Source organism: Tripterygium wilfordii, chromosome 13 (genome assembly GCF_013401445.1).
Source record: "Tripterygium wilfordii isolate XIE 37 chromosome 13, ASM1340144v1, whole genome shotgun sequence".
Lineage (NCBI taxonomy): Eukaryota > Viridiplantae > Streptophyta > Magnoliopsida > Celastrales > Celastraceae > Tripterygium > Tripterygium wilfordii.
In genome coordinates, this window is record NC_052244.1 from 16,847,980 (window position 1) to 17,065,703 (window position 217,724).

The 217,724-nt window shown below is 37.5% G+C and overlaps 34 protein-coding genes, 1 long non-coding RNA gene, 1 other non-coding gene and 1 pseudogene across 71 annotated transcripts; 13 read left to right on the plus strand and 24 right to left on the minus strand.

Annotated features, from left to right (window-relative positions):
• Positions 1-685: 685 nt before the first annotated feature.
• Positions 686-1,382, minus strand: LOC120012128 (cell wall / vacuolar inhibitor of fructosidase 1-like). Its single transcript, XM_038863410.1, has one exon. The coding sequence runs from the start codon at positions 1,316-1,318 to the stop codon at positions 806-808; it is 513 nt and encodes a 170-aa protein (XP_038719338.1). The 5' UTR covers positions 1,319-1,382; the 3' UTR covers positions 686-805.
• A 5,451-nt stretch (positions 1,383-6,833) lies between these two features.
• Positions 6,834-10,814, plus strand: LOC120012209 (protein REDUCED WALL ACETYLATION 2-like). Of its 14 annotated transcripts, XR_005471233.1 has the most exons (8): positions 6,882-7,350; positions 9,132-9,219; positions 9,307-9,395; positions 9,491-9,553; positions 9,703-9,759; positions 10,249-10,359; positions 10,439-10,449; positions 10,514-10,814. XR_005471233.1 is itself a non-coding variant. In XM_038863532.1 (7 exons), the coding sequence occupies exons 3-7, from the start codon at positions 8,910-8,912 to the stop codon at positions 9,800-9,802; spliced, it is 417 nt and encodes a 138-aa protein (XP_038719460.1). In that variant the 5' UTR covers positions 6,855-7,350; positions 8,540-8,784; positions 8,866-8,909; the 3' UTR covers positions 9,803-10,810. The 14 variants fall into 14 exon arrangements, 10 of the variants coding, with proteins under 10 accessions (XP_038719460.1, XP_038719459.1, XP_038719453.1 ...); XM_038863532.1 differs by adding exons at positions 8,540-8,784; positions 8,866-8,986 and having other exon boundaries at positions 6,855-7,350; positions 9,703-10,810; XM_038863525.1 differs by adding an exon at positions 9,911-10,016 and having other exon boundaries at positions 6,876-7,350; positions 9,703-9,735; positions 10,249-10,814.
• Positions 10,815-12,163: 1,349 nt separating this feature from the next.
• Positions 12,164-15,861, minus strand: LOC120012211 (ER membrane protein complex subunit 6-like). Of its 2 annotated transcripts, none has more exons than XM_038863533.1 (5): positions 15,725-15,861; positions 14,858-15,007; positions 13,709-13,904; positions 12,777-12,796; positions 12,164-12,457 (listed from the first exon to the last, which is right to left on the minus strand). In XM_038863533.1, the coding sequence occupies exons 2-5, from the start codon at positions 14,971-14,973 to the stop codon at positions 12,427-12,429; spliced, it is 363 nt and encodes a 120-aa protein (XP_038719461.1). In that variant the 5' UTR covers positions 14,974-15,007; positions 15,725-15,861; the 3' UTR covers positions 12,164-12,426. The 2 variants fall into 2 exon arrangements, with proteins under 2 accessions (XP_038719461.1, XP_038719462.1); XM_038863534.1 differs by having other exon boundaries at positions 12,777-12,829.
• A 645-nt stretch (positions 15,862-16,506) lies between these two features.
• On the minus strand, positions 16,507-17,727 carry LOC120013833 (desiccation-related protein PCC13-62-like). Its single transcript, XM_038865788.1, is given in 4 exon segments — positions 16,507-16,977; positions 17,072-17,297; positions 17,394-17,414; positions 17,416-17,727. Coding segments are annotated over 4 exon segments (918 nt in total). The 5' UTR covers positions 17,709-17,727; the 3' UTR covers positions 16,507-16,599.
• Positions 17,728-18,455: 728 nt separating this feature from the next.
• Positions 18,456-20,804, minus strand: LOC120012101 (coiled-coil domain-containing protein 1). The gene is made up of 5 exons (XM_038863364.1): positions 20,406-20,804; positions 19,860-19,914; positions 19,720-19,776; positions 19,298-19,375; positions 18,456-19,053 (listed from the first exon to the last, which is right to left on the minus strand). Exons 1-5 carry the CDS (start codon positions 20,667-20,669, stop codon positions 18,584-18,586), a joined length of 924 nt encoding a protein of 307 aa, XP_038719292.1. The 5' UTR covers positions 20,670-20,804; the 3' UTR covers positions 18,456-18,583.
• Positions 20,805-21,215: 411 nt separating this feature from the next.
• LOC120013105 lies at positions 21,216-28,073 on the minus strand. Of its 2 annotated transcripts, XM_038864775.1 has the most exons (11): positions 27,722-28,073; positions 25,548-26,459; positions 24,892-25,021; positions 24,339-24,790; positions 24,013-24,093; positions 23,804-23,902; positions 22,828-22,986; positions 22,564-22,650; positions 22,318-22,389; positions 21,892-21,972; positions 21,216-21,852 (listed from the first exon to the last, which is right to left on the minus strand). In XM_038864775.1, exons 2-11 carry the CDS (start codon positions 26,355-26,357, stop codon positions 21,631-21,633), a joined length of 2,193 nt encoding a protein of 730 aa, XP_038720703.1. In that variant the 5' UTR covers positions 26,358-26,459; positions 27,722-28,073; the 3' UTR covers positions 21,216-21,630. The 2 variants fall into 2 exon arrangements, with proteins under 2 accessions (XP_038720703.1, XP_038720701.1); XM_038864773.1 differs by having other exon boundaries at positions 21,216-21,972; positions 27,722-28,072.
• A 918-nt stretch (positions 28,074-28,991) lies between these two features.
• LOC120011726 lies at positions 28,992-29,671 on the plus strand. Its single transcript, XM_038862830.1, has one exon. The coding sequence runs from the start codon at positions 29,047-29,049 to the stop codon at positions 29,578-29,580; it is 534 nt and encodes a 177-aa protein (XP_038718758.1). The 5' UTR covers positions 28,992-29,046; the 3' UTR covers positions 29,581-29,671.
• Positions 29,672-30,231: 560 nt separating this feature from the next.
• LOC120011725 (beta-glucosidase-like SFR2, chloroplastic) lies at positions 30,232-35,225 on the minus strand. Its single transcript, XM_038862829.1, has 10 exons — positions 35,054-35,225; positions 34,141-34,498; positions 33,864-34,002; positions 33,466-33,632; positions 32,561-32,782; positions 31,996-32,164; positions 31,686-31,919; positions 31,436-31,585; positions 31,198-31,327; positions 30,232-30,730 (listed from the first exon to the last, which is right to left on the minus strand). Exons 1-10 carry the CDS (start codon positions 35,223-35,225, stop codon positions 30,534-30,536), a joined length of 1,938 nt encoding a protein of 645 aa, XP_038718757.1. The 3' UTR covers positions 30,232-30,533.
• Positions 35,226-40,068: 4,843 nt separating this feature from the next.
• On the minus strand, positions 40,069-41,575 carry LOC120013529. The gene is made up of 2 exons (XR_005471421.1): positions 41,462-41,575; positions 40,069-40,782 (listed from the first exon to the last, which is right to left on the minus strand). It is a non-coding gene; the product is annotated as an uncharacterized LOC120013529 (long non-coding RNA).
• Positions 41,576-43,769: 2,194 nt separating this feature from the next.
• LOC120013144 (alkaline/neutral invertase A, mitochondrial) lies at positions 43,770-47,694 on the minus strand. The gene is made up of 6 exons (XM_038864840.1): positions 46,613-47,694; positions 45,896-46,061; positions 45,539-45,750; positions 44,738-45,231; positions 44,567-44,615; positions 43,770-44,445 (listed from the first exon to the last, which is right to left on the minus strand). The coding sequence occupies exons 1-6, from the start codon at positions 47,444-47,446 to the stop codon at positions 44,119-44,121; spliced, it is 2,082 nt and encodes a 693-aa protein (XP_038720768.1). The 5' UTR covers positions 47,447-47,694; the 3' UTR covers positions 43,770-44,118.
• Positions 47,695-53,079: 5,385 nt separating this feature from the next.
• On the minus strand, positions 53,080-55,290 carry LOC120011905 (transcription factor MYB108-like). Its single transcript, XM_038863076.1, has 3 exons — positions 54,914-55,290; positions 54,208-54,337; positions 53,080-54,074 (listed from the first exon to the last, which is right to left on the minus strand). The coding sequence occupies exons 1-3, from the start codon at positions 55,086-55,088 to the stop codon at positions 53,486-53,488; spliced, it is 894 nt and encodes a 297-aa protein (XP_038719004.1). The 5' UTR covers positions 55,089-55,290; the 3' UTR covers positions 53,080-53,485.
• Positions 55,291-63,871: 8,581 nt separating this feature from the next.
• On the plus strand, positions 63,872-82,810 carry LOC120012052 (E3 ubiquitin-protein ligase UPL6). The gene is made up of 26 exons (XM_038863291.1): positions 63,872-64,356; positions 65,992-66,089; positions 66,231-66,358; positions 67,324-67,435; positions 68,585-68,765; positions 70,385-70,570; positions 70,816-70,998; positions 72,484-72,565; positions 73,200-73,318; positions 73,457-73,755; positions 73,905-74,001; positions 74,327-74,470; positions 74,682-74,765; positions 74,836-74,922; positions 75,053-75,193; positions 75,302-75,427; positions 76,440-76,538; positions 77,748-77,815; positions 78,000-78,066; positions 78,632-78,802; positions 78,931-79,020; positions 80,276-80,356; positions 81,230-81,303; positions 81,388-81,459; positions 81,590-81,679; positions 82,214-82,810. The coding sequence occupies exons 1-26, from the start codon at positions 64,198-64,200 to the stop codon at positions 82,278-82,280; spliced, it is 3,105 nt and encodes a 1,034-aa protein (XP_038719219.1). The 5' UTR covers positions 63,872-64,197; the 3' UTR covers positions 82,281-82,810.
• Positions 82,811-83,297: 487 nt separating this feature from the next.
• On the minus strand, positions 83,298-87,707 carry LOC120012053 (30S ribosomal protein S1, chloroplastic-like). Its single transcript, XM_038863293.1, has 7 exons — positions 87,347-87,707; positions 86,477-86,752; positions 85,828-85,908; positions 84,937-85,218; positions 84,726-84,836; positions 84,249-84,335; positions 83,298-83,700 (listed from the first exon to the last, which is right to left on the minus strand). The coding sequence occupies exons 1-7, from the start codon at positions 87,656-87,658 to the stop codon at positions 83,572-83,574; spliced, it is 1,278 nt and encodes a 425-aa protein (XP_038719221.1). The 5' UTR covers positions 87,659-87,707; the 3' UTR covers positions 83,298-83,571.
• Positions 87,708-87,897: 190 nt separating this feature from the next.
• LOC120013591 (craniofacial development protein 1) lies at positions 87,898-90,800 on the plus strand. The gene is made up of 5 exons (XM_038865447.1): positions 87,898-88,031; positions 88,902-89,026; positions 89,122-89,346; positions 89,419-89,601; positions 90,026-90,800. Exons 2-5 carry the CDS (start codon positions 88,904-88,906, stop codon positions 90,386-90,388), a joined length of 894 nt encoding a protein of 297 aa, XP_038721375.1. The 5' UTR covers positions 87,898-88,031; positions 88,902-88,903; the 3' UTR covers positions 90,389-90,800.
• A 198-nt stretch (positions 90,801-90,998) lies between these two features.
• LOC120013589 (dihydrolipoyl dehydrogenase 1, mitochondrial-like) lies at positions 90,999-93,933 on the minus strand. Its single transcript, XM_038865445.1, has 2 exons — positions 93,422-93,933; positions 90,999-92,564 (listed from the first exon to the last, which is right to left on the minus strand). Exons 1-2 carry the CDS (start codon positions 93,701-93,703, stop codon positions 91,314-91,316), a joined length of 1,533 nt encoding a protein of 510 aa, XP_038721373.1. The 5' UTR covers positions 93,704-93,933; the 3' UTR covers positions 90,999-91,313.
• Positions 93,934-94,160: 227 nt separating this feature from the next.
• On the minus strand, positions 94,161-97,127 carry LOC120013590 (probable protein phosphatase 2C 13). Its single transcript, XM_038865446.1, has 2 exons — positions 96,674-97,127; positions 94,161-95,485 (listed from the first exon to the last, which is right to left on the minus strand). Exons 1-2 carry the CDS (start codon positions 96,854-96,856, stop codon positions 94,499-94,501), a joined length of 1,170 nt encoding a protein of 389 aa, XP_038721374.1. The 5' UTR covers positions 96,857-97,127; the 3' UTR covers positions 94,161-94,498.
• Positions 97,128-97,704: 577 nt separating this feature from the next.
• On the minus strand, positions 97,705-102,390 carry LOC120012737 (hydroxyproline O-galactosyltransferase GALT3). Of its 4 annotated transcripts, none has more exons than XM_038864200.1 (9): positions 101,884-102,390; positions 101,434-101,476; positions 100,587-101,321; positions 99,610-99,845; positions 99,212-99,490; positions 98,955-99,083; positions 98,408-98,584; positions 98,217-98,324; positions 97,705-98,137 (listed from the first exon to the last, which is right to left on the minus strand). In XM_038864200.1, the coding sequence occupies exons 3-9, from the start codon at positions 101,311-101,313 to the stop codon at positions 97,931-97,933; spliced, it is 1,863 nt and encodes a 620-aa protein (XP_038720128.1). In that variant the 5' UTR covers positions 101,314-101,321; positions 101,434-101,476; positions 101,884-102,390; the 3' UTR covers positions 97,705-97,930. The 4 variants fall into 4 exon arrangements, with proteins under 4 accessions (XP_038720128.1, XP_038720127.1, XP_038720126.1 ...); XM_038864199.1 differs by having other exon boundaries at positions 101,434-101,525; XM_038864198.1 differs by having other exon boundaries at positions 100,587-101,476.
• Positions 102,391-102,565: 175 nt separating this feature from the next.
• LOC120012736 (YTH domain-containing protein ECT2-like) lies at positions 102,566-108,627 on the minus strand. Of its 4 annotated transcripts, none has more exons than XM_038864194.1 (9): positions 108,330-108,627; positions 108,013-108,176; positions 107,102-107,165; positions 106,821-106,965; positions 106,659-106,729; positions 106,060-106,545; positions 105,208-105,726; positions 104,869-105,081; positions 102,566-103,557 (listed from the first exon to the last, which is right to left on the minus strand). In XM_038864194.1, the coding sequence occupies exons 3-9, from the start codon at positions 107,147-107,149 to the stop codon at positions 103,009-103,011; spliced, it is 2,031 nt and encodes a 676-aa protein (XP_038720122.1). In that variant the 5' UTR covers positions 107,150-107,165; positions 108,013-108,176; positions 108,330-108,627; the 3' UTR covers positions 102,566-103,008. The 4 variants fall into 4 exon arrangements, with proteins under 4 accessions (XP_038720122.1, XP_038720121.1, XP_038720123.1 ...); XM_038864196.1 differs by lacking the exon at positions 108,013-108,176 and having other exon boundaries at positions 103,164-103,340; positions 103,438-103,557; XM_038864193.1 differs by lacking the exon at positions 108,013-108,176.
• A 1,100-nt stretch (positions 108,628-109,727) lies between these two features.
• LOC120013114 (DEAD-box ATP-dependent RNA helicase 46) lies at positions 109,728-117,610 on the minus strand. 2 transcript variants are annotated; one of them, XM_038864789.1, is made up of 8 exons: positions 117,414-117,610; positions 115,326-116,583; positions 114,898-115,122; positions 113,176-113,244; positions 112,378-112,647; positions 111,923-112,273; positions 111,331-111,608; positions 109,728-111,114 (listed from the first exon to the last, which is right to left on the minus strand). In XM_038864789.1, the coding sequence occupies exons 2-8, from the start codon at positions 116,568-116,570 to the stop codon at positions 109,977-109,979; spliced, it is 3,576 nt and encodes a 1,191-aa protein (XP_038720717.1). In that variant the 5' UTR covers positions 116,571-116,583; positions 117,414-117,610; the 3' UTR covers positions 109,728-109,976. The 2 variants fall into 2 exon arrangements, with proteins under 2 accessions (XP_038720717.1, XP_038720716.1); XM_038864788.1 differs by having other exon boundaries at positions 117,374-117,610.
• Positions 117,611-117,817: 207 nt separating this feature from the next.
• LOC120013115 (solute carrier family 25 member 44-like) lies at positions 117,818-121,716 on the plus strand. Of its 3 annotated transcripts, none has more exons than XM_038864790.1 (6): positions 117,821-118,081; positions 118,935-119,316; positions 119,844-120,100; positions 120,200-120,341; positions 120,485-120,644; positions 121,293-121,716. In XM_038864790.1, the coding sequence occupies exons 1-6, from the start codon at positions 118,008-118,010 to the stop codon at positions 121,316-121,318; spliced, it is 1,041 nt and encodes a 346-aa protein (XP_038720718.1). In that variant the 5' UTR covers positions 117,821-118,007; the 3' UTR covers positions 121,319-121,716. The 3 variants fall into 3 exon arrangements, with proteins under 3 accessions (XP_038720720.1, XP_038720718.1, XP_038720719.1); XM_038864791.1 differs by having other exon boundaries at positions 117,822-118,081; positions 119,904-120,100; XM_038864792.1 differs by lacking the exon at positions 121,293-121,716 and having other exon boundaries at positions 117,818-118,081; positions 120,200-120,381; positions 120,485-120,626.
• Positions 121,717-123,660: 1,944 nt separating this feature from the next.
• On the minus strand, positions 123,661-126,603 carry LOC120012102 (EEF1A lysine methyltransferase 4). Of its 4 annotated transcripts, none has more exons than XM_038863365.1 (10): positions 126,357-126,603; positions 126,157-126,270; positions 125,697-125,765; positions 125,586-125,605; positions 125,451-125,503; positions 125,312-125,369; positions 125,087-125,165; positions 124,377-124,441; positions 124,139-124,275; positions 123,661-123,937 (listed from the first exon to the last, which is right to left on the minus strand). In XM_038863365.1, exons 1-10 carry the CDS (start codon positions 126,532-126,534, stop codon positions 123,925-123,927), a joined length of 786 nt encoding a protein of 261 aa, XP_038719293.1. In that variant the 5' UTR covers positions 126,535-126,603; the 3' UTR covers positions 123,661-123,924. The 4 variants fall into 4 exon arrangements, with proteins under 4 accessions (XP_038719293.1, XP_038719294.1, XP_038719295.1 ...); XM_038863366.1 differs by having other exon boundaries at positions 125,312-125,342; positions 126,357-126,601; XM_038863367.1 differs by lacking the exon at positions 124,377-124,441 and having other exon boundaries at positions 126,357-126,598.
• A 192-nt stretch (positions 126,604-126,795) lies between these two features.
• On the plus strand, positions 126,796-136,402 carry LOC120013941 (protein GFS12). Of its 2 annotated transcripts, XM_038865927.1 has the most exons (16): positions 126,800-127,048; positions 127,158-127,246; positions 127,540-129,648; positions 129,816-130,143; positions 130,229-130,444; positions 130,560-130,632; positions 130,727-130,932; positions 131,026-131,088; positions 131,757-131,965; positions 132,104-132,215; positions 132,329-132,850; positions 133,466-133,776; positions 133,880-134,123; positions 134,195-134,268; positions 135,576-135,711; positions 135,900-136,402. In XM_038865927.1, the coding sequence occupies exons 1-16, from the start codon at positions 126,923-126,925 to the stop codon at positions 136,047-136,049; spliced, it is 4,968 nt and encodes a 1,655-aa protein (XP_038721855.1). In that variant the 5' UTR covers positions 126,800-126,922; the 3' UTR covers positions 136,050-136,402. The 2 variants fall into 2 exon arrangements, with proteins under 2 accessions (XP_038721856.1, XP_038721855.1); XM_038865928.1 differs by lacking the exons at positions 133,880-134,123; positions 134,195-134,268; positions 135,576-135,711; positions 135,900-136,402 and having other exon boundaries at positions 126,796-127,048; positions 133,423-133,668.
• Positions 136,403-136,649: 247 nt separating this feature from the next.
• LOC120013942 (MATH domain and coiled-coil domain-containing protein At3g58400) lies at positions 136,650-141,292 on the plus strand. 2 transcript variants are annotated; one of them, XM_038865930.1, is made up of 7 exons: positions 136,650-136,908; positions 137,330-138,634; positions 139,041-139,170; positions 139,317-139,486; positions 139,653-139,944; positions 140,242-140,408; positions 140,846-141,292. In XM_038865930.1, exons 2-7 carry the CDS (start codon positions 138,586-138,588, stop codon positions 141,001-141,003), a joined length of 966 nt encoding a protein of 321 aa, XP_038721858.1. In that variant the 5' UTR covers positions 136,650-136,908; positions 137,330-138,585; the 3' UTR covers positions 141,004-141,292. The 2 variants fall into 2 exon arrangements, with proteins under 2 accessions (XP_038721858.1, XP_038721857.1); XM_038865929.1 differs by having other exon boundaries at positions 137,330-138,332.
• A 17-nt stretch (positions 141,293-141,309) lies between these two features.
• Positions 141,310-142,343, minus strand: LOC120013943 (autophagy-related protein 8i-like). The gene is made up of 5 exons (XM_038865931.1): positions 142,207-142,343; positions 142,078-142,133; positions 141,920-141,972; positions 141,547-141,665; positions 141,310-141,450 (listed from the first exon to the last, which is right to left on the minus strand). Exons 1-5 carry the CDS (start codon positions 142,250-142,252, stop codon positions 141,362-141,364), a joined length of 363 nt encoding a protein of 120 aa, XP_038721859.1. The 5' UTR covers positions 142,253-142,343; the 3' UTR covers positions 141,310-141,361.
• A 300-nt stretch (positions 142,344-142,643) lies between these two features.
• On the minus strand, positions 142,644-146,255 carry LOC120011806 (probable receptor-like protein kinase At5g18500). The gene is made up of 8 exons (XM_038862931.1): positions 146,005-146,255; positions 144,801-145,448; positions 144,595-144,699; positions 144,180-144,302; positions 143,937-144,107; positions 143,656-143,785; positions 143,291-143,503; positions 142,644-143,116 (listed from the first exon to the last, which is right to left on the minus strand). Exons 2-8 carry the CDS (start codon positions 145,424-145,426, stop codon positions 143,003-143,005), a joined length of 1,482 nt encoding a protein of 493 aa, XP_038718859.1. The 5' UTR covers positions 145,427-145,448; positions 146,005-146,255; the 3' UTR covers positions 142,644-143,002.
• A 1,499-nt stretch (positions 146,256-147,754) lies between these two features.
• LOC120013834 (novel plant SNARE 13) lies at positions 147,755-153,122 on the minus strand. The gene is made up of 10 exons (XM_038865789.1): positions 153,046-153,122; positions 152,577-152,669; positions 151,935-152,028; positions 151,565-151,602; positions 151,225-151,322; positions 149,157-149,236; positions 149,022-149,078; positions 148,836-148,928; positions 148,663-148,737; positions 147,755-148,225 (listed from the first exon to the last, which is right to left on the minus strand). Exons 1-10 carry the CDS (start codon positions 153,120-153,122, stop codon positions 148,121-148,123), a joined length of 810 nt encoding a protein of 269 aa, XP_038721717.1. The 3' UTR covers positions 147,755-148,120.
• A 1,593-nt stretch (positions 153,123-154,715) lies between these two features.
• On the minus strand, positions 154,716-158,571 carry LOC120011929 (CBL-interacting serine/threonine-protein kinase 1). Its single transcript, XM_038863106.1, has 12 exons — positions 158,287-158,571; positions 158,020-158,082; positions 156,908-156,979; positions 156,704-156,811; positions 156,527-156,607; positions 156,248-156,427; positions 155,960-156,172; positions 155,767-155,871; positions 155,562-155,678; positions 155,352-155,414; positions 155,164-155,238; positions 154,716-155,060 (listed from the first exon to the last, which is right to left on the minus strand). The coding sequence occupies exons 1-12, from the start codon at positions 158,494-158,496 to the stop codon at positions 154,992-154,994; spliced, it is 1,356 nt and encodes a 451-aa protein (XP_038719034.1). The 5' UTR covers positions 158,497-158,571; the 3' UTR covers positions 154,716-154,991.
• Positions 158,572-166,965: 8,394 nt separating this feature from the next.
• Positions 166,966-168,092, minus strand: LOC120013853 (late embryogenesis abundant protein D-29). Its single transcript, XM_038865811.1, has one exon. The coding sequence runs from the start codon at positions 167,863-167,865 to the stop codon at positions 167,077-167,079; it is 789 nt and encodes a 262-aa protein (XP_038721739.1). The 5' UTR covers positions 167,866-168,092; the 3' UTR covers positions 166,966-167,076.
• A 3,234-nt stretch (positions 168,093-171,326) lies between these two features.
• LOC120012892 (tRNA pseudouridine synthase A 1) lies at positions 171,327-173,590 on the plus strand. Of its 2 annotated transcripts, none has more exons than XM_038864441.1 (6): positions 171,327-171,459; positions 171,534-171,639; positions 172,243-172,382; positions 172,457-172,831; positions 172,994-173,056; positions 173,274-173,590. In XM_038864441.1, the coding sequence occupies exons 1-6, from the start codon at positions 171,349-171,351 to the stop codon at positions 173,508-173,510; spliced, it is 1,032 nt and encodes a 343-aa protein (XP_038720369.1). In that variant the 5' UTR covers positions 171,327-171,348; the 3' UTR covers positions 173,511-173,590. The 2 variants fall into 2 exon arrangements, with proteins under 2 accessions (XP_038720369.1, XP_038720370.1); XM_038864442.1 differs by having other exon boundaries at positions 171,328-171,459; positions 172,469-172,831.
• Positions 173,591-173,819: 229 nt separating this feature from the next.
• On the minus strand, positions 173,820-179,394 carry LOC120012894 (G-protein coupled receptor 1). Of its 3 annotated transcripts, none has more exons than XM_038864445.1 (9): positions 179,097-179,394; positions 178,042-178,073; positions 177,734-177,903; positions 177,392-177,489; positions 176,028-176,129; positions 175,875-175,931; positions 175,194-175,337; positions 174,877-174,964; positions 173,820-174,336 (listed from the first exon to the last, which is right to left on the minus strand). In XM_038864445.1, the coding sequence occupies exons 1-8, from the start codon at positions 179,271-179,273 to the stop codon at positions 174,890-174,892; spliced, it is 855 nt and encodes a 284-aa protein (XP_038720373.1). In that variant the 5' UTR covers positions 179,274-179,394; the 3' UTR covers positions 173,820-174,336; positions 174,877-174,889. The 3 variants fall into 3 exon arrangements, with proteins under 3 accessions (XP_038720373.1, XP_038720371.1, XP_038720372.1); XM_038864443.1 differs by having other exon boundaries at positions 174,894-174,964; positions 179,097-179,393; XM_038864444.1 differs by lacking the exon at positions 175,875-175,931 and having other exon boundaries at positions 174,894-174,964.
• Positions 179,395-179,433: 39 nt separating this feature from the next.
• TRNAS-GCU lies at positions 179,434-179,515 on the plus strand. Its single transcript has one exon. It is a non-coding gene; the product is annotated as a tRNA-Ser (tRNA).
• Positions 179,516-179,857: 342 nt separating this feature from the next.
• On the minus strand, positions 179,858-186,140 carry LOC120011786 (5'-nucleotidase domain-containing protein 4). Its single transcript, XM_038862910.1, is given in 18 exon segments — positions 179,858-180,139; positions 180,141-180,163; positions 180,256-180,334; positions 180,458-180,520; positions 180,784-180,914; positions 181,387-181,521; positions 181,673-181,836; positions 182,657-182,762; positions 183,104-183,223; positions 183,300-183,377; positions 183,496-183,543; positions 183,634-183,705; positions 184,152-184,251; positions 184,552-184,667; positions 184,793-184,882; positions 185,265-185,384; positions 185,526-185,620; positions 185,739-186,140. Coding segments are annotated over 18 exon segments (1,815 nt in total). The 5' UTR covers positions 185,986-186,140; the 3' UTR covers positions 179,858-180,111.
• Positions 186,141-190,746: 4,606 nt separating this feature from the next.
• On the plus strand, positions 190,747-196,257 carry LOC120013627 (annotated as a pseudogene).
• A 797-nt stretch (positions 196,258-197,054) lies between these two features.
• LOC120013472 (diacylglycerol O-acyltransferase 3) lies at positions 197,055-198,814 on the plus strand. Of its 2 annotated transcripts, none has more exons than XM_038865299.1 (2): positions 197,055-197,433; positions 197,845-198,814. In XM_038865299.1, exons 1-2 carry the CDS (start codon positions 197,119-197,121, stop codon positions 198,529-198,531), a joined length of 1,002 nt encoding a protein of 333 aa, XP_038721227.1. In that variant the 5' UTR covers positions 197,055-197,118; the 3' UTR covers positions 198,532-198,814. The 2 variants fall into 2 exon arrangements, with proteins under 2 accessions (XP_038721227.1, XP_038721226.1); XM_038865298.1 differs by having other exon boundaries at positions 197,061-197,448.
• Positions 198,815-202,629: 3,815 nt separating this feature from the next.
• Positions 202,630-207,371, plus strand: LOC120013729 (aspartic proteinase A2-like). 3 transcript variants are annotated; one of them, XM_038865642.1, is made up of 14 exons: positions 202,630-202,942; positions 203,222-203,557; positions 203,641-203,701; positions 203,832-203,926; positions 204,013-204,125; positions 204,212-204,380; positions 204,471-204,510; positions 205,207-205,271; positions 205,367-205,480; positions 205,567-205,631; positions 205,724-205,880; positions 205,994-206,113; positions 206,889-206,977; positions 207,058-207,371. In XM_038865642.1, exons 1-14 carry the CDS (start codon positions 202,892-202,894, stop codon positions 207,140-207,142), a joined length of 1,560 nt encoding a protein of 519 aa, XP_038721570.1. In that variant the 5' UTR covers positions 202,630-202,891; the 3' UTR covers positions 207,143-207,371. The 3 variants fall into 3 exon arrangements, with proteins under 3 accessions (XP_038721570.1, XP_038721571.1, XP_038721572.1); XM_038865643.1 differs by having other exon boundaries at positions 202,631-203,045; XM_038865644.1 differs by having other exon boundaries at positions 202,631-202,942; positions 203,414-203,557.
• On the minus strand, positions 207,264-208,332 carry LOC120013730 (1,4-dihydroxy-2-naphthoyl-CoA thioesterase 1). The gene is made up of 2 exons (XM_038865645.1): positions 207,850-208,332; positions 207,264-207,560 (listed from the first exon to the last, which is right to left on the minus strand). Exons 1-2 carry the CDS (start codon positions 208,174-208,176, stop codon positions 207,402-207,404), a joined length of 486 nt encoding a protein of 161 aa, XP_038721573.1. The 5' UTR covers positions 208,177-208,332; the 3' UTR covers positions 207,264-207,401.
• A 5,814-nt stretch (positions 208,333-214,146) lies between these two features.
• LOC120013545 lies at positions 214,147-214,746 on the plus strand. Its single transcript, XM_038865380.1, has one exon. It carries the CDS (start codon positions 214,201-214,203, stop codon positions 214,501-214,503), a length of 303 nt encoding a protein of 100 aa, XP_038721308.1. The 5' UTR covers positions 214,147-214,200; the 3' UTR covers positions 214,504-214,746.
• The last annotated feature ends 2,978 nt before the right edge of the window (positions 214,747-217,724 follow it).

The following is a 217,724-nucleotide window of genomic DNA, read 5'->3' on the forward strand; positions in this document are numbered from 1 at the left end:
ATAAACTTGTAGCTAGCCTATACAGACTTAACTTTATGAGAATACGATCAGATCATCTTCTCAAACAATCTTTTTCTCTATTCTTCACTTGCTTGCTTCAATGGCAATTTCGTTCATACAATTCAACAGACTCTACTTCACTACTGGGATGTAGGCTTCAGCAAAGTAAGCCAGCGGTCTCTGCTGCTCTGGGTCTTTGTTTTGCTTGATGATGCCTTGGCTAAACCTTTAAGATCCAACTTTCTAATCTTCGAGGGTCTGATTTTAGGGATAACACAGAGAGATCATGAAAGGTATTTTCTTGGATGTTTGCTCTATCTGGTATAAGGATCAAAAGAAGAAGAAGAAGACGGGTATGCGATAGAGATTGCAGGTCTCATTGGGCTCCTCTTTTTCTTTTTGTTATGGAAATGATGAAGCTTTCCTGTGATTTGGTGTTTATTTTATATATGTGTGTTTACCATTTAAAGTAAATCCACAAATAGTCTCTCTGTCATGGGTTGTTAGTTGTTACTGTTGCCTTCTTTTGCTTCTTGTGAATTGAGGACTTCCCTTACAATAGTAATGACTTCACACTTGGAGAGTTGAGACTCTTTTCTTGTGCTCTGGCTTTTATAAATCTCCATGTATGATAGAAGTCGGTGAATTAAGCTACGCAATATAATCAAATGCAAAATAAATAATATCAGCAAAACCCCATGTGTAGACAGGGCCTTATATATGTGAACTTTTATTTACCAAGACCGGATGCAAATAGTTCAAAGTCTGGATCATAAACTTTATTTAATCCCGTGAACACAAATCCTCACAGCAATAGCCTAATTATACCTACGGCCACGGCAGAGGTATCGGCCACGTCTTTGTTCATCGCAGTGAGAGGTGATCTACCTTTGAATTCCTGTTCACAAGAGTTTGCCTCGGTTGCACAACCATTTGCACCATCCTCGGCAAATTTGGGGTTCCCTGGTAGAGCTTGATATGCTTCTGGAATTGTAACAGTCAAAATTATATTGTACGCATTAGCACATGAGCTCAATGGTTTCTTCAACGTTGGCTTGCTTCGAAGCAACCTTCCGATGGTTCCCTGCGTTCGAGTTGCCTTTGCCTTTATCGCATCAACCATTATAAGGGCAAGACCTGCAACATCTGCCGTCGCACTTCGCCTGTCTGCATTCAGAGTCGACACACAGAGATTGTAATAAGGGGTATGCTTACATGTTTGGTCTACGATACTCAAAGGAGTGATTTGGCTAAATGTTAGAGGAATAGTTGAAAGGACAAGAAGAATGAGATGTAGAGATATCAGAGTCCTCACCATTTCAAGTCAATAAAGAAATATAAGAATGATGCCAATATGAAACGACACTCAGAAAACTCCTTTTATAGGGGTTTTGGCAAATTTTCTTTCTTTCGTGGTTAAAAAACCCAGGATCGCTTAGCATGTCTGGCTGCGGTTTTAAATGGCCGCATTTATTTTAATTAAAACTACATCGATTATCGACTTGGGTGGGTTCGGTTCATATTCAAATTTTGAAAATATTATTTACTAATTCGTTATTTATATAGTCATTAATAGCCAAATATAAAGTTTATATATAATACGCAATTATTTCATATTTTCATGTCTATAAATAATTTCAATTATTTAATGTCTACAATTAAAGGAACAAATCAAGAGTCAAATATTCATTCATGTTAATTAAGAAGTAAATCAATTATTTCATGTCTCTAATTGCTCTTAATTAAAAGAGCGAATCAAGTCAAATATTCATATTTATTTATTATTGTAACTAATTCAATTCGAGTGAAATAACCTCCTTAAAAATCTAACATTTGTAAGACTTGAATTTGGATAGCACAAATAATATATCGAACTCTTATCCACTCAACTAAGTCATCATTGGTTACGGATAAATTTAATTATTTAAAAATATATTGTCCAACCTTTGACTTGTTGGTCAGAATAAAAAAATTTATCTTCCACGGAACAGGTTTATATTGATAACACTCACTTTAAATCATACATTTTTAACTCGCTTTTTTTTTTTCCCTCTTTCTATTGCACGCACAATGCATCAATCAATTTTCTTTTTTGATAAATGAGAATTACCAACCTAACATGTCCACCAATTTTCTTTTTTGGTAATTGAGGATTCACCAACCTAATATGTTCACTAGTGACCAGACAACTGCGGTTTAATATGTCTGTCTGGCCGTGGTTTTAAAAGGACACATTTGTTTTAAGTTAAACTACACCGTTTTGGGCGGGCCTCTTAAAATGGGCTTTTGCTTTTTGGGTTCCCCTCTCATATCACTTTTAACTCTGGGTTGAACCGTAACGTTATGTCATCCCCATCCATGTGCATATTGAATACGGTTGGCAAAAACAGAAGGAAAAATAAGAGTGCATAAGAAATCTGTGTCATTATGTTCTGGAATTGGACCGTAGAGTTCTGAGATTTGTCTTGGAGTCCTAAAATGGAAAGCATTACTGATTCATTTCATTAATGGCTGGCTTGTTCACTTCTGTAACCAACTTTGGAAGTCTTATATCATATGGACCCCAACACATTGAAGTCTCAAGCTCTATAAGACTCTTAAATGTGAATTGAGAAAGGGGAAATTAACTCAAAGACATATTAGAAACCAAAGTGCAGTGGCTGTAACTAAGCATTGCTAAAACTAGATAGTTTGCTCGGTTACATAATCTGGCTTTGTCTATATGTATCTAAAGTATGGTCCATTAAGGGGATGGATAGTACCCTGTTTTGGCTTGTGAACCCAATTAAGTTTTCTTCAATCAGTTAAGTTTGTTGTAGTCTTGTAGAGGTGATGTGATCCTGCAGGGCCCTGAGCGCCATCCAAGGAATTAGTCTTGCAATCCCCAGTAGAATACAACATTTGCCTCTGCTACACCCATGTAAGCATACTCTGAGGCTGTGGGGTATTGGGATCACAAAAGACTCTTTACTTCCTCCAGCTGCAGCAAATAAAGATTTTAAAAAGCTCTACCGATGAGAAGATAGAAATATAGATGATAATCATCTATCCATAACAGATCCATTACCAATAGTTAGAAAGTACATAATAATATGAAAAGATGAATGGAGTTGAGCTGATGAGTTACAGCCATTGTAGCAAAGAATGGACCGATATCTGACTCTGGACCATGAACCAGAACAAAATGAAAAAGACAACATTTGACAGGAACAAATGACCTTTTGATGTTATCACAATGCAACAGTGAACAAGACGTTCCCTTTTCTTGCACGACAGTTCCCATCATATTCAGAAAGTTCTCGTGAATTAAGGACTTTGCTTACAATAGTATTTTTACAATTGGCGAGTTTTCTTGTGCTCTGGCCTTTAGACTCACTTGAGCTCCCTGTGATTTCTCTTTTATACAAGATTTCATTCAAACTGAATGTCTTTAAATTTCCATATATATATAATAATAGCTACACCATAATCAAATGCAAAAGAATTAATATCACCAAAACTCCATGTGCGGGTGGACAGGGCCTTGTGTATTTGAACTTCTATTTACCAAGACCTGATGCAAAAAATAGTTTAAAGTCTGGATCATTAACTTTATCTAATCCTGTGAGCACAAATCCTCACAGCAATAGCCTAATTATACCTACGGCCACGGCTGAGGTTTCGGATAAGTTTTTGTTGTTAATTGCAGTGAGAGGTGATCCACCTTTGAATTCCTGTTCACAAGAGTTTGCCTCCTGAGCACAACCATTTGCACCATCCTCGGCAAATTTAGGGTCACCTTTTGTTAGAGCTTCATAAGCTTCTGGAATTAAAACATTCAAAATTATACTGTACGACTCATCACATGTACTCAATGGTTTCTTCAACATTGGCTTATACTGTACGACTCATATTCAAATATTTTAGAAAAAAAAATCTTATTTAATTTGTTATTCATGTAATTAATAGTCAAAATATAAGTGTGTTATTTCATATTTTTCATGCCTATAAACGCTTTTAATTAAAACAGCAAATAGATAGTCAATTATATTAATGTCTACAATTAAATGAGCAAATCAAGAATCAAATATTAATGTCAATGAAGAAGTAAATCAATAGTCAATTATTTCACGTCTCTAAATGCTCTTAATTAAAGGAGAAATTAAATCAAGTCAAATATTCATTAAGGGGATGGGTAGTGCCTTGTTTTAGCTTGTGAACCCAAGTTTTCTTCTATCAGTTAAGTTTGTTGTCGAGATGATGTGATCCTGTAGGGCCCTGAGAGCCATTGTTGATAGGATATTCTTCAGGAAATCCATCCCAACAGATTCTATATCCAAGGAATTAGTCTTGTCTGGTTGTAAGCCCCAGTAGAATACAATATTTGCTGATTTGCCTCTGCGACACCCATGTCAACATACTCTTGCAGCACCACCTCAGGAATCTGAAGAAGTTCTAAAGAAGTTTGAAACTAGAGCACTTAGGCTGGCGCCAGGATGACTTTGACAATCAAAAGCTGCTAGAATTGCCAAATGGACTCGTCCCAAAATAACCATGCCACTGCATAATAATAGAACAGCGTTATTCGTATTGGGGTTAACATGCATAATCAGCCATGCATAGAACGCCGAATCCTTCGAATTCGATTTTTGGGTTGAGCACATCATTCTGCAAATTTGTCTGCGTAAACTATTATAAGCACACCACTACCCACCCAATTATTTTTCCATGTGTGAGGAAAACAAAATAACAGAGAGATTACAGGCAAACTACTATACAAAGAACATAAGCCAATGAATAATATCGTCGTATTCTCAATTCCATATGTTAATTGGAGAAGTTGAACAACTCAGCCGAGATTATGCTATATCGTACTAACATACTTACACGAGATATGCATACATGATAGTGATACATACACCCACATCCACTTGGGGATTCAGAGGGTACATCCACAGAATACAAAGAAGTAACATAGCATAGCCGCTAAGGCTACGGACTCCAAAATCGTTACAAAACTCCACAACACATCATCGATTATCGACAATTCGAACAACCAGAGGCTTCTCCACTGCGTCGTGAAATACGAGAAATCAAATCCCGGTAACCACCCGCGAATAGCCGATGTTGGAATAGAGAACCCGAATTCTGGCCACCATCGGAAAACTGTCGTCGATAACCACCACGGACGCATCTATTTCTGTGGATCTCTTGTTGTTAGAATACTGAAGAATGATTAGTGCGACTTTTTTAATTTTGTTATATACTGCTGGAGGGACCAAGTGTGGGGGTTTCTTTGATATATGAGAAATTCTACCATCCTCATTAATACCACGTGTTCCAGCACACGATTCATTAATTCCTCGTCATTGTCTTAATATTTCATATAAAAATTAAAAACATAGCAGTAAAAATTAATAAATATGTTCGTATTTTGTATACCTTTTTTTTTTGTTATATTGAACTGAAAAGTATGTTGAAATTTCTGACCCAAATACGTTAAAGAGATTGTTCACTCTAGCTTATATGCCCGCATGAATTTGTTTTTCATGAGATGTTGTCAATGGATTTTAGTCTTAAAAAATATTTTTTTAATGTGAGAGAAGTTGATCTTTGTTAATAAACCATTCGGCTGAATTATGCGATGTGGAATTTTTTTATCTTGAAAAAGTATATTACTATGGGCTAGTTTGGTAAAACTTTTTGAAAGTAGTAGATATACTAACAGAAATGGTGGTAGCAGAAATGTTGGACAATTTTAGTAGCAGATATGATGCATGAATGCTGGGTAAGTGTTTAATTGTACTTTTGTTAGTAACAATTATTCTGTGTAGCATATTATAACAAATTACGAGCAGGGATATTAAGCATTTTAGCTGTAGGTAAGACATATAAATGTATATAAACATAAAAGTTTAAATTTATAAGATAAAGAAAATTAATGAATATAAAATAAAGATAATTAATTTACAACCCATAATTAAATAATAATATCGGTGACTACTATTAATTAATTAATTATATAAAGTGTATAATGAGATATGAGGATAAAACTAGAATAAAGGAAATTGGATGGGGACAAGACAGGGAAAAGCTAGTGAAATTGTTAAAATTTGTAGCATTTTAGAAGTATTAGAAATGCCCCATAAAAATGCATTGAAATATGTACACAGAAATGGTTGTTTGGATGACTTGCAGCATTTATACTAACAAGTAATATAAACATTACCAAAAAATGTGCTCCAAACGGGGCATAAATTTGTGCCTGTATGTTTTAATTATAATAATATCAAAATCTGTAAACTGTTTTTTATTTTTTTTGAAAGGAAATCTGTAAACTGTTATTAAAATAGGATGATTATGACATTAATATAAGATGATCTGATGATGCGCGACGTTATTATTATCTGACTTTGTGTTGTTAGGGGCTTGGAATGTCTCTTTTTGTTTTTAATTTATCAATTGGAAATCCATGTTAGCAGGTAATTATGAATGTGTGGATCACACTGCCCTTTCTTTACAAAGATGAGACAAATAACATGTCATTCACATGGCTTTCTTCCAAACTTTAATTATCATATCACCATGTGGCGCTTAATTGTATTGAGGATGATGTGTGTAAACGCGTACCTAAAATCAGAACCAAGTTTACCTAAATGTTTGGTTCACATTGGGCAATTTTCTTTCCTTACCATCTATGAGGACAATTGTTTTTCGGGTATTTGTAGAGGCCAATTTGGTACTTAGCCCAAATACAGCCTAAGTTCGAAAGGGGTCCAAAGGCTCGGCCCAACACATGTTCTCCAATCAAAGATCTCGAACCATTCGCTCACGCGCCTCTAAAAGGAACTACATACACAAGGAGCTATTGCCTAGTCATAAGTCGTAATTACTTCTTTCACCAGGATCGTTCGATTATTTGCCACGTCATCAATCCGCGTGAATTATCGTCTCAACGGCTGAGATCACTGGTGCAGTGCCTTCCTGCTACCACGAACGAACAAGCTCTTCTTTATTCCTTGTTTTTTCAACTTTCTTGTTTTCACCAAAAAATAAAAAAATTCCGTAAAAATTTCTGGAAAAAGTTTCTGCGGCATCTTCTAATCATGGCACTATGCCAGTTATGGAACAAGAGATTTGGATTTGAATGGAGAAGAAGACACTGAAGACGAGAGTGGAGTGAAGAACACCGTAGATGATGACAACGACGAAGACGGCGATGAAGAAGAGGAGGTTGAGGAAGATGCGCAGGTCTTGCGGTAGGCCGGTGGCTCAGCAATTCGGTCAGTCGACGATGACGATGAGGATGAAGATGGAGAAGGCGGTGATGACGGGGAGGACGAAGACAACGAAAGGGACGGCAATGAAGAGGTACCACACAATTACATCCGTAAAAGCCCTCCATTATTGTTGGAATTTTACGATGCCTTGTCAATACAGAGTTTTCGATCCGCTCTTACAGTAGATCTGTAGTATTATTTGTTGATTTCACTGCTTGTTCATGCTGGATTCGAATTTTTGGTTTTTTTTTTTGCTTTGCATATGGAGAATTTGAAGTACTTTTCTTTCAGATATATTCAGATTTGAGTCCACATATTATTCTGAAGACATTTGTTGTGGACTAAAACTGATCATCCATGGTTTTTGCGTTCCATGTTTGTGTACTTTGTAATTACAATCTGTTTCGACTGTTCTGTTGATCTTAGACAGAATAGTCTTTGATCTGTTTCATTTTTTCCTTTTATTTTTTTAATTGTTTTCACGTCTTTTAGATAAAGGCATAAAGCTATCTCGTGCTCCAGTGTTTGCTGTGTGATGAGGTTTTGATTTTTCACTTTCATGGTTTATTCACTGTTTGCAGAGATGGTTCATCTTAGCTTTTAACTCTTGCCGAATGTGCCTTTGGTATTTTGTTAGCTTCTGTAGTATTTTTTGTTTTTATTTTCAATAATTTGATTTATCTCTTAAAACAATGATAGTTTTGGGCTTCTCCTGTTTAGCAGCCCCCTTCATCCAGTCTATTGTTTTAGCTGAACTGAACTAAAACACTGTTAGTTTTAGTTCAGTTCAGCTAGTTTTCTTTGTTTCAAGTTTCAACAAGTGACTTCTAATATCAAAGTTTATATTTACTGGAATTCTCGGACTGTTCATTGTAAATTATGGTTTTAGATAATTGCACGTTCTATTTTTAGTGGGTGAAGGAGGGCCTATGTTAAGATAAGGTATTGACCCCTGGGCAAAAAATGCACTGAAGCGGGCTTCTATTATTTCAGTTCTGCTAGTTTTCTCTGTTTCATTGAGTTACTTCTAATGTCAAAGTTCATGTTTATATTTTTGATGTACCACTACTTTGCTGAAGAAGAAAATCTATAATGCGATTAGAGTTTTTATTGCGGCATATGTTTGGATGACTGGATTCAGGAACTTCTCATATTATTACATTAGCGAAGATTTTACTTTTGTGAGATTTGCATAGGTATGTTATTCATCAAAGTCAAAAGGTTTATTATCCAAGATTTCTTGGTAGTTGCTTCCTGGGGTAATCATATCTCTTGAACAGATGATGTGGCGGCTTAATTTCATGGTATTATTTTGCTGCATCGTCCTCAATAACAGCTTCATCTGTGTACTACATTTGTCTTATGCACACACTTTTCACCCTCGTGGTTTGCGATTCTGAACAAGTATAATGAGATTGGATTGATCGTAGCTGCAAAAATCATTGCCTGCTTCTTGGTAATCATCCTATCATGGGAAATTCTTGAGTGTTCAAAATTGTTTGGAGCCTGTTTACTTTTCGTCTTGGTTAGTAACTTGATTAAGATCTTGTTTTCCATGCTATAATATTGCATGCTAGTCTGACACAAATCTCTTGTAATATTGAAGGATACATTGATCCAGATGCTTCAAAGCTGAATTTTCCCTCTTGCATGAGTGAAATTTCCGCTCAGGCCTTGATCATTACATATGGATCATTGGAATGGTCTATGCATACAATTATCCAATCATAAGATTTAATACCTTTTTTTCCTGTCTCTTGAAAGTTATAATTTTTAGCTGACATTACTTAGTGCACGAGAATTAATTACAATACTGGTTCTTGAATTCATTGTTCTTATCTTGGGGTCAATAATTTTCGATTGTATATATAGGTTGAAAGGTGGATGGAAAAAAGTTGAGGAGATGGATTTGAAGTGCAGGATTTCATTGAAAACAGCTGTAGTTTTGATATTGCTGGTGGTATTATAAATTAACTTGTGACATCCCTTTCCTCACTACTTCCATTTGGACCTTCTCCAATGCTAACAGTTTCTGTAAAATGCCTAGATGGGATATCTTTGGCTTGAGTACATATACAAGCTGGACCGGGTTACCTACAATAAATATCATATATTTACCTCATGGATTCCAATAACGTATGCAATCCGTTTCCTCAACCATCTTAGCAATATTGAACTTTAAGAAAATTTCCTTACTGTGCTAACAATTCCCTTTTGTTCTTGTTGCACAGTGTATACTCATGTTTGCGGAATGCCACCCAATATTTCTGTAGCTATACTTTGACCCTCTTTGCGTAAGTACACTTCAAGTTGACAAATATCTTGATTTGTTTTCATCGCATAAATACAAGTCTCATTGTTTGCTATGAGCATAGTGGACGTTGTATAGTTCATTTTACATCTAAGAATCAATTTGATGTGAAATCACTTGTTCTTTTCATAGATGGCTTGGAACGATTACCCTCAAGACATACATATCACAGATCCATATATGGTTGAGGTATGTTGAAGCAAATTTGTGCATTATTCTTATCTTGCATTGAGAGAGAGGCTCATGTCCTGAATTCTGCCCACTTCTTGAGGTTTGTATGCTCATCATTTGGTTGGTGTTAATTTAAGGAACTTTTTTTTTTTTAACCTTCGAGACATACATCACAGATCCATATATGGTTGAGGTATGTTGAAGCAAATTTGTGCATTATTCTTATCTTGCATTGAGAGAGAGGCTCATGTCCTGAATTCTGCCCACTTCCTGAGGTTTGTATGCTCATCATTTGATTGGTGTTAATTTAAGAAACTAAAAACTGAGTTTTTTTTTGAATACATGAAAACTCGTTTTGAACACAACCTCAGCAATTTGGGGGAACAGAACACTTGGGTTACTCTGTATTCCTGATACACGTATGCTTGAAATTTGTCCAAATGTATTTGATCTGTCTAAGGATGATGACCTCAGTTTCTTGCATTGAAAAAAATGACACTACCTCAGTTTCTCTTGAATGCGCTGATCTGGTGTTCAAGATGGTCAACCTAAATTATTGCCGTCTCATCCCAAAACTACCTGCTGTTGAAATTTTTGCTCACTACAATATACATCACGGTAAGTGAAAGTGGTAAGGGTTACACGTATTTTGAAAATCTGGATGCAACTCATGCGCTGGGTTTGGGCTTTCATGCAGATCGCTTACAGTCTATTTGACTTAACAAATACTTCGAAAATTGAATTTGTACACAATTAAGGACAGAGCATATAATCTACAACATGGTTAGAGGAGCAGCCATTGCAACAGCTTTATAATACTCTGTCCTTTGGATTCGTAGAAGTGCCTCAGATGCTGGTGAGATGCTTCCTTCATGTTATCAAGAGTTTGAAGTCGGGACATCCATTCATGGGATTCATTTGCTGCCCAGTATTGAGAAGCAATCTTTGGCTCAAGTAATTAACAATACTGATCGTGACTGCATCTTGAAAGGATAACACTGTAACAAAACAAATTTCGTGTTCCTGATTAAATTCAGCTTAATCCTTTAGTCTGCTCAGCTCATTTAAATTTGGAAGTACCAATTTGCTGATACTCTCAAGGGAACAGGTGCGAGGGTGAACAAAATGATCTCAAGGGGCACATAAAGCATTTTTACCTGGAATGAGAGGAATTTGATGCTTGTAATGGCTGGCCAACGGGTCTCAATATCAGTGGGTATGAACTCAGATAAAGCCTATTTTGCGTCCCTACTCAACTTTGATTGGGCCTTCTGGGCCGTCATGTTTCGGTCTGTCATGCTGAAGTAGTGTATTTAGGCCCAACTAAAATGTGCGAGTAAAAATAGGACTCATCCTAAATGGGCCTAGAATTTGGGTCTGTTGGTATCGAAAATAGACCTTCTGGGCCTTAAACTGAGCCTATATGATCGGAAAATTAGGGTCTTTTGGGCCTTAGAACTTGACATATGGGCCTAAAAAGGTCCCATGGAAAGTTAGGTTTAATGGGCCTCAAGGCTGGGCCTATTGTATCAGAAAATTGGGCCTCAAATGTTTGTACCCGATACAAATTATTGGCTCTGAACGTGGGCCTATAGGGCCTGATAAAAGGGCCCATAGAGCACCAAACACAAAAAAGATTATTCAGCCTCAAAATTCAGTGACTTGGGCCTCAAATGGTTAGATCCGGTAGGAACTAGTGGGCTCTCAATCTGGGCCTTCGGGCCTGAAATGTGAGCCCATAGAGCCTCAAAATTTTGGGTTCATTGGACTTTAAGACTAGGCTTATTGAATCAGAAAATAGGGCCTCAAATAGTTGAACCCGGTAGCCGATATTGGGCCCTAAAATCTGGGCCTATTGGGCCTGATATTTAAGTCAATAGTAAAAATTTGGGCCTCAAACAGTGGGACCCGCTTGCCATTATTTGGCTCTAAATTTGGGCTTTTGGGCCCGAAATTTGAGCCGAAAGACTCTAAAAATTTGGGTCCATTGGAGTTCAAGACTGGGCTTTTCCAGCCTCAAAATTCAGTCCCTTAGGCCTCAAAATTTGTCCCAGTAGACCTCAATTAGTTGGACACCTGAGAGCGTCAAAATTTGGGTCTATTGGGCCTCAAAATGGGTTTGCCCAGCCTCAAAATTCATGGCCTACGGAGCCTTTTTCTTGGGCCTCAAAACTGGGCTTATCCAAACTCAAAATACAGTTCCTTGGGCCTCAAAAATTTGACCCAGTGGGCCTTCGACCTGGTAGGCCTCAAATGATTGAGGAATGTAAAGGCATAGTTACTGTAAAACCAGCCTCAGCCCAAATTCTAGGAGAAGTCACTAAAGGTTCCCTAGAAGTTCTCTTTAAATTTAAGGTCCATCATTGTGGACCTTATATTGAGCTTTGTTGAAGCTCACTAACTGGATAAAAACTCGAAAAGCTCACCCAAAGAAAGCAGCAGCAGCAGGTATTAAAGTAATAAAGAAAGAACCACAGTTGCCATCGCAAAAACTGCAAAGCAACTATTACCCGAACCAAAATCCTCTTCTCAGAACGAACAGATAAATAAGGCAGTTGAATTTGACCATCATTGTTGTAAATGAACACCATTGTAGAAGCTATTTTAACGTCCAAGAAACTGCATCAATGCCTCGAGCAATGGCACCATGGCTTGCCTTCGATCGAAGATGATGCATAGCCTTGCTCAGAATATGTGCACGATATCATATGCAAATCTTCCTTCACGTCAAGAAAACTATCAACATATAAGATTGATGAAAAGGGAGTTGAACTAATGCTTACTCGTTGCTAGAAACACCAATGCTTTTTAAAGCACAATTGCCATGTCAATGGTTGCAACTTCCCTGGTAACTCATGACTCGTTAAAAATTCATTACCAAGGGTTAAGACAGTCCATGAATTCTTTTTTCCCTCTTTTTGGAAGAATGGAGTCCATGTTGTAGTTCAAAAAATTTCAAGTATCACGAAAAAACAGTCACTACTGTGGTATTAAATCAGGGAATTAAAAAGCATCTTAATGGAAGAAAAGGATACGTCCAGAACAGCACGAACGACTGCATAGAGAGATAGAAGTTGTAAGGTCAATACTGATATTTAGAATAATAAAAATAAACAGACAGAAGTTGTAAGGTCATTACTCATTAGCCATTGGAAGCATGCCCAAAAATAAAATGATAGGTAACTGTTAAAAATTGAATTGACAAACTTAAAAATAAATTCCATCAGGATAACTGAAGGTTGATGGGGGAAAAAACTTCCCCAGTACTCACTGTAAATGAAGTAAAATGACCAGAAAATTCAATAGAGATCTTGCATGAACACCAACAAACTCTCATTATGAAATTTCCAGAGGAAGGGTAAAAACACAAGTGAAACAATGCCAAAGGTACGATGTGAATCATCACAAATGCCATTGAAAACAAAGAACGATCCACTCAATTAACGCTTGAAGATATCTTTTTCTGGTGAAATTAAAGGGAGAGCTTAGCTCCCCAAAAACCCTTTGATCAGATTTTCGGTAAGGAGTGCTAACTTAAATATTTTATCTAACCGGTATCACAAATGTAATGTGATGTTAATGATTTCTTGAATTGTAAACTCTTGTAAGAAAAACCTTGGTGTCTTCCTTTTTCTTCAGTTTTTAACCGTAGCCATACAATTACAATCAAATGCATGCTTTAGGCAAAGCTAATATTGCAGAGAGACTAATAAGCTATTGCAGTTGATCCAAAGAACCAGAAACATGTTAACAATGGAAATGATGACAAAAAAATTACAAGTCTTCAGCCTCTCCTAAGGCTATGCTATGAACTTTTGGCGGCAAATGTCTCATACAACACATCTATCCCATAAAGGAAGAAATAGAAGCCTAACCTTGTTACAACAACAAACAAGAAGAAAAACGAACCAAAATTGAAGTAAATTTTAAGAAATGAATGAGAACTGCAAATGAAAGATGCACTCACCATAAGGCCACCCGTAATCCCATCCAGCATAATCCGGTTCCAGCTATCAAAGTACGAATGAACAGAAAACTTTGCCTTGGCTACGAGTCCAGCCGAAGTGATTGCCATGATGAGGAAATACAAAACAAATCCATAGAAGCCTGTGAATCCCAAAATCCCAGAAACAACCCCACCAATGATGGACATGAATGTCCGGCTGCACAAAAAAATGAATTGCATCTCGCAGTAATTATATTAGGAATGATTCAATTTAGTTCTACCACCATGGTAGAACTCTGCAGTGCATTCTCATAAAAGGGGGAAAAAAGAAGGATTAAAGGCTTCAAGTGTTCCTTATGGATTGAGATCCCCTCCAATTCAAAACCCCTCAAGTTCCAAACTAGTAGTTTTGCAAACATCCACACCAGCAAAGTAGTTGTAAATTTAAAGAGTTTCAATTTACCTCCTATATTCAAATCTGAAATAAGCTTTATTGACATCATCAAGACCATAGGCCTGCCATTGAGAGGAATTGGAGGGCCTGTATATTTGGGGGATCCTAATCTATCTTGTATACTTTAATCATGCAGGTGCAATGAGGCAAATACCATGTGATCAAGGATCCATAAAAAAAACTCCAGCTACAAACTAAGTGCTGCGATAAAAGTTCTGGCCAGGATAATTGAGAAAGATCAAACTAATTTGAACCGCTCACATCATTCACCTAGAATGACAGTTCCATCAAATTTTAATAGAGAGAATTCTGATAAAATTCATGATCATGTAAGGGTCAAATTTATATTAATTAGATACAAAAATTGAAAAATGGTATTCCACCAAAACACACGTGCACATCTACACCTACATAATTTCAATGCGTACATGATAGAAATTGTAAATTCATGCACAAACACAAGTTTTTTTTGCCTGATATACTGAGATCTAGAAGAATTATGAGCAAGGTCCAATTGTAATCAGAAGTAAGCAGTCCAATAGACATGAGAGAACCATGTACAACAGCAAAAGCTTGAAGGCATTAGGAGGACCAGGTAATTTTTAATAACAAATTGTATGAGGATTTAATCCACTTGTTCAGTCCTAAAGTCTACATCCTATACAAAGGATTGGTGATTGGGTTGGCTGTGTGACTTCAAAATAGATGGAACAAACCTGTAATATATAACTTTCAGATTACTCTGCGTATTCTCAGCACTGAAGATTGGTATATCAGTCAGTGATTCACTTGATTTCTTCTCAGATGTACCTGGGCCAATGTTTCCTGCCATACCGTCTGCACTACTTGATGCACTATTCAAATCACTGAGAAAAACAAGAGACAATCAACATGACTGATCCGTAACTTGTACTGAATGAAATTCCACTCTTATCCTTCAGCAGTTTGAGATACAAAAAAAAAAAAAAAAATCAAAAAACTTAAAATAAAATTATACCGAATTCAATCACAAAACAAAACCGCTCCCTACATCACTAAGCCACGAAATCAACACACTTCACAGTTCAGGAAAAAATGAGAATAGGAGGAATCAAAGGAAACACTATAATTTTAATTTAAAAGGCATGTGCAAATGAATGACTATGACTACTTGTTCCCTACCAATTTTTTGAAGGCAATACTTAACCTAGAATCCCAGAGTTGATAACAATAGAGCCAAAGATACTTCGCCATTAGTAATCGTGACAATCTCGAATGCCAAGAGAGAAAGAAAAAAGGAACTACGTTGCTTCAATGATCAGAAAAAGAAAAAGAAAAGCTACGCACCACCGCGACCTCTATCTGGATTAATTGCAACATCGAAAATATAGAGAAACGTCATTATTTCTTCGATTTCTGAAATTTAAGCTATCAGCGTGTATACGATCACCAGAGTAGAAGATTTGAAAGAAGAAACAACTACTAACACAAAATCACAAAAGCAGTTTCATATAAAAGTATAACCAGATCCGCAAATCAAACAGAAAGAATTAAGAGAGTAAGCACTGAAATGATAACCAAACACGATAGAGATCGGAAATTACCGAGCCAAAAGGCGGAGATCAACCGAACCGAAGGCCGAGTTCTCCCTTCTGCAGTCGCCTCTGCTAATGCATTCTGTATCGATTGGGGTTTGGGGTTTCTGCCATTGAGTCGGTTAAACCAATATTTTTTTTTTTTGGTGGGGTTTGGGCCCACAGGACGACGTCGTTTGAAGCCTTTGTGTTGTTGCACAGAAAAGACTACACCCTTCGCCAGTTCGGATTGGGTGGGTCCAATGTTTCGATGCACCAAAAATTTGAAAATGTTCATAATCTAGCATGAGAAATTGAAGGTTGGTTTAAAATAAAAATCAAATTCATCCATGTCGAAAATGAAAATCGAATGTTTGAAATTTATATTGGACGGTCTAAAATTATCATGTATTTTTCATATTAATTTTTATTTTTATTTTTAAAAAAAATATTAACTTTGGCGTCATGCTATAAACACTTTTTTGGGTTTAGAATTTTAGTTAGTTTTGGTGTTGGAATGTATTTGAAAGAGGGATGTTCCTTCCTTGCCCTCGATCCCTTTTGTGCTAGACACAATCCCAGCAGTCGAGAATGAATGAACAAAACCAAACCACTCGTGTCGATGAATGTCATGTTTTGAGAAGACTAAGACAAGAACCCAACATCAACGTACATAGCTTTAAACCCAACATTACTGTTTCACTTGGTTTTAAAGATTTTCTTGGCGTCATACCTTTCAATATCCTTTTTCCTTCTTGTTTGTGGGTTATTGTACTCTGGCCAGTAGAGGCATACAGCATAATCATAGGAAAGGTTACAGAAACTCATATTTATTTGCTGTGGTAGCAGGAAATAAAACGATAATAATATGCTCAGAACTCTTACACTAATCTACTCTACAGGGTTCATGCTTTGTGTAAATGTGATTTGGCAATTCGACCATCTCCTCCTTTTGGGAAAAAACCTCCGGGAAGACCTTCATTACCTGTTCCATACACAATTCTGAGTATCTCCTCTGGTGTCCTGTCATATGAAAGAGAGAATTGGTCTCCTGCAAGGACATTGCCTTTAGTCTTTCCCTCTGCACCTCGTACTAGGGGAACTATAAGCCCTTCATCTTTCAAACCTTTGCGTCCTAATTTATTCCTTAGATCTGAAAAACGTTCTGTGAACTCTGCCACAGATATTCCGTATGGTTGCACCGGCTCTAGTCGTCGCCGGTATAGATATGCTCGGATGACTGCATCTTGGCCAGACTCCACACCTAGAAGGCCTGCAACAAGCTGAATATCCACATGCATGCAGAGGTCAGAACACTATTGATCTACCCTTATAATTCTGGTTGTTAGAAATCAAATGGTGAATTTCTCTACTTACCCTTTTTGAGACAGATCCTTGAAGTTTGGGGTTTGCTCCAACATATCCAGTTAATCCAACATAAGGAATCAAATAGGATGCAAGAAGGTAGTTGATGCTGTTGCAATATGGGTCAAAAGGTGGAGATAATGGCCTCCCAAATGCCTTATCAACCACCTTTGCAAATGATTTTGCACTCAAATCCAACAATGGCCTTGGAAATCCTTTCACAGTATTCTTAATTGCCCTGGATCACAAAGGTAATTCATCCACTATCAGAGTCATGATACTGAAACCAAAGACTTTGAAGGATATATGGATGTAAATTATCTATAGAAATTACCTCAAGTGTCCGACTTCTTGTATCTCTGGTGAAAGGGTCCAGATTAGCCTTTCGAACCCCAATCGGCGGGGGACCTCCAGAGGTTAAATTTGGAGCAACTTTGTCTAAACCAAAACCCAATGAGCCAAACAAGAAAAACTCAGCTTCCAGGTACTCTAAATTCAGAGGGAATTCAAGAAGATCAACATCACAATCTGGGACGGGGACGGCGTTTACATAATCTATTTCAATCTCAAAACAACAAGAGTTTGGCAGCAAGTGGAGGATCAGGGATGCAAGAATGGTAAGAGTGATAGGGGATTTGGACGGTGTCATAGTTTCTTGAGTTGTTGGATTTCTTTTGCTAGAGATATATATGCACCAATGAAGCTATGCATATATATACACGTATGCACCTATTCTCCTAGATTGTACAAGTGTTATGACACTTGGCAAAAGAGCAGGAGCGATGCGAAAGTGAAAAGAGGAGAAAAAGGTGAAATGCCACTTGGCAAAAGAGCAGGAGCGATGCGAAAGATAAAAGAGGAGACAAAAGGTGAAAAGTATGAAACTGACTCTGTTTTCTTTTGTGTTTTTCTCAATACCACTTGCTTGTTTGATGGTGAGGTACAAACGGCTCTAAATTTAGTAAACTTCGATGATCTTCTTTATGTTTGTCCTCTAGTTTAGGCTTTTAACTCGATTGTTTTTACTACCATATTCTTTACACCTATGGGCAGTGTCATCAAGACCCTATTTTAGTTATTTTCGACTGTTTGGATCAAAAAGCAAGAGCAGTAAAAGCTTATGGTTCGTCATCCTAGATCTAAAAAGAACCAAATACGCTTTCCTCTATAGTAAAAAGCTCAGCACCACCAACATATGGAGAAAATCGTCTGCCTCAGCTTCGCTTCAGCACAGCAAGTTTTCTCTGAGAGTAACATAATCAGATCAAGATATTGGATGAGGCAACTTCTCAGCGGATGAAGCCCTGTAGTGGCCATTACGGATCTCTAGTCTATTCACCCACATTGGTAAACAAACCAGGCGTCTATGATTAAAACTACCCTTAACCCGATTAAATTAGAGATCTCAAGCAGAACCTTCATAAAGATAAACAACATAAATTACTAAATGGTTCCCTTTCATTTAGTTGTCACACAAATATCACGCTATAAGACATTACATAAACCAACCCTGAACTCCTTTGACTACCTGCCTACTTTCTCATGTCTTCTTTTTATGTTACTTGATTCATTTTCTCTCCCTTCACTACATACAAATGTGCTGGCGATAACACCATCTTCATCATCATCATCGATAGAACCATCAACCTCCTCCTCGCCATATTCTTCATCATCGTATTCTACATCACCATCATCTTCATCATAATCTACATCATCCTCTTCATCATCGTCATCCATACCAGCACGCAATGTGTGGAACTCAGGTGGAGGCGGGCAATCCTCTGTGATTGCCTCATCTGCCTTCATTACAAGGTGCCGAATGACTCTTTCGTCTTTGTCTAACATAGTCTTGAAATCATTTATCCATTGGCCTTCCAACTCAAAGTTCATTAAGATGTAATGTCCATTCTTGGCTTTCTTTATCTTGTATGCTAATCTTCGAAGACCCCAATCATTCAGTCTCCATATCTTGGCTTTCTTCTCCCTCAAAAATTCTGTAACAAGAGTTTTGCAGGTATAAGCAATTTATTTGAGATTCACAATGCAACTTAAGATACGAATACTGACTAGCAAAGCTCTGAAATCCCATATGCATAAGATAGGCTTCCTAAAGAACCTTCTTTCGAGATTCTAAGAATTCCTAGAACTTAAAACACACATCATATTCTAAAAACTTCAATTTCATGAAATACTTTGTCCAATGAATTCATGATATAGGCAGAGCGGGGAAAGCATTACCTTGAACTTTCTCATTAACACTCCCAACCTCTTCCTCATGCTTCTCATGAATTATATATACAACCTCATAGTGGCGCTCTGTAAGAGAAAAGAAAAAAGTAGATCACCAATACCAATAAGCTACATCATTGCCAAGTGAAAGTGAATCATCTAAATCACAGTTGGTTAAAATCAATTCTATAATTATAGTTGAACAGGGATTTTATGAAAACCAATGCCTTAACCAGTTCACATTAGTACCTCTAAGATTCAAAACCAAAAGCAAGCTAATGGGATAACATTTTGGAATGCCTAGATGTCATTGAAAAACCATTGCTAGAATGGTACCGAAAACTATTTCATGGTTTTTCACTTCCACGGTGGTCAAGCAAACCATCACAACCATTCTAGCAAGTGGAAATAGGAAAGAAGCAAATGCTCACTCTGCGTGACATCTGATTCACTCTGCAGCTGAAGGTTCAGAAGTTCGAAGAGCTCCTCTGCAATATACGAACAACTCCAATATTAGCAATTCCACCAACAACAATAAGCAACTAGAACGCAATGGAACAACATCACTCACCCTCTTCGGCATCAGCAAAATCAGGGAGAACTCTACCATCTTCCTGAACTTTCTTCTGGAATATCAAACATAAATCCGATCTTAATCAAGCATAGCATAACCAAGGAATGAGAAATTGAAGTAAATAATGCAACTTAAGCAATCAAAAAACTATCACTAGACAAAGGATCGAACATGAAATATATTTAATAACTCGCCATTATGTTCCTTTCAAAAAAAAAAAAAAAAACTAACTGTTATGATAGAATTACAGATAAAACACAGGTTAAAGCCAATGTCTACATAATCTTATTGGAAAAAAGCACAGATGCATACGATCAATCAAAAACACATAAACAAACACACGTGACAATGCAAATTAAAGGTAGTGATTTTGAGTTACAACTCCATCATTTCTGTTTTTCATATTAAAATTATAGCCAAAAACTCAAATAATTACAGCAAATTAACTAACCCATATAAATAACTATATTGAGGAATCGTAACAAGAACAAGAAAAAAAAATAGAAAAAAAAGTGGAGAAATAAGAAGAGAAAGAAGATTGACCTCTTTGAGAAGTACCGCTTCGGGGAAATACCCAGTTGCCTCATCAGGTTTGGGAATGAAGCTGTGAGTATCTTCCTTCTTGTTCTTGTTGTCCTTCTTTGCCCCAACTATGACTGCTTTTCTGAGGCCAAACGATAGCTTTTGAGGAGAAAAAGACCACCCATGTCCATTTTTGAAGCTTGAGCTTCTGTTTACCGAATTCCCACCACTTATTATCTGTTTAGTGAGAAAAATTGAAGATGAACCGTGTATGAGCGACTCCATTAGAGGATTTCGAGGACGGAGCAAGGTCACAAACACTGAAACGAGGTTTTATTCAGGCGTAGAGGATATGGGCTGTTTTCGTAATTTTCTCGGAAGTTTGAGGTATTTTTCACACGCAGGAATGTTAAAGGTGAAGTGAACCCCTGCAACCCTGTTCCCTTATTTTCGTTCTTTATTTTTGAACTTTTCGTATGTTAAAAAAAATGTCACAAATTTTTCCCATTAAACTTCACAAACCTGGGAAATTTTTTTTCTTTTTACCAAAAACATATCATATAAGTTTGCAACTTTAATGTCACAAATTTTCTTTTTAAACTTCACAAACCTGGAAATTTTTTTTTTGTCAAAAACATATATATAACTTTTTGTCATTTTAACATCCAACATAAAATTTAAATTCAAACCGTCAACCCCACGAGTCAAGATCACGATAGAGTGGCAAAACAATCTTCAAATTACGTTTCCATTGAACCTTATACAATCAAACAGATATCTCCAACCTTTAACATACTAAGTTCATAAGCAACTATGAAAGTAAATGCACGCCATATAACACTACTGGTAAAGACTGGCAAAACACTTCACTGGTACGCAGGTTTACTATCATTACTTGTGAAATTTTAAAGCTTCCCTTCTCTCCTCTCTCATTTATCGGGAAAATATGATAAAAATCCTCTGACAGGAGATAAGAAGGTACAAGTATATGCCACATTTATCATCCAATCCCCGAAAGAAAACCGCAACACCTATGATGCTTCCCACTTTCGGGAAATTTCCAGTGAGGAAAATCGAACACTATATAAACCCTGTATGATGCAGGCCGAAAAGGACATGCAATTTGCCTGTATAGATTTTGGTTTAATTGAGTCGAACTTTCCTCACAACTACATTTCTGGAAAAGGAAGCGGGCTTCATATGAAGGTTCTTAAATGAGAAGAAACTGGAAAAACATCGTTGGCTTTCACCATTGCTTCTTCCCCTTTTTCTTCCTCTTGCTGCCGCCACTCTTGGGACCATTTCCAGCCCTGGGAGATGGACTCTCAGTAGATGTGCTGTCATTAAATGACTCGAACATTCCTGTTTGCACTGCATTTTGGAACCACTCGAAGAATTCTTCCTCTGTCATCGTCTCTTCCACATTAGGTTTTGGAGCCCGGCTGCCTCTCTGTCCCGAACTCGATCCCTTACTGGAATTATGCTCTCTCTGTCCCGAACTCGATCCCTTACTGGAATTATGCTTGGAGGTTACACTACTGTTTACATGAAAACTCGGTTTGTGAGAGTTGGCCGGACATCTCATTTCCTGAGAGAGAGAGAGAGAGAGATCAACAAGCTTTTTCCCATGCATGTAGGTCTTTTATCTATGCTTTAACAATGAATCTATTTATGCCATGGGACTTCAATAAGATATGCATGTTTCCACATACAGTCCATTTGCTCACTATGCAACCAGGTTTAATGCGTTAAGCACCTCATGAGCTTAGTTGTCCATCAAATTATTCAATTGGAATCCAAAATCATATTATATTTCATAAATGTCACAAGTCGTCATTTGAACTAATTACACTTCTGATGACAGTGTATTCATGATGAAGACAGATATCTGGAGAGAAAACATTGACTAATAATAAGGAAGAAATTACTTTACCTGACAGATATACCATTCAGTGGCATTGTATATCTTGCTGTCAGCACAAACATACGCTGTTGGAGTATCAACCTAAGCAAAATAAGTTCCGTGTCAAATGGACAGATAATATTTCCCTATTACATTATTCTCATATATCATTCTACAGTCTCTATACCTTTCAATCATACGCTATAAAGCAAATTTTACCTTGGGGACATTCGCAAACAATTAACTCACTAACTGCAAACATAGAGCAGACAGTACCTTCTGCAATAATCCAAAGAAGAAGGGTTGCGAAGATTGCTCAACCCATCCATCTCCATCTTTTGCTTGGTGAAAATCATTGCAGTCCTGCATTAGGGAGACATCGAGCAGGGAAACCATAAACAGCAGTAATAGATTTCCCTCTCTAAAAAAACTCATACAAGAGATGGAAATGTTCTTGCATCATGATATGATTCATACTGCCTATCAAAATTTCGGCATAAGTTTCGTGAAAACAACATATATTGAGAGGAGAAATAATACCTGGCACCACCTTGCTCGTGATTTCGATTTTCTGGTTTGTATCCAAATATGGAAGTTGCTGCACTTCTTGCATGCTATTCTTCTCGACTCTCCCAATGGGTCCTCACCATCGGCCTCCGAGCGAGAGAACCCAGAAGAAAAGAAACCATTTCGTCCATTCTAGCCAAATGGTTGCATTAAAAGCCAAGTAAAAGATCGGCAACACAAACTAGGAGGCAAGAGATAATAATGTTACGAAACTAGCAAAAACGTCAAGGAGCTTCATATGCTAAAGACCAGGCTGTAGGCTGCCATCTCCTTCATAAAATTAACAGAAGGCACGCCATTTACCCTGCTAATCTATATTAGACACATAGCATGTGGTAACCAGTAATATATTTTATTGAATTTCATGCTCTTCATCTGCACGACATATTCACCATTCATGTTCATTGTAGCATTAGAGTGACAATAAATTGACCAACGCTTTGGTGCTTTGCCATTATAATATATTAATTAGCACAGAACAGTCAAATGTAATAGTACACTTGAAGAAAAATAAGAAACTTTAGACCTAACCAAATAAGTGCAGAATAACCTTCTTAAGATGTTCATTCAACAAAAGAACAAAGTTCTATCTCTGTCATCAGTAAAGGGAATCAACTGGATGTGGAGAAATCTATCCATTCTTAAAAAATTCTCCCGAGAGAATTATTGGCGGAATTTGTTTCAACTAATCACATGAGAAAAACACCCTTTTTTACCAGAAAACATGGGGCAAGGAATAGTATCCAATAAAAATGCATTTCACACACTTAACAAAAAAATTATGGCATTCACCCTTCTATCGCTCTCTTCCTCCTTTTATATCGTACCAGATTATATGTTCCACCTAGCACCTAATGTATTAACAAGATAATCTTTTCTTCTTCTGAACTAACAACTAAGCTAGATGTCAACAGATGAAAGTTCAGCTCTAGGTAGAATATATCCCTACCTGTTGCGAAGTACTTTGAAACTTGCGAAAATAGTTCAGCAGCTCTTCCCTCCTCAATTCATCATCATATGTTTTTCGTTTCAAGGAATCCAGTAAAACCTAAACAATCAGGATACAATAACAACACTGTGACCTGACAGGAAGAATCATATGGAACATAGTAAAGAATAAAGATTGCACAATAAAATAGTGGAAACCAAGAAAGTTACCTCATATGCGTTTTGAAGTTTCTTAAAAGCTTCTGCAGCCTTCTCGTTACCCATATTTTTATCAGGATGGACCAGCATTGCCTATTAACAAATTTAGGAAACTCATTTAATAATTTAAGATTCCACTGGTAAGTTACCGAATCATACATCATGTCTAAAGTCAAAAGGAAGTTCCAGACAGATTAAGGAAGCATCACTGATGCAAGCATGCCAAATTACACCACAACAATTGAACCCCTTAGCCACTAAGACTCTAAATCCAAGAGAGCAAATGGAAAAACAATGTAAAATCATGTTGAATATTTAAAAAAAGAAATGGCATAGACCTTTTTCCTATATTCCCTCTTGAGTAAAGAAACATCCACATTCTCATACAGGGGCAAGCCCAATGCTGAATAGTGATCAGTACAGTTCAACAATCGGACAACTTCCTCTTCAGAATTTAATTCAGAATCAACTCCACTGGTTGAGGGAACTCCAGGCCCACGATCTGCTGATAACCCTGGGCTAGTTTCAAAGGATGGAGGATGCTCTGACTCACTGTTAAAGAAGCCCGATTGACCTTGCATTCCAGCAGTTTGTTCATGGTGTCCATTGGTCCTTCTCTGCTGATTTAAGTTTTTGCTCAGGATGTAAATCAGAATGTCACTTGAGATGAAAGACAAATTCAAACCCAGAAGCAAACCAAGCCATCCAACATACGTCCAGGCACTATAGACAGAGTACACAGTGGTAATCAACAATGCCAAGCGTTCTTGGCTTAACATGAACGCCAAACCTGGGCATTAATAAGTATTTAGCCTCAGCCTGCCAAAAGAAATCTATACATACACACACTGGTATTAATGTGTCCATAAGCAAATGGGTAAGGGGGATCACCTCCAAGGAATATGACAAGTGCTGTTGTCCAAAAGCTTCCATAGAACCACAAGAAAACAGTTCCAGAAATACCAATTATTAAAATTCCAAGGGTGAGACCAACAAACAGCGTGACAAAAGCAGATATAGCCTGAGAAAAACAAATATGACAAAAATTCAGCAATTTTTTTAGAAGAAAAAACAAGAATAGTAATACAGATCTTTCATGGCAAGTTACATCAACACGGGATTTTTTTCCTTTTTAAAAGAATGAAGCTAGGAAAGATGCACCAATATAAACAGAGAAACTAATTTAATGTAACAGATGATCCAGCTAGAGTTAAAGGAGAACCCTGATGATTACATGAGAACTTCATTAAATGGAGAGAGGAAAGCTGACCACTACCTTTGAGTTTCTCACTCAACAACATCAAGGGTTTGACCGACCAGGTTGAAACTACTTTTTTAATCCTAACAGAGTATATTTATCATATATAAAAAGTATAACATACGCAGGTAAACTCATAAGAACATGTATCAACACTAAAAAAATTACATATGAAGTACAGAGAAACATGTGAACTCAAAAGTGCACATACATGAAGCCATTTTAGCGAGCCCCAGAAGCAATTCCATTGAAGACACAAACAATTGAATAAAGCATAAAAAAGACTTACCAAGACAATAAGGAACTTGAACCACCCAACCATAGCCATTGCTGAGAGAATGCTACACCAAAGAACAGAGAAAAAGGATGTTGTCCCCATGCGTAGAAAGGAATCAATGCCTCGAAGAGTACAGTCCAACCAAACCACAGATAAAAGAAGCATTATATTCCCAAAATTCATCAGCCATTTCAACACGAAAGGATATGCTTGCTGAATCTTCAGTCCAACATAATCATGAGCAATATTCATTTTCATTTTGAGCGTAACAAACAACGGTCCCTGCCTCCCTAGCCATTCACCAGCTGACTTTGAGATGGACACAACAAATTCTCTCAAGTTTCTAACCACCGAAATGTTTGAAAAATCCACATTCTCCAACATTGTTTTGGCTTGCCCACAGAGCCTGTAACCCAATCCACCTTTTGTATGTCTAGGACCACAGTTACTAAGAGGTGGATCTCCATTTTCTTCTTGGACACCAGGATTTTCGCTCAAAGTACTGCTGCCACCAGGAGGTAATGGCTGCTCAACACCCTGAACTGCATCTATCACTTGCTTCTCTTTTCTTTGAGATCTCCAGGAATTTCGTCTACTTTTATTTTCATCTCCTGTACAGCAGGTTCCACTACCACTATCCCCACAAGGTGTGCCTGTCTGGTGGTCATTTGGAAGTTCCCCTCCAGGGAAAAATTTCCCTTCGCCAGCCTGCTCCCGTCCTTGCATATTTGGCACCACACAGCTTGAATCTAAACCTCTTTTTTTGTTTTTGGACGTATGGCGATCAAGTCCATTTTTTGCTTGATTACCTTTCCGAGCCATCAGATTTTATATAAGAAGGAAATCTTTCACAAGAAATTCAGATTACTCCATGGCTATTGGAATTGAGGAAGCCACAACATGATTCCAAGCCAAAATTAGAATCTGAAACCAAGGATTGTAATGTGTTAATTTGCATAATTTTTGGGTTTACTTAGTTTAGGGATGAATGGGAGGATTAATCTTACATGAATATACAAATAAATGAATGCATATGTCACAATTTGCAAAAGATCCACGTAATTCACAATTAACAATAGCAACTTTGACAAACATTTCCGTGTTCTGATTCTACAAAACTCAAAAGTCTTATCACTTGTTTTCTCTTCCATAAAATTTTCCGACTGGTAGATATGCTAAAAGGAAATAAGAATGATTGCAATATAAAAGATTATTTGAAACTAAAAACGAGATAACACCTACAATGCAATATAAAAAAGAAAGTGTCGGCTTCATACAATGCAATGTCGAACAAGTGGCTAAACCCAAAGAAAGGAGTAACAAATCCACATTGCTCCTCTGATAGAGTGTGTGTGTGTGTGTGAGAGAGAGTGTATGTTTGTTTTTGTTTGCGTGAGTAAAAAGTACCCTCCTAACAATCGACTTCCAAGTGTTTCAAAATAGGCTAAATCACATATATTACATTCTAAAAGCTATCTCAGTATCTGAAAACTGAAAAGGTAGAACCCCATCCGATAATTCCTTAAAGAGCCCAGTGAGTGAGATGCTCCTAATAATGATGGCAAATGTTTGAAGTTTGAACTACCAGGAGTTGGCAACAAGGCAACAATTAGTGAGATGAAAAGATTCTCCCCAAATACATCAATCACTACCTATTATGCAAGAAAAACTACCCTCCAATCCCAAAAAGAAAAACAAACTTTAACGTGAAAAAGAACCAGTCTACAACAAGAACTACTGAAATATTAAGTGAAAACTGCGAAATATACTAGTACCAACTAACGCTCCAGAAAGCTAATACACATATGCTCAAAGACTTGGAAGCAGCAAAAACTATTTTAAAATGAAAGCTTATATATATGAGCTTACCATTGGCGAATTTTGAAATGGAAACACAATAACACTCCAATTAGAAAGACCATTCAATATCATACAGGAAGTGTACGGCCTAATCCCAAACATCAGGAATGATAAACATTTGAGACGAATTAAAGCAAATCCCCAAAATTTAACAAATGCCCGAAAAGCCTATTTTCTTGCAATCCAAAAAAAATGTAGCAGCTACAATTCTCAATATGAATGACTAGCAACAATACTATCCGGATAAATCAGTCTTAAAAACTCAATTGAAAAACACAAAAGAATATATATATACAGTAATCAGAATTTTTTTTGTACGGGCATACCACGAAGCAACGCCAAGTGCGCAGAAATTCGAGACACGCAAACGCACAACCAGATAGGAAAAGTGCAAATAAAACCCTAACAGAACGTTCAGTACTTGGTCTTCCTTTGAGTTTCTTCGACTGTAGCTATGTGATTATCTCCGTGACTTTCTTAGAACAAGAAATGATGTCGATTGAGAAACAGGAGATGAGAGGAAATAATGAATTTGTCAGAATCTTGGACTCCAGAGCCAGAGGCATAGAGAGAGAGAGGCAGAGAGGACCGAACACAAAACGGGATTATTTGATGATGATGTTCTTGGAGGATGGAGGGTCTGTTTGGTTGTCTGAGAATTCCAAATCACCTTGCTTGCGCCTGTCCAAGGTTATTTATTACTCTAGTTATAGTAGAAGAGGTGAGAATCCAAGGTGTGGTCCACCGATGCTGCACCACAAAATTTTGTAAAAACCGTAAAAATGTATGGGATTTTAGATAACAAAAATTCAACAATTTTTTCTTTCCGAAACCAAAGCTTGACAACATAAATTCAAAATATTTGATATTTTTGTACATAAAAAATTTAATTTTTGTTTCAAACAAAAAAAAAATTATTAAATTCATTATACTAAATGTTAAATATTTATAATTTCTAACAGCACCAGTCAAGTCCGTGGTCCAAAGTGTCACAATTGGCACATAAATTTTTATTTTTAAAAAATGCCAGATCTTTGTGAAGCAAAAGAATGGGCTGGAGCACTGTCTTGATTGACTGTGATAAAAGATCAACTTGGCAACAATTTTTATGAAGAGCCACGCGTGTGCACTGCCAGCGCAACAACAAACCAGTGGACAATGGGCCATGCCTAGCCCAGCTAGTTGGACAATGGGCCATAAAATGAGAGGTTCGGTATTCAACTTATGACAGATAAATGACCAAACGGTGAAGCCCATGCTATAGAATATAGATAGACCTCATCACATTGCTGATTGCTTCTGCTTGAGACGGAAAAGAACCATACCACCTATGATAAGGGTAACTTTATTTCAGATTGATTTTTGGGCCCAACTAATATAAGCATAGATGTCATGTAAGCAATGTTTACTGGTGGAGGACCCTGGCTGTACGTATATAATTAACTATAAATTTATTAAATTCTAGGATAATTCCAGACTATGAAAGTCATGATTCTCATGATAGCCACTATAGCTCTCCTAGCTGAGCTCCTCCTACCTTTATATGCCCCATTATATATATATAGTTTAAAACCAAATCTGGATACTTGATATGAAAGCAACAACAATTAAAGAGGGAGAGAGAGAGAGAGGGAGAGAGAGCGAGGGAGAGATGTCCCAAGCAACAACATTTGAAGACCTGAAAGCTAAAGCTGAGGTGTACTATGGAGATGAGATATGCAGAGAGAAGTTTAGGCATCTGTTAACGGAGATAGGGTTCCCTGATGGGTTGGTTATAACTCTTCAAGAGATAGAGGAATATGGTCATGTGAGGGACACTGGCTTTGTTTGGCTCAAGCACAAGAAGAAGAATAAGGAGGAGAAGAAGAAGAATGAGTTCTTCAAGTTTGATAACATATTTATCTGGCATGACACAGAAGTCACAGCCTATTTTGAGCCCAACAAGATCAAGAATCTCACTGGTGTTAAGGCAAAGGATTTCTTGATTTGGATTACTTTGAGTGAAATTTATGTAAATGGTGATCATGGAGCTGCTTCTCCATCATCAATGATCACTTTCAGAACTCCAGCTGGGTTGTCGAAGTCATTTCCTTCGTCTGTCTTTGAGCTTGGGAATACTCCTCTCATGGTCCATAAGGAGATTGCAGAAGCAAAGGAGGGAGATTCCTCCAAAATTGAAATGTAAACACAACTCATTTTCATGTAAACTAATTTTATTGGTCACTTATGACTTGCTATATATAATTCTCTCTTTCCATTTCTTTTGTAGTTTTTAGAATGATAGGAAATGAGATCTAGCTATTATTAATTGGTCCCTAAGTAACTGAACATAATTCAGAACATATTGAAATGTTTGAAAGCAGTCTTTCAGCAAGCCAAGGACGTGAAGAACGGTAGTAGTGTTTATTTTCAAAAATTTATGATTGATGATAAATAATGTGAAACTACTCATCATAGCTTATGAATAATGAGGATGGCATTACTTCAACTAGTTTTGAGTTTGTCTTTAATTGCAAGGAATCCACCCGGATATTCTTGCTACTTGAGGAAGTTTATTGAGTTGGGTTATTTATTTGTAGCAAACAAATGGGAATATGCTTTGCAACTACGGGTCACCTTGGACCGAATATGCTTTGCCAAGTGCTCACGGAACTGGAACTGAATGTTCATGACCAAGAGTCTAGGATATCAGGAAATGATAATGCCCAATGGGTCTTAGGGAGGACTTCGTTTCTGTGGATTGTAATTGAACGACACAAGATATGCAAACGTGCCATGAAAAATACTTGTAACTGCTTCTTGCTAATTGAGGGCAGGAGTGAGAAGGATAATCCTCAACAGATAGATTTCTCAACATTCAGAATAACGATTGCCAGAGATGTTTCCAAGCAAAGGAACTTCAGGTCATTCCTTTTTCTGAGGGCTACACTTTGAGATAGAAGATTTGGTATAAAACATATCCACTGATGGAACAACATTTATCAACTAATTTTTTGGGTATTGAGTCAACATGCTAAATTTCCAGTCGGAAATAGACTCAGACTAGGAACACCATTGAAATTGTGTACCTGTTGCTCCAATAGTGCTACAGCCTCAATTTCAGTAAAATACTATGGGAGGGAGTATATGTCTATTCAATCATAAACTAAGTTCAAGAGGCTGAAGAACCAAATCAGTGTCATCGTTTTCAGATATACTTTTCCTGTTTGTGGAAAATGGTCGGAGAATGCATCTTGCTATGGAGCTAAATGGGTCCTGCAGACCATCCATCTCATAGTGCCCAAAACGCCAATCTCGCTCGATATAAGGTCGTTCTATAGGTTGGTCAAGGCCTCCTGTCAAAAGAAAGAAGAAAAATCGTGATGGGTTCTTAACTTAATACAAAAGACAAGCAGCACCGTCATCATAAAGAAGAAAAATGAATGCGGTTTCGGAATATGTAGTCAAGTTTGGCATCCAGATGCAGTAGTCGTATTTTCCAGGGGCAATCAAGACATCCAGTGAAAGAATAGGAAACAATAGCATTTAGCAGTGCGCATATGAGTTTGTTATGTTAACCTGATATAGAACATCTCTAAGCAGCACCTTAAAACAAGGATTAAATTGTTAATTTTTCTCGGATTCGTGTAGCACATGCGCTGTGAAAGGGCCCAGCAGTAAAATGGCGAAGGATTACTTTAGGTCCAAAAAAGTTTCTTGACAGAAGTTTGTGCAACAGGTTTATGGTGAGTATAAGTTAAAGGAACGAAGCCGTTAAGAAACTTATTCTAATGAAAACATGCTGAACCTGAGTAGGTCATACCAGCATACATTAAGCCATGTTTATCAACAGCTCGATAAAATGGCCGTTTCTTTTTCTCCTTTGCAGCTCCTAGGAGTTCCCTCCACACATGTGCCCGATCTTCACGTGTAATTTTACCAGTAGTCGCCACCTGATGATGAGATATATGGCCATTGAAAACATGATAAGAGAGAGAGAATCAAGGAAGTGAAGGCCGCACCAGTAATTCAAATTTCCCTGTAAGTACATATCCAAATACCTTGGTAAATAGATGGTATGAAGGACGTGGAATTCGAGCAAGCCCATTGGCACGATCAACTGCTACCAATCCAAACTTGGGACCATATCCATCAGCCCACTCCCAGTTGTCAGAAATAGTCCAGAATAAGTAGCCAAGCACAGGGACACCCTGTATACCATGTATGTTCATAATTAATTTACAATGAATGCACTGACCACAAATGTCCAAATTTCTAGACAGAATAAACTGTTGAGTTCAGAATCATGACCATAATCATTGCGGCATGAATAGCAAGTAAATGCTCCAAGAGGTATGGCCGACGTATCATATCTGTCCCATCAGAAACACCATTTTCACTAATAATGAATGGAACATTTAGATGTTTGTATCTTTCATGGAACTGAATCAGCATGCGATACAGGCCATCGGGATACACTCCACGTCCAGATTCACTATACTCATCAGTCTCCACTAGCTTCAATCCAGCACCAGAGACTACTTCCTGATCAAAGGAGAAGTCAGTATGTTACTTCTATGCATGATGGTTTCAAATTCATTTAGGAGGAGAAAAAAAAAACCTGTCCATAATAGTTTATGCCTATATAATCCATCTTGTCAGAGATGGAGTCCAAGTAAGGGAAGAGGGTCAGGGAATTAGCCAGAGAAACAGCGGCTATATCAAAAAGACCATATGGGCGCATGAAAGAGACATGATGTGCTGCTCCAACTAAAGGATTTGATATCATGCTGCAGAAAATAAAGCGAAAGATTCAGAATGCGAATATGTTCTGGGACAGTGACCAGGCAATGCGAACTTAACAGTAGCCTCTTAGGTGGGACTAGCGCAAAGGAGCAAAAAACTAGGGGCAAGCCCAGAACAACCACACCACAAAACAATTTGGGTGAAAAAGGCCACGATCAATAGCATCAAACCCATAGAATCCATATACAAAAATATTCAAGCAGTATAAATACAAGGCTGGCAGTCTTTCAAACTTCATAGCTTGTGTATATGTTCTCCTGTTCAAATGCTTTCATTTATATGTAATCCAATTTCACAGAAACATGTAAAAATTTCTCAGACAAAGTTTTCTTTTCTTTTCCACGAGCATCTACTAGGGTTAACAGATGAAAGGAACAAACCTTTTCTCATGAATATAGTCATAGGCCTTTGAATGTGCAATTGCCATCCAATGCAGGGCTTGTTGGAAAACACCCTTTGGTAGAGCAGAAGTGACGACCTCCAGCATATCAGGATGACCACCAGGCCAAGCACCAGCACAATAAGTAAGCATACAAAAGACGTGAGGCTCATTAAATGTCACCCAATAGTCTACCATATCTGATACAGTGTCAACAACAAGCCTGTAACAAATCAGCACAGAACAGAGTTGCAATTAATAGGTACATGTCATTTCAGATATGGAAAAAATATTATATTGGTTTTTCGCCAAAAAGACAATGGCATTGGAAAACAGAGGGCAATTCACATTTTTCTTGTCAAGTCCTAAGAAACTAGCAATTAGAAACAGCCGAAGGATGGCAATAACTAGCTATGTCACCAAGTTACTAAGCATTACTCTAGCTGTTTATCTATAACCAATGATATGCTGTACCTCAAAAATAACATCCCATAGGACCAACTTAACTAGTGCAGCTCATCAATTTTGCATTTTATTGACTATCTTTTTCACTTTGGATTATAACATGACCATCCCAAAATATGGTTGAAAAGTGTTACCTATCAGTTTTTGTATAGAAGAGGCATACAGCACACCATAAAGACCTCGGAAAAATCTCTCTCTAGAAGCATCATCATATAAAAATGCAATTCATTTTCTACAATAGCGACATATGAGGAGAAATCATTGGTGATATAACCTACGCTACATTGACAGGCAAGATTTCAATGTGAGCAAAAGCAACAAGTAACTGCTAAATCCACAAATTAAAGGAAGACTAACCAGAGAGAACAGATAAAGTGACAGACAGAAAAACTAACACATACACAGACACACAGATATCGGGAGAGAGAGAGAAAGAGAGACCTCGTAAAATCCATGAAGTAATCAATAGTTTTCTCCATCTTCCACCCACCATACTCTCCAGCCCATGGTGGCAATGAGTGGTGGAACAAGGTGAGCATCACCTTCATTCCATATGAGCGAACCCTATTGATGATCCACTTATATCGCTCCAGTGCTGCATAATTAACCTAAGCAAAGATAGCATATAATTGGCCCAAAGTGTAAGTCATCTTCAACAAAGGTTAATAACCTATGCAAAATTTCATTCATCAGATAAGAAGTAAAGTACTAAAAATATACCGAATGGAAAGCCCAATCCAAATATAAAGACACTGAGAAATGTTTTTTTTTTTTTTGGGACAAGGAGTCATGATGTATTAATAGCAACCACATGTACAAGCAGTCTGTATCATGCTTACAGTTTGTTTGAGCCCATTGACTGGTTCCTCAGGCATGATCCTTGTCCAATCTATTCCCATTCTAAATATGCTGATGCCAGTATCTTTTGCAAGCTTCAGTTCTGTATCAGGATCAGACCAAAATCTTAGCCTCTCTTCCCTGAAATCAATTCATCCACCAGACTCTCATGTAAGTTACAGCAAATAGATATGCACATCACACATATCCAATAACTAAAAACGCCTCATGTTATAAACATGTCAAGTTTTCAAGAAAACATTGAATGAATAGGCTTACGGGTGTGGAACATTGTGCCATGCAGCTACATTGTGATGGCATCCTTCACTTGATGTGGAAACTTCTTCTTCCTCTTCGATGAATTTCTCAAACCCTCGGATCATGGCTTCCATGGCTATCTTCATAGGCTTCTTTTTCTTCATGGTCCTTTTAGCTTCTTTCTCCAACAAGCAAGCTTGGTGAGACCCACCATCCGCCGCAGCCGAGCCAATCAGTGCATCAGCTTGCGTCCCTCCTTCATGGGAGTTTGATTTGTCACAAGGGCTTTCTTCAGCAAACTGAAGCCAAGCATCATCAAGGTGGTCTTCGACGTGAGCCGGTGCAGTTGCCAATCCAAAGAAAAATTCATTTTCCCCTCCTGAACATAACACTAGTATTACAAATTCATTTGCAATTATATGAACTGCGAATACTCTCTAAGGCCCACCAAGAAACAATATCTTAATTCTATTGCAGCGAAGAAAATTGTCGACCCATCAAATATTACAACACACTAGCATCCACATAAAGTAATTACTCGGTCATTCCTTTCATTCGCATTTGTGACTTTCCCAATCTGTAACTAGCAAACTTATAGCCTTACAAGTCAATTCTATTGTTCTATTGCTATGTAAAGGTATATGAACTACCGCTTCCATGATCGAAAGACATCCAATACATAAAAGCATAAAAAATTCTTATTCCATAGAAAAGAAACAAATAGAACTAAATAATCATTAATTTACCTACTCTGATCTGTGAGAATTGTACTCATAGTCTCTATATGCAAGTGAATGGAATTGTATCAGTTACTATAATAAGCAACCCGTTGTTGAAAAACCTGACCAAACCATTTCCTCTCTTATACAATGCATGGAACGCTAAGGATCCTGAATAGGGATTAGAAGCTGAAAAATTAGGGTTTGTAAGGTACCATCAACGTTGAAAACGGCGAGAGTATCTGCAGTTTCATCAATAGGTGAGCGGAACGGGCGGAGATTCTTTCTCTTGAAACGAGAGAAGGAGAAGGCGTGGGAAGCAACCGTCACAGTTATTAAGAGCCCGGCGACCTTCGTGGCCGCCACAAAGAGTTGCAAAAATGCCATCGTCTTCTCAGATTATCGAGCAGCAGAGTCTGTGTACTGAACGTAATTTCAGATTTCAGTGGATAGAAAGTGACGTTATAAGGGATATCTACAACGTGTCTCTTGCAAGTTCATATGGGTCCCGCAGAGAGCCCACAGCAAAAGCATGACAAAAAGCGTTGAGTACACGCGACGAAATGCTAGTCTAACTAAACTAACAAGCATCAAATTTCAATTTTACTCAGACAGACCAGTGAGTCAGGCCCACGGCCCATTCCAAACCCATAACTCAAATTGGATTTGGAGGCTCCCAGGGAAGATCGCTTCTCTTTCTTTCTGGCCCAATTCCCATATTGGACCGACGTGGCTTGTTTCCCTCGCGGGCCAGATCTATCGGACCCAACGTTGTCGTTCAGTTTCGTGCTCTAGACGACTCGGTGGGTGTGGCGAGGCGTTGGAGCACGCGGTGTCGGCTTTGCTAGAGATGCCTAATTCCATTCTCCGGGTTGTTTACGCCAATAGCTTCTTCTCTCGTAATTGTAACGACAAAAAATAGTGCGGGCCCAACAACAACAATAACAGTGACAACAAGAACCCGTCTAAGGTCCAAGTCGAAGTCGAGCTGAATAGTGTGGTCGAAGACACGTGACTTCGACCATCGAGGATCCTGAACTCGATATCGAAGCCGAGGGCGACAGCGCATTTCCCTCCTCACAAGATTATCATTGTTTCGTCTTCTGATCCTTTGTTTCTTATATACTAGCTATGACGTTTTGCAGAAGGCAATCAAATCGATCCACCTCTGACATAGGAAGATATTCTCAACTTTTCCACTGACACAACCGAGGTAATCCCTAACACCTAAAGTCGTCTCACGTCCCATCATAGGATAGCGTCAGAAGGGTCATAATAGGTTTGAAGGAAAAGGCAATCAGTCTCTAACGGTAATCTGAGCGAAGATTAGACGATCCTTATTTGGACACATGTCCCCATACTCCAAGATAAATAGTGAAATCCTACCAAAGGTGAGGGATCCTTTTTTCTCTCTAGAATCGTCTCTCTGAAACTCCCTTCGACAATCTGTCTCCGACATAACCTTCATCCCGGTCATTCAATCACTTTATGGATTTGTTTGCATTTACTACATCTACATTTGATTATTTGTGACGAAAGGCCTTCGATTATTATTCTAACTTGAGCGTCGGAGCGTCTTTGACAGGTATCACACCGGTGCATCATTCTTATCCCAATTCTTCTGTCAAAGTCCAAGGTCGTTGGTGGCTCAACGGTACAAATCTTTGATTGTAGATTCTATTATCTATAGTAATTAGTTTCAAACTTTCGAAGCCAACGTCGGGAGAAGTTGATGAAACCTAGAAAACCCTGAATAGTTTCAAGCGGGCGGTGCCATCATGGCAAAATATTTTAAAGGGGCCAGGAACCCTGACACAACCCGTTTAGGGTAGTACGGGCTGGGCCTAGCACATCCCGTGTTCTACCTGCAGAGTCCAGAAACGAGAGAGAGAAAATTAATTGTTCGGTGATGGGAGGAGTGAAAGGTTTGTAGCTTTTGAATGTGGACACCATCATTAATAATAATGTTGTCTTTTTGATGCATCAAATCCTTAAAGTTGAAGTCTTCGTTATCATTTTGTTTGACTACACACTAATACGCTCATCACTTAATTTTCAATTGGACCTACACAAGCAATAATTAGCACCAAATTTCCAAATGCAAATAAACTTTCTTTATTTCTCATGAGATATATATATATATGAAGTTATTGACCATCTTAATTATTGCACTAAATTTGAATTTGAATAACGAGTCCTTGAGTTGACCAAATCTTTTATTTTTCACTTTAAATCCCTTCCCCCAACTAGTTATGGCACATGTCAAGCTAAATAGTAAAGATTCCCTCTCAAATAGCTAGTGGCTAGGCTCGATGTTTCTTTCATGAATAGTTGACACAACCATTTGGGAAATGGCATTATATTTATTAAAGCCTAAAATTGTGTTTGATGTTGATGATATCGATCTCTACCTATAATCATTCATGTAAATTGAATATGGAGTTCCAAGAAAACAAATAATAATAACATGCCTGGGCCCCGACTTCTGAGCATTATTATATATGCTAGTGTTGAAAATGATATGCATGTGATGATGCATATAGGAGTAATTAACAATTACATATATAGAAATAAAACGCCATGCTAGAACTGAATTTGGGTTATATGGATTACCAACTACTTAATAATTGAATCTGAATTCTAATTTTGTTTTTTTTTTTTTATTTTGATAAGTCTGTATTAAATGTATTTATAAGAAAAGAAATTAAGTACAGGGAAAGAAGGCCCCTCCGTGCATGTAACAAACATTAATCCAGTGGAAAACAACAAATAACCCAGCAAGAAGTAGGCCGGAAACAAAAGAGAACCCCAACAATTTATATGGTTAATTTGCACTGAACCATATATACATATATATAACTCAGTAGTGTTTCCTTATGCATGTAACAATCACTACTGCCACACACAGAGAGGTATCCCCCACCTTGTCTTGTCCTATACAAGAGACAAATTTTCAAGAATCCAAAAACTTAGTTTCTGTCATTCTGTACCTCCTTTGTTCTTACTGAACTGATCATCATTACATTTATGAGGTCCGTAGAACCAAAATAATCCTCAAAAAATCAGCTTTGCCAATATTCAAACTTTCTTTTTGGTACAAATTAGAAGTCTTGTGGGGGTGAGGATGGGAGGAATTTCCACAATCAAAGACTTAGGTAAGGAACCACCGACAATCTTGCAAAATTCATAAGAGTTGTTAGAGGTTTCCTTAGTGGAAGGATTTCGGAGAATAAGTCAGTCATTTGTTATATGATCTCGAACGAAAGTATTGTAATATTTAGTATAAGAGTAACCTTGGTCTTTACCTATTGCGGAGGGCCTCCTTTTATAGTGAATGATGATAGAGGTATTAGGAATTGATTGGGTTCATGTCATAGTAAATCTAATGTGTTTGTTAGAGTAGTTGTTTTGAGAAACTGTTGTCATAAATAGTAGATGTCTCAAGAATATTACGAGGTGATTGATAGGACATTGACTTAAAAGGGTATTGATCAAGTAAACTACGAGAGGTAAGATTACATTTGGTGTAGGTAGGTTTAAGATATGGTTGAAGTAGAGAGGAGAGGTAGAAAGAGTTCAAGGGAATAGGGGTTTGGTGTCGACATAGACCGACCTGGTGCTTGATGTGGTTGACATGAGGGTGTATATAAAGTTGTCGACATTAGTTTGACAGTTGATCTGTAGTCGGGTGCTCATGGGCTTTAGGTTTTTACACTAAAAATTAGTTAACAACGGACAATTGGCAGTAAGAACACTTTAGACAACTTAATTGTAAAAAGGTCATGGACATTTTTAAAATTGTAAAAAAGTGAAATTTAAGGGTAATTTGGTCATCTGACTTAAGATATTTTTTAGTTTATACCTACAATACCCTCCTCTTTCTTCTTCTTCTTCTTCTTCTTCTCCCTCCAACTATCCAACTCTAGTGTGTCCTCTCTTTCTCTCCTTCTTCTCTACTAAAAGTTATCTCCTTCTTTCTCTCCTTCTTCTTCTTCTTCTTCTTCTTCTTCTTCTTCTTCTGGTTCTCGATCTGGTTCTTCTTTGTCTTCTTCTTCATTTTTGGCCGAGTTTCTCCTCTCTTCATCTCCTTCTTCGTCGTTGCTCAATCTGGACTGCGTCGAGTTGCTCTGCTTTGTTTTTGACAGATCTGGACTATGCTTCGTTGTTCAATCTGGGTTGTGCTTTGTTTTTTTGCAGATCTGGACTCTGGTTCGTTTTTTGCAGAGATGTATCACTATAGTATCACTATAGTATCACCATAGTATCACCAACACCAAAAAACCACTAAAATGATGAAACTAGTATGCATACTTCATCTTCCTAACTACTTTTCCTTTCTTGATTTTCTTTTCTTGGTTACCTCTCTTGTTCGTTTTGAAAAAACATTTACAAGTGCAGAGATGTATCACTAAAGTATCACGAACACAAAAAATTTATTAAAATGATACAATTGAACCAATATGCATACTTCTTCTTCCTAATTACTTTTCCTTTCTTGGTTTTCTTTTCTTGGTTTGTACATCTCTTGCTCGTTTTGGAAAAACATTTACAGCTGCAGAGATGTATCACTATAGTATCACGAACATCAAAAATCCACTAAAATGACATAATTGAACCAGAAAGATATGTAATGCTATCAAATTTACATTCTAACATTTATATCATCATTTTATGAGCCAAAAATATAAATTAAACACTAAATTGGATCTTCTATTTAAAAGTATCACTATTGTATCACAATTCGTGGAGAGAGAAAATCAAAATTGAGGTTATTTTGGTAAAAGATGATCCCCAGTGTACTTTTTTAAAAGGATGTTTTAGTGATTGCACTTTTTTACAATTAAGTATAATCTAGTGTACCGGCCTCCAAAAGTCCCTAGTAACAAATAGGCCTTAAATAAATGATGATTAGGTGATACCTATTAATCAACATTGATTGATAAATAGGGATGACGATTTTTCGTTAATAACATATATATATATATAAACATATATGTATGAGATTAGATAATTAGTCCAGTCTCTCTCAATCTTTTTATGGGTTTCCTTTTGAACATTATTTATAAGGTTTGGAGAAATCCTATTCAATTAGGGCAAACAACTTTAAATGACCAACTGTTTACAAATACATTTACATATCAAAAAAAATTGCATATATAAAGCGGAATAAATAAATATATATATATATATAAGAGTACAAGAAAGGGCAGAGAGTAGTCACGAGAGGAACTGATGAATCATGATCATCATCATAATCTGAAAAAGAAGAGATATTATTCTCTCTACTGCACTTACAATACTTCTCAGCCAAACAACATATAAAACAAAGAAAAAAACTGAAAGCCTAACTGCAACACACACATAATACCAATCTAAGCATTGATGCTGTCAACAGAATAAGAAAGCGAGGTTTTTTACATACCAAAGTACACTATATATAACTTTTCACATGCATATATATATCCATGTAAAAGAGAAAGGTAATTAAGAAAATAAACTAAACCCAGATGGGAACTTGAAGTAATTATTAGTCTCTCCATTAATAATGGTATTATGGAGGGATGAGGCAGCTCAGGAGGGATAGACAAGGAAGGAGAAGATGAGTTGGAGGGGAACAAGGAAGAAGAGTGATTGATCACGAGTTCAAGGGGAGACACAAAACTAAGCAAGAAACACAAAGTGGGGTCTTACAAGGTCAAGAAAAGGTCTTACAAGGTCAAGAAAATGGAAGAAAGGAAAGGGAAAATGAAATATATAGAGATATATATATATATATATATATATATATATATATCAAGCTCAGGTAGGATAGCACCCAATTAACATCATGAACAACCCAACTTGGAGAAGAAGAAGTAGATCATTGCATCCCCACAGTACTCTTCTTTTTCTTGATCAATTTCTCCATCACTAGCAAATTTTCCAGATTTCACTTGCAAATTACCTGCATGAATTACAACAACCAAAAATTATTGTTTAACAGAAATTAAGATACTATAGCAATTGTACAGAATCATATTGTCCATGATAATATGAGTGTAAAAAGGAAAAATAGCTAAAACTAGCAAGAAAAATTACTGGTTTCAATTAGTCAATGATATATATAATACCAAAAACTATATATACATATGACTACTGCTTGGATTTTGACGTTCTATGTGTGAACGTGTATAGAAACTGTTCATAGATACTTTGCGGAAACCATGAGTTTATCTAGCTAGCTAGCTTGTTTTCTTTTTTTTCAGAAAACACATACATACACACACACAAACCGACAAAAGACAACAAGTGTCGCATGCTAGCTAGCTATTACATATTTATATGTTCCGGCCAAGAAATCAAGGATTGCTGCAAATTAGAAAGAAAAATAAAAAAAAAACTAATTGATTAAAAACAGTAACAAATTGAAGACTTTCTAGTAAATTAAGAGAAGTTACTTATTGATTTTTATTTCTAAGAAACAATTTTGTTGAATCAGATTATCAATAAACACATGAGGATCGATGTGAAAAAAGTATGCATATATAATTATGTATGTGTGAGTGGAAAGAGCAAGGAAATCAGTGATGGCAGTTTCTTTTTGACATTCTATATATATATATATATATAAAGCTGTTTCATACCTTGCAGAAACCCACGCCTTTCTTTCATGTCTCTATCTCTGAGAAACCTTCTCTCTCTTGAGAGGTGAGAGAGAGAAAATAAAAAAGATGAAAAGTGCTGTGCGGGGCTATGCAATTAGTGGAAATGGCAAAGCCCTTATATTGAGCAAGCAAGAGAGAGAAAAGGTCGAAGGGCTCGAGTGGGCTCACCGGATGGACCTGACAACGACAGGTCCAAGGCCCAGAAAGAATGTAATAATACTATTTTAATTTTTAAAAAGCACAGCCTGTGTGGTGCCCGCGAGCGGGACCGACTGGATGCCTGGGCTTCTTGTAAATAAACATCGGCACACGGGCGGAGTCCGCCGTAGTTTTATTATGTGACACAAATTATTTTTTAAAAAATTATATTTATATTTTGATCGAATTTATATAAAAAAATATTTTTGTTTAAAAAAAATCAAATTCAACATGAAAAATGTATATGATATTTTGAGTTTATATTCAACCGTATACGTCATGCATTTTCATGTTGAATTTATTTTTTTTTGAGAAAAAATATATGAGACACAATTATAATTTTAAAAGAAAATTTATATCCCGTAAAGCAGAGCCCGGGCACTCGTGCGGACCCCTCCGTTGTAGTAATTGGTAAATAAAATGGGTCATTGAGATTGAATAAGTCAAATTAATTAATTACCAAGACCCCTCCGTTGTAGTAATTGGTAAATAAAATGGGTCATTGAGATTGAATAAGTCAAATTAATTAATTACCAACTTTTAGTTTGAGGTCATCTGAGCCAACTCCGAAGCATGAGACTTGGAGTGTAGGATGAAGATGAAAATTGTTGTGATTGAGTTGATCATAAACACTGGCCTAATATTATTTGTGAAAAAAATAATAAATTTATGGCTATGGGGAATACAATCCCGTGGGATTGCGGAAAGAAGACATATAACAATCACAGTCTTCTAAGATACGGTCAAACTAATCTCCTACTCCACTTACTCCAATATCCATTGGTTTGCGTATTTTATTTTAATTATATATGATCTATTCGTTTTGCTATTATTATTATCATTATCATTAATTTTTTTAGAAAAAACACACACACCAACCTCCTGCCGCCTGCTGGCCTGGCCGGCCATTCTACTTCTGATTAGGAGCTTGTGAGTTGATTGCCGCCGGCCTGCCAAAGCCATATATCTCAATGCTCATCCCCTATCGACCTCATGAATAGAACCATATATATATATATGTATGTATGTCACTGTCACACTGTGTGTGTCTCTGTGTATTTTTGAATGACCAGAAGGAAGCTTCCTCTAGCTAGCTAGCTAGCATGCAAATGCAAGCCCTAGCTAATAATTGATGGTAAACAGGCCTATTTGTGATTGAAGTCATAGTTTTGCCATGAAATGATGACACACACAACATGAATGAATGAATAATCATGAGTCTCTTGAATTTCCATTGGATTTTTGGCATGGATGTGACCAATCAATCAAGACAGGGAATATGTTTGGACAAGGAATCATATATATGCACTGAAATACTAGGAGACATATACGTATAGGATGAGGCTCAATATAATTCACTAGCTAGATTGTGCACATAAGGTACACATGGTGAAGGTGACTTGGATGGTTAAAATTGCACACCCAGATCGGGAATCCAATAATGCGTACATACATACATATATATATGTGTGTGTGTGTATCCCTTCATGTATGTCCAAATTAAAGTTTGTGTATTATTGACATTTTGGAGAGAAGGGAACAAAAACCTGCAAAGATTCTTTTTGCTTTGAAAAGGAAGTGAATAATCTGTGTGTTTTTTTGAAATGGGTTTAGTGGTCCACCTGATTAACATTTGATTAATTTTCCAGTGAAAATGGTAAAATACACTTGGCTGTTTTATATTATAAATCCCGTGTTGAGTCATCCATGTTAAAAATCTAATTCTACTTTTGATTGTATATCTGTCATGATCTCAATATTGGTCAATAAAGCTTCAACAATCAAGAATATAATTTTATCAAATCTACTTTACATTTTGACCATAAACTTTATTAATTTATCATCCCTTCCCTTCCCTTTAGTGGAATGTGGAGTAATTGACTTTATATTTTTTGTTTATTAGTCTGTCTTGTTTATCTTGATTTGAACTTAAGTATATAGTGTGTCTATTGATGATGATTCTCTCAAAGCATATTTCTTTCTTTCTTTGTTTTTTTTTTGTTCAAATGGCAATAGGAAAATCTGTAACTTTATACTGTGAAGGCTACCATGCTTTGATATTTTTCTGGTGATTTTGAAGGCCATAACAAATGGGAAATTTGTGAGCGTGATATGCATAGAGTAGTAACTAACTCAACTAAGTCAAGAGTGTCAATGGCTTCTTTTGGGGCACCATCCCTCCAAGCAAGGATCACTGTCCTGCCAGAGATGCTGAAGCTGCACAATCCTTGTCTATACAGGCCGTTCACTCGGGCTCAATACAAGAAAGCTACATAAAAAAATACACAAGTTTCAAAGGCTCCTAAAAAACATAACCCTCCCAATCAAATCAGGTCCAATTCCGAAATCAATGGTGCAAGTAGCTGCGTGTAAGTCTTTGCTACTATGAATTAGACGGACTAGGTGTTAAACTTTCAGGAAATAGTTCAACAAAGTCATCAAACATGAATTTGAGATCTTGCTGCAAAACGCGAACATTTACTTCGACCCGACTTGCTGAGCGCGCAAACACAAATCTCGAGAAGTTCATAGTCCTCCTCCCAGAACAACAAAGATGCCTTCTCAGGGTTCTCCAAAAGCATCTTTGAGGTCAGGTAACCAGCAATTGTCCATGTCTGGTGAAGTCGGGATTGCTTGCCTAAGAACCTCCCGCTTCTCGTATCATAATATTCAGGCCATTGATCCACTGATAGCCTCTTCTCTGCTAAAGCAACTGCCTTTTGTGCTAATTCTGGTCTGCCCATCTTCATACAAGCCAAGGTGAACTGGGATAGAAAACAAATATATTAGATGCAGTACTGTACTACATGGCTTTCACCATGGTGCAACTGATGACACAAAATAAATCATTAAATCAAGAAACTTCTGAAGTTTCATAACAACTACCTGCCAAAGGAGTGTTGGCCACGATCCACCATTGTGATATGACCATGGGCTGAAAGCGACAGAATCAGTGTCAGAATTTAAGCCAATTACATATGTTCAATGACATAAGGCGACATTGAGAAGCAAAGAGGGAAACACAATACATCACAAAGAACTCCAAAAGAACCTTACGTATTCTTAGGATCACTGCCGGTGATTATACGCCATTCCTCTGATTCTAGAGCAGGATAACATATCTTAAGAGGCATATTGGCAACAAGATCATCCCATTTGGCTTCAATCAACTTTAGAATACCCTCATTCTGTTTCTGGGTACCTAGAGATGAAACAATCGACCAAAGGTTCCCAAGAGTGAAGAACCTAAAATCCATATGAGCAGGTTGTAGATTGCCAATGAGGTAGCCACCTTCTTCAGGAATCCAATCTACTAGCCACGAAGGGATTTGGTCTGGATAAATATTGAACTTGTTTATAGCTTCTGTAGAGTATTCTTCAGTCTTATAACGATAAATCTCATTGATCTTCTTCATATCCACCCAATAGTACTCTCTGATATGAAACGAGAGTGCGCTGAGCCGGTTATTAATGGCGGCTACCAAGTTCTTGGTTCCATCATTGACTATGAGCATTTCACGGGCACATCGTAAAGCCGAATAGAACAATGCCTGAAAAGGGGGGGGGGGGGGAAGGTAAGCCTAAGAAAAACCTTAAGAGGAAGATTTACGTACACAGTACACACTTTGCAACTAGTTCTAGATTTCAAAAGGGCCTTGCAATGAAGAAAGCTATGAACAAAGCCTAGCATCATATCATTAAAAAATGCAATAGTAGTATAACTGCAGTTCTCGTTCCTAATTTGTTAGAGAGCTATGAAATTAGCAATACTCAGAGTAGCAGTCCATCCAGCTTAATGCCTTAACTCTCACCATAGATTAAAAAAATTTAAGGCCATATCGACCACCTTGAACATACTTGTATTTCAAGAGGGTGTCCGTGTATGCCCATCCGTCTATCAATCATGCAGGAACCATCAGTGACTAAAAGAGATGGAAACATATCGAACCCATCAGCTAAACACAAATTAAGGATGAGTCTAATGCCCGTTTGGACATCAACCCTCTCTTGTAATGCATAGTCGCCTGTGATCTTCCCATAAGCTCTCAGCAAAATAATCCACCACAATCCTGTTAACATGATAGTCACATGGTTAATAATTTGATTGGCTCATTCTGAAATGTTGAAAATTGTAACATACAGGAAAGTGGCATCATAGGGACATCCAAATATACAGAACAGGCAGAAGTTCTAGCTACCGCCAATGTCTTTTACCTGAATCAACAGGGGCAACACGGCCAATTGCAGATTCACCAAAATCAGGATCCAGTACCTCTTCAAATGCTCCATTGCTTCCATCAAGAGGCACTGTTCTAACTTTAAAACTTGCTGGCATCAACCCCTGCCCAGGACTGTAACAGTCCACAGTCTTCTCCCAACTCTAATGCATTCAAAAGATTTTCAATTAAAATGAACCCAAAATTGCCATCATTCAAATGACAAGTAAATTTTAGCAGCTTGATTTTGATTCCAGAAAATCCAGTAAAAATCCCCCGAAATATGCTAACATGAACAACAAATCATGCTAAAAAATTTAATTTCTAGGCTTTCCAGAAATATGTTAATACTTCTACAGAAGAATCAATTTCCCTGAAATCATTTCAGATTCCAATATGTAATATGAATACTCTTCACAAAATTTCCTCCATTTTCTTCTGGAGCAAGATTCTTTGCTTTGATGTTTCAATCAAAAAGAAAGATTATGACAAAATAAAATCAAAATCATTGATGAAATCCTTGCATTCTTTCTTCTCTAAGGAAATGGATAACTGATTTTAATGCATAATGCTGCATAAACTATAAGCTCTTCACATTAAAGTTTCAAGTCCTCATTTATATACTGCAAATGGAAAACCTACGAGTACACACAAAATACAATATGATTCTAAATAATTACACAGTGAACATTAAGTGTTTTAGGGAGGACCATACCTGTAACTGCAGGGTGTGAAGAAGGAAATTCCTAACGATTTCTCCATCACCATTAAGTACAAATGCAAGACCTGACGGGACAAAATCACGAATGAAGACTTGATCATAATTCAAAGGCTGATTATCCGCTGGGTCATTAGCTGCAACGGTGCCCACTGGATTTCCGCAATAACTCACAACTGCAGCTTGAAGCAATTTCCAGGCCTCCTTTTCAATCTGAGAAACCTCTCTCTCAACCACAGTAGAACTTTGATTTAGACCTTTAAAATTATCTGTATCTATACTTGACTCGTTAACCTTTAAGGTGTTACTAGACTCTATTTCTACCTCTTCTTCTTTCACTATATTATGATCTGTCTCAACTTTTTCAATCACTAGAGACTTTACATTTACATTCAATCCACCTTGCATGTAAATCCTTTCAAAACCCTTTTCATTTACATTGGACCCAACTGAGGTGGAATGATTCCTAAAATCCGAGGCAACCCTGGGGACAACTAAAATACCCCTACTACTTCTACCCCCGGTAATCATCCTAACACCCCTACTGACTCGATCAAAACTAGTTGAAAAAACCCTAGATTGACCAGAAATAGAACCGGAAACACAAAAAGCTGTCCGATCCGAACCAATCACACACCTATTCACATGACAACAGAAGAATCTGCGTATACTAGGTGTTCCAGATTGTGATTTCGAAAAATTATAAATGACCGAACACTTGTTAATTCCAGCAGGAGAAAATCCGAAAATCGAAGAGGTTTTTGAGCTAATCAAGACTCTGCAACAGGGTCGCATGGTGGAGATCCCAATACAAGTGCCAGTGTTCATCATTTTAGCTGCTTCGAACCTATATATCTTGTGTTTCTATGTATGCGTAAATCTATATATACAGACTATTTTGGAATTACGAAATATACACTTAGATCAGCTACGAGAACAGAAACTAACTGAAATTAGAAAACTATAATAAGAAATTTTCGTAACTTACAGATTACAATTATGGAGAGACTTTGATCGAAACCGAAAGCGTTGATCGAGAGAGAGTGCGGATTCGTAAATAGTATAATGTTTCCCAGAGAGGGGAGAGTGATTATATAAGCGGAGAAACGGGAAAGTTCCTGGCAAGAAGAAAAATCACAATTACTTGGTTGCCCAGGCACGTTTAGAAAATGTATTTGAATGGATTTGCAATTACTGAAATAGCCTTGACTTCAAAATATTCTTTTTAATTTGTTTGAGATCTCACTAGCCTTTTCTTAGATAATGTATTTGAAAATTTGGGGTGACTAAATTCAGAATCACACTCTCAGATATATAAAAATTTAACAAACTTGTATTTGTAGCCTAAGTATTACTATTCCCAAGACTAAATCAATCAAAATACGAGTAAAAATTATTTTGCAACCACCAAAACAAAACAAATAATTAAAGAAATGTTACGGATTATTGATTGTCTCATTTGGCTATTTTGTCAGCGTGAGGCATATTAATTTGAAATCCTTTTAATCTTTCCTTCTAGAGAATTTAGAATATGACTAGCCTCAACAGCAATTCTTTCCACTAGACCAATCAACTATTACATATCCTCACAAAGCAGTATCAAAATTAACTTTAATCCAAAAGGGAATTGGGGCACCCAATAAGGATCAATTGCCTGAATTTTCTTTTTTACGTTTTTGTTTCAAAGAGGATCGACATGTTTGGAAGGGTAATTTAGGTAGTTTGGGAAAATCAGGGGTATCAAAAACAAGGGCATAATGGTCCGAGAGCTCAACTCGCTAACGGATAAGAAATGTCGGTGTGGCCCACAGCCCAAAGCAATTCAAAAAAAATGTGCGGAAATCCAAGGGAGATTGCGAGTTCCTGTCATAAGACTATTCGACGCCATAAGACTATTCGAGGGAGAATCTGCTTCTTTTTCTTTTTTCTGTTGCCGTCACGTGCGGGGCGGGGGACCAACCACTAGGCGGCGAATCCGTCACAGAAAAACGCGTTGGTCCAGCATCTGATAAACGACTTATGGCTTTATCATGGAGAATCGGTCCAGGCCCAACGTTTACAATAAGGCCCACGATTTTGGTCCAGAGAGGTGCCGAAAGCTTATTATATATCTGTTATAAGACCAATACACCAGAGGGCCTGATTGAAGGCCTTGATGTTACATCTATCAAGCCCAATTTCAATATTACAGCCCATACCATTGAGGGGCCTGCCTGATTGAAGGCCTTTTAGACTACTTTTTAGTGCTTTTGCTTTAGTTTTTTCTTTTCTTTTAAATGTCAATTGGTGCATAAAATCCTCTTGTTGATCACAAAGGTCAAGTGATGAAAGGATAAAATGTCCGCATAAGCTTTTCCTAATGTTGTGGAGATAATATTTCCGTTGCGTAATGAGACTTATTAACAAAACAAACTTATAAAAATAAAAAACGGTGGACATCAAAATTGAACAAATTAAAGTGTGTTTGGTCCAAGTTTTCCCTCTGATGCCAGGAGATAAGAACAAATTATATAAACTAACGTATGGTATTACTTATAATGGAAGTACAACATGTTCACTTACTCGGTTTGTTACGGGTTGGAAACATCTTCAGCACTTATTTGGAGATAAAAAAAGATTGTGAAATAGATGGCCACCAAATACTATTACATTACTAGCTAGCTAGGCATATATGGGAGCTTTATTTCCCATGATAACCATCTGTTCTCATCATCAACATGTGGTTCTAAAATGCTTTTGGACAGACACTAATCAAAACTCGCTTTCATCAGAGAGCTTCCACGCAAGTCAACAAAATTATATGTACGTCAGTCAAAACGCAATTTGGTGCTAAAGACAAAATTACAAGTGTAATGTTTTGGCATGTGCATCTAATATAACATCTTGGTGATAGGTTGATAGCCCCTACCAAAACTATATGAATTCGGGAGATTCTGAATTCGATTTTCATTAAGAGTAATATTTTTATGATCACGCGTTTGAGTTTTGTCCCAACTTAATTACTCTGTTGTCAAGTTAGTAACTTTTGTTCTTATGAGTCTGATGACCCGAGTTTATGCACATATCTAATATATATTCAAAGTATAAATTTTTATTATATCGTTTTCGGTTAAAAAAATGTATCTAACATGTATCCATTCACTTTCAAGACTGCAATATGAAATCGAGTTTCTTTTTCATTTGTTATGACTTATGAGGGTCATAGTTTGTGGTTATCATTATCGATTCCTATTGGGTACCAATAAAGTCTATCTTCAAAACTATATCATCTGCACAGTGTTCAGGCCAAAAATGAGCCCAAATACATTGTAAAGCTCCTGATGATAGGCACAAACAGTCCTTTAGGGGCACTTACAATGGTTCTAATCTAATGAGGCATGGGTGAGGTTTTGATGAAGGATGGATACAAAAATGTGTACAACAATACAATTTTGTTATCCCATTTTCATTGGAAACAATATGAGGGAAGGGAACCTTGGTGACCTCTCTATTGGCTTCAACACTTGAGATCCACTTGTACCACGCTCACAACTACACAAAAAAATAAATATTGTGTCCTACCTCTATTACATATTACATAAAAATCAATACCATTATCAATATATTTTGTCGACTCAACCATATCAACAAAACACTGTCCCAATAAAAGTTACGAAAGCAATTGCTCTAACTATTACACAGCGAGGTTGTGACGTGGGATCCAAAGTTGATGGCATCAGATGTTGTCGTGAGATTAAATCAGGACCCCACATCTTCACTGTCAGATAGGTCTCTCTCCCTGGTTCTGGTCCAGCTCCTACCCAAGGCCCAGGCCCCCACTAGAACAAAGATAATACCGTACTCTGAACTCTGAAGCCTCTAATTGTGGATTCCAGCTGTATGTACACAAGTATATATCAACATATACCTTCACACGTGTGTGCTGATTTCCAACAAATGCACAAGTGGTGTATGTATGTATATGTCTGACGTGGAGGTGTTTAAATTTGAATGGAGTCGCTGCCCCACAACAATCAAGAAACAAGATCCATTATTAAAATAATTGAGATGTTTTTTATTAGAATTCTTAAGATTGTTGTAAACACAATCAAAACAAATTCATTCATCATTTTAAAAAAGTAAAAAATAAATTATCGCCGCTGTCAGCAAACAGATCAGACCCCGGGCACGCTTGTAGTTGCGGCTGACCTGGTAGTGCTTCAGTCCAGGAAGCCTAATGACTAATGGACTAAATGAGATAGGTAAAGAAGACACGTGGTAGCCCCGCAACACCTCAGTAAACGGGGGGACTACTTCGATGGCTTCTCTTATAGGCACGCGGACTACAAAGATTCTTCGCCGCCATAAATCTCTCTCTGTCCTTATGGTCTTCCTACTATTTTATCACGTTTCGGTCCTCACTTATTATTATCCTCTCACGTGCCAACCTCTTCTTTGCACGTGTCACTCTTTAGATCACAAATTTGGTTTTTTTTTTTTTTTTTTCCTTCTCTCTATTAGTAGATGAAAATGGTCCTAACAAATTAAAAACGTGTCATAAATACAGTTGACTTGCAAATTCATATTTGACTTGAACTTGTTGATGATTTAATGAGGTCGTCAAGATTATTTAAGGTATTGAAAACTGAAAAGTTAGTTTAATGATCTATTTACAATGTTTAAATTCCGAAAAGTTTAGAACTTATGACAGCCCCATGTAATGAACTTAATATATATCTTGCAAAAATTAATTTTGTATAAAATAGTTACTATATATAGTAAGGTTTGGAATTTTTGAGTTATACCAGATACGGAAGCATTACATGTCCAAAATTTTGATGTCCATAATTTAGATGGCATGAGGAGAAGTGTGAGAGATAATTTTGTATTAAATGGTCATTCACATTTCTCCTCATGTCACCTAGATTATGTACATCAAAATTATGAACACATATCATTTTGGTGCCAGATAAAGTGCTTCTAAGGCTTGGCTTTGTGTTTGTGGTTTCGCCATTTGCCACCGTAGAGCCTTTGTCTTATCGTCCGTCAAATGTTTATGTTTAGACTTTAGATGATTTGGACATATTGGGAACACAAGTTGGGGGCGTAAATACAATATTGCCCATGTTATTAACATGCATTAGTTACGTGGGGAATCAGGTTTAGTATCGAGACTAATTTGTCTGATTCTCTAAGCACTTCAAGGGAGCCCGGGGTCTGCTGTAAAAATTTTACAGCAGACCACACAGTAAAATGAGTGGACGGTTAGATTTGGTTCGATTTGATCGAATGACCATCATTTTAAAAACTCATAAATATTAAATAAAAGTATTATCTCATCTCTTTCTCTCCGATTGTTTGTTCTCTCTTAAATTCTTCTGGTTGTTTTTCTCTCTCTTAAATTCTTATTTCGTTCATAGCAACAGAGAGAAGAATGGAATGGATCGTTAAGTCGAGACGAGAGATCTGCAGTTTAAGGTCCTGAAACTAATCGCAAAATGGTTTTTTCTATGGAACAATTTCTTCTGGCATTCCAACCATTTGGACAGAGACATTCTAAAATTGTTTTCGCACCCATGATCTAGACTGTTTTCACACATAAAAATTGATTATTGGGCTGTGTAAAAAAAGAGTGGATAAATAGTGTTTCAAACAAACTTGGACTAAAGACTCCAATAGATATCAAACTCTGATTTTTGGCCCTAAAATCTTGTTTCTTGGCCACTCAAAAATAGGAGATCTGCATTTCGAAGGTCTTCCTTATCCCTTCCAGCATCAAAAAAGTGGTCTGCACCGAAAAAAAAGAGATCTGCAATATGAAGGTCCTCCTTTCCCTCCCCAACGGTTGTGCGACAATCGCGTCAAGCGGTGGCATCTATCCGCCTCTCTCTGCATCATCGTCTTCAACAAACTTGATTTAGTTTTTGGGTTTGATTCAATTTCTGGGTTTTGCAAATATGGAGTAACTGAGAATTTACCTATTTTAAGAGAGAGAATGAAAACAACCCGAGTCAGAGATGAAAGATGAGAGAATACTTTTATTTAATAGTTATGGGTCTTTACAATTTATAGTCATTCGATCAAATCGAAACAAATCTAACCGTTCACTGATTTTACAGTGTGGTCTGCTGTAAAAATTTTACAGCAGACCCCGGGCTCCCGCACTTCAAACACAACCACAAAAAAAAAAAAAGGAGAAACGGGGATTGGTAAGATCATTGTCACGTCCTATGGATAATTGGAATTTAATTTTCTGTTTTCTAGAAACTTAAAGAGGACTTTTCATCTGGTTCAGGCCCCAAGGACAATGTTTCAAAAGTTACAAGACTAATTAATTGATGCATAATGGAAGTATTAAATTCATTTAAAAACAGACTAATCATCATAGTTAATTGGAGTATAATATACATTAAAAAAAGAAAGAAAGAAAGAAGACTCTGAGAGTAAACATGCACGGTGGAGCCAATTATGCACACAACTTCATCTATTAGAATATATGATCATACCCATTATTTCATAATCATCTTGAAACATGCTTCTATAGTGCAATCACTTGGTTAAATTAAAAAGCCACCAAGTACATATAGTCAATAACAAAGAATAAGATAACCAATTAATTGCAAACAACAATCTCCCCCCAAATTACAAACAAAGAAAAAAAAAAACACAAACTTAATGATAACAATAACACAACTAATTGCAACTTTGATCCCATTTTTTCTCTAGCATATGGTATCCCTGAGTTGGGTGCAGGATCCAAGTGAATTCATAAACTCCACATGATGTACATAAACTCTTGTGCGTATAATTAAACAGTTGAGATATATACCAATTACCAAGATGCGTATCATAATTGATGTATATATGTATCTTTTTATTTTTTCAATCTCTTCACATGCCGTTGAGTTGCTGTTGGAAGAACCAAATGTCCTCCACATTCCAAAGATTGTCTGATGTGTCGCCGCTGTGCAACCATGGATTAGTGTTGTTCTGCTCCTGGAAATCTAATCCCTGATTACCGTAATACCCGGACGGAGTACTAACAGAGAAGTCCTGGTAATTACCGACTTGATTGACTTGATAGTAATCCGGATTAAGGTTGTGATTAATCGGGATATTGTTGTAATTATACTCCCCGACCCCCAAGTCCGACGAGACCTGAGTCGAAGTCCCAAACGAGTCGTAGGAAGTGCTGGAGTTATCTGGAGTACTGTAATTAGTAGTCGAAGTCATGATCATTTGTGCACCATCGTAGTCGTAGGGTAAGCTGCTCACTTGGCTGGCGGTTGCGTTTAGAGAAGAAGTGGCTTGGATTCGTTCAATGAGTCTTGGCATCCATAGATAACGCATGGTGTCTTTGAATTGCTTACTGTTGACGTCACATTTGAGCTGCTTGGCGTGCTTTTGGACACGAGTTCTCCAGTAGTTTTTGATTTCGTTGTCGGTTCTGCCTGGCAAGTGTTGCGCTATCTTCGACCATCTAAAAGTGAATAATAATATCAGTAGTAATAATAGAGATCTCAGCAACACGTACAATAGTTAAAAGAAAAGAGAGAGGATGATTTTGAAATGAAATATAAATTGAGATTAAGATGAATATATATAGTACGTACCGATTTCCCCATCGAGAATGAAGTTCAAGAATCATGAGTTGTTCTTCGAGAGTAAGGTTTCCGCGACGTACGTCGGGTCTAAGATAGTTGAGCCATCTCAATCTGCAGCTTTTCCCAGTCCTATTAAGTCCTGTTTCATTAAATGATGTCTAGTTTAGACTTTAGACTATTGAGAAGATAAAGAGAGAAGGGCATATAGTACTTCTTTTGCACCAATTAAGTTGCACTTGTGCGATCCTTTTCATTTCATTTTTAATAATATATATATATCTCAAAATGAAGAATAAATAAAACAAATAAGCTTTTAATTCATTTTACATGCTCACATAAATCATCATCAACTAGATCCGTTAATTAATCCGACAACTTACTCATCGACCATCATCAAAAACACTAGAATTGGAGAGATAGGCGAAAAAGGGTGGGGAGAAGGAAGGATTAAGAGGCCTTATGATCAGTAGTTATATATGGGGAATTAATGCTACTTTTGTTTATGGCCATGAAAGATTCTTTCATTATCAATCTCACTAAAGAGAGAGATTTATTATTGATATATACATATAGGCGTGCGTGTACTGGCGCGATGATCATGATCATGATCATGCCATCAACTTGTTGTTTGGCCCTTTGTGCACAAAAACGCATATAACAAAACTAGCGAGTAGGCAGTTGCTAAATTAATTAATAATTAATAAATTAGTACTACCTGCGCAACTAGCGAGAGAGTTCCATCTTCCTTCGCCGTGATTGGCAATATAATTCATGAGCTTCAGATCTTCTTCGAACGTCCATGGACCTCTTCTTAACTCCAGATTGTCTTCTTCACGTAATTCTTTGGAGTCGCAACTGCCTGATCTGCTGTTCCCATCCACAACAACCATCTTTAATTTCTTCAATTCGAGTGACTGATTGATTGGAACCCAAAAAAAGTAAATAGACAGAGAGATGACAGAAAGAGAGAGAGAGAGAGAGAGACCAAGAGAGAAAAGGAATATTATTATTGTTAACACTAGTGCAGGATCGATTAGAGAGAAGAAGGGTATATATAAGCAGATGGGTTTGAAAACACTTGGAGGATTAGGCGCAGTAGAGAAATCACTTAATCTCGAGCTTAATTATTACTAATTAATTAACTACTCCATATTAATAAGATAGACAGAAATAGAGAGAGAGAAAGAGGGAGGCTTTGAAGTTTGACGCTCTGACTTTCTTGCGTCTACTACTACTTCTTCCAGCAACTTGTCAAAGGACTTTTGGAAAAACTCCTCTACTTCATTTCCTTTCCTTTTCTTTTCTTTTTTTTTATGGCTCAAATTCTTTTCTTCTATTCGGGGTTTGCAATAAATTGAAATTTGGCTAAAAAAGAATAATTTATGAAGGATTTATATATTGTTTTTTGATAACTCGTAATTAAAGCTAACTTGGAGAACTTACAACTAATTAAGGGAGCATTCATTTCCAATTAGTCAAAAGTAATATTAATTATAATTAAATACTATGTACACACACACACACATATATATATATATAGGTAGGCCGTCACTAGTGCCTACATGGCACGCTTGCCTCTCCAAATAAATGAATCAAGGGGTTTTTAACTTTGTTTATAGATGAATTTATTAAATACAACAAATATGTGAATCAATCAAATTTTCATTATCTAGTATCAAATAATAATACGTCAGCATAATTAACTTTGTTAGTAGATAGATTTACTTATTAAAGGAGTAATATTTCATTATTCTGGAGAAACATATACATTTATTCAACGAGAAATGATGAAAAAGAAAATTAGAAATGTAAATTGGGCGTGAATTTGAGAAAATGAAACAGTGAATTTATGGTTTAAGGTTTAGGAGATGCATATATAATTAAGTAGCTAGTACTGTTCACCACGTGCATATATAGAGTTAACTTGGAAAATCAATTTAATTATATTAGCTGGGTTAATTAAGTACACCAATTACCTGATGGATAGGCTAATTGAACTTCAATTAATTGATGAAATCAATTCCATTTCAGTCCCTTATTCTTCAATTGATAAACTAAGAATATATATACACACACCATCACCATGTGTGGACATTCAGGTACAATGGCAACAAAAAGCATAGGCTATCCGTCTATAGTCTCTTTTTTTTCCCCCCCCTTAATTCCTTTGTCCTCTTGTTGTAACTTGCAAACTTTAAAATTGAATATTTGTACTAATTGAACATGTGTCCAGTCCAGTACCAACCCCAAGGTTTGAAGAATTATTTAATTAATTATTTTTACTGGTGGTCATTATGCATGTACGTGGCACTAGCTAGTAGTTTTAATTTTAGTACTTGTTACAATATTTCTTTGGAATATGTGATCTTCTGATGATACGTACGTACTATTGGAAGTCTAAGATTTGAAATACAAATAAATATATATATTTCTCATAAGTGATTTACACATGTTAACAGAGTAAATAGCATGAATTAGATATATGTACACGCGTAGTGAAAGGCTTCTATAAATGTGTTTAGTCCTTTTCAGTGTAGGAAGCGCAGGCCTAACTAGAAATAAACAATTAGTTAATCAAGCAATAAACAAAAATGAGAGAATACGTATTTATTGATTGTGGCATTTATGCACTTTAGTCTTTTATTTATTAATATTCATACCATACCGGATATATATATATATATATATATATGAACAATTTAATAAACTTAATAGAGTTTTTTCACAGCTTATAAATAAACATTAATATTATAAATTTCACCAAAATCTCACAGCTTATAAGTTTTACAACTTATAAATTAGCGTCAATTATAAACTTCATAAAAACTTCACAATTTATAAGTTAATGTCGACCATAAGTTTCACCAAAACCTTACAGATGATTTTATAAGCTAACGTTTGAAATTGAAAAAATAAGCTCTAATTGAACGGGACCTTGATTCCTTTTATATTGGAAGCAAATTTAATTAAGTAGATAAACATTGAAAGAAAATCAGGTGCGCGCTTTGGCTATAAAGGGTGAATTAAACTAGTTATTTTTCATTTGCTTAGATGTCCATGAATACATATGCATGTTCCTCCTCCTGCTTAATCAATTTATATATTCTTTGTCTTACATTATTGTACATCTTCCTGATTTAAAAACACACACACACACATATGTGTGTATATATATATATATATATATATATATGTTCTTTAATTAATTTCTGGTCGGAGGAATTCCTTATTTTAATTTATGTCAAGGACGGTGTTTGTATTTTAGCTATATAATATACACATTTGAATCACGAGTATGAAATGCTACTATCTGTGTGTCTATTATATATATATATATATGTGTGTGTGTGTGTGTGTAATATTACTACAGCTAGTAAAGTTCATAAAAGAAAGGGTATCATGCCTAGCTTAATTAGCTATATACCTAAAAAGAATGGGATGTTGAGGCACCAAAAAAAAAACACACAAAAAAGTTAAATAAAAAAAAATGAAGGATCTCCTATCCTATGTATAGTGGCACAAATATTTAATCCCCTTAATTTATAAAGTGTGAACTAAGAGCACTGCGTAAGACTAAGAGTACGTGTAGGGAAATATAATATTAATGGACCCATTTAATTAAGTAGAAAATAAAATTAAGAATTTAAGATATATAGATGTTCGATCATAAGGAGGTTATTGAATGATGTTAATATATATATATATATATATATATATAATTGAAAATGCATTGCTATCAAATATATAAGAGCAAGGAGAGGAGATAGAATGCATTAATATTTAATTTGTGATGGATGCTGATGGCCTATATATAGCTATATATAGCTACCAAAATTCAATGAATTCGTGCTATGTAGTTGTCACTTAATTTCTAAAAAAAGAAAGAGGCATCAAATGATTCAAATCAAATAGTAATTCTACAAATTTCAACCCCCTTCTATTTCCTGAAAATTAATCAATGATAGTTACTGTTTTTTTGTAGAAATACAAAAGAAAAAGGGAGAAATAATGTATCTGCCGGGTGGTGTACATGCATGTGAAAATAGATTTATTGCTCTAAAAAGAGAAATCTAAAAGTTGAGCTCCTAATTAATATTCTTCTTCCTACATATACTCCGGCCCTTAAAGGGGACTCGAGCCTCAAACCAAACCCAAACACAAGAGAGACGCTCCATTGCTTTGACACCTAATTATGTATACATTTCTAATTACCACAAAAATATTGCTTAGCTACCCTTAAATATATTATAGATTTAATTAATTTATTACAGAATTTATGCCTAAACTACTCTTGTTGATGTTTGTGGCACATATTTTTCTTAATTGTATAATCTTCTCTGATCAATATAATCTCTGAGATATTTCTCCAGAAATTACTAATTATGCATGTGTTAAGACCTTAATTTATCCCTCATCATATTAGTATAACCCAACCGAGTGACATATGAACAAATGTTCAATTCATCAAACACATTTAATCAACGCGTTTTCTAGGTCTAAGAACCAATGACAACATTCAAGAAGCTAGAACAAAGTCACGCATGGTTTTTGGTCCAAAACATACAATATTGGTTTGTAGTATTCGAAAGGATTTTCTAAAAGTGTGTGCATATATACTTAAAATTAATATAACCAAATATTTCCATATTATAAACTTCATAGTCTTTGGTGCAAGACGCGCGAGACGGAGGGTTTAAGGCATACTCAAGGAATAAATGATGCCCTATCCGATCCACTTGGGAAACTTGTTCAAAATTAGAAGCTGGCTAATTTATTAAACAAATTAAGACCATAATCAACTCTGATATGGACTTAAACAAGTTGTTGTTATGGACTAATTAAGATATTTACCTACTAATTAATCATTTCTCTAGAAGTTTCCATACCCAATGAATTGAATATCATTAAAAGATCGAAAAGAATTGCTTGGAGGGGGATAAAATTTAGACTTAATGAGATTTCTCTCTTCTCATGCCATCAAAATATCTTCCACATTCTTCTTTTTATTCTTCTCTAGCTAGCTGAAGCGTCTTTGACCCAAAAACATATATTTAAATGTTTGTTCCTCTTAATTTATTTTATCTTATCGTATTGTTTTGACGACCTTGTAGATTGTTCGAACGGGAGACCTGCGGTGAAAATTGCAAACAGTTTTCAACGCAACCGTCTGATATATTAATAAAAACTTATATTTATTAATTAAGAATAAACTTAATTTAAAGGATATATATATATCAGGAATTCTCCTATGTGGACAAGTTTGTGGACCAAAATCCAACGGTTGTAATCAATCACAACATAAATGGGGGCCACACATTTATTATGGGACCCACCACATCTATGGTTGAAAAACAAGTCCACAAACTTGGTCCACACTTTTGGTCCACATAAGAGAATTTCTGATATATATATATATATATATATGTCTCCGTGTTCCCTCCCTCATTGTCTTTCCCAATTTTATAATAAAGTATACGTGACTCTGTTGGTTTCTAACTCTACACACTAGATGGCTTAATTAACGACTAAATAAATAATTAAGCAATTGGCTAACTAATAATTAATTAAAGAGAACACATGCACTTATTTGCTTTTGGACATATATATACAACTAGAAGCGTGTTGTTGGACCACTAACTAGGCATAAAAAGATTTCCACACGATGGTAATTAATTAAGCTTACTTAGTTTAATGATGTTTGATTTGATTGTTCAAAATCAAAACTTTCACAGTCCGAGTTCACACTGTATATCTTGCTTGTCCAACCCAAAATTAAGGAGAAGATCGGGTACGGCGAACACATGTCAGTTTGGTACTCCTATTCATTATCAGGACCAATATTGTCCAAACACATTCAAGATATTGTTCATCCAAGCCAACGAACCAACATAGATTTGTTCTTTATAGATCATCCTAATGATACTTAGGCTCATAAAATGGATCTGCAACGTAAGAGAAGCTGAGTTTTGTTTATAAAACACTCGGCTGAGTTATTGCCAGTTGATTGATGTGATATTTTTAGTTTGACACTCCCCACACTTGTGGGATGAGATATGCCAGACCCAACTAGTTGGACGGCTTTACTTCGATAATTGATACTATGTTGAAATTCTCATATCAAACACATTGAAGATATTGTCGATCCGCTCTAGACAACTTGTCATCACGCATTTGTTATTCATGGTCATCGTCATTAGTACTTAGGTCCATAAAATACTATTTCAATGTGAGAGGAGTTGAGTTTTGCTTATAAACTACTCGACAAGGTTATGCCAGACTGATGTGAAATTTTTAGTCTTCAAAATCTCATTCTCTTTCTTGTTTTTTTTATCTTATAATTACATCAACTTTAGACCACTTTGGGTAGGTGACCTTTGAAGAGGGAAATGGGGGTCTAGCTTTTATTTATTTTTTATATAACAACGTTTGATGTTGTCATTTGTTCTCACACCCAATTAAGGATTATTACCAAAAATAAAACATGTGTTGTCCAATCCAAATAAGGTCTTACGTGATCTCGTACATAGTACATGCACCATTTCCTCTACTTTCCAAAGGATTAATAGGGGAAGATCACAATACTACGACTTAAGATACGAGGAGATCTTGTAGTTAACCGTCCATATATATATGTATGTATAGATGCGTGGATTATAATTATGTTTTGATGTGGGAAATTGACTATCACAATAGTGATGATGAATTCATGCCACATATGCATATATATCCATCACCAGATGCCCAGTAATACGACATTTGTTGGGAGCCTGAGGGGACCAGGGATCCAATTCCTGCCTTAGTTTTCCAATCTTTTTATCTACAATGACATCCCTGAAAACCCAACTAATTTAATCATGATCATATATAATTCACTAGACAAAATTAATAATTAACTGCAAAATGAGAATTTAAATTGTAAGTATATACATGGATCACGGGCCAACACAAATTCGTTCTTAATTATGTGCTGTCGCGAACAGTAGTTAGATCCATGAAAACAAGTAAGAGATTTAATTTTGTTTATAAATCATTCCGATGTGAGATTTTTAGTATTGATTATAATAATAGGATATGGAAGTTTGATTTTGTTGGTACGTATAATGGATATTTAACTACAATGAAATGAAGATGAATTAGTTGTGAAATTGAAAAGTAGATGGTAGGTGGTCCAGATTCATTGGCATGACCTCAAGTCCACCCTTGTATAAGGACCTGTTCCACGCGTACGCTTAATTCCTGAATTTTAATTACTTGGAATTATTTGGTGATATGATTTGAGTGCAATTGGGTCATGTAACTATTTGATGAGACGTGGGGATCACTTGTCTATTTTTCTAAACAAAGTAGTTAATTATATATATATATATATATATATATCAGGAATTCTCTTATGTGGACCAAAAGTGTGGACCAAGTTTGTGGACTAAAATCCAATGGTTGTAATCAATCACAACATAAGTGGGGGCCACACATTTATTATGGGACCCATCACATCTATGGTTGAAAAACAAGTCCACAAACTTGGTCCACATTTTTGGTCCACACTTTTGGTCCACAAACTTGGTCCACACTTTTGGTCCACATAGGAGAATTTCTATATATATATAGAAATTCTCCTATGTGGACCAAGTTTGTGGACCAAAATCCAATGGTTGTAATCAATCACAACATAAGTGGGGGTCACACATTTATTATGGGACCCATCACATCTACGGTTGAAAAACAAGTCCACAAATTTGGTCCACACTTTTGGTCCACATAGGAGAATGTCTATATATATATATATATATATGGTTCCATCATGCATCCATATATATGCCTGGCCCGGAAGTCTGTATAAAGATTAAAAAAGGTCAGATCAGCAGATAAAAACAGAATTGATAGATTATTACATTTCGAGAATCTAAGTTGTCTTTCAGTCCAAAAGACATGGTCAATTTTCACCTTTTAGACAAATATATATACATACATGGCGATTCCTCAAGAATTTGACGCGATCATGCACCAAACACAATTTATCTTCCTCTTCTGCCTAGTTTATTTCAAAAGGCACAACTATATATGTATGCAATTATTACTTCGATCAAACAATCGGTTAATCAAAGTTTAGTTTCTTGGACTCAAACTTACCTTTACAGTGTTAAGTTTGGTGGTATTGTACAAATTATCCAGTGACAATGTGGTTAAGTCTATTATTTTACATCGTCCCCGAGAGACTAAATATAATAGGTCAAACTTCAAAACTAGTAACAAACAACTTTCTTGGACTCAAACTAGTATAAGTTGGTGTTGAGTATGGAAAGACAAAATTGTGCGGCCAGTATGGACTGGACTGATACAAAGCGTGGACATTTGAATGTGTGTGTATATATATATATTCACATAAATAAATAAATAATTGTGTTTTTATGAGAAGTATTATTGGAGTTATATATAGGCAGTTCATTCCCATAAATATTAGTTGCACATGAAGCACGTGAAAACTGAAAATATTAAAAAAGAAAAAAAGAAACTCTTGATTGCTAAGAAAGCTTGGTAGCTAGTATGCATGCATCACAAATTAAACAAGGCTAGTGGTTGAGAAGATAGATAAATAAACGAGTTAAGAGTGAGTGAGATGTGAGCGGACCTTTTGAACTCATAAACTCCCGACTTAACAAAGTAGTTAATTATATATATATGTAGAAAAGCAAACCCAAGCTAGCTGCTTCATTAAATTATTAATCTGCAATCACAATGTGGATGTTAGAAGCTTTTAATTTGCATGCTTTGATAGTGGTATGGTCGAAACGATATTCCCAAATTAAAACCCATGCACCCTTGGGCCTCGTGGATGAAATGGAGGAGTCAGTCAGCTTAATTATAATATTAATCAATATATATATGGCCTGCTATTATATTATTTGTACTTAAAAATAGATCTTAATTCCATGTTTTAATACATCTATCATTCTATATGTTTTTGTGTTGTCCCTTCTAAACCAGAAGTGATAGGAATCCCAGTAAAAAAAATCTCAATCATTCTAGTAGTGGATGTGTCACTCTCTAGTTCAATCACAAGGTTTTGTGGGTCACTCTCTGGTTCAATCACAAGGTTTTGTGGGTCCGTGCACTTACATAAATCAAGGGACAAAATCCACTATTGAAATAACTGAGGTGTTTTTTTACTGAGATCTCTAATATTTTTGCTTCTAAATCTTGAATTGAATTGAATTGAATGAAACTTAAATATATTTCAAGTCACTGAGTCGCTGTATATTTATAAGGCCCAATTAGAAACACCCACTAAACTGACTAAAGTCGCAGGACTCAGGAGCCCATTTGTTTAAGCATGGGCCAAAGACTTTATATCAAGCTGAATACATGGTGGTGGGCTAGATTTTGGAAACCCAAGCGGTTGACCAATTAGGATGGGCCTGAAATCAAAATGTGTGATTTCATAGCCTGAACTGAAATAGATCGATTACTTTTTATTTCTTGGGCCTATACTACAGATTCTGTTTACTCCAATGGGCCTATGCTCACTTGCGTTCCAGACTTCTCCACGGCTTATTTCGTAATAAGGACATTAAGGAAACATTTATCAAATCGGCCAAAACGATTCGTTTTGGAGAAGCGAGAAGGGTATTTAAGGACATCCATTTCCTCCTGACCTGATTTATGTAAAGTCAAGGCCGAGCAGGAGAGGAGACGTTGCTCTTTTCCAGTAACGACATCGCATTCTCAGACTCCGTAAGAAAGCGAGAGAAAGCGCAAGCCTAAATTCCTCCTACCCAATCCTCTAATTCTTTGTTTTCTCTTTAATTCTTCAGTATTACATCTTCTCCACAAAGAAACAAACAAAAAGGCTTTTTCGTGCTCAATTTTGTTTTCCCTTTTTTTTTTTGAGTAGGTTTTAGGTTAACTTTTCTCTTCAACTCTCAATCATTGGGTTGTAAATCGGTGTTTCCCGTGTTTAACGATTTAGAGGGTGATTTAGTCGAGTCAGACTCAGGAGGAATGTTCTTCTCTGGCGATCCGTCGACTCGAAAGCGAGTTGATTTAGGGGGTCGGAGCACAAAAGAGAGGGATAGGCAGAAACTTCTGGAGCAAACCAGGTTAGAGCGGAACCGGCGACTCTGGTTGCGCCAGCAGAACAGTGCAGCTCTTAAAATTCAGGTTAGTTTTTGATAATTTTTCTGGTTCTTTCGTGCTTCGATATTGGATTATATTTGAACGGTTTGTTTTACGTCAGATGATTCTTTTTGCAACAAATTTTGTTTCTTCACGCCTAGTCTTAATGCCACATGTTGAAAGTCCTTTGTCTTTTGCGTTTGTTTCGCTGTGGAATAAATGGCTACATGAGTAATGCTATGGACATGCTCGAGAGTAGCTGGGGGTTTTCCCAACCTTTCTTTTATTTTCGTAGAATAGTGCTTTTCGTGTAAGTTGGAATCTACCGTATCTGTATGTAGTGAATTCTGAAGCATGAAAAGTTTTCTACTGTTTCATGTACTTAGGAAGAGATTGAATACAAGAACATGTTGTTGGCTTTCATATTAGGTTCAATATGATTATGTTTGGTCCACATTTATAAAACAAAAACGAATACAAGGAACAGTCTGTTGGTTTTCAGACGTAGGTTCAATATGACTTTGTTTGGTCCACATTTATAAACTGTAGCTCACATTTTATGATTTCAGGTCATGGCTGGCAATTAAACCTGCACGTGTCAAATAAAATTTGAGAAAATAGTGCAGCAAGATACACAAGGAATTAATTATAGTGACTAGATATTTTTTGTGTACTACTTTGTTCTTACTACTTTATGCTGGAAAGGCATGTGATTGGAAGTGGATTTGCAATATGATTTAGAATTTTTGAGTGAAAAATAATTTTAATAGAGGGCTTCCCCAAGTGGACGGAGATGATAGCTTATGTGTCCGTCAAAGTCATCGCATGCAGTTTTTGATTGGGATGCTGGATTTGTTGTGGTGTTGAGAACAGAGAAGTCCATGTGTCGAAGGTGGTTACTGGTTTGATGGCTGATACTGGACAAATGGGTTGGGTTGCCATATTGGTAGTGGTGACTGACTAAGATATGGCAGATATTGCCATTGTGGGAAAGTATTTTGGTGGTCATTGTAAGGCCCTTTTTTGCAGATCTTATTTGTCAGTCACAAGCTGTTGTTGGTTGTGGTTTTATACTGTCAAAAGGAGGTGGACAATTATGACTCTCTATAGACTGGCTGTAGGTAGAAAAACTTCATGGAGGATATATCAAAGAAGACATAGACGGAGGTGAGAAGAAAAGCTATGATGTCTATGGGATTAGTTGAGTGACTTTGTAGCTTCGAATGGGAATGATGGTGAAGGAAAGTTTATATAATGGATTATCACTAATTTCTCACGATCATTTAGCTGCCCGCCAGCCCCCCAATATTGTTTGAGATAAATGCTTTGATGATGATAATGATGATGTATTTAGAAAATGAAAGTCAATTTGAATTATGGTAGCTGACAGATTCAAGTTGGATTATCATTATTGTAGCACAATATGACTTTTTTTGTGCATTATTAATAAGCTTATTTCTTTTCCAGAAGTCATAATGAATCTATTACTTGAAGCTTCTAATTAGTACTAATGGTGGCCATCATAAACTTTGTTGCTGACTTATCAATACAAAATGTGTTTCTTCTGATGGTCTTAAGTTTAGGGTGTACGTACACATCATCATCTGAGTGAGTGAAATATTCCAATTAAAAGTATGCCAGTGTATTTCTTGCAAATTGTTGACTAAATACTAGCTACAGAAATGCTTCAGAGGTAGGAAGGCAGTGCTAGCTGAAAAAGCAAAAGTGCGAGATCAGTTTCGCATAACGTATGGGGAGAACTGCCAACGTGTAGACAGGTAGAAAATATAATCGTCATAATTTGAACATAAAATGATATATATTTTATTGTCATTTTTTGTATTTAATATTGTTAATGCCCTTCCCCGATGATTCAGAATGAATTTATTAAGCCTGGTGTATTTTTGTTGTGCCTTCAGGCATTGTTTTGGTCCGGATTCAGAGTTTCTTCGGCAGCTGTTATTTTTCTTTGATGCACAAAACGTTGGTGATGTTTCTGTCCTTGTGGAAACATGCAGATTACTTCAGCATTTTGTTAGAGATGCAGGTATTTTTCATTCGAAGCTCTCCTTATTATTGTCATAGTTTCGATATTATTGTGCATAATTACTTCCTAAAGAAGCATTTCCCAAAACTAATTATGTTACGATTTTCTGTTGCAAGGATGTTGCTTTAAGGAGTAACATGTTGGGGAATTATATTATGCTATTTCATTTTCTCATTGATTGTCTGTGCTATTTTCGGTTATGTTGCCTTTTGAAGTAGTAATTTACAGTACATGTACGAAGAGTTTAGTCAGAGCTCTCATGAAGTTTTTCTTTTACTATTGATGGTGGTCCAAACTTTTGAAGTGGCTTAGAAAGGTGTTGTGAAATTTAATATCACATAAAACTATCTGCTTGGTGAGACATGCTATTGATATTTGTATATTCTTTTTAAGAATTAGTTCAACAGAGAATGATAACAGTGGGATATTCTAGATGTTTTTCACTTGAGACACTTTTTGATGGTGTAGTGAAAACATAGATGCTATGAGCCAAAAGTTCTATTATTGTAACATAGTTGGATAAATATTCTATTTCTAAAATCTCCGGTATCAAACAAAATCGGGAAAGATGGTCAAGAATGATAATTACGAATAAAGTACAAGCTTGTGTGTCATGTGTTTAGCATGTCATTATATTTTCTTTGATAGGGACACTCTATCTGGTGTATGCTCACGAGGTTGTAGTTGTTTTGACAAGTGTCAAATGTGTACTCAAGTAATATGTGAAGTAGAAAATACATGAAAATGAAGTTTCATGGCATTCATCCTGGTAATTCTATGTCTCTGCATAGGTCTTTTGCTTTCTATAAACGAATGCAAGTTTTTTTGATTCTGGAAGTTTCATTTTCCCACCCATCATTTGATAACATAACTCTCTCTCTCTCTTTTTTTTTATTCTGCTTGTCATCGGTTTTGTTGCTAATAGTGTTGGCTAGTTTACTAATGCTTTCTTATTCATTCAACAGGGGATGTTGTGAGCCTCTTTGCTGGAGCAGATTATTTGTATAATCATTCTTTGGTGGACTACAGAGTGAGGCGATTTGTATATATCTGTGTCCAGGCAGTATATCATAAAAGGTTGTGTCCATGAAAACTTTTCTTTACGATTTTATTAGATACCAGCTCTTCTAAATATGGGGAATTGAATACTGAAGCTTTGTGCATGTGTCTCAATGTCACAATAAAATGATTTTGTATAACAGAAAGTTGGGAACCTCATGCTGCCTTTTGTATCTCTGGCAAGTTATGCTTTCTAATACTGAGGCCGTTCAAGCTATTATTACCATTGAGCTTGTGAACCTATCAACAATTCAAGTTCAGTGAATGCATACTAAGAATTATACCAAAGTACGGTTTAGTTGGTTGTAATCGTATATTAGGCAGTTGTTTTTGTATGGGGCCAACCCTATGTTTTTGTCCGACTTTGCTTTGTTGGGCTTTTTTTTTTGGAATACAAAATGAATTTTATTAAGGAGCACCAAGGGGATACTACCCAAAGAACAGTCACAACACTGATAAATTAATACAATCTACTGATAAATTAATACAATCTATCATTGGTGAATTTTTGACTGCTATTTTATAGATTTATACTGGCAATGAAAATTGAAAGCATGTTCCTATTTGACGGTTACTCTCAAGTTTGCTGTTATAATGATTCGTCTGGCCCCTTTCCCCTTGGTGATTGCCCCTATCATTCAATCATTCATTGAACTGTGAAATAGATGAGTTTTACTGGGCTTTTGCTGTATTATCGTTAACATTTTTGCTTGAGCATCTAATATTACCATTCATACAGTTTTTCCAAGTTTTTAGGTCAAGAAATTTCCCCCATCTACTATTGTGGAGGAAAATAAAGGACATGGAAGTCGTAAGGAATGGTATGGATGGGAAATCATTATGGAAATCTGTAGTCCTTTGTTTGAAGGCATGGTGAGGACTCTGCCACTCAACCAATGGGTAGTCTTTGTGGTAGATTGCAGTCATAGCAAAGATTTGAGTGATAGAAAAAACCTCTATGGTGGACTCCTAGGAGTCTTGACGACTAAGAATCCATGTAGTGAGCCATAAATACTTGAGACTAAGGCTTGTTAGCCGTAAATTTGTTATGATATCTGATAATCCTCATTTTTTGTCTCATAAGTTGATAATCCTCTCTCTCTCTCTCTTTGAGTTGTTAACTACTGATGTGCAGGAAGTGCTTAATTAGTATTTCATTGTGAACAGAAATCGGTTGAAGCTTCAATTATTTATGGAACCTGAGGATTCTAACAAGTCATCGACTGTCTTGCTAGAAGCTGTGATTTTGTTAATAGATCCAAAACTCCCCTGGGTTTGTAAGATAATTGGGTATCTATTGCAGAGAAATGCATTCGCTTTGTTTCGGGAGATTGTTCTTACAGAGAAGGTATGTGTCCTATTCCTGCTAGTTTTGTCTCCCCTTTTATCATAACTAGATGTTGATATCTTATAATATGTACAATAAAAGAGGCATTTCCTGCTGTTTTTCAAGTATCTATATTGTAAAACACAAAGAAATTTCTTTCACATGTTGCTACTCGTCTTGGCATCTCAGGAATGATGCTGATTATCCTCTTTGATGTAATCTGACTCACTGAGTTGAAAATTCTATGATGGCTGACTAGACTTATCAACATCACAATCATTTCATTTTTTTGATGTGACAGTTTGCTGTACTCTGTGTGGAAGTTAAAGGATGGTGAACACAGAGAAGTGTTGTTTGTGCTTTCTGTTCTATAATTATCAGTATTTATATTATTGTATAGTTTCTGTTTTATCTCAATTCTACTAGCCGTCTAAGGCTAAAAAAACCTTTTTTAACTTTTTAATTTTTGGTGGGCTGGGGGGAAGCGAGATGTAACAAGTGCAAGGCGCTGATCTAAAACAGTAAAACGCTGCTTCACAAGGAAATCAATATGTTTGTGTAAAAGTGTAAATATTAATATATTGAATTTTCTACATAGATAACTTTGAGACACAAAATATAACCTTATTTTGCTGCCAAAAGGGCTGGAGATGCGGTTTGACTATGGCGAAATTGGTGGCAGGGGCGGATGCACCTTGACACTAAGGGGGGCAATTGCCCCCATTAGTTTTTTGAAAAATGCCCTTATAGTACCAAGATTTTCTACTTTGCCCCCCTTAGTTTTTTTGAAAAATACCCTTGTAGTACTAAGATTTTCTACTTTGCCCCCTTATTTCTTAAAAAACTATCCTATATGCTATCCATTTTTAATCTTGCTACCTTTAAAAAATACCTTTCCAAATCTATTCCATTAAACTTTTTTTTTTTATTCCAAAGTCATTAAACTTACCTTTAGAACTATAAGGCCAAAATCAAAATCTACTTTGACCTTTTTTGCAAAATATCCAAAGTATGAAGGTTCAGACCCACTCAATTTTGTTCCCTTAAAACTACAACGTCAAAGCCTAACCCTACTTTTTTCTCTCTACAAAGTACACAATCAGGCAAATTATATCACAGTTGGAAATTATTATATCAAGAAAGTCTAATAACTATTATATGACTGAGAGCTTGATTCGTTTAGTGTTAAACTCTTCATATTTCCACGACGACTACAGAACAAGCATTTTCACCTATGTTTCTTTGTAAATAGTCCCAAAAAAAATTCGGGGGCAGCGAACCCCCGCAAGATTTTTTGCCCCCCTTTGTCTAAAATCCTGGTTCCGCCCCTAATTGTTGGTATAGCCAGTAGTAATTGAAGGAGCAATTTGAATTCGCTATAAATTATTCTTGATCATTGAAGTAAAGTATAGCTGCCAATAAGTGGTGACATCTAACTTGCTTTTGGTTTCCATATAAGAAAAGTTGGTCAGATTGGTACTCGTTTTATTTTGGGTTTCTTATGAATCTGTTTCCTTATGATTCTAAAGTGTTTTTTTTGGGTGCATATTACAGATACGATCACTTATTATTCACATTCTTTTGTTTCGTGAAGACACCTTTTTCTTGTTCCTTGAACCTATTTTTAATGATGTGTGCAGGAAAATGTAAAACCTTTAATTTCCTTTGGGAAAATATCTTCTTCACTGGAGCGTGTGCTTGTGCTCATAATCTCTCATGTTGGTCGGACGCCTTGCCTTTGTCAAAATATTGATCCATGTTGGAGTTTCCCGTCCCAGATTCTAACAATTCCTTTCCTGTGGCAGATTTTCCCCCATCTAAAAGAGGTTTGTTTCCTTGTCTTAGTGATTTTTTGTTCTGGATAAGATTACTCATTGATTTACGCAATGATGTCATAAACTGACCAGAGGCGAAGGTCCTTTTGTTTTGGACTTTCTCTGCTTATCTTTATTGATTTGTAGTCATTAATTAGTGTTATGCTGATTATCTGTGCGGTGCACAATGTTCTATCGTTGCAAATTGGTCATGGAAGTGTTGTGTGTCATATAATTTGACTGATTTTTCCGTCCAGGTTTTTGGAACTCGGGAGCTGAGCCAGCATTACATTCATCGGATGGCATTCCCCGTACAAAGTAATGCTAATTTATTGCCTGATGATGTTTCAGCAGAGTATCCTGGTTATGCTTGCCTTCTTGGAAATATATTAGAAACTGCGGTAGTTGCTTTATCTCAGCCTGACTGCTCTTTTGAAATGGTAAGTACTTGATGGAAATTATAGGATAGTTCTGTAACTGTTATATTCAAAGCAGTTAAAAATCTTTGCTTTTCTTTCCCTCTCTTTCTTTTTCTCTTGGAGGGGAGGGGGTTTGGGTAGTTATGCAATTGTTTGTAGCTACACAGCAGAGGCCAGCTATTAGCCACCAAATGACTGTATTGGAGATTTGGAGTCCTTCATAATAAGAATTTTTTTATTTATATTGGTGATTGATTGCGTTATGCATACCTTGTTATTGATACATGATTCTGTAAGTCAGTGTTGATTGAGAGAATATCAGAATACTTGTCTAACTGTGTGCACCCCCACACACATATTAACATATATTTTTCTGTGAAATGTTAACCTGGAGAGCTCTTCTTGTGCCATTTCATTGGGAATAAGTCTTTCTATGGAAATATATTATTTTGGTATGCTAGATTGTATTGTCTGAAATGCATCTCTTGTTATGGGCTTGGTATTGCCTAATGTTGCTTGTTAGCTTCAGCATATTAGAAATTATCCGACTGTCTCTGCGATGACAATTATATTTTGGGTTTGGCGTTGCACATAAAAGGAATGACCTTTGTTATTCCGTTCATGTTAGTTCCATTAATCAGTTGATGAAGGGAACTATGGGTAGGATGGATTTAACTATAGTAACTTTCCTGCTTGCCCTCCTCTTGGTGTTATAGGGATACAAAAGATTTAACAATAAAATTGTTGACTTTTTTATTTTCAGAAGTTTGGAGAGGTTGATTGGTATATTTACTAATTATTAGCCATATTAAATTTATTCAAGCTAAACACTCTACCTTCAAAGTGATTTTTATTCTAGTGCAACCCTTAGGTCTTAAATTGATTTTAGTTGGTCTTCCACTCTTCCTTTTGAATTCGAATTGGGATGTGTATGATTTCTCATTAAGTTGTATATGCTTTTACTTCTTTCATTTACCCAGACATTTATATGAAACCTTGCGTGAGGTCCACTCACTGAGTTTCCATTTAGTTTATGTATGCTTCCATTCATAGGGGAAAGGGAAGCTGTAGAAACAAATGTAGAAACAAATAATGCTGAGGTTGAAGCTGGAGGTCTGTAATCAAACACTTGCGATGCAGCCAGTTTTTAGATACTTGTACAGGGAAAAGCTTCTGGAGTAGGATTCTTTTGTTATATTCCTTCTCCTCATACACATGACTAAATGAAATATATTGTTTTTGCTTTCTTGTTTCACCATAGATTTTGGTACAAAATGATGATGGTGGTGGTAATGCTTACTTTGTCTGATGTTTTGTGCACCTATTTATGTGGAGATTTTGCTTTTGTACATAATTTTTTTTATATAAATTTCTGTACTGAGGTTTCTAGTTTGTTTGTTTGTCTAATTCCATTGACTTGTTTTGCATAATTTCTAATTTCATTAAGTTTTGAAATTACTGATCAAACGATTTTGGTTTTTAATTTTTGTTCTTTACTTTGTGCAGGCCATAGATCTTGCAGCTGTTATAACATTCTTGCTGGAGGCACTTCCTCCTCTAAAGCTGTCTAATAGAGAAAATAAAGAAAGTATGTCTTTCTTATTATATTCTGAATCGTAAATCTAGTTTTTCCCACTCCTTGCACTGTTCATGTGGAGGAACTCAAGGTGGAATTTTATATTGTTTATTTTTACTCCGCGTCTGCTTATTCTTGGTGCAAACCCTTTAGATTTTGTACTACTAGTAAGAAGAAGCAGGCAAGAATAAGTAATGGCAGCTGCCAAACTCAAGATCGATGTGTTTGGATATACTAAGTGTATATTTACTTCTGTGTTTATATGTGTACACCACTACACCTTCTAAACTGATATCTTTGTAACCAAATTCATCTTATGTGTAAAGATTCAAAGATGATATGACCATAATCTAATGCTATCCTCAACTCTGTGTCTTTATATATGTGACTAATTATGATAAAAGGAAAAAAGATTTAAGGTTAAATGTAGATTCAGAACAGCAATTTACATATTTCACAATATAGAAACAAAGATGATTCCAAAATTTAGGAGTAGATCTTACATTGTTATCTTATATTGAAGTCATTGCTTTGTGAGTGTCTTCTTTGGGTGGGTTTTTGGGGGGGGGGGGGCTATGTATGCAGAACATACTTATAACCAGTAGTATTACTTGTTTGTGACGCATGTGTAATTCTTGGAGGTCAGATTCCATGGTAGGTGAGGATGATGTACCTGGCAGTGATGAAGGTATTGAAATAGCTCTGAATAGGGATTTGGAACAGCAGATAACCACTGCTATTGATTCACGATTTCTTCTTCAATTGGTAATTTATCTTTACTCTTGACATTAGCCTTTCAGTTGATGCTTTTATACTTGTAATTTATTAGAACTTATGCTTTCAAAGTAGTCTTTACCTTAAAATATAAGCGAAATGACTTGGAGTTTTGTCCTTTTGCTGTAGACAACTGTGCTATTTCGAGGATGTTCACCTGGTTCGCATGGTGAAGCACCAGAATCTAAAGAGGTGGCAGCAATTGGTGCTGCCTGTGCTTTTCTGCACGTTACTTTCAATTCGTTACCTCTTGAGAGAATCATGACCGTACTCGCTTATAGAACTGAATTTATTCCTGTGCTTTGGAGTTTTATGAAGCGGTGTCATGAGAATCAAAAGTGGCCGTCCTTGCCTGAGCGGTTCTCTTATCTCTTAGGAGATGCACCTGGTTGTCTACTACCTCTGGCTGCTTTCTGTCCTGTATACAAGTCAGTATGCTTCTATATATTTTGGTGGATGTGAATTCGTTACTTGACTGTTGATTACCGTTTATTTGTCAGTCTTGTTTTTGTACTTCATCCTTCATCTTGAGGCACAGCTGGTATGGACTACCTGAACTCTTTTTGTGGTTGCCCAGGCACATGCTTATGATTGTTGATAATGAGGAGTTCTATGAACGAGAAAAGCCATTATCATTGACAGACATCAGATGCCTGATTGTTATTCTGAGACAGGTAAGGAATTTTGTAAGAACATGTACTCCAATAGTCCAATAAGCTGGGTAACTTTAAAGTTTTTGATAGGTTAGCCCTCAAATTCTGTGGTTTTTTGGATGATATCGAATCTTTATAATCATGAGGGTCATCTGTGAGATGGAACCATCTTGTTGTTTGTAGCTTCAGTTTGCCAAAAATATGTCAAATGTGATTTCCATTAGCATGTGGCCATGATGAAGTGGATAGGGACAGTTTGATCTGTGGCATGCAAATCTGACTGGCAATATGAGAGAGTACTTTAAATTGATATTGCCGAGTAACGTGCACTTGCTTTCTTCTGCAGGCATTGTGGCAGCTCTTGTGGGTGAATCCTATGTCACACCCTTCTTCGGTGAAATCTGTCACCAACACCCCTGTAATTAAGGGCCATCATGTTGAGTCCATTGAACAAAGGGTTAGTACTGTAGCAGCTGAGCTCCTCTCACAGGTATATGCAATCTCAGTTTGTTGAATTTGGATGCTCTTGTACAACGATTTCTTACCTTCATTGGTATTATACGACTTTGTGTTTCTTTGGAGCTTTAGTAGCCTTTAATCTGTATGACGATGCTAAGAAATCTGCTTTGATTTCACCATGTTTGTTTTGCATATGAAATACTGTGCTCTTCACTGCCATTATGATTTTTCATTTGTTCTAGTTGCAAGATTGGAACAATAGAAGACAGTTTACACCTCCTGGCGACTTCCACGCTGATGGCGTGAGTGAGTTTTTCATGTCTCAGGTAATAATAACATTTCTCATGCTTGGTTTCATGTATTCTGCTTGTTCTAAATAGTATTTCACTTCTGCAGGCAGTAATAGAAGGAACCAAAGCAAATGATATACTGAAGCGGGCTCCTTTCTTGGTACCTTTTACGAGCAGGGTTAAAATATTCACTGTAAGGGATTGATTGGCTACAAATTTGTATTCTTTTTTTAGTTAAACTATTTGACTATGACAAGTATGTTGACTGTGAATTTGTTGACAATCTCACCTGTATGTTTTATGGATGTGATTCTGTTTACCAGTCACAATTAGCTGCAGCCAGGCAAAGGAATGGGTCTCAAAGCGTTTTCACAAGAAATCGGTTTCGTATACGACGGGATCACATTCTGGAAGATGCCTACAATCAAATGAGTGCCTTATCTGAAGAGGATCTCCGAGGAGCGGTAATGTCTTTGTTTTTGCTCCTCATGAATGGTTCTAAGCCATTTGATGACGGTAATTGATTTTATTTTCCAGCCTTAGAATATTCTTTTTTATGCTGTTACTTGCAGATTCGTGTTACGTTTGTCAATGAGTTTGGTGTTGAGGAGGCTGGTATTGATGGTGGTGGAATCTTCAAGGATTTTATGGAGAATATTACTAGAGCAGCCTTTGATGTGCAGTATGGATTGTTTAAGGTTGGAAATCCGCATTCTGTTTATTTATATTTTTCTCAAAATCTGTATGCATGCATAAATATGCAAGACATAACCGCAGACACATGCAAATATGCAGAGGCATTATTTGTATTAATACACAAGCAAATACAAAGAACTGACAAGCATCCATGATGGAATGAGGGTGTACGACATAAACTCACTCACACACGTAGAAATGTTACATTTGGATATAGTATAGATCCTAGCAGTGGCAATGTGGCATCAAATACTTAATACTTAATTTATGGAATAATAACAGTTGCTCAAGACTTGGCTAGCTGCTGTGAGGTTAAGCTTTTAAGTCATTCTGTTTGTTTGTAGGTTGTCAGGCTTGGGCCCATGTTAGCTTTATGTTGTGTTCTGTTGACCTAGAGTAAAAAGATATAAATAATAGGCTCTCTCTCAATAAATTAGAGTTTCTCATCTCTAAACTCTCCTCTCCTTTCAACTCTCTCTTATTCTCAAACAACACATTCCATAGATTATGTTGGAAATTATTCTGTGCTATAATCATTGTGAAGTTTCTTGGATGTCTACGGACTTTCAACCGTTCCCCATTGACATATTTCGTTTTTTCTTCCTCATCTCTCAACTCCATCAGATGCAATTTGAAGTCTGGACACTTAAGCCATTTGCTTTTCATGTCAACATTACTGACTGATACCATGTAGGGCTCTCTTGGCGAAACACTAAAGTTATTTCCATGTGTCTAGAGAAATGTTCGTAGAATTTTACTCTGTCTAGTTTTATTTTTGTAGATATCAGGCCTTCCAGTCTTAATGGTGTTTTAGCTTTAAATCTCTTGATTTTTTCCTATTTTTTATAATTATTTTAACTGCGTGGCTTTGGATTGACAAGATTTTTACAGCTTTTGACAGCCTGTATGTGGTTTTGCTGTATCATATGCTTCTCTTGTGTCTGCTGATTTGTTTAGTTGTATATTTGTCTAAGTGTATTAATAATTGTTTATTGGCTTTGCATGCTACTGCAGGAAACATCCGATCACCTGCTTTTCCCTAATCCTGGGTCAGGAATGATCCATGAACAACATCTCCAATTTTTTCATTTTCTTGGAACACTTCTTGGAAAGGTGTGGGGTGTTCTGTTTAATTACCTTTTTTTGGATATATTTTTTACTTTACAACTATTTGCCGCTTCATATAATATGCCTGCTAGATCTATTCCACCTTGCATATTATAGATTAGCTCTTTCCAAGGCTTAGGGTATTTCCCGATTATGCAATTGAAAATTTTCTGTAGTAGAGACAACACCCAAGAACCTAGTAATATCACCAGCACCTTCGAACCTCATTCCTTAACATTTTGGTGTTGGCTTTTAGCATATAGGAAAAAAGTCATTTGGATTCATGTTTGTAGGGTTTTGGCAAAGTTTTATTGTGGTTGCTATTAAGTAACGACTAAAAATTTATTAGATGCAGTAAAATTTGCTTTCAACCCCATGAAGCAGCCCACTTCTCTTGGTTACGTGCCTCTTTCTTACTGTGCCACATCTATCACTTATTAGCATGTCATTGCTAAGAAGATTTGGACATCCCCCACGTCAATAGGCTAACCATGTATCTATGCATGCAACGTTGAAAATAAATGAAGGAAATTAAATCTGAGATCATATCACGTGTTGAGCAATTCCATGTAATACTTAAAACTGAACTCTGTTTGTTGGACTTATGCCCATGTCCTTGTTGTAATGGCACATGCATACTGTTTCTTTGACTCGACATATCAATAATTTTCTCTTTGTTTTTATTCAATTCATTGAGATTTTGGATAATAGTACAGGAGTATTCATGTCTTTTGAATAGTTTCGTTCTGGTGATTGTTGAAATTCAAGGGCCTTTGTGTTGATTTATCGAGGAGATGATATCTTTTTTGTTGATATGCAACAAGAATTTTAGTTTGCAAATTTGACAATACCCATGTTATTTTTAATCTTTGTGGTCTAATTCCTATATACTTTTAAAAGTGGTAGTAATCTTTTGAGCAGTAGGTAGCCAACTTGTAGTCTTCTTTTATTTTTCTTTTGTCCACCTTTTCGTTTACCTCCTTCCGATTTTTTCAGATGTTTGTGCGAACTCATGTCACCATCTTTCCCTTATTGTTTGTGAGGATTACTTGTGCATATCATATAATTATCAGTTAACGTAGTTTCGATTTTTTTCACATAATCACTTCTTATTCCAGAATTATCATGTAATTGACCTGCATGCTATTTTGAATTTATGTCATGAATCATGGTGATTCTTTGTCGCAGGAAATGACGTTTTCTTCCTTTTTGCAGGCCATGTTTGAAGGGATTCTTATTGATATACCTTTTGCAACTTTCTTCTTGAGCAAATTAAAGCAAAAGTATGTTGAAAAGTCTTTCCCCTCTCTTAATCCAGAAGTTATTTATTTTCGAAATATGTTCAAGTTTGTTATTTGTGAGCTATTATCCACCATACTGATGCACTTAAGCTTTTAATTTTGATGGTGATGATATTATCATTTTGTCACACTAATAGGCTTTTTTCTTTTCTCATTGGCCAACCAGGTACAACTATTTGAATGATTTGCCTTCATTGGACCCAGAATTATATCGCCACCTCATTTTCTTAAAGGTACTGCCTCATCCCTTTTGCGTTTGTTCTTATATCTTTCATAAGCTAATTCTAAATGGTACAAATTTCTATGATATTGGAGATAGTATCATAGGATATGTAGTGCTCAAAATAACGGAACTGGTTGCTTTTTGGATTTTATTTTGAGTATACTTTCTTAACAGTCAAAAGAGAACTAGAAGAGACAGGGTAAAGGGTTTCTTCTTTGTTTGCTCGCAAACAGGCCTAGACCAATACTCTACAAAGGCTAGGCTGTATGAGAATTGAGAGACCCAGATGGTTAATTCTGTTTGTATGAGAAGTCTTGATGTTCACATTTACAAATTATATCTTTTTCTAGAGCCTTTTATCCATTCTTCCATAATGTGCTTTCATTTTTCTGTCTGTCCCTTATTTTTTTCCATTAAAAGTTGTAGAAATATTGCTTTCTATATCATCCCTCATTAATCAAGGTATTCATGAAAATATTAGTATTATTGATCCCATTAAGGGATGAGTAATGTTTTGCTCCATAGGTAGTAGAATTAGTTGCCTATTATCTTCATCTTGTTTCTTTGATTTTCAGCACTATAAAGGTGATCTTTCAGAGTTGGAGCTTTACTTTGTTATTGTAAATAATGAATATGGAGAACAAATAGAAGAAGAGCTGCTTCCAGGTGGAAGAAACATACGCGTCACGAATGAGAATGTCATCACATTTATCCATCTTGTTTCCAATCATCGTTTGAATTTTCAGGTATTGGAGCTTTTTTAGTTCATTAAAGTTACTTGTCAGATAGGCTATGCATGTTATTATTATTATTTTTTTTGGGCAAGGCTATGCCCATAATGGTAATTGACATCAGGTGATTATCTTACTTTCAGATACGTCAACAAAGTTCTCATTTCTTAAGAGGCTTTCAGCAACTTATACAGAAAGTTTGGATTGATATGTTTAATGAGCATGAGCTTCAGGTAACATAATTTGTCTCATTTTTGTTGTGTCATACTTACTTTGCTGGTAACAGTAGATCTAAAGTAGTTGGATATGAGTATTTTGTGTCTTTTTCATTAGAAAATTAGTGGCCGGGAGAACTGTTAAGCATCTCATATTAAACTGATCTTAATCTGGCTGAGCTTGTAAGGCTCCAGCTGATACGTCTCAAGTACAATTATGCCCATGGCAATATGAACTTGTGCCGAATTCTCTCGTTGCATATAGCCTCAAGAAGATTGTTACTAGAGCATCAAAAGCTTTAAAGTAGAACAAAAGCTTTCAACAAGAACTGAAACTGAGAATTCCGTATTGTCAAAGTTTCTCATGTTCCTTTCCTTCCATAAGCACCAAAGAATAGCCATAGGAACTAGCTGCAGATTCTTCTCTTTTATGTTAATGTTGGGACAGATTATTCCACGCCATAAGCAGATAAGCTCAGCCTTTCATTGTTGTGAACTCTAAACTCTTTGATCGTTGACCCCTTGACAAATATAATGAGCTCTGTTTTGTTAGAATTGGAGCATACGGCATACCCTTTTCTTTTATATTGTAAGCAAATGGTTTCTGTCATTCTTCCTTATAGAACCTGCTCTTCTTTTGGGAGGTCAATATGTTTTTTGGTGAACGATATCAGCATGAGTCAACCATTGCTTGAGCAAATTTAAGTTTTCTTGGAGAATGATAGGTTGTTTGTTGGGCATGTCACCGTTACCTCTTTTTGATGTCCAGATTGGTTGAGAAATTGAATCTGAACTCATCATCAGATTGCTTAGTAATGTCTCATATATGGATTCGTGTAGTCGAACCCAACATGTTGATGATGATGATGATGATGATGATGATGTGTTTAGTGTTATATTTCTGTTCATCTCAGCAACTTCTCTCTCCCAGATATAATTTTGTAACTCATGTCCTAATCGCTAAGAGTGTATTTTGTGGATATGATTATCATGTGCCTGCTGAATAAGACCAATTTGCGCCATTTCTTTGAAAGGAAGTTTGAGTTTTAGCTGCAACACTATCAACTATCTGCTTACATGATTATGTCAATTGACTAACTCTACTGTTGTTTGTTACATTTTATGTGCATGGACGATTTTTCTATGTTATTATTGTTCAGTGTTATTGCTGGGGAAACCTATTACTATTTCTTTACTCCCTTCCATTGTCTCTTTATTTTCAACTGGTTTGGAGCCTAATATTGACCTTTGGTTAACTGCTATTCATAAACAGCTTCTGATATCGGGTTCGCTCGATAGCTTAGATGTTGATGACCTTCGAATAAATACCAACTATGCGGGTGGTTATCATGCTGTAAGTTCTTATTTCCTCAGTTGTCTCTCTATATGCAAGTATGTAATTTGTTCTTGTCTCTAGATGTTGATCTCTACATATCAATTATGCTTACTAGTTCAATCTTGCTTCGAATTCTCATAGTCTTTAGGTCATTTTGTTCTTCTTGATACAGCTTTCATTGAATTCCTTTCTTTCTTTTTTTTTTCAAATTACACACATATTTTGAATTCTTCTCTTTAGTACATGGAAGAAATTGCTTGTGTTGCCCTGAAGGGTTCTTTGATGTTAGAGTATATTTTATATTTTTGTTGTCCTTCCATTTGTTGAATTGAATACATTCAAATGGGAAATACTAAAATGAGAAGAGGCAGGTGAAAATAGATGTGGATGAAGGTGAGAAAAAGGAATGGACTCTATAGGGTTGGTGGAGGGCATGGTTTTAAACCGAAACCAAAACGAATGATGAAGGAGAATCCCCCAAACTGAGTTTTAGGATGGATTCATGTGATATGACTGAACCCAAAGTGTTTAGGAATCGAGCTTTTCATTCTGATCGTGATTTCTATTTTGAAGAGATGTTATTGTGCATTACCTTGAGGGGAATGAGTTGTACCACTTGACTTCCAAATGGGAGGACTGCTGATTCTGAATGCATTCTTGCTTCCAATTCCTTAGTTTTTCATTCTCATGTCGGAATAATGAAATTTGCTTTAATAGGTAGGAAATGATGACCCTCAAGACGGATAGTTTTCTCTTAATTAGATAGCAACAAGATGATTTTTTTTGTCCTTGCAAATAGCAAACTTCTTATTTTATCTTCGTTGTTGTTGTTATAGTTGTTTTTTAACCATGATTGTTATTATAAGTAATTGTTTGTTGCTACTTTAACAGGCACACTATGTCATTGAGATGTTCTGGGAAGTGGTCAAAGGGTTTTCATTGGAAAATCAAAAGAAATTTTTGAAGTGAGTCATGTAACTTTAAGTTTGTACTTCGAATTTGTAACAGTCCCTTGGCCTCTAATGATGGCATGTGGATGTATATTCTAGGTTTGTGACCGGGTGCTCTCGAGGGCCACTACTTGGATTTAAATACCTCGAGCCTTTATTCTGCATACAAAGGTACTATTGGAAGAGATGAGCAGACACTCTTGTTAATCTTCAGCCAAATTAACTAAGAAACATTGATTTACCAAATTTTTATGTTTACATATTGAATGAGTTGGAAATTGTGCTATTTGACTCGTTACAGGGCTGGTGGTAGTGCTTCTGAAGAGATTCTTGATCGATTGCCAACATCTGCTACTTGTATGAATCTTCTAAAGCTTCCTCCATATAGAAGGTCAGACTCTGCTCATTGTTCAGTATGGAACTTGTTTAGAGTTTCTATTCTCTCCCAAATATTCTGTCTATTTTACTAGGAGATAAAAACGAAAATTCTGAGCATCAGATGGCTATATATTTTAATTTCTTATAAACATTTGTATCCAAAAAGACAGTTTCATATAAGAATTAGTACATTTTGGTCTTGCAGTTTTTAGACAGCATATTTTGGCAAAGTGCTAAACAAATTTTCAATGTCATATTGAATCTTGTGGATTAGTGCACTCTAATGCTCTAGTATTTGATAACTACACCTAGTACAACTATACAAGTTGTGAATCTGGAAGAACAAGAAATCAGAGACGACGTCTTTTTTAAAATTTCATAGAAGGGGGTTCGGGAAGGTGTCTGATTTGATTTTGATAACAGCCATGTCCAAGTATCTCAATAGGTTATTTTTTTAAAAAAAACCTTCACATATGTCCAATTCGTTTCCCAGTGCGTAAAATTGACATTGTCTTTTTGCTGACACTATCCCTCTTCCCTGATACAGCAAAGATCAATTGGAAACAAAATTGCTGTATGCTATCAATGCGGATGCTGGTTTTGATTTGAGCTGACAATCGGATGTACTTTATGATTGCGCCAAAAATCATAGTATATGACAACTGGAAGCTTCATTATTTCCACAACGGCACCATTTCCTGGATTTCATGGAAGCCATATTAATACATGCTTCTGCTAATGGGTCCATAAGGGATTATAAAGGGTGTGGAAGGACGACTAGAGAGGATGCTATACCATAGTGCATGCCCACAAGCTTCAAGAAGCCAGTCGATTTGTAGATTCTGGACCTCTTGCAAGTAGAGGCCAAAAGCCATCTATTGTTAAAACTAAAATGTGTGGTAAACAATTCTGTAAATTAGAAGGGTATATGATTGTTACGTAGGTTCCTTTCGAAAAGGTTTGCAACTGTCTGCTTTTGAATCAATTTGTACTTATTATTTGTAAATGAGGTAATGATGAATTTACTGGGGGTAAGTAGTGGTACCCAACTTCTACTCTTAAATATTTGTTAAAAGCATCTAGTGTTCCTTCCTGCAAAAAGCATCTAGTGCAAAAAGGGTGAAGGAAAAGAGATTCTCATGCTCCTTCCTAGCTTGATTTTCTTGTCTTGCTTTGATTCTCAAAACATTGATCATTGGGTACATATGATATTCATTCAGTTTTGACCTGATTTCTAGTAAATGCCTTTATGGGCGAATCTTCACGATCCACCTCTGATTAAGGATTGGCCAAAAAACATTGGCCCACGGCCTTCTGATTGTGGATTGGGACATGATATCGTCAGCCCACTGGCCTCCTCACAATCCATCACCTCCGACTGTGGAACCTAGAAGAACGGCGACGAAAATGGTTTCCCTTGTGTCCGCCTGCACCGCTTTGTGTTTTATGAGATTATTGATTAGCAGTGTTCTTCTCATTCTTGTAGCCGCAAAAACTGCCATGAACTTGTTTAGCCACACGCCAGAAGCAATAATTAGTGAGAAGGCATCGATGAAAGCATGCACAGATCCGAGCTCATTGCTTCATCCTTGGGCGTCGCACAACTGAAGCAGAAGCTAAAGAAAGGCAAGAAGAGTAACAAAAAGAAACAAGCTAGACCATAAAGTGTCCATACATGAAATCTCTTTCTGAATGTATACATACATGAGAGTGAGACTACTTCTGTAGCAGGAAATAGTTATGCTTGGCAGCTGCTCCGTGTTTAATCTATGTGCATGGGAAAGCTTGGGAAAGCTAGGCATCCTGGACAAGAAATATTGCTTCTATGTGGAATATGTTTTTCTGGGATAGTGGGAGAAATGGGGAATATGCTTTTCTCCGATTTCAAATTCAGCCAGGGGGACATCAGTCGTCCAACGATGCTTTTATGGTATCATCTTCTGCGGGGGGGATATCGGTCAAGTCTAAACCCTCTGCTGGCAGGTCAGAAGACAGTGGACCCAGTACCCCATCAGGGTCAAGAGTTAACCCACTCTGCACAGTTAGAGAAAATGTAACACCATTAGGCTAGGAAATTACACCTGTAAGACGACAATGGGGGAGAAAAGAAGTATCACCAAATTGTTAAGCCAGCACATAAAAATGGCAAGAACTGTAGAAGTGTTCTTACAAACCCACACCATTAACTAATTTGATGGTATGTCGCCCACTCATTGGGTTGCCAAAATTGGACCCAAACAGATTTAACTAAGAAATACTACACTCTTGGTCAATTGCATTGGATCCGGAGAACGTAAAACAGTAAAAGATATTACTCACAGCTCGGTTTTTCAATTGGGCAAAATTTGCAATGCCTATAGCAGCATGGAAAGGTGTGTATGTGTGCTTGCGCGCGCATGTGTGTATATATATGTCAGGTTCGTAATGTCTAGCAATGTAGAAAGGTGTGTGAGCATGTGAAGAGAGATTGTTTCCTTGCCCTACAAACCGAGCTGTTGGGGAATAGTATTCTATGCTATTCCATAAGTTCTTTCTCAATTCTGGACTAGTAAAAGTATTAATAGTGATGACCGAAAACACACCTCAGGCTGAAACTTAAGCATGTCTGCACGAGCCAAAGCTTCTGCTTGAGCAATTCTCTGTCGGAACGTCTGAGCCATCTCCTCAGCCTATAGGAAAAAAAATCATAAACACATATAACTCACTTTGGTCTTAACTATTCCGAGAATAAAGATAAAGAACAATAATATATCCCAAGAAACAATAAACACAACTGGCAAAACCTAATTGAGCATTTAACTTTGCTTTTGTCCCCACAAGGAGCTAGTCAAAAACTGAGAGCTCCCAAATGAGTTGCCAAAAAGAAAGCATAATACATCCTCAACTTGAATACCGTTTCATGCATATTGACAGCCAATACAACCACCTCTGCCTCGGTCTAGCAGTAAGAGTGGCTACAATAGACTTTCCAAATGCAAGTTGGAATTTCCAATAAATAGAGAAAAAAAAAAGTGGGATATATTCAACCATGCACAAGAATAAAAGTAATTTCAGGATACCTTCTCGAAAACAAGCTTTGGATTCCGAATCATATCTCCTGGCGTAGGTTCTAACTTCTTGGTTGAAAGACTCACTCGACCTCTCTCACGATCATGACTTAGTATCATGACCTACATCGTAAATAAAAAAAAAAGGATTAGAAGCTTTACGAAATGGCAAAAATTGGATTATTTAGGATGGATTTAAACTTTTAGCAAAAGCATAACTAACCTTGAGAGTATCCCCAGGTTGAAGAACTGTTGCAATATCTGTAACTCGATCATGACTGATTTGACTAACATGAAGAAGGCCATTGATTCCACCAATGTCAATGAATGCACCATATTGCTTGAGGCTTTGAACAGTTCCAATAACCACTGATCCAATCCCAAGCTGTGCCTGGCTATCTGCCATCGCCTTGCGGTTACTGAGGACAAGCCTAGACTGCTCCTCGTCAACCTCTACAAATTTCAATGGAAGCTCTCTATCCAGAAGCTCTTCTGCTGTAGTTTTCTGTTGCGAAAACAGGAAAAAAGAAAGAAAGTGATGAACTGTAAAATACAAGGTGTATATGGTGCTAGATAAACTGGAATTTGTCAAAACAGAGAAGGAGTTCAAATGCATTAACAGTGAACGTAGGGAAAATTTTTGTCCTGGAAGACAATAGAAAAAGATTCCCCTCTATGATTTCTATTCTCAAACCACGCATTGTAATTAAATTAGATCAAATCTATTAACAAATTACACATTAATTAAATCTTGAATTAATGTGCTGCAGCAATTTTCTTGCCGAGCATGGCTGTGGTCAGCATAATAGCCATGCCCATTTAAGTAAAGAATCAATAAAGTCACTTACCATCAAGTCAAACTACATTTAAGATGGCATGGGGGGATACGATTTATTATGTGCCGATAACTTCATTTTTGTGATGCTCTACATGCGAGAGCCTTCAAAATATTTATGTTCCAACTTCACAGAAAGTCAAGATTTGCGATACAATGTAACATTGACAACCATTTCCCAAACAACCAAAAACAGAGACAGAAAATTTTTCTTCTAGATAATCATGGTCATAAAGAAAGCTGGATGAAGCACATTTTAAAAGCAGGTTAAAGAACGACCGATGATATCTGCGAGAAAGGGACAAATCCTCGAAGGCCCTCTACGACAGCAACCACTCCACCCTTGTTTCCACCAACAACCTACACATATATGAGAAGAAGAGAGAATAAACCAGCCACAGTCAGCACATAGCACAATGACATTGACATGGGAGTCAAATTAGATAAAAATCAAAGAAATGAGCAATCAGAAAATGAAATAGAATCCTCAACCCTTAATGAAATCTTTCGAGAGAAGGTGACATCTTCTGGAAGGCATAAGCAATCCCTTTAGCCTACAAGAATAAAATTGGTACCCCTGACTATACAAAATGCCAGCACAGCAATTTATCACTTTTTTTGAAAATAAAAATAGCTTTTAAACAAAAGGAAGAGACGAAGATGGTATGACCCTAAAAGTATGTGTATAAAATCTAAATGTCTTGACACAATTTTCACTACGCCAATTAAGAAGAGTGTATAACCTCCTGTACTTTAAGTTAAGCAAGTTCATCTTGTTCCCTTCAGAGATCCTTCTATCTGTCTTTCTGTGTGACCAAAAAATGACTAGCTGTGGCACTTAATTTCCTATATAACTGAAGATAAAATGGAAAACAGAAACATAGTGCTCAATACCCCTATTTTTGGTAAGTAGTGTTCAACAACCCACCTTTCCCTTAACAACAACATCTTCAGCTTGAAGCTGCCTGCAGCGTTCCCAAGCAATGTCATATTGGATGGACCGTAAACTCAAGACCAAACTATCATCAGACTCATTCTCGCCAATGATTAGAAACTCTTCTTTCAAACCAGGAAATATACCAGCTTCTTCAACCTGCTTTATTTTGTGAATGCATGCCTCCTGGACTGGCAAATATGCTGAAGACTTTGCAGTAACATCAACAAATGCCCCATTAGCATCTGTCAAGAAAACTGTTCCCTTGATCTGGAAACAACATATACACGTCATCATCATCGTCAAAGCGTTTGTCCAAAAAGTTTAAGCATCTGTAAACAAAAAATATAATCAAGCTGAATAACTGATTTTCCTGGTAGCATTTCAAACAACAAGCAATCCTTATAAAAGCTCGTCATTCACTATTGAGGGACTACACAAGTACAATGCAATTATATACTCAATACTGAGATTGTGAATACAAAAGAAGCAGTTCTTGAAAGATGCGAACTTCAAAGTAGGCATCAGTGCATCACCATCCTCGAAGTAAGATTGCAGATATTTCTAAAAACAACCATGAATCATACATTCTCAATTTCAAAGAGTTCAAAGTAGAAATCAAATACAAAGAAACCAATCAAGTTCCTTATTGGATAGAGATTCCGATTTCAAAAACGGCATTTTATGGCACAGTAAAGAAAATGTCGCAGCAGTTCCTGTTAGAGGCCATAGCCCATAGGCACTTAGCCATAGCAAGCACAATTTTTTTACCAACTATCTACACTCCATAAACTAAAAACTAAAAATAAAAAGTAGAAAAATATTTTTAAAAAATCAAATTGAACTAAAAGAAGTGGAATTAACCTTGGTTCCAATTTCAGAGTCGAAGTTGTATTGATCAAGAGCCTCTTGAAATTCCTCTAGAGTGAATGAGACGCCTTCCATGGGAGCATTGCGGCAACGTTCGTTAGCTTCCTGAAAGAGTTCCTTGAGCTTGAGCCTCTCTCTGGTCTCTGCATTCCCGATGGCCACTCCTCCCGCCAACGATACTATCACGCCACTGCGCTTCTGGAATTGCTTCACTGGATATAAGTACGACTTGTTCCTTGAGAGGGGCGTCGATAATACAGGCGCGCATCTCAGGCCGCCGGTCCACTGCTGCACCAGAGAAGCCATTTCTCTCTCTCTCTCTCTCGCTCTATGAAGACATGGCTCACTCGGAAAGATAAGGCGCTCCACAGTCCAGAAAAACAGGCCTCAGTGTTAATCACGGGCTAGCAGGCCCATTTCAAAATTTGCATCGGATGGATCAGCCTGGTCTTTTAACGAAAATAATGGGCCTTGGGTTGTTGACTTTTTATATTGGCCAGGGCTTAGTTGAAGTTGATATATGGGCTTGGGGTGATTGAGTCCGTTTGGTAGAGCGATTTTACCAAGCACTACTCCTCTCTCACCCGCACTCATACCGACAGCGAGTCAGGAGCCCTAACGCGGAGTCTTCATAGCATTTTTCGCATCCGTTTCGCTTCCGATCTCTTTCCCGACGACGGTGAATTTGTTGTTCTTTTATTTCTTTGGCCTTATCATTCAATTGTTAAAATACTCGTTCTAATCTACTTGGGTGGTCTTGGATTGTCAATTGTACAAAATAATAGCTGTTTTTTTTTTTTCCCTTGTAATTCTTTTCTGGGTTGTGCCTCCTCGATGCCTTATCAATGTTTTTGGTGTTAAAAAAATAAGAACAAGCCATTCAACTACTCTATGAGGGTCCCTTTTACTCAATATGTTTATTTGGAATGTTAGGGTCCGGAGGAATCGTAAGAGCCCATGTACAAATCTCAAATCAGAGGAGCTGCTATTAAATTTTGATACTGAATGGAATTTTTTTAATCCACTTTGTTGCACGGGCACAACATAGACTCAACCAGTCCGATCATTGTTTCCTTGCCTTTTTCTAACTTAAGGTTCTAGTTAAGGTTGGCCAGATGATGCCTTCATATTTTCTTAGTAGCAAAGCAGTTGGTAATCTGCTTTTCTTAGGTATGCACTTTGCCTGCATGATATTAGACTATTACCGGTTAAATTGCACATGCGCTGATTCCAAAATGCATGGCCTTGCAATTGGATTGTGTGGCTATATGTATAGGTTGGAGACACTCATCCTAATTTGTTATTGGTAGAATTAGCCGGGATTGCAAGTTCAATCATCGTGATTTCTTGCTTCTTAGATGCTTTACTAATTTTTCATGACTCTGACTAAGAAGTTACTTATATTTTAAGCTTAGAGGCAAAGCCTGAAGGTTCTGGTAAAATCAAGGATTCTCTAGTCTTCAATTTCTTTTGAATCTTCTTTTATTGTGATATTTATCATTTTCGTCAAGTTCATGATTAAAAGGGCTTGTTATTCCTTTTTATCCAGTTATGAACGCACGAGTGGAAGCTTTGTGGGAGCAAATGAATAAGGAAATACGTAACAAAACTGCCAAACCCTTTGTAGACGAGCGTAATTCAACTGTGAATATAACTTCAGAGAAGAAGTCTGATGTGAGGGTTGACTTATCTTTTACTGTTACTGATGTAATTAGCTGGTTAGAAGTTACTCTTTGACACAATTTCTTATTTTCATTCAATTTTCACAGAATTGGGTGAGATATTTGGGCTTGGTGCCTAAGGAGGCAACATCCTCTGGGCAGGAGAGACAACGGCAGGGAACTGGTGTGATTCAGAATAGCACCAGTGATGAAGAGAAGAAAGTTATGGCCTTGTGGGAGAAAATGAATAGAGGAGTATCGAATAAGACACTTAAATCATCTTCAAGTAAGACTGGTCCAACTGCAGATATAACTTTAGAAAGACCATCTGATGTAAGGAGTTTCTGTATGTTCTTTCCTTTTGTAGTGGAATTATTATATGATGATTGAGGAATCATTTCACAGAATTGGAGGTCATATCTTGGCCTGGCCCCCAAGAGGGCTAGAAGCCTTGAGCAAGATGCATTGCAGAAGGGACCAAGTGATGTGCAGAATGGCACCAGTGACGTGGCCAAGAGACTTGCTGCTACTGCTCTTGCAGCAGTTAAGGATGCTGCAGTTGCTGCATCAAATAGGGGTAAAATAGAGGTATACCACACAATGCACTCAACGTTTTCTCACCTTGCACTGGCTTTTTTGGGTTTACATTTGTTGCTGAAAATTATGGGCCTCTTGTGTTAGGACATCTTTTTGGATGATCACTTCATGGTCATGAGTTCTTCCAGTTAGTAGCTGTGAGAATTGTTTCTTGAAGATATGTCTCTGTAACTGCAAGCTTGACGACATCTGAGGCGAGCAGCTCACATGTTGTAGAACTGATGGTTTTGACCTTTGTCACTTAGATTGTTAGGATGTCCCTAGATTAGTGCATTTGTGTCTCACAATTTTTTTTTATTTTTCGGAAACAGCTACAAAGTGAATGCGATTCATTGATGTCCATGTATTTACATGAGTGTGCCAGATCATTAGTGGGCAGTTTATTGTATTTTATTTAACATCTTTTATTTTGTAGATTACAGAGGTTCGGGACTTTGCAGGACAAGAAATTGAATACAAGAAGCTTGTTGATGAGGACTCAAAGGAAGCATTTGAAAAGATCAAAGCTCCTGCACCATCTGCTGTTGATGCTGTTTTAGAGCAAATTAAGAAGAAACAAAAGCTCAGTGTCCTTGACAAGACGAAGAAGGATTGGGGAGAATACAAGGAGAACAAGGGAGTGGAAGAGGAGTTAGACGCTTACAAGAAGAGCTCAAACCAGTACCTGGAAAAAGTATCCTTCTTGCAACGAGCGGATGTCCGAGAATTTGAGAGGGAGAGAGATGCACGATTGGCTCAACAAGGCAGGAGGAGACCAGACATGCGGGAGGATCCATGATTTTGTGATTGTTTTGGACTGCTCCTCCATGAAATTTGCTCTCTCAATTCATGGAGATAGTGGGAAGGCCGGAAAATGTAGAAAGGAAAAGAAAAACCTTGTAGGCATATTCTTGAGTACGTCACGAGTCTTTGGTATCGACTGGGGGCCTGGTGAATCGGTGTTGTGATTGAGAAGGTCCTCAGTATGCGTGTGGTTGAGGTACATTCCAGCTACATAGTAACAGAGGAGAATTATCTGAATTGTACCTTTTGGTCCTCTCTGCTTGAAGTCCAGTCGATCCACTTTTTTCCTTGTTTGTAATTGTATTATGTATACCCTTGTTATTCTTTAGCATTATTTACTTGATGCAGCCCGGCTGTATGGGCATGAGGAATCGTTTGGTATTAATCCTGTCAGACATTGGTCCGTATGGATGAATAGTTTCACTGGCAATTGACCTCCCAATTCTAAAAATTGGAGCTATTAACCTAATGGCGAGGAAGAGACTAATAGAGCCCTATTCTAGGACAATACACTCGAGATTCATCTAGTATACCGCTATTTACAGTCCACAAGGTTAGGGAAACATTGTTAACTTGCATGAAAGCTACCACCCGATCTCATTTCCTCAGTAAAAGAAACATCGCAATGATAATGGCAAAAACAGTTCAACATACAATGAAAATGCCTCTCAATGTCACACTCAGTAGTTCAACATTCTCTTCTACTATTATTAGGCATATTGACACACAGACGATAAAACATCTGGGAGTTATGGTGTGATTATAAGTAACAGGAGTTGAGAATAGCAGGTTTCCCTTTCAAACACTCCCATCTGTTCCAAAGAAGACGCTAAAAGGAAAACATAAAAAGCTTTTGCTCAGTCGATCCAAAATTCTGGAACAAAAAAATGAAAACAAGAATCCAAGTAATAGCCAGAATTTTAGATGTGAATGGGCTTGTCATAGGTTGCCATGGCAGCCTCCTTCAATGCTTCACTCATTGTAGGATGTGCATGGCAAACCCGTGCTATATCTTCACTTGCTGCACCATAATTAATGGCCAGCACGGCTTCATGAATGAGCTCCCCGGCATTGGGTGCCATTATATGGACTCCCAATATTTTATCCGTTTCCTTATCAGCCACTATCTTGACTATACCGTCAGCATCATCAATTGCCTTGGCCCGACTATTAGCCAAAAAAGGGAACTTTCCAACACGATACTCAATACCAAGCTCCTTCACCTGCTCCTCAGTCTTTCCTACATATGCTACCTCAGGGTGTGTATAGACAACTCCTGGAACCTTATCATAGTCCACATGACCGTGCTTACCAGCTATGAACTCCACACAAGCAACCCCATCCTCTTCTGCCTTGTGAGCTAACATAGGGCCTGGAATTACATCCCCAATAGCATATACACTAGGCACATTCGTAGCAAACTTCTCATTAACTAAAATTCGCCCCATCTTATCAGTTTCCACTCCTATCTTGTCCAGACCAAGTCCAGCAGCGAATGGAGTTCTACCAGCAGAGACAAGAACAACATCTGCTTCAAGTGTAGTCTGATCGCCACCAGATGCTGGTTCAAGGGTCAACTTCACTCCATCTCCCGAAGTATCAACACCAGCAACCTTAGTCTTGAGCATGAATTTCATCTTTTGTTTCTCAAGCATACGCTGAAATTGCTTGCGGACTTCACCATCCATGGTTGGGACAATATCAGAGGCAAACTCAACAACAGTGACTTGGGAACCAAGTCGGCCCCACACTGAGCCCATTTCAAGCCCAATGTAGCCTGCCCCAATGACCACAAGTCGCTTTGGTATTTCTGACAAAGCTAAAGCTCCAGTTGATGATACAATTCTCTTTTCATCAATTGTGATCCCAGGTAAAGATTTGACATCAGAACCAGTGGCGACTATGATATTTTTTCCATTAACAACAGTATTTCCACCATCCAGGGTGTCCACAGAAACTTCAGTGGGAGACACAAACTTTCCATACCCTTTAACGTAAGTTACTTTGTTCTTCTTGAACAAACCCTCTATGCCTCGAGTGAGATTACCCACGGCTTTATCTTTCTGGGCCATCATGGCGGGTAAATCAACTTCAACAGAAGAGAGCTTCACCCCATGGCTGGCAAATGAGTGCTGGGCCTCATGGTACATGTGTGATGAATGGAGAAGTGCCTAAACACAGGTAGCATAAGCGTAATTAGCACATCACATACTAGGCACAATTTTCTATCCACCAACAACTAAATTCAAAATGAGTCGATAAAACGACTTGATGGATAAATGAAAAATACGCATTTAACATACTGTTGAGAAGCTAACCATGCAACCTCTGCCACGTACAAAGGTGAGATGTAGTTTGCCAATCAATTTGAGAAAATATCACCACACACACAATAGCTAGAGCTCCTATTTTTATTTACAAGCACTTTATAAGTATCCAAACACAGTTGCAGACTGGATTTATACTTCTTTCTTTTACAGCAACCGGATTTACACTTATCGTTTGGACATTTAAGTTTGAAAATAACAAAAGGACCGTCTTATTGACTGAAAAAAAATAAAAGAAAAGAAAGAAAAAGACTGTTTGATTTACCTACTTAACACAATAATGAACAGCTGGTAGGCTAGAGTAAGCTCCATCATTACGTTGATAAATCAACCTGATGAGTATTCTCTTGAAACCACTTAACCACCCTTCATGACCAAAAATATTCATCAACTGCTAGAATTTCGATATGCAGTATCAGTTAGGGCCAGCGTAGACAGGCTTTACAAAATCAATCTCCATGGAATGAAAAGTAAACTCATGTATTAGTTAACCTAGCAGTTAGTCACATGCCCTAAACTATCATATGCCCAAAAATCCAACGTTGTCACGCCAACTCTCCCAATGAAACGATTAGATTTATGAAGAAACCCTAGATTCAATAAAATGAAACCAATTTAAAAGAAAAAAAAATTGCAAGAGTTTCCACATAAGAAGTGAAAAATCAATCCTAATAAACAAAAAAAGCTAAGTCCTTTCAGACCTTAGAGGGGATACATCCGACGTTGAGGCAGGTGCCACCGAGGGTCCCTCTCTTCTCGATACAGGTGGTCTTGAGACCGAGCTGAGCCGCCTTAATGGCAGCCACGTAGCCGCCGGGACCTCCACCAATGACGACGACGTCGTTGTCCTCAGATCCCGATGCGAACCCCCTGGAAAAGCTGGTAAGCGATAGAGAGTACCTGAGTGCAGCATCCGATGGCGAGCTGGAGATTTTTCGAGCGAAAACATATGCCTTTCTCCTCGCTAAGCTTGCCATGGCCATCTCTTCTCTCTTTTTCCTCTGAAAGAGTTCTTGGCGAATGTTATTGATTTATTTATTCCGTCTTATTTCAGACTAAAGTAAAACGGGGAAGAGACAATCAGGGGTGGGCTAGCGCAAACAACCGTTGAATAGTCCCTCGCTCTCAATCACAATCATAGACGTTGATCCTTGGATCAATGATGCGATGTCTTGAGCTTTGTGGCGTTGATTCAAAGGATCCATGATCCTTGGATCAATGACCCTAGACGTTGTTATCTTCCTCTTGTATGCAAATCACCAATCACCGGCACAATTTAGAAAAATAAAATCAAGAAACAAAACGGGGGCCTCACAGTCACAGGTCTCTAGACAAAACATCATCCCTATTTGTTTTGTGCTCAGGTGGAGGTGGGTGGTGGAGAAAGAAGGGGCCTTCCAATCCATTGCTGATAAGAAGATGATGATGATGATGTTTTTATTTGGTCCATTAAAATATTTGGATTGCAACCAACTCTCAATTTCTAACACAAGACTACAATAATCCCCTCCCTCCTACCCCAAGCATCAATTATGAGGCATTTCAAAAACTTCAAACAAAACTAGGAATCATTCTTCAAATACAATTCAGAGTTAAACCCCCATGGATTCAAATCAAAATGCTCACCATTATTACCACCGGTGATCACTTCTATCCCTACAAAATTGCCGGCTGCTTTTTCTAAACCATCTGAAACAGCCTAAACAGTTAACAATCTTAACCAGTAAATGTACCAGTTAAATAATAGTAAGTTAGTTCCATCAAAAACATAATAATAATCAATTGCCTCCTAAAAAGCTCTTCAACCTATTCCGGGCCTCCTCAGAGAGGCCACAGCACCTCAACCGTTGCCGCTGAGGAGAGGACTTGGCATGATTTGGGGAAGAAAAGCAGATGACAACTGCAGTGAGGTTATCAGGAGAATGACGCTCTATTGCTTCCATGACCAATTCTCTTGCACACCGCTCAGGGTCATTATGTCGCTTTAGTGCACAACAGACTAGGCTGACAGCATGCTGGCTTGACATCACATCCCAAATTCCATCACAGCCAATGATTAGGAATTGATCGTCCTCTGTTATCATTATCTGTCGCACATCTGGTTCAGAGATGAGGGGTGATGCAGACCCAAGTGGCATTTTCAAGTCCCAGTCCCCAAGGGCTCGAGTGACAGCAAGAGAGCCGTTAACGTACTCATCATCAATGTAACCACCCGAGTCTTCAACTCGCTTTCGTTCTGGCAAATAAGAGGGCCGGTGATCTTGAGACATGTCAATTGCTTTTCCATTCCTGCAGAGGACTGCTCGGCAATCACCAGCATTTGCTACCAGCAAATGCCTTCCAAGTACTAAAGCAGTCAGTGCTGTCGTTCCACAGGAGCTGCTAACACTTCTTTCATCCGCCAAGGCAAGGTCTGCAAGTAAGAATGCTTTCCGATGGGAATCCACTAGTGCTTCTAACAAAACAGCATCAATATCAGAAGTCTTTGGAAGATCAGCATCTTCAAAGAAAAATTTCATGGCATTCCTCTTTACATAAGCAGCTGCTTCAGGCCCTCCATGACCATCAAAAACTGCGTAGAAAGCACTCGGCATGAAACATAGGGAACCCAGGTAAGCAGATAGATCATCAATTCGAATGTGCTCGTCCTCCATGTAACTTCGCAATCCAATGTCAGCATAGCTACCAGAGCGAATGCTCGGGATAAACTTCACAGCTGTCGAATCAATAAGGGTATCTTGAATGGAATCCGAGTAGCTCGCAACCTATAAAAAAAAGATAAAGAGTGGTAAGTCTATGTCCTGATTATCTGTAAACCAACTGATATCAAAACCAAGAATGCAAACGTCAACAACATCAACCAAGAGAGAGGGGCGGAGAGAGAGAAAGAGAGAGGGATTGAATAGAAGTCACAAGGGTTGTGAATCCCAAAAACTGGGGTCACACAAATTATACAAAGCATCAATGCATACAGATTTCACTGATATACAGATTTTACATTTCATACTGGAGCTCATCTTATGCTAGTCTTAACATATGCGAAAGGCAAACATAAAGAGTCTCCTTTTCCATGTATACCTATCGGCTATCGCATAGGTTTAGGTTTATCTACCTAAAGTCAGTAATACCTAAATATCCTATGAACCTACTTAGATATTTAAACACAGAACTAAACACGATTTTCCATCCAAACATGCCATAACCCACCATGGCCATAGAAGTCAATCAAAATACTTAACCATATAAATCAACAAGTACAGACCTATACCTGTAATTACACTGAAAAGAATCATATTAAAAAATAACCAAAGATAAAATTAAAAAAGACATCGGCCAAAACTTTTGCAGAAAATAAGAAGAAGCAACCAGTAGCAAAGATCAGCTTAGACATGGTTTGCAGTCCCCAAAACATTACTCCAATAAAAATTCTCAACATTCAGACAGAAGAAAATATAGGAAAACGAAATTTAAAAAAAAAAAAATGAGAGAGAAGAAATTACATCTATCCATATGATAAAAAAGTTTGATTCCTCTATAAAATCAAGAAACTTTTTCATCCAATCATGATGACAAAAGATAAGGTTAAGAAGCAACTTAACGGAGTTACAATTGACAGTACTAACAATTCAATCCTATTGAACCCCAACAATCAATTGGTCTTAACTCATATGACAACTAACTATATCTTAACTTGAAGAACCAAGACAATACCAATAAGTGGCTTCTCATGAATAATTTTATTCGGAGAAAGTAAAATCATAGATTATTTAATTTATATTCCCAAAGATATTATGGCAGAAAGGTTTACGACAGAAAGAATAAGGCAAGAAAGCCTTAAATCCGAGCACCCATTAAAGTAAATCAATGTACGCAATGGAATTTCGGTTAGAATTAATGATTAAAACTGATAACGCTTAGGGAAGAGGAACGACAAGGAAAAGCATAATGCATACCGAATTGAGCGAGATTTCAGCGGACGTCGAACCGAAAATTGGGGTTGAAGGAGAGGCAACATCAACCTGGAAATCAGTTTCCTTGGCCACACAGAGACGATACTGTACATCTACCACCGCCGCAGGCAAGGTCGGTTGACAGATAATCTCGGTCTCCGCAACGATCTTTTGACTCACAATCATCTTCAAAACGATCAGAAAAATCCTTGTTCGGTAGGTTTGTAATCACCAGAAAATTGAAAGAGCCTGTTATTTCTCAATCCTCTCGGACGGATCGCGAGAATTGAACTAGAAATCGAAGGAATTGGTGGGGGGTAAATTAGGGTTCTCTTGGGTGCTTCTCTGAACGTGTTTGTGTCGATAAGTAAATAGGAGGGGAGTGGTTTGGTTTTTAAGGAAAAACGAAGAGTTGAGTTGAGTCAAGTGTCGCACCGACTCGGAGAGTGAGAGTCCCCCTCCCACGCGTGTTAGGTTTAACCGTTTAAGTTGAGGCGGCAGCAGCAAGGAACAAGAGGAGCGAGCACGTGACTCTTTTTTTTTTTTTTTAAAGTGGTTAAATTTACGATTATATCACTCTGTAAGGTTTTCTTTGCACTAGCTTGTATTTTTGTCTAACAAATTATGGTTCAAAAAGTCTAATATTTCAAATGTTGATAAGATGAATTCATTCATTCATTAAAAAAACTATGAATATAGAGTTTATTTGATGGGTATACTCCACTTCTTTGTACCTTTGTTATGCTAAATTCTTTTTCACCGTTAATGGTTGGTGATGAATGATTATGAATGGCTTGCATGTCACACCATGATTGCTTAGGTGGATTAGACCATCATAGTCCCCATAGGAACTTAATCATTGCATACTAAGTAAATCCGTCAGACTTGCTTGCATACTAAATCACAAACTACGCGTGTAAGGTAATCACACCTCTTAGGGGTTCCATACTCATAGAAGAAGAAGAAGAAGAAGCTTACCTGATAAGTTAAAGTCGGCTGCTAATACTGGGTGGGTCTGGGTCTGGGTCTGGGTCTTGAATGATAATCCCTTTTTCCTTCTTTGAATATTCGTTACGCACTCGTAATAAGATAACAAATGAAGTGGGTAAAGCAAAAGCAGCAGCTACCCAACCCCCTGATTGAATGTCCAAGATAATCGACAAATAAATAAAACTACATGTAAACAGCCATTAATTAAACTTGGCTTTAACCGAGGAAGAGGGATTCCACACGCTCTTGATTTGTCGGACAATAATTTACTCACTCGCAGCAGATGGGCTTGCGCTCCTTTTGTAGCTTCTCCCAAAGGCACAGGACCATCCTTGGGCCCTGATAATGAGCCAGAATATAGTTTGATTCACATCCAGCATTGTAAAACTTCTCATCGTTCACATAATGCACTTCTTTACCACTCTTCTTGAACTGCTCAATCCATATGCCCACCGCAACATCCTCTAGCTTGAAAAGCTGAAAAGAACACCAAGTGACCAAACCAAAACAACAAAAATGCCGTGTGTACTTACATTGTGCACAAGATTAAACTTACCTTAAGATCTCTTTCCTGGTGGCCACGGACAATAAATTTTGCAATGTCCCGGGAGATGATATAACCAGGGCCATGAGCCCATGGTGGATATGATGGGTGAGGCCACTCCTGCCCAGAACAGACAACTGTCATGACAATGAGCAGTCGATAAAATATCATCCGAATAAGATTTAAGCGGAAATTATGGTTACCTCAGCACTGATATACCATTTGCTGTCTTTTTCTCTATGGGGAGATGATTCTGAGGATATAAGACCATAAAGGAGGCCATTAGTGGGCTTGCCCTTCAGGCTAGATAGAACTTCATCAATCCTAACAAAGGCATCATCATCTGTCTTCATAATGTATTTAGCAGGGAGGAGTTTGGTCTGAAATATTAAATAAAAAAGGGGGCCTAAGTGAACAGAAAAGTAATGACGAAAATCAAATGAATCGTCTAACGTAGAAATCTAGTAATGAATCCTACAATGTTATCTCAAGAGAAAGTAAATGGAAAAGCATATTCAAGCAAGAACAATAGAAGTGAGAATATCCAACTTCACGACAAGGTGGAAACCCGTATGACCAAATATACATGTACGGCTTGTTCCAAAGCAAAAAATTGCCCCCTTTTTTTTTCTTCATTTGACTATGAAAAGGGTAGAGCACTCAACAGGGTAAACCTTTAGGTAAGGTTTCAAACGACATTGATGCCTCTAGTAATATCAACTGTCTAGTCTGAGGATGCACATATCATACCCCAAGAATGCATACTGCTACGGTTTTCAAGGCAATGAGGCCATAATAATCAACAAAAGGCATCAGCTGGATATCTCCATATACTTGAGCTTCCCTCCACAGCTCATAATTGACCTGTATGTGTTTGTGCTGCAGGAAGAGATGGCAGGGATTAATTACACGACAAGTTTGTGAAGAAAAGAGGGAATTCATAAATGTGAAGCAGAGAGAATAATAAGGATGTAGAATTTCTATCAAGTTTGAAGTTATTCACTTACAAGGCCAATGAAAAATCGAACAGCAACATCTCCTCTACGTACAGCCTCATATTGCATCCAAGACCGTCTCAGTGCCATACGACGCTCAAAATTATTTCCCGTGGAGAAAACGCCAATCAACATTACTAGTCTTTTCCTGGAAACTAGAGGAGCTTTGAGGTGCTCAGCATCAACAACCAAATCATGATCCTCAGAAACAGGCAAGCCTTTCGCTAAGGCTGATAAGACTTCAACACCGCCATCCACTTTAAGGCTGCCAACTGACCAGGGCTCAAGTTTCTGCATTTTTAGATTTGAATCCCAAATGGGAAGGATGACTACTTTTAGAATGTCATAATCTCAAAGTATAACCTAGATTCTCATTTTTATCTTTAAAGGGAGGTGAACATGTACCTTACCTCCCTATATTGAAAAGATGTCTCATGCCTCCCATTTACAGTCATATGAAATCCATCTAAACCAGCCCATAGTGTAGCAGTGAATGGATTCCCTTCAACAAAAGGGAAATTGGCACTTGCATGAGCGCTTCCCCCAGAAAAATTGGTTGACGTGTCACTGCCAGGATGAGTCACATTTAGATTCTCTTCCCCGGTACTTTTGATGATTTGTTCATTGCAAAGAACAAGTCCATCAACTACAATTTTAATCAAATACATGTTACATTACAGCTTGGGGTCAGTATCAACAGATATAATCTAATAATTATTAGAAAACTAATAAGTAATAGCATGAGATGCAAGTGTCTTGACTTTCAAACAAGACTCTTGTTCATCTTCAAGAGATACTTTACAAAAGAGTCTGCTAACAAGGAACAATACGGAACCTGGAAGTGCTGAGATTTTGAAGTTTGGCTAATGGCTATGCACCAGCGGATTCTTGGAATAAGTGTGTGAGTGTGTGTGTGAGAAGAGAGCGAGAGAGATACTTGTGCAAAGTATAGCAGAATAGTTTTTCCAAAGCAAACTTCTCCTTGGAAAAAAGGAACTTTACTTCAATGATACCTATTCTATATTATCTTGAACTGAAACAGAGGACCATGTAACTTCAATGTTGATGTTGATTACACGCTAACATATCCTTCCTCCCATTCTATGGTAGTTAGTGAGATAGTAATGGCATCGTTAAGTACATTATAACCCACAGTCTATTATCTTAGCGTTCTCAACTGATAAAATGAAGGAATCTTACAGTGATTACCTTGTTAATACACTGTATAGCAAAGAATTTGAACTACAAGATGCACATTCAATGTTCATCAACAGGAGTGGTGAGATATTGATGTCACTCAATGTGCAATCTGACAAACTGCACAAATATAACTCACACTTTCCATGTAGTCCATACAGTGTTATAAAAAGTTCAATTACAAAAATACCTTCTGTGGTTTTTGTAGATCTATGGGAAGGACATCTTTCCCCCATGCTCCATCCAGTTTCGTTTGTCCATGTATTCTGAACAATAAATGCCTCCTGTGTCATGTTATCTCCAGGCAGGCTGACATTGTAATGCAAAATAATAGGGGGCTTCATCTCCTTGGAAAGTTGAGAGCCTACGAGGTCAATATGAAAGCTTCCATTGTTCCCATTGAGAATGCCAACCACTGTAATGGAAGAATCATCTACAAGTCCACAGGGGAGCTCAAGAATAATCCCAGTACTTGATGTTTCCCTACTATCTGGTTTATATACCGAGGATGGGCAGTTGGTATAATCTGGGTTGTTACTGCTGCTTAATTTGGAGAATTTTTCCCTCTCTAGCAATAAACATAAATCTTTCCATGCCATTGATGCCTCTTTAATCCCTTGCATTGTTTCGGGCAAAGAATCGGACCTGGATAGTAGCAAACGCATGTGGGGCCATACAAGCAAGGCCCTCGACTCTCCCTCGGATATATTATTGGGAGCATATAGATCATCGAGGCCCTTGACATGTATAAGATGTGGCTTTGTTGATGACTTTGCTAATTTCTTCTCTTCCATTCGAGAAGCCTCTTTTGTAGAATAATCATTTACTTCATGACCTCTAAAGAAACTACTTGCAGACTGCTTTTGTGGGGGAACTGGCCGAGAACCCATCAGGCAATAGCTGAAGACTAAGATCATAGCAAGAGCTACAATGAACAGACCACCAGACCACTTCTTCATTTTGAATAAAGAGAATGACACTTGGAACATTTGCATTGATTCATGCGACCAACTATTTACAAGTCATAAGGAATTAACCTGTGCATAAGCATGTGGGAAGGTATTGGGCTTATATCCCAAGCTGCAGAACAAAAGTTGGACATGGTTGGCACCCAGTTTAGATCCAATAACTGCCAATGAATTTAAAGAGAAAGTTAATTGAAAACTTTGAATCTAAACAAATCCTATCCAGTATAACAAAAAAGGGAAACAAGAAAGTGCTCAAAAAGATATTTCTTTGAACTTTGGGAAGAAACTTTTAACACCAAAAAATTATGAAGCCAAAGTTTCCCTCTTTTTTTATTTTTATTTATTTATTTTTATCATCTGCGTATTCAGTTCTGAACTACCAATTACCAAACAAGGAATCCATTAAGTTGGGAAAATGAATTGAGATACTCGCAAGGCTCTAGTAGCAAATAAACATAAGTGACGAATACCTTTTGCGCTCCTTAGAAGTAGCAGATACACTATGAAAAGAATGCTTACCTAGTCAGTAAATTCGAGGATCCCGCCGTTGGATGGATGAGAGGGAAGTAGTCGATGTCTCCAAATATGCTTAGTAACACAAAGATTTCGTTAAACAGAAGTCACATTTGAGCAGACATAACGAAGAGAGAAACTATTTCAGGAACTCAACTTGTTCGCTGCCTGTGACCTGTTCGGCTTCGGCTTCGGCGGTCTTGAGCTTTGGCCTTTGCTTTGGGACGTTTTGTCGGAAATTTGACAAAAGGTGGACCACTAGTCTTCTTTTTTCAATAATAAATTAAATTTGATAAAGTGGTAGATTATTAAAGGGTGGACGGACCTATCAAATAATCAACCACTTTTATCAAATTTAATTTATTATTAATACTGTTGGGATGCCTGAAAGAAATAGTCAGTCATATTTGCAAGTTTTAGGTTATTATTATGTATGGTTAGAACATACATAGGAATAAGATTTCTCCTATATGCATACTTAAAATAAGAAGAGCCTAATCACAGAAAGAGTATGGGGAGATGGCTAATGACAGAAAGAAAACATCCACTTCCCTGCAGGAGAAATACCCAGAATGGTAAATGGCAATAAAAAGCTGCAGAGTAGCCAAGCTTATCTCATGGTAGCAAAAACAAAATGCATTATTGCAGAGACAGACAGGAAGCATCAACATATAAGCAACACTAAAAGTATAAGGTCAAATAATAACAAGTATCCTTTATAACTTAAAAAGTCTTAAAACATTTAAATGTAATGCATAAGATTTCTAGATTTCATCCTCTTTTTTTTTTTTTTTTCACTCGATTTCGGTAATGACAGGGATCTCCTCCCCAAAACACCACTGGGAAGTGCATCAAAATAACCACAAGGAGTGAAGCACAAAGAGGGCAACATTTATAGAGGCTCAGGCTGAACTGAAGCAATACTTCAATTGGTAATTGAGTATAACCACCGCCGAGTATGACTCGCTTGAGGGCAACATTGATAGAGGTTGAACTGAAACTATACTTCAAGTGGTCATGAGTACAACTATAACCACCACTGGGTATGACTCCCTTTGCTTTAACCAAAACATGCAGCAACACCAACAAAAATGAAATCTCAATTGATCAGACGCCTCCATCTTGTTAGTACTATGGCGCCTTTTTTGCAATAGCATCACCCTTGTCAAGCTGTAGGGTCCTACGGTCAAGAGGAATCGTACCCACAGTTAGAAAACCAGAAGACGGGGCTAATCCATTCACTCTGACCGGCATTGAACCCACTGTCACAATGTTAATAGGTGCAGTATTTGGAAGAGCAGTAACATCAGCTAACGTTTCACACTTGGCCTGCTTAGGATTTATAGTGAGTGAACCGATCTTTAAAGTAGACGAAACATCATCTTTGGTTTCCGCAATGTTATGCTCCGCATCTTCATTTCCATTCAGGCTGTCAGAATCATTTTTCTTAGGAATCTTCTCATCTTCATGCACAGGTAGCTCAACACAATTCAGCTTGCAGGAAGGATATAAAGCAGATGCCACGAATGGCCTCTCAAAGCTTCTAACTAATAGCCTTACCTTATCATCCTGCATAATTTTCTGACGGTTCTCATAGTACATGAAGTCATCAAGTAAAGATGTCCTTGCTGTATGGTTTTTGAATATTTTCAGCATCTCCAAGCCTTGGTAATATGGTATCTGCAGATCAGAAACAATGCACATAAATAAATAACTAAATGAAGGTGTTTCCAAGCATGTTCCCAAGGAAAAACAAAGAGAGCACTAATATTACAAGCCCATGTCAATAAAACTACAGACTAGTTCACATGGTCATTACATGAAGCGAGTTGTGACTATGGGTCTGGCAATAATTGGCTGAAACCAGGCCATATATAGTTTTGTCTTCAACTAGTATTCTGCTTGTCAACAATAATAACAAAGAGTATGCCTTAGGAGACCACTCAAGGTTCAATGCAAAAACCCTATTGTTGTAAGCTCAGCCAAAAGGCAACGTCCTCGTCCATTTCTAGGATATCGTCCAATTTCACTATTTCAAGCTTCGGTCTTCTACTTGTGGTGCATTTCACATGAATTCATAACAATCAGTATCTCACATGTTTCATATACAGAGCCAAAAATGGAAACATCACATGCATAAATTACAATAACACCCATAAAACAATTATTGAATCACTCATGGTGTTGTAAATGGTAAAATACATAAAAGACAACACGATTTGATGCAGAAAAAATATTAAACTTCATAAAGGTAATGTAAAAAAAAGGTAAATAGTTCCCGTGCACTAGGCTTTCACAGTTGACGAGGTCAGCACAAGACCGCAATGAGCGGGGTCAGGGACATACAATTGTATGCATACCTTACCCCACATAGTATATGGAGAGACTGTTTCCAAGAATTGAACTTGTAACCTCTAGGTTACACCCCTGCAACTCTACCACTGGGCCACATGTTCGCCTGTAAAAAGGTAAACAATTCTCGTACATAAGGCTCCTGCAGTGGGCAGGGTTGAGGACAGACAGGAAGTATAAGCCTTAAACCCATATAATATGTGGAGAAAAATTGTTTTCAAGAATTGAACTTGTGACCGGTAAGTTTCACTACTACAACTCTACCACTGAGCCACATATTAAACTTCAAAGAGGGATAAAAAGAAGTACAAGCAAAAAAACATTTAATTATCAGAGTAGACATCTCATAGCATGTTATCAAGTCTAAATGACAAGACTTTAACAAAAAGAACAGACATGTCTTCCTCTAGTCAAACCTAATTACTAGAGATGCACCGAAGTCATACTAAAGATTTTCACAGGAATTCATCGATTATGCTAATTATACTAGACACATACCATGCAAACATCCCATATGTCGCACATGTCCCAATATCTCATTTAAAACATGGATGAGAACTAGTAACAATCAAACAACAATGACAATACATACTCCCAAGCACACAACACAAGTACACATGCACAAACGTACACAAATACCTCTTGTGTGTCCCTGCTATTAGTCACTGGCTTGTTCTCATTGTTCTCTAATATGATGTGCCTAAAGTAGGTATTTGATATGTCTTTAATGATATGCCACTTGACAGCAAAGCTTCCACTCCATTTATCCTGCTGCCAGAAATCCATATCCCTATGAAAGTCAACCGGGCCAGTCATCTGTGCAACACCACAAAATTGACCACTTGCATTTACCTGCACCCAGAACATAGGGTTAACATTATGTGACAACAAAAGATATTACTCAACTCAGAAAGTTTTACATTTTCACTACGTGAATTTCTATATCAACATATTTAGTAGCTGACCAGCAGTACTCACAGAAAAAAAGAAGAAAATGGGACAGCCTCCAGGTTTTCCAGCAGCCACTTTCTGTGCATCTTCATAAGCACTCTGAAGCTTTTTGTTTCCATGTGGTGTCGAGGACCAAACATTATATTTAATACTCTTGTGTACATCATCCTCACTATATGATTTTATTACAAAAAACTTTGCATCCACATAACCGACTGGGAAATCATCCATGTTGTACCGATCAGTGTGGATGATGATATTTCCCTCCGAGTTGCTATCGCCTGCTTTGGTGGTATAGGCTTTGACAGCCAATTGATTTTTTGATCTGTTGGTTCTAGGACCTCGGTTCTGTTCACCCCATGCATCTGCACTTACATTTACATCATTAAGAGCTCTGCCAACATGGACCTTCACCCTAAGTTTATCCACTGCAGCCTGTCCATGAGCACTTGTTTCAGAAGCAACTTTTGTTTGATTATGTTGAGATAAAATTCTGCCACTAAATATGTTATCAATTGGCTGAACGGATCCAGAAGCATTTCTATTCTGCAAACGAAGGGGAAAAATTTAAAGAAAAAGTCACTGAACCAGAAGGCATATACTGTACCTGGAGTCATGCTCCCCAAAATCTGATAAGTTCATTTTCAAAACAAAAATCAAAAATTTTAGCAACATAATACTAAAACCCAAAAAAAAAAAGTGAAAGCAACTTATTAGGGCAAAGTGTGAAAAGTGAATCTGAATTCCCAAAAAAAAGAACAGATCTTTGCCTGAAGACAACAAGTCAAGATTCACAAGGATATTCAAAGAACTCCATCAAAAGAAAAATGGAAAGATTTGCTCTTGAAACAAATCATTAACCTAGCACATCATTCATACCTGAAGAACAAGAGATGAGGTCACAGCAGGAGAACTACCAGAAGAAACACTTCCATGGTTTACTGGTTGCTTGTTCTGGCCTGCATTAAACCTTGTCCCTTCTGATATCTTACTTGAGAAATTTGTACGATTTGAAGCACGCTTAGGAGGGTTTCTGGGAAAGGTTGAAGATGCTGAAGCAAGACTACACTTCCCACCATCACCATTAGGTCCATCAACAATAGATGTAGTTGTACCAGTATCCAACAAAGGGATCAGTGAACTATCAGGGACCATATCTGGTTGAACAACAGCAGGAGCATAAGCAGGTGAAGACACAGGGTTTTGATAAGAAGGAATTGTATAATACTGTTCTGCCCCCAAAGATGGGTTATCAACTCCAATCACGGCACCAGGTATGTATGGATTATAGGGATTATATGGGGATTGTTCATATCCATAGCCAGGAGGACAATATACATAAAACATGTTTTCAGTCTCTGCACCCTGTAGCACACAATGGGAGATGGAAACCAGAATTAATAAGTTAGAAGTAACATCTTCCAATTTTTGGCGCATAAGTTTGTGAGTTAGAATTAGTACAAAAAGAAAACACACACCATGTACTGGATTTCACGACCATCCACACCAAATCTATGATGGCCTTCCCACTCACTGGGTGATTCAAATCCTGAGCACAATCAATGAAAATATCACATAAGTGAGTAACCATTAAGTACACCTGAGTCTACTAAGAGTCTAAGATTATGCCTCTACATTACCTGTACAGTAGTAACCATAGTTGGTGGCAGTAGGATAATACAAGCCTTGATCAACAACAAAGTCTGGGTTCCTGTCATTGTACATGGCTTGAACTTGTTCAAGAAGTGAGCTCATCGAAAGAAAGCTTGGTTCCACGCCTTGAATCTGAATACAAATAGATGAGTTAAAGGGCATAGTGGCATACTATGATCAACATAAGTCAACGTCAGACAAACTTAGCTACACTCCATCCAAACAAAACAAATAGACCAACACGATACAAGAATCACAAAGCAAGTACCAGACTGTTTTCAATCTTCCCCTGTTCGAGAACATTATACATTTCCATTCCAGGACTGCCACCCCTGAATAAGTACAGGAATAGAAGGTAAGGTTACGCTACAAATCAATATAGAATATTCAAAATAACTTGGATTTGCCACAACGAAAAAGGATTACTCAAAATAAAAAAGGGGAGATCAATGGATCGAGAGCCCATCGTGAAATGCACCACTCATAGCTTGCAAGGTTTTAAAAGAATGTATCAGGATAATAAAAATCAATCAATTTACCATATTTCAAAATAAAAAATTTCCTTTTCTTCTTCTGTGACATAATATCAATCAAGCCAATAGCATAGACTATGAACTTGCACAAATGTAAGTTCAAAAAAAATACATAATAGAATTTATTGTTAGTTTGAGCTTCCTACTGAAGAAATCGAAATAAAAAAGAAAAACTTCTATGCTGCTGCTGGATTATTCAAGTCGCCCTAGAAGAAGTAACACTTCTGAAGGTCCAGGAAGATAGACATAATGATGAATGGGGCATTTCGGACAGGTGAAAACACATCCACTACTGAGATAATAAACAAAAGAATCAGAACATCAGTTTGGCAGGGTAAGTATCAATTTCACCCAAAAAGGAGACGCCTAGATTTGCGATGAAGAATAGAGAGATTCTCAAAGCTTCAACCCTACCCTAAGGAAGGCATCAGATCCACAACTGAGAAAAATGCACACAAGGAAAGCATCAGAAACCCATAATCGAGTCCTAGAAAACATTTAAATCGGTATTACAAGCCATCCTCAATATTTCACTTAAGGGCCTATTAAAGACTGCAAGGTTCGACAGTCACGGTCTAAGCGGCTCAATGACACAAAACAAATCAATCTATGTAATATAACCCAAAGCAGATTATGACCAATTTACCTCTCATATCACTTCTTACAGCTCATAAAACATTCCAGATAACAGCTTACACATCAGTGGATCAGCGCCAACGACAATCCCAGAAAACCCATCAGAACCACTTAAATACTTAACTCCGATAAATCCAAACAAGTTCATAAACACAGAAATCGAGCTGAAATGAACTACAATGAAACACTTCAATTAGCAAATAATTATCCATACCAAGAGTCAAAAAAAAAAATTCAAAGTAATGATATACCACAAGTCAATAAGAAGAAGGGGAAAAAAAAAAGCAAATACAAAAAGAAGCTAAGAGAAGAAAAATAATAAATTACCGGAGAAGAGAGAAATTCAGGCCATGCTTAACCTCGTAACTTCGAGGGAGAGATTTGGGAATTCAAAGAGAGAAGAGAGCGTTTTACGGCACATAATTTTTTCCCCTCGTTATATAATTTTAATATATATCATGCATACTTCAAGGCAAGCACGCTGGCAAAACCAGAACCCAACCCTAGAAAGACGAAGACGAAAAAGTAGGAGGAGAAGAAGAGCTAGGGCGTGTGGGTCGGAAGAGAACCAGAGAGGAGAGAGAGAGAGGCGCAGCGCAGCGAAGCGAAACGAAGCGTTTTCTGGGTGGTTCTTGAATGAAATGCCGGAAGTGCCCAAATTTTATTTCATATACATCGCGAGGACCACATAAAACGGCGTCGTAAAAAACAGTAAACTGGTGAAATTTTCCCTCCTTTTATGATTGATTCCCCAAATATAATTTTCCCTCCCATTTACCCAATCTGGTTGGTACATAGACATCTTTGCCCTCGTCAAATCATGCACCAAATATGATAATTCACTACATTACAATAAAATCTTTTTTCTTTATGTTATTGTGGTGTCTTTTTACACTTCCACCCCCCTCAAATAAACAAACCCTTTTGATTTTTATTTTTTTTTATCATTATTCAATAATGGGGTGAACAATATAAATGGACTAATTCATTAGTGTGAAACATTACATATCAGTCACTACTTGTAAGGAAAAGCACTGCATTCCATTCCATTCTCTAGAAAGGAAAAACACTTTGTCATTCTTTGGTTACTAGGAGTTTCCAAAAAACATCCGGGTCAAAATATGACTTTCAAATTAAGTTCTGAATTTGTTGTTGCTGCGAATCAATCTACATTGTATTGGAATCGAATTGGTATGCCAATGAATTCGGTGGCCAAAAAAAACATTATTTGGTCCCAATGAGAATGCAAGGCCAGGTATAAGAAAAATGACAAAGTGAGCTCTAGGATTATTTTTTTGAGGTTCTTCATAATACTTTTCTCATGGAAAGTGGGTTATTATCTATACTTGATTACTTTCTTTGCTCATGTACATGCTTTGAACCAGAATTTATTTCGTTCCACTTCAATTGTTTTATTAAAGAGATTCGATGCCGAGTGAAATATAGAGGGCAAGGATTCGTACTTTAAAGCTCTTAAATAAACAATAAATCAATAAAGCTCTTCCATCCGGCCATCGCTAAATACGAAATTTCCTTGAAAATATTCCTTGCTTGCTTTTCATTGATGCGTGCATGTGATTTGATTTGCTCAATCTTCCTTGGCAATAATATGCAGTTTCTAGCATGAAAGAGTAAGCTAATTTCAAAATAATTTCTTTGGTAATGTTGACCAATTCAAATAAATGGAAGCACATAGACCAACTTCGCAGTATGTTTGCTCACCGGTTCCACAACACACAACTGAATTGCATCCAAGGTTTGAATGAATTGGTGGGTTCAAAACGAGAGTCTGAGGAAAACATGTTTATCAAAAATAAATCATAAAACATCAATCCCACATTTATCAGCAGGTAATCACAGCCTGGCTAGAGGTGCGGTGGCCACAACTCAGCGTCAAAAAGGGTATCCATACAAAGAATTCGACAGCATGCTCAACTCCCAACAAAATATAATTAACTCTCACCGGCATGTAACTCACTCAGCACTGACTGATGGACCAGGGGCTGCTCCAGCATCCATTAGTTCAGTGCTATCAACCACTGGAAGCTGTGTCACTGGCTCAGCTGCTGAAAATGCTTCCTCCTTCATGCCTGGAGACATGGGTGACGTCCCCCGTTTAAGAGGAGCCTCACATTCTGGAATTGTTGCATCCCTATTATGTTCTTTTTCATGTGGCCTCTGGTATCTGTCATAACTGCGGCTATGGTTTTGACTGTTACCATGGCTGCGACTGCGGGAAGGACTACGAACACGGCTGCGGCTGCGGGAAGGGCTACGGCTGTAGCTGCGACTACGGTCTCGGGACCAGCTGCGACTACGGTCTCGGGACCAACTGCGACTGCGACTCCTACTACTCCGGCTACGACTGCGACTTCTGCTATAACCCCATGTTCGAACTCTTTCAGGACTACGGCTAAAACTTCTACCTCTACTTCTATCAGAACCATCTCTTCTGCTATCAAATCTCCCACGTCCACGCCCACTTCCACGCCCATTGAAGTTGTTATGCCGCTCATATGGACCACGTTCATTTCTGCCCCAGCCAATATTACCACCATCAGTGCCACCAAAACCCCGTCCCCTATTTCCACGGGCAGAAAGAAAATCACTTCTCCCACCACGGTCACCAAAAGCACCATCCCTCATGCCACCTCGTCCACCAAAAGCACCACCCCTTATTCCACCACCTCGACCACCAAAGCCACCGTCCCTCATGCCGCCTCGCACTCCAAACCCACCATCCCTCATTCCACTGCCTCGTCCATCAAAGTCTCCTTCCCTCATGCCGCCTTGTGCACCAAAGCTATTGTCCCTCATTCCCCCACGGCCTCCTGAATCCCAATGCACACCACCACTATGACCAGCCTCAAAACGGCTTATCCCACCCCTATCCTTAGAAAAAGCCGGTCCACCACGTAAAGCCATCTCTCGCACCTCTGGAGGCACATGCTGGTTGGCTCCATCCAAAAATTTAACTAGATCAGCTGCCTGTTTCCAGTCCTGCTCCGAGAAAAAGATGTATGAAACTCCAGTCGCACCAGCTCTACCTGTTCTTCCAATACGGTGGACATAGTCCTCCATCCCATTTGGAAAATCATAATTGATTACTACCCTGTGAAAAACAACAAGATTTTGGCTGGTGACATAACACTACTTGAGAGCCCAGAAACTAAATAGAACACTCCTTTCACTTTGAACGAAAACAATGAGCTACTTACACTCCAAAAAAGACAAGATTGAACATTTTTCTTAACCCACAAGTCTAATTAACTTTCAACAGTTTGAACAAATTCAGTGCCTCGGAAGCAAAGATGAGATGAGAGTTTACCTTATGTCTTTAATGTCAAGACCCCGGGCAGCAACATCAGTGGCAACTAATATTGGGGACTTTCCACTCCGGAACTGGTTTAAAACCCAGTCTCTCTCTCCCTGAGACTTGTCTCCGTGAATTGCAGCAGCCCTGAAATTACGTCCAATGCTACGTGCCAGCTGGTCACACAACTTCTTTGTGGAACAGAAAATAATGATTTTTGAACCTCTTTCTTGCGCTCTAATGATCTGCTCCAAGCGCTTCTCCTTCTCCATTTGTGGGACTACTTCAACAAACTGTAATTTATAGTCTTAGTTGAGAGTTATATATGTGTATATGTTATGTGCACTAAGTAAACAAAACCCAGTGTCAAAGCCTTCAGAGTTATATAATGCATCAAAAATATCGGCAGTCAACAAGAATATGTTCCGAATGACAAAACTTAATGACTTGAAGTGCAATGCTATCGCAAAGACATATGTAATATCGTGAGAATAAAACTGAAGGAAAAAAAATACAAATGAGACATGCAAAGACAACGAAAATAGAAAAGGGCAGTCCAAATATCATTTGTTTTAAAATTTTACAAAGAACATAATTAAAACATTACCTGAGTGATGGCCTTGTTTGCTGCAAGTTCATCAACATTACCAATGCTCACCTGGACAGGATTTACAAGGAGGTCACTCGCAATTTTCCTTACTTTTTTTGGCCAGGTTGCTGTGAACATAAGCGTTTGTCTTCGCGGAGGGATCTCATTCACAATTTTACGAATCTGTGGTTCAAAACCCATGTCAAGCATACGATCTGCCTCATCAAGCACAAGAAGTGAAACTTGCCCAAAGTCAATTCTCTTCATTTCAAGAATATCATTGAGTCGACCAGGAGTTGCAACAACAATATCTGCTCCCCGATCTAATTCTTTCAGCTGAGGGCCTTTGGGCGCTCCACCATACAAGCACTGAGACACAGAATTCAATAAAACAAAGAGATATTATCTCACTGAAAATAATAAAAAAATTTGTCTCAGTTAAATAGTAGCAAGATCAAGTTTGTAACACCCACTGTGCAGTGGACCCTTGAAGAGCGGCCAAATTTGATGACCTCATCCTGTATTTGTGTTGCAAGTTCCCTGGTTGGAGCTAAAACCAGTACTTTTGGGCCATTCTGAGGATTATTACGCCATTGCCTCAGAAGAATGAATGCAGGGATCAAGTAACCCAGTGTTTTACCAGAACCTGTTTTAGCAGTTGCTACAATATCTCTACCTTGAAGTGCAATGGGCCATGTTTGTGCCTGGATTGGCGTGGGAGATAAGAACCCAGCAGAATGAATCTGAAACAGAAACGTAAACAAAAACTAATTAGCAAACAAGATAACAACACATGAATTTAAAAGCTTATAAGTATAATGAACCAGATTCAACAATGCATCATGATAGAGGGAGAAAAAGAGAGCTAAAATCCATGAGTATATTGTTGCTTACAGAAGCAACTCGAAGCAAATAAAGAGGCAATAAAGACATAGGAGGACGAGCTAATAAGCAAGAAATCCCAGTCATATCAGGAGTGATTTGGACAAAGGGCCCACTATCCTTCTAGAAGATGCCAGGGAAGGCTCCAACTTATCCATTTTGCAGCCTCCAAAGGTCAGAATACTTGTTGGATGAGAAAATATGCCAATATGAGAGCAGCGTACGACATATGCTCCGCCTCCGGAGCAGATATCGCACCTGCGATAAGTGAAAATCAATGAGTTCAAAACAAATAAAAATTAATCACACAAAACCAGAAAGACATCAATTTCCTATTATTTCCCTAACCTCAATATTTAACATAGATTTGCATTGCACATAGAGCTTACCTCCCTCAATATCTCTGGAGGGAAACCAGTGGCTTCAAAAGTCATGAAAGGTGCTGGAACGTTGTCACCCTGTATGAGGAAGGAGGAAAAATTGTTGGAAATAATAAATTAAAATAAAAAGCTACCAAGAGCATTAAAAAATGCTCCAGAAATCTGAAAACCGTGACAAACTTACAGAACCTTAAATGTTTGAACATGTGGGCTGCCTTCAAAACATAGCCTCTTTACATGTTGTTCTTATTTCTCGCATCATATAAATTAAGTGAAGATTCACAGAGAAGTTTCAATTGCTATCTAACTTAGTATCCACATGAACATCGTTTCAAGGATGTAAATGTGCACATGATGAATTCATGAAATGGCAAACCTTGGCTTAGTGGTAGAGTTGTTTCATTGCAATCTATGGATCACGAATTTAACTCACAAGAACCACCTCCCTAATAGTGTGGTGTAAAGCTGCATGCATTCCTATATCTCGCAACCACTGCAAGAGGCTTCTGCATTGGGTGTCATTCCCTCGTGAATGACAGGGTAGTTCAGAAGGCTGGTTGGATGAAGAGGAATGCACAATGGTTCGTGTGAGTGAAGGATACCCTTGAGATTAAGGGATAAATTCTATAGTCGTGTTATACATATGGCATGTTGCTGATAAGAAAACAAGCACAAAAAATTATCGTAGCAGACATGTTGACTCGGATATGTGACTACACAACGGAAGATACTAGAAAGAAACGAGGTCATTCAACCTCCAGTAGGAGGACCATTGATCAAAAATAAAATGCAAGAAAATGGCCTAAATGGTTTGGTTATGTAAAATATAGAGATGATGAACCAGCACAAAAAGTAGAACAAGTTCGAGCAGGAGCAGGAGATAGGAAACAGAGAAAAGGACACTAAAAAAGGCATGGGCGGAAGTGATAAGAATGACATGGGATTAGTTCACAGAGCAACTATAGATCAGAACAAATTCCTAAGGAAAATCCACTTGGTGGATTCTAACACTTTTCTTATGGGTTCATGTAGTCACAAATTGTTTAGGACTAAGACTTTAGAAATGGTGATGACGATGACAAGAGATAAAGTGCAAACAGAAAGGAGAGATGGCATGAATGGTCTGGCTGTTTGTAGGTCATATTAATTTTTTTATCACAAAGCAGTAAAACTTTCAACTAAATCAATTAAAATCACCAGATCTCCTATCTATGTCTATAGCAGATAAAGAAGACTTTCAATTTACTTGTGGGGCAATAAAAAATAGAATACTCAACATATGAAATCAAATCAAAGCTGTAGCAGCTACCTGCGAGAAAGAATGAGTTTTTTTTTTTGATCTTCTCCCCGGGAACTTGCTAGATGCTTATATGTAAGACAACTGACTCCACTTCTCAATCCTTCTCCCTCTCTCTCACCCTATTTTAGAGTGCGTCTTGACATCAAAACCATTTATCCGCAATTATCATTCCACGTTAGCAATTTAGTTTCTTTTTCAGTTTTTAAGACATGCTCTTTTTTTATGGAAAGACATGCTCATTTGATCAAAAAGAAAAAGTCAATGTATTCCACATTACCCCTACTGCTATTTTTCATGATGTACTCTCAACTACCTGATAGCCAACCAAAAACTTGGCATACTAGCCTTTCACACTTAATTCAAAATAATTAATAAAAAATTAACACTAGCATGTTAAAATGCAGGGGCAACACAGGCAGTAAGATACAAACTGTTGCAGTGACTTCATGTTGTTGAAGGTAAAGTTGAACGGGTGACAGATTAGTAACATCAGAAGATCCAACAAATGGAGGCCTGATCATCGCATGACTTGAAAATGTTGGGGCACCAGCTGCCGGACCATTCGTGTTATGCATGGGATGCCCTGCAAAGGCTTTTAATTCACTAGCACGACCAGGTGCCACATGCTGAAATGAAGCACCACCGAACCTCATTTCCTGCAAAACACCACCAATTTCAATTAGAATATGTAAATTACCGATGTTTGCAAACACTTTCCACTAATGCTGCCAGCTCCCATTTACTTGGAGTCATGAAACAGATGACAGACTCTCATCCATTCATAGAATACCTTGCACCAGAACTACTCAAATTGATATGGTCCAATGAAGCAGAAAACAGAATACATGTGTATATAAACCTGTTGATTCCTTGGCAGTGGTATGGCAGCAAGCTTGGGCTGATGGGGACTCATTACTTGCCCTTCCTTATTGGAATTGAAGTAGTAATCATTGCCAGCTCTACCAGGCAAATCCTCATTACCCATATTCAACCCAGTTGGAGCAGCAGTAGACTGCTGACCATGAATCGTAGCTGGGTCCATCTGATTCTGAAACCTAGCATCATGTTGTTGGTGAATCATATTATCTGGCTCAGATTGCTGCAACACAGAGGCATGCTGCTGTATGTTGACTGAGGAGCCACTAAAATGTGCAGTTTGACCCATGTGAGCTCCTATCGGTGGCATTTGAATGGAAAGGGTTCCAGCAGGAGGATTTTGAGAAGGTGATCTGCTAGTCTGCTGAAAAGGAGAAAACCCTTTTTGGTTTTGAGGATAATCAACTTCTTCCTTCTTTGGGACTGCCGCCTTATACTCTTGTTGATTAGGAATCGGCTGCCCCTGACCACTAGCTTGAGTCTGTTGCTGCAAATTTTGTTGTCCTTGAGGAAGCATGCTTTGCTGATATCCCAAATACTGCTGAGAGATATATTGATGTCCTTGTTGTGGCTGTCGCATCTGTGAGCTTTGATGCTGCAGTGTTTGCTGACCTAGTTGCTGTGGCATCTGCTGAAAGGCATGTTGTTGCATTGTATGTCCCAGTTGCTGAGGCATTTTCTGGCCTGCTTGTTGAGGCACCTGTGGCCCCATATATGAATATGATAGGATATGCTGACCAGGATACTGCACCATCTGGGGCCTCAATTGCTGTGGAGCAAATTGCCCTGTCTGTTGGATGACTTGCCCCGATTGTTGACCCTGATGTTGTAATGCATGCTGATCGAAAACCTGGACACTATGACCTTGCTGCTGAGCCATTATTTGCCCATGTTGTTGAGATAACTGACTAAAATGTTGTCCCTGAGGTTGAGTAAATTGTGTTACTTGCTGCTGCCCTTGCTGAGCCACCACACCATCTGGTTGTGTCGAATTAACAACAGGAATTGGAGCCAGCTTAGGAGTAGAAGTCGAGGGTGACTGGCCTGAAGGCAAAGGAGGAGGCAACGAAGCTGGCTTTTCATACTGGGTGATATTTGTTTCAGGGTTCCAGTAATATAAAAGTCCAGTGCTTCCATCAATCAGTCCCTTCCACGGTTTCGGAAGAGAAGGGTCATCAGGAGCATAACGTGGACCAAGGGAACCCTGAGCTGCTTCCGTTGTTTCCATATCCAGTCGCTATCTACAAAATAAAGTTCTCACATCTAAAATGGATGAACTAAAACCTGTCTATGGTATTTCAATCTATAATATAACACCCCCGTCCCTCAATGGACATTTCTTTCACATGTAAGCTAGCTATAGAAAATGGGCTGGCAGCAACCATGAAATCGCTGTACGAAAGCCAATTTATGCAAACACGTAGAAGAAATAAGGGACAATCAAAGATCAGAGAAATAGCCAGTGTTGACCCTCTTTCGACATCTTTTCAGGTCTTTGAGGTGTGATCATTCAACATCAAGTTAGTAAACTACGGTAGTTTTTGGAATTAGAGTTTGTTTAAAAACAGGTAACAGAGGACTCCAAAAACACGAGGAGTATTTTGATTTTCCAAAAATACGCAAACAAAAAAAGAAACATCAGCAGCACAAACATACATAGCAGCATTGATATATAACAAAGACCCATAAATCAGGAGTTGAAACAGCGAAAAAAAAGACAAACAGTTCAAATCTAATTGCATGGTTTGGAATGTAAACATTAAACTTTTGATAAATCAGGCTTTGTTGGTTTCCGATGAATCATCAGAGAAACTCCAAAGGATTATTAGATACGGTATCTTGATTCTTCATTACCGCTAACGGGTTCTCAGAACACAAAAACAAAATACACCAAAAACCCTAATAAAGATGGCAACTCAGATGATAACAGCAGTATTAATCAACCAGCAATAAAATCAGCAAAACGAAAATCGCTTTTAAAAATATATGGCATCTATCCGAAAAACCAAACATGAAACGTAGAAACACTACATCGACAAAGGTTGCCCGAACTCCTCCAAAATTTGCAAACCTCGTTGAAAGTATGAGTAGTGACAAAGGTTGCCCGAACTCCTTCAAAATTTACAAACCTCGTTGAAAGTATGAAATTTCGAATGACGTATGTTTCTCACTTGCATATATAAACCCTAAATTGATTCAAGTCTCCTGCAAGGCTGCAGGCAACTCGAACAAAAACTAAAGAAAACGACGAGGAGAAAAAATAAAAGGAAAGGAAAAAAAAAAACGAGACTCCACTCCAATGAAGGGAAAAAGGTATAGCCTGGAGGTGGTTGTGCCAAACGGGTTTTTTCGAGCCCATAAACTCTATTTGGACCAGAGCGAGTTCTTTTCAAAGAAGGATTGAAGAAGCCCAAAAACTATATATTTGGGCCAAATTGAGTCCAACAATATTACTGAAATTAATGCCCACCAAATTGACAAGGCTGGAAGCCTGGAACTTTCCCAAGCGTTCTCCGGCGCGTTTTACAAATTAGTAATACTCTACGATTTCTCCCTCCGAAAGAAACCGAAGAGGCGAAGAAGCAAGGCAGAGTCGGTTCAGTTGCAGTAGCCGTGGACAGAGCTGCAAAGAAAATATTTGAGTTGGAGCTGGAGAGAGATTTTGATGGTTGTGGAGGTTGACGCTGCTGCATCTGTGCCAGAGTTGGCACTTGCCGACACCGACGTCAACTGGGACAGGTTCGTCTGTCTCACATTTCATCTCAGTTTTCCAAATTAGCTCTAGTGAATCATTTATTTTTCTGTTTCACACGCGATCACATGTTTAAGAAACTATTATGAGACGCTCATTGAGGTTTACGAGATTTTGCTTGTGTTTTCCAATACATAGAGTATCGTACTCTTTTATGTATTTGGTATTCTAATACTAGTTCAGTTAAAAAAATTGTTTGGTGTTTTTGGTGGCTCGACTTGATTAAAAGATTGTTTCTTCAAAGTATTGGTCAATCAAAACAAAATTGTTTCAAAGATATTTATGGATTTGTAACATGTCCATATTGTTGTCTATATCAGTTATGAGTTATGACTGAAGGGGCATCTGATAGGTAATAGTATCCTCTACTTTTAGAGTGTTCAAACTCCATTTTATGCTGAATGTGTGAGATGCTTAGAATTTTAGTATGGTCATATTTTGAAATTTTGATGAAAACAATGTTTTGTTAAAATTGGGGAAATGCTTGGCACATATATGATAAATTAGCTTTGCAATTTAACTATGTCTGTGCTCATTGTGGATGCTCATTGTGCATGTATGCGGAATACATCTCAGTGCGTCTTTAAGCTGAATATTGCTGTTGGTATTCGACTGACAAATCTGTACTATGGTATACGGATGAGTACTAGTTCAATTGTTGGCTTCCTTTGACTGTTGTTGGGTCCAATTTGATATATCATATGTGTGGGATTTTAACATGTGTTGTACCCTACTTATGGGTTAATAAAATTATAGACGAGCTTCTCCTTGCCAATAAACATTGAATTGATCCACTCAAGATGAGGCCAATATCAACTACTCACAATATCCTTATTTCAGGCTGGATAAGACAAGGTTTCATGTTATTGGGGCCATTCTGTTTACCGCTCAGTCGGCCTTATTACATCCAATGGCTGTTGTAAAGACAAGAATGCAAGTAGATGGTTCTGGACTCTCTCACATGAGTGGAATGACAGTGACTAGACATATATTAAGAACAGATGGTATTCCTGGAATCTTCAAAGGTTTTGGTACTTCTGCCATAGGATCATTACCCGGTAGAGTGCTCTCTTTGACGTCACTTGAAGTATCAAAATCTATGATGCTTAAATACACCGAAAGTTTAGATATGCCTGAAGCAACACGTATTGGCATTGCAAATGGAGCAGCTGGCATGTTGTCGAACTTAGTTTCTTCGGTGTACTATGTGCCTCTGGACGTGGTAGGCAAACTGATTTTTATACATTTTCCCACTCGTGAAGTTGTGAACTAATTTTCTACAAAGATGGAAATCACTTTGCAAGTAAAAATTGAAACAAAATGCTTAGTAAAATGAAACCTTGTGGTTGATGCAGAAATATTTTCTAGTCTTATTTGATTGATACAACGTCTTGCCCTTACTCGACACCGCCTCCACTGCGAGAACCTTGGAAGTTGCTTACCTTTTTTAGTTGTTGAGAGCTACTGTTGGAGAAGTGTTTTTACAAAATGATTCAGGCTAGTGTATATGCAGAAATAACAATTGAGGGAAAAAAAATTCGCCTTTGTTTTACTTATGTCGTTTTTGCTGAAGATGGCTTCGGATTTGAAGGCATGCAGCATGCTTTACTTTCAGCATCCATCTGCTAGTTCTTTCTTGTGACACTGGTCAATAAGAGCCTGTTTAACATGACTCGAATTTTTTGGCCATCATCCTCATGTTGTGGATTTTTGCTTTCTAGTTACGCTTAAAATGTAAATTTTCACTAGAACTATGTGCTGAGTACTCCTCCATCGCCCGCGATACAATTCTACATGATGCATTCTCAGATTTGTCAGAGACTGATGGTGCAAGGACTTCCCGGGACGTCATTATGCAATGGGCCATTTGATGTTATACGTAAAGTGGTCAGAGCTGAAGGCTTACGTGGTCTATATAGAGGATTTCTATTGACAGTTGTGACCCAGTCCCCAGCATCTGCACTCTGGTGGGGTGCCTATGGTGCGGCACAACATATCATTTGGAGGTGCATCTTAATGTTTTAAGTGATCGACTAAATGCTGTAATGATTAGAATGCCTGAGTGGAAGTGTTAAGTATCCATTATATTGTTCGTGCTTTAATAGGAGCTTGGGCTACAGAAATGATACGGAAAAGAGACCGTCTCATGTGGAAATGGTTACTGTCCAGGCTACAGCAGGAATGATGGCTGGTGCTTGTTCCTCGGTTATTACTACCCCCATAGACACTGTAAAGACACGACTTCAGGTACTCTTGATCGGTTGCATATGTTACCACCTTAACAAGGGTAATTAGAAGTTCATAATCCACTGTATAGTTTGGAAAGTTAAAAATGCAATGATTGTGGCAAGTCTAACAATTTCTGTATCTGGGATGCTGTTATTTTGAAGGTCATGGATAATTATGGTGCCGGAAGACCTTCAGTACTCAAGACGGCAAAGGCACTGATGAAGGAGGATGGGTGGTGGGGCTTTTATAGAGGATTTGGACCTCGGTTTTTGAACATGTCACTCTACGGAACTACAATGATTGTTACATATGAATTGATAAGTATGTTCCTCTCCCATTATTTTTTTTTTTGTTTATCAAGTCATTCACATCCAGGGTTATTTTAGCATATGAACTAAGTTATTTCTTGCTCGCTCGAATGTTTTTTTTTTCTATACATGTTTGCGTTTATGCGGCTAGTCGGCTACCTAATTGCTTGTGACATGGTCCTTGATTCATGATAGTATTATACTACAGCACAAAAAAGAGAAATCATTGTTTGTAGCCCGTAGCATCAATACTTGTATCATCTTTGTCGTCTTCGGAATTCCTACTTGTGACGAGATGTAGAGTTACCTCTTCCATCCTCGACAAGGAACTATGTTATAATGATGGACCCAGATAGAGAAGTGATGTCTACGAGAAATTCTGAACCTTTGCAGTGCTATAATCGTGAAAGAACAAGCAATTTTAAAGTGCCCTTTCTATTTTACTTTGAATAAACTAATATACGATTGTTTGCAGAGGAACATTGGTGTTTATATGTATTTGTTTATAGTCGGCCATTTACCTATATTGCACATAATTGTTTATGTTAATTTCTTGACGAGCCTTTTCAATCTCTTGAAACTTGAAAGAGCAGACATGGTAAAGTTAATTGCAGTGCCTACTTTTTCCTGATTATTTTTTCTTTCTTCTTGTTTTCATCAGAGAGACTATCCATAAAGCAAGCGTGACACCTTAGGTGGGAGGAGAAATGCAGGTTGGCTCTATCACTGTAATTTTTCTGAATGGAGATGATTCGCTTATGACGACTTTGACAGGACTCTGAGATATATGGATGACTTTTCAAGTTCCACGCAATGGCAGTACTGACTTTATTAGGCAGATAGTTAATTTAGAGGTGTTTCTTTATGCATTCATTTCCTTCTCTGTTTCTGAGATGAGAAGGTGTGAATTGTATTTATTCATCGCAATATACTTATTTAGGCTCCTCGAAGCTTGAAAGTTGAATGTGGGCATAAAATTTCCATCTAGTTTATGTTGACCCTTCTCAGTACATGTTTAGCCTGTCATGTACTATTATGTCCTCAAGTTCATTAAAAGTAAATTTAGATTCGAAGCGTTTTATTCATCCTCACTGAATGCATCCATATTCTATCTGCCTTTTAACAAAGAATAATAGAGAATGTGAGTTTGGTTGTTTGTTAACACTGTATGCAACTTTTAGTGCTTTACAAGAGGGTTTAAGTTTCTTAGGGTTCTTTTGATTACTTACAGCAAATGCAGAATTGAGAAAAGGTACAGGAATGGTACTTCCCATCCCGGGCTGATCAATCCTGAGAAAAATAACAGAGGAGTTCTTGCAGAACACCACTTTTGATTCATATAGTCTTAGAACCGATTTTATTGAACTCTACTATTCATAAAGAGAATACTACTACTACTGGTTACCATGCGAAGTGATTTATAGTTTGCAAGAAACACTTCGTGATATGAGCAAATCCGGGGTCTACGGTTCAACGTCATCGAGGAAAAAAAACAGAGCCTCGGCTGCCATTTCAATGAGCCAGAGCATATCCTGATTGTAGTATGTCAGAGGAGACGGGGGATCTCTATTGAAGCAGGCTTCGCATTTCTGCGTTTTGTTCATTGCATCATGCACCAAATCTAGCATAGCCTGGTAATCCTTGCTATGATACAACGAGTAAGCTCCTCCTAACTTGTCGACTGCAACTTTGTAACAGGTGACGCACTCGGAAAGGCAATCCTTGACGTCCTGAATGATCTCATTAACTCTTGCCTTTTCTGTTGCTAACTTGATGGTAATTCTGCCTATTTCATCCAAATCATCGTCGCCTGTTTGTATTGTTGTTGCATAGTCGTTGAGAGTGTTTTGGCAGAAATTTGGATTGGTGGCATGGTCACAAAAGATATAAAGCACATCATCATGGAGGAGGGTCACTAGAGCAGATGAGAAGTGGAAAAACACCCAAAAAATTGAAATTAGGAGAAGAAAAGCCGAGTAGAGGAATCCCATTGCTCCGTTGCCAATATGTAGGAGGACATAATCGCCAATATTTATACCCAAAAAAAATGGTATTGGGGTCATGCATTAAGTGTTTCCATGTATTATTACTATGGTCGAGGTTATCACGACAAGTCTAGATGCAACATTTCTTCATTTTCAATTCACTGGTAGTGTTTTCCGCTCATCAACTTATGCTTGCTAATGCTGACCTTTGAGTCGGCAATGTCTTTTATGTTTATGGAACTGGATTTGTAGTTCAAAGCATCACTCTTCTGAGCAATCATAGGCCCAGACCCAAGCCCAATCACAATCCTAAAACTGTTCGTGTTAATCTACTAGCCCACAATCCCAATCCCAATCCCAATCCCAATCCCAATCCCAATCCCCCCAGCCAAAAGTATTAGTAGACACAGAGATCGGACAACCTAGTTGAAAGTTTCAATTTTGGGTTATAGGATGCCAACTTAAACATCAACTCCTCACACACTCGCACTTGACACTACTCTTAAGTCTCAACACCAACAGAGAGTCGGAGATGAAGCACACTCTCCTTGGGTATATTAATGATTAGGTGCACTACTCTCACCACCAACAAAGACTAGAGATCATGAAGCACACTCTTCTTAGGTATATTAATGATTAGGTGATCTAGTAGAAGTAGGTTATAGTATATATGAATTTATGAATTTTAGTACCACCACACCCAACAATTGTAGATATATTAGAGAAAATACTATATAGTTCTAAATCTTAGCTCATCAGTCATCCCAGACGGAGTCAGTAAGATAATTAGCTCATCCCAACGAACATAGGCATTCTGTACGGATAATTAACGCTTTTCCTGGTGTCTAGACTAAGACAGTGCTCGACGCAGCCAGCTAATTATCATGAAGAAGAAAAAAAGTTGGCATATCATAGAAATATTCATATCCAAGTCATCATGTGCTGAAAAAGCAGAGCATTTGAATTTTATAAAGATTCATTCACTGGCTAAAAGCGTTGTTCTATCACACATGCAAAGTATAAAACTTCAACATGTTGCCATGATTGGATCAACTGCACAGCACTTCAAGAATCAATAAATAGATTACAAGAAATAGAATCACAAGTTTGTGGAAGATCAGGTCAACATACATTTTAATAGCTTATGAATACGATTTATGACTACTACATCACGAAATGAAACAAAAACTAGCAATCTCCAGATGACATTTTATGTTGTTCTAACAATTGAAAAAATAATCACAACACAAAATGTTGGGGACACTTATCTTCTTCCCGTAGTTGCCGCTTAATGTCCCGCATCTGGCCCTAAAGAATCATCCTTCAGAGATAGAGGATAAAAAACAAGAAAGTCAATGAGTGGCCAAAACAAAGGTTGGATGCAGCTAAATTTACCCACTTTTCTGGAGTGTGTCCATAAATATTTCCTTACACTGTCTGTTCAAGCATTTTAAGTTTTCGTCTATACTTTATGGTGACAGAAACTAATGCGCTTCAGAGAAGTGAAACTGTTGCTACCAACCTTCGTACAAACATAAATGTAATGGACATCGCGGTGCTTTCCAAGTACTTCTTCCAATGAGCTTCCATCTTCCAATGGAACAGGGTTAGTAAGTTCCCAAGTTGGCTGTTCAGTGTGCTCTTCTGCAATAAGTTTATCTGCATATGACAAACAGATAGCCATTTATTTATTTTGCTATTTTGCTATTTTTTGTAAGGCTCCGCTCAACAAAAAATTGAGACATGAGGATGACAATAACCAGGAAGTATTGAGAGGCTATGACAGAATGCATGAATGAAAGAGAATGCAGGGTGAACAACCAGTCTGCACAGTTAAAATAATAAATGTCAAAAAACTTAAGAATTTCTCCTTTTGAAGACAGTTATATCTTCAATGCAGTACAAGAAAAGATGCCAAGTTGTTGTGGTTTGACACCTAGAGCAGCTAACTAGTTTTAAAGAACTTACCTATAGACCATCTAAAACCCATATAAGCTCCTCCTTTCCTCACAGTTTCACTCAGTCATTTTCAAGGAGTAAGAGGAAAGGGAAGGGAAAATGTGAAAAAGGCACATTATCAAGATAGACACATTGATTAAGCATTTAACATGACAGTCTTAGCAGTTGAGTTTCTAGACATAAGTTGTGTATAAGAACTTAAGTGCAAAGCATAAGAAGATGACCTCAAGCATCATCCTTCAAAACTTCCTATTGAACTACAAAATGCAATAAGAAACAGCATTAACAAAATGTGTTTGAGTCTATGATATTCGTTTTCTTAATAAATTCTCATATCAATTTATGTAGCTGACCCCAACATTGTTTGGGATAAAGGTCTTGATGTTGATGTATCTGCAAGTTAGCCTCCAGTCTTGGACTTAGTCCTTTACTAAATACGTGTACAGACATCATCGCTGTCATTTTTTTCTCTGAATAAACATCAGATTACTTATTTGAAAATTAGACCAACCTATCACGTGAAGTTTTACCCGCCACAGGCATGATTCCCTCAACAAAGACAGGCGATAAGTTGGAGATCCATATGTGATCTGCACGGAAACAGATAAGTTATGGTTAAACTTGCCATTGGGATTACTTGGAAATTTGATTTCCATTCTCATTGAATCCTAGTAAACCAAATGTGGCCTAGAGTTTATGTTGTATATGAGGAGGAAAGCAGATAAGAAACACTCACCAGAATATAGACGCCTTTATCCTTAAGGACCCTATAGTTTGTCATCAACTGCTTCAATATATGATGAACAAATCAAGGAAGCAAATACCAGCGCAAAAGTGAAGAGTAAAGCAATTGCACAATTGTTGATATAGGATACCTCCACACTTCATCAAGCATCTGCTTCGCATTTTGTCGTGAATTATTCCCACACTAAAATAGATAAATAAAAATTCCATAATAAGCAATCAAGTCACATCAAAATTTATAGAAAGCAATGCTACACAGAACTCACCAATATAGAGTCCAGCGTCCCTGAGAATACACGTGAAAGAAAGGACCGTCAAACAAAAGCTCCAACGTCATACATACAAATAAATAAGGGAGTCAAAGAGTGTGAAGGTACCTTTATCAACAACCGCATGAAATGAACCTGTTTGAAAAGAACTCATGTCTCGAGCATCCATCCTGATATCTGCTTGATCACTAGGAAATTAGAAGTTTTCTAAAAATAATATAACCCCATACATCAAAAACTCACTACCCCATGAGAAAAAGAGTGCAGTTTAAACTTCAAAACACCAAAAGAGAAAACGAGTAACAACAGCTCCGAAATTTGTTACCGAGAACCGCCAATTGGTTCTACTTCTACATCAAACTCTCAGCTGGCACTTTGCAAAGCAGACTAAAACTCCGAAACCAGAAATATCAAACTAGGGCTTCGATGCTACTCTATGTAGATGTAAAAAACGATATACAGAGTTCTGAGCTTACAAAAGGATATCAGAAGACATAGTTCTGAGCTAAACCGCGTAAAAATTTAATTTTTAATGGGTTTGTATAACATAAAAAGTAGAAAATGATACATTTGAGCTGAGGACGATTGGGATACTTCTTCTGCATAGCTTCGATCACCACCGACGATATATCAATGTTCACCACGTCTTCGTAACCATCATCCACCATACCTACGCTGAAAGCTGTACAATTGCAAAGAAACATCATAACGGAAATATAAATTTGGAAAAATCGTTCAGATCTGAGAAAGAGAGATCATGATATATACTTGAGTTGCCGCAACCGACCACGAGGACGCGGTGGTGGTGGAGAGGGATGCAATGGCGGATCAATGGAGCTAAGGAAGGGTATTTCTGGTACCAATCAAACGGTCCTGATTCGTTGGCATAGCGGTTGTCCCAGTACCAGGGCTCACCGTATGCCTGCGTGGACGTTCCCATCGACATTTCTCTACCTCTCTTCCGGCGAAATGGAAGAATTCGGTTGGTTTTTCAAGCTTTGCCGACTCTTTGGAACACTCGCCAACTCATGGCGTGAGTATAGCGCATGTAAATTGTAGACATTGCCTGGGTACATTTGTCATTTCAACTATTTAAGAATAAAATTTCTTTCGTAAATAACATGAATTTCAGTTAAAAAAATAAAATATCAGGAATTAACAAATTCTATATGTATTTTTTATTTCTTTTTCTAATAATGCGCCTATGACATATGAATATGGTATTACACGAACGGTGTGTTTTGCGCGCGGAGATGGATGCTTCGTGATGCTAGCGGCCTTAAGCAGGCTTGAGCTTCGAAGAGCTGCTGAGGTCTTGAGTGAAGAGCGCGAGAATGGAAGAACAGACGTGCTTCGACTGCCTCCGCCGTCGAATCAGCGCCGATTTCTCTGATCAGCTCATCTTCTCCCATGCCATCTCCGATTCCGCCCTCCCCTTCTCCTCCACCGCAGTCGTTCAGGTATACACGTACAGCAAGACGGGTACACATATTTATTTCTATTAGTTTCTATTTGAATTGAACTGAATTGAGTGGACTGTATGTATGGATCTTTGTTTAAACTGTGCAGATGCCGAGTTCTGGTGCGGGTGGTTCGGGTTCCCGGTTCATTGTGATGCAGCTACCGCGCGATGGCCATGATTGCTTGAACAACTATGTGTAAGATCGTGTCTCTCTTCGTGGTGTTTTATGGTTGAAAATTTTGGGTTTCATGGTGATAACAATTTGTCTACATATTAATGGAACTATGTGATCATTCCAAAACTGCATGAGTCGGAAGACATTTGGAACAGAGAGTATAAGAAGTCATATCTTGTTCATAGCATGGTTTATGTGTATCATTTGGATTTTTTATGGATTGACCTATAGGTTGTTCTAGTATTGCTATAGAGTATGACAATGAAAATTAACGAAGTTTATTTTATTTTATTTTATTTTTTTCCCTTTGGCAGCAATGAGAATATATTGGAAAACAATGAAGATATTGACAGTCATGAATCTGATAATTTTAATTTATCTGAAGTAAACCAGGATTTGGTAGAGAAAATAGGTTTGTCGGATAGTGGCAAAAAAGCAGCCCTGGATTGTGTAAGGAATGTCAGTTGTACTACTTGCAGTCATACCAGTAGGTTCTCTTGTGAAAGAAAAATTACTGCATTGGTGCCACTGGTTGATATTGGACATTGTTCCTTCTCTATCTTTGAAAAAATTAATTCGGATTTTGTGTCTGGGAGTTTGGAAGATCATGTATTGTGTTTGCTGAGTCTCCTTGTTGAAGGCAAAGCTGCTGGTCGTGATAGTGTCAATTTTCTCCGCTTACTTGGGATACCTTCGTTTGATGAGAATGGCATCCCTGGTTGGCTCAGGCATCCAAACATAGCTCCTGTCCTTGGGTTGCTTAAATCATCTAGTTATATAAATGCAGTGCTTCCACACACTCCATATACCTTGGAAAGCATTCTTCATTACAGCCCCAATGCCCTGAAGTTCGGGTGGGACATAAAATTTCTAGTCTATCAGCTATTGTCTGCTTTAGCTTATTTACATGGTTTAGGGGTTTCCCATGGCAATATACGCCCATCAAGTATAATGTTAACTGGGACATGTTGGGCTTGGCTTTCCATTTATGGTAAGCCTGGATTAGGATGTAATCTAACTCCAAGAGATGGTGAATGCACGAATTATCGCACCAAAGGGATACATTGTTCCAAGGGGCTTTGTTCTTCTCAGGGAATTTATGCTGATTTGAAGCTTTCATCGTCTATTGACTGGCCCTCTTATTTTTATCAGTGGTGGAGGGGAGAGCTAAGTAATTTCGAGTATCTACTTGTCCTAAACAGATTAGCTGGGAGAAGGTGGGCTGATCAAACATTTCATACTGTAATTCCATGGGTAATAGATTTTAGCACAAAACCCGATGAGAATTCTGACTCAGGGTGGCGGGATCTAAGCAAAAGTAAATGGCGGTTGGCAAAAGGTGATGAACAGTTGGATTTTACCTATTCAACATCTGAAATTCCTCATCATGTATCAGATGAATGCCTCTCTGAGTTAGCTGTCTGCAGTTACAAAGCAAGGAGGTTGCCTTTGAGTGTTCTGCGTCTGGCTGTTCGTTCAGTCTATGAACCTAATGAATATCCTTCAACCATGCAAAGACTATACCAGTGGACTCCTGATGAGTGCATTCCAGAATTCTACTGTGATCCTCAAATTTTTTACTCTCTAAACTCTGGTATGAGTGATTTGGCAGTACCTTTGTGGGCATCGAGTCCAGAGGAGTTTGTTAAATTGCATCGAGATGCTTTAGAAGGCGATCGAGTTTCACGTCACATCCATCATTGGATTGATATCACCTTTGGGTACAAAATGTCTGGGGATGCAGCTGTTGCTGCCAAAAATGTTATGCTGCCTTTCTCAGAACCCACAATGCCGAGGTCGACTGGACGCCGACAGCTATTCACTCTTCCACATCCTGCACGCCGTGGTGCTGTCAAGAAAAAACAGGAGAGCATTGTTGCCTCTGAAATACATCCATGCCGAATGAGTAAAGTGGAGAGGGTGATACCTCTCACGTCTCATACTGTTTTCCTAAAAGAATTGGAAGAATTATCTACATTTACTGAGTATTCTAGGCATTTGAGTCCTCTGTATTGTTATCACCCAGAAAGCCTGGTAAAAGACATCTCATCTGTCCAAGAGACACAGAGTGAAAGCTTATCTTTCCCATCCAAAATCAGTTGGACCTATGAGTTGCCTTCTGAGATTGATGTGAGTTGTCTTCTTCATCATATTGAGATGGAGGTTGAAGGTTCAATGGGATATCAAGAGTTATTGCTCTGGAGACAGAAATCTTCTATTCCTAGGATTGTTTCCGAAGATTTTGCAAGGGACATATTTTCTGTTGGTTGCATCTTAGCTGAGCTTTATTTGAAGAGGCCACTTTTTGACTCAACCTCATTGGCTGCATACATTGAAGAAGGAGTAATACCTGGATTGATAATGGAATTACCTCCTGATGCTAAAGAACTGATTGAAGCCTGCATCCAGAAAGATTGGAGAAGGTATTTACCTTGATTAGCTTTTAGGTTGACTGATGATTATGATCATGCTCATATGTTAGTTTTGAGTGCTTCCATAATTTCTCTCTTTCTCTCTCCTTTTTTTTTTTTTCTTTTTATATGGGTTTTTGCTCCTTTTTTTTGGGATCTAACTCTTTTTAAATAGTCAGGCGACCATCTGTTAAAAGCCTTTTGGAATCTCCATACTTCACTGGAAAAGTAAGATCGGTGTACTTGTTTGTTGCTCCTCTTCAGCTTCTGGCAAAAGATGGATCCCGCCTTCATTTTGCTGCAAGTTTTGCAAAAGAAGGAGCCCTGAGAGCAATGGGTACCACTGCAGCTGAAATGTGTGCTCCCTATTGTTTGCCACTGGTAATGGGCCCTTTGTCAGATATTGAAGCGGAATGGGCTTATGTACTGCTTCAAGAATTCATAAAATGTTTAACACCGAAGGCAGTGAAGGCATTGGTCTTGCCTGCGATCCGGAGGATTTTACAGGCTAGTAGTGAAGTCTGTGATGTCATATCTTCGTTGTGTATTGAACTTTCGTTTGACTCCCCACTTAATGATACCTTTATTTCAGAATACTGGCTATTCACATCTGAAGGTATCTCTTCTCCAAGATTCTTTTGTACAAGAAATATGGAATCTCATTGGTAAACAAGGCTATTTGGAAGCGATACATCCTTTTGCTATATCAAATTTGTACATGTCTCCTCACAAGAGTTCAGCTACTGTTGCTTCTGTGCTGCTGATTGGAACTAGCGAAGAGCTTGGTGTACCTATCACAGTTCACCAGGTGAAATAATTCTGAAAGTGCTTGCTTCATGATGTTATATAATATATACAGACTTTCAAAAACACACGCTATTATATTTGAGTCACATATAACTAACATTTGAATCTTGACATAGACAATCTTGCCTCTGATTCACTGCTTTGGAAAAGGACTTTGTCCTGATGGAATTGATGTGCTGATTAGAATTGGTATTCTCTTGTCATTGGGTTTTGGAACAAATATCCTTTTCTGAGATTTCATGTTCAACTTATGAGCTCCACTTTTGCTCTCATGAGTTTCCAGGTGGTCTTTTGGGGGAAAGCTTTATTGTCAGACACATGCTACCATTGCTTAAACAAGTTGTTCGTTCCTGTGTAAATGTTTCCCATATGGGTAAACCTGAACCTATGCAGACCTGGAATGCTGTAGCCCTTATTGATTGTCTAGTGACATTGGATGGTCTAGTTGCATTCTTGCCTCGGGATGTTGTCGTGAAAGAGCTCATTGAAGTATGGATGTGGTTCTCAGTTCTTAATCTTTGCTCAGGTATCACACCTCAACATTTTTCTCCTGGTTAACGTTGATTTCTTATGGTCATGCAGGACTGTGGTTGCCTACATGTTATGGTTCTTATGCAGAAGAGTTTGGAAGTTCAGGTGCTTCAGGTATTACTGATTTTATACCGGTTTATTTTAGATAAAATTGGTCATGCTTTAGTTAACTGTGCTCCTTGTTCTAATACGACAATAGAACTGCATGGCTTGAAAAAAAAATCATCTGCCAAGCCATAGCAATTTTCTGTAAAAAAAATTTGTCTTCCTTTTTGCATTATTTTATTTACTTTCGACCAGTCTTTTTGCCTTGGCAAGAATTTATACCAACAGATGAAAAAAAAATTATTATGTACTGCTTGGTGTTATATGTTTCTGACCTTGTGAACATCATAGAGTCAACTTCTTAATCAGTTATTTAATACATTCTGGATGCTAGTAAAATTCGTCTCTCTTCTGTGAGGCAGCAAACATACTGCTCAATGCATGAGGGAGTTGCCTTTCCTTAATGCATCTGAGTGATAAGTGTTCATTCTTCCCTTTCCAAACTACCCTGCAATATTTCCTGTCTTTTCTCCTCAACTCATGTCAAAAGCTTATTCTTCATGCCTGATATCAATGTTGTATTAGGCTATTAGCTCCTTGAACTTTATTACAAGTTTTGGGTTTTAGTCGGTCACTGTACAGAAACTTCAGTGGTGCATTATCTCTTAATGCATTTGACATGCTGAATAATTAGTTGCAAACTTCCACTGATAAGATGCCAATTTTTTTTGAGCCAGGTTGCGGCTACTACTCTCATGGCAGTTTGCCATCGAATTGGAGCAGACTTAACTGCACTGCATGTTATGCCACGACTTAAAGAGCTATTTGATGAGCTTGCTTTCTCACAAGAAACTAGTTATGGGTCTGGTTCTTTTGGTAGAAGCTCCAATATTTCCCCATCAACAATTGAAGGGGAGGCTCAAATTGAAAGCCGTATGGACCTTGTGTGGGTGCTAATTACACTTCTTACCAGCTTACTTAAGCTTGGCGTAGAATTGTTCTAAGCCAGGGTGTATTCATGAGTCATTGCATGCGTCTATTGTTGAGTCCTTTCTTACTATGTGCATTTTCTGCTTGAGTGCAGGTTACTTATGTACCCTTCTTTTGCATCACTTCTTGGAATAGAGAAGCTTCGCCAGTGTTGTGCAACTTGGTTACTACTTGAGCAATTTCTTCTGCGACATCATCATTGGAAGGTAAGCTGGCCTCATTTTTCTATGATTGAGGCCTAAGGGATGTTATGTTTTTCATATCCTCTTGAATACATATAATTTTTTCCAGCATAATCTCTAAACCTGTTACGATTCAGTGGGAATATACTGGAGAATCATCCCACAGTTTTGCAGAAAATCCTATTGCTAAAAGGCCTACTTTTATCAAGGCTTCAACATCTGACTTCAGTCCTGCTAAGCTGCTGCTAAATGGAGTTGGGTGGTCTATTCCACAATCACAAGGAACTAGAGGTGCCAAAAACTTTGTGCCTCAAAAAGGACTTGATGACGTTCATCATAGACCAGCTGAAAAACTTGAAGCAGACTCAAACCTTATTAAACATGAGCCATGGTTTTGGTTCCCAAGTCCAGCAGCTAGCTGGGATGGGCCTGATTTCCTTGGGCGTGTGGGTGGCCTGAAAGATGAACTTCCATGGAAGGTTAGAGCCTCTGTTATATACTCGGTTCGTGCACATCATGGCGCATTGAGATCGTTAGCTGTTAGCCAGGATGAGTGTATGGTTTACACTGCAGGTGTTGGTCAAGGTTTTAAAGGAACTGTTAAAAAATGGGAAATGTCAAGGATGAACTGTGTTTCTGGCTACTATGGTCATGAAGAGGTTTGTATTTTCCATTCTCTTGTACTTAAATTGTTCCCTTCTTATGATGAAGCTAAGAGCAACAGTTTGGGAACATTCGATATTACTACCTACGTGGAATATGTAGACTGGATGGTCTCTGAACCCAAGTTATGGCGCTGGTTTATAAATACAGCAAATTGCAGCATTTCACATTTTAGTCTCCTTTAGATGGTTTCTCTTATTTATTGCCAGCTGTACCAATATAATGGATAAAGACTATTACCTAGCATTGTAATCACTTCAGCAGCATTTTTGGAGAGGGTGTTCTTGTTATGGTCCAATTCCGTAATGTTCTCATAGAACTTGGCTGTTGTTAGGCCTCAAAGCCCTGAATTTGCAAACTGAAACCTTTACCATTGCACTTGATAATGGCCCCGACCCCCAAGTATTCCTATTAGATGCATGCTGCTAATGCTAGGTGGAAAGATAAAGGAGCTGCTATCTTTATTACATATCCAAATTTGCCTAAAGTGCTGGTTTATGCTAATTTGAGTATCAGATTCAGCTTACAACTGTCAAATCGAAGCTATATTAATTTATTTTTCTTGTAGTACTCAATTGGATTTGCATATGTAGCTGACCGCTCAACTTTAGGTTGTGAACGACATTTGTGTCCTGTCGTCCAGTGGAAGGATAGCATCATGTGATGGAACTATACATGTTTGGAATGGCAGAACTGGGAAACTAATATCAATTATTTCTGAACCATCTGCAAATCCTGGACATTTTTCAAGCTCTTTATCTTCTGCCTCAAATATGAATGCTGACCAAGCTAATATGCTGAATTCGAACACACTATCGAATGGAATACTGTCTAGTGCATTTGATGGGAGCTTGTACACTTGTATGCATCATCTAGAATCTGTTGACAAGCTAGTTGTTGGCACTGGAAATGGCTCTCTCAGGTAGATATTTACCATTTTCCTACAGTTTCACCTCGAAGTGATTTTTTTCAAAATTATTTTGCTTTTATATGTTAAAGTTTGGAACTTCTGTCATGCTGCACAGATTTATTGATATTGCTGGAGGTCAGAAGCTTCATCTGTGGAGGGGTGAATCCACTGAATCTGGTTTTCCTTCTCTCCTCTCTGCTATATGCTCATGCGGGTCTGACAAAATGCCAGCAGGTGGCACTCTTCCTTCATCATCCTGGATTGCAGCCGGATTAAGTTCTGGACAATGCAGATTATTTGATTCGAGAAGCGGAAACGTAGTTGCTTCTTGGAGAGCTCACGATGGATATGTGACAAAGGTACTTTTAATTTGTCAAAATGAAGGATTACTTTCATCTTACATGGTTTGTAATCTTTAGTTCGTTTGCAGTTGGCTGCACCAGAGGACTATATGCTTGTTTCCAGCTCTCTTGATAGGACTTTACGAATTTGGGATTTGAGAAGGTAAGTGCACTTGTCGTGATTTCTAAACAAATATTGGAACTCAATTGGATGCTTAAAAGAAATGTTACAGTTACCATATCATTATTGTCTATTTGTCTGAGCTGTATCGTGATTGCCATGCAGGTTGAGTTTGATATTATTTTATTTGTTCATTTTTTTACTTTCAAAGACTCATGGTTGAAACAGATCTTAGAATGCATTATGGATGTATTACCCAATCGTCACATTTTTGTTTTTGACCTCAAAATACTTCCATATCATGTTTTTTCCATGAAAATTATATCCCCCCCCCCCCCCCTCATAGAGCAAATATGCTATAAGTGAACACCAAAGGATCTCCTTTTATCAACTCAAGTATTCAGGTTTTAGTATGACTCAGGAGGTCCTAAGTTTGATTCCTATGGGAGTAATATCCTTGTGGCTACACGTTGGGCTTTGGCTCAACTTACCCTGTGGTCAGGTGGAAAACTTCTGCGTGCACGAGCCTGATGACCTAAGTTTAGGCCCATATCGGATGTCCAAAGGGCAAACTTGTATGGTGTCGTTCTCGATTACCATAAAAAGAAAAACTCAAGTATCATGTTATCACATCCATTTTGTTGGCCCATTTCATTTGGTATTTTGTCTGCTTTTTGTGTTGCTGCACCTTCCTGGTCCAATATTTACTGTACTCTTTTGCCGTCATGTTGCTTGACTGCGAAACAATCTCTACAAAGCATATTAGGCATCACACCATTATATCTTACCATATTGCTCTCTATTTTTCTAATATCACTTGATTCCCCTCCAATCTACTTTAGTGGCATACTTCTAAATACTTCATAAATAGATATAGAAGAATTCAGTCTTCATAGTACATTACGAAATAATGTCTTTATTAGATTGGTCTGTCTAAATGGAGAGGGAAATGTTTTCATTGTTATTATGTGTCTGGGTTGACATTCACGACATGCACAAACCGTTTGAGAGATGTAGATGGGGGCAATGTAGCTAAGACTGGCAAAAGAAGATGGTTAATTTCCTTTTTCCTTTATATCTTGCCTTACATGTTCTTGTTGATGCCATATTAGTAAGGTCTGCTATGTTTTGGGCTTTACTGGCATTCTTGTCTCAGGAGTTCCCAATTATTTTTCTAATGGTACGTCAAGTTGATACTTTCTTATTTATTCTGGTCCATGGTCACCACTATGTGTATCCCAGATGGAAAACAGAGTGAAATGTAGCCATTTTAGCATATTTTATAATATTTACTTGATATTTGGAACCTCTTCTTTTCTATCTGATTGCCTTTTTTATTTTATTTGCAGGAATTTGCCTTCGCAGCCTCTTGTTTTTAAAGGTCATAGAGATGGCATATCTGGTTTCTCTGCGTGGGGTCAAGATGTCATTTCGATTTCAAGAAATAAAATTGGACTTTCCTCATTGTCTAAATCTGTTGTTGAAGTATGTAAAAAACATTGCACTTGTCTCGGTGTTTTTTTTTTTTTCCAAGTTTCCAAGTTCAAGCATGTTATTTGCTTCTCCAAGCTATCATCATTTTTCATCTTTGTGTGGGGTTTTTTTTTTTTTCTTTTTTTTTTGGGCTTCTGCGCAGTCGTTTTCTAAATTACTTTTTTGAATGCCATGTGCAGGACGCACAGCATCGGATTATGCCTCAAAAACTTCAGATGGCAGAGCATGGATCGCGGAATTTGTCTGTGTTGTCAACCATAAGTATTCTACCCTTGTCGCGATTGTTTGTTGTTGGGACAGAAGATGGATATTTGAGAGTGTGTTGTTGAAGTAGTAATTAAAGTTCAATTATCAGTCACTTTTCTATTGGCCAATGGTAGCATTACAAATATTTTGGAGAAGTAGAGGCCGCTGGGATTTCGAAGAGAGCTTTGGAGGCAAAATGAAGTTTCAGTTCCTCTCTCAAACCCAATGGGGAAGGATCTATTCCTAATCCCAAGTGTGTGCGCATTGGGGTAGACTCTGCTCATGAAATAATAATCTATTGGTATTTTTGTTTCAGTCAATTTCAAGGAGTGTATTTGTGTCCCATGAGATAATTGAAAGCCTGTAGGCTTACTTTGGGTGTGGATCTTTGGCCATACTCTTCCCTTATGTTGGGCATTAAAGCTCCATTTCTTTTCTCTGAAAACCAGAAAAATACGGTAACAATCCAGCTTTCTCAGAGTCTCAATATAAAAACAAAATAATCAGAATAATAATCCAATCTAAAACAAAATCTTTTGAGACATATGACAGTCAAATTATTTAGGAAAATATATTAATTATTTTATTAACATAATCCTAAAAAATGAAAGTGCGGGGTTGCTTTTTATTTATTTTGATTTCCCCTTTACAAAATGAAAAATCTAGCTCTTTCTGCAAGTAGAGAAAACGAAGAGTGGAGGGAGGAATAGCACATTTGTTACCATGGCTCGTGAGAACTCATACTTTGACGAGGAGGATAATTTACGCCAAGCCCTAAACTCCTTTCAGAGCGTCACATTCGATGAAGACAGGTCTTCATCATCAACAGCAGCGGCAGTTACTAAGCTCGATGCCGACGCTTCTGAGGTGCAGGTCACCAGCTTTACACATGTTTTCGACGACGTTACCCTCTATTTCCAGATCACTCGTCTCTCTCGGCAGGTACTACTACTGGTTTCCGATATCATTTGGGAAAATTCCCTTGATTGCCCTATGCTCATGGTTTGATTCTTTCACACATAAACAAATAGCAATTATATATACACACATGGGCATATATATTAAACTTGAAAGTTTCCCCACTTGTTCTTATGTTAATATGCTTGTTCTATTCTTGAAATTGGAATATTGGATCTTGCACTCTTCAAGTAAATTTTTTGATGAGTGAAATCCAATTGCAAAAGTTGAAGCATAAAATGAAAACCATCACTTTTTCTTTATATGCTTTTATTTAGTCAACACTCTTTTCCTAGATATACTTTTGGTTCTTGACCATTCGATACTGGTCTTCCAATGCATGAGGTACTTTGTTGGATGCTATGTTTATGAGTTTCTTTGTCTTTCTTCTTTTCTATGTCTGTAGGTCAATGCTGAGAAAAAGTTGGTGGAGAAGCTAATTAACCTGGGATACACAAAGCCAAAATTGAACGGATTGTCTTCATAGGTGAATTGAAACTTTGAAAATCTGAAACACTATGGAATGGAGCTCTGCTTTGGTTCCTGGCTATTTGATACAGGTCATGGACTCATGATATCAAAGGCTTTTTTAGCAAGTTTCTTTGAATCCTCGTTTCTGGGTCTGTAGGTGATTCACTGAGAAAACAAAATTTGGTGAATTATCTGCACAGTGTCTTGGTGGATGTAAAACTCCATCTTACCGTGTTATCAATCTTTTGGCGCTCTCTTTTATGTTAGTGATTTATCAAAGGGGTGGATCAATTGGCATAATTGGGGAACTTTTACGTTGGGTAAACAGTTATGTGCATGAATAATAAATAGCTTTTCTGATTCATCCATTTGCAGCTTATTTTTATTTAAAACCATTCTACTAATTCTTAGTTGTCGAAATTATGTTACTTGTGGGAATGATGATTGATCTTTTAATTACAAAATTCAAGTTTCTTTCAATACAGGACGCCTGGGGATGCTCTATAGGTTAAGGCAATGGTGATTTACCCTTAACTGCTTCAAAAGTGAGATTATAAGGCGAATCGCCATGACAGTTCCAAATATCCCCAATAATCCGCTATTAAAAGGAAGAATGAACTTAGTCATTTAACACATTAAAGATGATCTATCAATTTCTGTTAGGCAAAAGATGATTTTATTATTCTATTTGAGAACCAGGCCATATGCATTGTAAAATAATTGCAATGCAGCTAGCAGGGAAGAACTCGCAGCTTTTGAAGATTCAAGATCAATGCAGTTCCCATGTCAACTAAAGGGGAGAGTGCATAAGACACCCACAGTAATGCAGTTTGCACACGTCATAGGGATGCACATTCAACTCACAGCTTCAGAAGATTCATGCTAAATGCAGTGGCAAGTTATTCTAAAGGGCTTTGCAGCTTCAGAAGTAATGCAAGGCAAGGACATATACCAATATAACTTGCAAGTAAAGGGTATATGGGATTGACACCAAAGAATCAGAGAATTTATGCTTATTCAGGTTTTGAAAAAACAGTCATCTTTAAGGAAAGCATAAAATTCTCTATTTTTATGGAGGGAACCTTTTGAGCTTGGAAATCATAGTCCTTTTGCATTCACCTACGGGAAGAAAAAAAAGGCAATCAGGGTACATTGCTGTCTCCCTCTCTTTAACACAATTATTTTGGCAGCATGGCTTCCAAGCCTTCCATCGCCTGTCCTATCTCCAATGACCCAGATGGTATTCCTCTCTCTCTGTCTCACCCACTGGCCCCTACCTATGTCCACAGTCCATCAACAATATTTGCATGCATGTTTTATGGTGCTCTCTATGCACTAATATCTACATGTTTGTTTAGGCTGTGTTTTTTATAACTTACTCGGGAATATGTTTTGATTAGTGATTTTCACGCTTTAATTCTCATAAATGATAACTTTCCTATCTTTTGACCTATTTGGTGGTTGATGGGGGTTCAAAATGCTAGCTAGTTCCGACACAATGAAACTTGTTATCTGAAGACTCATAACTAGATTTCTTTATTTTCTGAAGCATGAGTGGTCACTGGCTAGGTATATAGATCTTTAGCTCTTAAATCCTATTATTCTGGTTTTTCTTCGGTGGCTTATAATGCTCTTGTTTATTTCAGGAGTTGCAAAATCTATTTCAGAGGCACCACCAACTCATTGCACAGTAAAAATACAATCATTTTCACTACTTCAAAAAAACTCCGTGGAGAAATATGAGTCAGGGGATTTTGATGCAGGAGGTTACAAATGGTATACCTTCATTTTTATACCGAATATGAGTGGATGAAGTCTTTACTTTCTTCTCTGGCCACAAATTGCTCACTGATTTTATTTAAGTTATATGGGTTCCTAATATCCCCAATTTTGAACTGCTTCGCTATGTTTGTGCTCTACAGGAAATTGATTCTCTGCCCAAGTGGAAACAAGAGCAAGAACATAAAAGAACACGTCTCGCTGTACTTAGCAATTGCAGACACAAGTTCTCTCTGTCTTGGTTGGGAGGTCTATGCAGTTTTCAGGTTGTTTTTGCTTGATCAGAGTAATGATAACTACATGGTACTTCAAGGTATAAATTTTCTTTTCTGATACTGCCCAATATCTTTCGCCATGTCCCCTTCAATGTACACTTAAACCTGCATACATGTATCCATCTATATATGTAATTATTTCTAGGAATTTGAATACATGCAAGCCCCACTTGCTAATTTTTTTAGTCACCTTTTCCATTGTAGATGCATCGGTAAAGGAAAGGCGCTTTCATGGGTTGAAGCTTCAATGGGGTTTCGATCAATTCATCCATCTTAAAGAATTCAATGATCCTAGCAATGGATACCTTGTGGACGATGAATGTGTGTTTGGAGCAGAGGTCAATGTTGTCAAAGAAAAATGCTCAGGAAGAGGGGAGTGCTTATCAATGATGAAGGAAGCCACTAGCTCCAAGCATGTTTGGAGGATCGACAATTTTTCAAAGTTAGATTCGGAGTATTATGACTCAAGAATATTCAGTGCTGGAGAGCAGAAATGGTAGCTAATACAATATTTTGATTTCTCTTGTTAATGATATTTTGAATTGTCTTCAAGATTTAGATGTAGAAGCAGCTCATTTGCCCACAATAGGTAAACATATACAGATTTACAGAGGAAAAAAAAGGTTTCTTAAGCTTCAATATAAGCAAGTCATCAAGTATATAATAAACCGATAAACTATTTCATAAATGATTTTGTTTGTGGTAACATTTGTTAAAATGTTCATAGCATTGTTGTGCTGAAGTACATTAGATTTTGAGAATGGGAGCCTTTTGAGTTGTTTTGGATTTGCAGGAAAATGCAGCTCTATCCCAGAGGGAAACGCATTGGGATGGGAACACATCTTTCACTGTTTTTGGCTTTGGGAGATTCAACAACATTTTCTCGTGGCTCTAAAGTATATGCAGAATTCACAATACGAATCTTGGATCAAGTACAGGCCAGACACGTTTCTGGAAAAGGTAAACATTGTATTTTTCCTTTTGCTTTCCATACAAAACTTTTTCACTGGTGCAAGCAGAATTTAGTGATGCTATGGAGATTTTATGGATTACCGCATAGGGCAAACCTTTTTGTTCGTTTAACACTGGGATCAAGTTGGAGTGTGTAACCCATGTTAATAGGAGTGGTAGGGGAAGCTACCTGCAACACAGTGTAGGGGATTAAAAGGATAAGGTTGGATAGAAGTGGAGAATACTTGTATGGTAACCCTATTTGAAGAGTCTTATATCTTATGGTAGAAGAACGTTTATATTCCGTGAATGAAGGCACAACGCTAAACCACATAAGTTTGTTTTCTTGTTTGGTTAATTATCCCTCGAGTTACATCCTCATTATAGTGCTATTGCCAGAAAGAAAATTCAATAACCTGACAGCTCTTTTTCATTTGCATTTGTAGGAAATTACTGGTTCAGTGCTTCGAGCCAGGAAAGTGGCTGGTCGAAATATATTTCTCTTCCTTACTTCATGCTGCCTAGCAGTGGATTTCTGGTGAAGGATAGTTGTTTGGTAGAAGCAGAGGTGACAGTTCTTGGAATTGCCAAGCCACTTCAGTGAATGTTATGTGAAGAAAATACCATACCGAGTCCTACAGTCATATTGTATTGGTGTTTTAAAAATAAATCCCCCATCGGGTCATTCAAAAATCACACTCAAGATGCAAAGACAAATGATATATGCTTGTATACATGTTGATGTTATTTCTTTTTTTCCTCCTCTTTAAGTAAATAATAAGTAGAATATCCAAAGCGATGGCTTTATTCACAAGCTCTCATCTGAAGATGATGCAGACAGGGATTGTATATGTATGCACAGTATTACCATATAGGTTGTGAAATTTACAGAACTAAGTATACCGTGGAGCCATTACAGGCATGTCCATGAGTGGATTGCATATACAAGGAGCAGTCACAGCTTAGCCAAAAGTTTTCTCACTGCTATAACACATGTACAGAAACCCATCATCGTCCTTGAAAGTTTCGTAGATGAAATCCATATGACTAGCTGCAGATCAATGTTTTAGCCATGTTATCAGGATCCAAACAGGTGAATCATATGATTAGAAAGATTGGATGAGATGCATCATGCATGGCCTTTTACCTGTTTGAGGCAATGTGTTCTTCACAAAAACAAACAGAGCTTTTCCGGGACGCAGATGTAGTCTACTACTCAAGATGTGGATGAATTGACCAACAGACATATCTCTGGGCACCAAAAATCTGGGAAAAAAAATTATTGAGGAAATTAATATACTACAAACTTAAAAGGGATCAATTACAAGCAATCAAGCTTCTTCATCATCATTAAAGCCTTTATCCCAAAAGTTTGGGGTTGGTTACATGAGTTTATGAGAACATCAACGGAAATCCATTGCATGTATTGTTTTTCTCCATTCATTTCTATCATGGATCATATATTGCTAAAATTGTGGGAGAAAAAAAAAACAACTAGTCATGGAAGGTAGAAGGCTGACTTGGTCTTTTCCATTTCAGGCAGGTCTGTCCTTGAATATCTTTCAATAATAACCTGCAGAAGACACATTTAGAAGAAAAAATTGAACACATGACATAGCAATGACAATGATCCCACCTAGCTCAGTCTCAGACAATGGAAACAAACGTAAGGACTCACAGGAACTCGATCTGGGTATTTGGAAATGATACTTTTTGATTCTTTAATTCTTTCATCTGCACCAAACATAAGAACCAAATATCAAATCAAGGATGCCCGGAAAGAAATGAATTTAGAGAAGACACCAACCGAATGAATGTTCCTGATCCTGGACGAGGGACTTGGTCTTTGCCATTGATTGGTGACAGAATTAGGAGCAAATGAAATGTTGATGTGTTTTAGTTTCTGGGTTTGAATGATATGAGGAGAAGGCATGAGAAATGGGGAACCTTTGGAGTAAACTAGACGTGTAAGACAGGACAGCGATGACAGTTAATTAGTTACATTTTTTTCTCTTGGAAAAAAAAAACCGACAAAGTCAAAGACTAGAAGCAACATGGGCTTCACTGGTAGGCCCTATCCATTGGGCTTGTTCGCAGCTTCCACTGGCCGGATTCAGGGATGGGCTACAGCCCACATTTTTTCACGAAAAAATACACTTACAGCCTAAAAAATACACAAAAAAGAAAAAAGAAAAACACGACTACGCTTGCGAGTTCTCCTTCTCCAGGTTCTCATTCAGATACTTTTTGATGAGGCAACACATTGGAAAAAAAGGGGTACAACCCACAAGTGAAATAGCTCCCCTCATATGTACAGTAAAATGAATTATGTTTTGTGATTAAATATTCATTAGCAATTCTCTCAGTGCAAAGGCCCAATCACCCCAAAAAAAAAAAAAAACAACCACCACCGGAAACAATAAGCACAAAATCATGTACACACCACTGGAAAGGGTGTCCTATACCAATCTCACTTTCAAACACAAAACTATCTTCTCTCCAACATTCTATGTATAAAGCAGATACTGAGAAATCAAACAAGTAATATTATGATTCCTCCAACTCAATGCAACCTTAATTTCCCGACTGCCCTTAATCTTTGCCTATGCATTGCTGTTTCTTCTGCTGTTCAACCTTGATTCAGGATTGTCACTCTTCTCCGCATCAGAATCCTCAGTCTCTGTGATTCCTGCTTGATTCCTCCTTCGTCTGCGATCCTGAAAATCCAACCCCAGACAAAATAATTAACAATTTGGCCATATTCTCCCTAATTAACTTCTCAGATGTAGACAACTTATTTATACATTTCTTTTGTCTCAATGTTTTTTCAGTAACATCATCGAATTGGGTAGAATTCAGTTGTGACTTCATACAAGATTTGAAAGACGAACCTCTCGAGGTAAAGGATACTCCTCAGACTCAAGCATGCGAACAACTTGGCTCATTTTCGGTCTTTTCTCAGCATCTGGATCAAGACATCTCAGGGCAGTCAAAAGAGCACGCTTGAGGGCACTTGTTGATGGTCTGTTTTCAAGGATAGGGTCTACAACCTCTTCTGAGTGCTTTCTTGCAACCATCATCTTTAGCCATTCAACCAGATTCACCTGCAATAATCACACAAATGTTCACATACAAAACATTATAGATAAAGTTCATATAAGAAGGAAGAAATGGCTAAATAGAAAAATCAACAATGGAAATGCTCCAGAGAAAATTTTCAACACCCTCAAAGGAAAAATACATGTTTACTACATACCTCATTCTCTGGCCGTGCATAATCCACTGGATCTCTTCCTGTAATTGCTTCCAAGAGCACAACGCCAAAGCTATAAATGTCACTCTTCTCATTCAGAAGTCCAGAATTGGCATATTCTGGAGCAACATAACTGGACAGTCATTCAAAGAGCATGTCAGTTTCCAACCAAAAACATCTTTAGCTTCTTTGGTACAGCTTAGGGAAATTGAGAGAGAGAGAGAGAGAGAGAGAGAGTATGTATAAATAACTATTGTGCAGCTAAAGATGATCAGAATACTCACCCGAAGGTGCCCATAACTCGGGTTGTAATGTGACTTTTTCCGGCACCCAACAACTTGGCCAAACCAAAATCAGATATCTTAGCATCAAAGTTGTCGTCGATCAATATATTACTGGATTTTATGTCCCGATGCACCACTTTTGGCTCAATTGCCTCATGCAAATAAGCGAGCCTGCAATGCGTGGTAATATGAATAAGCCTCAAGCAACACAAAAAGACTCACATTAAGCAGACGAAGACTTACGCCTTAGCAGTGCCAAGCACAATTTTCATGCGAGCCTCCCAAGTGAGATGTCCAGACTGTCGCATATTTCCATGGAGCCATTGCTCTAGATTGCCATTGTTAACGTATTCATACACCAACATCCTAGAATTCACAGAAGAGAATATCAAGGAGTGAATGAAAAGCATATAAACATGTGAGCGGGAGACTACTTTCTATTTTAAACTATAAATCTGGATATTGAGCACAAGAAGTAGAACAAAACTAACAAAAACATGTATTTATACGCCAAAAATACTGATATAGGTAACTCAATAATTTTCCAATTCTGTAACTTCAATGTTTTCCCTTAAATCTCTAATTCTGGTATGAAAACCTCTCAACAAAACACCAGCTTTTTCACTCCAATTTAAGTGTAGTTTGCGAGAATTGATACCTCTGTGTTCCTTCCATGCAGTAACCCAGAAGCCGAACAAGATTTTTATGCCGCACGTGCCCAATAGCCTCAACTTCAACTCTAAAATCTTTGTCTGCTTGTCCTCTAGAAGGAAAAGACATTAAATGAACATGTTATCGGAATGGTATTTCAGTCATAGAAGATCTATCGCCGGGGAGTTTAAAAACAATATCAATGCAACTTACGGATTGTTAAGGAGCTTCTTGACAGCAACAGGAGTTCCATTAATCAACTGGCCTCGGTAAACAACTCCATATCCACCATCACCAATGACATTATCTTTAGAAAAACGGTTTGTCGCTATTTGTAGATCTCTTAGTGTAAACCAGTGACCCCAGCCCAAATGAGAGAATTCAGGCAGGCCGGACAGAGGAGAAGATGCTGATAAAGGATGTGATGAAGGCCTTACGGTCAAAGATGCCCCAGTGGTTCCCTCTTCTGCCAATTTAGGCCCAACATCATCTTTTCCTAAATTATTAAATGGACCTGATTCGTCACCATCATCACAGTTTTTAAGATTGATCAAAACCTTCTCCGATTCTTTATCACCTAATTTATCAGCAAAGATATTAGAGCCAATATTTCTGGCTGACACTTGATCAACTCGAATTTCTTTGATTTCTTCTGGAATGATGGGAGTTTGGGTTATCGGAAGCAAGCTATTTGCTCTCCTGGATTTCTTTCTAAAACTAAGCCATAGGCAGAGCGCTAGTATTACTACACATACTAGTCCCAAACATATAGTTATTAATACCCACAATTGAATTCCCACATATTTTCTGGAAAGGGTGCTCTCTAGATCAGATGCCATCCCTGCAGGTGTCTCTGAATGCCTAAAAATTACAAATTAGAGGAATGAAAAAGAATATCCAATGAACTTCACAACTCAAAAGTTTCACATATTTCAGTGACTAAATTTAGAAAAATCAACTGATTTAGGACTTTTGGGGATTCCATCAAAAGGAAGTGCAGAATACGCTAAAGAATAGGAATTCCTACTTTGTAACACAGCCCACATCCATAACTAGTAGAAGTAACACACTGTGAATCTCAGAAGAAACTAAAATCAGATGCAAGAGTATACGGAGCAGAGAAAGACATTGGGGGAACAGGAGAGCACTAATACACCAACTGTGTTGATGAAAATTTGAAAAATCATTATTGAAATGAACATCAAATTTCTCACACCAATCCAAGAACAAAAGTAGAAATCATATATCATTTGAAAAGAACGAACAAGAAAGGAAACAATAAAGATTGCAACTTTCAACAAAAACAAAAAAAAGATTGAAGCTTTCGCATCCGAAAGCTATTGATTTAACTAAAAACAGGGGAAATGGGAAAAGAAGAAGAAGACGGAGAGTATGCTTACAATTAAAAAAAACCTACCTGTGAAGTTCCTTGTCCACACTGTCGTTCCCAGAAAACCAAAAGATTCAACAAGTCCTTTAAACAGTTAGAAACGTCAGTTGAAATTTGACAAGAAGCCAACTGACACACACAGAAATGGAATGCATTTCGAAATTTAAGGGAATATTGCGGAGGTTTGAATTTCTGGGATCAGAATTGGGTGGGCAGACGCGGATTTGTCAGCGGTAGTTGATGAGGAAAGGAGGACATGCTTTACATTACCCACCTTTTATTAATCAATATATATTTTTGAAGGAGAAGCATGGGATTTTAAATGCTGTTTCTTTAATATTATTTCAAGGTATATATATATTTTAAATGGGTCTTGAAGGAGACAATTAAACAAGAAACTTAACTACATAAGAGAATCTTTATGATTAATTACAAGATAATGTGTTTAGGGAAAAGGAAAGGGAAAGATGTGATTATGATTAAAGGAGACAAGCTAGCTACCTGCCCTGATTTAAGATTTGTTTAAGCTTTGAATCCTTTGATTAGTGGAGTGAAGGTTAGCAAGTCAAAAAAATATGAAAACAGACAAGGCACCATACACCAAAATGATGCCTTCACAATGAGCATTTTGACTAATACTCCTCAATAGTTTTCTTTTTTTTTTAAAAAAATAATTTTGAGATTGAGATAGTCAAATACACAGACAGAATAAGAATACTATACCAGGAAAAGGTTTTCTTGTACACAAAATGCCCCTGACCCAGTCTTGGACAAACATTAATCACACCCTTTTTGTGGGGGATAATATTAATATATGAAAGGTTTGTTTTAGTTTTGCAGCAGATGCTGAATCATCATTGAAGTGATGATGAAAAACCATGAATAGCGGGATAATAATGTTGATATTGAGTGAAGCAATAGTTGAATGAAAGGGAAAGCAATCTCCCCCACCCCCACATTATTCATTATTCATATAGTGAAAAAGCTGCAGCAGCTGTGTCATCCTTGGACATTATTAATTACTTGCAAAACAATATATAATAGGGTGCTAAAATAGTAAAATGTTATGTTAGAAAAACAAGAGAGAGATATAGAATGTTAATTATTATATATTTGGTTCATTATGTAAAACAATAGTATTTTTTTTTGGGGGGGGGGGGGGGTGACTTAATTAAAATAGAAGAAGTAATCAATTAAATTAAGACCAATACCAATGATATTGATTTGTAGACTTGGAAATATGGGTGAGAAGGGATTGATGGGCCCTTTTGCTGGCTCAACTACATCCAACATGTCAGATTGCTTCTCCTATATGTGATTACATATTTACATAGCCATGGTAGTTGTTATAATTATTGTGCTAATTATTATTAGGATTAGTGACAGAGAGAAGTTTATATTAATTAAGCATGCCATGGCCATGCTATTCATCTTCACAATGATTTTTCATTATTTAGAGACTGGTGGAGGTTTCCCATGACATTATAAAACTAAGGTCACCTTAATTAAAATCACTACTGCTTTCTTCCCCGTATAAGAAAACTGCAACTACCTAATTCTAATTCTAATTCTAATTCTAATTCGAGTGTCCATTATTATTATTAGTCATTAACAGCCGTGTGATGCACAGGATGATATTAAATATTTTGTTCATCAAGTATCTCTTCAATTCAATCCAGTAGTTGCTAAAATGTTCGATACGGTATCGTTGGTTATTATTGAAAGAAACAAAATGCATTGTAGCTATCCTCATGTTTTACTTTTGCTAACAAGTAAATTGAATAAAGCTCATAGAAGTCATAATATATATTGTCACATCGTACGTACATGAAGACGTAGTTCCAATATCAAGTCTAAATTACCAACAGAGAATCATCCATAACACGACATGTAATTGAACACAAGACAAAAGGATGGCATGCATGATTTACATGGAGAGATAATAATCACAAACAGGATATGCACATCTCAATCTCATGCAACAATATAATAAATCGAAACAAAAAAAAAAAAATAAAGGAAAGAAAGAAGAAATGGGTACCCACAAACATCATCTTCCAAAACCCCCCTCATCAAATAGAACATAACACCACCCAAATCGAAATCGCATACAAATATCTACTCCCCATCCAAAACAATGGATCTACTCAAAATGCACTGGGGCCCTTACAGACAACAGCCTCCTTGACGGAGCCGGAGGCGCCAATCCGGGAATGTCCCTGATGTCTTTGTTGTTGGGGTTGACAATCTGCAGAATATACATACCGCAATTATACTGGAGAATACAGGGTCCCATATGGAAATTATATGAGGCAAAAATAGAAATTTGTCGTATGTATGTATACACATGACAAGATGCTAAAACAAAAAGGCACGGCATGATGCATCCGAATTGCTGTTAACAGTGGTTCACAGATCCAGACACTAATATGATCATTGGGTAAAAAGCACTTAAAAATGCTAATCCACCAAAATAAAGCATCAAGAAGTTTCACTTTTTTCTAAGACACTTTTGTGCCAGCCTTTGCCTCCTCTCTTTTAATATCAGAAACTGTTCATTGCGGCCTGGGGGGGGGGGGGGTCACACACGCCCACGTAGAGAGCGTCTAGAGGGCAATCCCTAAATCCCATGAAGAACCTCGGATTTTCTAGAAATGGTCAAAGAAGTAACAATAAGGAGAATACCTTCACAATGATAATGGCTATTACACCACAAACAATAAGAAACAGAAATAGCATGATGCATTTATCTGTAGCCACCTGAAAGAAAAGAAAAAAAGGAAAAGGATGTTTTTGTTTACTCAGATGAAAAGGAAAGCAAATACCAGCCACAATAAGAAGGCAATCAATAAACTAACCTGCCTACCAATCTCCTTCACAAGCTGGGATGCCTTCTTGATTGAGAACTGAATTGTATCCAGCTCATTGACAATACGACCCATTTGTTCAGTCTGCATAATTATGGATCAGCATCTAAAAGGCTCAACACATGTCGAAAGAATATTGATCAAGAATAACAGAGACGAAAAAGGAATCATAAATACCTGGCCCTTTAATGTAGTTGCAGTTTGAGTTCCCACTTCAATTGTTTGTTCAACAACCTAAGGAGTCACGAAAAAGAGGTCAAAAATATTGATAATACGCAAAGTAAAAGAATTCATGTCCACGTGGCTCTATACCATTTTCGAGCGTTGAATGGCCTGATCAGTCTCATCCATCGTCTTCATACCAGCATTGATAAGCTCTTGATTTGACATTGCTGCAAGGAAATATGCGAATGAAAAACATAAGACTGATGAGAAACATTCATTTTCGGAATCAGATGGAAAACACCAAGTGAGCAAAGGGTGATCCATTGCTTCAGATGCTTAACTCACATTAATTGTCAAGTTTAAGCAACTTCTTGTCAACTTTTTTTTTTTTAAATTCATGTTATGTGTATCAAAGACGTAGATAACAAAGTCTTCCCTAAAGAGAGAGAAATTAAGGAGATATGGAAGAGATATACTGATGAGTTACTCATTAGAAGCCATGGAGGGAACCTAGGAGAACTTCATTCCCTTGAGAATAGGAACCCCTGGTATGTAAGATGCATGACATATGACAACAATGGAAGTTAGGGAAGCTTTCAAGAAGATGAAACAGGATGTAGTGAGGCCTTATGAAATTCCTACTGGAGTGTAGAAATGCATGGGAAATCAATATAGTATGGCTACCCAATCTCTTAAACCAAATTGTAAAGTCCCATTAAATGCACAGTGAATGGAGGAGAAGCACTATTGTACCCACTTTTAAGAACAAAGATAATGGTCCAAAGTTGAAACTTGAAACAACTATGGAGAATTAAAGCTTATGGGGCATATAATAAAACATCCTATAATAGTTACGAACGAATATTCAGATCAGTCGTCTAAAAGAACCAGTTTGGTTTTATGATGGGATGATCTGCAATGGAAATGAGATCCCAACTATGATGACTAACGGACAAAATACAGAAAGAAGAAAAAGAGATTTATTTAGTTTTTATTGATTTGGAGAAGACATGTGATAGGGTTCATAGGAAAGTGAAATGATGGGTTCACAAGAAAAAAGGGATTCCAAATAGCTATGTTAACAAATAAAAAGTTACGAACAACAGTTAATTGGCAGACTATCATTGGATCTACAAAGAATTCCCTATTACTATAGCACAGGTTTAGTATAACAAATAGAAACGAGTTTAGCGCCGACCTAGAGTGCAAACCTATTGTGATGGAAAACTCCCTAGTAACTCCTCCATTAGTCCTAATACGCCTCATTCATGAATATCCTTGATCATAGTAATATAACAAATCAAGAGTCCTCACTTATCTAAAATCCACCACATTACTTCCCTAGGCACCATACCATATGTCTTCTCCAAGTCTATAAATACTAAATGAAGGACCTTTTCTTTCAGTTTATATTTTTTTACAAGTCCCCTTAATAAAAATATCGCCTCCATTGTGGATTGTCCCAGCATAAAACCAAATAAGTTTTCAATATCGTAGATCTTGATATCAATCCCAAAGTTTTAATGTATGGCTCAGAAGCTTGATGCCACTATAATTGTTACAACTTTGGATATCACTTTGTTCTTGTGTATAGGTACAATAGTGTTTCTCCTCAATTCATCAGACATCCTACGACGAGTCTTAATAATTTGATTAAATAGCTTAGTTAGCCATACTATACATGCATCTCCTACACATTTTCATACTTCAATTGCAATTCTATCAAGTCTTATGGTTCTAACCTTTTTCATTCTCTTAAGGCTTCCTACACTTCGATCACCCTAATACTTTTTATATACCAAGGATCCCTATTCTCAGGAGAGATATAGAGATCTTCAATGTTCCATCCGTGGCTGCCATTAAACAACTCATTAAAGTAACTTCTCCACCTCTCATTAATTTCTACGCCCTTCATCAAAACTCTATCATCTATTTCTTTGATGTTAGTTTTAGTTTCTAGTGTTTTAGCTAGCTTAAAAATAATTTTATCTAAATTGTTATATAACTCAATATGCTTTATGACGTCTCTCCTATAATCTTCTTAGCTTCTTTCTGGCTACTTTATATGTTTCATAACTATTATTGTCCACACCATTATGTAATTTCCTATAACATTCTTAGTTTGTCTGTAAAATAGTAGCAAGCTCTCAATCTTGACCAAACACAACTCACAAATCATAATTAGTTGACTATAAGAAGAGTTATAAGGAGTCACCAGATGCAACTTGAACATTCTCTTCTGCGGTAGGTTCACTAACTCCAGCTCCCATATCAAATAGTTCAAGTTTCTTATTGCCAACTGTATTCATATAGCTGCACTTCCAACAATAGAATAAAAAATTTTGGATGCAAAAGGCATGCACAAATTGAAAGCCAACCAGAACCAAACATTAGACTTTACAACCCAGATATTTTGTTCAATTCTCAAATTTTAATTTGTTCACATTATTATATACTGTCCATATGCCAACTACAATTCTAACTTAGTTCTCAAAAATTCAACCCGCATATTTTTATAAAGTATCCGAAATCCCAAAAAGAATGAGACCGCTCACGTTTTTCTCAAAGCCACATAGGAGTTCAGCTCTTTGATCTGCAAAAATGAAAGATAAACATATGGGGTCAGAAAAAAAAAACAAAAAACAAATATGAGAGAGAGTAAACTAATCCTAACCAATAGATTATCTTGTGCATTTGTTTATCTCCACTTAATTAACTAATATCTGCATTTCTTTACCAGTTCACAAAGGTATAATTCAGTCTTGAGCCATATTTTTAATATCTGAAGCTGCTAGGTCAATTCTCAAATGGGTTGAAATATCAACCCAGGTATCTTTTTTATATCCTTTTTTTTGATAACCAATATCTTCGTTATATACATTAATATATTGCACGAGGAAATGGGAAAGATTCAAAGTGACTGACCAAGGATTGCTTCTCATCATTGAGCTGCTTATTCAGTTCGGGAGGATTTCTACTCTCCTCATCCTTAATTTCGCGATCAAATTCTTTAATCAACCTGTGATACAAAGTAGGGACATAAGAACTCCCAGTGAGTATATTACAGAAATGCACTAAAAGGATACATATCAATAGGAATAATGAAAGTTCTTTCAATTATAGCTATCAGACTTCATTTTCGCAAAACAATTGATGACATAAAACTAACTTCCTCTAGTTTCTGGGGTGCAAACAAGAAGAAATCTGGTTGATCAAATGAATTTTTTAAAAACAAACAAGGACTATGCAATGAAATTGCAGGGAAGTAGCAAGTGTTGATTGTACAAGTACAAGGAAGCTTTCAAGGGCTCATGCCAAGCTCTTCCACTAGAATTAGCAACTCAGTTCATAAAGCTCTGAGTCATCTAACAATGCAGTCAGTAATACTGTGATAGCCAATACAAGTAATCAAATATCAAAAGTGCATGATGTGGAGGCATTTATGCATAAGAATTTTCCTTCTTCTCGTCCTATTATATTGATCTTGCATAATGGCCCAAGACTACCAGTAACTGGAAAAATTATGAGACATGAAAATACGGCATCAAAATGCCAATAAGAGCATACCTTTTGCATTCCCTCATCTTGCCAGTCAGTTCCTCCAGCTGTTTACTCTGCCTATTGGAATCTTTGATCTTATCCAGCCTCTGGAACCCACTCCTGAATATGAATATGTGGCACAAAAGAGACAATAAGCATAGATAGAATAATTATAACACAATCATCTGTGGCATACTTCATTCCCAGGTGGTAACTACCGAATTTATAAGCAAATGGTAAAGATTTTATAAGACTTAAGACAACTAATATTGTTGGGAACAAGAAGCTACAAATATGAAGAAGACAAACATATATACTTTTGTTGCAAACAAACGGCATAACGAAAACCCTAGAACTGAATTAATAATAAGCTCTTCACAGAGATAGACATACGACAATAACAATAACGCAGCAATTGATTCATATAATTACTATAGACAAATGCACTGAAAAGAGGAGGAAAAAAAGAAAAGAGGTAGAGATAAGCAGGACAGACGCGAGAGCTCGAAAATTGTCGCGGATTTCCCCATGGATCTGCTCCAACTGAGGGGTCATCTGCAATTCGGCGGCCATTAGTTGTCCTCCGCCGGAATCAATTAAAATCCCCAGGGGAATGCAATTTCTGTTGGATCTATGATGTCCTCCCTCTCTCTTGCTCTTGCTCAAAACAAATTAGTAAATTACTGTTGGAGCAACATGTTGATCAGCGCAAGGAGCCCTACCAGTGCCGTGATTTGGATACAATTATTAGTAGAATAATTTGGGGGAAATACAGAGAAAGAAAAATAATCAATCAGATGTTCCAACTTTCAATGTTTATTTTAGGAATGGGAGAAGGCGTGGAATGCAGAGAATGAAAAGAGAGGATAATCGCTGTCTCGGTCTGGCAATAAAAAAAGATATTAATAGTAAGAACTGGAATTATTTATTTTTTAAATGCTTCTTTTGCAACAGTTCACTTGTGATTTTTTCTTTTTTCTTTTTTTTTTTTTTGAAATAAGTTCACTTGTGATTGGTGATTACGAGTTTATAACAAAAAAAAATACAGTGATAAAATTAAATAGAATTAAAATGTCTTTTACCACCATGTCATCATTATATTATATTTTATATATATATATTGGTGTATAATCACCAATAATATTATGACATTTGCAATTGAGTCATTGGTTGAGTGACAATGATTTTGCATGTCTTGACTTCAGGTCATGGGCTCTAGTCTCACCTCCTCCTGAATATTTGTAAGGAGGTGTGTAGGCTTAGTCTACCCCTGCGTGAGCTTGGTTTGTGCCTCCTGTGTGGGGCTTGTTGACACCTATATTTTTTTAGACTTGATCTGGTGATGGTGTGTCATATATTGTATTTGTACTTGTACTCAAAAAAAATAATATTATGACATTTTATAACAGGTTGGTATCAATTTATTTGAGAATGATTTAAAATTTGAATTAAAAAGTAGCTATTTTCATCCCCAATCACCCATATAATTTTGACATCACACCCCCATGATTTGTCGTCATTCTACTGATCATTATACATAACATAATACATGAAGAACCATTAAATATCTTCTCGTAACACAATTAGTTTTTAAATTATTATTTTTTCGGGTAAGTAGTGGATTTTAAACCTCATCTTACTAACATGGCCATTTTCTACCTGTAGTGAGAGTGACAGTGTATTTACCTTTTTATTTTACATGTAGAGACGATGGGCCTGGAGCTTAAGCAATAATATAGCCACTTACCCAGAGGGCTTGCTCAATGGGCCTAATGCGCAATAATTTGCATTTTTTAATTTAGATATATAAATTTAGTGGTATGTAAATAAAATTTTCCAATAAAAAAAAGCCTCCGTCTGTAACTTACTCTAGACTTTAGTTTTCATCTCTGGGATTGCTTTGCCAGGCCAGAGCCCATGTTAATTGGGCGTTGGATTGTTGCGTGAAACAGCCCTTTGGGAGTTGCATGCAAATTGCGGCGAAGAATGCATGTGAGGCGTTCTCGATGATTTTCAAATCTTTTATACTAGGTAATCTAGTATCCTTATCCCTCAAGATAATCAATTCGGAGATTTCCTTATCCCTGAAGATAATTAATCCGGTCGTCCATGGGTTTGAATTTGATGACCGGAGGAGGTCCACAAATGGGTTGCTTTGTTTCCTGATTGCGCTAGTCAAAACAATGCCCAATATTTGCATTAACTAAATAAAATTTCAGAAATATGTGCAGACAGTATCAATCATATCGTTGCTCTCATGCCCCCCCCCGCCTGCTAACTCTGTTTACTTACAAATTTAATACTAGCTAATATAATATTAGCTATGGTAACATATCTACTTCTTCCTCAAATGCCTCAAGAGTGGCAAAAAGAGGAGGGAAAAAGAATTAAGCTTTTAAACAAAAAAGACACCATACATGGTGCCCCAGGAGCAACTGCCTATCACACTTCTGTCGTCAGCAGCCCTTGGTTTGAAGGAACGCCTAAATCATTTGATAGTTTATTACATAACTGCAACACAACAACAACAACAATCCAAAGTCAACCAAACAAACATGGGACAAAAGAAACAAAAAGAAAGAGGGAAGCAGGGAAAGGAAGAGGAAGACCATACTTGTCTATACACTGAAGAATCTCCATATGTTTTTCTTAGCTCCACTACAAATAATGACGGGCTTATCTCGAAAACCTGCAATGGTAACAGAAACAATGACTCTTCCAGTTAACGACCATTATGAACTAGTTTATATGATTACAAGTCCTTAAAACAACAAATTCCTACAAGGGCTTAAAATGTCTAACCTCTGCTGCAACCGAAAGACTACCTAGGTTTCTCTGCCCCTTGTGCTCTCTCATCACCTTCAACTGAGAACAACATCAAATTTTCCAGTTGGTACAAGTAACAAGAAGATAGAACGCACACCAACTCCCTATATACATTGCAATCAAACATTTCTACTAGGTGCATGCGAAGAGAAAATGAACATGTTAAATATCTACAGTGATCCTAACCTTCCCATTTTTTTTCTGTACTCCAAATCCCATCTCTGTTACAATATCCTCAATCCTCTCGAGCAAATCTTTTGCAGAATGGTTGGACGTAAATCTGATTTTCCTCTCAGAAATATCCTGAGTCGAATGAAATAATATTGTACTTTGAGATTTACGCAGGAAGAATTGTGCAAACAATGTGATTTTTCTAAACCTTTTCCCTCACCTCTTTCTCAAAGAAACCAGAGAGATCTAAACACGAGGACATTCCGATCAACTGAAAAGCATTGATGAGGGTAGGAGAATCAGGACTCTTCTCCATTTCTGCTGGCTGTAAGAAATGACAGAAGTCTATAAAAGTTGGACAGAGTATAAAGAAAGGGCCAAAGAAATCAATACAAAAGTATCCAAGCAAGTACCTGATCTTGCATGGAGAAGGCTTCGTCGTCAATGTGAATATCTTCTTCGTCATCATCAAAATTAGCAGGAACATAGTCTTGATTGAACCATTTGTCAGCTTTAATACCTGCCATTGTTATCCGGGTAACGGGATTTGGATCAAGGATCCTCTTTATCATGTCTTGGGCCCCAGCCGATAACCATTTCGGAATCTGAGCATCCCCCTTGAATATCTGCAATCCCTCCAGACAATTAGAGATGTTTATACAGAGTGATTGAGTTCAAAAATCAATGGCAGCTTTCAATACCTTTTGATAGAGAACTGCAAGATTTCTGTCATCGAAAGGGAGATATCCTGTGAGGATTACATACAATATAACACCAGAAGACCATATATCCGAGGTGGCACCATCGTAGCCTCTGTTGGCAAGAACTTCAGGTGCAACATAGTTGGGACTTCCACATGTTGTATGCAGTAAGCCATCATCCTGATAAACCGGATGAAATTTAGCAAAAAAAATTCCATTGAATAGAAGAAAACTTGGACACTGTTTAGTTTAAGTTAGGCAGTACTAGTACTAGTATACCCTGAAATGCTGGGGCAAAGCACTGAGCCCGAAATCAGTTATCTTTATGTTTCCTTTAGAGTCAACCAGAACATTCTCTAGCTGCAAATTTAAAGCAATGTACCTCCTATTAGTATGATAAGCAAAAAACTTGTTGTAAAATTGGGTCAGGTTCAAAAGGAGGCTTGAAGATATAACCTTTAGATCTCTGTGGAAAACACCTTTATTGTGACAATAACTCACACCATCGATCAACTGTTGGAAGAGCTTCCTCCCTTGGGCTTCCTGGAGCTTACCCTTAGATGCCTATAACAAAAAATCAGCAACCAATTAATGTCAAAATGTCTCGAGATTGAGAGAAAGTTGTGCAAAGGGAAAGAATTGGTGTCAAAAGAGCCTTACAATTCTGTCAAATAACTCTCCTCCAGTAACATATTCCAGGACCATATAAATCTTGGTCTTACTTGCCAAGACCTGCATGTTTATGATCAGCAAAATATGGCTTAGTTAGAGGAGTTGTTGGACGCAAATTGATCGACATAACTCAAAAGTAGACAGAAAGAGCATATGAAATTAGGTTTATGGTTGGTTTGGCACTTTAACTAGTCTCCATCACCTCAAACGCATTAGATTAACTGGGGATTATATACTCTGACATGGAATTTGCATTACAAATCACAATACTTTCATTATTATTATGGGATTAATCAAGGAAGCATAACATATCCTATGCAGGTGTAGTTTCATAACAATGGACCAACATCACCAGATATATTCAACATATGTGGACAGAAACATGCGTGGTGGAAACTTGAAAGAGAGGCGAGAGTGCATGTATTGTAGACAACATCCACCAGCAGAGCAGGACCACTGGAGCAGGAATATAAAAAACATTAATGGTGTTGTCTTCAAGCAGTGGTTCCCACTTCCCATAGAGGCTAGAAGGAAGTTGCTTGTGACATGAGTTCAGGGGAGGGGCCCCACTCCCACAAATCATTGGTGCAAGTTGTCAGGTAATAAGCCCATTTCTGGACTTCATTCTAGTTGACACATAATCCACGCCTACTACACCACCATTATCACGAATAAATGATGCAGGTGGCCAAGTTTGATTGGGCTTTGTTCCCTGACTCTTACTTGTCAAACCATTTCTAATGAGGGTCAGTTGATTAAACGGTTATGACTAAATCAAATCAAGGGGTCAGATATATGATTTGTTTAAACAAAGCATAATATATTTCAAAGTATTAATTAATTAGTTAATTAAATGGAAGTCCTAAATCCTAATCCGCACAATAAGCCAAGTCAGAGTTGTAAATCCAGAGAAACAGAATCAGAGATGATAAGCATAGAATTAATTGAAGCACCTCCATCAAATCATCGGTAAAAAAACCCAACCCATCGATGGTAACAGAAGAGACCACAATCGGCAGTTTAGATTTTGAATGTTTGATTTGAGAGACGGAGAGAAGAATTCGAAGAAGAAAGAAAAAGAAAAGGGAGGGTAAGGGTACCTCGTGCAATCTGACAACGTTGGGATGTTTAATGAGCTTCAATGTGGCGATCTCCCTCTTGATCTGTAAAAAGTAAAACCCAAACCCGAAACCAAATATATTAATGGAATTTATTCAAAAGAAAAGGGATTGAAAGAATGATGCTTTGCTTTCAGTTTCAAGTTTCAACTTTGATAATTAAATCCGATTAAGAGAAACGTAAAGGGCAATGCATTCGGAAATGAAAAGGCTAAAGAGAGGGGGGGGGAAGGATGGGATAAGAAGAACCTGATCGGTGATTTTGAGGTTGATGATCTTGTTCTTCAGGAGGATCTTGACGGCAAATGGATGGCCAGAGAGGGTGTCCTTGGCGAGTTTGACTTTTCCGAAATTGCCTTCACCCAGAGTCCTCCCTAACTCATACTTGCCCAGTCGCATTCCCTCCTCCTCCTTGTTCTTCTTCTTGTTCGACGCTCCAATCAGGCTTTGCAGTACCATTCAACTCGAATAACCCCCTGATCTGGCTCTGGCTCTGGCTCTGGCTCTGGCTCTCTACCCCTGGCGTGCGGGTGCGTTTTTTGTATTTGTGTGTAATTGTGTTTGTATTTATATAGAAAAACAAATAAACTGCCTGCCCGCGGGTGCACCCTTTTTGTATTCACCACGTTACTTGTTCTATTATATTTATATATACGTGGCACCCATATCATATGGATTTTATTATTATTATTGTTGTTATTGTTATTATTTTAACTTAATATGGTATGTAATATCCATGTTGTTAAATTATATATTAAAACCAAAATCCCATGAATCTTATCCATCCATATCGATATATAAAATTATAGAGAAGACAGTAATAGTAATAATGAGTTGAATAATTATTGGCAATTGCAAATTTTCAATTACAGATATCCTATATTTGAAACCATTGCCATATATAACATGTCAACACAGGTTGCAATCTATCTAACTTGTACGAAGGAGATTAATTCATCATCTTAGTCTTAGGTAATATATATATATATATGTAATCTGCTATATACGTACTATAATATATTAATATATGCGTGTACAACAGGAAGAAGAAGTCTTAAGAAGATGATGAGAATAACGTGTAGGCTCAGCTGTATCACGTGGAAATTTCGTATTTTTGTAGTAATTAACCAATTAATTTTCTTCTCTATATATTTTACGATCGGCTGCTCCGTAACCATATAATTAACCACACCACGTTTTTTTCAAACCCAACAAAAATAATTCAAAGTGGGACAGTAAGCTATAACTTTTGGGATAATTAATTGCCTTCATTGGTGATCCACATATTATATTATCATGTAGTACACATATTGCGTCAAGTTTGAAAAGGTAATCCACTTTTTGTTACACTAATAAACAAATTTGTGTTGGTCCATGCAATAATTAATCAGACAAAACATATTTTGCCTCAATTGCTAAAGTTGAACAAAAATAGCAAAAAAGAGAATGAGGATGAGAAACCAAAAAAAAAAAAAAGATAAATACTCAACAAACAAAGTCTAAAGTCTAAACTAGAAACATAATACTAGTAATTATAATATTAAAGAAAAAAATAAATTTGGTATAGGACAAAAAAAAAAGAAAGAAAAAAAGGAGGATTTGGAGATCCTTGCTAGCTACCTAAACACCCGCCTCACGTTGACAATTGTGGCCGGTCACTCACGTTGATGCCATGTCCAGGTCTCCTTTTCATCCATTATTAATTCATTGTAATGCTTTTGGCACTTCTTTTTTAAAATAATTGATATCTTAATGTTTGAAAAATATTTAAAAAAAAAAGAAGGTAGTAGTATACTAGTATTGTTGTCATTATTCGTTGCTGCCCACACATCTTGGGAAATCATCCAAGGCAATAATCAACCGACTCCATATCCGATTGGGGCATTTTTAAAAAAAAATTAAAAAAAAAAGTGGGGAAGAGGATGAGCTTCATATCTCACTCAATCCCCTATATCACACTCACATGATTTTTTTCCCTATCAAATAAATATTTATAAGTTGACAATTTAATTAATTTATTTATTTGAAATTGGTGATAATTTATTCTAATTAATTATATTAACTGATTAAAGGAGTTAAATGCAGCTCCTTCACCGTTTAATATTTGGGGGCCCAATGCCAATATAATGGACAAAGATATTAAAGAATATATAGGTTTTTGATAAGCAGCTAGCTAAGGTGTCTAGGGAGATAATCACAGAGAGGCACATGTTGATCAGCTATATATAGCGCTACCTTGATTAGTTGATTATATTAATCGTGAATCAGAATTCTTCTTCTTCTTCTTCTTTTTTTAAACAAATATATGAAAACCCCACCAATATTAATTGTTGATCTTTCCTAATGATATATTCTTTAATTACTATAGTACATTAATGTTACTCCTAATTCAATTAAAAAAAATCATATATATATTTGATCTGATCAATAATGAGTAGCTACAGCAATTAATCATGACCATCACATATGCACTAATTAACAATCTAAAGCTAGATAATGTGATTTGTGTGATAGCCTTTTGGGACTTTTAGAAAAAGAAAAATAAAAAAAAAAAAAAAAAAGAGAAGGGTCATGTGATTTGTGTTGTGTCACACCCACTTTTAATGGCAAGTTGTTGCCATGTGATGTCTCGTCTTGTGACGACACGATCACATAACCCCTCCCCATCAATTGTTTAAAATACTTTCTATCATTGCAATTTAGAAATGTACATGTATAGTTATTCTTTAATTTCTTGCATATTCGATCGGATGCCTTTCTTCTTTCTTTCTTTCTTAATTTCTTTCTTGATCAATACGTATATATATGTATATAGTGCTGCGTATATGCGAAACAATACAATAGTAAAAGTAAAACCAATGATGTGAATTAAAACAAAAGCGATATAGTGAGTTTGATGAATTAATTAATTATTTATTTATTTCAATGGTATCAATTAAAGGCTAAGGCGTGTACCTTACAAATACCATTTAATTCCTTTTACTCTAAGAAAACCCATCCATCTACTCTTACGATTGCATGATTATGTTGTTGTTTAACTTTATACTCTATGACAATTGTTTCACATATTAATTGTCTTTATATACAAAAAAGATCGATGACAAAATTATTTACTAAGTTGAATCATATAATAATACATGACGTACACACAGATAATAGAATTATACTTGAAACAAATTACATAAAAATTCTAGAATTTTAATTAAAACCCCCCTAAACCTGGTCAAATGGATACATACATAACATAATTTACCAAACCAAACTCTCATTTTGTGAATCATATATATTGTAACTGTGTAAAGATAAGACGAAGACAAATATACACACACGCCCAAAAAAAAGGGGGGGGGGGTGTTTACGTAAATGTCAATTAATTAGGTGGGTGAGAGTTGGGAGGTCGGAAAAGAATAGCAATAAATAAATGGGCCTGGATATCAATTACACCATGTTGTTTTGTTTTTGTTTTTGACTCTGATTGTGATTCGTACTTGACTTGATAGAGCTAGACCCGAGTTAGAAATCGACGTTGAATTGGATCCAAACCCGCTGTTACCACTCGTCTCTCTCTGCAGTAACTTTTTTTTTTTTAATCATATGGATGACAAATGCATGGTCACAATCAGGTTAAACATGTCTAAAACCTTTTTATCCATTTTGTTACCTGATTATTTAGACAGCTGGACTGTTTTCCAAGAGAAGGTAACGCAAGTTTTTGATGGACTCCAAAACATTTACCTCTTAAGTAAATTCTTGCTGCGTCAAATCATACGTTGGATCTAGGATGTACAAAAGGTGTTAAGTGAGGTTGAGTAAATTCTTTGTAATATTCGTCCATTATAATTGATTGTTTCGAAGGTTGATCCCTACATAACTCAAGGGTTTTTTTGTTCAGATTTTCCTTGTAAAAATTATGATGTTTTGATCTTTGTTTATTATTCCACAATTTTTCTTAAACTGTTGATTAAAATAAAATTATGAGAAACCTACGTCTTTAGACTTTGGACGAGAGAAAGGAAAGAGACCCAAAACCACAATTACATTCTTCTCATTTTGGCGTTGACCATCCAATCCATGTCATTTCTTGCTTGGTAGAACAAGCATCAACAATGGGTAATGTTTTTAGCACTTGAAACCTCATTTTATGGTTAATTGTAGCATTATACCTTCATAATGGGAACAAAATCAATCTTGATAAATTCTAGAAATTTAAGCCCACACTCCATTTAAGGAGTATCCCTTAATTGATGAATAGTATTCTAATTAGACTCATGCAACTCACAAAACTTGCACATACTCATTTCCCTCAATACCTTTCTCTCTCTCCCCTCTTTTGGAGTGTTGGACAATTTGTTAAACTATATACATATTGGAATATAAGAGCATCCACAGTAGTATAATATAACTAGTTGCATGCCCGCGCTTCGCGCGGTATATATTTTGATTGAAAAATAGAGATGTGTGAAAGTTTTTCGATACTTTGTTAACATAAAGAGCAGTAGAGCTTTAATTGTAGAAAATAGAGATGATTGTGAGATGAAGATAAAATATGTACAATACTTGTTTTTTAATTTGCTAAGAAATTTTTTTTCTAATAGGGTGTAAGAAATTTGATGTTATAGGTCACCAAAGACATGTTTATGAGACAATATTGTATGGTTAGTACAACAATCTCTACAAAGTGACATTTAATATCGAGAAGTACAATGTAGCATAAGTAGTATTTTTGAAATGATATTTTTGGAATAAAATTCTTAATATTTTTAGAATAAGATTTTTGAATTTATATATTTGAAATGTTATGTATGACTGATAGATTTATGCCTATAATCACTTTGACCTTCAACAACTCATTGAATTCTACCGTGCTTTTCTGTTACCACTTACATGTTCGAATACCAAATGGGTTGAATTTACTTACACATTAGAACAATATAGCATGAGAAAAGCCTCTCATGTTGTGTATGTTGCAATCCAAACAGACTACTAAACCTGACCAAACTCTAAACATGCACAATACATCAACTAAATACTACAAAAACACACAAAATACAGCAAAAACACACAAAAATTCCCACAAAATGATGGTAATTAATGCCAAAAACACACAAAACGTTTTCAAACTAAATACTACAAATGAATTTCATTAATTGAGTAATATCAAAAGACTCTCATAATTAGCAATACATGACCTTTGAGAAACCAAAACAACATCAAACCATTCCTATGAAACATTAAATTCCCATACAATTCAATATAATTTTAAAATTATTTGAATACTATTAACTGTATGAGTGTGGTTGTGGGTCTTAAAGTGTATGAATGTGGTTGTGGGTATTAAAGTTTTGCAATATATTTATGTGTGTGGTTGTGGGTCTTAAAGTTTTCTATTATATTTTAAAATTTTCTTTTGTCTATGTAGGCTTTTTTGTAAAGACGTCCACGTGGCACCATGAATTAAGGAGAAGCCTTGTGGATCCTCAGTTATATATATATATATTGATACAACACTTCAAAATTATTCTCTCTCTTCTCCTCTCTCCTATGTGGCACAATTTAATTGGATGAGTGGGTCCCATAATAATACTATTCATCAACACTCCATAAATTCCAACACTCTATATTCATTTTCTCTATTTTCTCTCTCTTCCTTTTCATCATCTCTCTCTTTCTTTTCATCACCTCTCTCCTCCTTTTAATCTTCTCTTTCTTCATTTTCATCACATTTCTCTTCATTTTCATCATCTCTCTTCACTATTCATCAACTATATATATACTCCAACTCTCAAGTATCATTTTTCCACAACTAAATTTTCAAGTGTCATTTTTCACCCATTGTGTGCATGTAGCGCTATATTTATCAAAAAAGTAACATTTCCAGTACTTGAAATACACTCCATTATATCTATTGTGAGAGTATAGCACTATATTTATCCAAAAAGTATTGTTAACAATGTTAAATATAACATCATTGTGGATGCTCTAACACTAGATAAATGGATAGTTACACAAGAAATGAGGTGTTTGGAGTGGGCACAAGTGTCTCCACCGATGCTCTTAATTCTGTATCTTTTTATGTGCCCAACGGCCAACCCTATACCTTGCAAGGTTACGTGGCCTCGCCACTCACCCCAAGGAGACATGACTGTTATTAAATACCAGTTTTTTCCCCCGATCGATCCACTACACCTGCATCCAAAAGTTGAGAGCTTTACCGCCGAGAAACAAGTGGACCATATTAATTTTGTTACATAAATATAAATAATATATATAAAATGAAAAAAAATAAGAAATAATATAAAGTATTCAAAGATTTTAACCAATTAAATTTTAGTACATTGTTTGAGAAGGGGATGGAAGATTCGAACTCGAGAGCTCTATAAAATATCACATATATGAGGACCATTTGATCTACTCGTGATTCTCTAGATATTAACATTTTACTAGGAGTCCTGGAAATGAATCATATAAACCATATATAAATGATCATTTGAGTTACTCTTGATTCCCAAGATATTACTAATATTTTACCGTGAGTCCTTGAAACGAATCATATAAACCGTATATAAATAGACACGTCACATGTAGCCTCCTAACTCTGGTGAACTTCCATGTCAATCACCCTAAAATTAATCTCTTTCAACCAAAAAAGCATGCCACAATTATTATTCAAAAAAAATTATTATAGGGGACACTGACAAACAAAATGATCAGTACTTCCATCCAAGTAAGATTCACCTATCCGAACTTTAAGAGTGTGTTTGGATTGAGGGATTTGGAAGGAAGGGAAGAGAAGGGAGGGGAGGGGGAGAGAAGGGAAGGGAGGGGAAGGGAGCTATTTTTTCCTCTCCCATGTTTGGATAGATAAAAAAAAAAATGAAAAAGAAAAATTGTTTAATTTACTAATTTATCCTTATTTTTATGTTAAAACATTTTGGAGAGAGAATTTTAACAAAAATTTAATGAAATCTTCCTTCCAAATCCCCTCAAATCCCTCCCCTTAATTTTTAATAAATTATCCAAACAAGGCAATTGGAATGAAACTCTATTTCTCTTCCTTTCCCTCTAAATCCTCAATCCAAAAACACCCTCTAAGGGTAGGAGGTTTGTTGGCAATGCAATGGCATCACATGGATATTAGGTATACGGTTGATTTTTCAGTAAAATAAAATACAGGACAGATGGACATGTCACCCATTCATCCACAGCAGACAGACCACGATATTCCTTCATTCGTCACCCAGCGAGGCAAGCAAGACCACCGACATGCATATTACTAATTAAAATATTTCGTGGTACAAGAGAGAGACGGGACATGGGCTATAGGCCCAAATTCTCTCTGGCCCCTATTATTACATCGAGCTCCGCTAAATTTCCGACGGGATTTTTTGAGGCCGGTAATGTACACCAAATTGTACTTAATTGTAAAAAAGTAAAACCATTAAAATATTCTTTTAAAAAAGTACACTAGACCTATCTTTTACCAAAATAACCTAAAATTTGATTTTCTCTCTCCACGAACTGTGATACAATAATGATACTTTTAAACAGTCCAATTGTATCATTTTAGTGAATTTTTGGTGCTGGAGATACTACAGTGATACATCTATGCAGCTGTAAATGTTTTTCCAGAACGAGCAAGAGAGGTACAAATCAAGAAAAGAAAACCAAGAAAGAAAAAATAATTACGAAGAGGAAGTATGCATACTGGTTCACTTGTATCATTTAAGTGGATTTTTGGTGTTGGTGATACTTTATTGATACATCTCTGCAACTGTAAATGTGTTTTCAAAACGAGCAAGAGAGGTACAAACCAAGAAAAGAAAATCAAAAAAGGAAAAGTACTTAGGAAGAGAAAGTATGCATACTGGTTCAATTGTATCATTTTAGTGGATTTTTGGTATTAGTGATACTATAGTGATACATCTCTGTAGCTGTAAATGTTTTTTCAGAATGAGTAAGAGATGTATAAACCAAGAAAGGAGTAATTAGGAAGATGAAGTATACATATTGATTTAATTGTATCATTTTAGTGGATTTTTAGTGTTGGTGATACTATAGTGATACATCTCTACACAGAGCGAGGAAGGAGAGAAGAGAAAACGAAGCACAGTCAAACCCAGAAATCAGAACAGAAAAATAAAGAACCAAAGATGAAGAAGTTACCTATGGAACCAGTTGAGAAGGGAATCCCACAAACCCATCTTGAAAATTTTGTTGATTCTATGACAAAGAGCTGAGTCTCTTGAGAAATCAAAGCAATGTATTATAAGAAGAGAATAGAGGAGAGGAGAGGAGAGACGAGGAGAAAAGCAAAATGGAATTTGAGAGGAGAGAAGAAGAATGATATTGTAGGTATAAATCAAAAAATGTCTTAAACCAAATGGTCAAATTACCCTTAAATTACATTTTTTTTTACAATTTTAAAAAGACCTATGACCTTTTTACAATTAAATTGTCTCAGATGCTCTTAGTGTCGATTGTCTGTTTTGGGGTTTTGTTGCAATGAAATCTAAGTCCCGAGGTCTTCAACATGAAGCAAAATCCCATTTGAAATTGGATATATCCATAATGGGACATTTTGTTGACATTTTAAAGGGGAATGAGACGAATCAAGGGTGAGAATCACTCATTCACTCATTCTCTTGTTTGATTGAGTTTGGAAGATCCCACCCTCAAACACTCCTTATGGAAATTAATCAAACTCACCAAAATGTTGAGATTGACTAATCTCCATACAGGAGAGATTGACTAATCTCCACACAGGAGAATGAGTTTTCATACTCAAAAGACTATTATACAACCATTAAACTAATCAATTCTTATTCTTATTTTTAAATCATGATAATATTCATCTCACACTCGCCTCAAACTCATATTTATTGGATCCTCAAACTCACATTTATTGGATCAACAACCAAATGTCCCATAATAATATATAATAAACACGTACGTATTAGTCTACAAAGAGTTGAAAATTACATGTGGTTGATAACACACCCCAAACCAAAAAAAAAAAACCATACGTATTAGGGAGTGAGTCTAGAGCTCTTCATCATCGGTAGGGGTAAGGCCTGGAGTGGCTATGTTATCTTTAATCTGATGTGATTTGTGCTTCCCACTCTCCCTTGTCTCCTCTGCCTTGTTCTTGGCAGTCTCGTAACCCTCTTTTGCTTTCTCTTTTGCCCACTTCAAATTCTCTTCTGCCTGCTTTAAATTCTCTTCTGCCTGCCCCTTGGCTTCTTCTGCCTTCTTAGAACCCTTCTCTTTCGCCTCCTGTGCTGCCTTCGCCGCCTTCTCTTTGGCAATCTCCATGGCTTTCTCCGCCTTCTTCACCGCCGCCTGTGCAGTCTCTTTGGCCTTCTCCTTGGCTTCCTCAGCCTTTAATGATGCCTTTTGCTTGGCCTCATTGGCTTCCTCAGTGACTGCACCCAGCTCCTCCTTAACCGCATGGAGCGTCTCACTGATTTTTCCTTTTGCAGCATATGCCATCTCGCTAGCCTTCTCCGCTGCCGCATCCTTGAATTCTTTGGCCTTCTCAGAGGCCATGTCCTTGGTAGTCCTAGTAGACGTCTCAGTGGCTCCCTCAGAAGGTCGCTTAGGGTTGGGGGGGGCATCTTCTTTCAACCCCATTTTCTCCTTGGCCCACTCCGTCCATGACTCCGTCGTCTCTCCTGCCTTCTCCTCTGACTTGTACTTGGCCTTCTCAAACTCTTCTCCTAATTCCTCATTCCTTATGCTACTGCTACCACTGCTGCTGCTGGAGTAGCAACCAACCACAGCAACCATCAACACCACCAACACAAGAATAAATCGCCTACTTAGAGCCATACCTCCTCCCTCAACCAAGACACTAGCTAAGTTAACTTCTTGGAATTATTAAACTTGGGAACTGCAATCCTTCGCTGCCTTGCTGCATCTGCTGTTGTTGCTGGGGGGTTTAAGAGCATATCAAAGGTGGCAGCTGTCCCAGAAACGTGGCAGAGACAATCCTTCACTGCCTGCCATGTGTCATGAATCTAATGCCATGTGGCAACCTCAACATTTCAAGACTACGTGTCTTGTTGGGACAACAAATCTTACATCCCATTCCAACAAGATATACACGTTTCATTCTTCATTTTCTGCTTTTATAACATTAATCATTCTACTAAATAAAATCTCCCTCTCTCTCTCTCTGTGTTTATCACCTTCTACATTTATATACGCAGTATGTAATATTCGTCTAATTACTTGTTTCCAGAATCTGTTCAAATATTTGAATTAAAATTTTCTATAACATAACCAGTTAATTCTACCAAGAAAGTCCTTTTACAGTATCACAAATCCATGCATACTAAATTTCAAGACAAAGCAACTCAATACAAGCAACAAATGCAATATTATATTCTCAATCACAGTCGTCTCATACTAATTTAACCTTTTTTAGTAGCCACATAAATGAATGATGAATCTTATAAATGAATGATGAATCATAAGATTAAGATTAAGAAAAAAATCTACTCAATACTCACAACGGTGGCGGACAAAAACAGAAACAGTTTCACTCTGACTATTATGCGTGCAATATTGTCAAAAAGCAACGAGGCAGTGAATCCAAACAACGATTTTTTCTCCCTTAAAATGCAAACCAAAACAATGACATTATCTTATTAATGTTCTCTTTATATCAGGAAAGGAATGCACAATAACCATTAAGATATATGATCTACTCACATATTAGATTCATGATGATGATGGCGGACGCAAAATATGCAGCCAAATAAGTTCCCTCTGAAGAACATTCTCACCTATAAGTGGAAGTCGTCAAACGGTGCAAGTAACCTGGTGCCTCATCTAATTCACCCTGAGCTGGTCTGTCTATACTTGGAACAGGGTGAATTGACTTGGCATATGCTAAACGGAGACTCTCAACAGTGAAGAATTCAGAGCAAGAATCGTAAGGATTTCTACTAAAACATTCAAAGACGGCAATCACATGGCAAGAAGGTAACCCAGTTAGCTTCCATCCTTTGCAGCTGCAGTGCCATTTATCAATATCAAGTTGTCAACAGTATCAACAGACTCTCCACGAACCTCAAATGTGCTACCATGTAAAAGTAGCACTTGGAGCGACCGAGCTATTGCAGTTTCCTTTTGTAAAATATCACCTCTAAAAGGAGTCAACTTTGTTATCCACTGATTGGATTTGTCCCGGCGGGTATAGATTGATTCCATCATCTTGCCTCGTAGTACATCAATCAGTTGAGTTATTGGCAATTTGGCATCTCATGGGCCTCCGATACCCAATTTTTTGTAACTCAATGTAAGCTTGGGCTCAATAATTTCCTAAAAAACTGAGCTTGAAAACGGTAAAACTTGGATGGACCCTGCTCATTTACACCCATATGAGCTTATACAAACCCACCTGCCAACCACAAGCCTAAACTATGTATACAGTTAATGTATATGGTATCCAGTTCCATTAACATAGTTCTAAAATGCGGTCTCGATGCAGGAAACAGTCCATAAACGTTGGGCAAATTTTGTTCATTTTTTAAAATGAGTTACAGGGAGGCTAAACTAAAAGCCTTGAAAATATTGTTATAACGATAAGAGGACCAGGATTTTAGGTTGCTAAAGCAGCTGTCTATTAAAAAGTCTTCAGAGGAGTTTGTATCATTGAACGCCCGTTTCTTTCGACCCATAACAAATTTGGGTCTGTTTGAGAGTGCTGTCAACTGTTGTGAGTTATAAAACTGTGATGTTGTGAGGTGAGTTGGAACACAAAAAGTTGTTTAGCGCATCACTTTTAAAACTGTGGTGCGGTGCTGTGAGTTGCGTTTGGCGTATCTAAATTATGGTTATATTAGATGACTAATAATATTAATATCAAATCACTTAATGTTTACATTGTACATTAATTTAAAATAAAATAATTGACCTAATTTGAGGTGTGCTGTGAGGTGCTGTGAGGTAAAAAGATGTCGTTCTATGAGGTGAGTTGGAACGCAAAAGCTATTTGACGTGTCATAAAAAACTGTAATGTTGTGAGGTGCGGTGTAACTGAACGCACTGCCAAACACCCACAAAGTTTATCGAATACAAAGAAGGTAACTTTATCGAACACAAAGAACGGAAAGTTTATCGAACACAAAGAAGGAAGAGAAGGACCATAGCCACTAAATTGCAAGGACGTTGCATCGCCAGTGGCAAGGGTGGCGCTCATGATGTAGACATCGACGGTAACAGAGTCTTCATGTAACTCAATCATGCGTTCGATGTCCTTGTTCGTTGATCTTCATATAATTAATATTATAAAAATTAATTTAATATTTATAAAACAAATAAAATACACATTAATGATCTTCATATAAAAACTTATTATTTTATTTATTTCACTAATTAAAATTTTCAATTTTGATAAAAAAATTCTAATATACTTAAATTAATTTTAATAATAAATTATATTTATTAAATTAACTTTAATAACAAAATGATTATTAAATTCAAAATAATACTTTTAGTCAACAGTTTTTCCGCTAACGTCAGTTTTTAATTCACCAAACACCTCACAGCATATTTCACAGCTTTAAACTCAGCATATTTTTCACAGCATTTCCGCTAACATTGAAAATCAATTTTTCTGCAGTGCCAAACGGAGCCCTAATCTATGAAATCGTCGAATTTGGTGTTACCAGTGATGCTCATTGCATGCGCATCGTCGCCAGAGTAAGAAAAAGTACCGTCTCCACTGGTGGTGAACTTCCCACCATTCTGAGATATCGCAACAAGCCTTCGCATCTCATCAAGTCGAGAAAATTCACCTGTTAGGACTTATGTCCCACATCGGTTAAAAACCAGGCAAAGTGCCTGTATATAGAAGCAAGCCCTCTCTCCCCTTAATAGGCCTTTTAGGGGGAGGCCTAAGGGGGCCCAGATTTTTTACATGGTATCGGAGCAGGTGTGCGCTCGTCCCCGATAAGAAGTCCACTCGTTGGGCCTTGGGCTTTGATACCCAGTCCACGAGTGCGGGGGAGTGTTAGGACTTATGTCCCACATCGGTTAAAAATCAGGCAAAGTGCCTGTATATAGAAGCAAACCCTCTCTCCCCTTAATAGACCTTTTAGGGGGAGATCCAAGGGGGCCCAGATTTATTACATCACCCAAATACAAGTTTTGAAGGTAAGAGGAAGAGTTGTGCGAACTGCGAATTGAAGAAAGCAAAGAGGAGCAGGGCTCCACTGTCATGTCATATCGAGGAGCAAAGGTTAAAACTTAAAACGACACAGTTTTACAGGTTGAAGGGTGATTTAGTAATTTTCCTTAGAAGTTATGGAGCGGAGGCGTGGCCGAGAGGGGCTTTTACTTTTTCAGTTTTCTTGTGGGAAGATGGATGGGGCAGTACTGGGTCTTCCTTGTCCTCCCCTTTCTCTTGTTGCCTCGGTGGGTGCTTTTTCTTCGTTATCATGATGGAAATGTTGGGTATGGATGGATGATGCGATACACGTATTTTGCAGAGACGAAAAGCTGAGGGTGAGGATTCTAAGCAAATGGTGATGAAATCCACTCTGCCTGGGTTTAAGTGGCGTTTGGTTATTGCTTATGATGGCACAAACTATGCTGGTATTTCCTGAAAACTGTATAGAGTAGTATCTGTTATTCTGTTTGATTATGTAATTTTTTTTCATTCTTGTTTCTTCATCTCCTACGGCTCACTTTAATCGCTTCTCACTCAAATTCGGGGGGACGGACAGTTCTGTAATTACTGATTGGTCATCTGATTAGCACATGAAATATACTGGGGATTTAGAATACCCATCTATTACTTAATTCGTGCTGCTATGCATACCAATTAAACTTTTGGTGGATTACGCGGCGGGGTATTGAAAATGTAAAGGCAATGGAAAAAAGGATAACTTGGAGGCCTCTAGGGTCGGTGTTTGCGACAATCTTGGTGGGTTTCCATTTATGGATATTTGTGCATCAATGAGCTGCTTAATTTCATCACAGCTTTCAGTTGACTCCAACAACCAAGTATTTGCTCCTGAATGGCCCCTGACGTAAGAATACCAGACTTGACTTCAAATATGTTGTAAAGGAACTTTTTGTGGATTCTGCTATGTCTTTGTGCCTTCTGTTCTACAAATATCCTTTAATTAGTTTTCTATAATTGGTTTGATATTATATTGATCGGTCTGCTGTCTTTATGGCTTTGTTATGTATCAGGTTGGCAATTTCAGCTTTCACCACCAACGGTACAATGCATTTTGGAGAAAGCTTTAATTCGAGCAACAAAGCTAGAGAGGAAGGATCTTCATTTGGTTGGTGCCAGTAGGACAGATACAGGAGTTCATGCCTGGGGTCAGGTTTGATCGTTTTTCCTCTCTTTCTGAAGATTAAACGAACATGTGTCTAGAGAATGATAAAAACTTACAATCAGTCAAGCTTTCAGGTCGCACACTTTGTCACACCTTTCAATTATGACAGCTTGGACAGCATTCATGCAGCTCTGAATGGTCTTCTTCCTTTTGACATCCGGGTTAGAGAAATTGGCCCTGTTGTGCCTGAATTTCATGCTCGATTGTCAGCAAAGAGCAAGATTTATCACTACAAGATATATAATGACACCATCATGGATCCACTTCACCGTCTTTATGCTTACCACAGTGCTTATGAACTCAATCCTGCTGTCATGAGAGAAGCTGCAAAGCACTTTATTGGAAAGCATGATTTCTCTTCTTTTGCTAATGCGTCACGCAATGATCGAGTGCCTGATCCAGTGAAGACCATTTTTCGTTTTGATGTCGTTGAACTGGTAATTATTAGTCCCCAAGTGCAGCTGTTTTTCTTGAAAAAATTGATTGAATTCTTCAATCCAATCCATTAATGGACATTTGATTACAACCGTTGTTTCTCATCTGATCAATTAGCTTCTGTGAAGATACAAAGCAGATCACTTGATTGTATTGTTTATTAGGGAGCTCTTCTGCAGCTGGAAGTTGAAGGCTCGGGCTTCCTGTACAGACAAGTGCGCAACATGGTAAATTATTCCTCTCTACTGATAGGTTTTGCTATTCTCTCTGGTTTTGTTTTAGCAAGCCTAGCTCTGGTTTGCTTGATCAATAGTTAGTACAGCAACTACCATGGCCTAGCAGTAGTGTGCTGTCTGGTTATTGGAAGTGAATCTAAGCTAGTTTTTTTGTGTTAGTTGTCGTAGGCATACCTTTACTAGTAATTTCTGTTGTTTGACTCTGCAGGTTGCTTTGCTGCTTCAAATTGGAAGAGAGGCAGTTTCTTCAGATATTGTTCCGATGATTTTGGCTTCGCGGGATCGAAGGGAACTTGCTAAACATGCCTTTTCTGCCCCTCCTCATGGGCTCTGTCTTGTATCTGTAAACTATAATGAAGAGCACCTGCCCCTTCCCTCAGATTGCCCTCCAACCAGTTTTGGTAGGCATCGTACTATAAGCAAATGTAAACTTCCCTCTTATTAAATTTCAGTTGTTCCGGAACCCCAAAGGCCTAAGAAGCGCAAAACAGTTGCAATAGTATATACAGATGTTTATGCTCCTCTCATGCCCTTGTATAAGGTCGGTCCTTTCACTTGAAAGTTGTTACAACTAACACAAAATACACTTCTTTTTAACTTGCACTGTTTTTTCTTCACTCGACTTAATATGACAGACCGAAAAAAGAGAGCATAGACAATCACATATATTAAAGGGGTTGTATATGTGGCTCATTACCATAAGTTGATTAGAGAAACAAACAAGAACGTATCAGTAGGACAGACAAGAAGAATGTAGCAGTAGGAAGACGATGTTCTTTTGACATTGATAGCTGGGTAAGAAAGTTATTGCACTATCCTAAAAGGTGACTTCACACTTCTTTACAAATGCTAGGAAAAACAATGTACGCCTTTGCACTGCCGCTGTCGTAGAAACTGGAGTCCACCTAGAGATTCCAACTTGCATTTGAGACAGAAATAAGCTAATTTAATTTGCGGATCAAATCAGTCTCGATGAAAAACAAAGGAAGTATATCCAACAGTTTGCATCAGATTTGGCTATGCTGAAAATGAATGAACAACTGTCATCAAATTTGAGTCCAGTGTTTCTCATTTTATCTCCCAGGCAATAAAGAGTGAGTTGAGAAGACTGGAAACACGTCCAGGCCGCTTGCTTCCGGGAGATGCCAAGCATGTTCATAAGTTGCTATTGCTGATCTAGTATCTTCAAAGAGACAAGCTCACTCTCTTGTGATTGGTTTCTCAACTTTGAACTGTAAGGAAACCATCTTTGAAGCCTGTCTGGCCAAAACCTGAAATTAAAAAAGGCCAAATAGAAAGCACTCAGAAACCGATAAAGGAACCCAAAAGTTGAACAAGCCCCCATGCCTGGGTTAGGTATCCATAAAGAAAGTCACAACATTTTTTATTGATAAGTAAAATTTTTTATTATTATTAGCATGAGACATAAACACCCCAAACATCAAGTCTGTTCTCCCCACAACTCTACCACCATATTGCGATAGTCCACTTTTCTCATTCTCTTCTCTATTCGAATTCCAAATTCACAGGATAAATCATACAAGCTATTGGCGAACATTCCCAGGAAACTCCCCATGGGTTTGCAGTCATTGTAGGAACAATGTCATGAATAAAGATTTGATCAATAAAACCCACAAAACTAACTTGGCAGGAAAATCTTTGAACCGAATCGAATGAGTTAAACGATTGCTCAAAGATGTTCAACAATTGTCAGCATTTGCAACTGATCCCCGCCAATAACAGCTTAAACTTCCTTTCTCTTTTTGAATGAAGCAATAGCATAAAATTTATAGAGATGCAAATTGAAGTACCAGCATTTCTAACTCACAATTCCAATCTTTCAAATATAGCCCGCCGCACGGAAGAGTTCAATCCATATGCAATCGAGTTAAACAGGCCCTGAATCAAAATAAACAAAGTGACCAAACAATTTTTAAAATAAGCAAAAACAATTGAAGATTAATATATAATTTTTGCAATTTGTTCAACTTAAGGCAAATCCATACTCACATGCATAGACAGATGTATACATAATCTAAACATGGATTCCATCGATGTTAAAGTTGTCTAAAACTTCCAAAAAGATAAACCAAAGAGAGAGAAACACATATTGATCTAGAGAAACTACCATAAGTGCAGCTGTCCCCACATCAAGAACAGACAGCCAAAAGATCTTATGGCCTGGCTCAATGAAATCATGAATACGGTTGATTGTTCCAAAAGCCCATGATCCTATTAGAATGAGAGGATAGTATCCCCATCGGTTCAAAGCCTGCAAAACAACATAAATTAATCTTTCAGCAGCCATTCAAATTCTAAAAATAATGGACATCATCCCAATAAACAAAAGCACTATAGGCTACTTTTAAGCCAAAGCAAGACACTCAAAGATGGGAAGCCTTCGTTCCACAAAGGGTAACTGATATGATAAAAAAAGATAAGGATAAAATTCTATAACTTTACCATTGAAAATTAAATGAAGAGAGAATATCATTTAGGGAGGAAAAAAAAAGAACAATTATAAATGAGTCGAAGAGGGACCTTTTCTGTGAAATTTGAATCAACACAGAAGTCTCTGGTGTGTGATGGCTCTAGTGACCTTAAATATAATGAGCTACAGCTGAGAGCTGAGGTAGGTAGACTACCAAAAATGATGAAACTCACGTAGGATGTCATCATCCGCAGAACCCCAAAAACAGGCCAGCATATTGGTTTTAGCACACTCAATCTACTCTCCAAAATGTCCATGTCTTTAAATTTGCTTGTTTCTGCTTCTAATGCAAATTTTCAAGTTACTAAAACAGCATACCTTCATGTCTGCCCTCGCATCAAATTTATATGGCCGGTCTGACATACCAACCGCCATCTGAAATCCCCAAATGTGGAATAAGCGTGCCTCAACAGGTACAAGAAAGAAAACATAAATGAAAAAAGTGGGGGGGGGGGTATTATTGTTACATACACGTGTTGCATTGTTTAGCATCCGAATCACTTGAAAGTAAGTGAAGCCATTGTAAAGAATTGCACCCCATAGTGGAATGTAGAATGTTATAAAGTGAACTGCCTGCAGAGAAATCCCAGTGCACAATAAGCATGTTGATCACACTAGTGAAATACATACTACCCCAAAACTTGGGGGCAATCTTTCAACCACAATTAGCCTCTAGCCTCAACAAATTATTGAAAAACATGAATCATCATAGCTTCTGATTTTATCATATCTTGTTTCAGAAGGTATTTTTTGAATGGAAAATTAAATTAAGGGGCACCAAGAAAGTCCAAACAGTACATTATGTTTGCAGCAATTTGAATGCTCTTCCCCCCACATAAATGACCCTCCCCTCCTCCCCTCTGAACCAGAACAAAAAGTTACAAACCCTGCCAATTCAATAATATAAAAAGGAGACTCAATTCCTCTAAAATTCTAGATTATAACTCTCCAGTCGTGTAGTCCAGCAAGCCACTAGCATTAGCAAGTCATTCAGAAGTAATCATCAGTAAATATCAATATAACAGAGCTTATGAATGTACGATTGAACTGATCGCCGTCGTATTTAAGGTAGCATCCTCATTTCAAGGACAATATTGATTTATAATTTCTTTTTTATTGAAAAAGAATTTTATTCATAAGGCACCAAGCAGGTGCACCAAGGTTACAATGAGGCCATACCTCAAGAAGATTGTTACCAGAGCACCAAACCTTTAAATTAAAACGAGAACAAAAAAAGAAGATTCTATATTGTCAAAGGTTCTCCTGTTCCTTTCCTTCCATAAGCACCAAAGAATAGCATAGGAACCAGCTGCAAATTCTTCTCTTTTTGTGTTAAAGTTGGATAGATTGTTCCATGCCATAACCTCAGCCTTAACACTGCCTGAGGAGCCTAAACCAGACCAACAAAATTATAGACAATATTCCATATAGTTCTAGAGTCTAGACCAGGTACAATGCAACAAAAGATGGTCAATCTTGATTTATAATTACAAGTAGCTGTTGTGATTCACAAGGTTAGTTGTTTGAGTTGAAACTTCAATAAAAGCCTAGCAGAAAGCATATATTATGGTAAAATTATTTTCAGTTAATGTACATTTACTATACGTACGTACGTGTGTGTGTGTGTGTGTGCATATATATATATGAATTTGTAGGCTTTAGCAACAACATTGAAAAATATCCTTACTAACACCACCAGAAAGGTGCAGGCTAAAGTAACATATTTAATGAAGTTCCTTTATTCAACTAGGAGTTTCATGCATACCACACAACAAAAAAATGTAAACACAGAAAATGATGAAAACAAAAAGCAAAAAATCTTCTAAAGTTCTTGCCTTCCCCGTGCGTCCTGATTGTGTCCAGCACCATGCCCCCCAATGCCCATGCTGATGATTGCCAATGGAGCGTATGACAGTCATAACCAGTGAAGTTCCTGTAAGATTTTAGATAATACCAAAGAATCAGGAACTGGAATTGTAGCATGGTATACAGTAAATATCATTCATACAATAATACATTTATTACGGGAAAATATCTGAAAAATAGGCTGGACCAAAGTCCAAAAAAGAAAAAAAAAATAGCATTAAACACAACCAGTTCTTTAAAAGAGCACCAGAAGGAGCTATAATATCGAGAAAGTACTTATCCTTGGTTATTTATTAAAATTTGAGTCGTACCCCAAACATACAAGTGAAACATAGCTTCCAAATCTTCAACATCTGTTTTGTGTCTAACAACAGTACGATGAAGAGTAAAAGCAATAGTTGTGGTCCACAGGAATGAAGCCACACAAAAGAAGTGCGTGCTATAACCCTGAGCATAGCAAAAGAAACCCGTGGATGGATCCCTGCATCACAGATTTTTTCAACTTAACAGAATCCCAGATTTGCCAAAGAACAGGCAAAGAGAATGCATTTTTCTGGTAAAATATAGAGCCAAAGGAAGTAAAAAAAAACTGAATGCACTAGAATCCAATAAAGCATACCCAACTATACTGAAAAAACTGCAAAGCATATCCTGCACTCAAATAAACACAAATAAGCCCACATCTTTCAATAGTAACAACAACAATTACAAAAATAACAAAGCATTTTAAAGAAGCGATTGGCAAAGGAGAATTCACGTGATATATTCTCACTAATTTCTCATATTGACTCATGTAGCACAGCCAACCCCAACATATTGTTTGGGTATAGGGTTCAAAGGCCTTGATGATGATTTAAATAAGGAATGTTTCATGGAAATTGGTACTCTCAAGGAGGACTATTCCAACCAAATAGAATAAGAATTTAAATAGAGGCATCGGACCTTTCTTCTTTTAGCATGATGTAATTCCTTATATTGTGAAATGAGTTGCAGACGCATGCCAAGACTTTCAAATTCTCCAAAGATTTGGCAAACTGGAAAAGAAGGTGCTCTTTAGCTGTATTTTGGCCCTTCCCCCACCCATAAAAGCAAGAAACTAGATAGGCCTTTGCCCATCCACTGGAGTACACAGAAACCCCAAATATACCACCGTGGATGGAATGGACTTGAGTTTACTTAGCAAATAGAAGCTCAATCATTTATTGGAAACCTTTGAACTAGACCTCAAACTGCTTCATATCTGTTTTGAATGAAATTTGATAGCAGTACGAATGAGAGCATAAGCATCTTCCCTCAGTGCAGGAGTATACTGTTATTTGATTGGAGATTTTCAAAAATCAAACGACACAAATACAAAAAATAAACAGGTGCGTGCATGGCAAGATGCAGTTGGCAGCAGTAGCTAAAATTAACTGCACCTCGATCTTGAAAGTGTCATTTGAAAGTTGGATGCTTCTGGGTCCATATCCTTATAAGTTAAGTTTACAACTATGTTTGTAAATAATGGAATTGATGCCGAAAATTACGTCTCAGATCTCAGAAAATTAAGTCCCTCTGCGATAAGCTTAAAAAAAAAAAAATCGGACCTTTCCAATCCAATTTGTGAGGACTTTCTAATTCGAAAATGGAAATAAGTAAATCTAATTAACAAGAGAAAACAGAGAAGTAACGTACGGAGAGGGCGAGGTAGAAGACAAGCTTGAAGGAGAACTTGCGAAGCTCTTTGAAGATCAAGTAGCAGAGCACTATGAAACCCGACCCTACCAACGACAGGCTCGACGCTCCGACGTTCACAGCCGCCAAGACTCGCCGATCTTGCGCAGTCATGGCCCCGGCCACTTGCGTCGCCATTGTCGCTTCCTCCTAATACTTCATTCGAAAGAAGTAGAGAAGCAAAAGCCTTTTCTTCGTCTCTCGTAAAGAATCAACAGAAGCGGGATGGATGACCCTACGGAGTCTTCGATTTCGACTTGTGACTAGCAGCAAAAAAGAAACTTAGGAGTTAAAAGCCGTCGCTTTGGCCGAGTGGTTAAGGCGCTTGCCTGCTAAGTAAGTGGGGTTTCCCCGCGTGAGTTCGAATCTCACAGGCGACGCGCAATAATTTATTGTATAGTTTTAGTTTTGTCGCTTGCTTTCATAGATTATTCATTCTGGAGTCGTTTCCTCGTTACATTTTGCTAGTGTTTGTAATTTCGTAGTTGCTTTTCGGAAGCGTAACCTTTGCCATGGAATGAAATTGCCAAATTAGTATTATGTAATTTCCTAGACTGCTTTTCCCGTTTGGTGCTTAACTTCCAAAGCGTGCTTGTAATTTTCAATTTTCTAGGCTACGGAATGAAATTGCTGTTAGGTGTTTTCGCAAGTGTAGCGTTTGGTTCGCAAGTGTAGCAACCTTGGAATGAAATGCTGGTGGGTTTCTATACCTTTTCAAAACAAAACAAAACGACATGAGCCTTAAAAACCGAAAGGAGATGGATTCCCTTGCTACTGACATGAGACAAGTCACAGGCCTGTCTAAAAGCCAATGCATACAAATTCGAACTACATTGAGCTGTTTCCCACATTTCGCTTGTAAATATTTTCCAAACATCGCCTTGGTGTTTTAATTGTCATCACCATCACCAACTTTAATGACAATTCATACTACCTTCAGACATCTTATAATAAAGATGACAACAGCAAACAGGACCTAGTTGTCAACAGCAGATCCATTAACATGAATACGAATCATGGGCAAGTGTCTGCACAGCAAACACCGCATTAACATCAGTCAATTTGCAACACCAGAGATTGATTTAGGAAATATTGAAGAATGCCATAACACTCGAAATACCTGTTCTTGTGCTCGAAAGTACATGAATGGTGTATAATTCAGGAAATTCGAGACCCTAGAGGTGTATATATCGGCATACCTGCATCGAAGGATAATTTTTTAGGAAAATATTCAAGCCAAACTCTGGACAAAGAAATATTCGTTACTTGATATCTATTCAATGGACAAATTTGATCGACAAAATCGAGGCAAAAGCACAGACTTCTCAATTTGCCTCATCAAGTGGCTTTTATCCCACAGCCCGGCACGTGAAAGAAAGCCCCACCTGATGTAAAAGAAGTATAGTCAACTTTGGAATTTGGGGGGTGGGGGTGGGGGAATATATTCTAATAAGGTATCCAATTGCTGTGCTTACTGTGCTCAATCAAATTCGTGCTCTATCCATGCAAACAAAACAACTCAACACAATGGACAATCCCATCATGACAAGTTAAGTGCAAGCAACAAACAGCCTGAATTCTATCATAACCATGAACTACAAAGTACAAAGGTCAGAAATAGGTATTTCAACTTCTTCCCATGTCTAACCTTTTGTTGAACAATTCCCCATCTGCTTCTAACATTGGACCAATTTTCTGGTCGAGTCTTTGCATTACAATAAGTAACTTTTGCATGCTATCCATGAGTTCTTGATCATTCATGTTAGTTGCAGCAATAGTCTGAAAACACAGAGAATAAAAACTGTAAAACACTATTCGCGCTGTTATCATTTCTCTTGAGCCTAACCCTAATCTGATAAATTTTTGTCTGCATCTACGGAACAAGGCATATCAAGATTTATATTGCTGCATGCTGTCAAACACTTTGTTAAAACAGACAAATCTAGGAGAACAGGTAATTTAAGGATATAAGCTAAAGCTATATATCACCAGTGTACATCTATTATAGAGTTCAATTGCCAATGAACCTTTTGCTTACTAAGCTCCACGGTGTAAAGGGGAGCACCAGAAGAGATGGGATTCCTACTAACATTTTCCTCTCAGATCAGTAAAAGGATAACTTATAATAACCATCACAAGGTACAGAAGGTAGAAACCCTTATTAGAAGTGAGAGCAGGATATCTCCATGCACATGGGAATATGTTACATGAGATGTCAACAGGAAAAGTCATAAATTAGGATCTCACTCACCTGGGCAGGACGTCCTTTACTTCGCCTTTGCAGCGCAAGCCGGAGTTGGTTAAAGAGATCTCCGACAACCTCCTTTTGATTAATAAGCTCTATCAATCCCGCTCGATGACCCTGACTGCCAATTAAAGCACTATACTGCAGTTTTCAAGTTTACAACAAAGAAGCCCCCTTGAACATCAACAAATTTCAGAATGTAAAAATAAAATAATAAAAAAAATAAAAAGTACTTTTACTGCATCAAAATGCATTCCAAAACCATCACATCAGTAAAAACAACATCACATACCTCTTCTTCCAGTTCTCGACAAATCAATGCTGTTCGCCATCGTAGATGAACTTTGGATTGACTTACATCAGTGTAAATATGGTCACCGACATATAATATTTCATCTCCGTGAATATTTAGGGAACTCTCAATCATCTGAGCGCTTCCCCCGGAGTACAATCCCCCTGCATCATAATAAGAAAGGCTTAAAGTGAACTACATGAAATCACTGAATCATATTAAGAAATTTATAAGGATATGGCATATCGCACAAACAATGAAAACAGACCATATCAAATCTAGAAGAGACCTTTATCAAATAAATAAATAAACAAATCTAGAAAAGACATTTATATATCATGAAATTATGACTCTAGAAGTACCTCAGAAGCTTCAAAATGTCAGAACAGAAGTAGCAATCATTATTATATTGCAAAAGAAGATCATCCATAAAAAATTTTACCAAAATAAAAAAACTTGGAACGAGTTCTGGTTAACTCATAGAAAACCCATGAATACCTAAAAAACCTATTCGTAACTTGTCCTTCTTGATAACTTATAGATTCATGTCACCAATGGACCCATACGCTCATCCCAGGAGACATCCCCGAGACCAGACTGCTTCTTTTTTTGAACTAAAATGTCATGCTTTGGTTCAGGAAATAGTGTTTGCATATCCAGAAACATGAAAAATACCATAACCATTTTAATGCACTTATACAGTAATATGCTCGCTTTTCTAGTTTCATTTCATACTACATATAATCCTTTGAGATGAATGTTATAATTTGCAGAATAGATGACAGTCTTCTACGCATTATCATACCGTAATAGGAGTCTAGGACTTTGTTTTTAATTGTGTGAATCTCATACTCTATTTTTCAACCAAAAAAAAAAAACAGAATCAGCAAAGATAAACCAAAGAAGAAGCGAATATGATCTTATGTTTTGTAAAAGTAAGATATATAGAATACATAAAATAAGAAAAGAATCATGATGAATCACCAGCACGAGCTTTAAAGCATGGACGCATTAAGCCCTCATCAGTCACCACCTCATACAATGGGTGTGACATTTGGAAGAACTCTGGCTTCCTTGCTGAGACTATTACCTATAGAAGTAAGAAGGAACAAGTCTCAGGAAATGCACAAATGCTTCCTTTTATTCTCAAGGAAATGTCTACCACAGACAAGAACAAAAAGATAAAACTATTTAATGATGCTAGAAGATTAACGTTTTCTAGATACAAGACTCTGAATTCCTGGCATGTCATGAAAGAAAAGGTGCCCATGAAATTCTTATTTCCCAACACCATGACAACAACCTGTTAGTTATATGCTTTTGTAATAGAACTGAGCTTTCCCTGGTCAAAGTTGAATATCTTTTTGGTGAGACCTAAGTGAACAGTCACCCAGCAGCAAACAGTACCATCTGACGAAGAGATCAACTCACCATCTCAAATAGATCTCTCCAGCCCATGTCATTGGGAAGGAATCTATTAAAGGAATGCTGCATCATCTTGTCAGTGTAATGATAGTCGGAGTTTGTAATAAGAAGAAGCTTTTTACCTGCCTGATGCATAAAGAGAACTGAGTATATAAAATAAACTATAAAAACATGTTTTACAGAGTCAATGAATTATAAGTACCTCTCTTTGATCCAAAAGTGCTAAAGGTAATTCCGGATCAGGCTCGACAAAAAGTTCAGGCTTGGACATTATTTCATGCTGTATAAATGGCACCAGTTAGCAGGCATCTACACTTCTATGGATCCCAATACTAATAATTAATTTTATGCAACAAAACAAAGACAAAGAAATGCATATCTCCCTTGTATGTATTCACCTTAAGCTGACCTTCTACATGTGCCCTGAAAAGAGCCTTTCCAACAGCCTGCAAAAAAAGTGAAGGTAAATAAAATCAAAATTATCTAATAATCTTGTTGTTTGTTCTCTTACAGAAGCAGAAAAAAAAATTTAATACCTTGTAAAGTCCTTTATAATCAAGTGGACAAAGTTCTGCAGCTATGGCTCCCTCATCCAATCTATCGACCATCTAGAAGGAATATATGAGACCAGCAAGAGTAATGTAAATATTAAGATCAGGAGAGATGGAGGCACATTTGGTGGGAAAATGATGTAACTCAAGAGCAAACAAGGGAATTGGGAAATGTTATAAAGTATAGCCACCCTCAAGTAGCTTGCACAGACCAAGTGCATATGAATATAAAGAAAATAACTTATCACAACTATCATTAGCCTGTTCAATCTTTAAAATCTGTCAACTTGAAAGCATGGCCACAACCCAAATCGTTTACGTGCTTGGTTCTGAATCTGAATTATTTTATAATCTCAGTATCATGTTTACTTCTAGGTCAGGAACGTAAAAAAATCAAACTTATCATGATGATTATCGTGAAGTGCCATCGTCTAAGATGGTAGTACAAATGCAATGGAGTTAGATGTTTCATAAAAGGCTTAAACCATGACAAACTAACCTACCTGCATGTAGGCCACGGCTTCTGAAACAGAGAAGAGAGTATTGAGGAACTCCCATCGACTCTCCTTCCGAAGATCCACGAGTTCCCTCCCATATATCTCACTTACATGCATAGAAAGTTAAGCAACACTATGGAAAATATCACTAGCAACAAATTACACAATAAAATATAAATTTCAAAGAAATGTAAGCAACTAATTGTCTGGACTCCATAGGAAACCGATGAAAGTCAAGGCAGCAAGCTTATAATATCTAAGTGCTAAGAAAATACGCAACATTGAGAAATTTCCATGTACTCTGCATGTCTTTTTGACCCATTCTAATCCATTATGCTCCACTAGGTAACTCTAAAGTGCTCCAGATAATAGCCAAGAAACAGAAGAGACAAGGTTCAAACCATACCTGACAGCACGAGTAGATAGCATTCTTGTGCCATGCATGGCCCTCTGTACGTAACCAAATCGATCAGCCTTAACCAAATTTCCTTTCTCCTTGTCTATGACAAGACCTCGAATGACCTAATTAGAATAATGGAAATACACGGGCACACGGCTATTAGAATAATGAAAGAACAAAAATATGCACAGTTTACACAAATGCCAAAAGAATGTGAAGTCATTAACTTGTTCAGAAATATAAGTACCAAGTCTGGGTCAAATGCAAGTCCATCAACAGGGAAACCTACGTTCCTTAGATTGTCCATGCAATAATCATAAGCTCGCCCTTCCCATGCCTGTAAGATCATGAAAATGAATGCAGCTAACTGTAATTTCAAAGCAAGCAACTTGCCAAAACATCAGCTATTGGAATTCCACTTGTCAGGACTCAGAAGAAAGCATAAAGACGTCTCAATATGCATGATAACACAAATAGTTTTTGTCAGGCAATTTTCTAATATTCTTCCAAAGCCACTCGGATAGAAAGAATGAAGTTGTAAAGAGCTATTTGGGATATACATTGCTTTACCAGTCCAGTATGCACTACCATAAATTGATATAACCATGGTGTGAAATGTGATCAGAATCTGAATCAGGAATTGGTAACATATTCACGGTAAAAAACCAAGAGTGAGATGTACTAAACTATGGATTAAGAGGCCAAAAATAGAAATTCACCATGACATTATAATGCATCAAGGTGTAATCCATGTCATATCCAATGGCACTAATGGACCGGAGATTTAAGGTCCGGCTACAAAAGATACCACGGGGCGAAGTCCTTGCTGAAGAGGGACTCTGCACGGCAGGAAACATAATATAGTGAGAGCGTTAGAGTATAATGATAGCAGAACTAATGTGCTAGCAATAAAATAGTCATGACATGACAATCGATCGAGTCTACAAGTGATAAGAGATTCTTTAGACTATAAACTATACCGGAATACCCAAGTCAGTAAGCAAATGCTCAGCTTCTTCAGCTTCTATCCTGGCTACCTCCTCAATGGGACCCTCTAGAGTAGCCTGACCATCGACTTAGAGAAAACAGAGATTCAAAATCAGAGAAATACCCAATTTCATAAGTCAAAGCAAGGGAAGCAAGTGGAGTACTTTATACAAGAATAAAGCAAACAAAAGAATGCTGATGATTACCAAGAGCTTGAAGATGGTCCCAGTTGAGATTCAAGTCCCCTTTGGTGCTCTGCCCGAGATAGTCGACCTCGAACTTGCTGGAAGACGTGACCGAAAATACTTGGTCGGCGGACTTGGAGTCCAGGGTGCAGGCGCAAATCACCATTCGCTTTGGCACTCCGCCTTTGCTATTGCTAAGAGGCTTCAGTAGTGGGAATGCGACCACAGCAGCAGCTGCGGAGTTCCAAAGATGGTTGGCGGCTGCCATAGGCGGTGAAAACACTTGGGCCAAAACCTCCGTTGGAGATTCTACTTTGTGAAAGTGAAGTGAAGTGAAGGTGAAAATGGGATTTGGATACTTGGATTGTTCGTCTCTGCGATTGAATTTTGTTCCAAAAACCCCAGCAAGGGTTTTTTGGGAAAAGTACCACTTTCTAAAACTCAGTTTTAAAAATTAACTCACTTTTTTAAAAGCATTAAATGTAATATTTTTTGAAAGGAATTGTCTTAAATACCTTTATTCCACATCGTTTCATTCAATACCCCTTTTCCCTTCCCGCAACATCATCTTTCACCTTCGTTCTTCTTCACCTTCGTTCTTTCATTGTATTCGACGTTGTTAATCTATGATTTTGCCTCATTTGATCGCCCCTCTGCACCTGGTTATTCATGAGTATCTTTTATTTAATTTTGTATTTGTGATTCAAGTTTACAGTGGTTAGGGTATGAGTTTTTCAATCTAGTAGTTCTTAGGGTTTCGAGTATTCATTCGAGCAGTTTAGGGTACTTTGTGTGTTATATTCCAGTATTTCATATTTGTTGTTTCGAGTATTTTGTTGTATATGTTCGAGTATTTCATATTTGTTGTTCGAGTATTTTGTTTTATTGTTCGAGTATCTCAGATTTGTTGTTTCGGTATTTCAGTTTTTCAACTTTGACCATCCGTAACTTTTGATCCGCTCGTGTGTTTTCTTATTATAATATGTTTCCGATGACTGATTTTGAAAACCTAAAAGTCAATTGGGGTTTACCCCAGTTTAGATTCGGAAGGAGATCGAAAATGCATCGTTCTGAAGTCTAACGGAGTTAATATGAGATGTGAAGAACATTTTTTTGTTATACATTTTCTTGTTCGAGTAAATGGTGTATATGTTCGAGTATTATGAATATTTGTTCACGTATATAGTTTATATGTTCGAGTATTCATTTGAGCAGTTTAGGGTACTTTGTGTGTTGTATTCCAGTATTTCATATTTGTTGTTCGAGTATTTTGTTGTATCTGTTCGAGTATTTCATATTTGTTGTTCGAGTATTTCGTTTTATTTTTCGAGTATTTCATATTTTTTGTTCGAGTATTTCGTTTTATTGTTCGAGTATTTTAGTTTTTCAACTTTGACCGTTCGTAACTTTTTATCCGCTCGTGTGTTTCTTTATAATAATATGTTTCCGAGGACTGATTTTGAAGACCTAAAAATCAATTGGGGTTTACCCTAGTTTAGATTCAGAAGGAGATCGAAAAGGCATCTTTTTGAAGTCTAATGGAGTTAATAAGAGATGTGAAGAACATTTTTTTGTTATACATTTTCTTGTTCGAGTAAATAGTGTATATGTTCAAGTATTATAAATATTTGTTGGATTATATAGTTTATATGTTCGAGTAATACATTTTTTTCTAAATGGAAATGGTGTATATGTTCGAGTAATACCATATTTGGTTCAAGTAAATAACTTTGACTGTTCGAGTAAATAGTTATCATCATTGCTAACAACCAACCGTTCCAAATGGAAATGTGTGCTATAGACAAATTTCATGACCACCTCATTCGAAGTTAGATCAATTCTCGTAATCTTGTATAGCTTCTCCAAAAAATCCTCATAGGAAATTGACTCATTCATTACTAAACATTTCCCAGTACAACCAATGAATTTGTAAATTCCTCCTGAAAATTCACAGTCTCCGCCGTATATAACAATAATGTCAACAACACCCATTTCTATAAAAGAAAAGTGTAAAAATCATTCAGAAACACTTTATAAATCCAAATACTCGAACATATAATTACAATTACTCGAACATATAATTACAATTACTCGGACTCCTAATTAAACTAGAATTGGAAAAATTGGAAACACAATTAATTGAAACGTGCAGGAATTTAATTAACTCCGTTGAACTTCAAAACGATGACTTTTAGATCTTCTTCTGAATCTCAACTGGGGCAACCTTGAGTTGAATTTTAGGTCTTCAAAATCAGTCCTCGAAAACATATTGTAATAAAGAAACACACAAGCGGATCAAAAGTTACGGACCGTCAAAGTTGAAATCTGAAATACTCGAACAATAAATCTGAAATACTCGAACAACAAATTTGAAATACTCGAACAATAAAATGAAATACTCGAACAACAAATTTGGAATACTCGAACAATAAAATGAAATACTCGAACAGCATGTAACGGCCCATCCCGCAGGATCCAGCCGGGCCCATGGACCGCTACCCCCAACCCATCACCTGCACCACGTGCCAGACCCAGACACAGACACGGGCACGCCTGCACACTCCGACACAGGTACGTTGTTGATAAAATGAAATACTCGAACAGCATGTAACGACCCATCCCACAGGATCCAGCCGGGCCCATGGACCGCTACCCCCAACCCATCACCTGCACCACGTGCCAGACCTAGACACGGGCACGCCTGCACACGCCGACACAGGTGGGTTGTTGATAATGAGAATCGATCCCTCGACCTCACCACCCTTTAACATAAGTTCCTATACGTGGCATAGGTGATGGGTTGAGGGTAGCGGTCCATGGGCCCGGTTGGATCCTGTGGGATGGGCCGTTACACAGCAAATATGAAATACTCGAACAGATACAACAAAATACTCGAACAACAAATATGAAATACTCGAACAGATAAAACAAAATACTCGAAACAACAAATATGAAATACTGGAACATAACGCACAAAGTACCCTAAACTGCTCGAATGAATACTCGAAAGTCTAAGCACTACTAGATTGAAAAACTCATACCCTAACCACCGTAAACTCGAATCACAAATACAAAATTAAATAAAACATACCTATGAATAACCAGATGCAGAGGGGTGATCAAATGAGGCAAAAATCATAGATTAACAGCGTCGAATACAATGAAAGAACGAAGGTGAAAGGTGATGTTATGGGAAGGAAAAAGGGGTTTTGAATGAAACGATGTGGAATAAGGGTATTTGGGACAATTCCTTTCAAAAAAGTGTTAGATTTCATGTTTTTAAAAAAGTGAGTCAGTTTTCAAAACTGGATTTTAAAAAGTGTTATTTTTCCAAAAAACCCCCAGCAAGTAATTATTAGTTAATTGAAGTTGATGGATTTTGTTTTGAATATATAATCCCTATTTATTTTCACGCACTAAAACAGAAAGACTATGGGCCTGTTCTATATTTGTTAGGTTAATGATCATGATTCATGACCCACCAGTTAAATTGATGGGTTTCTTTCTACTTTGTATAAAGTTTGGGCCTTGTTGGCTTGGAGTTGCTGCACAAGTCTGACCCAATTGGGATTTGCTTTGGAGTTCGAACATTGAACTCTCTTCAAAATTTTTTAATTAATTTTCTTTTTTCATAAATAAAACAATTAAAAAATCAGCTATTTGGAATAAATTCCTTTTCAACCCTCCACATCAATTTACATGAGTCAACAACCCATAATTTATCTCCTAATAAAAAAAAAGACAAAGTTTCTAGAAGTTGGAAGCATGGGCGTTAACAAGCTAAACCAGTACAAACATTAAAGAACAAGGCCAATAGTACAAAATTATTCTTATTCTATATGAATCAAGTCTAAAGGAAAGATATCTACCACCCATCATCTACAACGGTACCTTAATTAGTATTGTTTTCGAAAAGACATGATTAATTATACTGCTCAACCCTTTTTGTACATATATATAAATGAGTGACAAGGGAAGCATATACATATATATATATGTGTGTAACTATTCTCCATGACCTTAGCCACTAAATGTCTAATTTTCAGGCTCTTTAGACCTGATGGGTATCTATTCTCTATGACCTTAACCACTAATTTTTAGGCTCTTTAAACTCTAATCATAATCATGACTCAATTATTTTGTTTAATTCTTTATTAGAATACCCCTCCCTTCCTTCCTTGCATGTTTGCAGGTGATGTGATGACATACAAATATAGTGTATTCTCCAGATATATACAACATATGTCGATTGTCCTGATGAAATTGAGCATCCTTGTATGGATCACCTACAACTTGAGGGCGACTCCCTTTTATGGCTATACGGTAATAATATTAAAAAAAAAACATAAAACATAAACATAAGACATGGATTACGAGCCAAATCTTTGCTGATTAAAAGATTACCTTTGTTTCAAATATTAGATGTTCCATATCAGTCATTTGGATCTTCAAAAAACAAGAGATTTCAAGCAGAAACAATGAAACAAAGAGGACATGTAAGTGGTATAGTGTACTAGTATGAGTCCCAATCTCAACTAATCGTTTCTAAAAAAAAAAAGAAAGAAGAAGAAGAAGGAAACAAATATTCTATATGTCAGGCCTGCATATATTGTTTAAGAATATTTCACTTTCAATATAATCTCTGACTTCCTTTGGACTCCACTGGTGGATATAAAGGGCAATGGTGACTGACTGAGAAGCATACTGGAGTCTAATCCAACAGGTAGAAACTCCACTATCAACTTTGCATTCCATTTCTACTAGTTAAGGCAATAAAACCAATCAATGACATATTACGCACTGCTCTTTCTTGCCTTGAAACTAACTAATTGGGGATTATCATGTCTATTTCTTTTCTTGATTATGGCTTCTAATCTTCATGTCTTCTTTGTTTAGTGTTTTTACGTAAAGAATTATTTTACAATAGTGATATCACATGACCAGCTGTTCTTGTTGATGACCACAGAAAAAGAAAAAGAAAAAAAACAGTAGTATGAGCAAGATGACAATAGAGAACAATTTGGATGGAATGACAAATACAGAGGTGGCTGCAGCATCAACCAGCCATTCCCAGGCTGTACTAACAGTGGGAACCGAAGAAAACAGTGAAGGGAGCAAGGCCAAAGAGAAAACCAATACTCTTCCAGTACCATATCACAAGCTCTTCTCCTTTGCAGACTCCACAGATTATCTTTTAATGTTTGTTGGAGCAATCAGCGCTAGTGGAAATGGAGTTTGTATGCCCCTCATGACCATCCTACTTGGAAATATGATTAATTCCTTTGGAAAAAATGCAAACAACAGAGACGTGGCTCATCAAGTTTCCGAGGTATTCTTCTAGTATAATTCATAATTCTACGTTGTTTTATACAAAAGATGTTTTGTTCAGATCTAAACGTGGAATCACTAGATAGATAATTGATCATCTCCTCAGGTGGCTCTGAAGTTTGTATACCTCGCAATAGGATCCGGCATTGCTGCATTTCTCCGTAAGTACATCTGGTTTCCTCTAAGTTTAAACTATTCTTTATTTAAATTTATTTCGTGGCCCATAAAGCTGCTTATACCATCCGAAATTGAAATGCACCATGCACGTATTTACCATATTGCAGAGGTGGCTTGCTGGATGGTTACAGGAGAAAGACAGGCTGCAAGAATAAGAAGTTTATATTTGAGAACAATATTGAGGCAAGAAATCGGGCTTTTTGATAAGGAAGCAAACCCTGGGGAAATTGTTGGGAGGATGTCAGGAGACACTGTTATGATCCAGGATGCCATGGGTGAGAAGGTATTAAACATCCTTATCAAAGACTTCAATTGTTTCCTTTCTACTACTTAATAATTTTCTTGGCCATCTCTTTGAAATTTCTTATTGAAGGTTGGCAAGTTAATTCAGCTGGTTGCAACATTCATTGAAGGCTTCGTTATAGCCTTTTTCAAGGGATGGAAACTAACCCTAGTCAATAGTCATGTTATCTTCCGTTCCACTTCTTGTCATGTCTGGCGCTGTGATGAGCGTCGTTATAGCGAGGCTGGCATCCCGAGGACAAATTGCTTATTCGTTTGCGGCAAATGTTGTGGAGCAGACAATCGGCACAATTAGAACCATATTCCCAATCATCACCCTCACTTTCTTTTTCTTTTTTTTCTTCTTCATTGCAGAATCACTTCATTTGTCACTCCTGATAACACAATACAGGTTGTATCATTTACTGGGGAGAAGCAAGCTATAGATAAATACAGCAAGTCATTGATGAAGGCTTACAGATCCGGTGTTCAAGAGGGCTTAGCTGCTGATTGGAGTCTTGGAGCAGTAACATTCATCATATTTTCCAGTTATGCTCTAGCACTTTGGTTTGGAGGGAAAATGGTGCTTGAGCAAGGATATAAAGGAGGAGATGTCATAAATGTGATTTTTTCTGTGTTGACTGGATCCTTGTAAGTTGTTATATGTCACGATAAATCTTCCAAGGAATGAAGATCTCCACAACTTACTTGTGTTGTTCTGTTCTCTGGGGCAGGCGTCTCCATGCTTGAGTGCGTTTGCCGCTGGAAAAGCTGCGGCATATAAGATGTTTGAGGTAATCAAAAGGAAGCCAGAGATTGATGTGTCAGACACCAATGGAAAGATATTGGATGAAATCTGCGGGGATATAGAATTGAAGGATGTTTATTTTCGTTATCCAGCGAGACCAGATGAACTAATTTTCAGTGGATTCTCGCTTACAATACCCAGTGGCACAACTGGTGCATTGGTGGGACAGAGTGGTAGTGGGAAATCCACAGTGATCAGTTTGATTGAGAGATTCTACGACCCACAGGCTGGGGAAGTTCTCATTGATGGGATTAATCTGAAGGATTTCCAGCTCAAATGGATCAGACAGAAAATAAGGTTTGTCAGCCAGGAACCTGTCTTGTTTACTTCTAGCATTAAAGAGAACATCGCCTATGGAAAGGATGGTGCCACCATTGAGGAGATTAGGAGTGCTGTTGACCTTGCTAATGCTGCCAAATTCATAGATAAACTGCCTCAGGTTTGAATTGTTTAACCGTCTTTCCAAAAGACGAAACATTTTTCTGAACTGACATACTTTTACCTACTATATGAAACTTCTGCTTTTGGTGGACATGTCGATTTATCTGCAGAGACTAGACACAATGGTTGGTGAACATGGAGCTCAGCTATCCGGCGGGCAAAAGCAAAGAATTGCCATTGCAAGGGCAATTCTTAAGGACCCAAGAATTCTCCTTCTAGATGAAGCTACAAGTGCTCTTGATGTGGAATCTGAGAAAATTGTGCAAGAGGCATTGGACAGAGTTATGATTAATAGGACAACAGTCATTGTAGCTCATCGGTTGAGCACAGTGAGGAATGCTGACAGCATTGCTGTTATACATAAAGGAAGAATTGTTGATAAAGGTATTCTATCACATACTTGAATATTATTCCGGCATTGAACCCAAAGTTCTGAATTCCAAAAAACATGGCACTTTACTCATAGTCGGAAATCAGCAATTGATTGTATACGCAACTATTTGAGCTCTCTCAATCTGCTCTAATTTTCTGCAAACATGAACTAATACTGCATTCTAATCCCTTTTAACTGAACAGGTCCACATTCTGAGCTGGTCAAGGATCCTGATGGAGCATATTCCCAGCTTATACGACTGCAAGATGTTAACACAGTATCAGAACAAAATGTGGCACAAGATTTGGACAGGTCGGAAATTATAATGGATTCTGGAAGACATTCAAGTCAACGGTTTTCTTTGATAAGATCAGTAAGCCGAGGATCATCATCTGGAATTGGGAACAGCAGTCGTCATTCATTCTCAGTTTCATTTGGTGTGCCCATTGGAATCAGTGTCATGGAAACAGCAACTGCAGAATCCCCCCATGCTTCTTTACCACCATCACAACGACTTCCTGAAGTCCCACTCCGCCGCCTCGCCAATCTTAACAAGCCAGAGATTCCTGTGTTACTGCTAGGTGTCCTTGCTGCAGCAGTCAACGGGGTAATATTGCCCATATTTGGGATACTGATCTCCACTATAATCAAAACCTATTTTGAGCCACCAGATGAACTCCGTAAGGATTCACAGTTTTGGGCGTTGATGTTTCTTGTTCTTGCAATAGCATGTTTGTTGGCCAATCCGTTAAGATCATACTTTTTTGCTATTGCTGGTTGCAAATTGATAAGGCGTGTCCGATCTATGTGTTTTGAAAAAGTTGTTCACATGGAAGTAAGCTGGTTTGACGAACTTGAGCACTCAAGCGGCGCAATTGGGGCCAGACTTTCTACAGATGCAGCTGCAGTGAGAAGTCTGGTCGGAGATGCGCTTGGTTTGCTTGTTCAAAGTATTGCAACTGCAATCGCTAGTTTGGTTATTGCCTTTGTAGCAAATTGGCAACTGGCTCTTATAATTCTTGTGTTGATACCTCTATTAGGAGTCAATGGATACATCCAAATGAAGTTCATTAAAGGTTTTAGCATGGATGCAAAGGTAAGCTGCTTAAAGCTCGTACAAAAATGCATTACAGCTGATAGCTGATACCTGCAAAAGAAAATCAAATTTCAGTTGAGCAAACAATGCTGAAATCTCCCTATAATTGGATGATAATGAATAGAACTAACGTTGCTTGTTAACTTAATTGAATGATCACAGAAAAACTATGAGGAAGCAAGTCAGGTGCCACTGATGCAGTAGGGAGTATTAGAACAGTCGCTTCTTTTGTTGCTGAAGAGAAGGTGATGCAAATTTATCAAAACAAATGTGAAGGCCCGATGAAAGCAGGAATAAGGCAGGGGTTAGCAAACGGGGTAGGTTTTGGAGTATCATTCTTCTTCCTGTTTACTGTCTATGCTGTCAGCTTCTATGCGGGAGCCAGACTTGTTGATGCAGGAAAGGCAACATTTGCTGAGGTTTTTCGCGTAAGTATCTTTTCTGTATTGCTTATCGAGGATGTCATAAGATGCTTCTTTCATTTATTTACTCAGAAGCTGTTTGCAGGTATTTTTTGTTCTCACATTGGCAGCCTTGGGAGTATCTCAATCGAGCTCGCTTTTCCCTGATGCTGGTAAAGCAAAGGCTGCTGTCGCTTCTGTCTTTGCAATTCTTGACCGAAAATCAAAAATAGACTCTAGTAACAACTCTGGATTAAATCAGGAAGAAGTTAAGGGAGAGATTGAGTTACGCCATGTCAGTTTCAAATATCCCACAAGACCCAACATTACAATTTTCAGGGATCTTTGCTTGACTATTCGTTCTGGCAAGGTATTCAAACATTCCTTGAGAAGCAAAGAAGCATGTACATGTCTTCGGAGATATACTTGGTTCATTGACATCCTAATCCTACTACGAGGTTATTGCATTTCTTTTTGCAGACAGTTGCACTGGTTGGCGAAAGTGGGAGTGGTAAATCGACTGTGATCTCGCTGCTGCAGAGATTTTATAATCCTGATTCAGGTCAAATCTTACTGGATGGAACTGAAATCCAAAAACTACAAGTGAAGTGGTTGAGGGAGAAAATGGGGCTTGTGAGTCAGGAACCTGTGTTATTCAATGACACAATCCGAGCCAATATTGCCTATGGAAAGGAAGGAAATGCAACCGAAGCAGAAATTTTAGCTGCAGCAGAATTGGCAAATGCTTACAAATTCGTCAGTAGCTTACAGCAGGTTAGAACACCGTAATGGACAGAAAAATGCCATTTTTCACTTGCTTAAGAGAGCTTGAGAAATACTGTTTGATCTATTGCAGACAATACATACAAATATTGTTTCTTATGACAACTCTACTCTAAATTGTTACTGACAAGGATGTTTGGATTGTCAACAATAATGCAATGCAGAGAGTGGCAATTGCACGAGCAATAGTGAAAGCTCCAAAGATATTGCTACTAGATGAAGCTACCAGTGCACTTGATGCAGAGTCTGAACGAGTGGTTCAAGAAGCACTCGATCGCATAATGGTGCACAGAACCACAGTGGTTGTGGCTTATCGGTTGTCCACAATCAGGGGTGCTGATATGATAGCTGTGGTGAAAAACGGAGTCATTGCGGAGAAAGGAAAACACGAAAGTCTGATGAATATCAAAGATGGTATTTATGCTTCCTTGGTGGCTCTACATACAACTGCTTCATACTAGTGAGCTTCTTGTTTGTATCCATGTTCTTCACCTCCAAATACATTGCCTTTTGTCCTTGGTTCAATTATATTATATGTCCTTGATTGTAATGTAAATTAATAGATGTTGCCCTTACCCTAAAAAAAAAACGAGGCAGCAAATTGTCATTGACCATGCAACTGGAGATTTGGTTTTCTGGATAGCAAGCCTCAATAGATGACACATCAGCATGAGACAAATATTAACATCTTCATTTCTCTCTCTCTTTTTCTTTTTCTTTTTTTCCCAGATTTTGTCCCGACATATAGTTGATCACTGTGGAATGATGTTGAATGTACTAATAAATCAAAGAGCTTTTTTTTTTCCTCTTTTTATTTTGCAATTTTAAACATATGTAACATGCTTGGTTCAGATGGGTTGTAGTTTGTCAATGTTGTCGAGACCCATTTGATCATCATGAAGTGCATAATCCTTTATCTGACAATTGGGTGTTGTGACTTGTTGGTCTATATCGGTTGGCTTTGCCAAGAGACGTGAATTTATAAGAGTGTCTCCCTCTCTCATGAATTAATCATTTTTCTTTGGGTTCGTACTATCGGAATCAATAAATTTAAAGTGGACAGTGAGTGAAAAGTGGAAAATTCAAAACCAAAAATATTATATATAAATATGTGAGTGGGATGAAATTTCTAACATTGGACCCCTTGATTTTGGTTTATTTTTCAAACTAATGAAAAAAGGCACCATTAACTTAACATCTTGGATAACCTAATCGAGAGGAGGGCACGATTGATTTCTCATGAAAAATTAATGAAGTTTTTGGAATTTTAAAAATAAATTATGTAGGTTGGATTTATTTGTGAAGGTTGGTTGTGTAGATGTTGGTTTCGACTTTCGATTACATCACAAGCAGCATCCCATCTACACTCGGTGGGGAGGCGACTGGGGAGGGTCTTTGCTGAGTAGGACGCGTCATTAGTGATTGCCTGCCAACAAGGCATACGACGTGGCAGCGGCAAGGGCAGAGATTGAGCAAAGACGCATGTCTGGACGATGAGGGAGCGTGGCTAACCGAAAAGGATCACGAGCAGACGGGTGCCGCGCATAGGCATAGTGCCACGTCAGTATTGACCAATAGGAGACACCCACGTCTACGAAGCAGTTGATTTCCCCATTCTTCCTCCCTCCGCTACTTGTACGTCTGTTTCCATCATAAGTACCGCGTTTTCTCTGGATGAAAAGTCCCCCTCGGTGGCAAGGAAGCTAGACCTAATGGATGTTTCGGGCTTAGTTTTCCGTCAGTTTCCATGCATGGGTGCTTGTTATCGGATCATCGGCGATAGAGACTTTAGAGTTTGTTCGAGACTCAGAATTGTAGATTCCGTGTCCGGGGGGTTCAGAGACGATGGGCATATACAGTATTATAAAAGCGGATGGCCCAGGTCCCGGTGCGAAGCCAAGAAGCGGGAGACGGATTCAACCAAGAAGAAGTTAAAAATGCTTAAAGGGTTAACCAGGGACTTGTCCACCTTTTCTGGCATGGATCGTCCTCACACTCACGGACTGGTGTCTCAACTTCAAGGCAAGGCGATATCGGTAACCGTACGTATTAGACCTTAATTTCTTATCTTAAAATATACAAGACTCTTCATGTATGATTTTTGGTTTTTAATCGGAAAATTGAATTCGAAAACTACTGTTTGTGTTTATTTGTTGTATCAATTTTACTGTGCCTGATTGATTTCAGTTTTAGAAAATCACAGGTTTTTTTATCATTTTTTTTCCGTATGAATTTAAGCATGAAATAAGTGGGGATTGGGGACATCCTTAATTTATCTTAAAGTCCAGTTCTTGTTTAGGGTGGTGTGTGAATGTGAATTGGTATATGTGTGAATGCTGGAATGAATTGATCTTGCAGAATTAGAGAGAGCCTAGATGGAGCCTTGCTCTTTGTATTTGAATTTTGTTTCTAAACCATAATCTTTTACTGTAATACAGGAAGCAGCAGAGATACTGCTGAAACAGCTTCAACTTCTTAAAGCAGAGGAGAAGGAATTGAAGAGGAAGAGAAAGCAAGAGAAGGCCAGGCTGAAAGCTCAACGGATGGAAACCAAGCTCGAGTCTGAATCATCCTCGTCATCCGAATCTAGTGACAGTGAATGCGGAGAAGTCATAGACATGAGCGGTATGCAGAATGAAGCAGCTGCAAGCCCTGGAACATTTACTCAAGAGTCCACGGCTTCAACCCTTCCTGCCTTGTTGCCGCAAGAGCTGAACACAGCTGAGGAAATAATTTCGCAAGACTGCAATGGATGCGATCGTGGAGAAGAAAGTTGCATCGGACCAAGCAGGAGTAGCAACTATTCAAGCATCGTTGATTGTCAAGTTAGAAATGTCTCAAGGATTGAGATTTGCATGGGTGGTAAGTGCAAGAAATCAGGGGGTGCAGCCTTGTTGGAGGAATTTGGGAGAGTGATGGGTGTTGAAGGTGCTGCTGTTGGGTGCAAGTGTATGGGGAAATGCAGGGATGGTCCAAATGTCAGGATATTGAATGAAGATGATTCTGTTAGGACTCCGCCTTACCCTCTCTGCATAGGTGTTGGTTTGGATGATGTGGGGGTTATTGTGGCGAATTTCTTTGGACAAAAAAAGACACAAGTTTTGGGATTGAACCCTTCATCGTAGAAGTTGGAATGGCTCTCTTGTTGATAATTGATCCCGGCCCTGTTGGGTGGTTATGGTAGTGTGAGTGGGCTTTCTTCCATTTTTATTTCTATTCTATTCATCTTGGAATGGTTCTCTTGTTGGATACTTGATGATGCCTTTAGGTGTTCATAGGACTAAATTGGTTTGCCTATCCTGTAAACTCTCTAAAAGCCTTTCCTTCTGCATGTGCTGTGAGGTTACTTGCAGATGTATAAAACTTTTCAATTTTCAAGTCTCGGTGAATGTTTCAACTTCTGAGCAAGTATTGTATGGTTTGAAACTTTCAAATATTCATCAAGATGGCAAAAATGATGCAGTGAGCAAACTATAATTATTGAGTGCTTACCCTCGAAGAAATGTACGGCAGTTGCGCAGCAACTACACAGTAAAGAGTACATTCAGGTGTAACTGGACCTGATCAAGGGCCGAGCTGCCCGATACCCCGACCCACCGGCCTGATAAAAAAACAGGCTTGACAATCTCCGCGTGCGTTTTAATCATATTTCAAAATTCAAATATATTATTATTATTATTACTACTTATTACTTATTAGAGTTTAGGACGGGCTTGGATAGAAATTTTTAGCCCAAAAATTAAATAGGCCCAGCCCGTGAGATCAAAAAATTATTTCAAGCTTGCTAAGGGCCCACCCATGATTGTGCCCATCATTTGTTGATCCAAAGTATCATTACATAATTTGTCATTTCTACATTGACCATGGGGGATCATTCCCGACTCAAGGAATCGACTCCAAGTCACATCAGCCCTTCTTATCAAATTTTTTAAAATATAGTAAATCGTCCTCTATATCTTACTATACTCATTTCTCCAATTATTTTTAATATATTTTTTATTTAATTTTTATCGATTATGTTTTAGACGAACAAATATATTTTTATAGATAGACAACTAATGTACAACACAAATTAAACAATGTATGCAAAAAGTAGGAAGTCAACTGACGCAGTGAAAATTGCGATCACTACTTGGGTTGTTCATATTTACCAACCGGTTTTTCCTCTGTGTCATTTCCCTGTTCGGCATACATGCTTTGATGAGATGAGCGATTGAGTGATGGCAAGTCTAGGCCCATAAATAGGAACCCTGGACCAATCCAGCCCCAACTACACCAAATGATGTAACGTAGGTTATGGATGGCCCAAATAAACAAGATTACTACGTTGGCATACGGGCTAAGCATACAGACACAGAGGGCAGTAAAAATGAACTATATCACCTTCTCATTATCATTAAAAATCAACAGTGCAAGAAACATATAAAACACCAATGTGTTTTTTCTCAAAGTCATTTCTCGTACCATTCTGCTGGGATTTATAAATTTCTTGTGCGCTAGTTGTTTTTTCTTTTTGGTTTTTCCTCCCCTCAAGTGAGAAGGATTGACCGTAATACTATTTGATAACCCTAATTAAATCATAATTTTTTTAATAAAAAAAGTATTTGACTCCTAAAAATACTATCCAAAAGATGACTTAGGACATCTCCAACCATAAGTTGGAAATTGGGGATGCAATTTAAATTTTTCATCCATGAATAATGTAAAAGTGAGGGTGGTATAATTCATTTACTCCAATGGTGAGTGGAAAATGGGGATGCAAAGTGATTTCTTTATATTTTTGAATTTTTTTTAATGTGAAACTCTCTCTTAACTATCAAACTTTATTTCCCTCCAAAATTTTTCATCTCCTCATTTGGGAGCTATATTTAGCAATTCATAATGAGAAGTTGTATAATACAACCCCATATACCACTTGGGTTGGAAAAGAAAATTTTCTTCTAAAAATGTTATTTTGAAAGTTAGGAAGAATACAACCCCATATATCACTTGGGTTGGAGATGATAATAGGAAAATAATAAAAACTACAATTATATATATATTTTTTTTACCGCACACACAGATCAATCCTCTTTTATCGATCTCAATTCAAATAGGACAAACATGGCCATCGAATACACAATCTCTCCCTCCATCACTTGGACAATCATGCAAAGTTTTTATTCCACAACGATAATATTGAAGTTGTACATGTTTTTGTCCGAAAACTGCGTGCGTGGATTGGTAACAAACGGTCCTAGAAAGGTAGCAAGACCAAAGGTAACGTTTTTAACAAGGTAGTTTTTGTTATTTGAGGACTTAAACATTTATAAAGATGCATTATTAAAAGAGGGAGAAAATTTTGTCACGTATGCTACAAGTTTGTTATTTTCACAAATTCTTTGCTTATGGTATGTGAATTTTGAGTTTTTGACATAGGGTGTGTTTGGTGCACAATTGTGGCCTAGTTGATTATGCACCAAACAACCATTTTTGGGTGCAAGTTCCAATGTAATTTTGGCACAATCTTATTGCAATTCTACAATAATCCATCTGAGTACAATTTTCTCCAAATTTGTCTGAGATTTTCACCTTTAACCTTGTTTTAAGTTTGTTGTGCTGATTATACCCTTATACAATTATACTAGGGTTTTACCTTGGTTTCCTCATCTCGCGAACCAATTAATCGTGTTTCACAGAGTTGACAAACAACGACAAACCTAACTCTTTTTTTTAATTAAATTATTTTCATTGTTTTAATTAATATTATAAATTGTTTGATTTTTATTTTACTATTTAATTTAACTTGTTTCAACTTAAATACATCATACCTTTGCACATAATTTGTCTTTAACAGTTCATCTGTTTGGCAAGGCGGCAATGCCAACGTTTACGCTACGCGTACCGTCGACGTCTATCGCATTGTCAAACAACATGGCGTCTGCAGCAGAATTGTTGTACAAATGACAGCGGTTCCGCTGTCTACAAAGAAGTAATTTGTCTTTAACAGTCCATTTGTTTGGCAAGGCAGCAAGACCAACGTTTCAGCTACGCGTACCGTCGACGTCTTATCGCCTTGTCAAACAGCATGGTGTCTGCAGCGGAATCGCTGTGCAAATGACAGCGGTTCCGCTATCTGCAAAGAAGCTATGTTTAGGAGCTTCTTTGTAGCATTTATTGTTTTTTTTAATAATTTGTTTTCTATTATTAATACCAATTAAATATCACTCAATCACCTCATTTTCTCTCTCTCTTAATTCAGTAACCATAAAACCTCCATCCATTTTAATAACTTCCAATTTCTCTCGATCCAGCGATCGTTCTTCATCTCCTCACTGCGTTCATCATCATCCGCAACTCCAATTTGTTGACTGAACTCGCTTTAAGGTAATTTCTAAGATTTTGTGGCTTTTCTCTTTCTATTTTTATTTGGATTTCGTTACTTGTTTGTATTCTTCTGCGCAATTTGAGTGTTTTATGTACCATTACATTTGATCTGAAAGTGTCCTATGACTTTGATTTTTGCAAGTCTTTGATTTCTTCGTTTATGGGTTATTCAGTGTTGCACTTGATGATGGTATAACATAGGTGTATTGCTTGCATATGTCTTTGTATAAGTGATTTGTACCTGCATAACAGATGATGTCTTCATCTTTATGAGCTGAATTAGGATAAATAGCATCACATAAAGAGGATTGCATCTCTACTAGATCATCTAAGCTAGCTGGAGGCCAAACCCGCTCTGCCAAACAAACACACTACCAACATTGTACCATTTAAATACCATAATTAAGAGCACTTGCAATGGTTGGTATTTGATGGCTCATGGAGTGTTGTTGGTCCATTGATGTGGGCATGACAAATGTCATGCTCATATCTTTGCTCTCAAGTGGATCCCATAGCACACACTCACATTTTTATATAAAAATTAATATCGAGTCTCACCTATATTACACAAAAATCAAACAATAAATTTATACCATTCTCATATAATACCCATTCTCCGTAAAAAAAGTTAACCATTGTGATTGCTCCAATGTTAGCATAAACGCCACGGCCAAAATTGTCCACCAACGACCTATACTACGGAGTTTGTTAAAAACATAATCAATTCTATTGGAAAATCCAAATTCAATCCGGTTGTTTGATAAGCAGTAGCAGCTCTCCTCCCGGAAACTCGTAAAAAAAAAAAGGAAAAAAAGAAAAAGAGAAATGGATATTGTAGAAATTATTATGATACTAAACAAATACAGAGCTTGATGTCCAATTTGTGCAATCTCAGAATTCACCAAAATTGCCAATCGGGACTCGCGATTGGAAAATTGCCGCGTACCCCCGTCCTCTCTTAAATTGTCGGACAACCATGGCTGTATTCTCATTTTCTGTAAGCCACAGACAAACGCATATCTTGCAGGGAAACTGCGTGGTGATTTCGTAAAGAGATCGGACCTGCAAATTTGTCCCTAATATTGCAGGATATCCGCGATATAAAGTACATCCTCGAAGATGGTCTTCTCTCGAAAGGAGTTCATGGTTCGGCACTATGCTATTCACCGTGTGAGTACCACCTTCCCAACTGACGTGAAAAGTTACAAAAAATAAGTCATGTATATATGGACTTTCCTACAAGCACTACTCGTCACAATTGCTAAAACTACTTGTAAGTTGCAACAATGCAATCCGTGAATAGGGTTTTCTGTTTGTGAATGCCTTCACCCGCCTTTTACTTCTTGTGTTGTATAAATCTGCATATTTATCTCTTTTTTTAATCAAAGGGTTAGTGTTATATAAGTGCTTAATAGATTAAGGTCATTCATTTCCTTCTTGGCGATGAAGCTATTGACATGGATTTGGTCGGCCTTCTTGATTTTTATGGTTTCCGCTGAGGGACTGGTGAGGATTGGCCTAAAGAAGCGACCATTAGATCTAAACACTATAAATGCTGCCAGAATAATCTCCCAAGCAGATGTTTTATTTCCCAACTTTCCTGCAAATGATGAAACTGAAAGTCATTTGAAAAATGCGAAGGCAGACGTAATATATCTAAAGAACTATCTCGATGTCCAATATTATGGAGAGATTGGAATTGGTTCGCCCCCGCAAAGCTTTGCAGTCGTCTTTGACACCGGAAGCTCCAATCTTTGGGTCCCATCATCAAAATGCCTTTTATCTGTAAGTCTTGCAGTTGATTGTCAAGTGATTATTTTGCTTCTTTTGTCCCAGGGAGTAATCTCTCAAGCCTTTGGTTCATGCAGATTCCTTGCTATTTCCATTCCAAGTTCAGGGCAAGGCTGTCCAGTACTTATACCAAAATTGGTATTTCTATCCTTGCATTAGCATTGTTTCTCTCTATATCTCTGTGGTTATACATGCAGGACACAGCTTGGAGCAGTTTATGTAAATATCTAGAGTCACGCAATTAAGAATGTTCTTGGATTTTGTTCAGGAATACCTTGCAAAATCCATTATGGTTCTGGATCCATTTCTGGCTTCTTCAGCCAAGACAACGTGAAAGTTGGGGATGACATCATTAAAGACCAAGTGGGTTCTTGATTGAACAAAGGTTTATGCTTCATTGCTGTCTGTGTTTCTGTTTCAGTGATGTAACGGCATTTTCTATCATTCAGGACTTTTCCGAGATAACAAGAGAAGGACTATTACCTTTCATAGCTGCACAGTTTGATGGGATACTAGGACTTGGGTTCCAGGATATTTCTGTTGGACAAGCAACACCTGTCTGGTACAACCTCGGCGCGATCAAACTGTTACTCTTTTATACTTTTCTGGCCATCACCTTGAACTTGTAGATTTACACTCTCCTCTCAGGTATAATATGGTGCAGCAAGGTCAAGTAAGCAAGCAAATTTTCTCTTTCTGGTTTAATCGAAATCCAGCATCAGAAGTGGGAGGTGAGGTTGTCTTTGGAGGTCTTGATTGGAGGCACTTCAAGGGAGATCATGTTTTTGCTCCAATCACTCGAAAGGGTTATTGGCAGGTTATTATATTTAATAATGTTACTCTTGTTTAACTTATTTCTTCCATTCAAAGATATTGCTTGCTTACTTCAAATTATTATTCTTTCCAGATTGATGTGGGAGATATTTTTATCGCAAACAATTCAACAGGTAATGCCTTAAGATTTGAGGTCCTTCTGCTGCTAGATTATCTAGGGCTTTATTGCCTTTCTTTATGGTCATTGAGCGTTTACATAAGGAGATGCTATGTGGAAAAACACATAATGCCTGGAGAATCATGATATCTTTTCGTTGCTTGGTATGATCCTAGAAAATAGATCTATCAAATTCTCTCAAGGAGAATTGAAGTTACAGGATATTCATCATACATGGTCCTACAACAAGCCTCAAAACATCTATATATATATATCAGGATACCCTAACGTTGAACACCTTTGACTTTCAACTTTTGCCACATGTGCAATGTTAGTACTCTTGGGACCCACTCCTCATGACATGGTATGCACATTGCATTAGTATGTACCACTTCTCTTTACCACGCATTGACTCTGCACTCTATGGGTCTATATTGTATACACAACTAATCCTAAATGAACGTGAGAATTGGTAGATCCATGACAAGAAAAGTTCAATTATTGTTAAATTTTCAACAATGTGCCCAGGTAAAAGTTACTTCGTATAATAGTAGTATTGACGTCTATGATATCTAGTTCGGAAAGATGAGGAAGAAATGCAACTTGCTATTTACTGTTCTGGTGTAAATGGTGTTGCACATGGCAGAAATAGTTAGTTCAATATTATTCAAGCATAACAAGCAACAACTAAACAATAGGTTGGAATTTTCAGGATTGTGTGAGGATGGATGTGCTGCGATTTTGGACTCAGGGACGTCCTTACTTGCCGGTCCAACAGTATCTATTCTTCCTTCAAACCTCTTCTTGCTTAAACCTATTTTATTATTTTTGAAAATTTTCCACTTTTAATTCTCACAAGCTCTAATTACCAGACTATTGTTGCTCAAATCAATCACGCCATAGGAGCAACAGGAGTTGTGAGCTTGGGATGCAAAAATGTAGTTTCCAAGTATGGGAATTTGATATGGGAATTCTTGGTATCTGGGGTGTGTTACTTTGTCCTATAATTTTCTATTTCCATCCTCTCGTTGATGAAATAATTCCATTAAGATTTTACTTTCTGTCTTTGCAGTTACGACCTGAAACTGTTTGTGCTGACATTGGACTATGCTTCTACAATGGCTCTTCCTCTGTGAGGTAAGAATAACTCTTTTCCTTGAATTGAATCAGATTCACACTATCAATCCTCACGAGTGATAACTGGAAACAAAATTCTGGATATGTTACAGCTCTGGAATTGATACCGTGATTGAAAATAAAACTCGGGAAAACTTGCCAGATGATGAGAGTGCCTTTTGCACTTTCTGTGAGATGATTGTCTTTTGGATTCAAGTAGAGCTTAAAAAGCAGAAAGCAAAACAAAGGATTTTCAAATACGTGAACGAGGTCATTAGCAAAGTTTATGTCAAATTTCACATAACTAATTAATATGAATATGCAAGGACCTAAAAAATCTGTCTGCTTACTGGCTTTTTTTGTGCCTTCTCTGTTTGCCAAAGCTTTGTGAGAGGCTTCCAAATCCTGTGGGGAAATCATTTGTCAACTGCGATGACATCGTGACCATGCCATATATCTCATTCACCATCGGAAACAAGTCCTTTCCTCTCTCTCCTAAACAGGTAAGAATCTTGTTATCAGTTAGTAATGCTCATCAACCACCATAGAAGTTGTCTGAGTTTTTCACCGCGAAAATTGCATTGAAGTTGCACAGAACAATGGGAAATACACAAGCTCTGGAATCTTGCTTTCTGTTATTTGCATTTATGGAACAATGAATTTGGTGCCACGGTTCTTCCTTTTTTGTCAAATGGTTCTCTCCCCTCTCTCTTTATTATTATCATTATTATTATTAATTTTTTCCTGTGTCCCATGGCGTTTGAAGACAGGAAGCTAGCTCTTCCTTCCATGGTTATAGCCTTTCAGATAAGATTTCCAGCATGGTCTTGCCTTCGTCTATTCGAAGTTTCCAATCTGCTTGCTTGTCTCTTCATAACTTCATTATCATAATTCTTGTACTTCTCTGGAGTTTCAGACCTTGGTGTTCTTGGATTCTTCAGTTTCATCTTGTTTTGGATTTTAAATTGTTTCGGCTTTCAATCCTGATAGCTACTTACTGCTTTGGAGTTGAAATTTCTCTGGTTTTGTGTTGCTGCTGTCAATTTCAAGTCTGTTTTTTGCTGCTGGTCTGGGGTTCTTTTAAGCTTCTTATTCTTTTTAATATGGCGACATGAGGGGTTCTTTTATGCTATTGGTGAAATGTCTGGCCTGATGTTTCTTTTTCTTAATCAATGAGTTATCAGAGACGAATGAATAAGAAAAAGGTTTCATTATAATATATAGCATAGATAGGCTTGTTAATGTTTCTTTTGTTCTCTCTTGGACATCTTGTTTCAGTATATTCTCAAAGTTAAGAAAAGTTCTTGGACCGTCTGCATCAGTGGGTTCACACCTTTGAATGTGCCACCTCCGCAGGGTCCACTCTGGTATGTCATGTTCCCAACTTCTTGTGTTATTATGCAATACTGCACCTGCCTATGTATGAAACGAGTGTTCGCGATTGCAGGGTACTTGGAGAAATATTTTTGGGAGCGTATCACACTGTTTTCGACTTTGGTAATCTCAGAATTGGATTTGCTGAGGCTGCATAAACCTGACCGAAGTCTCTCTTTGGCCCAGGGAATATTTGATTCTAATAATCAGCTAGCGAACATTTCAGAAGATTTGTAAAGAATGAAAAGTGCTTAAACGCATTAGGGTATCGAGCCAAACTGATAAACAAGAAGTAACTTGTATTGATGATAAAGTTGCATGATCAATCTTGTTTATTTTGATACAAACAATTGACAGAAGATGGATAAAATTTGAAGTGTTCCATGATTAACAACTGTTACTACAACATCTTTTGTTTCACAATTTAGCAAACTTCTTGAGGTTTTCTCCAGCATCTTTGGCATCCTCAGGCACAGGCATGTTGCAGAGAAGAGTGACCCTAGAGGAGGCTACCAACACCTTCTTCTCTTGGTTTGAAGCTGAAGGGTCAACTTTCCAGAGTCTCACCTCCCATACCTGTTACAAATTGGAAGACTTTAAAATCAATCTCACTAAAACAAGAAAGAATGGAGGAGAACTAGTGCAGATTGCAAGGAAACCAGATTGCTCAGTGGGAATCGCTGGAAAATTCGTCCAGGTCAATCTTTGAAACAATAATTTTCTCCAAATTCAGGACAAGCGATGTAATATATTACCTACAAGTTTAAAATAAAACAACAATCAACAATATAATGAAATAAAAATAAAATTCAAATGGAGGAGCTTATCAAAAAAAGAAATTAAATAGATAGAAAGTTGGATGGACCTGAATGGTTCTGCCAATGTTGAAAGGGGTGGCTTCGGCAAAAACAAGGTCGCCGAGCTCTGCACGCTTCAAATGATTGATGCTGAGCTGAATTCCGGCGACCCTCTGAAAACCGGAAGCCATGTGGGCTCCCATGCTGGCCAGTGCCTCCGATATGAGGGCCGATACACCTCCATGTAGCACCTTGAACGGCTGAACGCACTTGTGGCTCACCAGAAGCCGCCCGGAGACCTTATTCGGAGACAATTCCTCAATCTGGAATCCGAACGCTTGCAGCGGAGCGTCCAAAATCGCCGTCTTTTCCGATGATGATGAAGATTTATCCATCAATTCTGCCCGGAACCGCAATCGGAATCGAATGGCAAAGGAATCTCACATTCACATGTGCTTCATCATCATCGGCACACGCTATGTATGGCAAATTGGCAATGCTCGAAACAGTAACAACTTGATTGATTCGTTATCGGTATTGGTAATGGTGTGTAGGGTGGGTGGGTAGTAGTAGTAGCCAGTAGGTGCACCAACCAGGCCAATGACTATTTTAAACGGGCTTTGAATTTGATGGGTTGGTAAAGCACGAGGTCTCGGCAACAACCAGGCCCACAACAATAATGTCCAAAAACAAATGACCGACTACTTTAAACGGGCTTTGCTCCGGCCTAACACTATATGAGTACATGGTATTTTTTAAAAAAAAAAAAAACACTGTATATATATATAATTTTTTTTTTAATTTTGGATGGGTTGGTAAAGCACGGCTGCACAAGGTCTAGGCTATTGGCAACAACCAGGCCCAAGACAATGCCCAAAAACGAAGGTGAGGTTTATTTACATCCCAATTTTTATCAATGATACCCCGGTATATCTAAATGTCATATAAATTGAAAAATAACTAATTATACGTCAAATAATCAAAAATTGATACATTTATTAAACACATCCCGATGACAAAAAACACAGCAAACAATGATCTCTTTTTTTTTGGTAAAAAAGAAGAAGATGCACAATACACGAGGACATGCCCCAATAAAGTGCAAAGAGATAAAACTTCAAACGAGAAGATAAAACTCCTACAAACTAGTAGCTCAAGTTAACTAAGAAGCTATAAATTGTATCATAGAGAAATAGATGAATTGCACCAAAACGGATCCAAAATAAGCATAAACCAGCTCCAAAATCTGCACCAAAACAACTCTAAAATGTTGTACAAAGCAACTCCAAAATCTGAACCAAAACAACTCCAAAATCTGAACCAAAGTAACTCCAAAATCTGCACAAAACAACTTAAAAATTCTACACAAAATAGCTCCAAAATCTGCACTAAAGCAGCTCCAAAATCTGCATAAAACTACTTCAAAATCTGCATAATACTGGACACAGCTTGAGGTTTAAAAACTGCACTAGAAACCTTTGAAACATCTCAAAAAAACTGGCCCAGCAACTGACCATGAATCACAATAACAATAATGGATAAAACAATCAATTTACCACAATTAGTATAAAAACATATAAAATATAGGTAATCTTTACAATATCGTGCTTGAGCATACATGACCATGAATCAACCGTTGAATATTGACATGGGGATTTGCAGTGGAGCTTATATCTAGCATGCAATAATCAATTTATTAATATTTATATTCCATGAAGAATGACTAAGCTACAAAACAGTAACATCAATAGAAATAGTAACATAGCAGATTGTATGCATATCACAATAGCATATATGAACTCAATGATTGATGCTTAAATTAAAATACCAAAACCGTAAACAGCTAAATAGGAATAGTGCGAGCGAGGTACGCCTTTCGCGAATCTCCTTAAAGAGAAACGCCCAACCACGAGTAGGTAGCACAACTATACTAGTGGTCTCAATCGAACCAAATCGGAATTGCACTCTCAGAGTAGATGGAAATTCGGTAGAGTAACAGAGATAAGAGAAGATGAATTTCGCGTATAGCAAACACAGAGATAGAGAAGGAAAATTTCGGTACTGAAAGCTGCTGCCAAGCTCTCCTTATATAGGAGAGCCTAGCAACTAAAACCCTAAGAAAAATTACTGATTTTCAGGCAAAAAATGTTGCAACCACTAGCCCATATCTTGGGCTATTGCAACTGCTATTTGACCAGGTAAGGTGCAACCAGACTTGACCAAGTCATGGGCTGTAATTTCGGGCTTGACATTGAAATAGTCTCAAGTCCATATTCAATGCATTTGGGCCTTTCTTTTATGGGCTTGTAACAGAGTGTAAAAATATAAGAAATTGTTGGGCCAATTAAGCCCAAGTTTGAGTCCGCGTATGGGTTTGACCAACATGCACGCTCGCCTCGCCTCGCCCCGCCCGACCGGCGGGCGTGTGTGTTTTAATCCAAGCTCATAATGTGGAGCCTCTCACTCCCACAAAAGCTTGGGTGCTCTCGGATCCAAAGTCTTACTTCAACACTTGAGCTTATAAACTACACATCCACATGGTATTTTTTCAATGTGGGATTTCCATACACACACTTATTGCCCTATGTTCACCATGCTCATCATGATCACTTTGGAGTCTTTTTACATTCAATAAAAAAATGATTTGGTCACACTAATTGCTCCAATTTATTGTCCTTATAACAAGGATCAATTGCCCATAACTTTCATTCAATAATTATTATTGAGCTTTCAATTAATAATGGTCAAACTATGGTTGACTATCATTTTTCCAACATATCCAACGATTCACCATCTCATCCACTCTTCTAATGTACATAATGATTACCAGTCGAATTTTTGTTTATTAATATACGGTTGAATCCATAGAAGAGACATAACACATGCAGCTATAAAATAAGAATACTTGCGTGGGATTGAAGATTTGGCAGTTTACTCACTTAAAAGAAATCTCACATTAAAAAGTTGGCTACCAATGATTATTATCAAAAACTCTAGGTACACATTTGCCGTCATTCCTAATAGAGAAGTTGAAGTCATCAATGTGTTGTTTCCGAGAGAATCCACACGAGTTTCTTAAGAACGATGAGGACAGGATAAAGGACGTTGGGAGGATTCTAGAGATCAAGAACTGGATACCAGAGATAAATTATAAGTTAAGTTTGGTTTGGAGTGGGGTGTGTTAATTCTATATCTAGAAAAAATATGATCAAAGCTAAATTGACTATAATTGCGGTGTAATTAATAAAAATTTGGATGTAAATAAAGCTCACCAAAACGAATGACTACTTACATGGGTTTTGTTCCGGCCTAACACAATCTTTTTTGGGGATTTTGATTCCGATAAAAGAGATTAAATAATAATTACAACGGAACAAGCTAAGGGCAAATGTAATGGGAATGAATTTGCTGGGCCAACATTTTTGTTGGCCCGGTCCCACCTCTATTACACAAAAAGTCAAGTCAAGCACGTATTCTAATACAACCACATCAACAAAACACAAATTTCTATACACTTTTTCTTCCCACACACTTTCTCTTTCCATCCAACCCAACAACATTCCATTCCTCCATATTATCCACAACAAAACTACACCAAAACATCAAATATCAATACATCCACATCAGCAAAACACTTATCCCAATACAGTCACATAAGCAAAACCCATTTTACAATATAGTCACATCAGCAAAAGACAACATCTTTATTGGCCCAATACCACTTCACCATTGCATTTGCCCTAACTAATTAAAACTTAAAAGGAAAAAATAGATATATTGTGCATACCCAAACTCCGGCTCCATTCAGTTTATATAGTAATATACGAGTACGAGCGAGTAGGAACTAGGAACATATATATATTATTTCAATTTTAATGCTAGCTAGGGATTCCTGACTTCCTGTCCTGAAAAGGTGGACAGCTTGAATGCACTGCAGCTAGACATCTAATCTTTATTGGAAATCCTGACTAGTGACTGGTTGGTGGTTCACCGCCAATGCCTTTTAGGTTCCACAAATTTAAGAAGTGGAGTTCATCCACCACTTTAACCTTTTAAATAAAGTACTACCAAATAGGAAAAAAATAAAGAAAGTAAGTTTTTTCAATTTGTCTACTTCCAGCTAGCTTGTTTATTAATTGGGTCTCTTACCTTAAGAGTTAAGACTTGTCAAGAGCCAGCAAGTCTTAACCCAGCTAGCTAGCTAGCTAGCTCTTCATGATGCATCCTTTACATTGACACTTTTCTAGTACAAAAGTACGTCTACGCGTACGTTGTGACCTACTTTTGAATATATATATACGTACCAACATCTGGAACCAAATTAAAGCAGCACTGTTTTTTTTTTTTTTTTTTTTTGTTATTATCATTTTGGATGGGAGGAGGGTGAAATAACAATCTATGATAATAATACTGTGCGGGTTAATTAGTTTCAATACTTAGGTGGACTAGTTGTTAATCTCTTTGGGACAATTGTATGGAGTTGGAAGATCTTGAGTTCAATTTCTGTTAAGGGATAAAATCCCACATCGGTTGTTGAGGGGTCTTGTATCCAGCATATAAGCTGGTGCAGGCCTTCAACCACTTGCCTAGGTCTTTTCCTTATGGAGGGGCCTGGGAATTGCCACGGCCCAAAAGGGCCGAGATGGTGGGGAGACCTGGGTTTGTGGTTGTGCCACTGACCCAATTTATCAGATGGTATCGGAGCAGGTGTGCTCGTCCCCGATAAGAAGTCCACTCGTTGGTCTTGGGCAAAGCCTAGTCCACGAGTGCGGGGGAGTGTTAAGGGATAAAATCCCACATCGGTTGTTGAGGGGTCTTGTATCCAGCATATAAGCTGGTGCAGGCCTTCAACCACTTGCCTAGGTCTTTTCCTTATGGAGGGGCCTGTGAACTGCCACGGCCCAAAAGGGCCGAGATGGTGGGGCCCAAAAGGGCCGAGATGGTGGGGAGACCTGGGTTTGTGGTTGTGCCACTGACCCAATTTATCAGAATTTCTACTGTAAACAATACTCTTGTGGCTACGTGCTTAAGTTTTTGTCTAACTTATCCTATTGTTAGGTGTGAAACTTTTGTGCGCGATGACCTAACGACCCAAATTTCGACTTATATCGAATGTTGAAAGAGCAAACTTATATGGGGTTTTGTTCGATAATAAAAAAGGTTTTCTAATTGGCTTTATAATATTTTGCTTTATTTTATATATATAGAGGGATTCTCCTATATGGACTCCCGCACGTCTCAACCGTTAGATATGACCAAAGACTGAGATGAAAGTTAGAAAAAATATTTCACAAAAATCACTACCGACATCCCCAACATCAAAGATTGTCGTCCGGCCATCATTTTGATGGCCAACCTATCGAAACGAAACTCTCGATTGTCATAAATCTTTTTCGACTAGTCACAGGCTGAATCACGACAAAAAATGATAGAAATTGTGCTTGAAGCTGTGACAACGTCACATCTTTTTGAAATATTTCACAGAAATCACCATCGACGTCTCTGATACCAAAGATTGTCGTCCGGCCATCATTTTGGATGGCCAACCTACCGAAACGAAACTCCCGATTGTCATAAATATTTTCCGACTAGTCACAACCTGAATCATGACGAAAATTGGATAGAAATTGTGTTTGAAGCCGCGACAACGTCACATCTTTTTGTCATTAATCTGGCCAACTCCAACGTCCTCTTTGACCAATGATGGTTCCATTCAACTCACTCTACCAGGCGCACCTTCCCAAACCAATTTTCGACTTGGAATCTGGCGCCGCGTGTACGACTCAAATGGGTCAAACAGAGTCACAGCAACTTAAAAAAAAAATTTTTATTATCTTTCATCCCAATACGAAACGCTTGTAAACTGTAAAGTAGCCTCCGTATATATGAGAATTCTCATATATATATATATATAAAAAGTAAGACTAAAGTTGATCTCATCAGACGGAGAGATATATGTAGAGTATTTATTACAGCAGGCATTAATTTGCTTTACTTTACAGAGGAGTTATTGGGTGAGATTTGAGAGAACACACGACATGAAGATGCAGCAGCGACGCACAAGAGTAGAGAAAGGTCAGGTTTGGATCCAGATGCACGTTACTTTCAATTTAGTAGGTTTGGGTCAATTTAACTGAAAAAGCAGAGGACAATAATACTTGTGCGTGCTTTTCCCCTGAGTTTCACAACCAATGGCCCCGGACAGGAACTGCAATATTCTTTTGTAGTATATAGGTCACATCATATCGCTAGCTCAATCTCCACCGTCGAATTAATCAAATAACAATTAATAAAGCCGCCACCAGCATTCATTGATTCTTATTGCGTTCATTCATTGATAATCTTGCCCTATAAATACTGGTCAGTAGATCAGGACAGATATTTCATGTGTGTGGCAGCGGGTGTGCAAATTAATTAATATGGGAGGAGGAGGAGGTTATAGCAGCCGCAGGAAGTCTTCTTCCGGATCCAGCAGCTGCTTTTCTATGGTCCTCAACATATTCAGGTGGTCTTGTTGTTCCAAAATTGGAAGCAGAGCCAGAGATGATGCCTACAGCGAAGAAGGGGGGTACGTAAATGGAAGAATATATCCAAGTGACGAAGATGGAAGACAGTACTGGCCGGTCGCAGAGCCCGGAATTGATCGAAGAGCCACCGCCTTCATTGCCAGGTTCTACGAGGCTCGTGTCTCTGACCCTGACCGCCAAAGTCTTGCTCTCTAGCTACCTCAACTCCTCTCCTCATCAACAGCCACTCTACGTCTCTACCTTTAAATTATATATTAATCAATAAATAATTCTCAATTAGTATTCATTCCCATAATTAATTTCTATCATCATTAGTTATTAAGTCTCCTTTCTCTACTTCATCAATTCACCCATCAGAGTCCTACGTATTGTAATTAGTCTACCAATAATGACTACAATTTCTTAATTATCAGTTTAATTAATTTGTTTCTCATCTAATTAATTTCTCCTTATTATATAATCCTCTTTTAATTTATATATATATATACACACACACTCTGTTCTTGTACTTAATTTCTCCATGGACATATTTCTTAGTGAATCCTGAAAAGTACATTGAAATAGATAGGTAATTCGATATAGTTACCCCATTTGTTTGAGGGGAATTATAAGGACTAATTTAACCGAACCCACGAGTGTGTGAGAGTGTTAAGACTTTATCCCAACACCCGAAAGGATTTTTGTGAGCAAGTACCTACTTTAATGTGGTTGGTTTGCTGCTGCTCGAGAAAAAGCCCTTTTTGTTCACTTGTCTGTTACTATTGGCCAGTTTTTTTTTTCTTTCTTAGCTCTGCAAGGACGCCGTTCACAAATCTTCATTCAGAAGTAGTTGTTCTTCTTGTCGACTCCGAGATCATTGTTGGATCTGCTTCGGCTGACCTTCTTTCGGGGGTAGCATGCTTTGAATAAAATATTTTCTTCGGATGCGCCTACGCACCAGTTAGGGACCATAACTGAATTATTAAATTAGTGGCTAGCTTCTTTTTTACTAGCTGTTAATTCTTCTGCAGCTCCTCTGGCATCATGGCATCCAATCACAGGTTCAAGGCCCATATCTTCGAAACCCATAGTTAATTAAGAAAGAACTCCGAGTGAACATGAATGACAAAAATTGTTATAGTTGAATTTGTTAGTCTTGAGCCTTAATTTCATTATATTCATTATAATCTGGAGACATGCGATCTCTTGTTCACTCAGTCATGCGTAGTTCATTGGAAACTAATGTACCTAGCTACCTACGTACTTAAAATTTACTTTGGAGTTTGGACTTTGGAGATTACAGTTTGAATTATAGATCAGTATACTCAAGGTGTGATTTAATCTGATAAAAAAGGTGTTATTAATTAAGGTCTGTAATCTCTACATATATATGGGGTTTAATTTTGGAACTATATATATAATTATTACAGGAATACCATGTTAATTACTCATGATGTCTAGCCAGAAAAAGTAATCAAACAACTGTAAAGTGAGTCCTAGATCCTGGCTCCTAACAAAGGTTGTCCAGCTTGAATTGAAATAAATAGTCGGTGTTTCTGCTATATATATATATATATATAGCGTGCGTGCGTGTGTGTGTGAGGGGGTGTTTGCGTGCCGCTTGCCTTTTGTAATTATCGCCCTTCATGGAGAATGCATGCATGCATGGTTCCTTCCAGCCAGCTTCCACGTGATTCATGGTCCGGTAGTCACCAGTAGATACCATATTAGTATTAGAGTAAATGATTGAATATTAAGAATTTTGTACTCTTTGGCTTATCATTTGATTTTTCAGGAGAATTATACCCATCGTTAATGTTTCACACGTACAATTAATATTCACTGTTGGATGCAAATATGCAATTGTTCTAAATAAACTCAACGTCAAAGAAAGACTAGTCAGTATATCTTTTAATTACTGTTTAATTTATATATCCAAATCATATAACAAAAAAACAGAGAGGGAGAAAGAGAGAGAGATAGAGACAGAGAGAGGGAGAGATATAGAGAGAAAGAGAGAATCATTGAATCATCAGTATATATAGACTAATATAGTATTGATTTGCTTGTGGTTTTTGGCAATTGATCCATCATCTCAATCAGATACTTTTCCCTTCCAGATTAAAGGATCGTCTCCAATTAAAGCTGCCTCCAAAGTCCAAAGTTGAAGAGAATCTAGTCAAAGGACCTCTGCTGCCTTCCAAAAAACATTAATATATACACATATATATAAATAACTAACTAGTCCTAAGTCTTAACTAGTCTATATTGCCAGCCCCACAACTAGGGATCATCATTTGGCCTGCGGGCCTCAGCCCGGCCCAAACTCAAAATTACATCAGGCCTGGACAGCCTTGGGCTAGCCTGGTCTCCATTTATGAGGCCGGACCCGACCCGACCCAAATCCTGACACCTCAGGCCAACTTTAGATTGACTAAAGCCTGAAATTCGACCCATTGACCCGACTCATTTGGGCCCGGCCCAGCCCGAGGTCGACCACTACCACAACCATAAGACCACATGGGCTTCTCAAGCTTATCGGACTTCATTTCATCATGACCACCCAGCCCATATATAGCCCAATTCCCTAATTGCGATCTAAAATTTTTTTTTAACGAGGAGGATGGTTGACTCAAGACTGATTGAAATTTGAAACTGAGGATGGTTGGGTGAGCCCTACTTTGTGAGACAATAACAATCAAAGGGTTGAGGATGGAAATGGGAACTTTTTGTTAGTTTGACCGTATTCTGTACTTTTCCCTCCTTAATCACGTTTATGAATTAATTAATGAGTTACAATTTTTTTTTAGTTTTTGGGGTTTAGGGTTTTAGGGTTTAGGGTTTAGGATTTAGGATTTTAGGGTTTTTGGGGTGTAGGGTTTAGGGTTTTTGGGTGTAGGGTTTAGGGTTTTAGGGTTTAGGGTTTTTAGGGTTTAGGGGTTAGGTTTAGGTTTAGGTTTAGGGTTTAGGGTTTTAGGGTTTAGGTTTAGGGTTTAGGTTTAGGTTTAGGGTTTAGGGTTTAGGGTTTTAGGGTTTAGGGTTTAGGTTTAGGTTTTAGGGTTTTAGGGTTTAGGGTTTAGGGTTTAGGGTTTAAGGGTTTAGGGTTTAGGGTTTAGGTTTAGGGTTTAGGGTTTTAAGGTTTAGGGTTTTAGGGTTTAGGGTTTAGGGTTTAGGGTTTAGGGTTTTAGGGTTTAGGGTTTAGGGTTTTAGGGTTTAGGGTTTAGGGTTTTTAGGGTTTAGGGTTTAGGGTTTAGGGTTTAGGGTTTTAGGGTTTAGGGTTTAGGGTTTTTGGGTTTAGGGTTTAGGGTTTTGGGTTTTAGGGTTTTAGGGTTTAGGGTTTAGGGTCTAGGGTTTTAGGGTTTAGGGTTTTTTAGGGTTTAGGGTTTAGGTTTAGGGTTTAGGGTTTAGGGTTTAGGGTTTAGGTTTAGGTTTAGGGT

Excerpts from the sequence above, each read along its gene's own strand:
- LOC120012128 (XM_038863410.1), bottom strand. The coding sequence starts at position 1,318 with ATGGTGAGGACTCTGATATCTCTACATCTCATTCTTCTTGTCCTTTCA.
- LOC120012209 (XM_038863525.1), top strand. The coding sequence starts at position 7,175 with ATGATGACAACGACGAAGACGGCGATGAAGAAGAGGAGGTTGAGGAAG. Across the intron at positions 9,220-9,306 it reads TAGTTTTGATATTGCTGGTG|ATGGGATATCTTTGGCTTGA; the intron begins GTATTATAAATT and ends TAAAATGCCTAG. Across the intron at positions 9,736-9,910 it reads ATTACCCTCAAGACATACAT|ATCACAGATCCATATATGGT; the intron begins ATCACAGATCCA and ends TTCGAGACATAC.
- LOC120012211 (XM_038863533.1), bottom strand. The coding sequence starts at position 14,973 with ATGGCAGGAAACATTGGCCCAGGTACATCTGAGAAGAAATCAAGTGAA. Across the intron at positions 13,905-14,857 it reads CTGAAAGTTATATATTACAG|CCGGACATTCATGTCCATCA; the intron begins GTTTGTTCCATC and ends TTTTTTGTGCAG. Across the intron at positions 12,458-12,776 it reads TCGTTCGTGCTGTTCTGGAC|ATTTGCATATGATATCGTGC; the intron begins GTATCCTTTTCT and ends ACGTGAAGGAAG.
- LOC120012101 (XM_038863364.1), bottom strand. The coding sequence starts at position 20,669 with ATGGAGTCGCTCATACACGGTTCATCTTCAATTTTTCTCACTAAACAG. Across the intron at positions 19,915-20,405 it reads AAGCGGTACTTCTCAAAGAG|AAGAAAGTTCAGGAAGATGG; the intron begins GTCAATCTTCTT and ends TTGATATTCCAG. Across the intron at positions 19,376-19,719 it reads TGAATCAGATGTCACGCAGA|AGCGCCACTATGAGGTTGTA; the intron begins GTGAGCATTTGC and ends TTTCTCTTACAG.
- LOC120013105 (XM_038864773.1), bottom strand. The coding sequence starts at position 26,357 with ATGGCTCGGAAAGGTAATCAAGCAAAAAATGGACTTGATCGCCATACG. Across the intron at positions 24,094-24,338 it reads AGAGGGAATATAGGAAAAAG|GCAATGCTGGTCCATCCTGA; the intron begins GTCTATGCCATT and ends ATTTGTTAATAG. Across the intron at positions 22,651-22,827 it reads CACGAGCAAGGTGGTGCCAG|GACTGCAATGATTTTCACCA; the intron begins GTATTATTTCTC and ends TCCCTAATGCAG.
- LOC120011726 (XM_038862830.1), top strand. The coding sequence starts at position 29,047 with ATGTCCCAAGCAACAACATTTGAAGACCTGAAAGCTAAAGCTGAGGTG.
- LOC120011725 (XM_038862829.1), bottom strand. The coding sequence starts at position 35,225 with ATGGCATTTTTGCAACTCTTTGTGGCGGCCACGAAGGTCGCCGGGCTC. Across the intron at positions 32,783-33,465 it reads TACTTCATGGATTTTACGAG|GCTTGTTGTTGACACTGTAT; the intron begins GTCTCTCTTTCT and ends GATTTGTTACAG. Across the intron at positions 30,731-31,197 it reads ACATGGCTTAATGTATGCTG|GAGGCCTTGACCAACCTATA; the intron begins GTATGACCTACT and ends TTCTTTTGACAG.
- LOC120013144 (XM_038864840.1), bottom strand. The coding sequence starts at position 47,446 with ATGATGAACACTGGCACTTGTATTGGGATCTCCACCATGCGACCCTGT. Across the intron at positions 46,062-46,612 it reads TTCACACCCTGCAGTTACAG|AGTTGGGAGAAGACTGTGGA; the intron begins GTATGGTCCTCC and ends TGAATGCATTAG. Across the intron at positions 44,616-44,737 it reads GGCAGTGATCCTAAGAATAC|CCCATGGTCATATCACAATG; the intron begins GTAAGGTTCTTT and ends TGTCGCTTTCAG.
- LOC120011905 (XM_038863076.1), bottom strand. The coding sequence starts at position 55,088 with ATGGTTGTTGTGGATGGGAACAGCAGATCAGGCAGTTGCGACTCCAAA. Across the intron at positions 54,338-54,913 it reads CTCTCTCGCTAGTTGCGCAG|GACTTAATAGGACTGGGAAA; the intron begins GTAGTACTAATT and ends TTAATGAAACAG. Across the intron at positions 54,075-54,207 it reads CATTCTCGATGGGGAAATCG|ATGGTCGAAGATAGCGCAAC; the intron begins GTACGTACTATA and ends ATTCACTTTTAG.
- LOC120012052 (XM_038863291.1), top strand. The coding sequence starts at position 64,198 with ATGTTCTTCTCTGGCGATCCGTCGACTCGAAAGCGAGTTGATTTAGGG. Across the intron at positions 68,766-70,384 it reads AGATTGTTCTTACAGAGAAG|GAAAATGTAAAACCTTTAAT; the intron begins GTATGTGTCCTA and ends TGATGTGTGCAG. Across the intron at positions 70,999-72,483 it reads CTGACTGCTCTTTTGAAATG|GCCATAGATCTTGCAGCTGT; the intron begins GTAAGTACTTGA and ends TACTTTGTGCAG.
- LOC120012053 (XM_038863293.1), bottom strand. The coding sequence starts at position 87,658 with ATGGCTTCTCTGGTGCAGCAGTGGACCGGCGGCCTGAGATGCGCGCCT. Across the intron at positions 84,837-84,936 it reads AACCTGGGGATACTCTCAAG|GTCATGATACTAAGTCATGA; the intron begins GTTAGTTATGCT and ends TTTACGATGTAG. Across the intron at positions 83,701-84,248 it reads TGCTTAAGTTTCAGCCTGAG|AGTGGGTTAACTCTTGACCC; the intron begins GTGTGTTTTCGG and ends CTAACTGTGCAG.
- LOC120013591 (XM_038865447.1), top strand. The coding sequence starts at position 88,904 with ATGAACGCACGAGTGGAAGCTTTGTGGGAGCAAATGAATAAGGAAATA. Across the intron at positions 89,027-89,121 it reads CTTCAGAGAAGAAGTCTGAT|AATTGGGTGAGATATTTGGG; the intron begins GTGAGGGTTGAC and ends CAATTTTCACAG. Across the intron at positions 89,602-90,025 it reads CAAATAGGGGTAAAATAGAG|ATTACAGAGGTTCGGGACTT; the intron begins GTATACCACACA and ends TTTATTTTGTAG.
- LOC120013589 (XM_038865445.1), bottom strand. The coding sequence starts at position 93,703 with ATGGCCATGGCAAGCTTAGCGAGGAGAAAGGCATATGTTTTCGCTCGA. Across the intron at positions 92,565-93,421 it reads TCGGATGTATCCCCTCTAAG|GCACTTCTCCATTCATCACA; the intron begins GTCTGAAAGGAC and ends ACCTGTGTTTAG.
- LOC120013590 (XM_038865446.1), bottom strand. The coding sequence starts at position 96,856 with ATGATTGTGAGTCAAAAGATCGTTGCGGAGACCGAGATTATCTGTCAA. Across the intron at positions 95,486-96,673 it reads CTGAAATCTCGCTCAATTCG|GTTGCGAGCTACTCGGATTC; the intron begins GTATGCATTATG and ends TTTTTTTTATAG.
- LOC120012737 (XM_038864198.1), bottom strand. The coding sequence starts at position 101,391 with ATGCAAATGTTCCAAGTGTCATTCTCTTTATTCAAAATGAAGAAGTGG. Across the intron at positions 99,846-100,586 it reads ATCTACAAAAACCACAGAAG|TTGATGGACTTGTTCTTTGC; the intron begins GTATTTTTGTAA and ends TTAAAATTGTAG. Across the intron at positions 99,084-99,211 it reads TTCGATTTTTCATTGGCCTT|CACAAACACATACAGGTCAA; the intron begins GTAAGTGAATAA and ends CTCTTCCTGCAG.
- LOC120012736 (XM_038864193.1), bottom strand. The coding sequence starts at position 107,149 with ATGGAAATGTATAATGTTCTCGAACAGGGGAAGATTGAAAACAGTCTG. Across the intron at positions 106,546-106,658 it reads GTCGTGAAATCCAGTACATG|GGTGCAGAGACTGAAAACAT; the intron begins GTGTGTGTTTTC and ends TGTGTGCTACAG. Across the intron at positions 105,082-105,207 it reads CCATTTTCTTCTTTTTTTCT|GTAAATGCAAGTGGTCAATT; the intron begins GTGAGTACTGCT and ends TTCTGGGTGCAG.
- LOC120013114 (XM_038864789.1), bottom strand. The coding sequence starts at position 116,570 with ATGGAAACAACGGAAGCAGCTCAGGGTTCCCTTGGTCCACGTTATGCT. Across the intron at positions 115,123-115,325 it reads CACTGCCAAGGAATCAACAG|GAAATGAGGTTCGGTGGTGC; the intron begins GTTTATATACAC and ends GGTGTTTTGCAG. Across the intron at positions 111,609-111,922 it reads CAAACAAGGCCATCACTCAG|TTTGTTGAAGTAGTCCCACA; the intron begins GTAATGTTTTAA and ends TATAAATTACAG.
- LOC120013115 (XM_038864790.1), top strand. The coding sequence starts at position 118,008 with ATGGTTGTGGAGGTTGACGCTGCTGCATCTGTGCCAGAGTTGGCACTT. Across the intron at positions 119,317-119,843 it reads ACTATGTGCCTCTGGACGTG|AACTATGTGCTGAGTACTCC; the intron begins GTAGGCAAACTG and ends AATTTTCACTAG. Across the intron at positions 120,101-120,199 it reads GCACAACATATCATTTGGAG|GAGCTTGGGCTACAGAAATG; the intron begins GTGCATCTTAAT and ends GTGCTTTAATAG.
- LOC120012102 (XM_038863365.1), bottom strand. The coding sequence starts at position 126,534 with ATGTCGATGGGAACGTCCACGCAGGCATACGGTGAGCCCTGGTACTGG. Across the intron at positions 125,766-126,156 it reads CAATCGTCCTCAGCTCAAAT|ATATCAGGATGGATGCTCGA; the intron begins GTATCATTTTCT and ends GTGATCAAGCAG. Across the intron at positions 125,370-125,450 it reads ATGCTTGATGAAGTGTGGAG|ATTGAAGCAGTTGATGACAA; the intron begins GTATCCTATATC and ends TGTTCATCATAT.
- LOC120013941 (XM_038865927.1), top strand. The coding sequence starts at position 126,923 with ATGGAAGAACAGACGTGCTTCGACTGCCTCCGCCGTCGAATCAGCGCC. Across the intron at positions 131,966-132,103 it reads GAAAGCCGTATGGACCTTGT|GTTACTTATGTACCCTTCTT; the intron begins GTGGGTGCTAAT and ends GCTTGAGTGCAG. Across the intron at positions 133,777-133,879 it reads ACTGGAAATGGCTCTCTCAG|ATTTATTGATATTGCTGGAG; the intron begins GTAGATATTTAC and ends CATGCTGCACAG.
- LOC120013942 (XM_038865929.1), top strand. The coding sequence starts at position 138,281 with ATGCAGTGGCAAGTTATTCTAAAGGGCTTTGCAGCTTCAGAAGTAATG. Across the intron at positions 139,945-140,241 it reads AGTGCTGGAGAGCAGAAATG|GAAAATGCAGCTCTATCCCA; the intron begins GTAGCTAATACA and ends TTGGATTTGCAG. Across the intron at positions 140,409-140,845 it reads CAGACACGTTTCTGGAAAAG|GAAATTACTGGTTCAGTGCT; the intron begins GTAAACATTGTA and ends TTGCATTTGTAG.
- LOC120013943 (XM_038865931.1), bottom strand. The coding sequence starts at position 142,252 with ATGGCAAAGACCAAGTCCCTCGTCCAGGATCAGGAACATTCATTCG. Across the intron at positions 142,134-142,206 it reads GGATCAGGAACATTCATTCG|ATGAAAGAATTAAAGAATCA; the intron begins GTTGGTGTCTTC and ends TGTTTGGTGCAG. Across the intron at positions 141,666-141,919 it reads CCTGAAATGGAAAAGACCAA|ATTTTTGGTGCCCAGAGATA; the intron begins GTCAGCCTTCTA and ends TTTTTTTCCCAG.
- LOC120011806 (XM_038862931.1), bottom strand. The coding sequence starts at position 145,426 with ATGGCATCTGATCTAGAGAGCACCCTTTCCAGAAAATATGTGGGAATT. Across the intron at positions 144,700-144,800 it reads AAGAAGCTCCTTAACAATCC|AGGACAAGCAGACAAAGATT; the intron begins GTAAGTTGCATT and ends TTTTCCTTCTAG. Across the intron at positions 143,117-143,290 it reads AGTATCCTTTACCTCGAGAG|GATCGCAGACGAAGGAGGAA; the intron begins GTTCGTCTTTCA and ends TTGGATTTTCAG.
- LOC120013834 (XM_038865789.1), bottom strand. The coding sequence starts at position 153,122 with ATGGCCGCCGAATTGCAGATGACCCCTCAGTTGGAGCAGATCCATGGG. Across the intron at positions 151,603-151,934 it reads ATGATGAGAAGCAATCCTTG|ATCAAAGAGCTGAACTCCTA; the intron begins GTCAGTCACTTT and ends TCATTTTTGCAG. Across the intron at positions 148,226-148,662 it reads TAGCCATTATCATTGTGAAG|ATTGTCAACCCCAACAACAA; the intron begins GTATTCTCCTTA and ends TATATTCTGCAG.
- LOC120011929 (XM_038863106.1), bottom strand. The coding sequence starts at position 158,496 with ATGGTACTGCAAAGCCTGATTGGAGCGTCGAACAAGAAGAAGAACAAG. Across the intron at positions 156,428-156,526 it reads CTTTGCCCCAGCATTTCAGG|GATGATGGCTTACTGCATAC; the intron begins GTATACTAGTAC and ends CCGGTTTATCAG. Across the intron at positions 155,872-155,959 it reads CCTTCTCCATGCAAGATCAG|CCAGCAGAAATGGAGAAGAG; the intron begins GTACTTGCTTGG and ends CATTTCTTACAG.
- LOC120013853 (XM_038865811.1), bottom strand. The coding sequence starts at position 167,865 with ATGGCTCTAAGTAGGCGATTTATTCTTGTGTTGGTGGTGTTGATGGTT.
- LOC120012892 (XM_038864441.1), top strand. The coding sequence starts at position 171,349 with ATGGAGCGGAGGCGTGGCCGAGAGGGGCTTTTACTTTTTCAGTTTTCT. Across the intron at positions 171,460-171,533 it reads CCCTTTCTCTTGTTGCCTCG|AGACGAAAAGCTGAGGGTGA; the intron begins GTGGGTGCTTTT and ends CGTATTTTGCAG. Across the intron at positions 172,832-172,993 it reads GTTTTGATGTCGTTGAACTG|GGAGCTCTTCTGCAGCTGGA; the intron begins GTAATTATTAGT and ends ATTGTTTATTAG.
- LOC120012894 (XM_038864443.1), bottom strand. The coding sequence starts at position 179,273 with ATGGCGACGCAAGTGGCCGGGGCCATGACTGCGCAAGATCGGCGAGTC. Across the intron at positions 177,490-177,733 it reads GTTTCACTTGTATGTTTGGG|GAACTTCACTGGTTATGACT; the intron begins GTACGACTCAAA and ends AAAATCTTACAG. Across the intron at positions 174,965-175,193 it reads TGGGGACAGCTGCACTTATG|GGCCTGTTTAACTCGATTGC; the intron begins GTAGTTTCTCTA and ends ATTTTGATTCAG.
- LOC120013472 (XM_038865298.1), top strand. The coding sequence starts at position 197,119 with ATGGATGTTTCGGGCTTAGTTTTCCGTCAGTTTCCATGCATGGGTGCT. Across the intron at positions 197,449-197,844 it reads GCAAGGCGATATCGGTAACC|GAAGCAGCAGAGATACTGCT; the intron begins GTACGTATTAGA and ends ACTGTAATACAG.
- LOC120013729 (XM_038865642.1), top strand. The coding sequence starts at position 202,892 with ATGGTCTTCTCTCGAAAGGAGTTCATGGTTCGGCACTATGCTATTCAC. Across the intron at positions 203,927-204,012 it reads ATGACATCATTAAAGACCAA|GACTTTTCCGAGATAACAAG; the intron begins GTGGGTTCTTGA and ends TCTATCATTCAG. Across the intron at positions 205,632-205,723 it reads AATGGCTCTTCCTCTGTGAG|CTCTGGAATTGATACCGTGA; the intron begins GTAAGAATAACT and ends GATATGTTACAG.
- LOC120013730 (XM_038865645.1), bottom strand. The coding sequence starts at position 208,176 with ATGGATAAATCTTCATCATCATCGGAAAAGACGGCGATTTTGGACGCT. Across the intron at positions 207,561-207,849 it reads ACATTGGCAGAACCATTCAG|GTATGGGAGGTGAGACTCTG; the intron begins GTCCATCCAACT and ends AATTTGTAACAG.
- LOC120013545 (XM_038865380.1), top strand. The coding sequence starts at position 214,201 with ATGGGAGGAGGAGGAGGTTATAGCAGCCGCAGGAAGTCTTCTTCCGGA.